The sequence below is a fragment of the Manis javanica genome, chromosome 12, assembly GCF_040802235.1.
Source record: "Manis javanica isolate MJ-LG chromosome 12, MJ_LKY, whole genome shotgun sequence".
In the NCBI taxonomy this organism is placed as follows: Eukaryota; Metazoa; Chordata; class Mammalia; order Pholidota; family Manidae; genus Manis; species Manis javanica.
The window spans coordinates 807426-1081013 of NC_133167.1; the positions used below are offsets into that span (position 1 = coordinate 807426).

Below are 273588 nucleotides of genomic sequence, written 5' to 3' on the forward strand. Positions count from 1 at the left end.
ATTTAGCTCATGGTGGAGCAAAAAGTTCAAATCCAAAGAACCAGGAAGGAGGGAAATTGTAGATAACGACAAATAAGTGAAATAAAGGAAAAGAGAAGATTAACAAAACTAAAATTTGGTCCTTTGAAAACAGTAAAAAATATTTAAAAAGAGAAAAATGTAGATAAAGTACATAATAAAAAGGAGAAATAAGAGACCATAGATATAAGGGTGTACAAACCTCAAGGAAATGGACTAATTCCTAGAAACATGTAAAACATCAAATTTGGCTCAAGAAATAGAGAACTTGACTAGGTCAGTATGACAAATGGAAATGATAAAGACCCCTCCCCACAGTTTTATTGTTTTTATCAAAAGTTCAGAAGAACAATAATTTCTCTCTTAGGTAGATGGCTCCAGTAATAGAAAAAGAGGGGACGCTGTCCAGGGGGCTTTGGAGGGAAGGTTGGTCTCCTTTGCAGTCTGTGCTGCCGTTACTTTCAAGGCACCTGCCACACAGACGCTGCAAATCCAGGTAAAGCCCTTCCCCTTTCTCTGGGTTGACTGAGGATTAACTGGTTACAATGGATCCCTTTGGGCAGCGCTCGGCTTCTGGGGGGCCTCGGAGACGAGGAGGACGCTGGAAGGGGATCCGGTGCCCCTGTTTCGTGGTGGCGTCGCGGTGCCGCACCCACCGCAGTTTCGGCGGTGAGTTGGCCAGGGGCTTGTCCAAGCTGCCCGGCCCTTGGGGGGATGGAGGTCGGTGGCACACTGGGAGATGCCAGTCAGACCCTGTAGCCGGGAGAGTGGCTGGGGGGTGACAAGGCTGGTGTTTGCCAGTGTGGCCCGAGTCGGCGTGTGACTTGGTCCAGGGAAGTGAAGCTGGCAGACGGGGTATGAGGACGGGGGCTGAGGACCTGGAGAGGGGTGGGTGGAGGGTGCGGGGTCTCCGCCCGAGGCACGACGGGAGGAGAGACGGGGGCGAGGGGGGGCGGTTGCATCATCCCGTAGGGGTTCTGCATGCGCCGCTCGGGCCCAGACGCCAGGGGCGCTTTCACAGCGCACCTGTTACACCCGAGTCAGTGCCCCCCCTCCCACCACGGCCCCTCCCGGGTGCGGGCAGCCCACCGCGCTTTGGCCCACCGGGATGGGGCGCACCTCGGCTGGCCTCCCCGGGTGGGGGGGGTGCAGATTCCACCCTTCCACTTAGGGGGCCCGAGGGTAGGCTCGGGTGGGCGGGGCCCTCGGGCTGGGGTGGCGCGGGGCTGTGCCGGGAAGGGGCGCCGCGCGCGAGCCCGGGAGTCGGTCCCCCAGCTCGCCGCCGAGCGCGCCGCGGTGTCGGCGGTGATGTCACAGCCCGGCCCCGGCCCCCTCTGGCCCCGGCTCCAGCCCTGCGGCGGCCGCGACGCCTGTCCCTCTCCCCGCGCGACACACCAGCCGGCGGCGGGGGCCCGGGCGCCGCGCGCAGCCAACCAGCGCGGCGGGAGCGGCGCGGGGCGGGCCGGGCCGGGGGCGCGCAGCCGTCACGCGGTGCCGCCGTCACAGCCCCAGCGCAGCCGGCAGTCGCCGCAGCTCCGCGCACGGGGACCCGCGCCCTGGCCGGTGCCCATGTCGGGCCGCCGCCCGTGACGCCAGGAGGTAAGGCCGTCGCCGGGACCCGGCGCAGAGCCCCGCAGCCGCACCTGCATCGACCGTGCCCGGGCGGGCAGCTCGCTGTCCGCGCCCGCGTCCTTTTCTCCGCCCGAAGTGCCCCCGCGGCGCGGCGCCTTCCCTTCCCCCGATCCTCCCCGGTCCCCGCGGAGAACAATGGGGCAAATTCAGGGGTGTCCGCCCTTCATTCGCAGTCGGGCGCGGCCCTCGGAAAAGGCCCCCGCGCCGCGGCCCCGGCTGCTGCTGGACGCCCGGCTGGGTCGGGCGGGGGTCGCTGTGGGGGGCGCGAGCGCCCGGGCGGCCCCTCTCTCCCTCCTGCGTTGCCCCCTCCCCTGGAAGGAGCCACCTCGCAAGGACGCGGCCGGGCTGCGTCCGCCCAGGCGGGGGAGGGGAAGGATGGAGCGATGGGGGAGAGGATGCAGACGGCGCTCCGGGGAGGGACGCGCTGCAGCGGCCGGGCAGCTGCCTGGGTCCCCGGGGTGGGGAGGGCGGGGGCTGGAGCCGCGAGCAAAACAGGCGGGCGGGCGGGCGGAGGCTGGGCGGCGAGGCCCAGCCGCCCGCTCCGTGCGCACCTCCGGCGCTGCCGACTCGCTCCCCCCGGCTGCGCCGTCTTCCCAGGAGACCCCAGCCCCTTTCCGGAAAGACCCGCGGCTTGGGAGGGGCAGCCGGCGGACCACGCCTGCGTCTGTGCAGCCAGCGCCCCAGTAACAGGTGCGGCCTGGCCGCGGGCGCGGAGGGGGCGCGGGGCTGCGGCGTCTGGGCTGGCGGGGCTCCCCAGGCGCGCGGATCGGGTGACCGCGAGGAGCGCTGCAGCGGGGACCCTTGAACGCCCCGCCCCTCTAAGCTGCCTCTCCCCCACCTCCCTCCATGCCCACGGCACCGTCCTGGCCCTCGGCACGGGGCGGGCCCGGGGCCGCGTCCCGGGTGAGTGGGGAGGGTCCCAGACGGCTAGGCGCTGGGTGGGCGGGGGATGGAGGGCCGGTGGGGCGGGGGAGGGGAAGGAGGGAATGCCAAGTCATGGGGACTGCCGGGCGCGGGCGCGACGCCGTCCTGGCGCGGACCCGATGCGCGCCCACGTTCCCAGGAATGCGGACTTTCCCCCAGAGACCCATGGACCCCTCCTCAAGCGGCCACCCCCTTCCAGGGGTGTCCGCATCGCTGGGCTTGAAGACCTGTTAGGGCCAGCGGACTGGCCGCTCAGGCTGCGGAGAGGTGCGGGGGCGCCACACCGTAACCCTGGGAATTGGGCACGGCCGCGAGCGCAGGCTCTTGTAGGACCGTCACGCCCGCCCACCTCGGCCCTGCGCCCCAGCTGGCCGGTGGGCCCTGCCAGGGCAGCCGTGCCCATCCTCCGAGGCCTCAGTGCGCAGCTGCGGCTTTGGACGAAGCTCAGGGGTCCAGCGGGGGCTGGGGCTGTACCTGCGGCGGCCATTTTGCAGGTGTGGCTGGTCACCCGCCTCAGCCGGCCGTGGGACGGGGAAATCGGGTCCTGCACTGGGGCTCAGTGTCCGCAGTGCAGGGTGAGGGGTGCTGCCAGGGCCCGGTCTGCGCTTGGTTGGAGTCGGGATCCAGGCACCGTCTGGGGCTGGTGGTTGCAGGGAGGCCACTGGCCAAGTGACCCAGACAGGTGCAGGGGCAGTCGGCCTCTCTCTGGGTGTGAAGTCTGGGGGGGGGTCCTGGGTCCACAGCAGGGTGCGGGTGAGCAGCCGCATCCTGTGCAGCGCCTGGACCTGAGGAGATCAGGGTATCTCCTGGGGCGTGGTCTGCAGGTAGAAGGAAGCTGGGGTCAGGTGTGGACCTGGGGGCCGCCACCCCAGGCCTCCCACTGAGGGACCCTGTGAGGAGGTCTGCAGGATGCCCTCTGGGTGCCCCCCGGGTGCCATCCCGGTGCTGCCCTTCTCCCTCCCTTTGCTGGAGTACCCCACAGACTGCCTCTCCTCTGGCCCCTGGCTGGGCCCACCAGCGTGGAAGCTGTGCAGAGACTGAGGCTTTGTCCGAAGCCCAGAACTGGTGCCCAGCCGAGCCAGGGTGCACCCAGGCCCACAGGCAGAGGGGCCCAGCTTTGTCACACCCAGGGCTGACCGTGTCCTTTGGGGTGAGAGTGGGGAAGTCCTCGCATGGGCTTGTGGAGGCTGGATGGGGTTGGAGCAGGGCCTCAGGAGAAGGCCCTGGGCAGGGGGTGGGGGGCGCGGGGGAGGAGTGTCCTGATGGGGACCTGGTACCAGTGGATCAACTGTCCAGGGCATGTCCTGCGAAGCACAGGCCCACAGAGCCCTTCAGGCCTGAAACCTTGTGCTTCTCTGAGCTGGGAGGGCCCTGAGCTGCCACCTCGGGTGGAGAGTGACTGGCAGGGGTCCCTCAGCAGCTAGTGACGCCCAGAATGAGCACACGCTGCCTTCCTGCTGTGTCCCGAGTGCTCCCCAGAGCCCTGCCCCATGTAGTGCTCTTCGGCCAGGCCAGAAGGACTGGACTCGCCGCCCCACTCGGGTGGCTGAAGGGAATCCACTGAGCCCCTCCCTGTCCCCCTTTCCCGTTCGCACCCAGGAGCACCTCTGAGGACGGTGCTGGGGTGGGACCATGTCCTACCCCAGACCTCCTGGACAAGCCAGACTGGTCGGCTGCCCAGCACCCACTCTGTCCCTTTAGCTGATGGAGTTCCAGTCCACCTGGGTGCTCCCCCACAGGCAGGGTGCAGGGTCAGGCCCGGGGGGCGGGATCCTTGGCCTGTGCCCCTGCTTTGCAGCCCTGCCTGACCTTGTGGTTTTAACTCCTGAGCACAACCAGGATCGGATCCTGACTGCAGGCTGAGGGGCGCTGGCTGACTCCAGGCCCCCCAGAATTCCCAGCCAGTGCCTCAGGGACCCAGTGAAGGGGTGATGGCATTGGGAGACGGAAGGGAGGAGGAGGCAGTCAAGGTCAGTGGTCCGCTGAGGCTGAGCCTCCTGACCCTCCGAGTTCCTCCCTAGTCCCTCCTGCGGGTCGTGGCCACCCTCCCCAGCTGGCGCCCTCCCTAGCCAGCACCCACTGCAGGTGAGGCAAGGTGCCACCCTTGAGACTGATCAGGAAATACTACCTGGGTCACATCTAATCCTGGCTCTGTGGATGGGGTGCCAAGCCCTGGACCCCTCCTCCAACCACCCCCCATTTGGAAGCCGTGGGGCTGGCTGGTGTCCTCCCCCTGCTCAGGTTTCAGGGCTCCCTAGGGGCTGGGGAGGGCAAGCAGGACCCCGGCCCAGGCCTCCTGTTCTTGCTCCTCACCTGTCCCCTGGCGCCCTGGGGTGGCTGGAGCCGCTACTCACATGCGCACACACACGTGTACTTCCACACACACCCACTCACACACATGCACACACTCATGCACTCGTGCACACACAGCCCTGTAGTGCTGTCCTGCCCAGAGCTCTTCTTCTCACCCAGCCTCTGCGAGAGGCTCCTGCTGTCCCAGACGTGGCCACCACCTTGACACCTGCTGTCACCCACCCCCTGGGATGGGGCCAAGGAGGAAGAGGGCATTCACTGGGCACAGACACCACACTGCACCCCTCATATGCATCCCGTATCCAGGGCTCCCGAGACCTCCCGCCTGGCAAGCAGTGCGGAGACCACTGCCCTGAGAAGGCTTGTGCGCCGGGACCCTACTGCAGCTCCTGACCCCAAAGACAATGGCTCTGCTAGTGCAGCCCCGCCCCGCCCATCGCCTGCCCCCGCCCCGTGCTTCCCTTTGACCGGCCTGCTGGCCTCCTGCACGGTGGGCGCTCAGTCCCTTTCCCAGTGGGCCCCGGGCAGGCAGCTGCCACCCTGTCAGGGTGGGAGTGTCTGTGTGTCTGTTTCCCCCATTCAGGGCCTGCTGGTTCCTGAGGCAAGTGCCCCTTTCCTCTGGGGCTGCTGCAGTGCAGGTCTGGGGTGGAGTGGGGAGGACCTGACTGCTCCTGTGGGCCTGGCTCCCTGCAGACCCCTTGCCCCTGAGCCCTCAGAGGGAGACTGGGGGTATTGGGTGCCCTGCTCCCCACCCGTGGCCTCAGCCCTGACAGTAGCGCTCAGGTGTGCTCCCGTTTCCTTCCCCACCTGTCCTCAGCTCCAGCCAGGATGGTGAGGGCAGCTGGACCATGAGTGTCTAAGGTCTGTGGGTCAGTGGGGGCAGACTTCTGAGGTCCTGTTGTGGGACAGGGGCAGGGGGCTTACTGAGCTGCTTAGTGTCTTCTGGTCCCCACACTCCTGGGGACAGGACCACACCATGGCTGCAGGTCCGTGGCACCTGGGAGGGTGGCCGCTGCAGGATGACCAGTGCTGCGGGGGTCGGGCCCAGCCAGGGAGACAAGCCCTGGGCGCCCCCCTCTGCCTGGGCTCACACTCAGGCAGGATGTTCCTGGTTGGGGCTTTATTTCCCTGAGATCTCAGGGGTCTGGATACTGGGTGTGTTTATTTTGTCCTTCCCCTGGGTTGGAGTCTGTTTCTGGGACCCCGGTGCTGCTCCTTTCTTGGTTTCTGTCTTGTTTTGCTGGCTCACGTTCTCGTGCGACTTCCTTAAAGGGAGTCCTTGACTGTGTGACAGTGTCCTTGCTCTGTCCTCCCGCTGGGTATTCGGTGTGTCTGGCTGTGCTTCCTTTGGGGAAATTGCTTCCCTCCGAGCACAGAAGGCGTCCGCATGGCCCACTGCATCCAGTTGTTGAAGGGCCACATACCTGCCTTTCGTTTCTTCTGTTTTCGTCTTTGAATCTGTGCGTTGGCCTTCTATGTTCTCGTCTTTTCTCTCATATATTCTGTCTCTTGTTTACATTCTGTTTTCTGGGCTTCCTTTTCAAGTTCTTTTTTGGAATTTTGTATTTCAGCGTGAGCACCTTTTATCTCTAAGCACTTAACGTCCTTGTCTGTAACTGTTCCCATTTCATAGCCTCCTGTTCTTGTTTGGGAAACGCAGTGTCGTCCAGAAGCACTGTAAGGGTGCTGCTAGGGGCGCTCTGCCTGCTGCCTGTGCTTCCACTCCGCGGCGTCTCTTCCCGCAGGGCTGGTTGCCTGCTGCTTTATTCTGGTCTCTCACTTGGAAGCCTTTTCTCTTCCTGTGTACATGGGAGGCCTCACTGGTGTGGGGAGGTGCCCTGCTGCTGGCATGGAGCCTGTGTGGGGAGTGGGGCCTCCATGGGCAGGCTTCGCTTTAGGCAAAGGCATGGGAGTGAGATGCCAAGCTGTCCCCCAATACCACAGTGCAGGGTGCCATATGCATGCTGCTCTGGCCAGACGTTTCCTGCTATTTCTGTGGAGAAGAACCTTCTGCTCCTTTCCTGGGGGTATGGCAGCCTCTGTCCTCTGAGAGGGAAGGCGAGTGCACCCCCCACTGGTGTGGGGATTCTGCAGACAGCCTTGCATCCAAGGCCCCCTGTTCAGCCTGACTTCCTGCTTCTGTCCTCTGCTGGACCCACTGAGCCCCGAGGCCCAGAGCCCCCAAGGCTCCTGTTGTGCCAACCTGCTCTGGGCCATTTCTGGCTCCTGCACCCGCCCTCCAGAAAGGTTGTCAGGGCCAGAGGCTGTGGGTGATGATGCTCCCGCACCCTCCACTGGTGAGGGTGACCCGCTACAGAGGGTGTGCTCTGTCCTCCATCCATGGGGTCTCGAGAGTGACCAGTGTGCCTGGCGGCCATCCAGCCCGAGGCCCCCTCGTCTGTCTGCGGTGCCCAGGAGCATGGCCTCTCGTGCATTGTAATACTAAGGAAACCTGATTTTATTTTTTATTTTTTCTCAAAATCTTCAAGAAAAATCAGTGTTTCAGGAAGAGGCGAGGTGTTGATGCTGTTCTGGGATGTGCTGCGGGTCGGACAGGGAGGCAGACAGGTGCCCCAGGTGAGAGCCTCCAGGTGCTGTTCCCTGGAGAGCCCGCCTCCCCTGGTGTCAGGGCGCCTGAGCGGAGGCAGGGTTCCTGCCCCTCCTGCCTCCTCCGCGCTCCCTGCCGATTTGTGGATAAGCAGGTCTGAACCGGAGGGGTCTCTGCACGTCTGCCTGACCACCTCACCGCCCTTTCCCTGAGCATCTGGCTGTTCCACGCTTCCTGCCCTCACCCCTGCCCCGTGTTGATGCAGAATCTGAATTGCCTGAGAGCTCCGAGAAACAGGCCTGAGCTCCTTGAGAGGCCGGCCCCACTCTGTGTCCAAGGCAACCCGTACTGGTGGGTCCCCAGCAAGTTCTTACTGAAGGGCGAATTCAACCCCCCTCTTATGTCCCCAGCCCCCTTCTCTGGGCACCCCCGCCCGTGTGTAGGCATCACTGTGGGTCACTTCCCACCCACGGGTATGAGCGCCCTTGCCCCACCCCTCAGATCCCCCCTTCCCCCTGATGACTATTCTTTGCTCCACTACTCACGGATGCAGCCTGGTCTGTGCCCCTCAGACTTGGATGGCAGACACCCACCTCCCTGGCCAAGACCCTCCAGGACAGCTCCTCAGGCTCTTCTTGGGCCCTGGGTGGTTGTCCCTGCCCCTTTGTCTGTCTCCTTGCGTGGCCTTGAGCCTGCAGTCAGCCAGTCATCAGCTTGGATATGTCCATGTCCCCTGCTTCACCTGCAGCCTCAGCTTCTGTGGCCACAGGATCCTCCTTCCCCGAAGGAAGCACTTGTGGCGTCCTCCCCTCCAGAGAACCTGCCCTGCACAGGGAGAGCTCCCCCTCTGTCCCCTCCAGCATGTGGGGGCCCCAGACCCCACTCTCACCCTACCCTCTGCCACAGGCACCAGGGATGGCACTGGGCCCTGCCGGGCTATGTTCAGGGCAAGACTGAAATCCTTAACGCCAAATCCTTGAAGAATGTCATCATGTGATAGGACACGTGCAAATACAGAGTACAGAGTAGCTCAAGAGACAGCCGGAGGCCCACCATCCCTGTGGAAAACAAGGCGTTTCAGGGCGTTTCTCGTCCCCAGCGCTTGAGCGCCTACCGTTCACGGGGCCCCTCCCGCAGGAGGGAGCAGGAGCCGCTGTCCTGGCCCCACTTTGCATACCTGGCCAGGGAGGCATGAAAGGCCTTGTCCAGGGTGCTGACCTAATGCAGGGCCACACCGAGGCCTGGACAGCAGCCGCTGCTAGACCCTGTCGTGGAGGGTCGCCCGCACCTGGGCTTTGGTGCTCAGCCCTCTCGGTGCCCTGTGCCGGGCCGTCTAAATGATGTTTTCGAGATTCCCAGGACACATTCAGCACTGCTTTTCACCTCACCTCCAGACAGTGCTGCTGTGTGAGTGGGTCACAGGGTTGATCATTCAGGCTGTCTCCCTCCTCTCTCCCCCCCCCTCCCACTTCTACTACAGAAACTGTAGCATTTGGGGACATTTCTCCTGCTTTTGTACGAAATCTCTAGTGGTCCCGCTGCTGGTCACGTAGTCTGACGCTTCACTAGCTATTACCACATTGTTTCCAAAGTGGTTGTGCCAGTGAAGTTTTGCTAGGTGGACTCTGTTCCTGTTGCTCTGTCTTTACAGCATTTGGTGTTTTCAGAAGTTTTAGTGATATGATCTGACGGCTATGGTTTTAAACCATGGATTCTGAATCAGGTCTTACTCAACTTATGATGGGGTTACATCCCAATAAACCCAGCATAAATTGAGTATGTTGTTAAGTTGAAAATGCAGTTAAATTAAGTAACTTGCCAAGCATCAGAGCCCAGACGAGCCCCCCTTAAAGTACTCAGAACACTTACCTAAGCTGCAGTCGAACAAAGTCATTTAACACAAAGCCTATTTTGTAATAAAGTCGGGTATCTCGTGTTTGTTACACACTGCACTGAAAGTGAAAAGCACGTGGCTGCACGGGCACAGCGTGGCTGGTTGTGTCAGTGTATAGGTGCTGACCCTCGCGATCTTGTGGCTGACTGCAGGCTGCGGCTCCATGCCACTGCGCACCCTCACGAGAGAATATCATGCCACATGTAACTAGCTTGGGAAAAGATCTAAGTTCAAAATTTCGAATCATGGTTTCTACTGAATGTGTATCACTCATGCACCATCATGAAGTCGGAAAATAGTAAATCAAAACGTCGTAAGTCAGGAACCATCTGTGTTGTGGTTGAGTATCTTGTCCTGTAAATTGTGCCTTTCTGACCATTTTTTTCTTCTGCATCTTTTTCCTTTGATTTGTGTCTGTTCTTTATATGTTGTATACATGGTCCTTGTTGGCCATGTGTGCTGTGTCATCTGGTGGGCGGGCTGCTCTTCGCCCTGTTGAGGTCAGGACTTTCGGTGCCTTCTGTGGGTTAAGAAATCCTTGAAGGAGAGCATAGAGAGATGATTCTTCATTGTCTTCCAAAATGTTGTTGTTCTCATGTAGGTTGGTCCACATGGAATTTGTTTTGGTGTAAAAAAGGGATCTAATATTGTATTTTTCCATATGGTTAGCCAGTTGTCTTAGACTGGGCAGCTGTAACAGACCGCCGCAGACTGAGTTGCTTGTAAACAGCAGAAAATTATTGCTCACAGTTCTGAGGCTGGAAGTTCGGGACCAGGGTGCCAGCCGGTCGGGTTCTGGTTAGAGCCCTCTTCTGGGTCTCAGAGACTCCGTTCTGTGTCCCCACATGGCCGGGAGCAGAGAGGAGAGGGCACTCTCTTGGGGCTCCATCGGGGCACTTACCCTGCTGGTGAGACCCGTCCTCATGAGCTCATCTGACTCTGATCACCTTTCACAGGCCCCGCCTCCTGACCCCAGCACAGTGGGGACTAGGGTTTCAACACTGGGGTTTGTGGGGGGCACGGACATTCAGTCCAGACACCAGTGTTCTCAACAATGCTGGTTTAATAGTCCATCCTCTTCTCACTGACCTGCAGAGATTCCTCTGCTAGGTGCCAGAAGGGCTGCGGCTGTCTGTGGAGTTCCCTGTGTCAACACTGGTCACCACCTTATCCCAACTGCTCTGTCCTCATTGCTGTAGGTCTCTATTAAGTCTCGATAGCACCAGGTGGTGTTGCCTTCTACCCTCTTGTTGGATTCATTTGGGTGAAAATAAATGTTTATAAGATACTGAACTCAATTTTCCATGAACAGGTTATAGTTCTTCATTTATTTATATTTTCTATAATTTTTAAACTTTAAAATTTCTCTATGAAAGTTATGTGCATCTTTTATGACATTTATTCCTATAAAGGTACTGTATATACTTCCGGTTATTTTTTAAATTGTACCTTAAAAATATTTTTTAAAACTCATTATCACTAGCGTATACCAGTGTGATGGTTTCTAGCAACTTTGCTGAACCTTCCCACTAATTCAAATTATTTGTCTGTGTATCCTCTTGATTTTTGTGTAGGTAAGCAAATAAACTACAAATAATGACATTTTTGTTTCTTCCTTCCCAATCCATATTTTGTCATTGTTGTTTCTTTCTCCTGCCTTATCACTCTGGCTAGAACCTCACTCTAATGTTTAAAAGATGTGGTGATCGCAGGCGTCCTGAACTTGTTGCTGAATTTAAAGGGAATGTACCTGATATTTCACCATGAAGTGTGATAGGTAGGTTTTTCGTAGATACCTATTATGAGACTGAAGAAGTTTTCTTTTATTCTCATATTGCTCGCAGTTCCATCATAAATGGGTTTTGAAAATTACTGAATGCTTCTTCAGGACCTATTAAGTATTTCATTGGCCTTTTCCCCTTCAATCTAGTATGTGGCAAATTACATCAATAGACATCCCAATGTTAAACCATACATTATGTCACTATACTGGTATTCCTGGAATAACCTGCTGTGTCATCCTTTTTATTTGCTGTGTGGACTTCCTTGATACTGTTTTGAACTTTTATGTCTATATTAATCAGTGAAATTGGTCTGTGATCTTCATTTCTCGAAATTTTTCTTTGTCTGTGTGATGCTAAGGTCATATTGGCTGCAGTGAGTGAGTTGGGGATATAATCTGTCTCCCCTTCTTTTTCCTGTTCCCTCAAAGAGTTTGTACAACATTGGAATTACCTTGTTTTTGACTGTATGGCAGAACTCACTTATAAAAGTGTCTGATTCTGCTGGTTTTTTTAGAGGGTAGATTTTTAGACTATCAAGTCAATTTATTTAACGGATGTAGGAAAATCGAAGTTCCTATTGACTCATTTTTCTCCTAGTCATAGGTCATCTTTTCCTGCTTCTTTGCTGTGTAGTAATTTCTTTAATTGGATTCTAGGCACTTCTGCATTGTGGAGCATCTGATTACACTTTCTCCCTATAAAATATAGTGGACTTCGTTTTGGCAGGCAGTTACTAGGAGACTAATATGATCCTTCAAGGCCTGATTTTAAGCTTTTCTAGAGTTACTCTAGGGTAAATGCCACTCCAGGGATAGTTAGGCCCACTACTAAAGTATGATTTCTTTGGGGTCTCGGCTGAATGTCTGGGGTGGAGGTACCCAAAGATCTCCATTCTGGCTGGTGGAAGCACAAACGTTTTCTTCCTTTGTGTGAGCCTTGGGAATCTTGTCTGGGGGATTGGACTAGTACTCTATAAAGACTCAAGGGCCCCCCTTTGCAAATTTCTGGAGCTCCATTACTGAGCAATAATGCTTCCCTTTCCAGAACTATGACCTATAACTCCAGCCACCTCAACCTGCCCGAACTCTGACCCCCATCTCCTCAACTCTTCAAAGCTGCTGAGCTGTGTAGGTCCTCCTTCCCATACTTGGGATCTGTAAATTGCCTCCAGGCACGTTTGGGGTCTACTCGTAGGCTTCACCTCTTACGTTCCCTTCCCTTAGTGATCACAGCCCCGCACTACCTGCTGTACCATACCTGAAAACAGTGACTTTCATAGGTTTGGTCCGGTTTGCTAGGTATCGTTTACAGTGGCAGACTGGGCATGGTCCTTGTAACTCCATCGTGACTGGACATGCAAGTGCCACAGGTTTCATTAGTAATATTTTCTTTATCATTTGCACTAAGTTTACATCTCCATCTTGATTTCTTTTGTGCATTAGTCACTTAGAAGTTTATTTTTTAAATTTCTAAATGCGTGGGTTTTTTAATGATCTTTATTGATTTTTAATTTGTGCTCAAATTACATGATCCATTTGATACAGGTCTTTGAAATTTATTAGGAGTTGCTTTATGGCCTACAACCTGGGAAAATAGCATATAAATGCTCCATATGTGTTAGAAAAGAATGTGTTTCTCTAATTTTCAAGAACAAGAGAGCACATATATTCATTGGTTCATGATTACTGTGTTCAAGTCATCTACATCCTTCTTAATTAAATGTCTGCTTCATATGTCAATTAGTGAGAGGCATATTAAAATTCCTGTCATGGTAAATTAATGAATTTTTCTGTGTTGCATTACTCTTAACCTTCGTTTTATGTTTTCATCATTTTATCTCTCTGGAATCATTCTGGGTAATTCTTTCTGACATATTTTCCAGTTCATTAATTTTCTGTTCAACTCCATTTGAATTGCTGATTAACGTGTCTGCTAAGTTTTTTAATATAAATGATTACATTTTTATTTCTAAAAGTTCTGCATATTTCCCCCCATTATTTCCCATACTTGCTTATTTCTGCAAACATTGTAACTGTGCTTTTTAATAATCTATGTCTGACAATTCCAGTGTCTGAGGTCCTTGATCCAATTCTGGTTTTCTTTTCTTTTTTTCCCAACTCTTATTTATAGTGATTTGCTTCTTCAGTGTTTGGGAGCATTTCCCTGTGAGCTCACATTTGATTGATCTTCAACTGTGGGAAAACTGGCGACCTGAGGGGAGAAAGTTATTTCTGAGGATGACTCACTCTGCTCCTGCAAGGTGCTTTGGGTGCAAACACCTCAGACCTACTCCGAGCCGTTTCTCAAACCTGTGGTTTGCTGATTGTGCAGGTGTTGTACATTTGAAACCAAAACTTGCACGAGGACAGGTTTCCGGCCTCAAATTCTCAGAAACGCTGGCTTTTTTACCACGTGGAGCTGAAAGTCATTCAGTTGAATTCCCTGGTGTCCCTTTGATGGTGGGTGGTTTTCCCCAGCGTGCATTTCACTGGGGTTGTTTGAAGGATCCACCTTTCTGTGGTGACTTGGTCCCGATCCCACTCTTGGAGGTGTTTGAGGCTGTGCCTCCTGTCTCCTACTCAGCAGGTGAAATGAAATTCGCCGCACTTCTTGGGTGAGCATGTGTCTGCGGCGTCCCCCCTGCTAGGTGGACTAGCCAATCTAATTTCACTTCCTCCTTCCTCCATTTCCCCTTTCCTCAGAAGTTCTGTTATCTTATTCTGATATTCATTATTTACCCCAAATTTCTATGTGCTTGCTAATGGGAGGGTTTCTCATCTAACACACACAGCCAGAAGTGGAAGTCTGTCATTCACCTTTTCTCCTATTGTTTGAGAAATATTAATTTTACTGAATAAACTGATTCTTGTCTTCATGCACACCAATACTCATCGACCAAAATGAGGTCTTTTGGTTGATGGATTGATTGATTTACCCAAACCATTTGGTAATTACTTTAAAAATAATCAATTTTAGATGCAGTATGAACACAGCGTAGGAGGTCAAATATGTCTACAGACAGACCTTATTTAGAAAATCAGCTGTTTTTGCTCTCTGTCCCCAATCCCAGCTTTTGTTGTCGCTGTTTGGCTCTATCTTGCTGAATAGTGTAGTTGTTCTGACAGTGTTCTGCCTGTCTTAGAAGTGACATAAACAAAATCACAAAGTGTATCCCCTTAGTGTCTGGCTCGTCTTCCCTCAGCGGTGTGTTTGTGGTGTCCCCTCACTCCTGAAATGCCACTAAAGAACAATAAAGTAAGCTAAGAAGGTCCAAACTCTCTCTCAGGGGTGGAAGAACAGAAGAGAAGACGCAGAACCTATGTGGGAACTAAGAGCAGGTGCAGGCAAACTGGATGCCCAGGAGGCGGAGGGGACGTTGTGGAGCAACCCGTGGACGTCCCGCAGGCGAGGAGCGGGTCCCCGTGGGGTCACGTTCTAGAGGTCCAGTGCGGAGTCCGCTGAGGAGCAGTTAGACTCCCAAGGCTTCTCCCGCAGCTCCTTCTCCATCACTTTTTTCCTCTTTCTAAGCCTTCCACCTTGCTGATCTCGCCCATGTCTGTGACTTAGTCATTGCTCCCAAGTGACTGGCCCCCTCTCCTTGCCCCAAGCCCTCTGCAGGTGTGCACGTCCAGCCACCTCCCTGGTATCTCCACGTACGTCCAGCTCCCCAGTGCTGCAGACGCGGGGGTCAGGGGATGAACGAGATGACGGCCCTTCTCTGGGAGATCTTTACTTCTGGGTCACATCTGCAGACCCGTCTCAAGGCAGACCCTCCAGTCCCAGAGGTGAATCCACAGCTCCCTCCGGGAAGCTGGGGTCTGCACCGACCTGGAAATGATGTGAAGGACCCCCCGGCCCTGTGCTTGTGAAGCCGCACTTCCTCCCTGGGTCCTGCTTTACCTGTGTTCCACAGCTTTGATATGTTGTATCTTCAGTATTGTACGGTTCACAGTGTCTTCTAATAACCAGTGAGATTTTGTTTCTGGCCCATGGGTTACTTAGAATTATATTGCTTAATGTCCAAACACTTGGGGGATTTGTAGGGTTTTTTGTTCTAGTTCGGTTTTGCTTTTGCTGTTGATGTATAGCTTAATTCTGTAGTCAGAGAACATATGCCTTATGATTTCAATTTTAAATTAAAATTCATTAGCGTTTGCTTTAATGCTAACATATGACTAATTGTAGCAAATGTTCTATGTGCCAATGAAGTGGACTGTATGACACTCACTTTTCCTTCTGAGTGGCTGATAGAACAAGCAAGCCAAATTTTCGACTGTCTTAAGTCTTCATTTTCCATTTGACCTCTTTTTTCTTTCTTTCTTTCTTTCTTTCTTTCTTTCTTTCTTTCTTTCTTTCTTTCTTTCTTTCTTTCTTTCTTTCTTTCTTTCTTACTTTTTCTTTCTTCCTTTCTTTCTTTCTTTCTTTCTTTCTTTCTTTCTTCTTTTCTTTCTTCCTTCCTTTCTTTCTTTCTTTCTCTTTCTTTCTTTTTTTCTTTCTTTCTTTCTTCCTTTCTTTCTTCCTTTTTTTTTTCTTTCTTTCTTTCTTTCTTTTTTTCTTTCTTTCTTTCTTTCTTTCTTTCTTTCTTTCTTTCTTTCTTTCTTTTTTCCTTCCTTCCTTCCTTCCTTCCTCCCTTCCTTCCTTCCTTCCTTCCTTCCTTCCTTCCTTTCTTTCTTTCTTTTTCTTTCTTTCTTTCTTTCTTTCTTTCTTTCTTTCTTTCTTTCTTTCTTTCTTTCTTTCTTTCTTTCTTTCTTCTTTTCTTTCTTTCTTCTTTTCTTTCTTTCTTTCTTCCTTCCTTTCTTCCTTCCTTTCTTTCTTCCTTCCTTCCTTCCTTCCTTCCTTCCTTCCTTCCTTCCTTCCTTCCTTCCTTCCTTCCTTCCTTCCTTCCTTCCTTCCTTTCTTTCTTTCTTTATTCTTTGTTCTGGTTTTCCTCCTTTACTTCCTTCTATTGGATTAATACAAAAATTTTCAAAAATTTTCCATTTTTCTTGCTATTAACTTATTGGTTATACATTCTTTTTCTGCTCTTTTAATTATTACCTAGGAATCAAATGTGTATCCTTGACAAGCTGGTATAAATGACTGCTTTTCCCCTTACATGGTAATGTTGAAATCTTAGAACCTTGTCTTTTGGCTTCCATCATTTCTGGTGAAAAGTTAGCTGTCAATCTTGTTTTTATTGCTTTAAAGGTTATATTTATATATATATATATATAAATATAATAATTTTTTTTTTTGCTCTGACTGCTTCTAAGATTTTTCTCCTCATCTTTGGTACTCAGCAGTCATATTATGATGTATGTATCTCAGTATAGTTTTCTTTGTATTTTTCCTGCTTTGTGTTTACAGAGCTTCCTGAATCTGTGGATTGATATGTTTCAGCAATTTTAGACAATTAATGGTTTTTATCTTTTTAAGTATTGCTTCTCTCCCATTCCATTTCTTCTTTTAGATTCCTGTACAATGCATGTTAGGCCATTTCACTGTGTCCTATATTTCTCTGACTCTCTTTTCTATATTTTCCATTCTAGTTTTGTTCTGTTCTTTAACTTTCTATTAACCTGACTTCTAGTTCATGAACACTGTCTTCAACTGTGTCTAATCTCTCAAGTTCTTAATCTCAGTCATAGTATTTTCAGTTCTAAAATTTCCATTTGATTCTCTTTTTATAGTTTAAAATCCTCTTGCAAAATTTTCCATTTATTTTTCTCCATCCTTTTTGCTCTTAATTTGAACATGTAAATCATGGTTATTTTAAGATCCTTGCTTGGTAACTCCTAGATCTGGATCATGTGTAGGCATGTTTCTTTCTTCCTCTTTGTGTTTTTCTTTGCATCCCTCCCCCCCCTCCATTTGTTTTGAATCATATAGTTGTATCTCTTCACACCTTGTAACTTTTGACTCAAGGTTAGACTTTGTCTACTAAAGCCCTAGGAAGCTCTGGGGAGCCCACCTTTTCTCTTGCAGGCAGATAGAGTGGAGGGTCACCCCCGGCTTGGTCAGAGGTTAAACTGAGCCCGGGCAGTGCCGCAGCTTGGATGAGGCTCATCCTGCCTAAGTTCTGCCCTGCTTTCAGGTCCCATGCCACCAGGTGTGGTGCAGCCGCCGGGGCCCCCTCCCCTGGATCCTGACCTCTGATCTCCGTCTCCTTAGCACCTCAGACTGTGGAAGACTCCTCTTTGATTTTCAGAGGCTTTCTGCTTGAGTTTCTACACTTCTACCCTCAACCTTTAGAGCTCTGTACATGCCTTTGGGAAAGAATGGCCATTTGTTTGGCTTATTTTTCTGCTGCTTTATTCTGGGATCTTGGTCTTCAGGCTTGTTTCTCTTGACCAAAAGTGCTGCAGGTTTCTCTGTCCCTCAGCAACGGCTCTCCGCCTGGAAAGACTCCAGGGTCCTGGCCTCTCGCCCTGTGACCAGAATACAAATGGCTCAGGGAGAAAGCTTTGGATGTCGGAATGCCCTCTCCTGCCCAGTCCCTCTCTGGAGTCTTGGCCTGCTAGTCTGCATGGCTTCAGCAGTTCTTCAGTTCTTTCAAACAGATTTAAAAATTCAAAACAGCTTCTGTAGCTGTGCAGGGAGTGTGGCTCTGCTGCCAGCATTCTGCCACCTGGAAGCAGGAGACCTCCTGGGCTGTTCATGCTTTGTGCTAGTGCATAGTCTCCACTCCAGAGCTGGCGCAGAGGCTCCTGCGTGTCCCTCTGTGGCTTCCAAAGACAAAGGTTTTCATGTGGCATAGTCAGTTGCCCCATACTGGGTAGTGAATTACCCAGTCAGCTGAATCGGGTGATTCAGCTATCCAGTTCCCTGAAATGCTGCCTTGTCATCTCTTGGGTCTGTCTGCACATCCGTCTGTGGCCATGCTTCTCTTTTCCTGGGATTTCACTGTTCATGTCATTACTCGAGTTTGGAAATCATACTAGCTTTATGATAGCCAGTAGGGGACGGATGTTCCCCCAGTCTGTTCTGATTTCTCAAAACTCTTCCAAACTGTTGTCAAATTCCCCTGAAAATCCTGCTGGAATATTTTGTTTATTGGAATTGCACTGAATTACTATAGCTAAATTTTGGGAGAACTGAAAATTTTTCAGTATCAAAATGAACGTTTGCATTCATGAATATTTTCTTCATTTCTAAGTATTTTGGTGCTTGAGATGGCTCATCACGGGCACAGCCTTCCCGTTAGAGCACGAGTGGTGGTGCTGGGCGCCCACTGGGGCTCTTACTCCACGTCACGCTGTCGCTGGGAATTTGCAGCCCTGCTGTCACTCTTCCTGCCCCAGCCAGAATGCCCTCAGATTTTCCTCAGTTTCAAAAGTGCAGAGATCACATAAGGCAACCTGGATTCTCAGAGAGGCCCGTCCCTCCAGGCCACTCCTGGTGGTCACTCACAGAAGTGAGAGGGTGACACTGTTGGAAATGAGTGTGTAGAGAAGGGTGTGTGCTGTGCCGGTGAGGGGCCGAGGGGTGGAGCTCACACACCTCCAGCGCCGGATGCTGCTGCCAACCGCCTGGTGCCCCCTCACTGCCTGTGGTCTCTAGCTGGGTTTGCCTGTGAGGGTGGTCCTGCTTCATGTCCAGCTGTTCTGGGGGGTTCTGAGGGGTCAAGGATCTGGCCCTGGGCAGGGTCTCTGAGTTTACAGCCCGAGACCTGCCTGGATCTCAGCCCTTGCTGCACTCCCCTCTCCATCTGCAAACATGGATGTGCCCCAGGTGCTCAGTGGGGCCTTCTGCCCTCGATCCTGGTGTCCCCAGAGGATGTGCCCGAGGTCCCTGCCCCAACCTCACAGATGGGAGGTTGGGACCCTGGTGGAAGCAGGTATTTTGGTCAGATTCTCCTGAGGTGGGAATGGAGAGGTACAAGCTTACTTTTCAGAAGGGGGGACTGCATAGAACTGCAAGGTGGGAAGGCCTCAAAGAGACCCCCCCACAGCTTCTGCTCTACTTGGCTGCCTCTTGTGATGGGGGGCTCACCACTTACTGGGCAGCTGAGTTCATTGCAGATGCAGCAGACAGGAGCCCTGGGAGTTCCTCTCCGTGGAGGCTGCATTCTGTCTGCTGGAGCCTCTGGCCGTCCCCCGGCCAACAGCGCTCTGCCCTGTGTGTCCCTCCCTGTGTCTGCAGGAACCCTGTTCCTCAGCCCCAGGCTGTTCTGGGGTGAACAGCAGCCATCAGCCCCAGCAGTGCCTGGTGGGGAAGACCTTTCAGAGTGGCCTTAGCAGCATCATACTTCTGTGGGGAGTTTTCACCAGCTTTCCTCAGAGTTCTGGGGCCCAAAATGCAAATATCACTTGGGGTCATCAACCCCCAACCCTGTCGTTTCACAGATGGGTGAACCAAGGCCCCAGGGGTGAAGTCACACAACTAAAGGCAGGACCTGGGCGGGCCCCCTCTGGGCCCCCTTGCCCCTGATTCTCTGTGCTGCGGGCGCAGCCTCGGGAATAATTAAGGGCCTTCGCAGGAATTGCTAGCCAAGGGCTCTGTGCTCAGAACGCAGACGTCTGTCCCAGGCTTTGATCTGCTGGGTAATCTGTCCCTTCCCTGCGGGTTTGGAGACCTTACCACCACCTAGGGCCCAGGATGGGGGGTGCGGGTGGGCGTCCTGAGCTCCTCCTTAGCCGGCCTTGACCTGCTGATGAGTTAAAGGCCCAGGCGTCATGGGGTCAGACATTGTGTCTTGGGGCACAAAGGGCACCAGTGTCCTCTCGCTCTTCCAGGAGTGCACTAGGCTTCTGTGGCCTTCTTGTGGGTCGTCCGGTCTGGAATCAGCAACAAGCAAGGCAGGCCTTTCCCCGGCGTTCTGCAGGCTCATCTCTGACACTCAGAGGATGCTTCGTGTGGCAAGGCCTGCAGTGGCTGCAGCGCCTGGTGTCCCTTCCATTGCCCTGTGTCAGGGACAACCCCAGGGTCAACCCCCGGGACCCCCTGCACCATCCGTGGGGCCTGGACCCTATGTCTTCTTGTTTCCTGTTCACTCCCTCACTGGCTGGAGCACAGATTCCAGCACCTTCTGGGGTCGTCTTGGGTCTTTGTTCCGCTGCACACCTGGTTGGTAGTGTGGCTGAGCAGAGAATTCTAGGTGTACAGGCGCCGTCCCCTGGCGATGTGGAAACCCCTTCAGTGTCACTGGGGTCCACGTGGCGGACGGGGCCCCATCCTGGCCTGATCTTCTCTCGGGTGACTTGTGCATCCTCTCTCTTTAGCCTGAGGCTCTGAAATGTCACAGTGTGCCCTGGGGTGTGATGGTTTGTAGTGGGGGGCAGTAGACCTTTTAGATTTGGAGACACGTGACTGTCAGTTCTGGGAAGTTTTCTTGAATAGTTACTTTTCATTGATCCTTAAATTTTATTTCTTTCCTCTCATGAAAAATTACTTAATCTTATTCCCAACCTTTTAATTTGCTTTTAAAGTTTCTGTTTCAATATTTTTAATTTCCAAGAGAATTCTTTCTTATTTACTAATGGTACCTTGTTCCTGGATGTCCCAATTTTATCTCCCAGGATGTTAATTACAAGGTATTTTGGAAAATGCCTTCTTCTCTCCCCCACTTGTCTCTGTTGTGACCTGTCCTGTCCTCTCAGGCTGTGTTTCTCACTAGAGGGTGTGGCCCTGGTCAGCATCCCAGCAAAGAACCCTACCCTGTCCTGGACAGCCGGCATGCTGCGGGCCCAGCGTCAGGAGGTGGAGGCGGCCCTGCTGGGGGCTGTTTGGGGTGGAGTGCAGCCCCTCTTTTCAGTACTTGCTTCATGCCCACCCTCGTCTGGTCCTTGGACCCCCAGGCTGAACAGAGAGTACCCTCTGGCCTCCAGCCTGGCAGTGGTGGGGACAGGGTCCTGGATGTTCCCAGGGCGGGAGTGGGGGTCTGGGGGTCTTCACTGGTCTGCTGGGGCTGCCGTCACAGGGCAGCACGGCCTGCGGGGCTCAGAGAGCACCAGGTCAGTGTCTCAGCCTGGAGGCTGGAAGTCCGCGGTCAGGGTGCGGGCAGGACTGGCCCCTGAGGCGGTGTGGGAGACTGTCCCAGCTGCCCCGTGCGGGGTTTGCTGGTGGTCTTGGTGCCCTTCGTGGCAGGTGTGCCATCCAGGCTGCCTCCTCCTGGTGAGGCCTCCTCCCCGTGTGTGCCTGTACGTCACCCCCTACTCCAGTACGGCCTCATTAGACGACTGGTCACATCTGCAACGACCCTATGTCCAAACAAGGTCACATTCCAAGGTCCTGGGTGTTCTGACTCCAACGTGGGAATTTTGAGGGGATATAATTCAGCCCATAGCACAGTCAGAGCTCCTTCTGCTGACTTGGCACCAACGCCAGTTTTTGGACCCCCGACGCCGGCCTGGAGGCCCTAGAGTCTCCCTGGGTCCCACAGAGCCCACTGGCTGTTTCTTGTTGGGCTCCAGGCGCCACCCATCCTACTGGCTTTCTTTCCTGAAATCCGTGGCATTTCTCGCCTGCGGTGGTGCTCTGCTGTCCCTCGTCCCTGTAGGCCAGCGGGTAGTGTTCAGCGGGGCTTTGGAAGGAAGTGGGCTCAGTCGCCACCCAGGGACACCTGTCCTGCCTGGTCGGTTGCTGTTTCTAATTCACGTCTCCCATTTTCCCAAGGTGTCTGCGAGCTCGCTGGGGCCTCTGCCGCTGCTGGGAGTGACCAACAGAGGCTGGAGAGATGGCCGGGGCCTCCGTGAAGGTGGCGGTGCGCGTCCGCCCCTTCAATTCCCGGGAAATGAGCCGTGACTCCAAGTGCATCATCCAGATGTCGGGCAGCACCACCAGTGAGTACCGGGCTGTGGGGTGGCCAGGTGCCCTGGGCCTCGGGTCCTGGGCCTCCAGCCCACCTGGCTCAGCTCTTGCCTGGTCCTTGTGTTGGTGTCCTGGAGCCGCACTGACCACTGGGCCTTCCTGCTCAGCAATGGAGGCCAGAGGCCGAGCTCAGGTGTGGGCAGGGCCGTGTGCCCTCTGCAGTTCTCTGGAAGGGACCCCGTCCCTGCTGCTGTTTGTAGCCTCTGGGGGCTGCCAGCCCCCCAACCTCTGCCCCCATGGTCGTGCGGTCTTCCCATGGCCCCGTAACCACAGTCATTGGGTTTAGGACCCACCCTCATCCAGTGCGACCCCACTTCACAACTGATCAAGTCTTCAAAGACCCTGTTTCCAAATAAGGTCATGTTCTAAGGTCTGGGATGGACACAGGCTTTGGGGGGGACGCTTTTCATCCCAGTGGGTGAGGCCTGGTCCTTGCCTTGTGCCCACTGCCCTGTGTTCCTAAGTGTCCTTCCTTCCGTCATTTCTGACTGTGAGTCATCTCAAAACTCCCAAGAAGCAGGCGGCCTGGGGTCCACGTAGTAGGAGGGAGCATGCAGGTCCAAGGTCAGGAGGCCTCGCGCCTGGAGGGCCGGCTGCTGGAGGCCGGCGGAGGGCCTCTCCTCCCAGCCCTGCCTCGGCTCCTCCCTGTCACAGACGCTTGACACACAAGGAGCAGACAGAGCGCAGCCTGCTGCCCAAAGGGCCCCTGGGATCCAAGCCGCCCCCCCGGTGAAGCTGAGCATCGCCTCCCGGAAGCCTCCACCCGGGCGTAACCCCAAGGGAGCCATCTCCCCTGCTGACCAGCAGCCCACCCGACGCTGGGCACCCGAGAACGAGAGTTCTTGGCCCTCTCCCAGCTGTGTGGTCGCTGGCCCCTCATGCAGCGGCCCTCACCCACAGGCTCGAGGGGCATAAGCTGGCTGACCTCGCCCGCCCTCATGCTCAGCTGGAAGGATGCTGACAGACCCCCCATCAGGAGCTATGCCCCTGTGTGACCCCACTGTCTACAGGCTTGGAGGGAGGGGCACTCAGGGTTGATGGCAGCTGTCGTCCTAGGCCTGTTGAGGGGCAGGGCTTGAGCGTCTCTGGGAATATCCTAGGCTGTGCGGGAGGAGACCTGGGCCAGGACATGGCCTGTCCAGAAGCCCGTGGAGCTCCTGGGCCCTTCATTCTGTGTGGGCAGGTCATGGAGGCCCCATGGAGTTTCGGCAGAGGCTCTGGGCACACCTCCACGTGCTTCTGGGGGTCCATCGTGACTTCACTGGGTCCCCACATTTGGGTGCCAAGGGTATATGTGGGAGGCGGTCCCAGGACACGTGGGGAGTGTGGTGGAGCGGAGGCCACAGAGGGGCCGCCACGTGCCGTGGGTCAGCTTGCAGGGACTGTCTGAACCTTCCTCCTGGAGCAGGGTGCTTGTCCAGCAAGAGCCCCACAGGGCCCTAGGGGCAGCCTGGGGGCCTGGTCTTGCGTTTCGTCCTGGCCCCATTGTGGCCAGAGAAAGTGCTGGGTGGTGTGGCGCCAGCCTCCGGTGGGAAGCCAGGGCTGCTCAGGAACCGGGCATCTGGTGGGAGCCAGGACCCCAGGCGGGTAGTAGTGGGTGTGCAAGGAACGGACAAAGCCTGTCACGTCACTGTTGGGTGACGCAGGACATCAACAGCACGTTGTCACCTCAGGGAGCCGCTGGGGGCTTGGCAGGAGGGGTTCACAGGTGCCCAGACCCTGTGGGCGCCGCAGGATGAGCAGAGGGAGCCAGACGTCCCGGTCAGACCCTGCGTCCTCCTGGAACCTGGGAGTGGCCTGGGGGCGCGTGTCACAGGAGCAAGCAGTGGGCGGCACAGGGGTGAGACCCTGACCCAGGTCTGGCCCGACAGACGGGCAGGGATTGAGAGACAGACAAGACAGGGAGGCATGGGGACCGATGGAGCAGGGACAGAGTCAGATGGGACAGAGGCGAGAGAGACAGTGTCTGAGGAGTGAGTAACCAGGAAAAATCACACGGAAAGCTCTGTTCATTTTGGAGGAGGCAGTGCAGTGATGGCAGTGGTGGAAGGTGCTGGAAGCACGTCAGAAGCCTGGGCGAGGGCTGAGGACCCCCAGCCGGGAGGAGGTGCCTTCTGAGGAGCAGGGCCGGCGTGTGGGACGGGCCTGATTCTGGGGCCCCCGGGCAGGTGTGAGGCAGGCGCAGCCGAGGTGGAGGGTGCAGATGCCAGGGTTGGGCAGTGTCCACGGGGCCTGTGAGCAGGTGCAGGGATGATGCTGGCCGGCAGGGCTCTGCCAGTCAGTGTCCTGCAGGGAGACCCTTCCCCCATGACACCGTGAGGGCTCCGACTGGCTGGCCACCGTGGTGGTGCCTGGGCCAGGCCCCAAGTAAGCACCAGGGTGGGAGGTGGTGTGGCTCCCCCATCCCACTACTGGGGTGTTGGCCTATTTCTCGAGTCTCAAAACTAGGTGCACACCAGGTGCCTGTGCTGTAAATGAGCCACACGACATGCTGCTGGGACACCCGGGGCCAAGACACTGCAGAGCAAGCTGAGCGCCTTGCCCGTTGCCGCCGGCTGGGCAGACTGCATGCCTCCTCCGATCCCACCGGTCTGGCAAGCCTAGGGACACCTGTCTCTGTCCCCTGCAGGGCCCACGTGGGTCACTCAAGAGCGCAGAGGGCACATGTGCATCCTTCCCCAGCATCCCTGCGCCCTGTGCTTTACAAAGGGACACACTTAAACTTCTAGGTTTTCATCTCTCCCCACTCCACCTTCTCAACCCTTGGCACCAGGGGGCGGTGAGCTCTGCAGGCCCTGGGGCTGGCTGCCACTTGGCCCCTGGGCAGCAGCAGTCACACTCGGTGGGGTTCCTGCAGGGACCGCAGGTGAGCCAGGACCTAGTGAGGCGTGGGGGCCGGCCTCCACCCTGAGTGCTCCTGTGTGGCCCTGATTCAAGGTCATTTCTGAGTCCTTCTGGCCACACAGAGGAAGCCTGGGGTTGGGGAGCCTCTTGTCTCTGCCCCTGTACAGGAGGGGCCCTAGAGGCAGGGCTGGGCCTCAATCTCAGCCTCTGGTGTCCACTCCAGGTGCCCACCCCCGGGCCGTCTGCACAGGTGGGAAAATGGCATGGGTGTTGGTTTCCTGGGACTCCTGGAACAAAGTGCCACAAACAAGGTAGTGTAAAAGGACAGAGCTTATTTCCCCACAGTCCCAGAGACCAGCCATGTGAGGCGGAGGTGTGGGCGGGCCAGTTCCCTCTGCAGGCCCTGAGGGAGTCCTCTCCGGCCCCTCCTAGTCCTTGGTGGCTGCCTGCGGCCTGGGCACACGCCCAGGGGTCTCCTCCAGGGGTCTCTTCCCGTAAAGACTCGGGACACTGGGCTCTGGGCCCACCCTAATCCCTTGTAACCTCACCCTAACTAATTGCATCTGCCAAGACCTTGTTTCCAAACAAGGCCACATGCTGGAGTCTGGGTGGATGTGAATTTATGGGGGAGTCCTCCTCAGTGCAACATGGCCCCTATGCAGGGAAGGGGGCATACCACAGCACGGGGCTGACGCATCCAGGGACAGCCTTGGCTTGGCTTCCTGTGTCCAGCCCTCCTCTGGATCCTGGCAAGCTGGGCCTGGTTTCAGGGAGTGGACCAGCATTCTGGACAGTCCGTTGGAACATTCCGGGACCTTCCCTGCCCACACAGACACTGCTCGTTGCTCAGAGCATCTTTGCACTAAGGCCCTTGTCACCCAGCAGCCCCTTACAGTCTCAGGCATGCCCACCTCATCTGAGAAGCTGGCCCCATTTGCCATCACTGTCCTAGAATGTTCTAGGTCTAAGTGGAGTGAGGCTGCGAATTGAAGAGCACGGAAGGGAGCATGGCTGTGCCCAAGGAGGTGGGGACGCGACTGCAGGCCGCATTAGAGGACTGGCTCAGGACCCCCGGGCAGCAGCCTCAGCAGCCAGGCTGGCCCCCGGCCACGATGCCCTTGCCCTCCCTACCAGCACCATCCAGGGAGCTGCCAGGCCTCAAGCAGCCCTGGCCCTGTAGGCCTGCCCGTTAGAATTGCAGTGGGCTCTTGATGTGCAGAGGCACAGGGGTGACCTCATCCCCCTGGTCCCAGGGAGCCGAGGACTCTCCCGGCACAGATGGGGCTCTGTGAGGTCAGGTTGTCACATGTGGCTACACAGGGAGGAGAAAGCGGAGACGGGGTCCCTGCATGTCAGCAAACATCTGCTGAGTGCCAGCCTGTGCCCAGCTCCCATCTGGGCATCGGGCCCCAGGGCACAGGGCAGAGGCTCTCGCTGCACTCGGTGGTGATGTTCGGGTGGGGAGGTGGGCCGTGCACATGGAGGCACGCAACATCACCAGGCCCACCAGCGACGTGCGCCAGGCCTCAGGAATCACGCAGGGGGCAGGGGCTGGGTGCCGCGGGGCGTGTAGGCCAGATGATGACAGAAAGGAGCCTTTGCCATCAGCCAGGAGGTGAGGAGGAGGAGGGAGCCCAGGGGCTCCCCTGCACTGAGAAGGCAAGTGCCCGATGCTGAGCTAAGTGTCCCCAAAACCCCACCGAGGTCCTGGCCTGTTTCAGGTGGCCCTGCTCCTAAATCCTGCAAGTTCTGGGCAGTGGCCTGCTGGTAAACCAGCTGGCCTCCCTCCTTCCCTCCCTCTCCCTCTCTCTGTCTCACACGCATGTCCGTGGCCGCGGTCCATGGTGCACTCTGCCACAGCCAGGAGGGAGCCACCGAGGATGAATAGCAGGCCCACGACGTTCCTCGGCCCTGGACCTGGCTTTGCTGGGAGGCGGCACGGTGGGGCATCAGAGCCTGAAAGTGGCTTCCTTCCATCGCCGCCTCCCCATTCAGGCTGGTGCACGCCTTTGTCCCCCTGGGAGGCCCTCCTGGTAGTGTGCACTCTCTTTGGAGGGGCCTGGCCAGACCAGGGGCAGAGGAGCAGGCCTGAGTCACCCACTCAACAAGCCCCGGGGGACCCCTTCTTCCCCTCCCCAGAAGTCCCACAAGGAGAAACCTGTGACCCAGCGAGAGAAGTCCTTTCATAGCAACTTGGGCTCTGGCTCAGAGCTGCAGGCTGGCAGGGTGCCTGTGTGGCCTGGTCTTGCCAGGCGCCCTGGTGGGGGCCTGGAGGTCAGTGGAGAGCCAGGCAGGTGTGGACCCGGGCCCCAGTCTGCTGTATCTGGGGCTCAGGATCCTGCCCGCAATCACAGGGTGTTTCTCAAGACACCGTGGGACCTGAGATGGGGTGACAAGCGACAAGCAGGTCCAAGGATCGTGGTGGTCCCCATGAAGGACCTTCCTCGTGGCCGTTCCCTGCCCCCTGACCCTCACTGTGCTGACACGTGCCGCTCGGTGTTCCTTGAGCACACTTGTGCCCTGTCCCTGGGCGGGTCTCCACCTCAGGGAGCTCACGGACCATGAGGGGTATGTGGCAAATACCCCAGCAACAAGACACTGGCAGGGCAGGACTGGGCAAGTGCCATGCCCAGTAAGGAAGGGATGGCTGGTCGGGGTGGGGGTGGAGAGCCAGCCGGATAGCAGAGGCCTGTGCAGGGACCTGGTGGGGGGGTTCTGGGCCTGCCTGGGACCCTGGTCCTCAGGGAGGGAGGTGAGGACGCCCAGGGGACAGAGGTGGGGCATCGCTGGTGGGCCTGCCAGAGCCCTCGGCTGAGCCCAGGCTGCTCTCAGAAGCTGCTGGTCACTGTCCTCATGGCTCCGGCACAGTCTGGCCTGGGGTTCCTGCCGCTGCATCTCCAGGTCACGGCAGGAATTGAAGCCAGGGCGATCTTCTCTCCTCCGTGCCTCACTCCTGGAGGCGGCATGGATGTGACCCCCTATTGGCCCCAAGAACAGGGCTGTTATGGTCAGTCACCTGCTCCTTTGCTGGCTTCCCAAAGGAGCTAGGTCATCTCCCAGAACTCCTGAAGCCTGCGGTCTGCGGCCCAAAGCAGGTCAGTCCTGGGGACGGGGCTTCAGTGGCACTTGTGCCGTGAGCAGGACATGCAGCCGGGGAACACGGCCAAAGGTGCCTGCCTGTGGACCTCTGGGCTGTAGTGTCCATAGAATGTGGGGCCTCTCGGGGACCAGCTTCCCAGGGCTCCCTAAGAAAGCACCAGACCAGGTGGCTCAGACAGCAGGGCTGCAGGCTAGAGCCCCAGTTGGGTGTGGGCTGGGTGGCGAGGCCACAGGGAGAGTCTGTTGCTGACCTCTGTCCAGCCTCTGGGGAGCTGCCAGTCCTTGGCTTGGGAGAGCAGCACCCTGATCCCTGCCCCAGCTCCACATGGCCTTGTCCCTGTGTGCCTGACTGCCCAGTGTCCCCTTTTACAAGTACATCTGTCATGTTGGAGCAGAGCCCATGTGACTTGGTATGACCCCATCCTAAGCAGTTACCTCCCCAAGGACCCCGTTTCCAAATAAGGTCGCATTCTGAGGTCCTAGGTTAGGGCTGCAACATGTGAGTTTTGAGAGGACGTAATTCAGCACGATGGGTGCGGGGTCTCATTCTCTTGGTGCTGGTGACAGGTCACCCTGGGCGCGTGGGGTCCTGGGGCAGCACCAGCCCGGGTTCGTGGCTTCTCCCCACTCAGTGAGCCGCTGTTCTGTGAGCGCTGCCTGCAGCCACCCAGGGAGCAACTCGGTGCTGGAGGGAGGGAGGGAGGGACTCGTGTAGAGAGCCCCGTGCAGCCCAGGAGGAGGAGGACTGAATCGTGGTGTCCCCGCGATGGAGTGCCCAGCAGGGCACAAGCCAAGCCACACAGGCACGGTGGGGTCCAAAGGAGGCAGGCAGCAACCCCGTGCTTCCAGAGCACGTCTGGGTCAAGCAGGGTGTGGAGCGATGTGGTGGGCTGCAGGCTCTGACCCATGTTTGCAGGAACCCCCCTGGGCTGCCTTCAGGGGCGACTGTGGGCAGCGGTGTCCACAGACAAAGGACAGGGACAGAGGTGGCTTGTCTGCCTGGAATGGGGACCCTGCTGCTGTCCAGTGGGGGGCTGGCCTGTTTGGAGCCAGAGGCCTCTGAGGACCCCTCCTCCCGCTTCTGGGAACACATGCCCAATGCGCTGGCCAGCCTGTCCCTCGGTGTAGCGCTGACCACCTCGCCTGTGTCTCCCCACAGCCATCGTCAACCCCAAACAGCCCAAAGAGACACCCAAGAGCTTCAGCTTCGACTACTCCTACTGGTCACACACCTCGGTGAGCTTGGTGGGGTCCAGGGCAGGTGGGCCGCAGTGGCGTGGGTGCTGGCCTTCACCTGGTCCTTTGACCTCTCTGAGGTGCAGGCTCCTCTGAATGGGGTGATGACTGCCCAGCTTCCCTGCAGAGCTGTTGTGAGGGCATGGGGTGGGGGTCAGGTGTGAGGCTCTGGTGGGTGTCTGCCTTCCTAAGTCACCTTGTACTTGGAAGGTCACCCAGAGCAGTGACACGCAATGTCACGGTAACCCTGTAGACGGCTAGAGCAACCCTGTGTCCTCAGGACAGTGTCCAGACACGGCACCCTGCGCCTGGGCTCCTGGGCCTCCAGGTCCTGCCCTCGTCAGCCCGACTTCGTCTCACTCCTTCAGCTCTGGCTCAGAGCTGTAGGCTGGCAGGGTGCCTGTGTGGCCTGGCCTTGCCAGGCGCCCTGGTGGGGGCCTGGAGGTCAGTGGAGAGCCCCTGAGCCTTGGTTTTTCCCACCATGCCACGGCATGCTCCCACCTCTGAGCTTTTGCACATGCTGTTCCCTTTGCTGTTCCCTTCTGCCCTGCCCCGCGTGGTCTGCCCAGCTCCTCCTCCCACCCCTGCCTCAGGAAGCCCCCCACCCTGGCAGGACTGGGTCCCCTCCCCCAGGGTCCTTCCCCACTGTGGCCCCTGGTGCCCCGAGGCCCTGGCCATGGTGTGGGTGCTCAGTGGACACGTTGGGTGGAGCCCTCGGCACCCGGCCTCCTGCAGCAGCAACCCTTTGTCCCTCAGCCCGAAGACATCAACTACGCCTCACAGAAGCAGGTGTACCGGGACATCGGCGAGGAGATGCTGCAACACGCCTTTGAGGGCTACAACGTCTGCATCTTCGCCTATGGGCAGACCGGGGCCGGCAAGTCCTACACCATGATGGGCAAGCAGGAGAAGGACCAGCAGGGCATCATCCCGCAGGCACGCGGGCAGGGGTGCTGGGGTGGGCATGGCTGAGGGCTGGGCCCATCGAGGGCAGGGCGCCCCAGCAGAGCAGCCCTGGAGAGGAGCCTAGAGGGAGCATGGGGTCAGGGCAGGAGGGGGCAGCATGGGGCAGATAGGCTGTGAGAGGCCGGGGAGCCGGGCCCTGGGACGGAGAGTTCTGGAGGACCGAGCCCCTGGCGGCATCTGCAGACAGAGTGACTGGAAGAGCCGCTGGCAGGGCCGACCCTTCTGTGGGGGGCTGTGAGGGCTGCTTTGCCCAGGGAGAGGCCCCTGGGACAAGGGGCGGCCTTCAGTTTACTGCAGGCTGAGACAGGGAGGCCTCAGTACTGCTGGGACCCTGGCCCCCACCCCGGCTCCTTGGGCCCCCTGATCTGAGCTGGCTGGTGCTTGTCCTGCTCGGGGGGGGGGGGGGGGGGCAGGGGAGAAGGCGGGGTGGCCTGAAGCATGGTGCAGCCCACCCACCTGGGGATGAGGGTGGTGTAAGGAGCAGGCTGGTGTGGGCAGGCGATTCATAGGAACAGGTCAGTATCAGCTGAGGGGAACCCCTGAGCTAAGCAGGGAACAGCAGCCCCTAGGCTGCAGGTCTTCTCAGTGCCTTTAAGGAGGGCTGTGGGGTGCAGGTGGGGCCTGGGCTGGGTCCGGTGCCTCAAGGAGCGGGGCCCCAGGAACAGCCCTCATCATCTGACTGTGTGTCCCCGGTTCCTGCAGCTCTGCGAGGACCTGTTCTCCCGCATCAACGACACTACCAATGACAACATGTCCTACTCCGTGGAGGTGGGGCTCCTGCATGTCTGCCCCAGGGACATGGTGGGGGCTTCTGGAGTGGGCAGCAGCACTTTTCTGACTTAGAGCGAGTGCCTGGCCCTAGTCGTGCCCTTAGCTTGTCCCTCACGTATGCACGTGGCAACCACGCCAGCGTAGCCACGCAGGGCACGAAAGGGAGGGGGTGTCCTCCGCTCAGTCCGTGTTCATTGAGCAGCTACTCTGTGCTGAGTGTGGGAACCGGCTCCCCAGAACTGCACAGCCTTAACCTGGACTGTGCTGTGGCCTAGGCGGCCCAAGTGTGACTGCATGGGCCAGCCCCCAGGGTGGCTGTGGGCGGGGGGTGGCCAGGCAGATGAGGGTGGGCTGATACCCCCAACTTACACACTCAGGGGCCCAGAGTCCTTTGCAGGCCTCCCCCTATCCCGTGGGCAGTCCCCATACCCCCTGTCCTAAGAGATCCTGATGGCCGTCCCTGCAGCCCGCCCCTGCCCCCACTTCAGGGGGCTCTGATGGCATGTCCCTGCCCTGCAGGTCAGCTACATGGAGATTTACTGTGAGCGCGTCCGTGACCTCCTGAACCCCAAGAACAAGGGCAATCTGCGAGTGAGGGAGCACCCGCTGCTGGGGCCATACGTGGAGGACCTCTCCAAGCTGGCGGTCACCTCCTACAATGACATCCAGGACCTCATGGACTCAGGGAACAAAGCCAGGTGTGTGCGGGATGACTCCGCCCAGACACGCCCATGGCCCCCAGTCCCTTGGAGGAAGATCCGGCCCTTGGGCACCTATTGGTCTCCCTGGGGGCTGTCTGGTGGCCCCCAAGTGGGTGGAGGCCTCATGGGCCTAAGGCCACTCAGGGCACATGCCAGCCCCAGAGGTGCCACCAGCTCCCCCTGCACAAGGGGACACTGTCATCTACACAGAGGCGGCTCCTCTTGGGGGTTCGGGCTGTGCAGCTGCCCCAGTTGGCCATCTCTGTGGGCAACTGGCTGTGGAGCCTGGTGGTCAGGAGACCACACGCTGTCAGCCCTCTGCTTGGGGCACGGGGTGGGGCAAGGGGGGAAGGGTCAGCCTCGAGGCACTGCCGGCCCGAAGCAGTGAGGCTTCCTTGGCCGCGGTGCCCCAGCCTCCCAGCCCAGGAGGGTCTGCCCTTATTGTCATGGTGACTGTTCCCTTCAGCCACCCAGGTGTCCCAGGAGGGTGAGGGTTCTCTGGTCAGTTGCTGCCCCCAGCTCCTTGGAAGCAGTCCCATGGGGGCGCTGTTCTGACCAGGCCTCTGTGCGTCTGGCTGTTAGGCTGCCGGCCGGCAGCACCTTGGGCTGCTCCCAGAGCCCTGCTCCTGGCCCTCCCCAGAGCGGGATGAGTGGGGCACCCAGAGACTTGGGTGAGGCACACCAGGGCTGCGCTGAGGGCCTGGGAGTGGGACTCACCTCCCATCACAGCTCATGGAGGGTCAGGCTCCAGCCTGGGGCTGAGGGTGCCACATGGACATGGTGCACGGGAGGAGCTGACCCCCGACCTAGTCCAGCAGCTGACACCACCAGCAACCCTCACACTAGCCACAGGACAGCAGGCAACCCCTGTGGCTTCTGTTCCCCAGGACTGTGGCAGCCACAAACATGAATGAGACCAGCAGCCGCTCCCATGCCGTCTTCAACATTATCTTCACACAGAAACGCCATGACGCAGAGACTGACATCACCACAGAGAAAGTGAGCGTGGCCTGGTGGGCACGCAACACTGGGTGGGTGGGTGCTCGGGCAGGAGGAGGAAGCTGAGACAGACGCTGGCCTGCGAGGTGCTGCCCAGCTGGCCCTGCATGGGCCTCAGTGAGGCAGCGGCCAGGCTGTGCGGCCGCCTCATTTTGTAGTTCGGCACCACCTGGGTGTGGAAAAGACTTGGCGTGGAGGAACTGGACGTGGGTTGGTTCCATCTGCCTCCTCCTGTGTGGTTTTGGTGGGGACCCTGGTAGCCCAGGGCCTCAGTGCCATGTCACCCCGCAGGCCAGAGATGCCAGGTGGCCCTCGGAGGCTGGGGGGCGTGGGTTGAACCCATCACTTAGGTGACTGTGGGCCCTGGTGCGGTTTGGCAGGTGAGCGGCGCCCAGCCCGGGGCGGGGCCTGGGCGAGCACAAGCATGCTCAGGCACAATGGAGAAGTTGTTCTGATGGCACTGCTCTGCCTGCTGCTACCAGCCCCAGATGCCTTTCCCATGTGCCTTGGCATCTGGGTGGCCCCAGGCCTGGACGCTGTCCCCTGGGGCCTTTAACTACACACAGAGCCTGGGCGCCAGGAAGGCGCAGCTTCCTTGGCATCTGGCTGTCTGTGTTCTCTACCCCAACCCACTCTCCTGGCCCCCCTCCAGGGACAGCTTGACCATCTCCTGGTGGGCAGGGTTCTCTCATGCAGCCTCCCAGGGTCTGCAGAGGGGCTGAGGGGAGTTGGTGCCACCTAGCTCTGATGGTGCCAGGGTCACTTCAGATTGAAGGCTCACAATGGGCCCGTGGGGCCTGGGAAGGCAGGGAGAGCAGAGCTGGCCTGGGTCAGCCTAGCTGTGGGCTGCCTGCTGTCCCTCCCAGCCCCTGCTGGGCATGGGACACAGGAAGGTCCCACTGGTGTCCATGCCCATGGGCCTCTGGGTGAGCTCTGCTGCAGCAGCTGTGGTTCAGGAGGGCCTGGTCCTCCCCAGGATGCCTGTGGTTGCCCAGTCCGGGCTGTGGGAGTGTCAGTGGGTGCCCTGCCCAGTGCCCAGGCGGGTGTGTGCCACTGTGTCTCTCGAGGCAGCTGAGCAGTGGCTGGGGTGCTGGAGCTGGTTCAGATCCCACCACAGACAGTGGCCCCACCTGTGGAAATGGGTGACAGTGACAGGACACACCTGGAGAGTACCGTGGGGAGTCATGCATGTAGAGAATATAATAGCAGGGCCGCAGATTACATGCTGGGGACGAGGGGCACACGGCCTCCTGGGGGAGGCAGACGGGGGAAGCTCGGCCTGGTGAGAGACCCCCACCCTCAGCTGGGAAGGGCTTGGCCGCAGCTCATCCAGTGGTCCTTCTGGGTCGTGCCCGGAGGGGCAGGGCACCCCGGAGGTCTCATGGCATCTCCTGCATTCAGCACATTTGTCATTTCAGGTGAGCAAAATCAGCCTGGTGGACCTAGCTGGGAGCGAGAGGGCCGATTCCACAGGGGCCAAAGGCACGCGCCTCAAGGTAGGCGCCAGACCTCCACGGCCATGGAGAGTGGGGGGCCCCCTCTGGCCCTCAACTCACCGGCAGAGTCCTGGCTCCGGCCTGGCTTGCTGCAGGGGCTGGGGCCACCCCCAGGGTGAATCTGGGCAGGGGGCACAGGCAAGGAGAGGGGAGGAGCCAGGAGCCGGAGGCCATGCCAGGTGCACCAGCTCACGGGTAACGAGGACAGAGACCCTGCAGGAAAGCTGGGCCCTCCCAGCACTGGGCCCACCCACGTCTGTGACTTCTGCCAGAACGCAGGCAGCGAGGCAGCCGTGGGCAGGCTGGGAGCAGGCTGGCCACCAGCATCCCAGGGAGAAGTCCTCTGGTCAAAGAAGTCTTGGGTGTCAGGAAGGAGAGTTTTCTTTTCCGGAACCCTCTTCGGTCCCCACCGTTATCTGATGGATGGGAAGGAGCTCTGGGACTTGTCTGTGGTGGGGCCTCTGATGTTATCAGGATTCTGAGGGTGCCAAGGAGAAGTGCTGGGCAAAGTTCCCTCCTGGCCAGGGGGCCTCTGACCACCCCCTCAGAGCCTCCTGTGCCCCGAGGGTCCTGACCCAGAGTCCGGGTTGGGCGGCCCCACCCATGCACGCCACGGGGGCGGGCTCCACGGGGTCCAGCTGCAGCCGTGGCTCCCAAGACTTCAGCCGTGTCCTCCGCACGCAGGAGGGGGCCAACATCAACAAGTCCCTGACCACGCTGGGGAAGGTCATCTCCGCTCTGGCCGAAATGGTGAGCCGGCTTCGGGGTTCTAGAGCTGGCTTGATGGCACGGGCTGTGGGGGCGCCCTCCGTCCTGCCCTCTGTGAGGCGTGCTGGAGGCCTGCCATCCCTGCTCTGGGCCCTGCCTCCAGCCGGGTGCCTGGAGCTCACGGGAAAGGCAGAGATGGGAGGCGGGGGAGATGTCACCAGGCTGCAGATCCGCAGCGTCCCTGCCCCTCCCTGGAGCCTGTCTCCCAGCCGCAGAAGGGCGGGGTGCTCCTTCCTCAGAGGGCCCATCTGAGGGTCAGTATGGCGAGCGTGCTGCTGGCCCCCTGGGAGGGCAGTGTGGTCGCCGCTGACCTCGGCCCAACCCAGGCCGTCCCCTGGGAGGAGCCCACAGTCCTTGGGGGTGAGGAGCTGGGCTCGATGGGCCGCAGGGACAGGCAGTGGCCCACTCGCCCAGGTGTCCAGGCCTCCATCCGTGGAAGGACGGATCTCAGGAGGCCCTGCCCTCCTTTGAGGTTGTCGGGTGGAGGGAAGAGCCGCTGGGTGACGGCAGGGCCAGAGGCCACCCTGGTGGCCAGCGCCGGCCGTGGTGGCCGCCGGGTGCCTGACGTGCTGGGCCCTCTGCCCCTCTGCCCTCCGGAGCCCGCCCGCCTTCCCCTCGCCGCTCACCGCGGAGCCCCAGCCTTGCTCCGCCCTCAGGCTCTGTCCCTTCCTTTCCAGGACTCCGGGCCCAACAAGGTAAGCCGCTGTCCTCGGTCCCTCGCGTCCCCGGGGTGGGCGGGTCCTCAGCCCCAGCGCTCCGCGTGCGGGGCCCGCCCCTGCTTTGTCCACTGACCCCCACCGAGCCCCGCGTGCGGGGACAGCTGCGATGTCCTCCCGGGCCTCCCCAGCGGGGGCGGGGCAGACACGGAACTGAAAACAACATACGATTGCAGTTTGGGGTGAATCTCACAAAGGAGAACAAGGTCCACGGAGTGGGCCCTGAGTGGGGTGGCCTTCCGCCAGCCTGCCAGGGGGCTTATGGCGGAGGGGGGCGGAGGCGTGGGCGGCAGGCCTTGGAAAGCCCGGGCTGGGACGCGCAGGGGGACACGGTTTACGGGAGGAACTGCAAGGAGACTCGGGGGGACCCGCACGGGGATCCCGAGGCGCCCACCGCAGGCACTGTTCGGAGCCCGTTGTTTTCAGTGACAGCCTGGGACCATTTGGGAGGAGCCGACTGGGAAGTGTGCGGGGCTGCGGGGAGCCCCAGGGAGCCGGGGGGCACCCTGCAGGGGACTTGAGTGCGGTCCGTGAGGGGTGGGCGCCTGTGAGAACCGTGGGTGCCCGGGAAGTGCCGTGTGAGGATGAGGAGGAGCCGCGGGGACCCAGGGGACTGTGGGGAACCACTGAGGAACCGGGAGGTGCTTTGGGGGAACATGCAGGAGGAACTGTGGGGAGCTGTGTGTGGAACTGTGGGAGGACGTGTATCGTTAACGCTAAAATAAAGCTGTCAGTTATTTTGCCACTAAAATGGGCTCATTTGAGAAGGGAGAGAACCGCAATTTGGGGAGCAAGCTGTGTCCTGGAACAGGAGCCAGGCTCTTTATAGGGAAGGCGGTGCTGTTCTAAGCAGAAAGCCCATTGGGGAACACGGGGAGCCCGACGTGTCGTGGCTGCTCATTGGCTGAGCTATGACAGTTTCTCATTGGCTGGGCTGTTGCTGGACTGCTGGCGGGGCAGAAACTCCCACTGGTGGCAAAGGACCCCTTAGAGTCGTCAGGTGTGTCCTTCTCCTCCTCCCTGTGGGGTCTGCAGTTGCCCGGGATGCCCACCCCACCTCCACGAGGCTTCCCTTTGTCAGTTCTCAGTGCGTAAAGCTGTGTGAAGAATTGCGAATGAATGCGCGAACTGTGAGCACCTGCGTGAGGCGGGGAGGGGAAGGGACGGAGGAACTCTGCGGGGACTGGGAGGAAGGCCGTGGGCGTGGGGCGGGTGTGGAGTGGTGCGGGGACTGGGCGGGAACCACGGGGACCCGAGGGCCCCGCTGCAGAGCAGCGCAGAAATAGTGATGGGCCTCCGCGGGGCTGCGCGAGGCCGTGTGAGGTGCTGGGTGACGCTGGGAGGATAGCGAGCAGCTGCGGGCTTGGTGTGGGGCCTCGGAGCGGCGTGGGGACCCCCGCCTCAGTGCGGCCCGGAGGCCAGCAGGGGCCTCTCCCGTGCCCGCCCCTCTGGATGGAGACGCAACATGAGGAGGTGCGGGAGTCCTCACTGCTGCCTCCTAGCCCCTGCCCGGGCAGGAGGAGGAAGATTTCCCCCCTACCCCAGCAACAGCCCAGCCAATGAGGGACTGCCACAGCCCAGCCAATGAGGGACTGCCACAGCTGAGCCAATGAGAAGCCACTATACCTGAACGCCCCGTTTCCTCCAATGGAGTTGTCCTTATTAGCAGCCCCGCCTATTCACTCCCCTATAAAAGAGCCTCCTTCCTACTTCTTTGGGCCGGTCTGAGGTTTTGCTGTAGGTTCTTTAGAATTGTAGTTCTCAGCTCTTCCCGAATAAACCCATTTTATTGCCGGTACAGTTTTATTTGTAAGGTCAGCAATGTGGGGCCCTGTTGAGGGGAACTCTGCAGGGAGTCCGGAGCTGTGTGTGTGTGAACGGCGAGGAACTGGGGCCGCGGGTAGGACCTAGTGAACTATGGGAGGAACTGTGAGGAATTGTGCAGAATTATGGGGGGAAGTGTGAGAATTGCGTGGGCGAGTCGCAGGACTGTGTGAGGAGCTGCAGGGGGCGGCGGGCAGCGGGGGGGACGCCTGGGAGGCTGGGTGAGAAAGTGAGGAGCCAGGCGAGGACCGGGGGGCCGGGGCTCCCGCTGGCGGGACGGGGTGACCGCCCTGCGTCTGCCGTGGGCGCAGGAGGATGAGAACCGCAGCCGAGAAGCAGAGCCCCGCACCCACCGGGCTCCCCTGCAGGAGGGCAGCCCGCAGCCCTGCCTCGCGGTCCCGGGAGGGCCACCCCCACAGCGAGGCCAGCATGGCATCTCTGCGCCCACGCCTGTCTCCGAGTCCAGTCTGTGTCCCCGGCGGGCTGGCGGAGCTCTGCGGGGATCGTCCCGACCAGTGGTGACGCGCGCGTACACCCGGCACAGCGCTGGTGGGGGCAGCTGCGCTGGCCTCCCTGGGTAGGGGCTCCAGGGCCGGGGGCCACGGCTGCCAGCCAGGCAGGTGTCAGCAAGGCTTCTAAGCAACCATGCACGTGGGCACGTAGACACTGGCAAATGAGTGTCCACGGCCCGTGGCATCATCAGTCACGGAGCGCCCATGAGAGTCGGTTCCCAGCGGCCATTTCGTGGGCTGGAGTCCATTTTTAATGACCTGCTCTCCTTATCAGGAATGAAGAGCCAGGCCAGAGGCCAGGGTGCGCAGGACGCTTGCTCAGAGGGGAGGGGCGCTGTCAGAGGAGGGGCTTAGCAGCTGGCCTCCGGGGGAAAGCGGGGCGCGGGGGGGCAGAGGGAGGGCGACTGCCGCGTGGGGGGGCAGAGGCCCGAGTGCCGTTTAGTGGCGCAGCCTCTTCCTAGCCCCCGAGCCGCTGATGGCGTTGGAGGCGGGGTGGGGCTCGCGTGGTCCTGAAGATTGGAGGGAGGGTACACGGGGACACGGGGTGTGGCATCAGTACACCTTGCTGGGATCCAGCTGTGAGGCCTAGACAAGTGGCAGGGCAGCTGAGGGAGGAACTGAGGGACATGCCAGCAAGTCCCTGATTCTAGCCCCGTGTGGCAGCAGCAGTGTGGCGGCCTGGGGTCCGCACCGGGGGCCTTGAGAGCTGGCCCAGCCCTGCCCCTACAGCCACCCTTGGCTCTGGGACCTGCCCTGCAGGCCCTGTGCTGGCCCCTCCATCTCCCTTCCCTTTGGGGAGCCCAGGGTTGACCTTGACTGTTCCTCCCCAACAGAACAAGAAAAAGAAGAAAACAGATTTCATTCCGTACAGAGATTCGGTGCTGACCTGGCTCCTCCGGGAAAACCTGGGTGAGGATCATACTTCGGCCCATCCCCAGGGTTCCAGTGTCCACCGGGGGCCATTGTCCTGTCCTTGCCTGGGGAGGGTGCTCAACCTCCAGAAGGCCTCTCACCCTTCCGGCCCAAGGCTGGGGCGAACCAGGAGGGCCTTCTGGGGACTTGGGCGGTGGCCAGCAGAGGGTTAACAAAAGCACGGGTGGGGGTGGGGACGGCCCAGGGGCCACAGGACACCCCCACCCCCACCCACTGCAGTGCTCCTGGTTCAGGTCTGTGACACCCAGAGCAAGTACCCACCCCTTTCTGGGCCTCAGTTCCCTCATCTGTATCAGGTACCCCTGGCTCCATGGTTCTGGGAAGCCCAGCTTGCTGGGTTTTGGGCAACTGCTATAAATTTCTCCTCGTCCTCCCTGCCCAAATTCCTAGATAGTGAGTGATAGATGGGGAGGTGGGGACTGAAATGCCCCCGGTGCTGACCCCTCCCCCCAGAAACCTCTGGTATTCTCCTGTGCTACGTTTACAGCTGGGGGCTAACACCCAGGGAGGTCATGTCTCAGGCTGACGTGGGGATCACAGACACCTGGGTGTGCAGCCTTCCGTGGCCGGGTGGCAGCCCTGCTGATGACCTTCAGCGTGGGCCAGTGGTAGGCGCCAGTCAGGCCTCCCAGGTGGAGGAGAGGGCAGACGGTGGCTCCCAGGGCAGGGGGACCCCACTGACAGTGGACAGGAGGGCCATGGGAATGCATGCCCCTTCATCAGACGGGGGCTGGGAAGGAAGTCCCTCCCCCAGGGCCACCGAGGTCCAACCCTAGGGTGGGACAGGGCAGCCCCCCACACAGCCCCCCGGCACCTGGCACAGCACTGCACTCCCAACCCTTCACAATGGCATGTCTCAGTCCCTGTGGGGGTCACACCCTGGGAATACGGCCCTGGGACACCGGTCCCCAGGCTGGAGCAGGAGAGGCTCCCTGTCCAAACCGCGCATGCAGAGGCAGCGGCCCTGAAGCCGGGTACCCACTGGGACGACTGCCCAGTGTTTGCCCTGCCAGGGGCCCACAGGCGATAGGTTGGTGTCTGAACTGAAGTCAAGCCGGTGCTGCCCCATGTGGGGGTCCCGCTGCTGCAGACCAGGCGTCTGGCATCCCGTGCTGGGGAAAATGTTCCAAGTAGGAAGGATAAGAGTAGAGAAATTGTTGAACATAGCAGCCCTTCTCACAGTGAACGTCATAAACCCTCCCCTACTTCCCACTTCATTATGGCGATGGGGAGGTCTGGTTGTTGGAAAATGACCCCAAACTTGAGGAAGACGCCAGGCAGAAGGATCACCCAGGTGCTGGGTCCTGCGATGAGAACCAACCACCCCTGATCTCCCGGTTGACCCATGATTCAGTTTACCTCTCAGGCCTCAGCCTCACCAGCTACAACCTTGGGAGGGGACCGGACGTGCCAGTGGGGCTGACCCTGCACTGGGCACGGCCTGGTTTTCTCCCCGCAGGTGGGAACTCTAGGACAGCCATGGTGGCAGCTCTGAGCCCCGCAGACATCAACTATGACGAGACACTGAGCACGCTGAGGTGCGTTCCTGAGGGAGGTGGGCCCTGCCCTGACCCCAGCTCCGGGGGAGTGGGGGTGGGAGTGGATCCCTCCAGCCAGGTGAGAACACCTCTTTGGGGGCCATCTACCTGTGACTCCCTGAGGCTCCAAGTGTCTGTCGGGGGCACCTGGGTCTGCGTGGGGCCCGTTCCATTCTCACCACCCTTTGGGGTACACTGTGGGGCTGTGAGTAGCCCGGGGCCCCCTTGGTCCAGCCCCGGAGAGCTGTGCTCCAATTTGCACTCAGCTGTCGGCCTGGGAGCTATTGGGGGTCTCCACTTAGCCAAGAGGCATGGCCTGTGGGACAGTCCCTCTGGGTGCAGGGCAGGCACCATGGGTGGGAGCCTCGTCCCCAGCCCTGCTGGAGGCTGCTTAGCCACCTACCTGGTCGGCAGAATCTGGCCTCTTCTGGCCACACAGCACCAGTAATAAGAGATAGGAAGGGCATGGGTCTCTATAGAAGCCCACGCACTCATCTGTGACATGCACACGCCTGTGTGCCTGTGTGGTGCCGGCTGGAGCAGGTGCACATGTTTTCACATACCCCTGCAGGTTAGACCTGCTCCCTCGATCCTGGGACCACAGGTCCAGGTGTGAGAGCCTCACTGTGGGGAGAAGATGCCATCCTGCCCTCCCAGGGCCCCGGTTTCCCCAAGTGGGTGCTCCAGGGCCGGGGAACACTACCTGTAGGCCCCTGGCCAGTGGCCCCAGTGACTGCAAGGGGAAAAGAGTTCTTGCTCTGTGTGAAAGCCCAGCTGGGGTGGTGACATCTCCACTGGCTGGAGGTCCAGCTGTGCCCAGGCAGGGCTCTGGGCACCTTTGGGCCTGCTGGGCAGGGCTCAGCTGCCAGCTCCCTGTGCTGCCCAGGTACGCTGACCGGGCCAAGCAGATCCGATGCAATGCTGTCATCAATGAGGACCCCAACAACAAGCTGATTCGAGAGCTGAAGGATGAGGTGACCCGGCTGCGGGACCTGCTGTATGCCCAGGGTCTCGGGGACATCACTGACAGTGAGTGTCTGCACCTGCCTCTCCCAGGCAGGGCAGGTGGGCCACATGGCCTCTCCTCCCCCGACCACCACACACCTGTGGCCTCGGCCCTCTGGCCTCGATCCTGGGCCTCGCTCTGAGCTCCCAATGGAAGGCTGGGGTTTTTGGCCTCGGCCTGGGTGGACTGCATGGCTTGGGGTTGGCATTGGCCCAGGCAGGCCAGAGATGATTTACTGGAAGCCACACCAGCAAACCACAGGTGATGAAGACCGGCCACAACCCTGCCCAATGCCCGACCTGCTGCAGGCGTGCCCGGACTCTCCGGAGACAAACCTGTTCTGTTTCTCTGTCTCTCCTTCCTCCCTACACTTCCCCTCCCATAGCCAACACTGTGCCCGGAGGACCTAAATGTGTGTATCCCCTCTGCTGCTCTCTGCATCCCTGCTTCTGTCCTGGCCTGGCCGGGTGTAGGGCAGCACGGTGGGGCAACCCCCTCCACCTCCCCTCTTTTGGGGTCTGGGAACAAGGTCCTCTCACTCACAGGTGCCCTCCTGCTAGACGCAGGGTCTGCTGCCTTGAGCCCATGCCACCTTGTCATCTTGTGTCTGCATGGGAATGGGCAACAGGGAGGCAGGTGCAGCCAAGGCCTTCTGGGGCTGAAATGGCTGAGGTCAGGCTGCTGAGCTCTGGGCTTCCAGGGTGCCAGCAGAGCTGGGGGCCCTCAAAGGCCAGGTTTCCCTGACACCTGCCTGCCTTGGGCCTGGTTCCCAGGGCAGGGCATGTGGTTTGGTGCCTTTGCACCTTGGGGTCCCCAGAGCCCGTGCTGTCCTGTGTTTGCTGCTGCTCTGCTGTGTGTCTGCTTCTGCGGGGCCTCTGGGCACCTCCCACCCCCACGGCACAGAGCCCTGGGGTGGTGAGGGCTCTCTAGGTGCCCCAGTGCAGGGGGAACCCGGGGCCCAGAACAGCCTCTTGGGCATGCACAAATAGGGGCTCCCTTGGGGTCCCGCAGTCTGTCTCTCGTCCAGGGCATTCTTTGGGCTGATATCCCTGCTCAGTGGCACTGCACAGTTATTAGGTCTTGTTGGTGGAGGATGCAGGGGTGGGTGCCCACAGCAGGGGTATGAGGATGGGCCACAGGGCCCTGGGGGCAGGGAGGCCACTGGCAGGGACATACTCACATACTTGGGTGCTGGTGCGGAGGCACAGGGTGGTCCAGAAGGCGTGGCTGGGCTTGCAGGCGCAGAAGAGCAGAGAGGAGCTGAGGGGTGCCCAGGGCCTGGGGACCTGCTGCTTTGAGGGGGTGGGGTGGGGCTGGCACCCAGCTGGTCCCAGCGTGGGGTCAGGCCACCCTGCATGCGCTTGTCCAGTGTGGGCCGGCTGAGCCTGGCTCGTGGTTTCCGCTTCCTGCTGTCTCTTCACCACCTCTGGCTTTTCCCAACTCGGTCTTTCTTTTCTCTCCCTCCTGTCTGTCTGCCCACCCTCCTCTCCCCTTCCTCCCGTAGATGTGTCCGACCTTGAGAACAATAACCATAACCGTGGCAGGGCGGAGTTGAGTCAAGCCCCTGACAATCTCTCCACAGTGACCAACGCCCTGGTGGGCGTGAGCCCCTCATCCTCGCTCTCGGCCCTGTCCAGCCGTGCTGCCTCCGTGTCCAGTCTGCACGAGCGCATCTTGTTTGCCCCAGGCAGTGAGGAGGCCATTGAGAGGCTGAAGGTGAGGGCCCGGTGGCCAGGGGCACCAGGCTCTGGGAAAATGGGCTGCGCCTAGAGAACTGGGTGTCTCCTGGCCCTCCCCGGGGCCCCCTGTCTGGGGGCTGGACGCCGGGGCAGGTGCGAATCCTCTCCTTGGTGAATGGTTGTGCTAGCGGCTGAAGGTGGGCTGGGATGGAGGTGTACAGGTGGGTGCAGGCTGAGCCTCAGCCTCGGTGCCCCCCCCACTGGCAGGGTTCTGCTCAGCACCATGGACCCCGCCCCCTGCTGAGAAGAGCGTGCATCCTCTGGGCTCCTCCCCGCCTCTCAGCAGCCCTGTGCTTGCACCTGCCCGAGGATATTCACTGTGACAGGGAGGGCAGGCTTTAGGCTGCAACTCTGAGCTCCTTTGAAGTGCTAGGTGCTGGGTGGTGGGGTGAGCTGAGGGGCCTGAGGGACCAAGGCAAAGGCCCAGGAGGTGGGGTGGGGATGGGGGCGGAGGCCCCTACGTGGAGGGCTGGGCAGGAACAGGGACGACTGCTGAGGCTGCAGGAGGGCCTCGGAACCAGCGTCCGTTTCTCTCCCTCCAGCTCACTCTGCTCTTTCCTTCTCTGGGGCGTTCCGTAGAACACGTTAACCCTCAGCCCTTCACCTTGATCTTTCCAACTTTGCCCTGCCAGGAAGGACCCAAGAATCAGGGTTTTTGGGCCTCCATGCCCTGCAGGGGGCTGCCCTTCTCCTGGTTGTCCACCCATCGGCCCCTGTCCTCATTCTGCCTGTGTCCCTTCCCAGGAGACAGAGAAGATCATAGCTGAGCTCAACGAGACTTGGGAAGAGAAGCTACGGCGGACTGAAGCCATCCGGATGGAGAGGTGGGCGAGGGGGCACCACGCTGTACCCCGGGCTCCCACACCTGGGTGGCCATGTCCCAGCACAAGACAGACCTGGCTCCTCCTGCCCAGCGACCCCCCACCCCATGTCACCACTGGCCCCGTTAGATCAGGTGGCCTGCCCTATAAGCAGGTGCCATAACTCACTGGCCAGATGGGAGGCTGCTGGGCGCTGCCCTGTGGCCAGGACCTCACCAGCTCCCAGTTGGCCTGTGGTCAGTTGGGATGAGGCAGGCCCTGCAGCCCCTCAAGGTTCAAGCTGACCCCCGTCCCTGCCTCCCAGGGAAGCGCTGCTGGCTGAGATGGGCGTAGCCATGCGAGAGGACGGCGGCACCCTGGGAGTGTTCTCTCCCAAAAAGGTAGGCACCAGTCCCAGTACTGTGGTACTGCCCTGACGTGGGCAGGGTGACCCATGGCCCTTTCCAGGGTGCCAGATCCTCTGAAAGGTTGGAGGGATCCTCTTGGGTGTGGAGACACGGCCATGGGGCTGCGTAACAGGGGCCATGCCCACCCACAACCAGGCCTTCCCTGTGTGGGCAATGGCCCACTTCCTCCCAGCAGGCTGTCCCTGTGGCCTTGGGACACCTAGATAGGTCACCTAGCTGCCTGAGGGGTAGCCTGAGCACCTGGAGGTTGGTGAAACTGCGGATCCTGAAACACGTGGGTCCTGGACCTGCCTGCAGCCTGTGTTGCCCCTGGCCAGGGCCTGGCTGGATGTGGAGCTGGGAGCCAGCTGCCCTCTTGGAGCTTAGCTAAAGTGGAGTCTGGCAGCCCCACCAGGACCCCTCTCTTCCCCTTCACCCATCAGACCCAGCCCTGTCAGCTCAAGGCCCTCAGATGGAGCAGAGCACCTCTCATTCAGTAGCTCAGATGGGATATAGCATGAGCATTTGGGAAAGTCTCTGGTAAATCTAGGACCCAGACCCCCCACATCCATCCCAAAGATCGCCAGACCTTTAGAGCCCTTAGGCAACGAGCTTCAAGCCTGGAGGTGGTGGCAGTGGTGTGTTATGACCCCAGGGTAGGGCTGTCCAGGCCCTGCCCCTGCTACCTCATTAGTGAACAAACACCTGGCCTGCCTTCCCCGGAGCAGCCCCGCTATGGCCAGCTTTTCACCCCGGCCTTGTCTGGGGCAAGGGTTTCTGTGTTTGCCAGTCAGTGAAGCCAGTGGCATGTGCTGTGGGGACCCTGAGGGAATTGGGGCATGAGACTAGGTGTGATGGGCTCCGCACCCAGGTGGATGGGCCAGGCTCCCTGGGCTTCTGCCCCCCACTGCCAGGCCGGGAGCAGCACGTGCTGAGGCCATCAGGAAGCCAGGTGCCAGGGAGGCCTGTGGACCAGTACTTGGGATGGCCTGTGGAGCAGGTGGAGCCTGGAGGGGTCTTCTTCCATTCACTTCCTCTCTGGGGTGGCCTTTGGTTTCTTCTGAGCGGACTGTTCCTGGGCTACCTGGGGGTTGGGGTGTAGCCTGGGACTGGCGAGCACAGCTGTGGGCACAGGTGTCCTCAGGACACTTGCTCCCCGGGTCCTTTGACTTCGTGGTGGCAGAGGGATTTGCTGGTGGTCCAGGTCTGGGCACTACCCAAGAGTGGGAGGGAAGCCTGGAGGACGCCTGGGATACCTCCTCCCAAGAGAGCAGCATTCCAGAGACCCCGAAGAGCACATATGCAAGCTGGGAGGGTGGGCACAGGCCCTGCCTGGCTGGATGCCCTCCCTGCTCAGGGGAAGGGTCTGGTTGGGGTGGTTTGTCCCTAGTGTCTGATGACCACATCTTTACAACTTGCACGGGGTGTGGGTGGGGTATTGTGGGAGGTACACACTGGGGTGGGGGCAGCTTGCCCCAAGGCACCAGATGGGAAACTGAGGAAGCTGTCCCAGCCTCCACCATGCTGTAGGACCCTTGCCTGGGACACAGTATGGAGTGCCCTAGAAGTGCTGGGGGCACAGAGACCCTGGAGTGAGAGCAGTGGAGGAGGCAGAGATGGGGGGTCCAGCCCCTGCTGGGGCAGGTGGGGCAGGGCTTAGACGGGCAGCTGGTGGGAGGCTGTCGCCTTTGGTAGGCCCGTGGACAGGAGAGGCATGGAGTCCAACCCAGGTGGCTAGCAGGGACTTCCTTCGCAGCCTCTGCTCCACCCCAGGGCCCAAGCCCTCCTCCCTGCCAGCGTCCTAGTGGTTCCTGACCCACCAGTCCACTGGAGCCCTTAGCTCCTGTATGCCCCACAGCCCTCTTTAGCACAGAGGAATGCGCCCAGACTCCAGTGCCCCAGACTCCACGGGACCAAGCCTGCACCCTGTTCGTCCACGGGCGCAGCACAGGCTGAGTGCCTGGGCTGAGCCCCACGTAGCCTGCTGCCTGGCAGCTGTGTCCCCAGCTCTCCAGGGTCCCCATCAGAGACTGCTCCTCAGGGAGGCTTTCCTTTCGCCTTTCTTGTCATCTGCCAGGCTGTGAGCATACTGTGTCCCCAGGAGGACAGGCCTGGGGCTGGTGGTGACCTGGCACCTTGTGGGAGAGGTCAGGCGGGTGGCCAGTGCCGGGCTCCTGCCCTCCGCTGGAGAGCTTTCCCTCCTGTTTCCCCAGACCCCACACCTCGTCAACCTGAATGAGGACCCACTGATGTCTGAGTGCCTCCTCTACTACATCAAGGATGGGGTCACCAGGTACGGGCCAGAGGGGCACAGGCCCCCAGGGTGTAGCCTGCCCATGCTCCCTGCTGGAGGTGATCCCGTGGGCCAGGCTGGGTTTGGGGGGTACCCCTGGGTTCCCACTCATGTGCACCCTGGGCAGTTCCTGCAGGAGGCCAGCTGGGTGGCCTTGGAGGCCGCAGGGGGCCCTGGCGGGGGGCCAGTGGGTGTTGTCATGGGTGTGCTGGTTGGGGCCAGTGCTGACAGTGCGCCTGCCCCCAGAGTGGGCCGGGAGGATGCAGAGCGGCGGCAGGACATCGTCCTGAGCGGGCACTTCATCAAGGAGGAGCACTGTGTCTTCCGGAGCGACTCCCGAGGGGGCAGTGAAGGTGGGCCCAGCCCTGCTCCCCCCACCTCCTCAGCACTGATGGTCAGGCTTCAGAGAGGCTCACAGGGTCAGCCCCAGGCCACCCCGCCATCCCTCCACCCAGTCAGTTCCCATGAGAAGGGTGCCTTGAAGGCTGGGCTGGGGGACACAGGGCCCCCTCCCCATGTGGGGGTGGTTGGGGATGTTTGTGGTACAGGACAGTGAGCCATGGACATAAACCCAGTCCCAGAGTGGAGAACTATTTTGAGACCCTGTTTTCCTGTCGGCTGTGGAGCAGCCATCTGCCCATTTCCCCCGCCTGCCTGCCAGCCCCCTCCCATCACCTGTCTGCAGCGTGACCCTCTTAGAGGGGAGGTACCTGCTGTGTCACCCATGCCCCAAGCTCTGTGTGGCAGGCCAGTGACCAAAGCCCGCTGGGTGGCTGGGACACCTTGGGGTGGTGGCTTCAGCCAGTGTTGGGACATTGCTTTACCCAGAATTCTCTGTCCTCAAAGCCTGTCCTCCCCCGGGTTGGTGAGCACAAAGCCCAGAGGGGCTCTAGGACCACCAGGGGTGTACTAGCCACTATTTCCCATCTGTGCCCACCTGGAGACGCTGACAGGCCTCAGAGGTCAGCCCAGGACAGCCAGCCCTCTAGCTCTCTGACCTGGGGACATTTGGCATCACTTTCCTTATCTATCGGCTGAGAGCAACCCCTTTCAGCTTCTCTGAGACCAAAAGTCAGGCTCTGCAGCTAGCAGGGAGGAGAGAGGCCTGGTGGGCCAGGTGCGCTGAGCCCTGCAGGTGGGCAAAGGGTCTGGCCACCTGGATGACAACCCTCATGGTCCTCCCTGGTCCCCCACCCCTGTCCTGTAGCCGTGGTGACCCTGGAGCCCTGTGATGGAGCAGACACCTACGTTAATGGCAAGAAAGTCACAGAGCCCAGCATCCTGCGGTCAGGTGCGGCCGGGGTGACCGCGCTGTCTCCTTCTCCCCTGTTGTTTTGGGACTGGGTCTGACTGCTGGCTCATGGCAGGGCCCAGGCTGGGAGGGGAGGCTTCAACTTGGGGTCCCCCTCCTGGCCCCTAGACCCAGCTGCAATCTGGGCTCAGGGCAGGGAGTATGGGGACATAAGCAGCTGAGAGGGCTGGGTGAGGCCTAGGGAGGACTGACCTATAGGCCTGGGGGCTCCTGGAGTCTGGGGCCCTCCCTGGGTGGATGACGCTGCGACCCCCATTGGAGGAAGCACCTGCACTTCCATGTCTCACCCTTGAGGCTACCCTGAGGCTGCAGGTTCCACATCCAGCCTTGCCTCTGTGCCCCAGGAAACCGAATCATCATGGGAAAGAGCCACGTGTTCCGGTTCAACCACCCCGAACAGGCGAGGCAGGAGCGTGAGCGCACGCCATGTGCCGAGACTCCTGCCGAGCCTGTGGACTGGGCCTTCGCCCAGCGTGAGCTGCTGGAGAAACAGGGCATCGACATGAAGCAGGAGATGGAGCAGAGGTGGGCCTCCGCCAGCTGCCCTGCCCACCCCTGCCACATCGCCCAGACCGCTCACCCTCACCGCTCTTGCAGGCTCCAGGAGCTGGAGGACCAGTACCGCCGGGAGCGGGAGGAGGCCACCTACCTGCTGGAGCAGCAGAGGCTGGTGAGGCGGCCCCCACGCCGGGGCTGAAGGAGCCAGGGTGCCTGCTTTACCAGCCCGACTCTCAGCTCCCCAGGCAGTTGCTAAGCTGGGCAGGCCCTGGGAACCCCCCACTGGAGGCCCAATGGGAAGGCTGGGGGCACCTGATCTCCACGTGGAGTCAGTCCTTGCTTCTGTGCTCAGGACTATGAGAGTAAGCTGGAGGCCCTGCAGAGGCAGATGGACTCCCGGTACTACCCCGAGGCCAACGACGAGGAGGAGGAGCCGGAGGACGAAGGTGAGCAGCTCCGCAGGCGTGCAGGGGGCAGGGTCTCAGAGAAGGGGCAGCCCTTGGGCTGCTCCCTGGAGGTCAGCTGGTCAGCACCTTTGCCCAGGGGTCCCCGCGTGTCTCTGAGAGGCACACACGGAGGGAGGTCTTGGGGACTGTGTGTACATAACGTGTGCACACAGGCACGCACACACGTGCAGGCTCTGGCAGGAGCAATGGGGAAGATGGCGCCATGAGGGCTCTAGCACAGGGCGCTGCCTGCCAGTGTGGGGCCGGTGCCCCCGGGACGTGGTCCTTCTGCGCTGCTCCTCAGGAACCGTTTTCTGTGTGCTTGCCCGGGCGGCCCCCTGCTGACTGCATGCTGCCCCAGGCTTTGAGGGGCGCTGCAGGACCCAAGCACACGGGGAGTCGGGCTCGGGGCTCACATGCCACTTGGCCTCTGGTCAGCTGGTCAGTGCCTTCGTGCTGAGTGACCTTGGCCTCCCCTTGTCTGGGCTTGCCTGCCCAACAAGGCTCCTTCCCTCGGGGTGGGGGTGCTTAGGGGAGGGCTCATCTGGAGGATGGGCCCCTCCTGGCATCTCTGCCTGTCCTCTCTCCTGACAGAGGGCACGTGAGCTGGGAGGGGGCATGTGGGTCAGCCAGCCGTCTCCTGCCCCTCCCTCAGGTCATGGCTGTGAGTCTGTGTTCTGCCCCCACAGCCCTTGCTGAGAGCGCTCTGCCTCCCTGGGGCCCGCTGAGCCATGTCAGGCCCCTTCCTGGGGCATATCTTTCTGCTTGTTTTCTTTCTGAGCGCCCAGAAGAGTTAGTGTGAAATTAGGGGCCCAAAAACAGAGCCCCAGCCTGGGCTCAGGTCGAATGACGTGGCCCTTGGTGGTGATCCTGTGCACCCATCCCACAGTCCAGTGGACAGAGAGGGAGTGCGAACTGGCGCTGTGGGCCTTCCGGAAGTGGAAGTGGTACCAGTTCACGTCCCTGCGGGACCTGCTGTGGGGCAACGCCATCTTCCTCAAGGAGGCCAACGCCATCAGCGTGGAGCTCAAGAAGAAGGTGGGTGGGCTCCCATGCCCATCTTGGCTGGTCCTGCTCTCTGCAGGGCTTAGCGCTGCTCGGCACTGGGCCCTCTGCCTCTGGGGTGGTCGCCTGACCAGGGCTGCAGAAGGTGGGCCGCGCAGAGGCCAGGGCCTGACTGAGCTCGGGGTGGGCTGGCCAGCAGGTGTAGTGTCCAGTCCAGCAGCTAGTGGAGGGCTCAGTGGCCGCAGTGGGTGCCGCTGTGATCTCCAGGCGGTAGGCAGGAGCCCCCGGGCTGTGCCCCCACTGCAGCTGATAGGCAGTCCCCTTGTACTGTCACAGGTCCAGTTCCAGTTCGTCCTGCTCACAGACACTCTCTACTCTCCGCTACCGCCGGATCTGCTGCCCCCAGAGGCTGCCAAGGACCGGGAGACGCGCCCCTTCCCCCGCACCATCGTGGCCGTGGAGGTCCAGGACCAGAAGAATGGGGCCACCCATTACTGGACGCTGGAGAAGCTCAGGTGTGGTGGGGGCAGCTGAGCTGGGCACAGGGGTGACCCTGCCTGGGCCTTTGGGGTGGGCACAGGTTTTGTGGTGCCTACATGTCCATGCAGCCATTTCTCATTTTAATTTCTTTAAAATAAAAGTAAATGGGATCCGGCCTTGTTCTCGTGTCTGTGTTCCCCTCCTACCAATGTGGTGGCAAAGAGTAATGTGACTTTACTTTACCCAGGAAGTGGGGCTGGGCCATGGCCAGGAGGGCCCCCAGAGCTCCTGGGCCAGCATACAGGACTGAGGGGCAGGTCAGTGCCCCACATCCGCCCGGAGCTCAGTGACGCAGTTGCGGGGGGTGCCTCCACTGGGAGCCGCAGGCTCTGCTTTTATACCCACTCACTTTTATACCCACGCACAGTGCTAGTCACACCCCTACCCCCACACACAGACACTCGCACACCTTCCTGTCTTGTCTGGTTCATCCACACACACTCACATGCACACACAAGGCAGACACACAAGGTCACAGGCAGATGCACACACAGGCAGACACGCACCTACTCACAGACAGACACAGAAGCTCACAAGCAGACATACACATTCAAACACACTCCTCCTCCACTCTCACTGCCACTTCCATCCTCCTGGGGGCTACAGTTTGACTTTGGGGAGCACTAATACCCACCACTATGTCGTTCATGTTACACCTGAGCCCCAGAGGGAGATGGTTGCATTTCCTTTCTTCCTCAACCTGTTGGTTGCCTGGGATGGTAACCTGTAAACTTTTCTGTATCCCATCACCAATTTGCCCTTTGTTCCTTAAGCTTCCAGGGCAAGCTAGAAGCCCATGTGCTGAGCCTCCCAACTCTGGCTGCTGGTGGATTCTCTCTCTCCCCTTCTCCACCTGCCAACTGGCCCAGCGCTGTCCCTGGTTGTCACTTTAAATTGTGTTGCTTTCACTTGGTCAAGGTTGAGAGGATTAGTGGTGAGCTCTCATGCTTGACCAGAGGTCCCTTGCTCATGGTTGACAAATTTTGGGGACCACAGAGGGTCTGTCAGCGAACCACCATGAGCCTTGGATGACCCCAGGCGGGGCCCTTTGGCTGGAGCCCGGCTGAGCACTGTCCCCAGAGTTGGTGCAGCCTGGGCCTATGCTGATGTCTGTGCCCCTGCAGGCAGCGCCTGGACCTGATGAGGGAGATGTATGACCGGGCGGCCGAGGTACCCTCTAGTGTCATTGAAGACTGTGACAATGTGGTAACTGGTGGAGACCCCTTCTACGACCGCTTTCCCTGGTTCCGGCTGGTGGGCAGGTAGGCACCTCCCACTCTCTCTGGGCCAAGAGGGAGTAGGGAAGTAGGCCATAGGATGGGGGCAGGGTGTGGCCCTTCTCCCAAGGCCAGGATCCCCCAGCCAGCCCTGGCATGACATGAAGGGGGAAGAGCAAATGCCCTTTTCCCCCTTGTCCTCAGTCTGAGGTCCCCCCAGCCACTCCCCTCCACATACCAGTGGGCCCTATTAGGGGAAATGGGGAGGTGGTCTTATCATTGCCACTTACAAGTGTGTGAACGAACGTGTGGCTTAGTCAGGCTTCTGGGTCACCTGGTGGCCATGCAGGTGTGAGCAGAGAGGCAGAGCACATCACCCCAAGGCCCCAGAGTCCTGTGAGCCCTTGCCGTGCTCTCCCAGCCTGGGTTCTGCGCCCTGCACCCCGCGGGATGTGGCGCTTTGACGCTGCAGCGTGGCCACACTCACCAGGTCCTCACCGGGCCTCGGCTGCACCTGGGCAGGGCCACGCCTGCCTATGCCTTCTGGAGCCGTGCACTGGCGCACATGCAGTTTCTTTCCAAGCCTGGGGAAGGGTGCACTTTGGTTCTTTTGTCTTTCGAAGCAGCATTCTTGGTGGTCTGTGTGTTTGGTGTTGGTTTTAAACAGAAGCTCCCACCCCCTGCGAGCAGCCGGTGTTAACTTCTCTCTGTCTTGTCGCACTAACCTCAGTTCAGTCATCTCTGGCTGCAACAGCTACCCTCTTCTCAACACATGCATGAGCGAGCGCATGGCTGCTCTCACCCCCTCCCCCACCTTCTCGAGCCCCGACTCCGACGCCACCGAGCCTGCCGAGGAGCAGAGCGTGGGGGAGGAGGAGGAGGAGGAGGAGGAGGAGGAGGAGGAGGAGGACCTGGAGGACGACGTCTTTCCGGAGCACGGGCTGTGTGACGGCCGGGACCCGTTTTACGACCGGCCCCCCCTGTTCAGTTTAGTAGGAAGGTTGGTGAGGTCAAGGACAGCATGCTGGGAAGGAACCAGCTCTTTTGCGCAGGAGCACTGCTGCGGGCACAATTTGACCGCTGTCAGAGCATGACAACCCCTGTGCTGGACAGCTCCCCGCCCCAGCCGAGGCTGGCCTTGGGGCAGGGCTCCCCAGGAGCGGTGGTGAGGGAGCGCAAGGGCTCCCAGCCCTCCTGGAGTGCACCCAGCGGGGGACCCACTTAGGGAGATGCGTGGGCCCGAGCAAGGTCCCCCGGTTTTGCGCAGAGAGGCCCCAGAGCCCCGGCAGTACAGGCAGGGCCTGCAGACAGCACTGGGAGGTAGGGGCCTGCGTCTTTGTATCCACCGCCAGACGAGGCGGCTTCACCTCCCTCTGCTGTTCTCCAAAAGAGATGGAGGGTCCCGGCCGCTCTCAGCCCCTCCCCTCTCTGTGGGAGAAAGAGCAGGCCTCCCCCTCTGGGGCAGGGAAGGGGAGCTGGCGTTCAGGGTGGAGGGCCTCCCTCTGCGGCAGGGAGCCACGCAGACCCTGCCTCTCTGAGCCTGTCTGTCTGAGGGTGAGGACAGTTCATTCCTCCTGACTTCTCAGGCCATCATGGTGCAGCACAGGCACACGCGGCCCGTGCCTTCACGGGAAGTGCCCTTGCAGGGAGGGCTGGTGGCTACGTTTCCTAGGTGGATGGGAGAGGCCAAAGTGTGGAGGTGCAGGCACTGGGGAAGCCCAGACCCAGTGTGTCCTACAGGCAGATTGGACAAATACAGCTGCCGTTCACCTTTTTTATGATAGTGGAATGGAAGCAAGACAGGCAAAGGAAAGCTCTAGAAAACCTAGCCATAGTGATAGGAAATTCGGCTCACTAGACAACTGGCTTTACGTGTTTGGTGCATACAGAAAGCTGTAGGCGAGTTGCAGCAGCAATCTCTTGGAGTTGGAGATCACTTACTTGTGTGGGGCCGATGGTGTTTGGAAGTCGTGACCTTGGTGCACCTATACTGAGGGATTAGACTGGCCCAGAAATGGGGTTTCCCTGGGAGCCCCGGGATGCTCATGATGGCGTGAAAGCCCCACTGGTTCCTCTTGGAAGGAAGCAGGTTCCCGTGGGTACATGTCAGTTTTTTCTGATTAGTTTTCCATTTGTATTTTGTGCTGGCCTATGGGTCCAAGACTCAGGGCTCTCTTCCTCCAAGATGCCTCAGTCTGGGCTTCCTTCTCTGCTGAGCCTGAGAGAGAGGTGTAGCCCCAGGGCCAGCTCCACGCAGGCCTCTCAGGAAGCTCCAGGCTGCTAGAGTCAGGCCCCCTGGCCTGCTGGGCCTGTGGGTGGCTCAGGGGTCAGGCTGGCGTGGGGTCAGCACTCAGGGGAGTGAGGACATCAGGAGGAATGGGTGTGGGCTCTGCAGTCTCAGCCGGAAAGAGCTGGGTCCTTCCAACACTTGTTCCCCTCTGTGGATCTGAGGTGTTACCAAACCAAAGTCCTCCAGGAGAGGTGGGCCCCGGACGGCAGTGGGCGGTCAGTGAAGGGCCTCGACTGGAAACTTCTGATCTTTTGGTTTGGCAAGAATTGGCTTCTCCCGTGCGGCAGCTGTGCAGGCCCGGGTCCTGAGAAGGGCCCTGCCTTAGGCTCCCTTTTATCCTCTGGTAGCCGCTGGCTCTCTCCAAAGCTTGAGCAAACTGGGGGTGCCCACTTTGGTCTCCCTTTGGAAAGGCTTTCCCGGCCCCAGCATGCGGCTCTGCACCTCACCAGTCTCGTGGTTAGCCCTGCCCCCTCCCCGCCCGCCACACTCAGCCCTGGCTCTGCCGCCTCTGCCGCTGCCTCTCTCTCTCGGGGCGGGTTTCAGCCTGCTTCAAGGTGCGCTCACCTGTGTGAACAAGGCCCCAGGGCCCCTCCCCCAAGTCCAGGGCCAGCCCCCAGGAGGCCTCTGCCTCTGGTGGTCTGGGGTGCCAGGTGAACTGGGGGTGTGGGGTGCCCTGGCCCAGGGGGCTGTGGTTTTTCTGAGAACCCTCCCTGCCTGGACCACTGCTTTCAGCAGGTGGGCTGACAGGGGAGCTGCGGAGAGGAGGGTGAGGGGCTGACTGCCTGAGGGGAAGGGCCCGAGGGGAGGGGGACTGGGTGAGGGAGGGCAGGTGACTGCCCAATAGAAGTGTCCAGGACACTGGGTGGAAAACCATTTACCTGCCATCTCCACCCTGTGCCACCTGGGCTAGCACTGCCGGCCCCTCAGCTCCCAGCTGGGTGCCCTCTGGGTGGGGCCACTCAGCCTGAATCTTCACCCATGAGTCTGGGAGCTCCTCTGTGTGGGTGGGACCCTCTGGGCAGGGCTGGGCTGTTCTGGCCCTGTGGTGGCAGGTGCTGATGTCAGCTTGTTTCTGGCATCCGGAGACAGTGAGGGGAGGCATAGCCTCTGCACCATGGCTCCCCCGCCACATCCAGGGCGCTGGGGGTCAGGGCAGGGTCTGCTTGTGGGATGGGAGCTTCCAGCTCCCACTTGCAGCCCCCGGGGGCTGCTGCTCCCCAGAATGTGCCCCACGCCATTGGGATTAGGGGCAGCAGGGAGGAGAGAGAGGGGCAGCATCTAGTGCCAGATGCACCTTTGCCTACTTGGAGCACCCCGTCGGGACGCCCTCTGGAGCAGGAGCATGTGTACTTTCCCAAAGCTGAGTGACATAGTTCAGGGAAGATGTGGGAGGGCTTGGTCATGGGCCCTGGGGGTCTTTTTCACTGTATAACCCTTGACCTCCAAATGGGTCCCTCAAGGCTGCCGCTCCGGGAGGCCTGTGTCTGGGGCACAGCAGGATACACTGACCGTGTGAACTTGGCCATTGTAGTTTTTGATGCCAGAAGTGTCTGGCTTTTCTTTCCCCTCTGAAATGAGAAATCATGAAAGATTGTGAAAAAATTGATCCACTTTATTAGCTGAATTTATTCAGTGGGTTGGCAACAGAGCCTGGTGCCCACACAGTTGAGAGCTGGATAGCAGCCAGCTTGTGGGTTCAGATCCCAGCGAGGCCCTACCTGGCAGCCCCAGCAACTGTCTGAACACCTCTGTGCCTGCTCCTCGCCTGCAGTGCGGTAGCGAGGCCACGTCTCAGCGCCCAACATGCAGTCGTCACTTGCAGACGCCAGGGTTTGGTGCCCCCTCGGGAGAGAAAGGTGCAGCCAAGTGAGCTGCTGTGGAGGGCAGCCCCAGCTTCGGTGCTGAGACGTGGGGCGTGGGCTCCAGAATGGACAGGGTGTGGCCTGCCAGCTGCCCGGGGTGGCCCCAGGGAGCTCAGCCCGCAGCCTCACACCATATCCTCACCAGAATTTTTGGTCTCAGTTTGAGCTTTGGGGATACAAGGGTCCCGGCCCCTGTCTGATCTGTGGGAACTCGGAATCTTCATAAGGCTACAGGTTGCTGAGCCTGTGGGCTGGCAGTGTGGCAGAGTCCCCTTGGGATGACCACCGTAGGTTTGGACAGGGCTCGTTGAGCAGTGAGGCTTGCCGGGAGCTGGGATGGGCTTGTCTGCCACAGCTGCGCCTTCTGAGCTGCAAGGGCCCTGCCCCGCCTCCATTCACCTCTCTGCCCTGTCTCAGGCTCCCTCTGGCCTGGCCCTTGAGGGGGCAAGGGTGGAGAGTCTGCAGGTGGGCGGGCATGGACCCTGTGAAATCTCCCTCACCCTTACTGCCGCCAGTCCCTTAGTGGGGTCCCAGGGAGCTCTGAGGCTTGTGGGTCATCTCAGAGGTGCTGTGAGTGGTGGTCTGGGTGGCCCCAGAGCCCAGAGTCCTGCTTGCTTATAGCCACCCCTTGCGGAATTACCCCCTAAGCCTTGTGGGGACCCAACGCAGGGTCAGGGCGGCATGTGCAGCCTGAGTCCTGGGCTCCCGTTTCCCCTTCTGGGCCACACAGCTTTGTGTGTGGGCAACCCCTCACCCATCCCAGCCAAGCACAAGTGGCTGGGAGCCCAGGTACCCAGGTGGGAAGACTACCACTGCCCCCACCAAGGTGGGTCAGGTCTCTGCCCACTGGGTCTCCAGTGTGGCTGCAGCAATAGGCTTCCACTCTCTGGACCTCAGCCAGACAGCGCTTTCTCTTGTGACCTGGGCCAAAGCTCTTTTCACCTCGGGTGGTCAGGGGCAGCCGAGTCCAACCCCTCACCCCCGCCCCAGTCAGGCAGGGATCTGTCTACGCTGCCCCCGGTCAGTTCCCAGAGGGAAGGGCCTTGGGGAAGGCCTCTGGGGCGTATTCGGAAGGCCTGTGCCAAGGAAAAGAGGGGCTCTAGTAAGCGACCAGGGACTTCCTCTGCCCCAGGAAGGGGGCCCAGGGTGACGCTTGGTCCCCTTGAGGCGGTGTGCCCCTTCCCTCTGTATTGGCCTGGGGGTGCCCAGAAAGCAAGAGACAGTTGACAGAAGGACCAGCTGGAAAGTCAGGACAGAGACAGCAGAGGAAGGCGAGCGGATGCCATTGGGCGGACAGGAGCGGCAGTGAGGAGCCGGCAGCACAGTGGCAGGGCAGAGGGTGCCAGGGACTGAGCCAGCAGGGGCCAGGCAGTGGGCTTGGGCGTCACTGAGGACATGTGGGGTCTGACAGGGACTGAAAGGGCCCTCTGGTTTCTGTGGAGTGCCTGGGGGAGCAGGAGGGGGCCCCGTGGGGACGGAGGACAAAGGACTGCCGAGAAGCTCTGAGGGAGAGCTGAGGGGCCGCCGGGGGCCGGCATGCTGCTTGGGTTCCTGACCTGCTGGGGCGGCTGGCAGGGGTGGCACCCGCTCGGGAGCCTGCTGGAGAGCACTGTGCTCACGGGGGCATCTGGAGCTGGGTGTCCCGGGGCCAGTGGGGGCACAAGGCCCAGGGCTCAGCCTCTCCTCCTGACCCTCCAGCTCTGCCCTTGGCCATGCACCTGGGTGCCGGCACCCACCTGCAGACTTAGACCCCTTCCCTCCGCCCTCCGTCCCCGCTGCTCCTCCCCTCTGCCTGCCCCTTGTCCGGCCTCCCTGCCGAAGTGCCAGGCTCCTTCACCCCACTGTCGGCACTGCCTCCCAGCCTCTCACCCTCCTGTGCCCGATCCTGCTCGTGCCCTGGGACCACCAGCCCCATCTCCCCCGTGGCTCAGGGCTGTTGCTGTCCTGCCTCTGGGTGGAGCAGGAGCCGCCAGTCAGCTCTGCACCTGAGCGCAGATGGGGTGGAGGCAGCCTGAGTTGACTGCGGGCTCTCGCCAGGATGGGGCGGGTGATGTAGGGGTGGGGTGTTTGAGTCCAGCTCACCCCTCCCGCTGGGCTGGGTGGCACAGGGTCTTCTGGGTTCGTCTCTGCTCCTTGCTGCCCATGCGACGCCGCACGCTGGCCAGCTTGGAATGCAGCAGCCACCCGTGACATGGCCTCTGCCTGCCTGTGGGGCAGTAGCTGCAGCGTAGCTGAGCTGCCCGGGATGGGGAGGGCTGTGGGAGCCTACCAGGCAGTGCCGTGGGCTTGGGTCTGTCCTCAGGCCTCCCGTGAGCCAGCGTCCCTTGACACTAGGCTGGGGGTGGTGCTGCATCTTGGGGTGCTGACGCTGAGGAGCCCCTGCCTGCCGTGCCCCCGGAAAGGGCTCCGCAGGAAACCCCGCCGTCCAAGCCCTCTGGGGATGTGCGTGAGGGTCTTAGCTCAGCGTGACCGGGTCCTGTCCTCCTCCTCCTTGAAGCAGGCTGAACCTCCCTCAGCTCTTCTGTTCCCTCGGCTGGTGCGGCCCTCAGGCTTTGCCCTCTCTAGCCCCGCTCACTGCCTCTGCTCCCACTGCACATGCCTCTGCCCCTGTCCCTCCGCCTTCTGTCTCCTCTGTGCCCCTGGACCCCCCCCCCACGCCTGCCTGTGCTTCGCTCTGCTCCGCAGTGTCGTGTCATGAGCCCAGGCCACGCCCCCACTCAGCACATGCTGGGGTGACCCTGCCCGCGCCTCTGCTTCTCCCTAGGGCCTTCGTGTACCTGAGCAACCTGCTGTACCCGGTGCCCCTGGTGCACCGTGTGGCCATTGTCAGCGAGAAGGGCGAGGTGAAGGGCTTCCTCCGTGTGGCCGTCCAGGCCATCTCAGGTGCGTGCTGTGTGGCCCCCTGGCTCTGCCTTCGCACACAAGGCCCGGCGGGCAGGGAGGTCAGTACCAACCCCTCTGGTCCTCCACCCCTCCCACTGGCACCAGGTGCAGGTGGCTAGGCGGGGGCTGAGGGAGAAGCCTCTGCTGCCTAGCATTTGGCTCTGGCCTCCTGGATTCTCCCAGGTCAGCTGGGGCCCCCCAGGGCTGTGCAGGCCAAGCCCTGTCTGGATCATGGCCCCACCTCCCATCAGGCAGTCGTCCTAGGTAGACCCAGAGACCACCTGGCTCCTGACCACCTGGTGTGGTGCGGTGCTCTCCTGCCCACTCCTCCGCTGCCATCTTCAAGCCCCTGGACAGGCACACGGGCCCTAGCCCCTGTCTCCCTCCCCCCTCAGCAGCCCTCAGAGCCTCCACCAGTTCTTCAGTGCACCCTTCCTTCTGAGACCTTGGTCCCCCTGGCAATGGCCGTGCTTGAGGAGACCCTCCCTCCAGTGTGGGTGTGGCGACAGCAGCCCCTCTCTGCAGAGGTGGGCATGCGTGCCACCTACTCACTGTCCGCCCTTGCCAGCTGGGCTCCTGGCTGCGCCAGCCACAGTCTGCCTTTAAGCCTGACATTCCCTGGCTAGTGGCTATGGTGAGAAGAGGAACTTAGTGGTTCCTCAGTGGTCACAGAAGTCACACTGCAGTTTCCCCGGCCTGGAGACCTCATCTGATTTAGCACCAAGCCCTGCAGTGCACAGGCCCTGGGTGATGGCATGACCAAGCATGGCAGTGTCAGTGGGCCCATGGGTACCAGAACAGAGGGTTGGAGTGCCCGGGGGTCTGCAAGGCCTCCCAGGGTGGTATCTAGTCAGATGGCTGGAGCTGGTGTTCGGGGAGGCTGACGGAACCAGGTATGGAGGTCCTCTAGGCAAGAGGAAAAGGGTCTGTTTGCCCCAAGCACTGTGGAAACTAGAGAACCCTGTGAAGCCTGGGGGTGTGGCATGTGTGGGGAGTGGGCCTGGGGGCTGGGAGGGCTCCTTGGGGGCAGTGAGCACCCAGATGGCCAGTGGTGGTGGCCAGAGGACTCGTGTGGTACCGTGAGAGAGGGTCAGGAGGACCTGGGTTCTGCTGGAAATCTGGGCCTGGGCATTGCAGGGTGAGGAGAGAGAGGCAGAAGTCATAAGTTAAGCTTTGAAATGTGGAGTCTGTGCCCATCAGAGCCGCCGTGGGGAGGATGTGGCTGCATCTGGGCCTAGGCAGCATGGGTTGACGTCAGGGTGCCTGGGACGGCACCCTGCTTGTTCCCGAGCCCAGCTGGCTGTGTCGGGCTTCCCTGTGCGGGTGAGAGCACGTGCACGTCCTGGCTCCCAAGTGCTCCCCCACTGCCCTTAGCCTGGTGCCGTCACGCCACCTGGGGAGCAAGCTGGGCCCTGACTGCCTGCTTGGTTCCTGTTTCAGCCGATGAAGAGGCCCCCGATTATGGCTCTGGTGTCCGTCAGTCAGGAACTGCCAAAATCTCCTTTGATGACCAGCATTTTGAAAAGGTAACATGTGAGAGTCAGTCCAGCCATCTAGTACCACCAACCCACATGCCTCCAACCCAACCTGAGGTGCCAGCTGCATGGCAGGGTCCTGCACCCCCCCTGACCCAGCTGACCACCCTGGGCCTCCTGGGGCCGCTTTCTGTCTTCCCAAGCCCTCGGCCTCCTGGCCTGTCCCTGTACCTAATTGTCTAACTTGCCCTGACCCACAGTGTCCAGCCATCTCCCCTATCACAGGCCTCGGCCTCAGGCAGGGACACAGCAGGTATGTTCCTGGAACAGCCACAAGGACGCTACACCCCTGGTGCCCCTTCTGTCATGCTCACTGTCCTGGGGGTCCCTGCAGGACTCTGCTGCCACCACTGGCTTTGTAGTCCCCCCACCCCAACATCCCAGTGAGCTTGGAAGGGCGTAGAGAGCCCTCGTCACAGTCCCAACAGCAGGTGCTGGGTGACCTGCTGTGGCACCTGAAGACAGGGTGCTGCCCCCTCCAGCCCTCACTGAAGGGACCATGCCTTCCACCTGGGCTTCCCTTTCTGCTGCCAGGCTAGAGAGGGGAGGGTGAAGGTCCTGCTTGGTACCCCCCAACCAGACAGCCACTTAGCTGCCAGGCAGAGTGGCTCCTTCCCTCTCTCTTTAGGCTCTTTCCCTGCCCTTCCCTGAACCCTGCTGCCCATCACCTGACCCTGAACCTCTGCCTCCTACACTGTCCCTCTCAGAGGGGGTCGTCAATGGTGCGGATGCACAGGAAGGGCAAAGGTCATCAGGCAGAAAGCTTGGGGTGTGCAGAGGGGTACAGGAGGCTGTGTGCACCCCTGGTGGCAGGCACTTGGCGAGGGCCCTGAGCACCATCGGAGTTTACCTGTGTCCTGCCATGAGGAGGAGCGAGGGTGGCACCCTGGCTGGGTGCTTGCAGAACGGAAGACCATTGGCTGGTCCCCCTTTCCCAGCACAGAGGCAGCACAGGCTGGGACAGCGTGGGAAACTAGTTCTCTGGAGCTAGTTATCTGAAGGCCCCACCCAGGCTGGGTGCCTCAACTGTGTCCCCCTGCCACACAGTTCCAGTCCGAGTCCTGCCCCGTGGTGGGGATGTCCCGCTCAGGGACTTCCCAGGAGGAGCTGCGCATCGTGGAAGGCCAGGGCCAGGGCACAGACACAGGGCCCTCCGCCGACGAGGTCAACAACAACACCTGCTCCGGTACAACACCTGCCCGGGCACAACATCTGCTCGGGTGGGCCTCAGGGTGCAGGGCGTGGGGCTTGGGCAGGCCCCCCTCCCCTGCAGCCCGAGGCGCCCGCCCCCTCTCAGTCCAGCACAGGCGGGACAGACCAGGCCCCTTCCCCCTTGGCCAGCCTCCTGTGGGGGCTTGAGGGGGCCTTCAGCAGGCCCCCTGCCTGAGCCCAGGCTCCAGCCCCTCAGGTCCCACCATGTTGCTCTGCCCTCGGCTCCCAGCAGCTGTGCCTCCGGAAGACCTCCTCCCAGACAGCCCTGAGAAAGTTGCCCCAGACGGGCCCCTGGGTGCCACCCTGGACCACCTGCACCTGGGCAGCACCTTCACCTTCCGCGTGACCGTCCTACAGGCGTCCAGCATCTCTGCAGAATATGCCGACATCTTCTGCCAGTTCAAGTGAGCCCCGGCGCCTGGGCTGACTTGTGTGGGCGGGTGGGTGGGCCCTTAGCAGAGTGCCGCCTGCTTTGGATCTGCTTGCACTGGTGACCCCACAAGGCCTCGGGTCCCGTGCCGAGTCCCCTTCGCCCAGCCAAGCATCTCCTGCTACTTTGCAGCTTCATCCATCGCCATGACGAGGCCTTCTCTACAGAGCCCCTGAAGAACACAGGGCGGGGTCCCCCACTCGGCTTCTACCACGTCCAAAACGTATGTCCTCAGAGCCCCAGTCCCCCACTGGTAAGCCCTCCAGGGCTCTGGCCTTGTGCGGCCTCCCTAACACGGAGCCGAGCCCCAGCCATTCTCCACCTCTCCTCCTCCCTCCTCTGAGTACCAGCTGTGTACTGGGTGCTGCCTGGGAGTGTGGCAGGGCCTTAGGTGCCAGGTGAGGCATGTGGGGGCCATGGTAGGTTTAAGACTGGAGGTGGTGGCCAGATAAGCCCCCTGAGAGCTCCCTGTGGTGAGCCTTGGGCAGATATGGATGTAGTGTCTGGGGTGCCTGGTGCTGGGGAAGAGGCAGGCAGGACATACAGAGGGCACGGGATACCTGGGCATAGTTCAGAGAGGTCAGGAGAGCTCTGGGCAGGGGAGGGTCTCCAGCTAGGCTGTCAGGACAGCCGAGGGTTTTCAGGTGGGACAGCTCTTTGAGTTGGGAGAATGGGCTGCCTAGGCAGTGGAGGTGTGCTTCCCTTGGCCATAATGAAAGCTGCCAGGGGCGAGGCCTTGAGGGCCCACCATGGAGGGCAGAGTCCAGCCTGAGCTGCCGCATGGCCTGTGCCTGGGCTTGCACACTGGCCATCCTGACCCTTGGGAGGTTTGGGCTTCAGTTTATTAATTGTGGGGGATGCAATTCAACCCATAATTCTTGGTGAGCAGGCAAGGGCCCAAGGAGGGTCAGTCCAGACCACAGAGTTCCCCCCCACCCAACGCTCGGTCACCTTCTTGAGCTCTGTGTTCCGAAAGGGGATCCAAGCCCCATGGCTCAGCCCCTTCTGTCCTGGTGAGAGAGCCCAGTGTCGCCCACAGGTGGTCTTTCCACGGGATGTGTGCTGGGGGAGAGGTGGGGCTTGAAGGACTAGGCTAGAGGTCCAGGCCCTGCCGGCGGTCTCCAGTCTGGGCCTGGCGGGCTCAGCTCTCCGTGAAGCAGAGAGCTTACCTCTGTGACTCTCCTCTCTTGACCACCGCTGACAGATCGCCGTGGAGGTGACCAAGTCCTTCATCGAATACATCAAGAGCCAGCCCATTGTGTTCGAGGTCTTCGGCCACTACCAGCAGCACCCGTTCCCACCCCTCTGCAAGGACGTCCTCAGGTTGTGGGGGTCGGGAGCCCCTTCACAGGCCTTTTATCCAGCCCTCCACCACCCTCCGGGCGTGGGCCCTCCACCTCCCGGCCAGCAAAGCCACCCACCCCGGGCAGGCCTCCTGCCCGATGCCTGCCTCCATCCAGGGGCTGCCGAGGACCTGAGGTCGGCGGGACCCGGGGCAAGCCAGAGACATGCCTCTAGGGCTGAGCAGGGGGTCTTAAAGAGGACGGCTGTCAGAACTGGGTGTGGGCGCTGTCCTGGGGTGGAGGGAAGCTGGGTGCTAGGCTTGAGGGGGAGACGTCTCCTGGTGCCTGTCAGGAACTCCACCAGAGGGGCCTGGCCGCTCCACCTCCCAGAGTCCTTAGCATCCCAGAGAGTGAGGGTACTTCTGTTTTTCTCCCTCATTCCATGTAACCTCCTGGGGGCCACTGAGGATGTGGCTCTGTCCCCCACCACCCAGAGAGCCAGGGGTTTGCAGATAGCTGTCAGGAGTGATGGGATCCTCTGCTGCCATCTGCATCGCCCTTGCCAGCTATCGTGCAGGACCCAGAGCCAAGCAGGACATATGGGTGTTGAGGAAAGGAAGCTGTGGGAGGCACTGGTCTTGGCATTTGTTCCCCAAGCCTCTCCTGTCCTCGGGAGCACTCAGGGAGGCTCGGTCCTAGGAGCCTCTGCCCTGACGACCAGAGCCTGACCTCGCCAGTGCCGGTGGCCTGGCGGGGCTCCGGGTGGCCCCTCCAACCCCATCCGAGCTGGTGTGGGAGGGGAAGGCACAGGCAGGCCCGGGCTCGGGGCCAGCAGTACTGCTGACACCCCTGCCAGCCCCTGCTCTTGGCTCCCCGCTCCGGCCCCGGATCCTCACACTGGCCCTGTCTTTCTGCAGCCCCCTGAGGCCCTCACGCCGCCACTTCCCACGGGTCATGCCGCTGTCCAAGCCAGGTAGGCAGGGCTCTCCTTAGTCCCCTGGGAGTGAGGTGCGCATACCGGATGTGCTGGAGAGGGGGGCCTCCCAGCTGAGCTCCGTCCTTACAGAGGATCTGTGCTCTCCCAGGCTCTGGGGGCCATCTGCTCTTAGTGGGCCTCAGGGTCCCCAGGGATGGGACTCCCTTGTGGACCAGGGGCCCAGAGTGAAGGCCCGGGGACCCCTGCATCTGCAGAGCAGCAGAGCGACAGGCAGGTGGTCCCTGCCCGGCCTCCGCAGGCTTACCTGGGGCAGGCGGGAGGTGTGGGAGCAGAGGGAGGAAGGCAGTGGGGGGCTGGGGCTCCAAGGGGACCCCGGGGCTGCCTCAACTGAAGCTCAAAGGGTAGCTGGGGCTCTGGGGTGAAGAGCCGGCTGGGAAGCTTGTTCCTGGGGAGCTCAGGCTGGGATGAGTACACGATCTGGAGGATGAGGTGAGGTCCCTCTGCTTTGGCACCTGGGGCCCTTACCTGGAACCCAGAGCCCCTGCCTCCAGGGGGTGGGTGGGTGGCAGAAGAGCTCTTGAGGTGGTTGGATTTTAGTTAAAAGATTTGTAGGGCTTTTTCCTGCTGTCGAGACCAAAGCCTAAATTCAGGGGTGCAGCTGGAAGGTTGGAGGGAGTCGGAACCAGGGCTGGGCAGTGTGGGCAAGACCTCGCGCTGTCTGGGAACCCACCTTGAGGTGGGGGCCATTGCCCTGGCACTGGCACCCACAAGGGTCAGGTCCTTTGCACACCCACCCTCTGAATCTCTGTAAGTTGGATTCTGCACTCTGAGGATGCTCTGGAAAGACACCCCCAAGCCTGCTGGCCTGTTTGTGGAGTTAATCCTGGCTTATGCTCAGGCCTTAGAGTTGGCCATGGCTGTCACCTGGGCTGTTCTGTCCTCTGTGCAACCTCAAAGGAGACACTTAGACTACATTTATAGGTGAAGCAATGGGGCTGAGAAGGGACTTGTGGCTTTTGTGATGGTCCCAGAGGAGAGGGTTGTGGGCAGAGGTGGACAAAGAGTCTATTTGTCAGGAGTTGGACATGAGTGAAAGGCCAGTGGGAACTGAGGGGCAGGGCCTACCCAAGCTGCAGCAGGGTGCTTGGACTGGTGCAGTGGGCTGTGGCAAAGTGCGCTATAACAGAGGGGTCCTGGAGGGCTGTGGGCCTCAGCAAGCATGGCTCCTGCTGCCCTGCTGCTTTGCTAGGGTCTCATCCCCAGCCCAGTCTTCAAGGCCCACGCCCAGGTGTGTGTGGCCATGTGCTCCTCCCACCTGGGTATGGAGAAGTGAGCTTCCCCCTCTGCTCCCGAGGCCAGTGTGTGGTTGCTGAGGCCTGACTGCACCCAGAGCTGGGCAGATCCTGGGCTGGGGGTGGCATTTGCCAGGGGCTTTACTTCATTGTCTTTGAGATGGCCTGAGTGTGCCCTTGGCCAATGAGGGACAGAGCTCCCATGAGTGCCTCTCTCCCATCAATTCCCAGTGCCCGCCACCAAGCTCAGCACACTGACGCGGCCCTGCCCAGGGCCCTGCCACTGCAAGTACGACCTGCTGGTTTACTTCGAGATCTGCGAGCTGGAGGCCAACGGCGAGTGCGTCCCCATGCCCTGGGCACCCACCGGGGAAGGCGGGGCCCTGTGGGTCTGGGGTTCCAGGGACTGGGGAGGTGGTGCATGCTGGTTTCCTCACCCAGATGACTCTGGCTCCATGGACTGGGCCACCCCATCTTCGCCAGAGGGGGCAACTCCTTTTCTGGCCTCCTTGGCCCGTTGGGGCAGAGAAGGGGGCCTCACTATCTCCCTCTTTTCCAGTTACATCCCTGCCGTTGTGGACCACCGAGGTGGGATGCCATGCATGGGTACCTTCCTGCTCCACCAGGTGGGAAGTCCTCCCTGCCCTGCCCCCTCGTGGCCCGTCCTCCTGTGGTGCCCAGGCCAGCTGACTGTGTCCCCTGTCCTGGTCCATCCCTTCAGGGCATCCAGAGGCGGATAACCGTGACTCTGCTGCATGAGACAGGCAGCCACATCCGCTGGAAGGAAGTGCGTGAGCTGGTGGTGGGTGAGTGAGGCCGGTGGGGGCCACCCTGGGGGTGGGGCTAGGTTGGTGGGAAGAAAGGGAGCCCCCTAGGCCAGAGGCCTGAGTTCTAACCAGAACACTGCCCCTGTTGCTATGTGACTTTGGTTACGTCATGTAGCCTCGCTGTGCCTCACTCCCTGGCCTGTACAGGATAGCTTGGACCTGGGGGATGTTTCCAGATGTGTGTTTCATCCCGTCTTAGCTTGCTAGGGCTGCTGTAAGGAAGCTCCATGGAACAGGGGTGTGAGACAACAGAAACCTCCCCTCTCACAGTCCTGGAGACATAAGGGGGCCGCCCGGTGGCTGGGTGCCCTCTGAAGCCACGGGGGAGAGCCCTTCCTCGCCTCTTCTGGCTTCTGCTTTGCGGGCCGTCTCTGACGCTCTGTGGCTGTAGGTGGGGCCTCTTCTTGTAAGGACTTAGCTGGGGCCCCTACTCAAGTTTGACCTCATGTCAACGAATCACAACTGCCAAGACCCTATTTCTGGATCAGGTCACACTCTGAGGTCCTGGGGGTTGGGACTGCATCATGTCTTTCTGGGGGGAAGCAGTCACCAGGGATCTTGGACACGTCCACGACTTCACGCTGGACTCTTTGGCCTACTAGAAGTACTTCCTTTGCTGAGCTGTGGAGAATTGGCCTCCCCAGTTTTCATTCAAGGATACAAACAACTGTCCAGCCCCGTGGGTATCAGCATGATGCCACCCCTCCCCCACCCCACCCTGGAGCTGACGGGTCCCTCTGGAAGTCTCACCCTGGACGTTTCAATGGCCAGGCGGGCAGCAGCTCAAGGGTGGTGTCCTTGGGGTCTGTAGAGCGGGGTCTGAGGGTTCGGTAGCAGGGATGTGACCATGGGACCCCTCGTCCTGTGCCCCAAAGTGCAGGACTGTGGGCAAGGTGGTTCTGGAGCCCCAGGGCAGGTGCTTTTATTTCAGGCATATCCATTTTCATACAGATTGGGAAAGGGGTAGAGCAAGTGCCCACCACCTCATTTCAGGCGGTGTCAAGGCAAGTCTAAAATGAGTGGATCAACTGAAGGAAGATGAAGCAAATACCCAGCTGGCTCCCAGACACACACAGCGCCGGCGGGAAGGCTGCCTCGGGGGGCCTTGCCAGCTCCATGCTGTGCCCGGAGCCTGGGGGTGCAGAGCCAGCCCTCATAGATGGCCTAGTCTATGAAGCCCCAAGAGGCGGAGCCTAAACCTCTACCCTGGAGTCGGGGCCGTGGCATTCATGCCAGCATCCCCCAAAGCCTTTCAATAGCACCCCCATTCCACCCCCGCCCCCGACAAATAATCCTGCTTACTTTTTCAAAAAGGGAGGTGGCATAGGGGCAGAAAGAAGGGTGGAATCCTGGGAATGAGGCCTGGCTCCCCAAGACCAGCAAGGTGGCCCCCTGCAGAGACCTAGGCCCTGGTCACTGTCCTAGAATTGAGGGTCACAAATGGGGCTGTTGGGACAGGCTCAACCAGGAGTGCTCTGTGTCCCGCTCCGAGGCCCGAGCCCTGGGCAGCAGGTGGCGCAAAGCCTCCCAGCAGGTCCATGCAGGCAGAGTGCCTGGTCAGACTGTGCACACAGCAGAGTGCCTCTCTGAAGGACACAGTCTGGAGGGCTGAGGCTGGGCCATGGGATCCTGCCCTTGGGCCCACCCACCCCAGCCCTGCAGGGCCCTTGCCCGGGAGACCATACCCGCCTCCTCTTAGAACCCAAGGGTCATAAGAGGTTTCCAGGCAGCGAGCAGCAGCTCCAGCATGCGGACACAGAATCCTGGCTGAGTCCTGGCTTTTATTTCATCTCCGTGCATGGGGGCAGAGAGGGCAGGACCCCTTTCCAGTTTAATGAAGAGAAGCAGAGCCGTCCAGTTAACTAACGCTACAGGGTGAGGAATGCTCACGGGAGCCCCAGGCAGGGTTGCTGGCCCACAGCAGGTCTGGCACTTCCCACAGGCTGCCTGTACCCAGTACCGGGCCCTGGGGGGCTCCCCTGGAATCCCCCCGCGGGGGAGAGTCACAGCACACAGCGTTTTCCTTCTCCCACCCTCCCTCTCTTTTCTTTCAAGGGTAGAGAAGAGGGAACACGTTCTCCCCCTCACCTTGCTAAGGTTGCCTTTGCCAGTGGGTAGGAGGGCCTGTGCATTCCAGGCTGGGTGGTCAGAGGGGCAGGGGGTAGAGAAATTGAGAGAGTGTTACCATGGCTGAGAAGTGAACACACTCAGAGCTTGGGCAGTGGGGCAGAGCCGGCGCTGGGCCTCCCTGTCTGCCCCTGGCACTGCTTTTGGCAGGGTGCCCTTGTCGCCATGTGGGGGCCGGTTCCCTGACGTGGCCTGCAGGCTGTGAAGCTCTGGCCAAGCAGGCACCCCCACCCTCTGGGGACGTGACACGGGCCCTCACCTTTGCTGTAGGTCGCATCCGAAACACTCCAGAAACCGACGAGTCCCTCATTGACCCAAATATACTGTCTCTCAACATCCTCTCATCTGGATACATCCACCCAGCGCAGGATGACCGGTGAGTCCCTCAGGGAGTCAGGGGTCCACGTTCAGACCCTGAGTGTGTCAGCATGCCGCACCCTCAGCCTACCTGGCTGCGCAGGGTCCAACCACATAGGGCGTGCATGGCCCAGAGCTTTCTGAGCCGTCCTTCTGGTACCTCAAGAACAGCAGGTGGGGGAAGGCAGGGGAAGCTCGTGGCCTTGAAGTCCCTGGGGCTTTTGCTGCATGATACCCCACTGCCAGTCACCCAGCCCTGTCACTCTGTTGCCCAGTTGCCTGGCACATGTCATTGGAGGGGGCCGAGTGGGGCAGTGGGCAAGCACGCCGAACACACTGCTGTGGCTGGGGCTGTGGCCTCTGGCAGGGGTCCTTTCAAGGGGGATCCTGGAGGTGGTGCAGGGGTTCACGGATCGGTGGCCCGCATCCTGGGGTGGGGCCATGCCTGCTGGGCACTGCCTGGCAGATGCTCCTTGTGATAGCCTAGGTCCTTGTGGCCTGGGAAGTCCAGCTTGGCACGCATCTGGGTCAGGACAGTGAGGACAAGCCCCCAGGAGTGCCCTTGGCAGAAGCTATCATGCCTGCCCCATTGGGCCTTGCCAGGAGGCTGGTGTGACTGGGTAGCATTGGGGGGCTGACTGGGAGCAGGAGCTCACAACTGCCCAAAGCTACCCTCTAGGGAGTAACGGGGATGTGGGTGGGCTTGGCTGCGTCTGAGATGCTGCTTCTAGGGTCTGCCTGCCCGAGTTGGCTCTCAGAGCTGGAGCTGTGGGTGTCTCTCTGGGTCCTGTGGCTGCTTTTTCAGGACAACCACCTTCGCAGGCTGGTGTATGCAAGGGGAGGTGTGGGTTGGGACCCCCCCAGGGGAGGGCTGGGGTGGACCACTCCCAGCCGAGCTGGGATCCAGGAACACAAAGGGCCCTAGGTAGGTCACCACCTGTTGTGACTCCTGGGCAGTGGGCTGCGACCCATCATCAGCTCTGACAGAGGGTGGGGTGTGGGAGGTGGGGTTAGAGAGGCCCATGGGCAGGTGTGGCTCCGGCTCCTGCCCTGCCCCAGAACCTTCCAGAAGGAGCTCCCCGGTACCATGTCCAGAGGAGGGAGGAGTCAGCTGTGTTTTCCTGTGAGGTGGCCTCAGGGCCAGTGTGCTGGGTTCACACCTGGGGAGGGGGGAGTGTGGCAGACTGCACGGGGGTGCCATGGAAATGCACTCTTGGGGCGGGCAGAGAAAGCCAAGCCAGCGCCCACCGCACGGTGCCACCTTCAGGGGTGTGGGCCCCTGAGCCTGGGCTGTGGAGGTGTGGGACCCTGCAGGGAAGGGTGGGCCCTGGGGAGGGGGTCTGTCTGCCCCTCCTATTGATGGTTCTGGACCTGGGGGATGACCCTCACAACCCCCAACCTCTGATCCTTCCCATGTCCCAGCAATTTCTAGATCCTTGGGGCAGAAAGAGAATGAGATGCAAGACGAGGTGGGTGGGTGCCCCCCTCTCTGCACTGTCCCTGGCACAGAGGACTGTGCCTCTGGGTTTTCCATGTTTCTGGGGTCCCCTGCGGACCTTGGCCCTGGGCTAAGTCCCAGGGTAGCTTAGAGACTACGGCTCCTGGCTGGACCCTGGGTCGGCGGGCTTTGGCCAAACAGGGTCCCCCTGTACCTGGAGGCCCGAGGCCCCATCGCTAGCCAGGCTCTGGCCGTGCTCCCTGGGGCTATGGAAAGTGAGGCCGGCCCTGGCAGCGCTGGGGTCTGTTGGCCCTGTGCCTGAGGTCATGGCCCTGGTCCAAGGACGGGGACCGGCCTCCCAGGCCTTCCCTCAGCTGCTCTGGCTCTCACTTGGCCCCACCCTTGTTGGTACAGCCCCTGGACAGCCCTGCTGCCCCAGCCTGCCACAGGCAAGTCTGGGGCTGTCCTCAGCTGGAGGCCCCAGGCCGGTGACATGCCGAGGCTTGGCCAGCCAGGCCGGCAGGGCACCCCCCCACCCCAGGGCCTGTCTCTTCCCAGACCATGGCCTTGGTCTTCCGAGCCCACTGATAGGCTGGGCTGCTCTGAGGGCAAGCGGGAAGGCCCTTCTTCCCCGACGGACACTGAGGTTCAGAGACCCTGGGCCTGGCTTGGGCTTGGACCGCCCATGCGCTTTGCCACAGCCTCAGCCTCCTCCCGCTCCAAGGCCCTACGCTTTGCGGGCTTCCCTGCACGCCGCCTGCCCGCCCTGCTGCTCTCACTAACCTGTGATTGTTTGTGTCTTGCAGGCAGTTTCTTGATTCGGACATGCCTAGGTATCATTCGTGCCCTTGGTTTCATTTCAGCCCCAGCCCCTCCCCCAGCCTACGGCCCTGGGACTGGTCTGGCTCGGGGACCCCTTCTCTGCCAGCTCACCTCACCCTCCTGCGCTCCATCGCCCTCTTCAGTCTGTCTCCTCAGAGTTCTGGGTTTTCTCGGTTTCCTTTATTGCCGCCCCCCCTCTTGGCTGGGTCCCCCTGCCTCCGCTCCTGACCTTGGCTGCTCTGGTAGTCCCTGCCCTTCCGCAGACACTGGCTGGCCTCCCTCTCCTCCCGCCCTACTGCCTGTGCTGACCCCACCCCCGCCAGGGCGGAGCAGGTGTCCCGCATGCAGCAGCCCGGCTGCCTTCACCACACCGGCACCCCTGCCCTGCTGGTGAGAAAGCAAAGGGGGGAAGACAGGAGGCACCCCAGGGGATCGCCAGCTCTGCACCTTCCCCACGTCAGTGTGGGGCCCACGCCTGGCCAGGCCAGAGGCTCCAGCCATGCTCCTGGCCATGGCCACCACATACCCTTTGGGGAAGTATGTGGGCAGTGAAGGCATGAAGGCCCAGTAAAGCCATGGACCCGTTTGGTGGGCCCAGGTCCCAACTCCCCAGAGGCAGTTTCCTGGCTTCCTCCCTAACTTCAGTGAGCCTCTGCCCCTGAAGCTTAGTGTGGGGTCAGCGAGGCCCTGGGGTAGGCAGCCTCACAGTCTCTAAACCAGGGATTTTGTCTGAGACCCCAGTCTGTTCCAGGCCAAGGGTCAAGGCCGTCACCTCCTAGGCCTGCAAATTGTGGCCAGAGACCCACAGCCCTGGCCTTTGAGTCCACTGTGTGCAGAGATGAATTGAGCAGCAAAAGGGTGCAGGCACGGATCACGGGGCCTTTAAACTGCACAGAGGACAGCAGGGGGTGCCCGCCCTACTTCTGGAAGGAGCCCAGGGCAGGGTGGAGGGCTCAACAGGACCGAGTATCCTTGTCAGGTGGCGGCTGGGACAGGTGTGAACCAGTGGTCACTGTGAGTGTGCCCTGGGCTGCTGTAGCTGAGGCCGCCGTCCCCATGGCATGCACACACATGTGCACCTTTCCATGAACAGATCTTTTCCAAAGGCTGCTGCAGGCCCTCCCTGGGGACATGCAGCTGGGTGAGGCAGAGGCCCCACCAAGGGAAAACGAGTGGTGGTGGCTGACCCCGAGGGGTGTGCAGCCAGCAGGGCCCAGAGTAGGGGCTGCCCCTCCTCGGCAGTCTCAGGCTTGTTGAAGCCAGTCCGGGAGGGTAGCAGGGCTGGCTGAGGCGTCTGCAGCCTGCTCAGGCAGCCCCTCATTCTCAGGAGGCTCTGAGTGGGGGCCCATCTGCCCGTGTTCACCCCTGGAGGGTACCCAGTTTAGGGGCTGCCTACTGGATGAGTGTAAGCTTCTGGCCCATCAGTAGGATTGCTTGGGGAGATGTGGTTATTTTGTTCAAGTTTGCGTTTGTATGACCAGCTCTGGAAGATCAAGTGGTGCTCAGGCTGGTCCTGGGCACACCCTGCACCTGATGCCCCCTAGGAGGGTTCTGGGGAAAGTGGAAACACTGCCGAGGCCAGGAGAAGACGCACCAGGATGCCGGCCCCTGGGCTTCGTGGAGTCAGTGTGCCTGTCCTCGCAGAGGGCCAGCTGGCTCTGGGGGGTGCTCGTTGGCCCCCAGGGGCTGGCTTGGGGCACTGAGCAGGAAGGGGGTCCAGCTCTGTGGGCTGGGGGCCACCGTGGTGGGTGGTCCTGGATGAGCAGCCAGTGGGGTGTGGCAGGGAGGCCTTAGTCCTGGACATCTGGAGGGGGGTAGGGACGGGGGCCGCCGGCCAGGCCTTTGGTGGCTGTGTGAGTGTGGACACAAGGTAGAACCTTCTGGGACCTGTTTTCCTTCCTCAGAATGGGGATAATACAATTAGCCCCACCCGACGTTCTCAGAGATTAGATGGTGACGCAGAAGGACTCTCAGCCAGGACTTGATGCAGAGCTGCCAACGTGGGCCCGTGGTTATTGTCCTTAGTTGGTATTCAGTTTAAAATACTCTGATTAGTTTAAAACACAGGAGGCCATCCCGGGCCCCCAGGGCTCCTCCGCTCCCAGGGGGGACCAGATGTGGGATCTTGTTGAGACCCCCTGCCTCAGTTTCCCCTTCTGTCCTCCATGCTGTGCCATCTGGGACCAAAGCCTTCACTCACTCATCCATGTTACTCAGCCCCTCCTGGGAGTCCCACCTCCCCAGGGCAGACAGGGATCAACACACCCCAGGGCCTGTCCCCAGCACTCGGGGACCAGAGCTCCTCCACTCCAGACCCTCCTCCCTCACCCGTCTCCTCACCCCTACTCTCTGCACCCCTCAGCCCCTCATCTCCCCATTCCTCCGTTTCTTCTGTCTGAGGGCTCTGGTGTTGCATGGGGTGACACCACAGCCATATGTTGTGTTGCTTCTGACAAGGCAGAATCCTGAGGTCAGAGTGCAAGCCCACCTGCCTTCTCTTAACTGTGAGATCACTGGGTCGGTCCCCGCCAGAAGGAGGACTGCTCCAGCTGCAATCCCAGGCTCAGTCCGGGAAGCCTGTCCATCAGATCCCCTTCCCCTGAGAACCTGGCCCCTCCTGAGAGTAACACTTCTTCTAGAAACATCCTCCACAGAGCATGATGAGTTTCCGGTTGAAAAGCTTACTTTTCAGATTCTAAACAAGCCATTCCCATCAGGACACCCACCGTATCTGCTGTGGGCCCATGATGGCTGTGGCATCTGTCTAGAAGAGCCAGCACCAGGTCCCCCCGCAGCTGTCCCGGTGCACTTTGAAGGGCTGTCTGACCAGGCTCTCTGTGTTGGGAGCCCTGAGGTTCCGATGCCCCCACCCTGGCAGCCCAGCATTGCTGAGGACGAGCCCTGCCTGAGCCTTGGGGGACGTGACGGGTGCACACTGCACAAGGCAGGGCAAATGCGGGGCTCCCATCCCACAGCCCGAGGGAAGGCAAGACCCCAGTCACTTCCCACGTAGCCACTGTCCAGTCATGCAGCCACTGGGCCTTTCTGAGCAAGAGTCAGTAGAAAAGGCGTTTTATGGTATGTGGCGTTTTCTTTGCCAACAAGACCTCAGTGAGTGTCAGCTTCCCCACGCGGGTCCTCACGCATTTGAGCATCTAGCTCATGGCCTGAAGCTCAGTCTGCACTGGTCCTGGTCTGGGCACCTGTGGCTGCATCAGAGAGGCCTCCCCGTCTGTCACCCCACCCGGCCCACTGAGCTGGAGGCTCCTGGACGTGGACCTGAGGTGTCTTGGGGGGCTCCCTGGTCCTGAGCCCCCGACTGCTGCAGGAGGAACTGTGCTGACAGTGTCCCTCCTGGGGGGCGGCCCTGCTGGGGGTGTAGCCTGACCCACCTGGTGTCCCTTCCTCCAGAATGAGGTCCCTGAGCACAGCACAGAGATTGAAGGGCCAAGGCCAGGAAGCACAGCAGGGCCTCAGGACAGCCTCACTGCAGGGAGGGACCGTGCCACTCAACTCAGCCCGTTCCCCAGAATGGGCAGTGTGGGACGGTCTGCGGGACGGCGGGGCAGGCCAAGCCTTGGTGGAACCCGCAGGTAGCTCAGACTCCCCTGCCCAGCGTTTCGGCCTCAGCTGGTCTGGGTGGGGCATTTCCATGCTAACTCCCAAATGGTGCTGCCTGTGTGGGGCTGGGGACCCCGGTCTGGGTGGCACATTTCCCATGGTGATTGTACCTGAGGGCTTGTCTGAATGGCACCTGGGGTAGGTGAGGAGCGTCTCGGGGAACGGAGGCTCCTCTCTTCGGGTGACCTGATGTCCAGAGAGACCTGAAGAGGGTCCTGTGCCTGCTCCCGAGTGAGGGGGGCCTGGTGTGCCCTGCACAGCCTCCCAGTGGCCCTCTGGGCTCACCAGGGCTTCTCTCTGCATCTTAGTTCCTTGGGCATGATCTAGGGGACCCCAGTCAGGGGTTCCCGCTCTGCTGCATGCACACAACACCCTCATGGCTGCCGCTTGGCCTTTGGCCTCACCCCCTGCACACCCGCCGTCCTCACCGATTCTTGCTCAGGGTCTGCTTGAGACCTCTGTCTGCGGTGACTTCAGGGGAACAGGTACTTTGGTGCTGTCCAGGAACCCCTTGCCAGGGCTCCAGGTTGGCCATGTGGAACCACGGCTGTGGGCTGGGCTGCAGGGGGCCAGGGACTGACCAGTGGTCTGGAAGCCATGGTGCTGCTGGTGAACACTGGTGGGCGTTGACCAGAGGTTTGATCAGACCTGGTCTGGTTGGCCATCTTGGCACCTGGAGTGTGGGGCCTGGGAAACTCCTCCCGCCGCCACACCCCACCTCCCACATGAGACCCACCAGAGACGGGTGTCGGACAGATTCTAGGTCACTGGAGTCCCATCAGGGCAGAGCTGCATCCTAATGACTGAGGGCCTCTCAGCCAAGAGCCTGTCCAAGGGGCCTCACTAGGCCTTGTGTGGGGGCGGCTTTTCCTCTTGCAGCCCCCGCCGCCCCAGCACAGTGTCCCTGGTCCTGGGGCCTGGCCCCTGGCTGAGCCAGGGGGATTCATCTGGCTTAATAGCTTGGGTCCTTGAGTGGGTCCCACCCAGGGGCAAAGGGCCTCAGGACTGGGTGGGGACCCCCTCCTCATGCCTGGAGGGCCAGTCCCTCCTGAAGGGCACACAGAAGCAGGCGGACAGTGACATGGTTCACCCTACTGGTCCAGATCCTGGGGTCCAGGGGTGTGGTGGGGGTGGGCTGGGTCCACACCCAGAGCTCTTGGAGCAGAGGGGAAGCCAGCAGCGTCCTTCAGCAATGTTTGAGGCAGGTGGATTTGGGGCTGACCAGCCTGCCAGGATAGAGGGGGGTCCTTGGGCTGGGCCTCCTGGGGGCAGGGACTGGAGCCACGTAGGCCCTGTTCTCAGAGCTCCCATTCACTCATTTAACCCAGGGCATCTCAGTGGGGCAGGGACCTCTGACTGCCCATGGTCTGTCCGGGAGGCAGGGCACAGAGATGTCTTGGGACAGGCCGAGATCACGTGGCTACAAAGTATCTTTGGAGCTGGGCAGTCCAGAGGGCATGTTCTAGGCCAGGCTCTGGCTCTGCCCATAGGCCTGGCCCCACAAAGCCTGGGGCATCTCTCTAGGTCTTGGTTGCAGCTCCAACGGCAACCATCTGATCCTGCTGCAGATGGACCCAAGGCTCTTGCTGCAGACATGGGGGAAGGGACACCTGCAGTGCCAGGCTGGGGTCTGAGAGCGGGTCTGTCCTCAGTGAGAGCCCCGAGGGTGGGTCTCAGCCCCAAGAGATGGTGGTCAGCAATCTCGGGCTGGTGCTGTGGCGCACACCCGCTCCCTGTCGTCAGCTTATACCTGGCCGGGTGGCACCGGGTGATGTGCTCGTTCTGACGTGTTGATTTCTTCTGTGTGTGTATGTGTGTCCTGGCTGCCTCCACCTTAGCATTTCATTCGGACATGACACTAGGTACAGCCCCCCCTTGCCCGCACTAGCCTGGCCTGTCTTCTCCTGCTTCAGTTTCTGCCCCCTCCCGTGTCCCCCCAAGCTCTCTGCCCATTCCCCGACGCCCTGCCGTCCTCACGTTCCTTCCTCTGGGTCTTGTCCTCGGTGACTGTCCGACAGCGGCCCTGCCCTGTCCCACTGCTTGCCCATGCCGCAGACCGTGCCCCAGAGAGATGGGTGGCTATGGCTGTCTGCGCGCAGTACAGCCTTCCTCGGCACCTCCGCACTCCTGGGCAGGGCTGGCTCCTCGTCAGGGGCCTGGCCGAGCCAGAGGGTGTCAGCTGTCTAGTCTGTGTTGCCGTGTCTCTCAACTGTGCTTTGTGAGGATGCTTGGATGGAAATGGGGTGAGGCTGGCCCTAAAATGGCCACACTGGATTGAGGCAGATTCCCCATCTCGAGTAAGATGGTCCTCAAAACATGCCCCTGCCGAAGGAGCTCTGCCATTGGGTGGTGAAAACAGTCATACAGTGGGAACCCTGTTCTGGAGCAGAGGCCAGGAAGCGGGGCTCACATCCCAGCTTCAGGGGAGTGGCCCGAGCTGCCCTTGCAGGGGTTTTTGGGCCACTGGCTCATGCTCTGCTCATTGTCTTCCCCAGTTAGAAATGGAGACAGAAGAGGCCGCTGCATGCTCATGGCCCCTGACCATGGGCAGGAGCGTGCCATCTGCTGTGGGCCAGCCCAGCTTCCATGCCAAGCATCCTCCCCAAGGGGCCCTGACTCTCCAAGGGCACGTCAGTGGTGGAGGCAATGGGCAAAGCCGGGCAGGTTCCCTCTGGGTCCAGGCAGAGACCCGGTGCCTCCTCACTCAGCTGTGGGGCGGGGTGGGCCACTGCCTCTCCTCTCCTGCCTGCCCTGGTCTCCCCCCATCTTGCTGCCATCCTCATAGCCCTTCCCCCCATCCCTTTCCCCTCCTCTGCCCTGTCATTCCCCTCCCCTCATTTGCACCCCATCCCCGGGAGCCAAGAGCACCTGGTGGTGGCATCTGGAGGCCCTTTGTCTGGCCCGGTCCTGAGTAAGGAGGGGTCTGTCCTTCCTGGACGCCACTGCCTGGCTTCTGCCCCCATGGCCCCAGTGGCCATCCCGAAAGTGGCCCACATGCCTCTGTCTGTGTCCGTCTTTCCCCGTGTCCCCATCCTGCTGCGAGTGGCCTGCACATTATTTCTGCCTCATGTCTGCTTCCTTGCAGGACCTTCTACCAGTTCGAGGCCGCGTGGGACAGCTCCATGCACAACACTCTGCTGCTGAACCGGGTCACCCCCTACCGGGAGAAGATCTACATGACCCTCTCTGCTTACATCGAGGCATGGCACCCGCGCCCCGGGGACCTCGCCCAGCACCCGCCCCCGAGCCTGAGCGGTCTTCCACGCCTGTCAGCCTGTCTGGCCCCACAGGCCTGCTCTCCTCTCGAGCCCTTGTTAAACCCATGTGCTCACAGTTATTCTTCCCCCACCTTTAGTATGTGCAGCAGAGCTGAAGCTGTGCACAGCCAGGATCCAGTTTGATTCTCACAAACCTCTCAGAGAGTGTGTCACTGACTTACGATGAGGTGGCTGAGGCCCAAGAGGGTCAAACCTGTGTCCAGGACTCTCGGAGTCCCCTTCATGGAAACCTGGCCCTCTGGCAGACCCCAGGAGGCAGTACCCTGGCTCCTTCCTGTAGGAGTTGGCTCAAAGCAGGAGCAGAGGCTCCCCCACCTGGGTCTAGGGCCACATCAGGGCCCTGGGAACGCCCCCAGGTTAGGGGGGCTTGGGGACCAGGCACTCTGGGATATTCTGTGCCTGAGACCTGCCCACACTTGCCCTCTGCAGATGGAGAATTGCACCCAGCCAGCCGTTGTTACCAAGGATGTCTGCATGGTCTTCTACTCGCGTGACGCCAAGCTGCCAGCCTCCCGCTCCATCCGCAACCTGTTTGGCAGTGGGAGCCTGCGGGCCTCGGAGAGGTAAGCCCGGGGTGGGCCCAGGGGCTGCCCCGTTGAGCTCCTGGCCACTGAGAACCAGACCACCAGTGTGGGGCGGCCTTGGGCATATCCCAGAGGCTGGCACTCACAGGTGGACTCCAGCACAGGCCCCCTGGCCAAGGCAGACTTGCCACACTCCCAGCTGGCCTCTTGCTTTGGGCCCCTTTGCTCGCCCCTGATGTTGAGGTCAGGCAGATGTTGGCACTTGGGGGGCAGGAAAAGCCAGGCCCGTCTGCAGGACCCAGTGGGAAAGGCCTGGGGTGGCTTTCCTTGGGCCTCCTATGGGTGGTCCCGGGCCCCACGATCAGGTGACCTTCCTCCTCAGGGTCCCTGGGGACCTGAACCATCGGGACTGCTTGCCTGCACAGCGGGAGAAGCTGGATGAAGACTAGGCTGGGGCGGGAAGACAGGACTGGCAGCTCCCAGGGGAGCTGGGCATCAGGCCCCAGCCAATTGTCCCACCTTGCACCCGAGCTACTCCCTGCATCCTGGGGGTCAGTGGCAATGGGCGAGAGTGTTGAGGCAGTGCAAGGGGCTTGTCCCAGGAGCATGGACCACCGTGGGTGCCAGGCCACCTGGGCTCACCCTCAGGGAGGCTTCCACAAGCTCTGTCTTGTGGACCCACGTCCAGGCCACTCTGGGACAGCCAGGAGGAAGGAGGGTGGGATCAGGACTCAGTGACCTTGGGCTGGCTGACCCAGCCATGTGGGAGGCCACCTGGTGGGTGCAGGATGCTGCTGGCTGGCCCACCTCCATGAGAGGGGTTGGGGGGCGCACTGGTGCCATCAATGGTTGGGGAGAAAGGGGGCCTGTAGCAGTCTGGGACGGGACTGTATGTAAGAGGCTGCAGCTCGGGGACCCTGACACACCAGCACTCCTGGGTGAGCTCTTGATGGTGGTGAGTTGCTACCCAGATCCTCACAGTGCCTGGTGACAACATGTACCCCTCTGCCCCCCAGCAACCGTGTGACGGGCGTATACGAGCTCAGCCTGTGCCACGTAGCTGACGCAGGCAGCCCAGGTAGGCGTGTGCCCTTGCTCTCTCTGATTGAGGGGGGCACTTTGTTGGGGTTTCTTGAGGTCACGCAGGTGACCTCACTAAGTTGACATTTGGGGATCACTCACCTGTGAGACTCAAGTGCTCACCTCCTGTTCTTGAGTTGTTCTGCGAAGAGAGACCCAGCAGCGTGCGGGGGGAGCCAGGTTACAGCTGTGCCCCCCGGGGGACGCATGCTGGATGCCTCCTCTGCGCGAGGCGCAGTGTGGCTCTGCAGGGCCGGGGGCCCGGGGGCGGCAGAGGCCAGGAAGCTGGGCTGCTGTGCAGCAGGCACACGCCTTCGGGCAGGGACGCGGTCGGACGGGCCTTGCCTTTCAGGCATGCAGCGGCGGCGAAGGCGAGTCCTGGATACGTCTGTGGCCTATGTCCGTGGTGAGGAGAACCTGGCAGGCTGGAGGCCCCGGAGTGACAGCCTCATCCTGGACCACCAGTGGGAGCTGGAGAAGCTGAGCCTCCTGCAGGAGGTGAGCCTGCGCAGCAGGCACTGCCTGCCAGGCGCGGGCACATGGGAGGTGGGAGGTGGAGGCCTGCCTGACCCGCAGGGCCTTTTCCAAGACCCAGGGTACGGAGGGCACGTGCCCACCCCCCAGGAAGTGGGTGTCCAGACACATGGGTCTGTCTGCTTCGCCTGCATGTGCTCGGGGATGGGGGTGAGGCGGAGGACAGAGGAGGTGGCTGCAGGGCTGGAGTCGGGGCTGAGGCCATCCACAGCCGCAGCCGGCTGAGCTGGGCTCTCCAGGTCTGAGCCAGGCCGTGGTGCTCAGTGGGCTGCCGAGGGTGCAGAGGTGAGGCCCCCCTCGCTTTCCTGGGCAGGTGGAGAAGACCAGGCACTACCTGCTGCTCCGGGAGAAGCTGGAGACCACCCAGCGGCCCGGGCCCGAGGTGCTGTCCCCCGCCTCCAGCGAGGACTCCGAGTCCCGCGGCTCGTCCAGCGCCTCCTCCCCACTCTCGGCTGAGGGCCGGCCATCTCCCCTGGAGGCCCCCAACGAAAGGCAGCGGGAATTGGCCGTGAAGGTGGGCATCCGGCCTTGACCCTAGCCTTGTCCACAGCTGTCTCCTGTCAGGAGTGGGAACTGGGAGCATGAGGGGCCCCTAGAGTCCCTTGCCTGCCCCCCATCCTACCCATCTCAGAATTTGGAGCCTTTCACAGCCTTCTCTCCCAAACAGTGACCTTCCCTCTCTAGAGTACCTGTGCCAATGAGAGGCTTACCACCCCCATCCTAAGCTGGCCCGTTCCTCGGCTGGCAGGCTGCTGGGAAGGCTCCCTGGCTGCCCACCTTTGCTCCAGGCCCTAGGCCCCTGGGAGGACTCACCCCGTCACCTTGGAGGGTGGAAGGGCTGCCCACCTTGACCCATTTTACTGGGCCCTTGACTGGGGCTGTGTGGGGGGTGGAGCCGGGTCCTGGGAGTCCCTGACCCGGTGTTTGCCCTCCTGCAGTGCTTACGGCTCCTCACACACACGTTCAACAGAGAGTACACCCACAGCCACGTCTGCGTCAGCGCCAGCGAGAGCAAGGTAGATGGGGGGCTGCCCTGGGGGTTTGCTGAGAAACCCCCACCCCATCTGGGCCAGGAGACCAGGGCTCCTCAGGGACATACCTCCCCCAGTCCGGAGGGACACCTCCCAGCAAGGGGCTGGCTTCACGGGCCTGGGGCCTGGGGAGGGCGGGCAGGAGGGCTGGCCAGGCCCCTCAGTGCTTCCCTGGCTGCCCTCTTGCCCCTGGCCCTCTCCCAGTTGCCTCTGTCCTGGTGCTGTCCCACCCCCCACCCCCACCCCTGCTCAGGGTCTTCCTGGCCTAGCTTGCCCTCCACAGGTCGTCTGGACCTCAGGGTCCCCCTCTGTGCTCGCCTCTCCCTTTGCTGGGAAGGGTCCCTTGCTCATCGCTGCCACCCTGAAGTCTAGACTCAGAGGCTGAGCTTTCCCTGGCCCCCCAGGGGCCCTTGTTCCCTCTGAGCAGACCGTCTCTGAGAAGCTGTCAGCTCCAGCTCCGCTTTGGAGCCCTGCAGTCAGGGAACCTTCCTGAGGCCTTGGGAGGGGCAGGCTGGGGCATGGGGGACTGGGAGAGGGCATGGCCTGCAGGTTAGGTTTGGGAGTGCCCTACACTTAGGGAAAATCAGCCACTGCAGGGGTGTCCCCCACGGAAGGTCCAGGCCTGTCCCCTCCCTGGCCCCACAACAGGTCCACTCTCTGCTGCAGCTCTCTGAGATGTCCGTCACCCTGCTGCGGGACCCGTCCATGTCCCCCCTGGGGGCGGCCACACTCACCGCCTCCTCCACCTGCCCCTCTCTGGTGGAAGGGCGGTACGGAGCAGCCGACCTGAGGTGGGTGAGCAACTTGGCCCGGAGTGCAGAGAAGTGGGGCTCGAGGGGCTGAGGGGCTGAGCGCTGGGTGGCCGCGCGCAGCCGGACCTTGGTCCCTGCCCACCGTCTGGCCGGGTCCTGCCCCACCCAATGGGGTGCTGTCTTGCCTTTCTGAGGCCAGTTTTGGTTGAAACATAAACTTAAAATGCAGAAATGCGTCAAAACACCACAAAGCAAAAACCCTCATCACTCCTAAAGTACTCACTGGGAAAAAGGATACAAAACAGGTCCTGGAGACCCGCTGTGCGTTCGGTGGGACCGCCAGACGCTGGCTGGGCAGAGGGTCGGAAGGGCTTGTGCTGCCTGTGCCTCATCCATCGGACGGTGAAATCCCCCCAGTTTCCAACTTCCCTTCTCTAAAAAAAGAAAGGGCATCAAGCCCTCTAGCCCTCTCCTGAACAGGCCCCTGGCTGCCAAGCCATCCACTCCAGGCCTGGCACGTGCCACAGGCCAGCAGCTCCCTCTCAGCAGACGGTCTCTGAGAATGCTGTCAATTTCAGCTCAGTTTTGGAGCTGGAGATGCTAGAGCCACTGTTAAAGGGGGTCATGGCAGGGAGGCAGAGGGCATGGGGGGCAGAGGGTGTGGCATACTGCACAGCCGGCCCACCATCAGCACGGGGTGCTCCCGGCACCCAGCACTGTCCTGGAATCGGGCTGGTGGGTCCTGGACATGGACAGACCGACCCCGAGAGGGGCGCCACGGAAGCTCTCGGGGGAGGTGGGGGATGCGGGCCGTGACGAAGCCCCGGGCGTGGGGCTGAGGTTCCTGGGCCCAGAGATGGGCCTCCTGCTGAGAATGCGCTGATTTCACTCTGCTTCCCAGGACCCCTCAGCCCTGCTCCCAGCCAGCCAGCCCAGAGCCGGAGCCCATGCCAGAGGTAGATCTGAAGCCCCCATCCCCTGTTCGGGCAACAGCGGCAGACAAGGAGCCCCAGCGCCCACTTGTTCCCGACATCCAGGAGGTCCGGGTCAGGTACAAAGGGGCCCTGCCCCAAACAGGACCTTCTAGAGTGCCGCCCTGCGAGCTGTGCCCCTGACCCAAGGCAGGGGGCGGCTCTGCACTGTGGGGTCAGGCAGGCCACCACTGGCCTCAGGTGGGGTGGAGAATAAGCAGACAGTAAAGGGCAGGGGGGCAGGGTAGAGCCAGGGCCCAGGGCAGGGGGCCTGGTGGGCAGCTGTGCATAAAGAGGGTTTTCGTGCATCTGCAAGTTAGCAGTTTGGCTGCTGTGCAAAACGCCTGCCTAGCTCTTGCAGCCCACGAACACCACCGCTGACGGGCTATGCTCGCGGGACAGGGTGTGACAGCTCCAGAGCAGCTTCAGCTTTTTTAAAGTTTCTCCATCTTATGGCTGGGGGCCCTCAGGCCAAGATGGCTCGCTCTCAGGCCTCCCAGGTTGGGGTTTCCTGCCCCTGTGCCTCAGCCCTGGCTGCTCCACGGGGAGGCCCACTTTCTGACCTTCGCTGTGGCTGACACTGTGGGAGGCCTCACTCTGAAGGGCACGAGCAAGCACACTCCCTGCTTCCACAGCCCCATCGTCTCCAAGAAGGGCTACCTGCACTTCTTGGAGCCGCACACGGCCGGCTGGGCCAAGCGCTTCGTGGTGGTGCGGCGGCCCTATGCCTACATGTACAACAGTGACAAGGATGCTGTGGAGCGGTTTGTGCTCAACCTGTCCACTGCCCAGGTGGAGTACAGCGAGGACCAGCAGGCCATGCTCAAGGTGCGGCCCCAGGAGCGGATGGGCAGCTTCGGGTTGGCCAGGGTGCAGCGAGCCCCCAGTGGGGCTAGAGGAGGGTGGGGGCTGGGCCTTGTCCTCTGTGGGTCTGGCATCTACTAACCACCAGACTAAGGTCCTTCCCCCCTGTTTCTCACAGGGTGGGGACATTGGGGGCAGCCTCACTGTCCCTCTACCTCTCACATTAACTCTCTGCCATTAGATAGCCAGTGACCCTGTCCCCTCCTCCTGGGGACACCTGTGGTGGGTGGTGCTGAGCCCCACAGGGCCAGCCATGCAGTGAGCCTAGGAGCCCAGCTTCCCGTCCCTGGCTTTGTCTCTGCTCTCTGAGCAAGTGGTGGCCCTAGATGTGCACCAGGACCCTGACTCCTTCCTGCAGGCAGCTGCAGCGTCCACCAGATAGATGATTTCGATTCCTAGGGGTGGGGGTGTGACTCACCTTGCCACCATGCCCGCCACACCCAGGGCTCGTCCTGGAGAGGATGCCGTGCTGCCAAGGTGACACAGTTGAGATCCATCTGAGTCTCACAAGGAGACACAGCTGAGCCAGGGTCCTTGGGGAGGGAACCTTGGCCCATGGGCTACAGAGCAGTGACATGGCAGCCCTGGACATGGGAAGACAGGGTGTCCTGACTGCGGAGGTTTCTGGAAGGGAGCCACAGCTTGTCAGGGTCAGAACCACAGAGCACGCAGGGCCAGCCTTCCCAGCTTTGCCTGCTCCTGTGGGTCCAGCTCCTGCCCCCTTGCCCCTGAGATTTCCTGGAGGTGCCCCTGCCTCACCTGCTTGGGCCCCAGTGGAGCTGTGGCCACCACGTGCTCACCCGGCAGAGGTCTGGCCCCTTCTCATGCAGCCACACTTTTCAGACGCCCAACACGTTTGCTGTGTGCACGGAGCACCGTGGCATCCTCCTGCAGGCCAACAGTGACAAGGACATGCACGACTGGCTGTACGCTTTCAACCCCCTCCTGGCCGGAACCATACGGTAGGGGCCCCATGGGGACCTGGGGTGGGGGGACTCCCTCTGCTGCCGAGGACTCGGGGGGCATGGGTCTTCTTGGCCAGTGGGATGAGAGGACATGCTCGGCGCCTCTGGTGCCCATTTCTGTACCCCTGCTTCTCCCAAAGGCTGTAAATCCCCAGGCTTCCAAAACATGCATGCTGCAGGGCAGGCCTCACGGAGGTGAACACCAGCGCCCCTGGGGACGACAGCCTTGCCATCACAGCAGGGACTCCCCGGGAGCACAAGCTGCCCCCGAGTCTCTGCCAACAGGCACCATGGGCTGGGTCTGTGCAGCGGCCAGGGGCCCAGGCCATTGGCCTGCGAGGTCTGCTGGGGCCATCCCTCATGCCCACCCTGCTGCTGGCTCCCACCCTGACCCCCGCTTCTGCCTGGTTCCCCCACAGGTCCAAGCTCTCCAGAAGGAGGTCTGCCCAGATGAGGGTCTGAGCTGGAGCCCTCTGTGCGCCCGCCAGCAGTCCCGGCCCCGCTTCCCATCCCCGCTGCCATCATGGTGTCATCCACCACCAGCCCTGCCCCCACCAGACAGCCAATGAGTCACACCTCTGGCCAGGGTGCCTGTGCCACACGACCTGTTGGGCCCCCAGCAGAGGCCACGTTCTTGTCGTTTCCTCTTGTAGAACGCAGCCCTGGTGGGAAGAGTCCCGAGGCGCTGGGAAGGCCAGAGGGCACAGGTCCCCGGGGACATGGCTGGCGTTCTGATATTTTTTAAAGCATAGACAGACTTACAATTAACATGCATTAGTTAGTGATGTTGAAACAGCCCACTTGGAAATTACCTGTAAGACAGTGCTCTATTTATAAGTATTTATTCCTGATGCCTCGCACAGACCTGTAGGATTCCCATCAACCCTGCTTCCGCTCCTCACACACATCGCCAAGCCCCTTAGGGACAGACAGGGTGGGCAGCCACCCTGGAAGGCCACGATGAGGGGGTCTGGACAGGCCGGGCCCCTCCTGGCGGTCACTGCTCCAGCTGCGCTGAGGCTTCTCCCAGCTGCACGTGGGGAAGGCCCTCACCCCTGGGGCAGGGTGTGCATGTGGGGGTCTGAAGACCGAGCCACTCAGAAGGGGAAGTGCTTCCAGTGGGAGGCAGAGGAGGGCAGCCACCTGAGATGCCACCTCCCAGCAGTGCCACAGGTTCTCCCTGGGAGCCGGTGGGGGGCGGGTGATGAGCAGACGGGTGCTGGGGCTGCTGGGGCCTGTCCTGGATGGGATGGAGGGAGAGGGTCAGGATCCCGCCATGTGTCATGTATCCAGGCCGGCAGGCACAGGGGCTGGGTGTACCGGCCGCCCAGGCAGCCAGGGGCCTGTGGTGAGTCCCCCCAGCTGCCGTGAGAGACAGAATGAGCTCCGAGTCCTCCTGAGGAGTAAGTCTGTGACTTCCCCTCTCTCCCCTAGAGAAGAGCATTTCTGTGAGTCCCAGTGAAGATTCTGTGGGGTCAGGTGTGGGCAGCCAGTGTTGGGTCATCCGTCATCCAGCGGGTACCCCACTTATGCAATGGAGGGAGCTGCACGTCTGTGGGTGTCCCTTCTGCGGACCCTCTGCCTGAGGGCTGCCCAGGACAGAATAGGAGTCAGCCCCAGGCTGAGAGTCAGGCCAAAGGTCGTGCCCAGGCTGTAGACCCATCACAGAAACCATGCGGCTGGGGCCAGAGGATCTTCAGCCACCTGTTTCCACACCCAAAGGCACATTTGGCCTCTATTTAGCTCAAGGGAAAACAGCAGCAAATCACAACCCCCTGCCCCTCCCAGGGCCCGCCAAGGGCAGGCTGCATCTGGGCCTGCGACTTCCAGATCCAGGCTCACATCCGGCCTGTCTTGGTTCATGCGGCCCTTTGGTGCCTTATGTCACCATTGCCAGACCCTGCTGGGCGCTGCTCAGACACCTCACTTGTCCCCTGGGTCTGGGGGGTCGGTCCTGTTGCACCCCAGTCAGTGGTTCCGAGACCCCCCTGCAGCCGGGCTGTCCCCTGATGGCACTAACGTGGACATAGCCCTGATCCTTGCACCGGGACCAGAGGTGTGCGTGGCATCTGCCTGGGGACGGGAGGCCTCAGCCCCCATACCAAGTGAGGAGATGGTGGTTTGATGTTTTCCTTCGGGAAAGCTGTTGGGGCCCCTCAAGCTTCGCCTTGGACGTGAGACACAGGGCGGTGGGCTCGCCCAGCAGCCACATGAGCCCAGTGGGAAGCTGAGGCAGCCAGGGCACCTTTTCTGTGCGTGGTCCTGGCAGTGCCCCTTGCTCCCTGCTGCCCTCATCCTGTGCCTGGAGGCGCCCCCCTACCCCCTGCACAGCGCCATCAGTAGGAACCAGGTCCTAGGAAACCTCACCTCAGAAGCGCAGCACTGAGCAGCCTCCTTTGGAGATTCCCCAGGTGAGGGGTCACCTCCTGGACAGAGGGTCAAGCGCTGTCCAGAAGCCAGGTGGCCTGTGCTCCCCGCAGACGTCCCTGGAGGCAGCGGGCTGAGCTGTGGAGAGCACAGGTGACAGCCCAGTCTGCGCGAAGCTTTTATACCGGCCCTGAGGGCAGGGAGGGGAGACTGGTAGGGGAATTCTAAGGTGGGCCGGGTTCTGAGGTCCCCACCTTCCTGCAGGGAGATTGCGGGTACAGGTCCGGGCCACGGCCCGCACAGGTCAGCCAGCCTGAAGCCGTGGCCTTGGAAGGGCTAGAGGCTCTGGGTGCAGGAGTCTGAGGCCTGCCAGCCTGCAGAGCACCTGCTGTGGACGCAGGGCCGAGGGAAGGAATCTCCCCAAGTTCAGGAGCCCCCACAGCCATGGGGGCACCCAGGGGACTGTTCCCTTTCCTCCTGCGGCCCCCTTATCAGTTGGTCAGGAGCCAGGTGAGGGCCTCCCGCCGATCCCACCCTGTCATCACTTCCTCCTCTCAGGCCTGCTCCAGGGAGCCGCCAGGGAGGGGAAGCTGCCTGTGAGCCGGGGACCCCTGTCCTGCCCAAAGCTGCCCCCGTGTCATACCAGCTGGGCACATGCCATCCAAACGGGGACTCAGTCTCCACATCTGAGACATGGGGGACTGACGTGGGGCCTTGGGGGTCCTCACACTGCGGGTGCCAAGAGGAAAGCCAGGCCTGGCTGTGGCTGCTACTTCCTGCTAAGTGGGGAGGGGAGAAGGACCCAGGAAGCCATCTCTCCCTGCTGGTGTTTAATGCCTGGTGCTGCTCAGGCTGCAGCCTCGTCTCAGTTTGACAGACAGGCATCCTTGTCTGGAGAAGCTCTGTTCCCTCCAGGAGACCGCGAGCTCCTCCTGACCCTGTGGGCGCCAGGCCGACTGGCACCAGGCTCTGGTGTGATGCTGCTGGTGCCCAGGGGTGGGTGTGAGATGCTCCTAAGTCCCAAGGCCTCCCCAGCTGCTCACCAGCTGCCAACCTTTCATCCACTGGCCACACAGGTGCTGCAGGGAGGTGGCCTCCCCATCGATCTGGTTGCCCTAGCCCCTCTGCGACAGGTGTAGACAGGCACTTGGGGAGGGACCCTGAGTGTGTCTGATGGCACGGGCTCCAGTGAGCAGGGCTGCAGGGCTGGTGCTCCGTCGGCCCCCCAGCGTGGGATCCTGGGAAGTGCCGGCATCTACCCCTGGGATGGACGGAAGCTGCGGCTTTTTCTGGGCCTGTTCTTCCTGTAGCCAGCTGTCCCCTGAGTTCCCCTCTGGCTTGTACATATGTGGTTGTGTGGAGCACCCGCCCCAGCACCGTAACCACCATCCTCACGTAAAACCCTCATTCCCTGACGTCCTGAACCCGAGTGTTAGGCTCTAGGTTCCTGTACTGTGTGTGCACTCAAGGCTCTGTCCAACTAAAAAATAAATGTGACTCCTGCAACACCAGACCCGCAGACTGTGGCTTTTTCTTCAGGGTAGTCTGTGATGGGGCCAGGTGGCCAGCACCGACCAGAGACTGCCCGCCTCCCCAGGAGTGAGGCAGGGAGGGGAGGAAGCGGCCCCTGTCTAGACAGCTCAGCTCCTCAGGTGCACCCAGGCCGGGCCTTCCCTGCGGTCAGCATCACCCCAGTGCCAAAAGCAGACAAAGACTTCACAGGAAAACCAAACCTCAGCATCCTTCACCAACACAGGAACAAGCCTCAACATTTTACCAAGTCAAATCTAATGATATGTGGGAAGGATAGAACCTCGTGACCAGTGGGGTTTGTCCTGGGAACGCATGGTTGGTTCAGAAACTAACCAGAGTAATTCCTGATATTAAACTAATAAAAATCATTACAATCTCTACAGATGCAGGAAAAGTATTTGAGGTAATACAACATCCATTGCTAATCAAACCTTTAAATAGAAAATAACTTCCTTAAACTGACAATGAGTGCCTTCAAAGTGTGTCTATCATCCTACTTAGTGGCAAAATACAGATGTGTGACTCTCGCAATCAGAACAAGGCAAGGATGCCCTCTGGTGATCAGGTCCTGTTCAGCGTGGACCTGGAGATCCTGACCAGAGCAGTAGGGCAGCAAGAAAAAGGTGCACAGATCAGAAGAAATGAAGCTGTCCACAGATGGCATAATTGCTGAGCAAGAAAATTCAAAATAATGTACAAAAAAGCTGCTAGAATGAATGAGTTTCACAAGGTGGCAGGATATATGGTCAGTATACGGACACTCATTCCATTTCTATGTGCCAGCAATGAACAGTTGGACATTTTAGTCGTAAAAACAGTACTGTTTATAATAGCATCAAAAATGTGAACTACACAGACGTCAGTAGAGCAGTAAATCTAATACACTTGCAAAATATGCATGCCAAAAACTTGAAAACATTGATAGAAATCAAAGAAGATCCACATGAAATGAAGAGTCGCATCATGTTGAGAACTGGAAGATCCAGTGCTCGTCGGGATGGTCTCCCTCCCCAGGCTGGCCTGTCAATCAACACATTCTCAATTCGAATTCCTGGTAGATATCAACCAGCTGATTCTAAAAGTTATATGAAAAGTAAAGGAACTAAAATAGCTAAAACAAGTCAGACCACCCAATTTTAAGGCTTATTTACTATAAAGCTACAGTAATCAAATGCATTAGATACATGGATCAATGGAACAGAGAGAATACAAAATAGACCCACACAAATGATAGCCAACTGATTTTTTTTTTACAGAAGTACAGAAATGATCCGACGGAGAAAGGATAGTCACCTGGTGACACTGAAACGGCTGGACACTGGTCTGTTTTGAGAAGTGAACCTCAGCCTAAACTGCATACCTTATACAAAAAGTAACTCAAAATTGATCATAGATCAATAAATGTAAAATAGAAATCTAGAAATTTCTGGAAGAAAATCTGCAGGATGCAGAGCTAGGCATAGTGTTATGTAAACATGACACCAAAACCTTATCCATAAAAGAAAAGAAATTTAGACTCAAATATAAATGCAAAACTTCTGGAAGTACTTATTAAAACACATCATTAAGAAAATGACCAGGAACTGGGAGAAAATGTTTGCAAAACAACTGTGCAACAAAGGATTTGTATCCAGACTATGCAAAGAAGAAATGAAACATTACTGTGACCCAATAACAAAAAATTAAAAATTGAGCAAAAAGTATTTGAATAACGAATAAGCTCATGAGGTGATAGTGTTTACCATCATCTGGCATCATGGAAATGCGACTTTAAGCCACAAAGGGAGATACCTGTGCCCCAGGTGGGAACAGACATGTTAAATCTTCAAACACCAGCTCTGAGAGACGCCACCCAGCTTGGGCCCTGCGCTCAGAGTGACGGCTCCACACTCCCCTCCGGAGGGCGAGCAGTGCCTTATCAAGTCAAGCCTTTGTCCCTGCAGTGACCCAGGGCATTTTAGGTATTTATCTGAAAAAAATGAAAACCTTTGTCTACAAAGTCTTGTATAAAAGTACTTCTAGCAGCTTTATTCGTATTAATCAAAAAAATTTTTAAACCTAAATGTTCAACAGGAAGCAAGCTGTGGCTCACCCATAAAATAGAATTCATTCAGCAGTAAAAAGAGACAAAACTCTGACACGCGCAGCAGCATCAGTTGCCCCACTGCCAGTCCCCTCCAGGAACACGGCCGGACAAGTGGCGGGAGCCCGGGGACCTGGCTGCGTGTGATTGTCCTCTCATTGGTATGAGCCTGTGAGGGCAGGAACCGGACAGGGGCGGCCTCTGTTGAGGGCAGGAGTTGAGTGGGCAGGGACGTGGGGAGTCTGTCCCCTGTCTTGGTAATGGGTGGGTCACCCAGGTCCATGGATCTGTCACAGACACAGAAAGTTACTCTAAAGATTGGCAAGATTCCCTGTAAGTTTCATCTAGAAATCTAAAAAGCATCTGGAAATAAAAGCGGTCCACATTGACTCTTCGGTGTGAATGACACTGACGTCCAGTGGGGCTTGGCACGTTCACAGTGGGCGGGTCATCGCACATAAGGTCCAGGCCCTTCGGGCTGGAGCAGGAAGGGCGGGGTGGGAGGCCCAGCAGGGCGCACTGCCTGTGCTCCCTGAGGGAACTCCCACCCAGGGTCTCCACACACTGCCTCCAGGCCTCTGTGGCTTCCAGAATGTTCCTTGCTCCCCTGAGAGGGCAGGCTAGCGTGGGCTGGGGGAGCTGGGAGGATCTGCAGTGGGGTCAGCCTCGCCCCATCCTTCGGGGCACAGAGCCTTCTCCCAGGGTGTGTCCTCTGCACAACTGAACAGCCCCAGCTGTCCTCTGTGCTGCGGATACCCCTCCCTGTCCCAACCCGTTTCTGCAGGGGGAGCAGGGAGGGACAGATGTTGGATTAGGACAGGAGGGACCTTGGGCAGAAACCCAAAATCCATTCCAGGACAGGATGAAGGCTGGCGGCCCCACCCTCCACAGTGCGACAGCCACTCCCCTCCCACGGTCCCCCGGCAGCGCGGTGCTGTGAAACCTGGTGATGCGGCCGGTGACAAGCATGAGGCCCAGGAGCCAGGCCAGGCCGGCCTGCATCCCCCACCCTCGTGGCCAGCTTTGCCTGGGCACTGTGTCAGCCGAGCTCCTCAGGACATACCCACGGATTCTGATGGCAGCTCGCCCTTTACTCTGGAACGGTTTCCTGGGGAGGAGGGGGAGGTGGCTGGGGCAGGGGTCCTGCCTTCTGAAGGCAGGTGGGGCAGCAGGACCGGGAAGGGGAGGTGGGGGAGAGGCGTGAGGGCCCTCAGGAGGGCACAGGTGAGGGTGGGGCAGGGGGCTACCTCCTTGGGGGTTCCCCTGGCAACGTCTGGACAGTGGGGTCTTCGCCCTCCAGAGGTTCCTGTGCTCAGAGGCCACCTCCCTGGCTCTGCCCAGCCATCTGCAGGGAACAAGGGTGGGGACACAGGGCATGGGGGTGAGGCACCCCCTCCTGCGGCCCACCTGCCCTGCTGATGCCCTTGCCCTGCTGTGCCCACTGCCGTGGCCCCTGCATGGTGTGGCTGGTAACAGCACGGGGTCCAGGGGCCTGGACCTGGACAGCAGCCCCAGAGTCCCTCCTCCAACCACTCCTCCTGGGAACTGCTGCAGCGCTCCTGCGCGCCCCGCCCCCCCGCCCCCCAGCCTGCCCCCTCTCTGGCCAGGAGGTCCTGAGGGGGTGCTCAGAGCTCAAGGCCCCTCCCGCGCCCAAGCCTGCCCTCCTCGGGTTGCCATACTCGGCTGAGCCTGTTCCCTCTGCCGGAAATAACTGTCCCCCTGGGACTCGCCAGGGACTCCAGCTGGCCCTCTGTGACCCAGCACAGCCGCCCTACCTGGCATCCCACACCCTCAGCGAGGGCCACCTGCTCCTCTTCTGTCATGTCCTGGGTTACCATGGTGCGCGGGCGACCTTGAGCCCAGAGACTGTGACTGGGGGCTGGTGCCTTGCAGCCAGGCCAGGGTCCAGTACAGGGTCACCAGCAATGCCACCCCCAGGCCCTGAGGACTTGGGAGCCACGGCACAGAGCTGCTTCTCCAGGAAGAGGCCCACCTTGCACACAGAGCAGATGCCCCCGTCCAAGGCATCACTGGGACTGCAGGGAGGCCATGTGGCTCGGGATGGGCACAAGGGGCTTCCTAGAAACGCCTTTTTCTGTCTACACTGCCAGGCAGACAAACTGAAGTCGGGTGAGCCGGGCCCATCACAGCAGCCCTGTGAGCACCTCGACGGGTAAGGCCCGACCCCAGCAGACAGCTGCTGTCCCCGGGGGAACTGGTGGTTGTGAGCCATGCACAGGCAGAGCCAGGGACGCTTGCCCAAGTGGGGACATGAGCCAGGTGCGGGGAGCTGCCATGATGCGCCTGTGCAGAGTCACAGGGCAGGTGCCTGTGCATGTGGCTGCAGAGTTGCTGGAGCTCCAGGCCTGCTCGTGCAGCTGGAGTGGGGGCCCAGGTGTGGCACTCCCAGGGCCGGCCCAGCTGCGCCCTCCCTCAGGCCCTGCCCTGTCTGTCCGGCTCAGGGCCCTGGGGAGCACCAGGCAATGGCTGGTCTGAACGTGTCCCTGTCCTTCTTCTTTGTCACTGTTGCCCTCTGCCAGGTGGCCAGGAGGCATCCAAGGCCCCGTTCTCAGCAGGCGCCTACACCAGCTTTGCCCGGGAGGCTGCAGGTGCAGCCCAGTCGGGGGTCTGCTGCCTGGCGCTGCCGATGTCGGCGGAGATCAGGCCCTGGGCTGGGGGCTTCAGCCCCCACCTGCTGCTGACGCTGCTCTTCCTGCCCCTCCTGGCGCACAGGGTGACCTTCGAAGGGGCCTCGGCCAGCCCCGCCGTGTCCCTGCAAGAGCTCCTTCTAGCCGAGGCCTCTCTGCCCAGCATGCTGCTGAAGCTGTGGCCCAGGGGCTGGGCGTGCAGGTGGCCTGCACCCTGACCTGGCTGCCCTGGGCCTGGGAGCTCAGCGACCTGCACGTCCTCAGAGCCCCCTGGATGCACGCCACCGCTCGGCCCTGCACACCACTGTGCCCCACGGGGCGCTGCTGGAGAGCGCCTACCCCTTCCATCTGACCCTCCTCCACCTCCAGAGCAGCCTGCCCGTCCATGCACAGGGCGCCCGCCGTGGCCCTGCTGGGCACCATCATGGCCTACACAGGTGAGCCAAGGAGGCACAGAGACCGGGGTGGCCATTCCTGGGGACCCAGGCCCTGGCAGAGCTGTCCTTCCTGGCCAGGCCTCTCCAGGCTCCAAGCTGTCCCATTCATCCCAGAAGGTCTCCACTGGGCGGCTGGGGCAGTTCTGCAGGGCCCGGCCCAGCCTCTGGCCTGCCAACCCCTATGTCTCCTGTCACCCCTTCCGAGAGTGTGGGTCCCATCATCCCGGCCTGCCTCTCCCCACTCCTCACTTGGCCCCACATGTCTCTAAGTGGGCAGCGCCCCTCCCACCCCCAGGCAGAGCCTCCTGACTATGGTCCCAGGGGGGCCCCCAGCCTCAGCCTCAGTCAGCACCCACTGCTCTGCTTTCAGCCCTCAGATCCTGGTGACCTGTCCTAGGCTCCCCGAGGAGGGCCTGCCCCCAGCACAACAGGAGACCCACCTTGGAAATGGGGACAGAGGTGCCCTGTGGGCTGCTGACTCCCAAGGGGCTCCACCATCGTTTTGTCTGTGGGCTGGCCCCCCAGGAGGGGTCCCCCTGGCAGGGACTGGCTCTGCCCCTGAGGACTGGTTTGGGCTTCCAGGAAGGCTACCGGGTGATCCCCGTGCTAGGAGTGGACAGGGCCTTCTGCAGGCAGCCCCTCGGGGATGGGCACCCATGGTGGTGGGGCCGCAGATCAGTCAACAGGTGGCCCGTTCCCGCCCAGGATGCGGGGATCACAGCTGGAAGAGGCCAGAGCCATGCTCTGCATTCTCCACTCGCGGTGGACGGGCCCCGTAGGGGTGGAGCCAGCGCTCGGGCCTGGCCTTCCGAAAGGCCAACACGGCCCAGGACAGACACCAGGGTCCTGGAGCACAGAGTGCGGGGAGATGCAGCTAGAGCCCCTGTAAGGTGGGGAAACTGAGGCATGGGTGGGCAGAGACTTGCCGGGGCAGGGCTCCCCGGCCGGACTGCCTGGGCCGCACCCTGGGAGAAGCCCCCTCTGAGAGCCAGCTGGTGGCTCCCCAGACCTGGCCCTGGCCCCGCCCATGCGGAGGCCGTGTTCCGGTGCCATCCCAGGCCTCCTCTGGCCCCCTGCGCACACCCTGCAGCTCCTTCCTTCCTTCCACCGAGTCCCGCTGAGCATCTCGCCCTTCTGCCTCCACCCCCCACATCTGTCTCAGGTCCTGAGGACGGGGGAGGGAGGGGGAGGCTGAGCACTGGGCAGGCATGCGGTGTGTCCCCGGCAGGACTGGACACATGGATGGGAGGGAGGCTGCGCACCAGGGGCCGGACATAGCAGCCCTGAGCAGGGTCTGCACTCACAGGGCTCCCTGGGCTGCGGTGGGCGTCGGAGGGGTGGGAAGGGGCAGGTGGGGGTCAGGCAGCCAGTGCCCGGTGGAGTGTGCGATAGGCATTTGGGGGCCAGGGAGGCTGGCCTGCCAGGATGCGGCTGCCACTTTTTCTCTAGGCCTGTGGACGGGACAGCAGGGCAGGGAGGTTGGGGCCCAAGACGCACAGGTGGGAAGAGGCAGATTTGCACTCAGACCTGGTTTGGACCGGATCCCGCAGGGGCCTCTGAAAAGCTCCAGTTCCAGCATGAGTTGGAGTGCCTAGTCCCTGCCTCTGCCAGCTGGGCCTCCAGCTCCCTGTCCACAAACCCTGACCGCCTCCTCCTGCCCCTGCCCCCACCCTAGCACAGCTGTGCAGCCCCCATGAGGGCCCAAGGGCCCCACCAGACCCCCAGATGGGGAGGGGAGGGGAGGCTGAGGAGAGCCCCCACATGGAGACCTCTGGAGAGTCATCTGGGAAGATGCCCGCCCTCCACCTCCCAGCAGGTGAGCCTGCGTGCGCAGCCCCATCAGGGCCGGTCTGGGTATAGAACTTTATTCTGGTCCCAGGGGACAAGGGCAGAGGGCTGGCCATCGCGGCCTGACCGTACTTGGCAGGCAGCCACGCCCAGCCCCGGGGAGCATGCTGGGCACGTGGCAGTGTGGCCCCCTCCCAGGCCCCTGGGTTGGCCTTGCGCAGGCCTCAGACCTCCTGCCGTTGTCGTCCCTCTTCCGCCCCAGGGGTGCTCCGGGCCCACCTGGGCCTCCTGCAGAGAGCCAGAGCCCAAGGAGAGTCCAGCAGCCCCAGCAGGCAGCACCGCCCCGCGAGCCTGGGATCTGGCCCCACGTGCGGCTCGTCCCCTAGGCCAGGGTCACACACACAGAGTCCTGGCTTTTGTGGGCCTTGGCGGTGGGGCTGGCCTGCGCCTCCTGGAACTCCTTGGCCATATAGTAATAGCAGATGGCGTCCAGGCAGCAGTTAGCGTCTGAGAGCTTGCTGGCGATGAAAAGGGCACGGAAGACGGTGCACGTGCGCAGGCTCATGGCCAAGCTCACGGTCAGCACCACGTGCAAAGGCAAGAAACAGACCACAAACACAGCCAGGTTCGCCCAGACCATGCGGGCGGCTCTCCGGGTGGCCTCGCCCTGGCTGGCATCAGTGGCTGGCCTCTGACCCAGGGCGGCCACAACCTGCAGAGAGCAGAAGACCAGCACGGCCAGCGGCAGGTAGAATCCCAGCAGCGAGAAGACCACGGTGTTGGAGCTTTGCTGGGAGCGGTTCGAGAAACAGAAACTGCCCTCCTGGACCGCCAGGACCCAGCGAAGCACCAGGGAGCCGACCACCAGCACCCAGAGCCCTGCACACACGGCCAGGGCCTGCCGCGGGGAGCGGAGCCCGCGGGCACGCAGCGGGTGCTGCAGGGCCACGTAGCGGTCCACAGCGATGGCCGTGACCAGGCCGATGCTCATGTACCTGTTGGCCAGGTAGATGCCCTGGGAGAGCTGGCAGAGCGGTGTGTCCACAGTGCTCCTCAGAGAGTGCAGGAAGAAGGGCAGGGTGCAGAGCAGGCAGAGGTCGGACACGGCCAGGTTGGCCATGTAGACGCGGGTCTCCGTCCACTGCTGCAGGCGGTGGCACAGCACCCAGAGCGCCACGCCGTTGAGCGCCAGGCCCAGCACCAGCAGCAGGCTCGTGTAGGTGTAGAGGACGTACGTGACCGCCCGGGGCCAGGCGAGCTCACTGGAGCTGCAGTTGCTGCTGTTCATGGTGGGGGGCTGCAGGAGAGGGGCAGGCGGTGAGGACGGCAGGCAGGGAGGGCAGCTGGGCCAGCAAGGGCCCGCCCACCGCACGCCAGGGATGGACACGCGGGAGCCGAAAGCCCACCTCCCTACAGAAACGACAGAAGCTGGCAGACGTCTGAGGGGCCCTGCAGGCCAAGCCCTTTCCCACACACAGGCCTCCAATGGCCAGGACCGCCCGAGGCCGCACCACGAGCAGCCGGCTCCCTGACCCCTAGGGGCCTCTCTCCTAGGTGGGCTCAGCCAGGGACAAAGCCAGGGTGCCTACTGCCCCTACCGCTCCCTGTGGCTGCTGGAGGGGCCTATGTTTGACTGGCACCTGCCACTGAGCGGGCTGGTCAGCAGCTACCCACCTGGCCATTCCTGGTAGCCGGGGCTGGTAGTTCAGGACAGCAGGGGCTGTGGCTCCAGACAGCCCCCCAGAAAACTCCAGACCTCTGGTCTCCAGGCCTCTTCCCTCCATCCCCTGCTGAGAGCAGCCCTCATCCTCTTCCTGAGGGACCTCCATGCCAGGCACCCATCCCCTCCGAGTGCCCACCTGCCCTAGTCCTATGCCCTGAGGCCCCACTTGGAGGCCCCAGGCGCTCTAGTCGGGAGTGTCAGGCCTCTTGGGCTCCCTATGGTCAGGGTATGAGGGTGGCCCTGGCCCTGCAGGCTGGCCGGGCAGCTCAGAGCCAGCTTCCAACCCACCATCAGGAGCTCCTGCGCAGCCTCGCCTTCCTGCCCACAGTCCCCCAGGATGTGCTCCAGCATACAGCCCAGGGGGGCCGGGGGGACTCGGCCAGGGTCTGACATCCAGGGCATGGCCCGTGGTATGGCGACTGTGGACTCTGGCTTCACCCTGAGCTGGCAAAACCTCTGCGTCCCTGTCACAGGGGCGCTGGTCTCATGGGGGTCCAAGGAACTCGTGCATGAGAGGTCAGGGCTTGGTGTTTGGCACAGGGCACACACCTGCGCCCCCCTTTCTCCGGCTGGAAGGGCCTGGGGATAAAGCAGAATGACTTCTCTGCAGGAAAGCACCAGGCCTGCCTTTCAGGGGTGGATGGAAGGGGGGTCACCCACCCAGGCAAGGGCCCAGAGCCGGGCTGTGCCTGCTCTGCCGCCTGCCCCCTCCCCACACAGGAAGGGAAGAAATGCCTAGAACCCAGTGTGGGCAGAGCCTTGTGCCCATTAGTGCCTGGCGTGGTGGGGAGGCTCATTCTGCAGCTGCGGTTCCCAGAAACCGGAGACCACAGCCCATTAGGGCAGCAGAAGCACCTATTACAGTCAGAAACAGAAATATTCCAGCAAAGGATCCCATTCCATCTCTTGAATTATAAATGGCACACTTGCCAGCAATTAAGGTTGCAGGACCCTCCACCAGGTGTGCAGGCTCCCCACACCCTGTGACCCCTGCTGTGCTTGCTGGGAGGATTCAGCCCCTGATCTTCCGTCCTGCGAGGGACCCCTCACTCTGCCCACATTCTGAGGCTCTGAGGACCCGCGGCCAGGCCGGCTTCAGGGACTGACCAGCACCCCGGAGCCAACTGCTGGGGGCTTCCCAGCCTCCCTGCCCGGCCCTCCTGCCTGGCCATGGCCCAGGGACACTCCCCCCGCTGCACCCCCACCACCGTGACCTGCCAGGCCAGTCTGTGAGGTCCTCCACTGGCCCAGAATCCTCAGAAGCTGCTGGGAATACCCCGCCATTCTGTGGGACACGTGATCTGCCCACCTGCACTGGCCAGCAGCGCCAGCCTGTCTGAGTTTCCGGTGGTGCAGGGTACTGCCCAGGGGCGGTGGGCCGTGCCCAGCCCTGATGCCCCCCACCCCAGATGGCTGCACAGGCGCTTGGGTCTCCAGTCACGCACCTGGCGGTGTGATTTTCAGTCTAGCCTCAGTGTGGCCTGATATTTTACACGAGTTCACAAACCCGACTACAGTCTTTTAACTTGAACTCCTGACTCTCGGGAACAAGGGTGTGGGCCTTGCAAAAGTTTAGGTGCACATGAGACTTTGAGGAAATGCCCTGCCTACGGCCCCAACCCTCTGCGGTGAGGAATGCCCTCCAAAAAAGCTTGGAAAGTCAAGTCCCAGGATCCCCAGTGGTGTGGGTGCCCAGAAGCCATCATATGTCCCTGCCTGTGCCTGGGGCGGGATCTGTGTAGTGCGGTGGCAGAACAGCTCAGTTTCCTGTGGGGAGGCTGTAGGGGGGGGACTGTAGCCCCTCAGAGGCAGCGCTTCCTCCTCCGGAGGCCGGATCCCCGGCCTCCTGGCCAGAAGGTAGAGAACGCCCCTTGATTCTGCGCTGAGACACCTTGGCAAGCGCTGGAGAGAAACCTTTGAACTTGGGAGGCCCCAGCACAGGAAGCCCTGTACCCCCAGGCCCTCCCGTTGTCTGGGTGGCCCCGCCTGAGTGGGATCTAGGGCTGCCCAGGCACCACAGAGGCCCCCAGAGCTGTGACCCCACATAAGAAAAACCCCACAGCCCAGGTCCAGGGTGGGTGTGTGTGAGTTACACTGTTCCACGGAGCTCACCCCCCAGGAAAGCCACGCTCAGCTGTGCCTCCTCCGGCTGTGGGCGCTGGTCACGGAGTGGGCGCCTGTGCTGGGGGCCCAGGCCCTCCGCACACCTGCAGCCACTCTGCCTTGCCGCCCACACCTGGCAGGGCACGGTCACGGCAGACGGGCCCCCTTCCCACGCCATCGCCACTGCAGCTCCTCCATCGCCTGCTCTGAGACCCTGGGCCCCACAGCCGGCCCCGACCTGCAGCCGGTCTGTTTCCCCAGCTGAGCTGTCCGCCCAGCGCTGCCGAAGCCTGGGCGGGGGGCTGCCTGAGAAGGACGGTGGGAAGGCAGGGCTAGGAGTGTGGGGGATGGCCTGCCCCTCAGGCCAGTTCGACTGCAACCCTCCTCAAGGCAGGCCCAGAGCAGGGCTGCCTAGGGAGTTTCGGAGGGGAAGTGGGGTGCCTGCACGCACATCTCCAGGGATCAGCGTGCTCGCTGAAGGCAGCCCAGTTCTGGGAGCAGCCAGAGAGCTAGGGCCCCCTCCACGGCGCTCAAGCAGCCCTCCTGCCCGCCCGACCCACCTCCTCCGGAAAGCGCCAGGCCTGTCCCTGCCCCCAGAGGCCCTGTCCCACCAGCATCCCCGCCGCCCACACCTGTGGCTGCCGAGACCTGCTGCCCAGTGGTGGAGGGTCGCACAGACTGGAGCTAACTCCTGCCACTCCTGTCAGCCACCAGTCCCATCCCTCCCCTCCACCAGGTGCCCCTCAAAACCACCTCTCAGAAGGCCTCTTTCTAGACCACCGCTCCCCCTTCTAGAATGTTCTCCAGCCCCAGCCAGCTCCTTGAGGCCTCCCTTCTTTTGGCGGGCCTCTCCCTGCGGAGCCCACGGTGGGGAGCATCTGCCCCCCCTGCCGCCCCGCAGCCCCGTGCTCCCCCGGCGGGGCCCACAGCGCCCAGCGCTACACCCCTGCACAGCCGCGAGGCTTCTCCCCTGCCCTGCCCCTCGCCCCACTGTTTCCTCAGACCTCAGGAACCAACACAGCCCTTCCGTGTCCCCAGCACTGCTAGTGGCTAGGACTCCACCTGCTCCCGGCGTGTGACCCGTGGCATGGAGAAGAGTAGAGCCTCAGTCACAAGCGCTGAGCGGCTGGCGCGGCCCTGCCAGGAGGATCCCCAGGGGTACAAGGGGTGCACGGGGGCTTCTTGGCTGCCAGCAGGTACTCGAGACACACTATGGCCGCCAGCTCAGAAGCCACAGCCCGCAGTGGGGGGCGCCTGGCCCCCGAGCCCTCCTTCTCCTGGCTGTGCCGGCCCGCTCTCCGTGGGGATGGGGGCTGCCGAGGGCCGGCCAGTCCTTTCCTTGAGGCCCTGGGCCGGCAGGTCCGAGAAGCCTGGCCATGCCTGGCAGGCTTCGGGCCCCAGGCCAGGCCCATTGGACTGCTGCTGGGCAGCCTCAGAACCAAGGGAACAAGCCTGCAGAGGCTCACTGCATCCCCCGTGGGGCCCAGGGGCCCCGCTCCCGGGCACAGACAGCCCCCGTCTCCGAGGCCTCGCCCCAGCGCCCTCACCTCCGCTGTCCCAGCTCTCTGTCCTGCTTCCCACCTGTTATGCTTGGGGAGTTCATGGAACAGGCCTGCGTGCGGCGGGTCCAGACCCAGGTCTGAGGGGAACCCTCCCTGCCCCTTCCTCCGGCTGGCGTGGCCTACAGACGCGCATCGTCACCCCCGTCGTCACCCCGTCTAGATGAGCCTTCGCGCCCAGGAGAAGCTGAGTCACCGTGAGGGAGGCAGCTGGGTGAGCCCGGGGGCGGCCCAGGAAACGCAGCGGACTCCCGGGGCTCCGGCCCCCCCGGAGCCTGCCCACCTGGGGTGGGTGTGACGACCTGGCCTCCACGGCACCAGGAAACAAAGCCCTGAGAGTGGGGCTTCAGGACCCCAGGACACTCAGGTGGGGGCCCCTGGAGGTGCCCCACCCTCATCCTGGGCAAACAGTGCAGCCACTCAGTCCCCCACGCAGGCCCTCCTCCTGGGCTGATCCTGCGTCCACCCTGCTCCCCCCTCACTCTGGGGTGCTCCCTCTCCCAACCCACACCCCTGCTGCCCCACATGGGCACCATGCTGGGCACGACAATGGGGAGATGCCCCAGGTGGGGGCCCCTCGCATGGAGGGAACACATATACTCACATGGGTAAGCCTGGCAGAAGACTAAAGTTCATAACAGGCAGGTCATGACTGGGAGGCTTCTTGGAGGAGGTGGCACTTGAGCTGCGCCTGGGAGGTTGGAGGAGGCAGAGGTGGGGAGGGCTTCCTGCAGGCCGGAAGGGGCTGAGCACAGCGGCAGAAGGGAAGACCACAGCTGCGAAAGGAATCAGTCCCCCTGGAGGAGCCGGGAGGGGCAGCCTGCCCACTTCTCCTTCACAATCCCAACTGCAGAGGGGGAGGCAGCCGGCTGGTCTGCAGGGAGACAGGGCCCTTTGTGGGCAGTGCCAGGTTTCCACCCTGCGCCAGCTTGATTCTTTATCTGGGTCGCCCGCTGCGCGACAACATTGCGCTGAAGCCTACCCATCTCCACGTCCTTCCCCAGGGGGGCCTCGCTTGCCCCACCCTGGCCCAGCCCTGCCCCAGGCGCCCATGGGTGGGACACAGAACATCTCCAGAGCCAGCAAGGCCACTGGGCTCTGGGCTCCGCCCTAGCAAAGGACAAGGCTGGGATGCTGTCTCTGCGGCACTTTCTGTTCCCCACCTCACAGGAACCAGGCCTGGGAAACGGCCCACCCCCTCCCGCGGGTCTGGCCCAAAGCCAGCCTGGGGCCTTCTCTGCCCTCCGGATCCAGCACTGGGGCACTGCAGGGGCGACTGGACACCACTGGGGGATGAGGGGGGGAGGGCACAAGGGGGGAGGGGAAGGGGGATGGGGGACCGGCGGTGATGGGGACACCAGGGTGGAGAGGGACAGGGACCTGGGGCCGCCCACCAGGGAATCCCCACCCCCCCAGCACTCCCCCTTACTCAGAGGCCCTTCCTACCCGCCCCAGCCTCCTCGCCCACCAAGCCATCACCCTTCCTCACAGGAAGACGAGGCCCTATCACGTGGAAACAGGCTTGAACCCTCAAACGTGAGCCCCCAGCACCCTGTCTTCAGGTCGCCCTGAGGCATCCCTGTCCTGGGCCCCCTCAGGCTCAGGCCTGGCCTCCGAGACCCAGAGGGATGGGAGAGGAAGGGGACTGTGTCCCTCCAGCTGCGCCCTTGGCCCCGCCCCTCTGGGGACCACCCACTGGCCGCTCTGCACCCCCAGGCCCTGCACACAGTTTTTCCCAGGCTCCTGGCTCCCCGACTACAGCTGGACAAGCCGCTGTGCCCTCCAGCCTCAGACCATGGGCAGGCGTGGCCCTGGGCACTGGTCTGCCGGGTGCAAGGAAACCTGGGCTGCTGGGCCATGCTGAGTGGGGAGCCACGGACTGGGTGAACGGGCACAGCCGCGGGCGTTGCGCTGGACTTCACGGAGCCCTGGCTTCCTAGAGATGCACCCTCGGGTGCCGGAGGACAGGGCGCCTGGGATTCGGCGGGAAGCCTCAGTGAGGGAGGGCGCTGCCGATGAAATGAGGGTCTTGGGAGTTGGTCTGTGGGGCTGGGCACCAGGGCCATGGAGATCGCTGGACTAGACTGCCTACTTTGGTGTATTTCAAATATTCCATAATAAAAAGTTTATAAAAATAGGGAAACACGTGTGGCTGCAGAGGGGTCTACAGTGCCTCAGATGTGACCTGTGACCCATCTCTGTGCACTCCTTTCCCTCCACCAGGCCATGGCAGAGGGGCTCTGCAAACGGGATGTGGCAGGAGTGCAGGATAGACCGAGGCCTGGTCCCCGTGCGGGCGGGGAAGGGACTAGGTGGGACAGCAGACAGTGTCTGCCATCTCTGGGACATACAGGGACAGAGTCTCCCGGGAGAAGTGCCCACCCCAGGCTGGGAGACCCCACCTCAGCTCCCCACCCCCAGCCCAGCTCCCAAACCCCCTGCCATGTGAGTCCCACTAGTGGGAAGGCTTCCAGTGCCTCTCTGCCTAGGAAACCCGCTCCCCTCCGGGGCAGCTTCCTGCTCTGCCCTGCGCAGACGTCCTGACGTGGTCCTGAGACAAGGGCTGCTCACTCACCCAGTCATTCACTCGGTCATGCACACGCGCAGTCAGCAAATACGGGGTGCAGGGAGGGGTGCCACGGAGGGTGGGAGTGGGGGCGGCACACCCTCAGGGTCTGGCTGGGGACAGGGGGTGCCTGGAGCTGTGGTCCACCTTGGATACCCACTGTGTCATAGCTGGTGCTTGGCACCCATTCAGAGGAACAAGGTGTAAGATGAAAGGAGCCCGGCTTGGAAGGGTCAGGGGGGACGGAAGGCCTCTGGCCACAGGACCCGCCTGTTCTCAGCCTGGGTCCCACCCGGCCAGGGAGGCTCCTGCCACGGCCCGGCCTGGGGTCCGGCTCCCAGGGTGCCCAGAGGCTGGCTGCTTGCCTCCGGAAGCTGCCGTCTCCGGTCAGACGGCCGCTCTGGGCTGTGCACCACCTGCACGTGCCAGCCAGCGGCTGAGGCCACGCTGCAGGACATGAGGCTGCAGCCCTGGCTTTGGCCATCGCAGGCCCCCCTCCTGCTGTGCCCCTCCTCAGCGCCCACCTGCACTCGGCCCCCCCCCGACGTGCCCCACCTTCAGCCACACTTTGGCCTGGAGCCCCTTCTGGGGCCGTTCACCGTGGACCCCACAGTGCCTGACAGAGGGCGCAGCTAAGCCGGGTGCTCGGGTGTGTCCACAGTCCTCTCCAGATGCCACGGGGTAGGCCCCATCACAGGACATCATGGGGCAACTAGGGGTCCCGAGGGTATCCTGAGAGTCCTCAGGTGCTCCCTCTGTGGGTCCCGGGTCCCACCCAGGGAGGAGGCACAGCAGGGGGGCAGCAGTCTGTCCACCCGCTCTCCACACTCCCGGCCAGGGGAAGCCCCCTGTCCCCTCCAGGCCCCTCCCTTCTCCAGCAGCCTCCGCCCGCGGACACTCAGGGGTTGGGCACCTGCATCCCTGCCTGCAGCCTCGGGCATCTGGAAGCAGCAGACGACAAGCGTCCCCCCTGCAGCAGCCATGCCCTCACCCAGCAGGCCTGGTAGGGAGGGCACACCCTGGGCTGAGGGCACCTGCCCACGCAGACCCCTGCCTGGCGCCCGGGATGGTGCGCTCCCCCTGGTCAGCTCACCGCCTCCGCGGGGTCCCAGGGGGCTGCCCACCCCACCTTCTGTGCTGTCCAGAGCCCCTGTGGGGGTGGCAGCGGCAGTCCGGTGGCCCTGGGAACCTGCTTCTCCCAGCCGCTCCCCACTCTCGCTGCCCCCGAATCGCTCCGTTCCTCCCCCCCGCTCCCGCCCGCTGCCCCTCCTCCGCTGGAGGCCGCCTCTGATGGAGGCTGGCTGCTGGCCCTGGGCCAGGACCCGCTCCGGGGGATGCTGCCTGCGCAGCCCTGGTCCAGCCCCTCCCCCAGCAGCCACGGCCGTCCCAGCTCCCACCCGGGGCGCCCTCCCCACCCCCACCCCTGCCCCATCCGTGGGAGAGCTCCTCTTCAGGTGGTCCTCGCCTGCTCAAGGGCCTGTGGCGGCTCCCCACTGCCACACACTCTGGCAGGGGCCTCAGGCCCAGAGCAGCAGCTTACCAGGCAGGCATGTGCTGAGTGCATGGGACCCTGCTTTAGAGTCCGCCCTGAAGCCCAGCGGCCGGCTTTGGAGCAGGAAGGCCCCTCTCCCCGCCCAGCTCGGCCAGCCCCAGGGGACCCGAGAAGCACAATCTGCGTCTGGCCCTGCGCCCCCAGGACCACTGGCCTTTGAGACACTTCCTCTGAAGGTGGGGCAAGATGCCAACTGACATAAGGACAGACAGTTCACACAAGAGGAGACAGAGGGCTGCTCGCACATATGAAAAGGTGCTCACATGCTCAGAAAAAGGGAAATATAAATTAAAGGACAGTGCACTACCATTTCTCCCTGGCAGATGGGCCAAACCTAGGAGTTTGACAACAGCCTATGGGGAAGACACCCTCAGGTCACCTACTGACACTCTGCCCAGTACAAACCCCCAGGGACAGGACTTGGCAACAGGCCACCAAGTGAGAGATGCACAACCCTCTGGCCCAGTGGCCCTGCTTCTAAGAATCATCTAGGAATCTGTCAGACAGAGGAGTAGATCCTTGAAAGGTTCTTTCCTGTAGCACAGGGCGTGTGGACCCCTCAGTGTGTGGAGCCCGACAGCCTGGAAACCACTCAAACATCTGCCCACTGGGCTCCGGCTGCGTGAAGTACATCCCGTCCACACTACGGGGCACCCGGCAGCTGTGCACTGGATTGGTTTTCTCAGGGCGCACCGCTAAGGGGCAAAGGGGGTTGAAGCTTCTTTCCTTATTTAGGGCTAGCATCTTGCATTTTAACAAGTGGAAGGACAAGCCACTACATTTGTTCTAAATTAAGTTGTTACCTACAGGGAACAGATGGAATGAAGTGAAGGGAGATGGGGATAGAACTGAAACTTCTGTGATTATACCCTAGCTGGCAGATTTGGCTTTGGGACCATGTAAATATTTATGTAATTACTAAGTTAAGTAAAATTATAAAAGGATTTCTTAAACTTGAAAGCAGGATGAAAGCAATTACGTCCATCATGAGGTGGTAGCCTCACCTTACCTAACTCTGCCAAGAGACGTTTGCCATCCAGGGCTTCAGGGCAGATCCGAACAACCTGTGTATAGAAAGCATGGCGAAATGTTTCATTTTCCAAATGATTTTGGAAAAACCACTGTTTTGTCTGCACATCTATATAACCCAAGGATTTTAAAGATAAATAAAAATGTGTGAAACTGTTTTTAGTGACCGTGCTGTTGACAGTAGTGTTGGAGTTGGTATCTGAGCTCCCTGTGCTGTGGGAGGTGCCGGGTTAATGATCACGTTCGCACCATCAAGAGCCCTGGTTGCTGGAGGAGATGCGCGTGTGTCACCAGTACGGTTCAGTGGACCATGGAGCTCTGAAGTTGAGTGGTGTCCGTATCCACTGCAGCTGTCTCCTCTCAAAAAGAAAATGTCCTTGTCTGCCGCCAAGGCCCTAAAACAAGCCCCCTAACATCCAGACTGTGGTCTCTACATATTTCTACCATTTCTGTCAGTGGCTGTTCTCAGGTCTGGGTTAGAAAACGTGAAGAAGTGCCTGGAATAACTTTTCATGCTAGAGAACAAAGTGAATCAGGACCGTGGCCACTATCAGAGGCTCTCAGGAGCCAAGCTTCCCCCACTGGCCAAGGTGCGATGATTTGAGTATCAATAAGGAGAATGAGTTCAATGAATTGGAACAAAAAAATGTTTCAATTCATGAATTTGTACTTATGCTTAAAAAAACCATACACACAATTCAGTCACTTCACGAAGTGTCCTTGCCAAAAACAAGGACTTGAACCTGATCAAGCAACTAGATTAAGCACCGTGTGTGACATCTGACCAAGCCACTGACAGGAGCTGGAGAGGGCATGTGACAGCCGGCGACCCTCTGCCAGACCCTGAGCTGAGGCCAGCTTCCCCTTCTCCTTCTGGGACGGTCTGCACGGTGTCCCCCACCAGAGGGGCCCCAATGAGGCTGATTGGTTAGACTGCGGCGTTGTGGACAGCCGCCGTCCGGCAGCCAGAGGTGGGTTAGGTAAGGGTCCCTGATGAGGAACAGGGACTGGAGAGCCTGCCCTGGGGGTTGGCTGGCTAAACTGACCAAGAAAAAAAAAACACACATGGATAATAATCTGGAATGAAAGAGAAGGCATCACTTCAGACCTTATAGATATTAGAAGAATAAGAACATTATTAATAACTATGCAAATACATTCGACAACTTTGTTGAAATGCACAAATTTCTTTAAAGTCACAGCTTGCTTTGCAAAACCGATACAAGCAATATAAAACCTAAATTACCTATATCTATTAAAGTTGTTGAATTCATAATTTAAAATCTTTCTACAAAAAAACCCTCCTGACCCAGATGGTGTCACTGGTGAATTCTATCACATATTTAAAGATAAAATAATATCAATCTTAAATAGTTTCAGAAGGTAAAGGAGAAATACTTCTCAAGTCATTTTCAAAGGCAAGCTTTACCCTCATTGCAAAACTGGACAAAGTTATTATAAGGAAAGAAAACTATAGACCAATAACATGCATGAACATAAACACAAAAATCTTTAATAAAATATTAGCTAATTGAATTCAGCAAGATATAAAACAAATAACATCATGAACAACTATCTCAGGAATGTAAGGTTTATTTTAATATTGGAACATCAATCAATAATTCACTGCATTAATAAAGAACATTTATATAATCCTCTCATTAGATGCAAAAAAAATACAAAATTCAACATCCTTTTTAGATAGAAACTCCCTTACTGTGATAAAGAGCATCTATTGATAATCTATAGGAAACATCATACTTAAAGGTGAGACTGAATGCCTTCCCACTGTGCTCAGGAAAAGGAACACAGCTCTCACCATTTTTATTCAAAATGGATTGGGGAACCTAACTAGCCAGTAGAAATAAGGCAAGAAAAAAAATGCATTCAGATAGGAAGGGAAGTACAACTATTTTCACATATAACATATTGTGTATGTAGAAAATCATAAGAAATGTACCCCCCATAATTACATACTAATAAGTGAATTAGCAAGGCTATAGGACACAGAATTAACACACAAAAATGTATTTCTATATACCAGCAAAAAACTGGAAAAAGGAAACTAAAAATACATTATCATTTGCAAGTGTCAAAAACAAAGAACTTGAGAAGCGCACAATGTGTATGCTCCAAGCTACAAAATATTGGTGACAGAAATTAAAGCCCCCCATAAATGGACAGGTATACGGCATTCATGGACTGAGGGTGCAGTTCTCCCATGTCGAGCTATAGGATCCAATCAAGCAGCAAGCATCACCTCCTGCTGGCTTTGCTTCCTCAGCCCTGCCCTCGTCTTGCTGGCCTCCCCACCTCCTGCCTGGCGAGGATGCCAACATCTCTCCCTTGCATGTCTGCAACTGCCTTGTGGTTGGTCCACTACCTCTGGTCCATCCTGAGCTTTCAGCCAGAGAGAGATGTCAAATATACACATAGCAGGCCCTGCTTACAACTATGCAGGGGCTTCCCACTGCCCAAGAAATAAGACTCAAGCTCCTTCAGCGGACCCAAGGCCCTGATGGACCTCTCCAGCCTCGGCTCCTGCCCCAGCAGAGTAGCCCCAGTCAAGCCCGAGCCAGTGACTCCTTGCCTAGCAGCCTCACCTCCTGGCAGATCTGTAAAGGGACCAGGGGTCCCGGACAGCTGAGGATGGGAGGGCCTGGGCCCTGGCCCTGTGAGCAGGCTCCCAGGCCAGACTCAGGCAGCACTGTCTTTGCAGACACAGCCTGCACTTGCCGGAGGGTCCGAGTGTGGGCTGGACGCGGCCAGAGCCCACAGCCACCGTCTGGGCTCCTCTGGGGAGGGATGGGGTCCCAGAGCTGCAGTGCTGAGTGTAGCTGGGGGCTGGCCCAACCTGCCCCCAGAGCACATCCTCAAAACCAGAAAAGACCCTCCCCCAGTGGAGCAGTCGTGTCCATGGCCTTGTGTGGGGTCCAGAACTCCAAAGTGCCTTCAGGAACACAAGTGACTTTCCAGCCATTTTAGAAGGCAGCAAAGCTAACTTAAATCTGTTAAATATTCAGGGGGAAATCTAGTAAAACTAAATGAGGCAGACATGGGACACTGAGAATTGTGAATGGAGACAGAGAGAAAAGACCCTGAAGCTTCTGAGAAGCCAGCAACCTGGCCAGCCCTGGGCCACCCAGCCCGGCCCCACTCGCCTCCTGGCCAGGCAGCCCTGCTCCAACCAGGCCTTCCCGGGGCACCAGGCTCCCACACTCACCCCAGAAGCTCTGCCACCCCAAGGCTGGCGCAGGAGCAGGATGGGGAAGGACGGGCCCCCACGAAGGAGGTGCTGCACGCCTGCCTGCAGCAGGAAGTGACAGAAGAACCCAGAGGTGGTGTGGGGCAAAGTCCGCCGGGAAGGCTGGGGAAGACGTCCTCACCTGCGCACTCCCAGACCTGCTCATAAATCTGGGTCTGCCAGAGCCACCGCGTGTGGGAGAGAGGTGGTCTTCACCCCACACTGTACCCCGCCAGCAGGCCCACAGCTTGGAGGCCCAGGGCAGGCTGTGGTGGAGGTTGAGGCAGCAGCAGGCCTGCCTGGGGCCCAAGGGGGCCCTGTGGTCCGCAGGGGCAGCTCAGCCTGGGGCAGCCGCACTGGATGTGGGGGCTGTGGTCGGGCTGCCATGCGTCAGGCGCTCCGCCACGGCGGGGAGAGGGAGCGACCGCTGCAGCCCCCACATGCTCAGACCCCAGAGGGCCTCGGGGGCAGGCCTACCCCGCTTGCCCCCTCCTCAGCAGGCAGGTCCGCTCACCCTATCCCATGGGTTCCTCCCGGCCGAGGACTCCGGGGCAAACCAGAGCCAGAGGCCGGGACACGGGACACACCGTGAGTGCAGACAGAGCTGCGATGAGTTTGCAGCGAGCCCGCCGAGGCCTAGAGAACACCCCCTGCTTCTCAACGTCACTCAGCTAGGACAGGGCAGTGCTGCGGGGGCCAGGTCTGCCCGGCTACCAAGGCTGCCCTGGGGCAGGAGGGCACGCCCCGTTGCAGCTGCCCCCCAAGTCCTAAGAGCCCAGCTGGTGGCCGCCTCCCCAGGTGGCCCTCCCATCTGTGGTGCCCGCAGGTCCTGGTCCTCCCTTGGTCCTCCAGCCGACCCCACAGCGGGGCCAGGACGTGTCCCCAGATCCAGTCCCTTGAAGAGCAAAGGGTGAGTCACCCCACAAACTCTTGGGGAGGAGCCTGCACCAGTCTCGGCCGTGCCCTCTGGAGTTCCGGAGAGGTCTGGGTATCTGGCCCAGATGTGATGGGGCAGGGCGGTTAAGCAGCCATTTCCTTTTTCAGGTGTGACCACACCCCCAGCCCTCCTTTGGAAGGGTGGCGCTCCTGCTGGGGCATGGGGCCTGACTTCAGGGTGAGAGGCAGGGAAGCCTGCAGGACTCACGGAGGGATGGAGCCGAGTGCACAGCTCGAGTGCACCCCAGCAGCCTCCGGACTGCCCAGGAGGGGCGAGGGGACAGGCGGTGACACACACCAGTGGGGCCATCAGGGCTCCCAGGCTGGGCAGGGGTGTGGGGGCCTCCTGGGCCTCTCCCACAGGAGCACCTGGACCGAGCTCAAGGCCCTGGCGGCAGCAGGGAGTCCACCGGAGGGCTGCTGAGGGGACACTGTGGGGGTGCCGGGGGCAGCCCAGCTGGCTGTGGCCTCGGCCAGGGCTGCCGTGACTTCTCACAGTTCCAAGGGCTGGAAGCCCAGGGTCAGGGCACTGGCAGTCGGTTCCTGGTGAAAGCCCTCTTCCTGGCTTGCGACGGCCACCTCTTTGCTGTGTCGTCATGTGAAACTCTGGGGTCCCCCTACAAGGACATTGATCCCATCACAGGGCCCCACATGCAACCTCATCCGAGCCCGATCCCCCCACCAGCCCTGCCTCCTGACACCACCACACAGGGGTCAGGCCTTCAGCACAGGGACTGGGGGAACAACTCCGTCCCTGGCATCTTTGCCAAGGTGGCCGCCAGGCAGACCTGTGGTTTTCATCCAAATGACAGTGCCAAGCAGAGGGCAGTAACATGCCGGACAGCAGGAGGGACTGGGGCACGCACCACACACGCAAGGCCAAGCCGGGGGGTGCGAGTGCCGGGCATCCCAGCCACGTGGGGCGTGGGGCGCCACAGAGCCCCCAGCGGGGCGGCCAGGCTATGCCGCCCCGACTTCCTCTCCCCCCCTTGCAGACACGTCCACCCCGAAGCCGCCAGAGCCATCTGCCTCTGGAGAGCCCAGCCTCGGTCCTGGGGCCGCACAGCGGGTTTGGAACTGGGTCGCTCGGTGCGTCTCTGGTGGCCCTTGGCCGAGGTGGTGGTCCCGCTGCCACCACTGCAGCCCTGGGTTGACCGGAAGGTGCAGGGGGAAGGCCCAGCCAGCAGGCCTGCGGATCCCGGGCTGGGTGATAGGGCAGGCTGTGGGGGCCGGCCCTGAGGAAGTCTCCAGTCACTTGCAAAGAAGCTCCAGCCGAAGGACAGAGCCAGACCCGACCCAGGTGGCCAGGCCCCAAGGGGAAGGACCCTCCCCCCCGCAAGTGTGCATGACCTGGACCCCCAGAGTGCCTGCATCCCCACCCTGTGGCTACTCGGTGCTGCATGCTGGGAGAGGAAGGGGTGTCCATGTGTTTTGAGAGCCACTGGGCACAGAGGTCCTGAGCTGACTCTGCCCCTGGGGCATCCTCATGGGCCCTGGCAGAGTGGGCACATGGGCAGTGAGTAACAGAGGCTTGCCAGGACCGGCTTATGGTGGGCGCATGGCCATTTTCTGGTCTCCAAGCACGTGATTGGGATTGAAATGTGGCAAACAACCAACACCCTCACTGGGGTCAGAGATCACAGCTGGGAGGGCCAAGGTGGGACTGAGACCATAATGCCGCACCAGCAGCAGGCTGGAGATTTGGACCACCCTGGGGGCTCTGTAAAGTCAGGGTGGGACCCCGCGTCTCCATTTGATTCCATGTGGCTGGAAGAACTGCGCTCCAGGATGGTGTGGACTGCGGCTCACCGAGGGGCAGCCACAGGCAGGCCGTCACTAAGGCCTGAGGTTCAGGGGTGCAGCCATGGTGGGGTGAGTCTGGGAGGATCAGAAACACATGGGCTGGACAATAGGCCCTGGCAGTTTCTCCCCAGGAACCTCATACTATGGCACAGAGACCCAATGGGCCAGACACCCTGATCATGTGACGACAGGTGCCAAGCTGGAAGAACAAGAGGTGATGGGAGAACCGCGGTCAGGGCCTGCTGAGTCAGCAATGGTCAGGGACCCAGGGCGACGTCCCCTGCCGAGTCCGGAGCACAGGACCGGACCGGGCACCTCCTGCCGGAAGCAAGCAGAGGCCACGGGGTCTCTCCGTTTGCCCTTGGCAGCGTTTCCTGCTGGGCACACCATGTGGCTGGGACCCAGACAGCTGGAAGGAAGCCGGGTGGAGGGCAGTGCTCGCAGGCTTCCTGGGGCGGCTCCAGTCCTGGGGCGGGCCCTGCCTGAGCCCCCAAACATCACATCTCCACATTGCCGCCCCTTCTCCCCAACGCCAGCCCTGCCCTCCTCCAGGCCTGCATCATGGCCAGTGTGCCAGCAGCTGGATGGAGCCCCTGCGGGTGGTTGTCACCACTCCCTCAGGGAGGCCGATTCACGGCCAGCTACCCGAAACCAGCCACACCTGGAAACTGCTCAATACTCCTGCGTTTATAAAGTTACATCCTAAAAGTGTCTCAAATAAAAAGTCTTGTTCAGTGTCGTCATATGGTCCTCTTGTCCAAGGCCAGGCCTCTCTGGAGCCAGAGGGGGACACAGCGGATTAGGGGAGGCTCTGCCGTCTGTGGCGTGGAGCAAACATGCCCCTGTGAGGTTCCCTTGCCCGTCCTGTGGCACCTGAACGACCCCAGGACTGCCTCTCCCCAGGACGGGGCTCCTCACCGGGGCCTCCAGGCATGCGCTGCCCTCCAGTGTGGGTCCAGCTGCGGCAGCGAGGAGGCCGGCAGCACCCAGTGAGGATGCCCCTCAGACCCGTTGCTGGAGCTGACACGCGGGATCTCCCAGTCAGGTTTTCATCACGGCCGTAAAGGAGGCCTGCAAGAGGGCACAGGGGAGGCCTGGGCAGCAGCTGCCCTGGACAGCGAGCTGGGGCCTCCTCAGCCTCCCAGGCACCAGCCAGGGGCTGGGACCACAGCCCCAGCCTCACCGCCCTCGCAAGCCCTGCCCAGGGCCCTCATGGGAAGAGAAAGAGTTGCGCGTCCCAGGACACAGCCCAGCCTGCAGCCTGGCCGCTGGGAGGGGCCGGGGGCCGCCAGGGCCCTAGGCAGCCCTGAGGTACAGGGAGCTTACACACCCCACACGTACCTCCTGGAGAAGCTGCCCCAGTGCCTCCTGGCTGTGAATGGAGCGCCTGCAGGAGAGCGCACCGTGGTCATCCTCCCAGTGCCCGTCCAGAAGGGCAGCCACACACCCGCCCAGCTATGCACGAGATGAACGCGAGTCTCCCCCGCCCCCCGGGCCGACAGGCAGGCAGTCATGAGGCAGGTGTGTCTGCTGCCGGCCTCTGCCAGAATGGGAAGGGCTGGGCTTGGTGGGGCAGGCTGGGGAGACGGGGTGGGTGGGCCTGAGGTGCCGAGGACCACAGCCCTGGGCCCCACCTGTCTATCCTGGTAGCTATGGTCACAGTGAAGACACCCTCCGAGTCTGGCAGGTAGGTGGAGGGCACGATCCTGTAGCTCCCCGCCGGCAGGTGGCAGAGGCGGCTCACTTCCTGGGCGTAGCGATGCGGCACGCAGCTCAGCAGAGGCTCCTGCAGCAGCAGGGAGGGTGCGCCTGGGCCCCTGCCACCTGGGGGCACCTGGGGGGCATGCATGGGCGGGTGGGACTGCCTGCGGCGGCTCGAGGCACACAAGGGCCACACTCCCTCCCTAGGCCGGGCGCACCTGGGCAGGGGCAGTGGTCTGCCTAGCTCTCCTGGGGCTCGATGCCCCCGACCCCCTGATCACACACACTCTTCTCCAAGGAGGAGGAGCTGCCAGGCCTGCAACGCTGGGCTCCCTGCGCATCAGAGCTCCCCAGCCCTGGTGGAAGGCCCGGGCAGGGGGGCAGGCAGCCCTGCCAGGTGCCCACGCCCACAGGGACCACCAGAAGCACACTGCCCAGGCCCCAGCCCCAGGGTCATCCTGCCCGAGGCACTGGCACTTTCCTCAGGCCCGCCCCACACCGCTGAGCCCACGGGGCCCTCACACTGGACTCCCTGGCCTGGGGGCGGCTCCTGTGACCTTGCAAGCTCTCCATACACCTGACTGTTGGCGGCACCACTGGGGAGTGCTGTCAGGCCCCCAGTGTCTTAGTGAGCGTGGGCCTCCCCCATCCCTTTTCTGCCCCTCCAGCGCCAGCCATTGCTTGTTCCTCACTCCTAGCCTAGGAGCAGCCTCAGTGGCTGGGGAAAGGTGGGTCCTGTGGCTCTGGGGTGGCTCCTGGTGCATGGCCGTGCCCCAGTGCATGCCAGTGGGTCTCCTAGGTGGGAGGTGCCGTCTGGGAAGCAGAACTGCCCTCATGACACAGTTGCTCAGAGCCAGGGTGAGTGGACAATGGGCTGAGCTGACCTCTGACCCCAGTGAGTTACAGACTGTATGCATCCTAGAAAAGTCTTGATGTGCCCAGTCAGCCTGGCCGACTTGCCCGAAGGACAAAATCCAGGCCTCAGCGCCACTCCTGGCCATCTGCGTGGACACAGATCCTGAGCGACCTTCCCCTCCCCGCAGCCCACCTGGCCTGACTCCGGCCCTGGCCCCTGGCCCCTGGCCCCCAGCCAGCGTGAGAAGCTTGCCTGGAAGATGTGGAAGCCGATGGGGTGGCACTTGCCATCCTGGCAATCCTGCTGCAGGGAGATGCGGATGCAGCGTGGGCCGGCGCCCTCGGGGACCGAGAGTGGGAAGCAGGGGTTGGTGGGGTAGGAGGCGAAGTTCCTGCTGCCACCCGCTGTCTGGCCAAGTCTCCAGGAGCCCCGCAGCCGCACGGTCTCCCACTCCCCCAGTGGCAGGGCCTCCCTGGGGGCAGGGCTCTGGGCCACAGGCTTGATGGCGCTGCGCGAGACAGACAGCACCCGATGTTGCCAGCTTCGGTCACAGGAACCACAAGCCCCCAAGGAAGCACCTATAGGTCCCTCCCACGCCCGAGCCGGAGCTAGAAAAGCAGCGGCCCCCGGTGGCCCTCACCTGAGAGAGACTCGCCCGCTGGAGAAGACCCGGAGCAGGAACTGCCCTGGTACATCCTTTAGGAAGGTGCTGGGGACGGCCAGGTAGTACCCTGGGGCGAGCTCGCAGCGGAGGTGGATCTCCCGGTCATACGCGTGACACACGGTGCCAGCCACAGGGGGCGAGGACAGGACCCTGGGCAGGCTGACCCGCCGCTTCTCCACCTGCAGAAGAAGCCTGGTGCCAACGCCACAGACTGGCCCGGCTCCCGTGGTAGCCTCCCCTCAGGCACGTCACCCAGGCCTGCGGGTCCCTCCGAGACCGCTCAGGGGTTGGCCGGAATGCCCGCGAGTCCGGGGCTTTTGCTCAGCCCTGGGGTGGGGAGCCCTGTCCCAGAGGTGAGCCGTGCAAGCACTGTTGCCCCAGGAAACGGGTGAACTGGACAGAAGGGCAGTGCAGCCCTGGACTGCTGCCCAAAGGTCAGCCAGCAGCTGCTCCCCAAGAGGAAGGGAATGTGGCGCAGGCCACCTGGCAAAGGAGCAGGGAGGGCACGGCCTGAGTCGTGAGGCCTCCTCAGGACACAGGAGATCAAAGACCAAGTGGCAGTCGAGCACACAGACGGCCGGCTCCTGTGCTGGACACCTGCCCATCCCTTTGGAGGGCAGGCCGGCTGCTCCTTCGGCCATAGCCTGAACCTCAATGGCAGGAGTCCAGAAAGAGACCCTCCCCGCTTCACAGGGAGGCAGGGAGGGGAAGCAGCAGAGCCGGGCTCTGGGCCTCAACAGGCTGGCCTGCTTGGCCGTGGTCCCGACACACCTTCTCACAGAAAATGGCCCAAGCAGAGGCCTATGCCTGGGCCTCCTGCAGGCTCTGTCGGCCACTCACCGGGCAAGGTTGGGGAACATCCCAAGCCTGGTGGACTCTCTCCACTGCTGTGCTGGCGGGAGTGCCGGCAGGCATGCAAGCCCCAGGAGAGCCGGCAGGTGGGAGGGAGGCACCCCGGCACCGCCGCTCCTGGGCCTCAGACGTAGGTTTCCATGGGCCTCCACAGCCCCAGCCCCATACCCCCCGGGCAGGGGGCCAGCCGGGCAGTTACCTTCCAGATGTGCAGGCCTACAGCCTGGTAGTCCTTGCTCGGGAAGCCCACGGGGCTCCACACAGCACGGTCATTCCCCGCAGGGGCCTGGGCCCAGCCTGCCCGGCCCAGTGTGTGCACCCTGGGTCTCTGCAGGACGGCAACGTATACCTCGCTGGGCTCCAAGACCCGCAGCCAGAACTTGGGGTTGCTGGGAAAGCCACTGTTGTTCCGGCAGCCGCCTGCCGACTGTCCCTCGACCCAGGCCCCGGGCAGCTCCTGCGTGTGGCGCAGCACCTTCTCTGGGGCAGCAACACGAGCATGTCACCCCTGGGGATGGCTCCCCTGCCCCCCCCTCCTTCACCAGCACTGGCATCCTCAAGGGCCCCGCGGGGCAGAGTCGGGCTGGGCAAGGCCGGGACCAGAGCCTCCAGCAGAGGCACAGGGCCCTGCGCAGCCCTCCCCCCTCAGAAGGTCGCTGCGCCCGACAGGGGCCCGGCCCAGGCAGGGTAAGGGCGGCCTCTCCGGGCGCAGGCCTGCTACCTGAGTAGAGGCTCTGCAGATGGCCGGCCTCCGAGAACGGGAAGCCAATGGTGACCTCGTCGAACTCCTGGAGGAACTCATCCTCCTCCATCCAGAACTCCCCTTCCTGGAGCTGCGAGAGCAACTCGGACACATCCGCGGGGTCCAGCAGGCGCCACCCTTCGCCCCTGGACAGAAGCTCACTTCAGTGGAGCCTCCCCCGCAGCACTGACCGGAGTCAGGCTGGAGGGGCTGGGAGTGGGTCAGAGAGCCCCAGGCCCCGCAGCCCCGACGGCCCCACCCAGAGCGCCCTGTGGCTGGACTGCCCGCGGGAGCAGCTCCCGCCTCTGGATGTGTCTCACCAGGGCCAGGAGAGTGAACAAAGGCCGTCTGCCCACCGCCCCTCGGCAGCCTGATGCAGGAGGAAGCGTGGTATCTGCCTGCCAGCCCCAGGCCTGGCCAAGGGGAGCTGACCCAGAGCCACAATGGTCTTCCACTGGGCTGGGGGCTGTAGTGCAGGCATCCCTGGCATCCACAGCCTGGCTGGGCATCTGCCATCCATGGCACCCTCAAGAGAGGACCCCAGAGCCAGGGCTGCCTTGGTCCCAGTGCCCAGTACTGAGCCAGCCTCCTGACTCATCTGGGCATGTACAGAATATGATAGCCTCAAGCAGGTGCCAAGTGGGCCTTGCCAGGGACTAAGAAAGCACTTTCTGACCAGCTAGAGGTGACTGCGGCATGTGCTATGGGCACTAGGGCCCAGGCACACAGATGGCTGCTACTGGGGGCCCTAGGTCCCTTCTGGCACCCCCTGGTGCCTGCACTCACCCCTCTGTCCAGGGTCCCTGCCGGCACTGCCGGCCCCAGGGATTCTGAATCCTTAGCAGCAGGATGCTCTGCCCAGCCTGACCCTGGAGCTCTCGCAGATCTGAGACAACGAAGGCATGGAACTGGCCGAGCTCCCCAGCACCTGGACGAGGATAGCTCAGTCACAGGCCGGGGGGCCTGCTCCTACCAGGGGTCCTCAGCCCCCCAGTGACAGCCACACGGGCACGCAGACTCCCAGGACCCCCAGGGACCAGCTGGCTTAGGAGTGGCCTCAGCCAGGTGGCGCTGCAGTGGAGAACCTGGGTGTGCATCTGGCTCCATGGCACCAGGCCTGGCATCCTCCCCTCTGTGGGGCCTTGGCCTGCGCCTGGACGGGGCAGGGGGACGGCCTGCATGGCAGTGCCAGACGCCGGACACAGGGCCACCCTCCAACAAGCTACTGCCAGGCAATGGGAGAACCTCCTCTTGGCAAGGCCAGCTAGGAGGCAGGGGACAGTCGGACGTGTCAACCAAACACCGGTTTGGGAGACTGCAGGCCCAGCGGCCTGGGAACTAACGACGGGGAGGCGGAGAAGCAGAGAGAGGGAGCGAGGGTGGTGGTCCAAAGAAACGCCTGGGATGTCTTTAAATGCTTTGTTTAGAATGGCACGGAGGCAGCCACTCTGGGTGTCTCACGCATGTCCCCAGGCCCTGCCATACCTGTGAGCTCCAGCTGACCTCCAGCAGCCCCATCTCTTTGCCTGGTGGTTTCTCCAAAGCCTAAGAAATAGCCCTGCCAACCAGGCCAGCCCCCTCACCCTCCGCGTCTGGCACAGAGCCCACGGAGCACTTCCCACCCTCCTGTGTGTGTGCTCGAACTACAGCCTAGGGTCTGTCTGTGGGGGACTCAGGCCAGGTCTGTGCCAACCCTCACACACATGCCAGGGCAGCTCAACAGCATCGGTTTACGTCAATGTTCAGAGTCGGGTGGAAATCCCGAGTATGAAAACCAGCGCGCACGGAGGTTTCCCCGCAGTGTCGATCACAGCGCAAAACCAGAGGCAGCCCGCATGCCCGACGTTAGGGGGGCGCGGGCAAACCAGGGCGGGCACGCCCGTGACAAAAGACGCTCACAAAATTTACACACCACCACATAAAATGATGTAAGACATAAAATGTAAAATGTACATGTGTCTATGAAAAAAAACGGAGGAATTGCACTAAAAAGTCAAAGGTGGTTGTGCTGAGTGACTTTTCTCTCTGCAGCTCTCCCACTGAGCACATGGATCACCAAAACAAAAATCCACACTTTGACTTTGCCAGGCTTCCAGCCAGGCTGTGGTGCTACCAGCCACTCGCGAGAACATGTCTACACGGCAGGTCCCACAGAGGCTCCTGCCTGCTTTTAGGGAGGGTCCTGGTCAAAGGAAAAAGGACGCCTCCCTCTGGGGAGGACGAGCCACAGGGGAAGGCTGCGCATGGGACACCTGCCTGGGAGGAGCATCCTGCTTTCTCCTTAGTCCTGACAGGGCCACGGGAGCAGGTTCTGGTGCTGCCGGGCAGCTGCCGGGCACAGGCGTGCAGGCTCATCACCACCCCCTGCCTGTTGCCTTACCCTCTCTGGGGCTGAGCACCGCGCAGCTTATCAGACACCGATCCTTGAGGCCAAGCAGCTGGCGACAAGCCCTGTGCTCTGAGTTGCCAGGCCTGTCCTGGTGGCCACTGGCTCTTGCCAAGTCCTTCAGGGTCCACCTTTCCGCCAGGCCACCAGTGAGGTCCACCAGCGCATCAGCCACCTGCCCTGCCCACAGGTGCTCGTAGGACCCATGGACCCTGGGAGACAATCGTGGAGTGAGGCCCTGGCACTGGGGACTCCCTGCCTCTCTTCTATCCTCTCTGCCCCCGATACCCCGGCACCACCTTCTCAGCCAGCGCCGAAGCTGTGGACACCCATTCCTCCATCTCTCAAGCTCCAACCCCTTATCACGGGCCTTGGCCAGTGGATGGGGGACTCGGTCACAGTGATCTCCCCAGCAGGCCTCCCCACTTCCTCCTCTGTGCAAACGCCTGCTGACCAGGCCAGCCTCATTCTGCAAGACGACAGAGGCATTCTAAGGGGGAAGTTCTTCAAATCAGACCCTAGATGAGTGTCCCGGTCTCGGTCAGGGCCATGATAAGCAAGGGCTGAGACTGAGGCGGCCTCATTCCTCCTGACAACTTGCAGAGAGGATGCTAGCCCCCAGTGGTGAGAAACAGACAGATGGAAACATCTTTCTTGCTGGTGTCTGAGGAAAGAGAAAGGGGGAGCCACAGCCCCTCTCTTTCTGGAGGTGGTGCCTTTATGCTGATGCTGGAATGAAGGCAGGGAAAGAGGAAGTGGGCGGGGGACAGGCCACCACAGGCTGTGTCCCAGGGCTCCTGTCTCTGGGCAGTCAGCCCCACTCCACGCCTGGCCACCAGACCCTTGGAGCTCACAAAGGTGCTACGGCCCAGGGAGAGCAAAGATGTGGGGCCCCCAGCCCCCCTCCAGACCCAGTGTGCGCACTTGGCATAGACCTTCTCCAGCAAAGGAAGCCAGAACACATCAGCTCTCCGGCATCGGGAGAAGCAGAGCCTCCCTGCAAGACAAGGCAGACGGTCATCCACAGTCACCTCCACCCAGCGTCCAAACTGCCAGACTCGGAAGGTGAAGGCACCACGGTACGTCTGGTCGAGCCAGCTGGGCTGTCCTGGAGGAATGACCTACCGGCATAGGGGAAGGCAAACGGGGCCGTGAGGGACAGCGTCCCACGTGCTGCCTGAGTGTCTCAGCCAGCCTGTGACCACCGGCCCCTCCCCCAGCACCCTGCCGCTTCTCAAAGGGTGCACCTTTACTCCACACCTAGATGTTGGCGCTTGTGGAAAACCCAGTCACGGGACAGACTAGCAGACCTTTCAGTAAAATCGCTTAGGATTTTGCTGAGGGCACCAGTGTCTCCAAAGCGTTAAGTCGACCAGTACATCCTGCTATTCTGAATAAGTGATTGACCTGAATCCGAAGTGAACGTGAATTTTACAGGCACGAGCCAGCCAATTCCCGACAGAGCTGCAGATGGCAGGCCCCTGCAGGCACCGCCCCACCCCCTGCAGGGGCCTGGCACCTCCGGAGCTCTGCTGGCCCCTGGACCAGTGGGTTCTGACCAGCCCGAGAGACCGTGTGGGCTCCACACTTTGGGCTTGTTTGGCCCTGGCTCTGCCACTCATTGGGGGAACACACTGGTTGCAACTCCCTCATTTATAAAATGGGTCAAAGCCAGCAAGGCCTGTGAGAATGAACGGCAGCCAGCAGGGCACTGAGCAGGCGCCGGGACACAGCAGGAGCTGGGCTCAGCACCGTCAGCGTGGCCGCACTAATCGAGATCGACTGGCAGTAAGCCAAACAAAAGGCACACATGCCCCTGGGGAAGGGATCCGGGCAGGCCCTCCACACCTGGGTATTCTACCTAGCATCGGAAACAGTTTTAATCCCCCCCCTCCTTTTGTCAACTTATATTCAAAACCTGTTAAAGAAAAGTACTAACTAGGGGAACTTTCTAAACCAGGGACTAGGATCCCTGCAAGGGCCCCTTCCTCCTCTAGGTGGGCATGTCTGTCTTTTATTCCAAATGTGAGGCTCGGCTGCATGAGAACCCAGGGCTCAGGAGCCTGCAGAGCTGCGCAGAACATGCCCGCTGGGCCCCGGTGCCCTGGAGGTCCCGTGGCCTGAGCCAAGCTCCCCCTTCCCCCGGCACACGGCCCCCCCCAGAAGGTGTGCCCTTCCTGTGCCCGCAGGCAGGAAGCGGGAGGGGAGGAGGCACGGCGCTGCAGACCTGGTTCAGCAGGTGCTGGCTCTTCTGCAGGGCGGCACAGGCACACAGGAGCCAGCAATCCCCCAGCAGCCCCTGCTTCACCTGGCCTTCCTGGGGGTTATCTGCGAAGAGCTGGGGCGTGGCACAAATTTCCTGAAATCAAGAAAACTGTCCAGTTACATCATGCCTGATGGCTAGTCTTTCAAAGTCAGAACACAGGATGTAGGTGCCAGGCTGGGGAGGAGCTTTTCTGGCTGTCCGCATGGCCTAGGAGGGGAGAGGGAGCAGCTGGCTTCGTGCGGCCCCTCCGGGCTCTCACTTGGCCCATTCAGCTTAGATTCTGGGGCCCTGTCTCCAGCCACCTTCCTTAACTGGCAAAACTAAGACTCTAGATGAATCCTATCCCAACAGCTGAATGTCGGTCTAGAAAACGGCTGCACTTGAATTCCCAATGGCCAATCCTGATGGGTCCTCTGTAGGCTGGAAATCCTACTGTCACCCTAAACGGCTCAATTCCCCACACCCCAGACAAGTTTGTACCCTCACCTTTCTCCCTCTCCCACACTCCCACTGCCCATGCCCCTCTGAGCTGAAGACCTTCCCACAAGCCTGAGGCAGAGGGAGCCCCATTTTCCTTAAGACGCTGTCCCTTAGCACCACTTCCCCCCTGAGGCTTCCCTCCACCAGCAAACTTCTCAAAAGCTGCTGCCCCGACTTCCGCCCTCCTGCTCGCACTCTGCATGGCCGCTCTAGCTTCCGGGCCAGTCATGCCCCCAAAGCACCTCTGTATTGCCAAATCCAGTGTCCTCGCCTTCCTGTTACGGTCGGTAGACAGCCAGACACGAGCAGGGAGGTGTTGGAGACTTGGGCCAGGGCTTACACTTGGCCAGATGCTGTTCTCCTGGGAGGTGGGGGGTGAGGGTATAAACAGCGGACCTGCCAAGACCGACTGGTTCCAACGCAGACAAGCTGACCCTGCCTCACCTCAAAGGGCATCATATGCTCATTAGCATATTAAAATCACACTTGCCACCATGCCGTTTCCTAGGCATTCCAGGACAAAAGAGGGAGTCACATTATTTCCCAGAAATCCCCTCTCTATTCAGAGAAAAACCCACCTATTCTAATGAATATTCCAGCCCCTGCTTAAACTCCAGCTGTAAGACCACCCAATCCGAACGCCACCATGCTGCTCATCTCTGGGGCACGCCCGCACTCCCTCCCTGAGTGCGTACTTCACTGAACTACTCTGCTTGTACCTGCTCCGCATGCTCGTGAATTCTTTCTCTACTGATGATGAACCCTCTCCCGGGGTTGCGGTCTCCCCTACCGCAGGGAGATCTCCTGGGACTGGATTTCCCAACATCACTTCCCAGCACTTGGCAGTATCAGAAAGGTGGCTGTTCACGTCCCCAGTGGTCCCCTTTGGCTCCCACGACTCCACGTGCTCCTGGCTGTCCTTCCACCTCACTGCCCGCTGCCTCTCAAGGCTGCCTCCAGGACACCTGCTTGACCTCACTCGGAAACACCAGGGCACCTCAAGGCTCAGTTCGGAGCGCTGTGCTGCTCTGGCCCACTCTGTCTGGATAGAATCCTCCAGGCCCTGCTCCCATCCCCATTCCCAGACAGACAGAGCCACTAGCCCAGATCTCCCAACTCTTATACCCACCTTCCACTGACGGCTCTGCTTGAACACATGAGAGCAAAACCCAGTCTTAGATGTCCACCCCTGGCTCTCCCCCACCTCCCAATTTTCCCCAGCACATCGAATAGGACTTGCCATCCTGGGTGGTGCTCAGGCCACAAGTCCAGAAGTCACTCTCAGTCCCTCCCAGTTGGTCACTCAGGCCTTAGCAAAGCCCCCTCCAAAGTCAGCCACTGCACAGCCCCACCCTGACGGCTGTCACATTGGTCTGAACCCCTTTATCTTGGTCCAAGGCCACTGTAACGGCCATTCCTACTCTTGCCCAGACAATCCCCTTCCCACTTACCAGCAAAGTGAACTTCTTAAAATATAAATCCAATTGAATCATTCCCCTACCAAAACCCTCTAATGGCCACTCATTGCACCTAAAATCCATTTGTCACCCAAATGCCCCCAACATGGCCTATAAAGCTCTTCATGCCTTGGCCCTTGCCCCCTCTCTGGCCAAACAGGTTCTCAGTGTTGCCCACGGAAAGCACCTGTCGCCAGAGCCAAGCAGTTCTGCATCTGCTGCAGGACTGGGTGGCCCCGTGGATGTCTCTGCTGACACTCCAGGAAGGCAGGTTGTTCCCTGAGAAAAGTCATTCAGCAGCAAACCATTTCTGAAGATGTCAGCATGGCACTAGGCCAGATCATCCCTTTAAGTAGCCACCTTAAAATGTTCACCTTAAAATATCGGAATATGCGGGTGCTCGAAATCCAAAACAAATCTGCTTTGCAGGCTCAGTCTGGCCCTTCCGGAAGAGCATGAGAGCGGCAGCCACAAGCAAACACGTAAAAGAGAACAGGACCACTGTGGGCAGAAGAGCCAGGCAGGCTAGAAGCCAAGTCTGGTTACACACCCTTCAGAGCGGAAGCTAGTGGCGCTGGGTTTCTGTTAAAACGCCCCCTGGCTGTGCCCCTAAACGCCTTCCGAGCAGAGCTCCCCAGGTGCGGGCCCGGAGCCTGTCGCCCAGCACTCCTGGAGGGGGCTTGGCAGGGAGCTCCCAGGTGGGTGACGGGGCCTGGTGCCACCGCTGAGGGCCTGCCCGCCCCGCCGGCCGGGCCCCGCGCTCCGCACCCCGGCAGGGAGCTGGCATCTAGGGCCCAGCCGAGCCCCGAGCCGGCGCCCACCTGGGGCCGCCTCCACGTGATGTCCTCCCGGAACCGGGCCAGCGGCGTGGAGAAGCTGGAAAAGAGCGAGGAGTCCGCGGCGGGGAAGGCGGCGTCCCGGAAGAGCTCCCTGGCCGGGGCCCGCATCTCGCGGCGCGCGGCCCAGAAGGAGGGCCAGTCCCCTGCAGGCCCGCGGCTTTCCGGGCGCTGCAGCTCCGCGGGGCCTCCCGGCCGCGGGTGCCCACTGGGCCGGCGGTGCTCGCCGGCTGCGTCGCCCCGGTAACCGCCGGCAGGTCGCAGCCAACCAGGTGTGTCGCTCTGGGTCACATGACACAGCGGCCCACTCGCACTCCAGCCTCGGGAAGTCCCAGGGGCGTGGCTCGCGAATTCTACTCTCGCGAGGTCGTGCCGTCGCCCCAGCACCACATCTCCTTCCGGGACCGGAGGGCCGGGGGGTCCCGCGGCGGAGGCTCATGCCCGGGCGGCTGCCGGGTGCCTAGTCCTCGCTCCGTGCGGCTTGGGCTTGGGCTTGGGCATCGGGGCCGCTTGGATTCGCGGGCTCTTGGGGCGAGGGCGCGGAGGGGCCGTCTCGGCCGAGGTCGGGCTGTAGGCTGCGGATCCCAGAGTGCAGCTCCGCCTCGCAGAATGGCGCCTCTTCCGGCCGCCGGTGAGCTGCTCTCCGCCGCGGGCAGGTGCTGCGTGCGCCGCTGCTGTGGCCGTGTGAGTGGCTGGGGAGCGCGGCGGCGCGGGCCCGGGGCGCTGTCTCAAGGCGGTCTTGGAGCAGACGCGCTGGGTCCCGAGGGCATGGGGCTGGAGCGTCCTCCTGGCCTCTGCATGGCCGGGCATCTGGCATCTGGTCCTGGTGGGCTGCACAGTGACGTGCTGGAAGTGCGGTTATAACCCGTGGCCGCTCAGTACCGCGGGGAGGTGGGGACCTGCCCTTCCCATTCCCAGCAAGGAGGGAAAGTAGTCAGCCAGCAGGCTTATTCTCTGCCTGCGCCTCCAAGCCTGCTTTACTGTGCCTGGAGCCCACAGAGCGTTGCGCAAGGGAGGGCAAGGGGGCCTCAACCCTTCTACTGACAGCTCACCACCACCTACTAGGTCCTCTGGGTTCTTCCTATCCCCAGGCTGCTTTCACCCAGCCCCCAGAGTATGAAGTACGGTCAGATCAAAGCTCTCCTGTAATCAGATCCGAAAAGTCTTTACTTCTGGAGGAGGAACTGAACCTGGTCCATGAACCCCTGCCCCTGACATTCTGCTTGCTTGGGAGCTGCAGGATACTGGGACAGCTGCAGCTGCTCCCTGTGAGGCCAGGCAGGGCCTGGAGCAGTAGGAATAACCACCAGTGGCGATGTGCCATTGTACTGCGTCGGCCCCACCAGGCCCTAGGCCCCTGTTATGGGGGCCTAGGGTACTCGTACCTGCTGAGGTACTACAAGAGGGGTATCGTCATAGTCCATCACCTCTCTCTGGGATGCCAGGGCTTACTCATCACCATTCAGCACCTACATGGTGCCAACTCTCCTGGAAATGTTTCTGATTCCTTGGCAGGCTGGAGGCTGCCCTGTAGCTGAAAGGAATCTGGAAAGACCTGGACTCTGCTTCATGGGCAGGTCCTAAACAAGTAAGAGGAAAATTTCTCCCCTGCCCTGGTGTTCTGGACTACTGATCCGTCCCAGGTAACACATGGGTGGTTACCAGCAGAGCTGGAGCCAGCCCAGGGTCTGACCTCGAAGTGGGGACCTTTGCTTTGCTACTCACCCAGGCTTGTTGCTCTGAAGAGCGGGCAGCTCTCTGCAGACATATCAGTGTCTAGGTTGGGCTGATGTCCAGAGATGGGGCCAGGAGACAGCTGGTGCTGGTAGGCAGCAGCCCAGGCCTGTGGGGACAGGTCAGTGCCCCACACTGAGATGGCATTAGAGCATCTCTCCTGTCGGCCTCCCCCACCCTTACCCATGTGCCTGGTTGCCCCATCCCCCATACCCAGGTGCAGAGATGGTCCCTGGGCCAGTTAGAAGTGCATTCCCCTCAGCCTCCTGGGTCTACCCCCAGCCCTGTGCATAGTGGAGCCTGTGGCTGCTGGGCCATCAGGAGCAGTTGGAAGTGGCCTGAGGGGGTTGGACAAAAAGGGGTTGTGGAGTCAGCTAATTCCTGACGCTGTTCTCTACAATGCAGGCCCTGGGACAGGCAGTTATGTAAAGTCTGAGGGTCAGGCCCTCATTAAGGTGGAGCACCACCTGAATAGCACAGTGCTGTCTGAGGGCTACAGGAGGATGACAGGAAACACTTCACCCAGCCCTCAGCAGGGTCCACCTCCCCGCTGACTGTACTCCCAGACATGGACTGTGCAGCGTGCATCTAACCACTTCCCTTCCCAAGGGCCTTTGGAATCTGAACCCTGCCTGTCGCGCCCTCACCCCTCCCCCGACTGCCCAATCCACTTGTGCCCCCCAAGTTATCACAGCTCTGGAGTCTGCACTCCGTGGCTTTGCTCACGTGCTCCGCCTGGATGACTGCCCCTGTCATTTCTCAAGGGGTGATCTCTGACTTCCCAACCAAGAGGGGTCTCTGTTGCACCCCTCCATCTCCTCCATTTGTTCAGTTGCTGCAGCTGAGGTCATGGGGAGCCTGGAACTCCCTCTAGCTCCAGAACCAGGTATTTTAGACGGGCCTGCACCCCAGCTCTGGGCAATGGGGCAAAGGAGCCATTCTCTGGGGGCTGCTGAGGGTTTTCTGCAGCCTACAAAGGCATGGGGGTGGTATGTTCTCTTAGCCTTTGGGAGCCCGTGTGTTGAGGACATGGCACAGAAATTGGTGCAGTTGGCCTGTGACCACAAGGGACAAGCCAGAGGACAAAGGTCGATATGCTGATTATTGGGAGCAGAAAGAGTCTGGGTCTCTGGTGACATCCCTGAGCCCCTGAGCAGTCCTAGGATTGCCCACCTTGGGACTTAGGGTCATAGAACATGCAGTGTTATTGTTTGAGTCATTTTGAGTTGGATCTTTTGTTTCAGTGTTGCATTGTGCAGAGACCCTGTATTATTACCTGCTACTGCATGACAAACTACCTCAAAAATTTAGTGACTTAAAACAATAGGCCTTTGTTATGTCACAGTTTCTGTGGTTTAGGAATGTGGTAGTGACTTGGGTGGGTGGGTGCGTGGTTCCGGCTCGGGGCCTCTTGGGAGACGGCAGTCAAAACGTCAGCCGGGACTGAGGTCATCTGGAGGCGCACTGTGACTGGCAGAGTCACTTCCAAGCCCACAGGCCTCAGTTTCTTATCATGTGGACCTCCATGAAGCCATTTGAGTGTCTTCACAACGTGGCAGCTGGTTTCTCCCAGAGCGCGGGGCTCCAGGGAAAGGGCAGACGGAAGCTGTCCCTGTTTTATGCCCCCCCCCCGCCCCCTGCCCACGTTATGCTCCATCGTTTCTACAACTTTCCATTCATTGGAAGCAAGTCCCATAAGTCCAGCCCAAACTTAAGTGGAGGGGCGTGAAACTCTGCGTTTTGTAGGGAGGAGGATCAGAGAATCTAGATGCATTTTAAGACGACCACAGGTTCACCTCCCCTCCCAGGAGAGAGGAGGTAAGGGCGAGCGTGGGAATGGGTGCGGCACCCAGGACTGAGGAGCCATGGAGCTTTAAGAGCCAGCAGAGGCAGGTGCCAAGTTTGCATCTTAGAAGACCGCTGGCAAGTGGGGTCCCTGAAGTGGGTCCTTGAGGGTAGGCTGGGAGGGAGGGAGCCGGAGGCCCGGAGTTTGAACCAGAAGTGGAGAAAGAGAGCTGCTTTGAAGTTGCGTGGAGCCTAGTCGCCCTGAGTCAGGAAAGGGAGGGTGCTGTAGAGGGGGGTGCACAGGAGAGAGCCTGGAGGCCCTGTGGAGTGGCTGCAGGCCCCCCGGTTTGGGGCGCTCCTGGGACTTGGAGCCAAAGGGAAGTCTTTGGGGAAAGGCCTTGATGCGGCTTTGCATTAGGCTTGTTCTCAGTCACACGGAGTTGCTGGGCAGTCAGACTCGGTGTCCTAGGCCTGTGGGTAGCAGGACACCTGTCCCTCCCTGAGCAAGGCCTGGACCAGCTTCTGCCACGCACATCTTGAAGCTAACATCTGTCCTCTGAGCTCTGAGAGATGGTGGGAGCCCGGTGTCTACCCCAGTGGGTCCAGGGGGTGTCTAGAACAGCAGCCTGGGGCCCCAGAGCCTGGAGCATGTGAAATCACCTGAGCAAAAGTCACCTGGCCACGCAGGTGTCCTGGCCACTATCTGGGCCTCTCCCCTCCTGTACAAACCCCAGGTACAGAGGTCCCAGGGTGGATATGAGGATCAAATGAGAAACTGCAAAGCACGTGGCTGGTCCTGGGCTGTGGGGGGTGGTCAGTGAGGCCCCAAACGTGGATTGCTCCTCTGTGGGTCATCAGCTGGGGTGGAATGGGAGTGGGGTCCTGGAAGCTTGGGTCTCTCGCCTTTCCCGGCCTGAAGTTTCCAGCTGAAGGAATCTTACCAGGCAGGACGTGAGAGGGCCATCTCTCTGCAGCCCACGGTCAGTCCTCTAAAAGAAGAGGAGTCCCCAAGGGCTGGAAGGGTCAGACTCATTTGAAACAAGTGCTTGTCTGGTCCTCACCTATCCTGTAGTCAAGTGTCGCTGTCCCGTTTGACAGCAAAGAGCCTGCACTTCAAAGGAAGAAAGTGGAGACCCAGGACCTCACAGCTGTAGGTGGGACGCACTGGAGTTCCCCGACCGGGTCTGGCTCGCTTTGCTCACTGCAGCACAAGGAATGGGTTCTTTTTGGTTATGCTTTAGATTAAGTTTTGTTTTTTTTAAACCCATTATGAAAATAATACATGCTCCTTTGAGGCATTTTTTTTTGCCTGACTGCTGCTCCAAAACAGCCACGTCTTTTAAATTTCATTACAAGCCTGGTGTAGAAGCCTCCGTGGCGGGCAGTCCAGCAAGAGCCCACTGCATGCGTGGCTGTTTTCTGCGCTGTGGGTTCCCTCCCCCCTCCAGATAGTGGAATCTCTCAGCTCATCCATTCATTCTGAACAGGGAGGATTTACCTGGGCTTGGGCGTGGTAGGGTACGGGTGGTGGAGGCTGTAATCCCCTCAGCACCCTTCCCCAGCCTGCAGAGAGCACCTCCTGGGTACTGCGCCTGCAGGCTTCTGATCTCCCAGGGTTCGGCAAGATGCTTATTTAGAGAGAGGGAGGGGTCAGCCTTAAAAGCCAACATCAGATTCCTCTTGGGAAAAGGACGGTCTGTTAGGAGACACCTCGGTGTGTGTGGAGGTTTGGTAGGGCAGGGCAGGGCTGCTCAGCCTGGCCAGGGAGGAGAGAGGTGGGCAGTGCTGAGGGGGGGAGCAGCTATGGCTAAGGAAACGAGGCCGGGGTCCCGGGGCTGAGGGCCGTTGGAAGGGCCCAGGTGTGGGGGGAGGGCACGGGCAGAGCAAAAGTGCATCGATCGATCTGAGATCGCCAGTCGTCATCTCTCTCCAGACCCCAGGTCTTCAGTAAATTCCGCTACCTAACTTTTCTCTATAGTTACCCTTTTTAAAACCCCTTTGCTGATTTGAGGAGCACTATTTGTTTTGATATTCCAGCCCATCAATCTCCACTGATAACCTTCTACTGAGTTTTCATTTTTTATTTTAATAAAAACAACTCCCAAGGTCTCTGACTGGTTCGTTTCATGTCTCATGATGGCCGATCCCTTTTTTATGGCTGTTTCAGCCCCGTTGGCTGAGACCACAATTCCGTGAGCTGTGAAGCCCTCCTCGGGTCACGCTGCCGGCCCCGCTTCTGCAGGGTGCCTGCGGGGTCGCTGGCCCTGTCACGGACGGGTGCTCCCCCAGGCGGGTGCTCGGCTGATGGAGGGAGGGATGTGGATCTTCAGGTCTGCCCGAGGCACCCAGCCTTAGCAGAGGGACTGAGCACCAGCAGTTCCCAGTAGGAGTGGGGGGCAGAGAAGCATTCCTGGGGGACAGGTCTGGACTGGACCACGCGTGCACTGGGATCACACCAGAGGACAGCCAGCCCTCCCAGGACCCGGCCTGAGGAACTCGGTGACCCTCCCCAACCCCAGGGACCAGAGGGGCCATGGGCGGCAGGGCCCTGGGCAGACCCTCAGCCTCCATCCCACCCTTGTTCATGCGTCAGCTGTCCAGCCCACCATGAAGTCAGCTCAAGGTCCCGCTCTCCTGGACCCCAGCAGATCCGATGCCCATGGCCGCCCCCATGCCCTCGAGATGTCATCTCCTTGGCACCACCGATGCCATTCCCTGTCCTGAAAATGCAGCTGTGGGTGTCAGTACTGCTGCCTGTCAAGCCCCCACTTCCCTACACATGGTGGGAGTGCGTGTGGACTCCGGCGTGTGCAGTTGCCAGTGTGAGCCCCTCCACAGCCCGCCTCTCCACACATCACAGGGACCAAGGACCCAGGTGATGGGAAGCCCACCCACCATGCCTCACTGCTGGCTTGAAGTGGACACCTAGCATGAGTGAGAAACATCTTTGTTAGAGTTGGTCCTGGAGCATAACATAACAGAAATTGGTGTCTATAAAAGGGTGCCCACTGTCAGAACACAGGACATGTTGTCGTTGGCCTGGAGCTAGCTGTGACTGTTACTGGAGGCTGGCATGTTGGCCAGCTGTGCTGCACAGCAGCAAATGCCACCATGTCCTCGAATCTCATAAGCAGACACTGCCTTAAGTGACTTGTGGGTCTGGAGGGGGTCAGGAAGCATAAGTAGTTTGTTGGTCACAGGGTGCATTTGGCAAAACACCATGAAGAGATGGGCTAGGAGATACTCTGGGTGTGCAAGATGGTGGAAGGGAATGGAGAACGGTTGGGAACGTGGGTGCTGGTGGGGCTGAGAGCCCCTGCACGGATTGGGCCAGGGCAGACAGTGTGGCAAGGACATCAAGAGTACAGGTCACCCCCTGTCCTGATAGCTTCCAAAGTCAGGGGAGAGGCTGGCAGGTGGGGCAGACAGGCAGCACGTGAGGGCTCCTGGGCAGCACTGGGAAGGCCTGTGGGCACGGCTACAGGCCCTTGTAGTTGGGGCCAAGCAGCTAGGAGGCTGCAGTGTGTTTGAGGAGGGAGCCCAGGACTAAAGGCTTGGGAACAGGGAAGAGGCTGAGAAAACAGGTCACCCCAAAGGGGCGTCTTAGTCAGCACCAAGCTCAGGTGTGGCCAAGAAGACAGAGGACGTAGCCTCCCAGGGCAGAGCCAAGGGCCAGAGAGAGCCCCTGACGCACCCACATCCAGGACGGGTCCCTTACAGCCTCCCAGGCGGGCTGCTGGGGCCTCTGCGTGCCCCCTTCAGCAGGACGCTCCTGCGGCATCCCGTCCTTGTTGTGGGCTGGGAAATGCTTTCCGGCTCACAAGTCTGGGTTGACTGGGGCCCCCAGCCCTGCACTGGGGCTGGCACACAGCCTCTCATTCACGGAGACCCCCAGATACCCCGGGCTTGGGCTTGCCCCACAGCACGACAGGGATTTGGCCATCTTCCAGCATGGGGCAATGGGGGTCTTTGGTGCAAGATGGAGTCAATGGGATTTATGGTGACCTGAGAGTTGGACGAGGTGGTGCAAGTCGCTGGCCCATCCTTCCCAGTCAGCCCATGTCCTGGCCCCTTGTGTAGTGTGGGGCTCTGCCTGGGTCTGGCCAGTGGGTTGGGTGACATTACTTCAGGGCCAGAGCATGATTCTGGTGTGAGACCCCACAGTGCCAACTTGCAGAGACCAGTCATGGCAAGTGCCCCTCTGTCCCTGAGACGGGAGCCCCTCATCTGCAGGGCGGTGTCGCTCTCAGCAGCCACGGCTCAGCCGCCCTTCACGGTGACACGTCAGGTGGGATTCCTGCCTCCCTCCCTCTTCCGGGCCCCTTGTGCCCACAGCCTCTCTCTCCTCACCTGTCATGGTGTATGCCTGCAACCCTCATGTTTCTGAGCCCAAAAGTGCCCCACTGCTCCTCTCTTCCTTTCCCTCAGTTTTGGAGGGGGGACAACTGCTGAGGGAGGCCACAGAGAGGGTGGCAGCAAGTGGTCTTCTTTACGTTAGGGTTCAAGGGCCGGGACCTCAGAGGCCTGGCCCAGGGGCTGGGGAGAGTGCAGGCAGCCTTCCTCTGGTGGTCAGGCCCCAGGGCTGCAGGGCAGGACCTGGGGCCTCTGACGGCAGCCAGCAGGCCAGGAGCAGCTGGAGTGCAGAGCCAGACCCGTCAGCCCAAGGGTCAGAGGTCGGCTGCGACAGCTCCCAACCCCACCCCAACTGGGCAGATGCAGAGCAGAGTCGGGATGAGCAGCCGGGAGGTCGTCTGCAGAGTGGGGGTTTAATGGGACGAGCACGGTGACGATCACGATCGTTGCAGCAGCTCTGGGTGGCCCAGCTCTGACCCCAGGTACCCAGGCCTCTCCCGCATGGTGGGCCTAAACAGCACCGGCGCCACCCGCCCTCTTCCCTGGCGGGGTATTGCTGCTCTGGCCCCAGGCGACCAAGGCAGATTATCCTGTCCCACTCCCCTGGGGCCTAAGACCCTGTGTTCCCTGAGGGGCTAAGGCTTTCTGGGGGCCCCTCCCCAGATGTCCACCCTCTCCTCAGTGTCCCCTGCCCCCACATGGAGGGCATCTCTGTGTCCTTGTCCCTCTGCCAGGGACCAACTGAGGCTGCCAACCCCAGGGGCGGGGTGCAGGGCTCCACAGGGAGGAGGCACGCTATGAGGACAGCGCAGCCCAGGCCTCCCAGCAGGACGTAAGGCACGATGTGGCAGTCGCTGGGGAACTGCAGGGCCAGCACCCCAGGGGCAGTGCCCGGCAGTCAGTGTTGAGACGGGAGGGCATGGCATGTGCTGGCTGCTCCGGGGCCTGCAGTGCAAGAGAGCTGGGGAGGACAAGGTCCACGGGCATCGGCTAGCCAGAAGGAGGCCCCTGGGAGAGCCCGCAGGAGGGATGTGTGGGCCCGGGCAGAGCTCACAGCCAGAGCTGAGGTGTAGTCCTGGCCGGCCCGGGCCACAGAAGGCACATTGTGGTGTCTGGGAGGCCAGGGCTAGGCAGACACGTTGACGTCCCTGAGAGAAATGGTGCTGCTGGGGGCCTCGTCCCCGAGCAGCAGGGCTGGCGCGTCTGCGTCCGCCCCCGAGTCTGCTCCGGCGCTGCCCTGCTCCGTTCTGGGCTCTGTGCCAGGCTCCGTGCCCGGGCCCAGGCCCTGGGACAGGATGTGCTGGATGGTCCTGCGCAGGGTGGGGTGTAGCCGGCCCTGCGTCTGGCAGAAGACCTCCAGGGCGAAGGGCTTGAGGGCGCCAGTGCAGAGGTCCTCGTACAGCGGGACGGTGTACATGCGGGACATCTGGGGGCGGGCACTCCGTCACGATGACCGCTTGTGGCCTGCCTGCCAGCTCCCTGCCCTGACCCCCTTGGCCTCCCTCTGACCACTGCAGGTCTTCTGCGGAGGCACTGTCCCCAGGGAGTTTGAGCTGGGGGGCACTGATGGGGCCTGTCCCCCCCAGACACAGCTTCCCTGAGGACTGGCAGGGTTGGGGCATTCCCCACCCAGTGTGCGGCCCCAGTGCCAACCCAGACCCCTCATCTTCCCCACCCTGTTTTCTGGAATGCCCAGCCTGGGCTGGCTCAGACTGGAGGGCAGGGACGGGCGGCGGGGCAGGGCCCACGCAGGGCTGCACCTGGCTCTCGAGGAAGCGGCGAACCCTGTGCAGGTCAGGGTAGTAGTCGTTTCGGACCACGATCTGCAGCCAGCGGATGCGGATCTCGGCGTTCATGGAGTCCAGCAGGGAGGAGTAGCACTTAGACAGGCTCATCACCAGCTCTGCGGGGCCGCGGGTAGGTCAGGGCCGGGCAGGCACCCTCCCCCGCCACCCCAGCAGCCTTGGGACCCACCCTGGGGCAGCGGGGACCCGTCCAGGAGCCGGTCCAGGAACAGCGCCGTCTGGAAGGTCCTCCACTTGGAGATGTCGATGGCACTGGCCGAGGCGGCCGCCTGGTCCAGGGGTTCCGCAGTCCACAGCTGGAAGAGGGCCTCCACGGGCCGGGTCAGGCTGGACCCCTGGGACAGGTCCGGCTCTGCCAGCGGTGGGCCTGTGGCCTTGAGCCAGCGCTCAAACTCCAGCCCTGCAGGGGGACGTGATCCTGGGACGTGGGCCCGGCTGGGGAGGGGCTGCCCGAGCAGGCCTGCCCAGGAGGCCGCAGGGCTGGAGGGCGGCCCCAGGCATGGTTGTCCCAGCCCTGCACGCCTCTCACAGGCCCAAGCCAGGGACACACTTTACACCCGACCTCAGGGCCGTGGAGTGGGGGCAGCAACACCCTGGGGAGGCGACATTCCTGCTTCAAAGCCCTGGTTCTGGGCGGTGGGGGCAGGTTCTGCCCATCCCCCACCCCCAAAACCCCGGGACACCTATCGAACCTTCCACAACATAGGGTGTCACTTCACCCAAGCATCCAGCCACACCTCGTCACCCTCTAGCAGTCTTGGCATCTCCCTCCAGCCTCCTCCAGCCTCTTCTTTGCCCCCAAGCCCTCAGACCCCAGGGGCACCCCCGTGGGCCCTGCCTGAGCAGGCACCCCTGAGGCAAACCTCACTCCGCTCTGCAGACCCTGCCCTGGGCCCTCTTTCTGGAGTTTCCTAATTGGCTTGCTCGGCCTAAATGCCGGTATACCCCTCAGCGAAGCCCCCTGGCCCCGCGGAGCTGGGGCGCACACCCTGCTCTCTGCGCCCACGGTGTCCCTGCCTGAGGCCCACACCATCTGGGGAGCTCGGCTGAAGGAAGGCCAGGTGACCCGAGGGGCTTTCTGCCGGCTGAAGAGGCATCTTGTGCAGTGGAGACTCCCCACCCATCCTTAGGCCAGTGCCCTGGGGGGTGCCAAGGGCAGCTGGCCTTGGATGCATGGCCGGCCGCGGGCCTCACCTGCCCGGCAGTCCACGCTCTGCTCCCTCAGCTCCGGGAAGAAGCTCAGAAACGAGTCCAGCAAGTCCTGGGCCACCACGCTGGTGAACTTGTACTTCTCCACGTAGGCCTGCGCCGGTGGTGGGGGGCTCAGCAGGGCTGGGGCTGGGCGCTGTCCCCCACCACAGCACGGCCAGGCCCCCCTGGGCGCCGTACCGAGGCCCCCGCACCAGGGCTGTGCCAGGCCCAGGGAGGGACTGCCGACTGGCCAAACTGGGAGGGTGGGTGACACAGAAGGGGGCGCTCCAGGCACTGCCCCCAAGGGAAGGCGAGCCAGGTCCTAGCTGACACGCAGGTCCCATGGGCTCCATCCCAACCTCGGGGCAGAGGGGTGGCTACAGGACTGGGGAGGGCTCAGAGGGCAGGGCCTGCCCTGAGGAGGAGGCCACTCACCCGGAGAAAGTCGTCAAAGCGCTGGGGGTCCCCACAGAGCTGGGACAGGTAGTACACGAAGCAGTAACCCTTCTCATAGGTGAACAGGTTCATCAGGTGGCTGGGATTCACTCCTGCAAGGGGACACCCCCGCTGTGGGTGGTGCTCCACTTCCTGCGTCCCATGGGTGGGGTCAGGGCGCTCAGGGTCTGTGCAGCAGGAGGGGCCGAGGGCTGCAGGATGGGGACTGCCCTGCCTGAGTGCCTCTGGGGGGGACGAGGGCTGTACCGGTGACCGGTGCACAGGGCCCGTGAGGGGCAGTGGCCAGCTCAGGGAGGCCAGGGGGGCCCAGCCTGGCCTCTGTAGGGATCCAGCTACAGTGGGCACACTGACACCCCAGCCAGAGGCAGTCGGGCAGGCAGGCTCTGCAGGGTGACTTCTGCAGGGCCTGGGGCAGCCTGTGGCGGGAGTGGCACCTGGCTCCAGCTTGACCTGCAGCTTGCTGACTGGGCTGTCCTCTCCAAGGAGCTTCATCTGCCTGTGCAGGGCATCCAGACGGAAGGCCGTCTCCAGACAGGTGAAGGCGGCACCTGGGCAGGGTCAGAGAGGCAGGGGAGGCGGGAGCGGGCAGGCCTGAGCATCCGGGGCGGCGCTGCCACCTGGCGGCTCCCTGCCCTGGGCTGTGTGGGGCTGACCCACGGCCACCCTGCTGGACACATGCATGGCAGGAGGCTGCACCCTGGGGGCCGGGCTGGACTCAGCCCCTGGCACAGTGCGGGGATCCCCAGGGGTGCCAGCCTGCCCAGCCCCCCGCCCGCTGCGGGCAGTACCGTAGGTCTCAGTGGTGATGCGGCGCTGGGCATAGGTGGCCAGGCCCTCGCTCAGCCACATCTCCTCCCACGTGGCGTTGGTGACAGCGTTGCCGAACCAGCTGTGGGCCACCTCGTGGATGACGTCGATGACGAGGAACTCATCACTCTCCAGGATGGAGGAGATGATGAAGGTGAGGCAGGGGTTCTCCATGGCCACGATGGGGAAGGACGGGGGCAGGAAGACGATGTCGTACCTGCCCGGGGGGTGGGGCAGGCGGGCCGTGGGCGGGCTGGGACCTGGGCACCAGCACTCCTCCCCCCTCAGGCCGGGCCGGGCTCCCTGCAGCCTGCTCGCTCCTTGGGAGGGCAGGGCCTTGCCCTCCGGACCCTCTTGCCGCCAGGGGCCCTAGGACATACCTGCCCCACATGTACGGCCCGTACAGTCGCTCAGCGGCGCTCAGCCACCGCTCCACTGCACCTGACAGCTTGCTGGTGGCCGTGGGCAGTAGGCACGGCTCGGCCCACACCCGGCTCCTGTCACGAGGCGGAGAGGGCGGGCCGGGGCTGAGAGGACCCCACCCCGCCCACCCCGCCCGGACTTCCCTCTGCCGCTGGGCTCAAATGCCACCTACACACGCCTCATCTGGCCTGCCTGCCTGCCAGCCGCTGCCTGCCACCCCACCTCACTTGGTGGCCACCGTTCAGGCTGCACACCCAGCCCATGGGGGCATCTCCCCAAAGCCTGGGCCCCAGACAGCAGCAGTGGCCGCAGGAACCAAGAGGCAGCAGCCTCACCTGGGCCCGATGTCTGCCGGCTGGAGGTCCCCAGCCACAAGGGCCACGAGGTAGGCGGGCACGGGGTGCTCCATGTGGAAGCGGTAGACACCCTCCTCCTCCACGTAGGTGCTCTGCGTGGCACTCATCAGCACCTGCACCCCCAGCGGCGCCTGCACACAAGGGGGCTCCACCATCAGGGCACCCCATGTGCCCACTGGAAAATCCTATAACTCTGCTCAGGGAGCCCCCTCTCCGTGATGGGAAGTCCACAGCCTGGATGGGGAGCCCTACAACCTGGGCAGGGAGCCCGCTCTCTGCGATGGGAAGCCCACAGCCTGGATGGGGAGCCCCATCACTATCAGGGAACCTCATCCCAAAGAGCCCCCGGACTGCACTGGGCCCCCGTCAGGCCGCCGCCTCCTGCACAGCAAGACAGGTGGTCCCAGGTGTGTGGGAGCGAGGTGGGCCAGGCTGCTGGACGCCGACCTTGACAACGGCTGAGTAGGTGCACTTGACGGCGGGTGTGTCGAAGCAGGGGAAGAAGGAGCGGTTGCAGACAGAGTGTCCTTGGGTGAAGACGAAGGGCTTGGCACTGCCGTAGGTGAGCTCAGGGTCCAACCACCAGATCTGCAGGCGGGAAGCAGGCAGGGCATCAGAGAAGTCTTCCCGGTGGGCTTGGGCCAGTGCCGCCCTCTCCATCACAGTGGGCCAAGGCCTTCTGGGGAGCCGAGCTGCTGGCGGCTGGCCCTCAACTCCTCAGGGATGCAGGGTACCCCAAGGCACACAGGGACGCCAGGACGGCCCTATGCCATGCCTTGCTTCCTAAGAGCTGGCAGGTTGCCTCGAGGGCCCAGAGCCTCGCGCGCAGCAGACGGAGAGGGAGGGAGGAAGGGTGTGGGAGGGGACGGCCCCATCTGGCTCATCCAGGGCCAAAGCCTCTCCTGGTCACGGTCATCACCCGCCTCTCAGGCAGGCAGGGAGCTCACTGAGTGTGCCCGCACCACCTCACCAGGGCCAGCCCAGGGGTCACTCGGCCTGTGCCTCTCATCCCCACTCCCAGAGGGGAGCTGAGGCAGTCAGAACGGCCCAGACCGAATTCTTACAGGCTGGCCAAGATCTGTTCTCAGGGAGGAAAGAGCCGGGACTGGGGAGATGAGGGGCGACCAGTGTTTGCTGATGACCCCCTGCTGGAAGGCGGCAAGCATGACGAGCCCAGGGCCACTTTGCTGGAGGGACCCCCACTGGGGGATGGGCTTTGGGCCAGGGGACGGTGGCGGGGAGCCGAGGCCAGGCACTTGGAGAGTACGGGCTGGACAGGCGTGGCCGTGGGCCGGCTGCCGGGCCCGTGCCCGGAGCACAGTGGGTAGAGCCTGCAGCACAGCCAAAGCCGAGGCCACACTGCAGGGGCCGCCCTCGTCTGCAGGATGGGGGACATGCCCCTGCCACCTGCTCACATAGGTGTCCTCAGGAAGGGCAGCAACGGGGTGGACGTGGGCTTGGGGAGGAGAGACGAGGATGCCGATGGCCTCCGCCCAGAAGCCACCTTCCCTCTGCAGCCTGTCGGTCCAAGGGGCCTGTGCAGGGCAGGGAACGGGCGCGCTCCTTGGACTCCTTGTCTGCCTCCATGCCTGCCGGACACTTGCTGCTCAGCCAGCCTCCCCTGCCATGGAAGCCTCTGAGGCCCCAAATGCCAAGGCCAGGCCCTACCCCTCCCCTGCACCCTCCTGCTGCCTGGCCCAGTGCCAGCGTGACACATCCTGGTTCATTTTCCGCCAAGGCACCCTGGTACCTCCAGTGGGTTTGGTGCAGGGTCCTGGGGGGCTCACCCAACCACAGCCAGCCTGCACGGAGCGGCACCTGCTCTCCACACGCCCTGCTGCTGGGACAGCCACTGAAGCAAACTGGATGGTGCCTGTCCACTTGAGCAACTGAGTGCACATGGGTGTTCCCAGGCCATTTTGGAAGGACGCCACTACTACATACCTGTCTGCAAGTAACAGGCCTGTGGCATCCACAGCTGGCAGCCACCGCAGTGGCTTGCCACCTGGGATTGTGTCATTCTGTAATCACAGGGGCAGTGGACACCACACCCGGTGGGGCTGCCTCTTCCACAGACCCCAGACCCAGGAGGGGCTGCCTCCCTTGCAGACCCCAGACTCGAGTAGATTCCCAGACCTGGCAGGCTTCCTCTCCTGCTCCTGCAGAGCTGGCCGGACCCCCACCAGTGTCCACAGACTTGTTCAAAACTTCTCTTGGCTGCGGCATCTCTGTCTCTCAGCTCGGAGTCACTCCAGAGCCTGCAGCAGTATTTTCCTTTCCTGTGGACCCCTGGGCTGCCTCAGCTGTTCAGAAGGCCTGTTCTGGTTGCCTGGGACCCAGCAGCCCGCACTGAGGAGACTCCTGCAGGGGATCCCACTGCAGGATCCCTTGGCCCACACTGGGGACAAGCCCCCACATTCCTCCAACCCCCCTTCATCCCACTAACCCTCTCACATCTCCTCCACCGCCGCCCCTCCTGACTCCTCCTTCACCTGTGCCCACCTGTTCCCACTGCCCGTGTCCACTTCTCAGCCCAGCCAGAGGGCCCACCCTTAGCCTCAGAGACCAATGGGGCCCACAGTTCTCCCTGGGAGTGAGGGGCTGGGACAGACCCCAGGCAGGCCAGGCTCTGCCCCAGGTGGGATGCCAGCTCCCATCAGGGCATGCAGGCAGCAGAGGTATAGTTACTGATGGGATGGTGAAGAAGGAGGGAAGAATCTGTGCTGGGGTGGGTTCAGGAATGGGGTGCAAGGGGCTTGGGCCCCAGAGTGTGCAGCATCCCTAAGTCTGAGTCTCTACAGCCCCAGTCCATCTCCCTGTCCACTTCTGTGCCACAGGCAGTGACAGGTAGAACCTCCTGCAGCCCCCCTGGGCTGTGTGCATATTGTGTGGGGGGGAAGTAGAGTCACACGTGTGCTGTCCACACAGGAATCTGGAAACCTCCATGCGGCAGGAGCAGAGGCCCTGCTCCATCCTGAAGGGTGGCCTGGTGCACGTGCTGCAGCCACAGTGCCTGACCTGGGCCACCAAGGCCTTCCGGCAGAGCCTCTGAGGCTGTGGGTGCTCTGTGCCCCATGTACTGCAGAGCCTACATGACTGTCTGTGTATGGGTGGTCCAGCTGCAGCACCCTGCCAGTCCTTTCCCAGGGGGCACAAAGCATTAGTGCCAACCCAGCCCTCTGTGCCTCCCATTCTGGCAGCGTGGCTCCTTATGCCACCCCCAGACAGCATATCTGAAGCCCGAAAGTCCTCTAAAGGCCCAGGTCACAGGGAGGCCCTTCTTCCCCGTCTGACGCCGCCCCTGGCCTGCCACTCAATGCCAGGCTCCAGCAGATGCCTGGCTTGGGATATGTCCACCAGAAATTGCCACTGTCCCCAGGCAAGGGCAGTCCCTGCACACCCCTTGGTGGCATGCTGTCCCCTGTGCCCACCACCCAGTGGGCCAGCCCCTGGGCTCTCACTGTCCTCACTGTCTGAGGGCTCCAAAGGACGTCCTAGCACCGGCTGGGAATCGCTGACGCACCTGGACAGGACTCCAGGGCCATGTGGGGTAATGCCAGGCTCAAAGCCAGGGCCTCTCCAGGGCCAGGCTGGCCCCGTCCTTTCGGCAGGTGCCCCAGGCTCAGATCACCTGCCCAAAGCGCAAAGCGCATACTAATGACCCCTGGCCTGGCAGCGCGGGGAGGCTGCCTGAAGACGCCGCCCCACGAGCAGCCCCACAGCCCCGCGCCCACCCTGCGGGACTCACGGCAGGGGCGTCGGTCGAGGTGTAGCGCAGGATGACCTGGAAGGGCTGGTGCGCCTGCAGCTCCGGCGGCAGCGTGACGGTGAGTGAGGAGCCGTAGTCGGTGAACGGGTCCACCCTGAAGGCCAGCGGGCAGCAGGCGGGCTCGGCGCCGCGCGTCTCGGGGAAGGCGGGCTGCGGCGGCGCGGGCGCGGGCCCGGGCCCGGAGGCGGCGAAGGCGAAGGCGCAGGGCGGCTCGGCGGCGGCAGCGGCGGCGGCGGCGGCGGGGGCGCGGCGGAAGGCGGCCGAGTGCAGGCGCAGGGCCGGGTGCGCGTCGAGCACGAGCGCGCGGGGCGCGGGCCGCAGCGCGCACAGCTCGAGCACCAGGCAGCCGGCCAGCTCGCGCGCCTCGGGCCGCAGCTCCAGGCCCAGCTGCAGGTGGCGGAGGCGGAAGAGCTGCGCGCTGGAGGCGGAGGCCACGTCCAGGGCGGGCGGCGGCTCGGGCGGCGGGCGTGCGGGCGCGGCCTCGGCACCCGGCGCCTTGCGACAGCAGCACTGCGCCGCCATGGCCGCCCCCGCTAGGTGAAATCCATGGGCGGCGGCCGCGCCAGGTCGCGGGGAGCGGGCGAGGGGCGCCGGGCAGCGGCGGCGGCGGCGGCAGCGGCGGCGGCGGCGGGGCGCGGGCACAACAGGAAGTCGCGCCGGGAGCCGCCCGGCCCGGCCCCGCGCCGTGCACCGCCCCGCTCGGCCTCCGCTCGGCCGCCGCCGGGGGCGCTGTGCGCGGGGACTTGGGGGCCGGGGGTGTTGTGCGCGGAGCCCGGGCGCTGTTCGCGGGACGGCAGGGTGCCAGGCCTCTGTGAGCGTGGGTCCCGGGTGCTGAGGCGCTGTGCGCTGGGAGCGGGTGCAGGCGGCGCGGCGCGCCGGGGCCTGGGGAGCTCCGGGTGCCGTGCGCGGCGGGGACCGACAGCCGGGGGTTCAGTGCGCGCAGGGCCAGGGACCTGGGGACCTTGTAAGTTGGGGACCGGGCGCACTAGAGTTGGATGCGCCGCGCGGCCCAGCGGTCTTCCAAACCCTGTGCGCTTCCTACCCGGCCTGCACCCGCCGACCCCAGGAGCTGGAGCACCGGCCTCCAGGGACGCTGCCTGGTAGGTGCGTGTGTGTTAAGTCCGGGGAGAGGAAATCCCAGGGCAAAATACCTCTAAAACCGAAATCAGTCGAAGGGAGAAATAAAGTTTAAAACCTATTTATTGCTTACAAACTGCAGTCCAGGCCCTTCTCTCTTTCCTGCTCCAGCAGAAGCAAAGCCGGCCCTCCCCTCCCCTCTCAGGCACAGATAAGCCCTCCTTGCCCAGGTAATTACCCACTGATAGGGAGATGACCTTCTCTCCACCCCTGAGGAATGACGCAAATGCCCTGAAGCCATACCTCTTTCCACCTCCCAACGCTTGTTGATATACAGATGTACTAAAGCCAGGCAAGATATTCTGGAAATATTACAATTTTACCCACAGTGTGGCAGTGGCCACCTCTCCCTGTGGTCTCTGCTTCCCGGGAAGTGTAACCTCAGTTATTCGTCCATTCGGTGGGCTCAGGTCCTGGGATTAGGGAATGATTCTCAAATGCCCGCAGCCAGTGCCCCATTGAGACCAGTGGTCTGTGTGGTGGGCCATGTGGAGCCTCAGGGCTGTGCTGTCACCTAAGGTAGCCACTAACCTTGTGTGGCTGTTTAGGTTTTTATTAAATATAGTAACACTAGCCACTCGGTTGCACTAGCCATAAAGGTGGTCTCTGTGTGCTGGTGGGGGTAGTGTGTAGCTCAGTGGCAACTGTACGGAACAGAGTCGACCTTCCATCACTGCAGAAAGTGTGGGACGGTGCTTCCTTTAAGGGCCGGCAGGGTCCTGGAGCACACATCATTTAGGAGGTGAGTGCTGAGGCAGTAACATATCCTACCTGCCCCATCCCACCTTGCCTGGGCCTGTCCAGGGGTCTGGGCGCAGAGCAGAGGGCTGCAGACCAGCAAGGACGCCCAGTCAGCAAGTAGCAGGTGGATTCTTGGACCCGTGGCTTGAGACGGGCCACCGAGATGTCCTCACATAAGAATTCAGGTTGTTGCAGGGCCGATCAAACTCCTCGCCCCTCTCCTGAGTCTTCGATGCAATCCCCGGTACCTATGATGGAGGTGCTCCTACACAGCCAGAAACCGCACAGTGTCAGGCTCTGCTGGGTCCTCCCTTCCCAGGAAGGGTGCTTTCCGCCCCGGACATGTGCTCCCTGGGACAGGAGGCCGAGCCACCCACCACATAGCTGTTTGGGGCTCCTCAGGCACATTGCGTAGGAGTGACCGATCATGACTCCTAGGAGCTGGGCTTTGCTGCTCTTCAGTGGGCCGGGAGGAGGGCACTGAAGTCAGGACACCCTGATGCCTCCCAGTACTCCTGGGTCGTGGGAGAGGAGATGGAGGCCCCAGCACCAAAGCAGGCAGGGCCATCAGGGCCCTTCAGGATAGGCTCATCACCCCATCAGGAAAGACCTGGACCAGTGAGGGAAGAGCGAGCAGAGGAAAAGGGAAATGATAAACACCAGCCACAGCATTTTATTAATCACCTTGTCTGTATTTGTACGTATAAACAAGGGACTGTAGTTTCTGTAATTTACACGTGTTGCCCAGTTTTTCCCTTTTGCTTTCCCCACTACCTTATTTAGGGGATGCTGACGATGATGATTTTCTAGTAGTCTTTAGGCCATGGGATCCAGGTGAGATGCGTCTACACCAGAGAAGGAATCCACACGCTCAGAGGCACTGCGGGCCGGGGCATCATTGGCGTGAGGGTGGCCGTGGGATGCTGGACGCTGGGAGCCCCAGCCGCGCCCATGCTGGGCGGCCTGTCACGTGGCCCTGCACCCTGGGCGGCAGCTGCAAGTCTGGAAGCCGCGGACTCTCCGCTGGATCCCGGCTGGGTTGAGACCGGACCGCTGTGAAGGCTGCGCAAAGCCACACGGCTCCAGCTGGTGGCAGGCTGGGGCTTGGCCGCAGGCGTCCGCCAGGCTGCCCACTTCACAGTGGCGGCCAGCGTCGGTGGGTCTTTTGACTCCTGCGGCCTCTCCTGACCTTGTCTCCCCGGCCTTGACCCCTTGGTATTAGATGCCTTTCTGCCTAAAACTCCTCAAGCGGTTTTGATTTTCCCGACCAAATCCTGTCCCATAAGCCTGCCCACCAGGGGTGGGACGGTCTCCGAAGACCCCGTCCCGCTGCATTTCAGGAAGATGCGGAAAATGGGGACGCCCGCGTGGCAGCGAGGAAGGACAGAACGCCCGCGGGAAGCGCCGCGCCCCGCTGTGGGGCTGGGGGCCCGCGGCTGAGGCCTTAGGGCTCGCCCCGCAGCGCGTCTCCTCCCGAGGGCTCCCGGGGCAGGGGCCGCAGGGCCTCCTCGTACTTCTGGAGCTGAGCCCAGAAGCCCGGGTTGGGCTCGGCCACGGGGCGGGCTCTCTTCACCGCCTGCGAACCAGAGGCTCAGGTCGCACAGCGCCGGGAATCACCCCGCCCCGCGCGCCCCGCGCGCCCCGCCCGCCGGAAGGCCCGCCCCGGAAGTCGCTCCCAGGCCCGCCCCGCCCCACCTGGAAGGCCTGCGCCAGGCTGAGGCTGCGGTGCCGCATGAGGTAGGCGGTGCAGACGGCGGCTGAGCGGCTGCGGCCGTTCTTGCAGTAGACGAGGCAGGCGCCGCCGGCGCGCACCGCGGCCTCCATGGCGGCGCAGGTGGGCTCCAGGTGCGCCAGCAGGTCCTCGGACGGGTCGTCGAACACGGGCACGCGCAGCTCGGCCACGCCGGGCGCGTGCGGGCCGGGCTGCTGGCGCGAGACGTTGACGCACAGGGTGACGCCCGCGCGCGCCAGCAGGTCCGACGCTGCCGCGGCGCGCGTGCTCCCTAGGAAGAGTGAGGGGGCGACGCGCGCAAACAGCGGCGGGGCCGGCTGGGCGGCCCCGCGGATGCTGGCTTGTCCCGGATCCATGACCGGCGCTCGGGCGCCCGGCGCCGTTGTCAGTTTAGGGCGTCCTGGCGTCCCGGTGGGCGCCCCCGGGTCCTAGAGGCCTCGGAGGGCCGCGGCATCTGGCGGTGCCCTCCCGCAGGGCCCTGGCTGCCCCCTCATTTGCCAGGCCGAGCGACGCCTCTCCTCCGATTGGCTGCGCATAGGAAGGGCAGCCATTGGTTGGACTCCTGGCCGCTGGGAGCGTCGGATTGGCCGCAGGGGCTGAGCGGGGCCGGGGAGCTTGCTTACCTGCCTCGGCTGCCAGAGCGGGCTTGCAGGTGCAGGTCCCTGCGTCCGGGTTTAGCATCCCTGACCCAGGAGCCAAGCCGCGGCAGCAGGGCTCCTCCAGCTGTGGCTGCCGAGTGGAAGGGCCTGACATTCTCATCGGGGCTCTGGCCATGCCCTCTGTAGCGTTGCGTGTAGGTCTCCTGGTTTCGCCTCTTAACTCCTATGACTGCATTGCCGTTTGAGGCGTCGTTAAGTACAGCTTTGTGATCGTTCCTTGTCTGCTTGCTAATACAGTGCTCTTTTATTGTAAAACGAGGCTCATACAAAGTAAAACTACCGATAACTTTTCATCATTTCTCCGTAGACCAGTATTTTTTTTCTTAATTATTAATTTTCGGGTCATTATTGTAACTTAAAAAAATTGATATCGCTTACTGTCCGCACAGCTGCCATTTAAGTAGACCTCTTCCATAGACTTTTTTGATGTCGGGTCTCTTTCAGGATAATGTTTCAGTGAAAAGTAACTGGCTTGCAACCCTGCACACATTATAATTGTAGTTTCAGCTTTATTCTAATAATAGTAAAACCATTTTTTATTAATCTCCATTGTTTACTAAGATTTGCAATCCATTCTACCAGAAATTATTCTCTGCTTCCCACCCCCCACCCCCATTGAATTTGACAAACTATACCTTTACAGTTTCTGTGGGTGACCCTGATTCTCTCCATTCTAGCAGCAGCCGCCAAACTGGGTAACTGTCAGATCTTAACTGCGACCTGGATCTCCCTCTTGAGCTCCGAGTGAAATACCGGTTTGCTGCCAGGTCTTGACCCGGGCAGATCCAGACATCACCTACACGGAAGCCTTCCCAGCATCCATTTCCTTCCTCTGCCCTGAGGACTGACTTTCCTGGGATTGGGGAATGAAATTCCCATTTTCCTCAGAGTTGATAGGAGCCGTTCAATTAGGTGGAGATTGCCTGTCCCCCAACTCCACAGCCGGCCCTGATTACCTGCAGCCAGTCAGTGAAGCCCCTACCCTGTGAGTGCTTCAGGAAAGGGTGGGGGTAGGAACCAAGGAGGAGAGGTGCTTGGAAGGCTCTGCTCTCCCCTTACCACAGGGGAAGCCAGGCTTAGGTGAGAGCAGTGGTGGAAGAAACAGACCCTGGTGACATTGGGCCACTGAGTCAAACCAAACCTGAAGGCATTCCTATTTCTGGGCTTGCTGGAGGATGTCTGGGGTAGGTTTTCTCTCCCAAAGCCTCACACTCCTTTACCCCAGCAAGCTAATGAATGGTAACAAGTCACCCTAAGTGTCTCAAATACATCCTCTCCACCGTGACTGCTCCATCTACTTTGGGTCACCTTCTGGGCTTGGTACAGCCTCCTGAGGGGGGGCCTGCCCTCCAGCTTCCTCATTGCAGCCAGAATGGGCTTTCTGAAGCCTTGCTTTTCTCAATATCTGTCCCTACTCATTAGGAAGTCATGATCTATTAGTGGTTTGTGAAATAAGTTTTGTCGGTCATGACTAGTATTATTTTGTGGAAATGGTATTGAAAAGAATTGGATGCATGAAAATACTAATATGCATGCATGCAGCAGAGAGAACTTTTCATTGAAATTTTTTGAGTTATGTTTGTACCGGGTCATGATATAAAGTGGGGTCTTGTGGTGGGCCCCAGGCAGAAAGTCTTGAAAGCCTCAGATACAAAGCATGCATCTGACAGCATCGTCCTCCTGCTTAAAAATGTCTTGCTGCTGCTTGTGTTTAATCTGTCATTCAAGGCACCCCATCTGCCCAGTCCCTCTATAGAATAATCTCTGTTCCACTTGCCCACCTCACCATATGCCAGTGGTTCTCAAAGTGTAGCCCACATCTCAGCAGCAGCAGCTGGGAACTTGGTAAGAATGCAAATTCTGACTCACCCCTGTCCTGCTGAATCAGAAACTGGGCGGTGGAACCCAGGAAGCTTTTACCATGCTCACCACATGATTCTGATACATGAGAATTCTGAACCCATCATTTAGTCAATCTACAGTCATTTAAATCAGGAGGGCCAAAAAAAATTTACCCATTCACCTTACACACTGGGTTTTGACTTAACCACACACACACACGTCCACGCACTTTCCTCTGGCAGCATCTCAGCTGTGGGTCAGCCAAGGTGTTGCCCTTAGCGGTGCTCAGTGCCTGGCTGTGCTTTCTGGATTGTTCGTACCCTTCATAGAACTTAAAGGCACTTGAGAAGCAATCTCTAGGCGGAATCCTTTCGGACTTTTAAATTGATTTTCCCGCAATCTTTTACAGTGCTTACCTGAGTTCTATTTGACTGCAATTTTTAACTGACCTTTTTTGTTGACTTTGCAAAGCTTTTAACTGAATTTTAATAGACATGCCACTCCCCCATGCACACTTCCTCAGCTGTTTTTTACATTTCATAACAATGACAGGCTCAGCTGGTGTTTTCAGGTTTGCAAACACTGACTGCCAACAGGGGCAGCTAATTTGCCTAAAGCCAGCCATCCTAGAGATGTATGTTAAATCTGAATTTACCAAGCTTACCAATTCATCAATGACTCATAAAACGAATATTCTTGAATATGTCAGTTAACAATATATTACTATGGAAACATTCTTTTGAACATCTTCAGTGTCAATGTAGGACTTTTTTCAGTTTGTAGAAAAAGGGCTTTTTAATCTCCATACACCTGATTTTTAAAATATCAATGCATATATTCTTATGAATAAAGGAAAATTTCAGCATTTCACATTGCATTTTCTCCAGTTTATAAAACACCTTTTCTTTTTTTGGCCACATTTTTATATTTAAAATTGTCTTGCCAATCTCCCCAAATTGTCAGATTTGCCATAGTTGTATTTTAGCTATTGTTTAGTCACTCATACTGGAAAATACAGTATTTTCCTAGAGTTACTGTAACAAAGCACCACAAACCAGGTGACTTAAGAGTGCTGTCGCCCCTTCCGTCTGGATTCTGGTCTCCCACGCCCCCTCTTTATAAGAACGCCAGTTATTTGGTTTAGGGCACACCCCTACCCAGCGTGGCCTCTTGATTACATCTGCAAAGACCCTATTTCCACATAAGGTCATTCACAGAACTGGGGTAAGACTTCAACTTAACCTTTTTGGGGGACAGGGACACCATTCAACCCACAACAGGTGGTATGGTTTAACACGTTTGACCGTTTTTCTTCTTTTCCCAACAAGTTTAAAACAGCTCAGTTTGTCGCTGCTGCTTCCCAAGCTGTAGCTGGAGAGAGCAGGACAGAGAGGGGACCTGGGAAGGAAGGACAAGAGGTCCAGAGATTTGCGATCCAGGAACCAGAGTGGGTTCCAAGGGGTGGGGAGAGGTGATTGGGGAACAGACAGTGAGATGGGGTAGAGGAAGCGCCCTCGGTCCCTGCACATCTAGGCGGTGGGGGAGGGAGGGACTGGGCATCGGCTTTCAAATCCCATTCCCCTTGTTACGAGGGGCAGTCTGGCTTGAGACCCCCAAGCCCTAGACCTGCAGAGAGCCCCTCTCTCTCCCTGAAGCCCCCATGGCTGCAGTTGCAGGACCTCCTTTTGCTGTTTCCCACCACCGGCAAGTCCAGTTCCCTGGAGTGTGTTCTGTTGGGAGAGCCCCTGTGCGTTCTCCGGAGCCCTATTCAGGAGTCCTCTCCAGGGGCCCCTCCGTCTACGCAGTTAATCCTCTCCCAGCGACTTCGGGCCCCTGCCTCGCTTTGTGCCCCCTGCAGACCACGAGCTCCCCCTCTCTGCCATCCGAACATTTATGAACCGGCGGAACCCGGCTTTGGAGTCGGAGCTCAATCACGTACCGGCCCTCCGCGTGGAGCGCGTGACCTGGGCACGTTCATTAACCCCTGTGCCTCCCGCTCCTCGGCGCGGTCCTCGGCGCGGGGAGCCCTGGGCCCGAGGCTGGCCCGCCGTCCTCTGCAGGATACCCACGTGGGCGTCCGAGGTGCGGTCGCGCGCTCTCGCTGACGGCCGGGGGGCTCGGCGGGGCGCGGGGCCGGGGCCCTGTGAGGTCACAGAGCGGTTCCCGGGCCGGTGGGAGCTCGGGGCGGGAGGGGGCGGGGCCTGGGAAGGCCGGGCGCGGGGATTGGCAGGGGCCCGGGCACGTGGGCGGCCGGTCTCCAGGGAAACGTGACGCTCCCGGCGCTGGGCGAGCAGAGCTGCGAGCCCCGCGGAGCGGGTACGCCGTGTGTGCGCTCTCCGACCTCGGCGCGGCCCCGGGGGAGGTCCGCGGGGACGGCGGTGGAGCGTGTGCGCGGGCCGGGTACCCTGGGCACCGTGTTTGCGTGGTGGGGGCCGGGGATTTGGGACCCGATGTGCGTGGGAGGCCGTGAGTGCGGGGTTGGGCGAGACCGTGTCCGAGGCCCGCGGGGAAAGGGGGCGCCTGCTCTCTGCCCCGCCTCGGGCACTGACCAGGGCAGAACTGACCCTAGACGTGGCCCTAACGAGGTCGTGGGAGGGTGCCCGAAGTCCCTCCCTGTGTGTCCTCCCCACGGAAGAGAAGGACACCCTCGGGGTGCTGGCGAAGGTTTCCGCAGGGGGGTCGTTTCAACAGCTCCGGGGGCGTCGACTGGGTGAGGGGAGGAGGCCTCGTTTCTCGAGGCTGATGGGGCTGTGGGCGGGGTCTCAGGAGCCAGCCCGGGGCCCTGCCGGCGAATGTGGGTCCCTGGCTTGGCTTCCAGACGTGAGACGTGGAAGGTGATTATTCCTCAGCCTCCTATCACGAAGGCCCAGATAGTCCACCTCGGAAGGCCAGCTGGAGGGGAGCGGCGGCCAGCCTGCTGCCGCCGAGGAGCGGCGGGCCTTGCGGAGCCCCAGGTTCTCCGTCTCTAGGTGCGGGAACCCTTCTGCAGGAAGGCCAGACCTTGGCACAGGGACTAGACTTAGCTGGGATCCAGCACCGCAGCAGGGATTTAAAAATCGCGAAGTCATTTTACCCCTCAAAACTCTAGTCTCTGGAGAAATAGAAAAGCCTCAACACTGTATCGCAGCCACCGTGGGAAACTACGACACTAACTGGCCTGGCACCTCCTGACACTCTGGCAGCATTTGCTTTACACCATGGGGGCTGCCAAGGGGCGCAGCACCTTCAAGGCCGGAGCGGACACATCACAGGCCTTCTCTGGGCCAGGTGCTGCCCTCAGAGCCTTGCCCTGACATCTCATAAAACCCGCCCTGTGACCCCAGAGTATTCGTGCCTGTTACGGACTGGACTGAACTGTCTGCCCCTCCCCCCACCGACATTGGTATGTTGAAGCCCTTGCCCCCAGGTGATTGTGTTAGGGATGGGGGCTTTCGGAGGTCAGTGAAGCCTGGATGCTATCCTGAAGATGGAGCCACAGGGTGAGATTAGTGCCCCTCTGGGAAGGGGAAGAGACTACAGCTCCCTCCCTCTGCCTCTGGGCCGGAGGGGTGTGTGTGTGTTTGCGAGTGTTACAGCTCCCTCTGCCTGTGTGTGTATGTGTGTGTGTGTGTTACAGCTCCCTCCCTCTGCCTGTGTGTGTGTGTGTTACAGCTCCCTCCCTCTGCCTGTGTGTGTGTGTGTTACAGCTCCCTCCCTCTGCCTGTGTGTGTGTGTGTGTGTGTGTGTGTAGGAAGTGGCCTTCATTGGGCCAAGTCTGCAGCCGCCGTGATCCTGATGTCCGGCTTCAGATGTCTGAAGTTCAGGCCCCCAGTCGGCCATGCTTTGTGATGTCAGCCCGAGCAGGCTGGCATAGTCCGCATTTTACACCTGAGGAAACGGAGTCACAGGGGGTAAGGAACCTGTCGGGTGGCAGAGTCAGGTGGTCCAGCCCTCGCCTGCCTTGCCAGCTGGCCATGGCCAGTGACCCTGCAGTGGGTCCTACAGCCAATGGGCTGTATCAGTGCTTTTCCTGCTTGACCTCAGAATCATTTCCATGTCCCTCATTCTCATGGTCAGTTTTCTTTCCCCCTCATTTTAAAATTAAATAGTATCTATGTCATGCAGAAAAATGAGAATACACTGGTGTGTTAGTTTGCTAGGGCTGTGACAAAGCACAGACTGGGTGGCTTCAACACGTCTGGCCACCCAGAGTCACTGCAAAAATGTAGCGTCTCCCTGTTCTGGAGGCTGGAATCCCAAGGTCCAGGCGTGGGCAGTGTTCTGCCGAGGCCGTGAGGGCCATCTGGTCCAGGCCTCTCTCCTGGGCGTGTAGACACTGTCTTCTCCCTGTGACTCCTGCGGTCTCTCTGTGCCCTTCTCTGAGTCCAAATGTCCCCCATTTAGAAGCACACCAGTCTCATTGGACTCCAACATCAATTTGGGTGGGGGTCACAATGTGACCCATAACCACAGGCAAGCAAGCAAGCAAACAAACAAAAAATGAACCAAATCTGAGTCCTCAAACCCTACTGTCATTGCATGTGGGCATCCTTCCTGCCTTCTTTTTGCGGAAATGTAACAACAAGGCAAAAGAGATTTTTGTGTTTGAGCAGCCAAGGCCCTTCTTTGTCAGGCAGGTGCCCTGCTAAGCCTCCGGGGCTCACAGCTGGTGGAGGGGGCGCAGAGTGTGACAGGGCCCAGGTCTGCAGACCGGAGACACCCACAGGCAGTCCCCGTAGAGAGCACTTAGAGTTGAGAGAGAGGCGGGTGTGTGTGTGATGGGGCCGGGGGGGGGGGTCCTCTGTAAGTCAGGATTAGTTCTGTGAGGGAGTGACCACAGGAAGGCAGGCCCACCTGGTGCATGCTCTGTGCCCCTCGCTCTGCACCCACCATCCCTGTGCCTGTCCACCCACTGTCCATCTTACCAGTCAGCTTTTTGCCCCCCACGCTGCTCTTGGATCATCCCTTGGCCCGAAGCTCCCTCTCCTTGCTAGACCGTTCACCGGTCCACGCGCGTCTGCCAAGTGTCGGCCTCCTGCCCAGCTCCGGATGGGTGCTGCTGGGTCCTGAGAGAAGACCCTGCTGGACACTCTGGGCTGGTGGAGGGGACAAGGCTTCCCAGCAAACAGTTGGAGTGGGGCGACTGTCAGGTTCCAGGGAGCGGGGCCAGCCCAAGGCCGGAGAGGGCTACTGGGTCCTGCCTCCTGGGCGCTGGCAGCCTTTTGCCCTTGTGAGACATGGGGTCACCCACTTACCATGCTTATGCTTCCTGTGTGGGCCTGGGCCATGGCTGCACCCTCTGGGCTTCAGTTTCCCTCTCTCGAGAATGGGGATAGTTAGAGCATGTGCCTCGCGGTTGTCGGGAGGCCGATATGCGATGGTGTGCAGGGTTGGCTCTTCAGCATTGGCCTTCTTCTTCCCAGGGGTGGCCCAGAGGCCCTGGGGGAGGAGGAGGAGCCCAAGGGCCCCCTCAGGGTGCAGGACCTGCAGGGGGCCTGTGTGCAGCCTGTCCATGGTGTGCAGGAGTGGCGGGACGGCTGTGTCTACCAAGGGGAGTTCGGTCTGGACACGAAGCTGGGATATGGCGAGTTCTCCTGGCCAACTGGCGAGGTAAGCCGCCTCCAGGGCCCACTCCCCGAGGGACTTCCCGGTGATGTGTCTGGGCCAGCCAGAGGCTCCCTGCACCAGGTGGGGTCTGCTTTTTGCCGCCCTGGCTCAGCTGACTTGGGTGCAGCTTTTGCTTGCAAATGATAGACTGTGCAGCGATGTGGGGGGTATGTAGGGTTGTAAAAACGCGTGGCAGGAAGGTGCCTGGCACTAGAGGCCTCTGGGAGGTGCCATGTGAGGCCTCAGCTCTGCTCCTCTCTTCTCCCTGGGGCCCTGGTGTTTTTATTTTGGTGCCCAAGGCTGGGGTACTTCGCCCAGCCCCTCACCTCCTGTCTTAGTCTCCAAAGTTCAAGAAACAGCCTCGATGGAATTAGGGTCTCTCAGCCCCAATTCCAAAGTTGCATGAAAGTGTCTTTGGCTCAGTTTCGGTTGGATGTTCTCTGTCCGGGCAGCTGCGACCTGGGGCAGGGTGGAGGCAGATGCTGATAGCTGTGGCACCTGCTCTTTGTGGGGGCAGATTTCCCCAGTGTGGGTGCTGTGTGAGTCAGGCAGGTGCCCCATTAGGGCACTGCATTCCACAGACCCTGGGGCAGGGGTCAGCTGGGGCCTGGACTCACTGGAGAGGCCAGGGCTGGGTGTGTGGTTTATGGGTGATGGTTGAGCCACGGGCGGGGTGAGCTTGCCAGAGGAGAGCCGGGTGAGGAGGCCAGCAGGGGCCTTGGGGCGGAGCCTGGGCAATGGTGGGCAGAGGGGCAGGTGCAGCTGCTGGTAGAGCGCCACTCCCCCACCCCGTCCCCCACCCAGTCCCTGCCTGGAGTGTGCACCACGGCCAGGACAGAGGCCGGGGTGGCAGGGGCCTACGCCTGTGCTGAGCTGACTACGCCTGTGGTCTGCGGGCACGGGTGGTCAGCAGAGGGCCCGCCCCAGCCTCCTGGTGGAAGGCTGCTGTCTAACACACGTGGAAGTCAAGCCTAGCAATGGGGAAGTGCTTGGGATGGACGTGGTGTGACTTTCCCTCCAGGGGCCCCGGTGGAGGGACGGCCTCTGTCGGGCCAGCCCCTGGCGTCTGCGGGGCTCAGGACAGCAGCACAGGTAGAGTTCCCCCTCCATGGCCTCAGAACGGAGGAGTTTTGAATCAAAGCCACACCCATGCTCCCATCCAGGCCCAGCCTGTCCCCAGGGTCGCACGGGTCGCCCCAAGGCCTCCCTGGACCTGCCTGCTGCCTGTAAGTCTGAGCAGCAGCTGGGTGAGGTGGGAGCGGGGCCTGCGCAGGGCTCCTGAGGGAGGCAGGCCCAGGCCCAAGCCCAGGGGCACTGATAGGGTCACAGCCCTTCCTGTGTTGACTCAGGGTATCTGGGTGTCATGGTGCCTCCCACGCCTCCACCAGAGATGGGGCAGGAGGGAGCGTGGCCACTGAGGGCTGGCCGCCTGGCACCCACTCTGCGAGATGGAGTGGCCGCCTCTAATAGTCACATCAGTCACCCCAACATGGAGGCACCCTGTGAGGCCTGAAGCAGCCCCCAGGCCCCAGGCCCCCCTTCCCTGCATACTGACTCAGCTAGGAGGGCTTCCTGGAAGAGGTGAGGAGCAGCTCTCAGGTGGGATATGTTACTGTGCTCTCTGCCCACAGTCCTACCGCGGGCAGTTTTACCGGGATCACTGCCATGGCCTGGGCACCTACGTGTGGCCAGATGGCTCCAGTTTCACGGGCATGTTTTACCTCAGCTGCCGAGAAGGCTACGGCACCATGTACCTAAAGACAAGCCTCTTCCAGGTGAGGGGCCCCTGTGCGCTCAGGCCATGGACAGAAAGACGTTTAGGTTCTGGGGAAGCTTATTTGTTTAACAAGAAGGAGCTGTCTTATTTTTAATGATTATAATAGTACCAGTAATGGGGTCCATGGAAAGAAGATACCAGAGGATGAGAAGATGGTGAAAGTCTCTTCACTACCCTGTTTCCAGAGTAGGGTGGGAATTTAGCGAGTTATTGGACATCCCTTAAAGAAAATACGCACTGCAAATATTAACTTTGTTACTATAAACTCGTCATGCGCATACACTTTTTTGAAACTTGCCTTTTGTTCTGAGGAACCTTCCTGGTTTTGCATATACAAATACCTTTTCCCCCTTTATCTCATCAGTGTAAATTTCAGTAACCCCCCCGCCACTTGAGCATACAGCTCCGAAAGTCTTGACAAGCAGAGGGCTGTGTGACTGCCATCACCGTACAGAACAGCTCCCTGCCCCCAAGTCCTGCCCTGCGCCCCCTGTAACAGGCCTCTCCTGACCCCAGCTCTTGGCCAGTCCGTTGCGTATAATTTTGCCTTGGCCTGATTATCATATTAATGAAATGGCACAATATATAGGCTTACAAGTCTGGTGCCTTTCACTTAGCAAAGCGCATTTGAGGTCATCTGTGTGGCGTGGACCATGAACTTCTTTGTTCTCACAGCTGAGGCATTTTCTATACCATGGCTTATCCGCTGCCCAGCAGACAGATATTTGGGTTGCTTCTAGTTTATGGAGATTATGAATAAAGCTACTATAAACATGTATATATACACATATTTATGTATATATGCACTCACATATATATGGGTTTTGGGGTGCATTGTGTGAATGTGCACACATGTGATATGTGCACATATGTTTTGTAAGTGTGTGTGCCATGTCATGTGGCTGTGTGTGTGTGTGTGTAAACATCATCCTCCCAAATCCCTTGCTGCTCCCAGAGTCAGTCCCCGCCAACCCTTAACAACTGCTCATCTATTCCTATCACTGTAGTTTCTCCTTTTCTGTAATTTCATATAAATGAAATCATACAGTATGTCATGTTCACTGTTTGATTTCTTTGGCTGAAGGCATGATTCCTTTGAGAGTCATACATGTTTTTACATGTTTCAGTGCTTCATTGCCTTTTCCTATGGGGCAATATTCCACTGTGTGGATATAATGCAAATTTTTTATTGATTTCTTTCTGGTTTTTGATTACTATGAAAAAGCTGCTGGGAACATCTGACTGCGAATCTTCACATGCCCATGTGTCCTTATTTTCCCTTAGATATAAATATCGACAAGTGGTGTTGCTGGTCATATGTTAAGTGTATGGTAAATTTATAAGGAACTGCCAAATGGTTTTCCAATGTGGCTGTGCTGTTTTCCATTTCAACTATCAAATACAAAAGTGCCAGATGCCTCACATCTTTGTCAGTACTTGGTGTTGTCAGTTCTTTAAAAACGTGCAGCCGTCCCTACGGGTCCTCCGTGGTGCCTCGTTACGGCCTGGATGTGCCGACTTGCTGGCCGTGTATGGCGCACTGTCTTCGGGTCCTTCATTCGCATCTGCGCATCTTCTGTGGTGGAATGGCCGTCCCCGGGGTCCAGCATTAATGTCCCACTCAATTTTTAACTTGGTGGTTTGTGATCATATAGAGTCACCGAGTTATCTCTCTGGATCCCCAACAGTACGTGACTGGCAAATACTTTCTCCCAGTGGTGGCCTGCCTCTTCATTTCTTAACAGTGTCTCTCATCAAGCAGATTTGGAGATGTGATGAGATTCAACATCATTTTTCTTTCCTACATCTTGTTTTGTGTCCTAGATAAGAAATCTTTGCTTAACCCAAGGTGACGAAGATTTCCTCTGTGTTTCTCCCATGTTTTACGGTTCTCATGCCCACCTTCAGGGCTGTGATCCATTCTGAGTTAATTTTTGTGTGTCACCTGGAGCAGGGTCCCCTTCATGTGCGGATACTGGCTGTTCTGGGCCCTTGGCTGAAGACCCCACCGCGTCTCCACTGCCTGGCCCTTGCATCTTTGTCAGAAGTCATGTTGAGTCGCACATCTGTTTGTGTGGAGTGATGGCAGGAGCGGCCAGCGGGTGCTCGTGAGAGCCTCGTTCCACCTGTACAATGACCCCATCCCTCTTTCTGCTGGTGGTTTTAGAAAATATGGGCGGTTATTGTCTAGTGCTCTCACCTCATTAGAAGGTGCAGGACAGTGGCCTTCTATTATGCCTCCTTCATTTTTTAACTAGGTTTCTTTTATTTAAAAAGCCCTTCATCAATGATTTGGTTCCTTTGAGGTAGCATGGGAAGGCGTGCTAACACTTGATCATTTACCTTCCTTTACGAGTTTGCAGGACACTGTAACCTGATTTCCTAATGACTTCGATGGTGGGCAGTAGAGGCTAGCTTTTCTGTGTCTATACACTCATGGATTTTAAGACCGGTGTGTTCCGGTCATCGTGGTCATGCCTTGTGGCGCCCCGTTGGTCAAGGGGGCATGTCAGTTGAGCTCTTGGAATTGCGTCTGACTCCAGCGGGTCCTGGCAGTTTTCTCACTCCGCTTACACAGGTGTTCCAGGCGCATCCCTGCACTTCCCTCCCTGGACCCCGGCCCATAGGCTCCTTTAGTGGATGTGAGATTTAGGAACCACAGTTTGGGTGCAGAGGACTGCACTGGGCAGTTGTCATTTTAGGCCTTTTCAGTTGCAGATCCAGAAAATACATTTTGCTTTTTTTAACATGAGAAAAGATTGCATCAGTTCATAATGATATTTCCAGTTCCAATTTAGGGAGTACAGGGTTCTTACCCAACAGCTATGATGTTGTATTTACATATCTTTTCCCTTAGTCCTAAAAATGTTGGTTTTAACCATTAATAAAATTTCTTATTTGTGTTACCTCATCAAACATGTATAAGGGCTTCAGAATAACAGCACAGAACTATTACCGGTGTCACAGCAATGACATGGTTCAAGCTTCCTTGGCTCAGCCCACCAGGGACGTGGAATCAGATCACAGGAAATAATTCCTCTCTGTGTCCTAGTCCAACCCTGGATATAGAGCTACAGTCACTTGCCTTATTATGCTTTCATTTTTCAGGATTCTGTTTTTAAAATCTTGCTTTAATTTTGTTTTATAATTATATAAAAAACCAGTATTTTTCTGAATCAACTCTGGCCAACAAGGCCCACTTACAGGAGCCCAGCTTCCACCCTCCCTCTTGCGTCTGGGATCCTCCCATATTGGTAGTGGTCGTTTCTATGGCTTTATCTCTGCATTTACAAACCATGAGCAAACACGCACGCATCTTCCTCCCACCCTGGGCAGCAGGATGCACGCTCTGCATGCTTTCTCTGCAGCTTCCTGTCATCCTGAGACGGCCCCCACCTCCTGACTGGTTGGGAATGACTGGTAGTGCGGGACTGCTTTCCATTCTTCGTCATGCACGCTTTTGCTGGTGATCTTCGGGGTGCATTCCTAGAAGTGGGATTGTTTGGTCAAAAAGTAAAGGCATATATCAAGGATGGGATTTTTTAAGCCTGTGGGATGTTGCGTCCTGCAGCCAAACCCTCCTGCAGGCTCTGGGGCTGTCACTAGGGTTTACTGTCACACACACAGCTGTGAGCATCCTTCTGACTAAGGCTTTGATGACTTTGGGATTGTTTGATGATAGATTCCTGGGAGGAGAGCTCCCGGGTCAGGGGTGAACAGCCTGGGCTCCCACAGATCTGAAGCAGGGTTCTTCCCATTGCCTGCACCTCCTTTGCTTACTCCGCCACCAGAGCTCACGGCTCCTTGGTGACACTCCAGAGCGTCCTGCAGGCACGTGTGGTGCCCACTGAACTGCTTCCACAGACTGAGGGCACAGCATGCCCTGTCGCCATTCTGATGATTCTTCTGGAAGCACTCCTGCAGCACCAACCCCAGCTCCTTTGTACAGTGAAGCCTCCCTTGGTTCATCTTATCTGTCCTTTTCATTTTCTGCCTCCTGTTCTAGACTGTAAGCCTTTGGTGGGGGGTGCTGTGCACCACGAAGCCTTATATCCGTGGGCTTGCAGCCAGAGGTGCTCAGACAGGTGTGTTGAAGGACAGGGGACTCTGAGATAGGGGCCACATCCAGGTCCACAGCTGGGGCACAGCTCCAGGGAGAAGCCTGAACGTCCCCCTTGTTTCAGGCTCCACCCTTCCAGTGACCTGCAGGTGTCCTTCTGACAGGCAGGGTTCATGAGATGCAGGCAGGTAGAGCTCAAGGCCCTGGTAAGGAGCAGTCAGAGGGGACCTAGGGTCCAGGCTTCGCAGTGACGCAGTGAACAAAGAGGCCCCTCCTGGACCCCTGGAAAATCCAGCCTGAGAAACGAGGGGGTCTTCCGATCCCAGCCTGGCCCTACAACAAGCCCCGTCCAATGATGTAAACCTCCTTTCTGTTCTTATAAAACCCTAGACAGTGCAGCCCCAGGGGTATCCTCTCCTACAGCCCCTCCTGATGAGCAGGCGTCTTTTTCCTTTTACTCTCTCACTCTTCGTTAAGAGCTTTGCTGCCTGCTCCCTGCTGGTGTCTGTCAGCATCTCTCTGCCGCCCTCAAGACGCGTCCTGGGAGGAATAGCAGCTCCCGACTAACGAAAGCGTTAGTCCCGGGAAGCTGGACCTTGCCGCACTCTCACCCCCGGATTCCCCTGCTGGGCTGCACTCATGCCCAGTGATTCTCCTGAGGTGCTCTGGGCTCTCCTCTCTCCACACATCCTCCACTAGCGGAAGCTTTCAGCAAGGCTGGGAATGGCTGCAGCCCGCTGAGGTCCTGGGAATCCAGGGTCTGCGTCCCCATCTCCTTCCCCTACCTCATCCCTCCTCCTCCCCGCCACTCCTTAGTCCACACCTGCTGGGGTCAGTCTGACCTAGTGGCGGGTGCCTCCACCCCACCAGATGCTGGGATACGTGGGGTGGGCCCACAGTGTTTCAGGGGTTCTCTGAAATGAGCCCACACGTGTATCCCCAACATACTGCCACCTTGAGGCCTCTGGTCACAACCCCGCCTTTGCAGAAAGCCTGCCCCCAACCACCCCAGGCCCGTAGCATCCTTTTTTGCTGATGCATTCCACGTTTGCACACTTGCTTTAGCCCCTGTGCCTGGTACATACCAGCCTCAGTCAGTATTTGTTGAATGGATGAGTACATTTCTTAGGAACTACATCTTTGATTCTAAGGAGCTGGTCACACAGCCCCCAGCCCCCAGCTGGCTCACCTCTTTTGCTTTGTAGGGGTTGTACAAGGCAGACAGGCGGTTTGGGCCGGGCATCGAGACCTACCCTGACGGCAGCCAGGATGTTGGGCTGTGGTTCCGGGAGCATCTCATCAAGCTGTGCACGGAGGTGCCTGGCAGCTTCTCCATGAGCAACTTCCCTGAGTTCTCAGGCTTCCTCATGCGCTGCCCAGCCAGAATCAGTCTCTCAGATGAGGAAAAGATGGAGTGGGACCTGCATGAAGAACAGGACCCCTTTTTCTATGACTATAAGCGGTTTCTTCTGAATGATGACCTAACTCTGCCACCAGAAATATACGTTTACTCAACTGACAGCGGCCACCTACCCATGACCTGCTCTTTCCGCGAAGACCTGGACGCCCGGGTCTTCCTCGATGACACCCCTCCCTTGGCTGAAGACAGACAGCCCTGGCTCATCCAGAATGAGACCCCTTTGATGGTCAGAATCCAGAAGCAAACTTACAAGTTCAGGTGATCAGCCCGATCTTTCCCGTCCTCCCAGTGTCCAGAGGCCCCTGTCGCTCCCCAGGCAGGCCTGCCCCCCCGTACTGGGGTCCTGAAGGCCCCGCCCCAAGCAGAGCGCTTCCAGAGTCATTTGTCAGGGTCAACATGCACGACTGCCCCTGCGTCACTGGCTGGTGCTGCCCCTGGATGAGGGGGCGGGAAAGCCCACGCTGAGGGGTGAGAGCACGGCAGGGCTGGGCCGGGGGCTGGCTGGGCGGGGGGCCTCTCCAAGGATGGCTGGGACCCCAGGAAGCTGCTCTGTCTTGGCCTCCAAAGACCACCCCCCACCCCAGCCATGGGACAGTTAGTGCCTACCTGACGAAAACTGACTTTTTAAGTTAAAAATTTCAAGAATATTTTAATCCCTTTCTTAAACTTTGTACTTAGTAAAATTACACTGTTTTAGGATACGTTTGTGAGCGCAAGTGGCAACTTAGGCATCCATCCACCCACCCACCCATCCACTTGTCCATCCAGCCACCCACAGACCCACCCATCCATCCATCAGGCGAACATCAGCTGAACCTATAATCACTAAAGACTCTTGGGTATGGGAGCTGCATTAACCCACAGTTTCTTGACTGTAAAGGAGGCTATGTGTACACAGGAGGCTTCAGTGTGTGTGGTGAATGGGTCATGGGATTTGCATGTTCTCTACTCAAATAGAAAAGTGAATGAGCAGAGGCGGGATGTGGGTGCTTGGTGGTGTGTGTCAGACCCAGGTCCGTGCTGGGCATTCTCCCCACCCGGGGCCCGTCCTGGGAGAGCCCCTTTCCCAGTGCCCATGGAGGGACCCGGTGAATCAGAGATTCACAGCCATTCCTGCCGGGGCAGACGCTCAGCCTGAGCATGTTCATCGGCAGGCAGCGTGTCCCACCACTGCTGTGTCCCTGTGGCTGGCCCGCATGCAGGGTGTCCAGGGAGGGCTGGGAAGGGGAGGCAGGGGTCCTGGAGCAGTGTGGGGGCCAGGACCCTGGAGGGGAGGGAAGGCAGGCCTGGGCGGCCCTTGGTGGTGGGTGTTGGGGGTCCGGAGCCAGTCTCGTGCCACAAGCCCACTGCGTTGCAGGAACAAGAAGGCCCACGACAGCTGGAACATGGGCGCTATCCTGGTGGGGAACCGGAGCAGCTTCGCACGCTGCGGGCCCAAGGAGCGGCTGTCCCAGGAGATGATCCTGAGGGCCGAAGAAGGGGCCTGCGACTGGATTCATGGGGTCCTCAGGGACAACCTTGCCAGCCCCGACGTGGCCGACGCCAAGGGCTACACCGTGCTCGCCGCGGCCGCTGTGAGATCCCCTGCCTGCCGGGGTGCTTGTGTGGGCTTTAGGGTCCCCCTGTGGCCCGCTTGCTGGTTGGGCACCCCCCCCCCCACTCCATGCAGAGCTGTGATGCCAGCCCCTGGGCGATGTGAGGGTCAGGTGGACAGACTCTTCTCACGCCGGGCGAGAGCGGCGTCTGCTGCCCCTGGCGTGGAGCCTTGCTGGGGGTGCTGGGTCCCACGCAGCGTCAGGCATGTCCTCGCGAGGCTGGCCCTCTCCCTACAGGTGCACGGTCACACTGACGTCATCAGCCTCCTGCTGGACAGCGGGGCCGATGTGAACAAGCGCTCGGACGAGGGCCTCACGCCTCTCAGCATGTCCTTCCTCCTCCACTACCCGGCCAGGTCCTTCAAGCCCAACATTGCCGAGAGGACAGCACCCGAGTCCCAGGTCGGCCCAGCACCCGAGGCCGGGTCAGTATCCCCCCGCCAGGACCCTGTCCACCCATCTCTCCTCCCATCTGTCCCCCTCGTGTGGCCCCGGCTCGGTGGGGTGAATGACAGGAAAGCAGGTGGTAGGGACAGAGCCTGCTCAGGCATCCTGAGCTCATCGCTTTGATGCTGAGGGTCCTGTGTCCCTTAGGGGCCCCTCCTGTGGGCCTCAGGAAAGGGGATGCCATGGGGGGAAGGCCTCAGGATTCCAGGGTGAGGCCCCCCTTTGTTGCTTTGATGTGTGCCCAGTAGTGGGACTGCTGGCTGCCACAGTGGACCATGCCGACCTAGGGGGTAAGCCTCGAGCCATTAGCTGCAGCAGCATGGTGCCTCTGTCTCGGCGCTGGGCGAGGGGGCATGGGCACCACAGGCGAGCCTGGCACCTGTGTGCCTGAGCACAGGCGTGGCAGCTCCTGCAGGAGAGCTGCCCTGGGCCCTGACTCAGCCACTCGGGCTTGCAGGGCCGGGACTGAGGTCCAGCAAGAGAGACCTGGGAGGGGCTGAGGGCTGTCGGGGCTGGGGAGTGGGTGACAGTTACTCCAGCCTGAAAGTGTCTCCTGTGGCCCCTTGAATCTCGGTCTTGAGAAAGGCTTCCCTACGCCATCCTGCGCCCCAGGGGAGAGTGCCCAGGGCTGCCAGCTGCCCCACCCAGGCCCCTCCGCCTCTTGCCCTGGGCTCTGTGAGGTGTCGTCAGCATTGGAGTGGGAGTGTGGAGGCCACAGCTGCGCCTGCCCTGGGTGGGCCCTGTGTGCTGGTGGCTGGGTCCCTGGGCGGGCCTGCCCGTGGTCCTGGGTCCCGGCAGCCCTGCCCTGCTCTTGTTTCTGTGGCACTCTGGACTCTGAGCCTCTGAAGGCACCTCGTCGGGGCTGTTTCCTGCTCTGTGATGGCGAATCCATGGCAACAAAAATGCAGGTCACAGGTGGTGGCCTGAAAACCAGCCCTGTCCTGTATTGTTTTCCAGCAGCACCGAATTATTTATGTCTAGTTTGTGAGGCTATGGCTTCTCTCTCAGTCGGAAGCTGCTGACTTACAAGAATGACCAACTTCCAAGCTCTGTGGCAATTGAGCATCACTTGGGTCTGTCTCCCCGTCCATGGGGGCTTCGGGGGCAGGGGCTGGGCCTGTTCCCACAACCTCTCCAAGCTCCAGGGGTCTGGGGCACAGGCGGGTGTCTGGAGCCGGAGATAGAGGGGCAGAGTGGGGGGCGCTGGTGCTGCGTACCCCTCCTGCAAGTGGGAAACGCAGCTGGGTATCTTTGGGGGCCCTGTAGTGGGAGAACATTTGACCAGACTAACTCAATTACCGATGAAGGAAGTGGGGGCCCCAGAAAGCCTTTATTTCTATTCTTAAAATTCTTATAAAAATCATTCCTTTATAAAAAAAAACCTTTTAATCCAAAAAATATTACACATACACCAAAGGAAACTTTGCTGTGTGATGACGGCACAGGGGCCCCTCTGGTCACTGCCCGCCTCACGTGGCTGCAGAGCAGATCCCACACCTGCCACTTTAGACTCAGTACCTCTTTCCACCTGCCTCCCTCTTCCTTTTGTGACATGACCACAAACACCATCATCTCCCTCCCCTAAAACAGTAGGCGGCCCGTTTCTAAGTCCCCTGATGCTGTCGGGTTCATCCCAACAACCCTCTCATGAGTCAAGTGAGGCCACGTCGAGCAAGCTCGCACCCCGCGGGCAGCTGGCTGCCAGTCTGACCGTCCGCCCTGCTTGCCCCCAGCTTCTGTCTTTTGTGTGTTGCATAAGCTGGGCTTTTCCTACAGCGGACTCCAGGCTGCCTGCCGCCCTGCGGACAACTCGCTCCCTGTGGGGAGTGGCTCCCCAGCGTGAGAAGGCGTCTGGAGCAGGGCTCCTCCCCACCGGCTCTCCCTTCTGCCGCGCTCTTGCCTGTGAAGTTGTGTTGGTGCACAGCCAGGCTGTCGTTTGGGGAGTTACCTTTGGCTGGTCTTGCATGGCTGTGCTGGCTGTGCGGTCTGGCGGACCTCTAGGCCCTCGGAGCCAAGGCTGCTCATCGTCGGCCCCTCCCTGGAAAAGCCACAGGTCGCGGGGGCACAGCCCTGGCATCTGCCTCCACGGGTCTGGGGGGCCAAGAACCCACTGTCCTGCTGATGCAGCCGGTTCAGAGAGCACACTTGGAGGGGGTGGGATGGCAGCGCCAGCCACCTGTGTGAGATCGGCGCTCTCAGAGCCACAGGAAAGGAAGTGGGGACGCTGGAGTTAATTTTGATGACATATTTCATTTGAGCAAGTGTGTCCGACTGTATTGCTTCAGTGAGTCAGCAGCCCAACAATCATCAGTGACACTTCGCAGTTTTTTCTGGTCTCCTCACATGTGTGGCGCATCCCGGCTCTGGGCAGGCTGTTCGCAGGTGGCGGCTGCTGTGTGGCTCAGGTTTCTGCACAAGGCCTCTGAGGCATTCGCTAGAGAAGGTGGTTTAAGGGGGTGGGTGGCGTTGAGAACTCCGCTGTCTTCTTTCTCCTACTGCCCTGCTTTCTGATGCTTCCTGAGGCAGCGCCAAAAGCCCCAGGAATTCGAAGCAGTTCCTCCTCACTGCCGGAGCGACTGTGGAGCCTGTCGCTTGTGAGGACCCGGAATCTGCCCAAAGCAGCTGGGGACCAAGGCTGTGGCCCAGGGCGGGCAGTGCGAAGGGTGCCCTGACCTCTTGGGACTTGGTGTCTCCCCGGGGCAGCGTCAGTGAACCGGAGCAGCAGCTGACCGACGGGCTGCGGGGCACAGCCCAGGGCACAGTGTGCAGCAATGAGACACCACGGGAGTTGAGCGTGTGTGTGCGCAGCTTCCCCAGTGAGCTGGCCTGGTCACTGCTGGAGCAGAGTGCCCAGGTCTACAGCATGCTGCGTGGCCCCTCCTTCGAGGCTGATAGGGGCACCGTGAGGAGGATGGCACTGTCCATGGTCAAGTAGGTGGCCGAGGGCGGGCAGCCGGTGGCTCGCTGGGGGAGTCCTGCCCATACCCTTGGCCCTACCCCACCGTCTAGACCAGTGGTTCTCAAAGTGTGGCCCATGTACCCTGGGTGTCCCAGGCCCTTCTGGTGGTGTGTGAGGCCGAGCCCGTTCTTGTGCTAATCTGAAGGCATTACTTGCCAACTCCCGAGGGACCTGGGCCCATGCAGGAGAGAACACACCTCCCTGGAGGAGGTGTTCGATGAGGGGCAGAAATCACTAGCTTATTAAATGTTGACCCCGGAGGCCGTGCTTCCTCATGTTCTGGGTGACGAGGAGAGGGGTGCCTGACTCGTCTGAGATGAGCCAAGTAGGCTGGCTGCCTGCAGTGACGCACACCTCCTGTGGCCTGACTTGCGAATGGAATTTGCCATTCTCCGCGTGGGCCACCACTTCTGCTGGAAAGAACAACCAGCCGACACGCTGCGGTCACTCACCCTCTGAGCAGAGTCGGCCTTTTGCTGTAAGGACAGTGGCAGACAGTGTGTGTCACCACAGATGCCAGCTTTCAGGTGGACACTGGAACGTCAGAGCACGTGTGTGTCAACGTGGGAGGACGTCAGTGAAGCAGCTCTTTACACGTGCACGTGCCCTGACTCCCTCGGTCACCCGTGGGCTGCGGCTCCGTGAGCGCCGTTCATAAAAATGTTATTTATGTCGATATGCAGTGGGTTTGTTACTGTCACTTTTTAAATGTGTTAGTATTTTAGACATTTTCTCAGTCTTAATTTGTACTACACCAGATGGGGATGGATAGAACCCACATAAACAGAACCTCTTCAGGACCCTCTAGGAACTGGAAGAGTAGAAAGGGGTCCTGAGAGCAGCACATTTGAGAACCGTTGCTCTAGACTGACCCAGCCTCTGCACCGCCCTCCTGCCTGCCCACCGGTTCTGTGCAGGCGGTGGGGTCAACAGGCTGCCAGCCCACTCCTGCCTGCTCTCCTCCCTGCCCTGGCGCTGCCATCCCAGCCGCTCCCCACGCTCCCCAGGCCCAGGGCTCTGCACAGCTTCTCCACCAGGGCAGCCTCTGTGCTCCATGCAAGAGATGTGTGCCAGTGTGCACGCGTGCGTGTCTGCTGTGTATTTTGCATGTGTGTGTGCATGTCTGCTGTGTGGAATGACTCTGCCCTGTGCATACTAGATACTCTGCGCCGTGGCCTCACAGCCACTCCCAGAGGGAGGCTGGTGCCTGCCCCACACCACTCCTCACAGGGGCTCTTGGCAAAGCCAGGCGACCACCCGGGGCTGCAGCAGGGCGGGGCACAGGGGGACGGAACTTGGCTGGCCCGCTCAGCATGGTTCGGCAGTGGGGGGGTCACCCCGCCCCAGGGCAGGGCTGAAGGTCCTGGAGAGGTGGGACCCTGGTGTTTCCCTGGCTGTGAGAGGTGGGGCTCAGGCTGCCCGGCCCCGGCTGGGGTGCTGTCCAGACAGCTGCCTCTGTCCATAACCGTGTCATGCTGGTTCTTCCAGGCACAGAAACTGGTGGCTGACCATCAGGCTCCTGCTGCGCCGTGGTGCGGACCCCAACCTGTGCCACGTGCCCATGCAGGTCCTGTTCTTCGCCGTGAAGGCCGGAGATGTGGAGGGTGTGAAGCTGCTGCTGCAGAAGGGGGCCAGGACCGACATCGAGCTCCCTGCCAAGGTGGGCGTGGGCAGGGGCTCAAGGGCTGGGGTCCTGGTGCACAGCTGGGCCCTCCGGGCAGCTGCCTGTCCCTGGCACGGGCACCTGCCCGCCTCTCTGTCATCTTGAGAAGGTGCTGTTGCTGAGGGCTGCCAAGCTTGGTTTGGCTTCTGTGAGGCTGGCTCCTGCTTGGTGGTGGGGGTCTCCCCTCCAGGCCCCTTGGCCGGGCCTCTCTGTCCGTGTCCTGGTGTGAGGTGAGGGGCCGTGGAACCAGAGGATGTTAGCAGGAGGCCTGGGTGATTTCCCAGCAGCTCCCTGGGTCTGCTGACAGGACTGTCTTCGAAGCCGGCTCACGTTGCGGCCTTTACACTCGGCAGACGCCACTTGTTCCTTCCCTTGCCCGTTGATTCCAGACCGACAACCTGTTATTTGCACACTCATCTTTCCAGTGGGTTTTTCTTTATTAAAATACTCAAGTATGTAATAGGGGGCACGTGTCAGGAGAAGCGCCCACCCCACCCCGTGCATCTCCGCTCTGCACGCCAGCCCTGGGCACTGCGGATGTCTTGGTTCCTGAGCACCCTGCCACCCCTTCTCCAAGAGCGCCCTGCTGTTCCCCTGGGACCCTGTCTGGTGGTCAGGGAGGGAGAGGCAGAGGGTGATTCCCTCTCCTTGACCCAAGGTCTGCTGCAGGCCCCCCACCAGGTCCCCTCTCCTCTGGGCCTGGGTCCCCTGCCCACCTGTGTGTGGCCGGTGCTGACTGAGCACCACCAAGAGACGGTCCTCCGGTGACTCTGAACCAGTGGCCAGAGGGCTGTCAGGCGGAGAAGGACAGGCCCTTGTGCTGTGGGGGCCATGCCCTCACTCCCACCCACGTTTCCTCTGCAGCTGGGGTCCCTGACCCCCCTCCACATTGCAGCTGCCCTGCCCGGGGAGGAGGGTGTCCACATAACAGAGCTGCTGCTCCACGCCATCACCGACGTGGACGCCAGGGCAGCAGACCAGGATGACGTGTACAAGTGGGACCAGGTGCACTGCCCGGCTGCTGTGGGGCTGCGGCACTTGGGCCCCTGGGGTCTCTGTGGACAGTGTCACCCTTTTGGTTCAAAATTTCCCTTCTGTGTTACCTGTCCCTGAGGAGGTTAGTTAACGCTCTGGGATGGGGCTTCTGACGTGCAGGGTGGGGAGGAAGGCGCTCGCTCCTGGGGCTCTGTGGAGTGTCCGTCTTAGCCTGGCCCTGCAGGGGCTCTGGCCTGGTCTGGCTGGGCAGGTGGTGGGTCTCTGGGCACTGATGGGAGAGGCTCCGGGGCTGCACCTGACCCTCTCTCTGCTGCAGCTAGACCTGCTGCCTTCAAGCCTGAAGCTCAGTGGTGAAACGGGCCCACCCAGCATCTACTATGCTGAGCGCACGTCTGCCCTGGATGAGGGGGGCAGGACAGCTCTGCACGTGGCCTGTGAGCGGGAGGACAACTACAGAGTGAGTGTGGTAGTCACGTGCAGTGCGTGCATGATGCCTGTGTGCATGTGCACATGTGTGAGTGCACAGATGGGTGTGGACATGACCATGCACATGTGTGTGCTATATGTATGTGTACCTGTGCAAACACATCTTTGTGTGAGCTTGTACTAGCAGGTTGGTCTGTGTGCATGTGAGCCAATGTGTGTGTTGGAAGCAGTGAGCCATCTGCGTCATCCGGCACCATCCCTGACTCGGGATCATAGGGGAAATCTTTGCAGAGCCTGGGGCCATGTCCTTCTGGCCCGGCAGCCACTGCCTGCTGTCTGCCCTGGGGATTGGGTCTCAGCAAGGTGGGTACAGGAACCCCTCACCATACGGCTGCTGAGCCCTGCTGGAGGGTGTGGTCCCCTTTCATGGCCACACCTGTCAAGGGCCCTTCCTGCTTCCATGACCTCCTGCTCCTGTCTCCCCTTTCTCTTGCAAACAAGCTTGACATCAATTTATGTATCACTTGTCCTTTTCTATCAAATGATTAGAAAACATCATCTCAGAAGACTCACTGCCAGCCCCGACCAATCCATTCATGCACCCCAAATGCAGCATGCCCTCTGTGCCAGATGCAGCTGGTGTGGGGGAAGGGGCAGTTAGATGCCCAAGTGGGTTTTAAGGCACCTGCGCTGATGACCCAGGTCCGGTGTTGGGAGCCTCTTTAACCTGCCATCCCTTGCCTTTCTCCCCGCAGTGTGCCAGGGACGTAGTCCGGCTTCTTCTGTCTCACAAGGCAGACCCCACCATGCTGTGGAGTGGCCACTCCCCACTCTCCCTGTCCATCGCTAGTGGGAACGACCTGGTGAGCATGTGTGCCTGCTGACCATGTTTCCAGGGTGCCACCCCGGTCAGGCCGGGATTCGCGGTTGCTGGGGGCCTGGAGAACCCTCTCCCACATGGATGAGCTTCTTGGGAAGGGCAGGGTGCAGAGAGGGTGCAGCCTCAGCTGGGAGGAGGCCCCCCCCACGGGCTCTGGGCCGCAGCCCCCGCCTGTCCCAGTCCTCAGCTCAGTGCACCCAGGAAGCATGTGGGCAGCTCCCTGCTGGTGCCCAGGAGTGTCTGCCCCCACCCCACCTGTTCCCCACCCACCCCTGGGCCTCGCTCTGGCTTCTCCACATGCTCAGGGGCCAACCTGCAGTGCTCACAAGCCATCTGTTCCAGATTGTGAAGGAGCTTCTGTCCCATGGGGCTGACCCGAACCTGCGCCTGACCAGAGGCCTGGGCAGTGCCCTGTGCGTCGCCTGTGACATCTCCTATGAGCACCGGAGGAGCGTGGAGAGCAAGCTGGCCCTGGTGAGGGGCGTGGAGGGGGCCCTCTCATGCTCTGCCCTGGGTCAGGCCCCCACCCCTCCCCTCCTCTGCCCCAGACTCCCGTGGTGCACCTGGCTTGTCATATGGGCGTTCATTCCTGGGCATGGAGAGGCGGGCAGGAGGGCCCGAGGCGATCAGGCTGCTCCTGCCCAAGGGCATTGGACAGCTGACTCCCACTTTGCCTGTCGTATGCCTGGCATAGTGTTCTGTCACCATGAGGAGCCCATGTATACAGCCCACCCATGCCCCCTGCTGACCACACCGGGCTCTGGTGCTGGGGACATCTGACCCCTGACGCTGCCTCCCGTGCTCTTGGGGCTCTGCTCATGGAGCGGCTCAGAGTCTGGTTTGTGTGTCTGTGAACAGCGAGTGCCAAGGGAGTTGAGGGAATGAGGACCCTCACCGAGGGCAGCACAGCGAGGGTCCTGCGGATGGCAGCCCAGTTTCCGTCCGCTCGTGTGGGGCGGCATGCAGCCTGTGGCCCTGGGTCGCCGGGGCTGCTCGATGGAGCTGTGAGCCGGGAGGGCTCCCTGGGGGCTCGCCTCCTTCCTGTGGGCAGGAGCCTCTGCCCCATGCTGTTGGCCGCGAGTGTGCTTGGTGTGGTGTGTCTTGAGCTTGAGACCTTGTTGTGTATGTGCCAGGTCACACGCACATGCATGTGCACACCCACATGCCCACACGCGGTGAGCACATGGTGATGCATGCACGTCTCACTGAGCAGCCCCGGGCACAGTGGGTTGAGACTGACCAGGCCAGGCTGGCGTTTGCCCTGGAATCACTTAGAGCCCAGGGGCCACCCGCAGCCAGGCCTCACAAATGCCGGGTAACGCCACTGCCGGGGGTGCGTGGGCAGCCTCCCCACGCTGATGTCTGTCCATCCGTGTGACCAGAGCGTCTGTCTTGCTGACCCCACACACCTGGGAGGAGGCCTCCCTGGGTAGTGCAGGCGCCGGCGGCCCTTCCCACAGCACCGGCCCTCCTGTGGGGGGCTGGGTCCCTGGGCTGGTCCCTGCTGCCCAGTGAGTGTGTCGAGAGGACCCAGGAGCCTCGGGTGGCCCGGGCCACAGCGTTGCTCTGCTGGACACCTGGGCACCCCAGTTCCAGTCTGGCTTCCTGGGAGCCGGGTACCTGCTGCTGACTGACCCAGGCCCTGTCTCTGCAGATTGACCAGCTCATTGATTACGGGGCTGATATCCTGAGCCCGGTGACCCTCACTCAGGGGAACAAGGTGGCTGTGGGCACAGCCGTCGACTACGGGTATTTCAGATTCTACCAGGTGCGGCTTTGGGTCTCCCGCTGCTGATGGAGCTGGGCTGGGGCCTTCTGTGTCTCTGGGGAAAAGCTGGGGTGACAGCCCACCATGCACCCCAGAGCCAGCCCCTGGCCCAGTGGGAGGGGAGCCCTAGGCCCCCCGGCATGTCCTGCGGGCCTGACTGCCCGTGTCCAGCTTTCTGGGCACTGTTAGGTTTGTCCTCAAAGCACCGTGAGTGGAGGTGCCCCCCACCAGGGTCCCTGTGACGATGGGCGGGGGCTGGGCCTGCCCTCCTGGGTCACTGGTCACTGGTGGTGCTGTGTCCTGTGCTGCAGGACCGGAAGATCGCCCACTGCCCCTTCCATGTGCTGATGCCGGCTGAGCGGGAGACGTTTCTGGCCCGGAAGAGGCTCCTAGACCACATGGGCTTCCAGCTGCGCTGTGCCGTCCTCTCCAAGGAGAGCCAGTGGGACCCAAAGGCGCTGTACCTGAGCAAGCGAGGTGGGCCCAGGGGTGCCTCGGGGTTCCCCTGGGGGAGGGCGTGGGCAAGGCGTGAGGTGGGTGCTGCAGGCCGCCTGCTGGGCAGGTCCCCTGGCCCTGCCGTCCAAGGAGGCCGTGCAGGACCCGACGGGAGCCCCAGGACGTACTGTGGGAATGAGGCTGGGAGCCCCACGTTAGTGCCGGGGACCACAGGGTCTGAGTCCACCCTGCTGCCATGGGGTGGGGGTTAGGGGGCACAACCCCTGAGAAGGGTGAGGTGCCAGCCCAGCTTCCCAAGGCTGCTACAGGGCCTCCTGTGGGCAGCAGGGGGTCCTGGCCCCTTGGCACCTGTCGGTCTGCCTGCCACAGGACCACTTCATTCTCATGGGCTGGGGTCAGCGGACAGGCCCCCTCTTGCCCAGAGTGCCAGCAGGTCGGGCAGCACAGGAGGAGGGCAGAGGGCTGACTCTGCACTTCAGCGGGCAGCACCCTGGGCTGAGGGAGGGCCCTGCCCCACGGGTGCTGCCGGTCTGGGAGGTGAAGTCCTGGGCCACCCTGTCAGGAGTGCCCCCCACTCACCCCAACCTGCCTGCTGCTGCCCCCCCGCAGGCCTGCAGCCACCACCACCCCACACGCGGCCCCGCACACTGACCTGTCTCACTGTATCCTGCACCCTCCACCCTCAGGCTGGCACCCAAGGTTGGGCGGCCACAGGGCTGGTGCTGTGAGGGCCCCTTCCTGGCTGCAGACAGCCTCTTCTCTGGGTCCTGCAGGGGCGAGGGAGGGAGAGGCAGGGAGGTGTGACACCAGGGCACGGATCCCACCACGGGCTCCACCCGCACGACCTCATCTCCTCCCAGGCCCTGGTCCTGACCCCACCACACTGGGATTAGGGCTTCAGCATACGAATCTGGGGGGATACATTCAGCCCATAACCCCCCTTGCACCCCCCACTCCATGCCAAGGTGAGCTGCTGGCTCACGTGGCTGAGGGGGGCACGGGGGTTTGGGCACAGAGGCCCCTCGTGGTGTGTGGCATTGCTGACAGCACTGGGTGCTTCTCACCCCCGGGGCTCTGGGAACACCCAGCTGGGGGAGGCGCTGACCGGGCTCCCCCGCCGCCCTGGAACAGAGGGCAGCCTGGCGCCTCCATCCCCAGGGCCAGGCAGCAGCTCGGAGATCCCGCCCTTGGGGGCCATGCTCTGAATCTCACGGAAGGGTCCGACCCCATTCTCAGCAGTGTGGACCAGGGAGTCCCAGGGGGGACAGGCAGCGGGCTGGGGTTGCCTGTTCTTGGGCAGAACTGCACGTGGGCTGGCTCCTTACAGAGAACCTGGGGCAGAGGTGGTGGGAGGGCGCCCTCTGAGGTCAGAACAAGGCTTAAGGACCTCAGGGTCAGTCCCTTCGAAGAGCCTCCATTTGATTGAATGGGACCTGGAGCAGCTTACATCCCAGGGTGTCCCCCACACCAACAGAGCGGTCAGCCTGCAGTTCACGGTGATGGCCTCCCTCTGGGTCTGCTTCCGGGGCGGTCACAGAGAGCCCTGCCCAAGCCGCTGCCCCTCTGGCCTGTCCCGGGCCCCGCCTGCCTCCCTGCTGCGGGAGGGCCAGGCAGGCGGCCCGGCAGCCCCCCACCCCTGGGCACTGGGACCTGGAGGGCCCACAGAGCTCTGACGGTCTCTCTCGGCACAGCGGCGCTGACCCTCTGCCATAACCCAAGGCGGACAGGCACTGGCCAGCCCAAGGAGCCTCAGGCTGAGCCGGAGCGGTAAGTGCCAGCTGAGAGCAGCTGAGGGCGTCAGGGGGCTGCGTGGTGCTGCTGGGCCCCGGCTGGGCCCCCCGCACCCTGGCCCTGTTGCCGTGGTCCTGAGCCCTGTGGCCCTGCTGTCGGGCCCAGGTGTGGGTCACTGGGCCAACGTGGGGTGGCAGATGGGGGTGGCTACCAGTGGGGCTCCACGGCCTCGTGCATCTTATTACTCCCATGGGTACCTGGACAGCACCTGCCCAGTGGACCAGGAGAACAGAGCAGGCAGGGAGTGCGTCTGCTGGGGCTCCCATTTGTCCCGAAGCAGAGGACATGGCATGCCAGGCTCACCCTGGCCCTGCAGTGTGTCTGCTCCGGGCCTGCCCCTCCCACCCCACACCATGTCCTGGCCTCCTACCCAGCCCTGTTGGGGAGCACGTGGTGACTCCTAGGGCGAGGTGCCAGTTGCCTGTCCTAAATAGCCCTGTGCCGGACATGTCCCTATGGGGACTTGCCCTGTCCCTGTGCGAGTGCTTCCTCGTGTGAGGCAGCCCACTGCTCCCCACACCTGCCCTCCACCCCCAGCCTGTGTGGAGGGTCACCCTGTCCAGTGGGCATGGCAGGGCAGGCCCTGACTGACTCCTGCATGGCTGCCTCGTAGGATTCCCTTCTTCAAGTTCTGCTACCAGTGCGGCCGCTCCGTTGGGGTGCGCCTCATGCCCTGCACGCGCTGCTACGGGATCCTGACCTGCAGCAAGGCCTGTAAGAGCAGAGCCTGGGCGGACTTCCACGGGAGGGACTGTGGCGCCCTGATGGCCACTGGTGAGCAGGGATCAGTGCAGCTGCGGGGTGGCTGGCACGGGGTCACCATCATTCCCCAAAGTCTCAGATTCAAGCCACTTTCCAGATTTCCCAGAGGGCACAGAGGGCACTGAGCCAACCTGTCCTCCATGTACTGGGGTAACACCATGCCTAGAGTGCTCCCCGCTCCCTGGAGGTGGCTGTATGCTGATCCCACAGGGCTGGGACCCAATACCTAGGGCCTCCTGGATGCCTGGGGCTCTGCCCACACTGGGTCCACCAGGGCACTTGGCCTTGGGGCTGCTTCTGAGGGTTCCTCCAGGCCTGCCCGCCCAGGTGTCTCTCCAGGTATGGCCATCAGCAGGGTCCAGCCTCTAGAACCACCCTCCCCTCCCCACCTCCTCCCCTCCCCTCTGGAGCGACCTGAGGAGCAGCTGCGGGCGCGTGGGTCACGACTCCCAGGGTGGGCATCAGCGAGCGAGGCTGTCTGCAAAGCTGCCCTGGGATTGGCTGGGGAGGGGGCAAGCGTCACCCACCCTTTCTCAGAGAGTGTGCTGCTGTGGATGGAGAGGCTGGGCTGGCCCCTGCCCTTGGACCCTTGCCCCCAAAGCCACTCCAAGCGCCGACACAAGCTGTCACCTGTTCCCTCTCTGTAAAGCTAGGCTTCTAATTCCAGGCCCCACAGTGGGGGTCACCCAGAGTCTGGGCACTGCTCCTTGGGTGGGGGACAGCCTCTTGGAAGAGCAGTTGCAGCTGGCCCTCAGGCCTTGCCGTATACGCCACACACACACGCAAGCAGGCAGCAGGACTCGACCAGTGCAACCCTCTCCCCGAGTGGGCTGGGCTCGGGTCGCTGGGACCCCTCTGTCGCAGGAGGCACAGCCCCGGGGTCAGTCTGCATTCCTGAGGCGCGTGCCTCCACGTCCCTGGGGCCTGCCCAGGCCCCTCACGCTCCTCTTTCCCTCGCCCAGGGGCCTACCTGGAGGACATGTCCTGCCGGGTGGAAGAATCCCAGTAGAGGAGCGGCACCTGGTGCCTGAGGCCTGGGCCGTCCTGATTCTTAACTGCCCACACCTGCACTTTGGGGTGGCCTCTGGGCTGCGGGCCCCTGGAATCTTCCAGCCTAACGTGGGGTGCCTGCACCTGCATGCCTGAGCATGGCAATGTCTCCCTCACTTGCAATAAAGTGACCCCTCTGGGTGTGTTTTTACCCCCCTCTGCCCTGCTCAGCCCCGACCCAGCAAGCCCAGAGCTTCCCAGGGCTCTGCGCCCACCACCTGTCCCTCGGATCTCCCAGGCCCCTCGAGACCGCCCGCCTGTCAGGAGAGGAGGATGGCTGGGCGGGTCAGGGTCAGGACTGGGGCACCCGCTAGAGATGATGCTGGAGGGTCACTTCTGCACGTCTGCAGGGTGTCTGGAGGCTTCCCAGGAGCCCAGCGCCCCAGCTCTCTAGCGCCGGCTCACGAGGCGCGGGATCGGAGCACCCTGATGTCCGAGACAGTCATTCCTTCCGCGTGTATTTACTGAGTGTCCGTGGGTGCCAGGCGCGTGCCAGGAGGCTTTGCTATTCAAATCACCTGTGATTGGGATGGAAGCGGGATGGGGGTGGGGGAAGGCTCTGCGCCAGGAACGGGGCCGCAGGAGGCTGGGCTGTGCGCACGGGTCTGCGTTCACGGAGAGGGCGGGAGGAAGGGGCGGGGCCTCAGAGCGCGGAGGTGGTGGGCGTGTCCAGGGCAGAGGGGGAGGGGCTTGCTGCTGACAGCAGGGCGTGAGGCGGTTGGGAAAGGGGGTGATGGAGCCTGCATGGGGACCCCATCCAGGCTGGCTTTTTGCTGGCTTTCCCACCAGTGGCTTTCAGTCCCAGGCAAATTCACTGCTGATTTGTTAAGACTGAGTAATGACAATGGAACATTCTTGGGGGTGACAGGATTTACACCCAGCTTTATTCCCACGGTGACAGGTCAGTCACTAGAATCCCGTCCACTCGGAGCGAGTCTGCAGGCAGCAGGCCGGTCTCTGCCCCTGGGCCCCTCTGCCCCACAGCCTCTCAGTCTCTGTCCTCGGCGCTGCCGCCCCTCCTGCCTCTGCAGCCGTGCAGCCCAGGGCCCTGGGTGGAGCTCTTTATATAGAGTCAGTAATAACCTACTGCCCACACGTGGGCAGTGAGCAAGCCCACCAGGGCCAGGTGAGAATCCTGGTCACAGGAACGCCCATTTTCTCTACACTGGTCGAGGAAGCCCCACCCACATAGTGGTTTTGTTGCATATCATTGGTCTCTTGTCAGAGATGGGGCTCCCTATGGGTCAGTTTGCGGGGTCACCCAGGTGATGCTCTGGGAGGGGGTCAGGAAGGCTCTGGGCTGGAGGGAGACACGGCCCCTGCTTTGCTCTGGAGTGGAGTGGTTTTGTGCCCAGCAATAGCCAGTTCCAGCCTGTGGAGGGCCCTCCCGGTGGGGGCGTTGACCCCAAAGGGCTGTGGGAAGCTCCCATTAGATCTGCCGGGAAGGAAGAGGCTCCTGTGGAGTGCTGCATAGTATGCGTGTGCAAGAAAGAAAAGATAGAGTACTCTGACCCCAGGAAGTCATCACTCGAGTGTGTGTCCTTCCAACCCATGTGTCTATGCAGACAGACACACACAGCACACATGTGCGTCTGAAAGTGGGGGCATGATCCATATATTCTAAACTAGGCCATGGGCATCCTGCATTAGTATTTTTCTGCAGCATCATTTTCCCTAAATGAAAATGATTTTATTATTCTAATTATGCAGGCAATACATGCTTGTTAAAAACAGGAGAATAAAGAGAGTGAAAACCACTCTAATCTTGACACTCAGGATAAATGTCCTGAACACACTCCTTTAGGTTTTGATCTGCACACACATGTGCACGTGTGCACATCCCCAAGCACCCCCCCAGTGCACTCACGTGCTCCCTCCACTTATTAAAACAGGGGGCTTGGCTTTGCAGTGCGAGCCCACCTCTCGGCCACCATGGCCCAGGAGCGTCTGCTTGGTGCCTCGCTGAGGGCACGCAGCCGTGGTGTTCGCTCGTGGAAGGACACGGCATGCACATGTAGCCCATTTTTCCCTTTGGCTAAATTCAGATAAATATTCAGATTTTAAGAGCATTCCCATTTTCAACATTGTATTCTTAGGGTGCCCTCTGGGGAGGCCGGTGAGCACATCTGGCCCCAGGCCGTCTTGTGGCACTGCCACCACAGCCCACCTCGTCCAGCCTCTGGTGGGCCGGAGCCAGGGCTGAGCGTGCTTCCCACACGCCTACTCATGTCCGTTTCTCCCCCTGCCCTCTGACCCTCTCCTGGCGTCTAAGCGCTCGCCCCCCGCCCACTGTCCTGTCCTGCCTGCTGCAAGGGCCCTCTCCCCGTCTGACCTGTGCTGTGTGGACGCTTTGTTCCATCAAACCGCATGCCCTCCCGTGGTGGCTGATCTGCGGGTTCAGGAAGCGATCCCCAGATGAGGTCACACAACGATATGCCCAGACTTCAAAACGGTTTTCACGCACTATTGTTTTACCTGTTAGGTTTTTAATCAGCCTGAAATGAATTTTTGTGTGAGCTCTGAGAGCCACCGGGCTTCTTCCAAGTGCAGGTGCTGATGGCGTGACCTGGTTCCGTCTGCACGCGGGCCCAGGTGCAGGGGTCCCGCCGTCATCCCGTTTCCCCATGAAATGCACGGCTGCCGCCCCAGACTCTCAGATGATCTGCAGATTCAGCTTGTCAAGTCCAAAAGGTCTTGTTGGGCCTTTATAATGATTTTATTCAGTTTGATTGGGAGCGATGAGTTCTCCAGGCCACGACACGATGCTGTGTGGTCAAGTGTGATGGTTTCTTTTATAAATCGGACGGGACCTCTTTTGCTTTTCCCCCTCACATCCAGCCTTTCAGGAAGTCTGCTCAGCTCTGCATTTAAAGTAGTCAATTGGGCCTCTTCTAAAACCTGCCCCCGCCATGCCCGGCCTCCTCTCTGCCGCCACGGCCACCAGGGCTCCAGGCCAGCCAGAGGGCAGCCCGCCGCTCCCGTCAGAGCCCTTGTTGCCCTGCGCTGACCCCCCAAGGGGCTTCCTCCCCTGAGTGTCCTGTGGCCCCTCCCGTCTTCCACCCCCAGATGCAGGCTGCCACTTCCCTCGTCTTCTGGGTCAGCACATGCCCGGGGCCTCCTGACGGCAGCTGTGGGGCACCCAGGATACCATAGAGGAAAAGATACAGGCTTCCAGGCCTGGGGGAGCTCAGGCCTGGGAGGGCGAACTGCTGGGTGGAGGTGTGCCGTGACTGTCGGACTCCACAGGGTGGCAGAGCCTCAGCTGCTGCTCAAGTGCCAGCGGCCAGCGTGTGCCCATGGAAGGGGCACGGATAGGACACCCTGCCTAGGCCCCACAGGCTCCTGGGAGTTCACGCTTTCTGCCCCCACTGGATGAGGGACAGCCGCTGCTGTGCCCTTGTTCCCAGCTCCTGGGGTCGTGGGCCACGGGCTGGCGGATGACCCTTCCTCTGGCCAGCCTGCAGTGGCCTTAGATGGCAGTGGCCGTGGTAGGCAGCCTCATGATTTTACTGGAGTGCGTTCAAACACCAGTTTCTTAACAGGATCACATTTTATGGACTGCTACCTAAGGCCAGTTGTAGCTTAGGTCATTAGCGCTCTGTGGGTTCATGTCCCCCTGACTATTTAGTGGGTGCTGCCCGTCCTGCAGGTGATGGGCCTCCCACCTTGTCCTGTGCCTACACCCGGCCACACACATTTACAGCTTGGGCCATCGGGAGATCTGGCTGTGTCCCCTTCAGGATCTTCTCAGCATGCCCTGGTCACTGCAGCCTCTGGGGGGAGAGGGCCTCGGTGGGCCCCGCTCTGAGCCCTCCCATGACACGGTCCTCAAGACTGCCTGGCGCAGGGGGGCATCTGCAGCCCTGACACCAGGGCCGCTGTGGGCCACCCAGGCTGGTTCTCCGACTCGGACAGCTCGGCCTTGGTGCTGCCTGTGGTCAGCTTTCCCTGCACAGACTAGGTTGTCTGCTCCACGGAGCGGAGGCCCAGCAGGGCCTGGCGACTAATGGGGGCCTAGGTGTGCCCGGAGGGAGAGGTCCTGGGGGGCCCAGCCTGGAGCCCCTCTGCGTGCTCTGTGGGATGGCAGGCCTTGAGGGCAGGAGTGGAGGCCAGCCGGGGCCTTGGGGTGAGCAGGAGAGGCCGGAGGTCATGGGGTCAAGGTTTGGTGGGAGGGGTTGGAGGGTCAGGGTGCGCAAGGGCCTAGTTCAGTGCAGAGAGCACAGTACCCTGTGGGCACCCGAGGGGCATGGCCGCAGAGGCGGGGCTCCCTGGCTCAGGGAGGCGTGGCAGAGCCACTGGGGTGGCCATCTCAGCGGCGGTCATGAGCCGCAGGACCATAGCTGGGGGTGGGGGTGGTCTCAGGACTGGTCCTGTGGGGCCTGGAGGGGCTGTGGGAGCTGGGCACCACCCACCGGGCTGGGGGGGTCAGAGGAGCGTGATTTTCTGCCGCCTTGTCTGACTGCGGGGTGTGTGTGTGTGTGTCCTGGGACCCTCCCTCCTTCCTGCCCCTCTGGGCCACCCACTTGGACTCTCAGGTTCTCTGTCAGGCTGGGAAAGAGATGCTCTGCCACCTGCCCCGGTCCCATGAGGCCCGCCCTGAGCAGCTGAGGTGTGCGGCCAGTCGGGTGACGTCAGAGCGGGCAGTGGGAGAAGCGGCCCGGGAGTGGGTGTGAGTGGTGGGCCCTGGCAGAGAGGCCAGAGGGCAGGACAGGGCCCAATGGTGGCTGCACTCTGGTGGAGCAGGGACAAGGGGTGCAGAGGAGCTGGAGGGCCCCACTTAGAGCAGGGGGCCAGTGGCAGCTGGGCAACAAGGATGCATCTGACGGGGAGCCCATGTCCCCTGTGCCCAAGGGGCAGGGGCAGTGGCGGTGGGAGGCCCTGCCCAGGAGGTAGAGGGGCCAGTCTGGTGGCCACACCCCCAGCTGCCTCGTACCTGGGCTCTCGGGAGAGTGGGCAGCGGGTGGTGTCCTGAGGGGTGGTCAGGCAAGGCTGGGGAGCCTCAGGAGGAGACGCCCAGGAGGCTGCGTGAGGGGTGTCACAGAGCTGGAGGCCAAGGCCGGGCAGGAGGCCTGGAATGCGGGTGATGGATAAAAAAGGGTCTGGAATTTTCTGGTGTCCGGGTTCCATCAGGAAGCTGGTGTTTGGTGTCTGAGAGATGGTTGGTGGGGGAGGCCAGGATGGGTCCCAGGAAGGACACAGGACTCAGGGCCAGGGGCTGCGGGCTTCCCTCCCACCCAGGGGGCAGCCCATGCCGCCCTCAGAGCCTGGGAGCCAGGCCCCTGCCCCTGCTACTCTTGCTCCGGCTCCTGGCTCGGGCCAAGGCTCCCCGCTGGGTTTTGGTTGTGGACGCGTGTGTGTAAGTGAACATCCCCGCCCTACAAAGCCTGAAGGCCTGACACAAACCTGGATCCGACCTGGCACAACATTGAAAAATTTCAGAAATCAACAAAACTCTAAGAAGAGCCCCAGAGCTGCCACCGCTCTGGTGGGACAGGTGTCCACACACGCCCACAGGTGTCCACACCGAGGTGCGCTCTTCGGATGCCTGGTTTGCAGACGCCCAGCACGACTGCCCTCAGCCCGGCCAGGGGGCCTGCATCTCCCCAGGACGGGTGCAGGGCTGCGCTCTCCTACCTCCGGCCAGGTGGGGGTCCCCGCGTGCTTCTGGCTGTGGCCTTGGCTCCTGTCCTCGCCCATCGGGGGCTTCCCACCCGCCCCACGGCGCCTCTCCCTCTTGCTGGTCTGTGTGTCCACGTGCGGCGCGGCCCTTGTGCTGTGTCCCTGGGACGGCCTGCTGCTCCTTAGGACGTGTGCTCCGCTTTGAAGAGTTTCTTTCCACCTCTTGGCCCCTTTTCCATTCAAAACGTATTTTTCTGTTGGTAGCATGGAGGAGGGGCCCTGCTCTGTCAGTGCCACGGGGCCACCAGCGGCCTGGCTCCATTCGTTCCATGGGCTCTTCTCCCCACGCCCTGGCAGCCGCCCACTGCCCACCTGCCCTGCTCCACCCGTTCGCCTTTCCCAGAGCGCGGCCTGGTGGGGCCGAACGATGTGGACTCCAGGGGCCTCGCGGGGTCCCACACCTGCTGCCGGTCGCCTTTGCCCCCTGCCCCCTGCTGCAGACCCGGGGCTCCTGGTGGGGGTAGGGGGTGCTCAGCTGCATTAGGCTCCCACCTCTCTGTGTTCCTGTTCATGCCGCATGGCTCACGGACGGCCTTCCCGCTCGGGCTGGTCACTCATGCGCCCTGGAGCTGGCCCTGGGGGGTGGGGACTCATTCTTCCCCCTCAAGGGAGTCTCATTCTGCCTCGCGGGGTGCCTTCATGTCTGCTCTGTCTGCTGTCAGCAAGGACCCAGGGCGCCGATGCTCAGGGAGACGCTTCCTGCGCGGAGCCCTGGCAGCAAGGCTTCCTGGGCCTCCCCTGGCCAGCAGGGCAGTGGTGTCCCTTCCAGGGCATCCAGAGCACCCCAGGGAAATTACTGCATCTGCAACCCTGCCCTCTGTGGCCCCCCCCGGGGTTTTTAGTGCGTGGGGCTTAGCACTCCTGGGACCTCAGATCACTGCTGAATTTGTGACATGCTTTGATTTCATCCAACATTTCAACGGATCTGCCGGGAAGGTGGTCATTTCTGCAGCGTCCTGTGTTGCCAGAACCCCTTAAAAGCAGACACTTCCCAGTGTCTCCTGCTCCCTTGTGCTGTCCCATCAGGAAGGTCATCCTGCTTCCCCAGGGCCAGTGCTGACGCATATTTTGAGATGCCCCATGCGTTTCTCCCCAGCTTGTTCACTGCTTTTCTAGGTGGGGCCTAGAAATGGGTTTATGCTGGAGCCCGTGGAGGCTCCTGTTTGTATCTGCAGGCCACATGAGGAGGGTGGGAGGCTCAGATGCACCAAGGCGGCATTGCAGGGTCAGGGGCCACATCTGGGAGGCTTCCTGCTGCACGGGGTGCCTGCTGGGGTCTCCTGGGACCCACCTGTACTGCACCACCTCCCCTAGACTCTGCCCCACCTGTGATGGCTCTGACATGTCCTTGCTGTCTCCAGTTTCCAAGGACATGGACCCTGGGTTCTGACCCTCCCACCATTCCTTGGGGATTTAGAGTTGGGGCAGCTGTCCATCCTGAAGTGGACCTCATATCAGATTAAAAACATAATTTCTAAACAGGTTTTCTCCAGGGGAAGAAATGCTTCGTGTCACCTGTGTGCGTGTGCGTGCACACAGGCATCTTGAATGTACAATGCACATGTACACGTGCCTCACTGTGGACACCCGTGCTGGCCTGCCCAGGCCCTGTGTGGGTCGGTCAGGAAGTCTGAGCTTCCTGGATTCCTGTGAGGAGGGTGCAGAGGCCAAAAGCCAGGGAGGGGCCTCTCCCTGACCAGCTCCTGTACTGGGGCGGGCAGGGCTTGGGGCCCACTGGCTGTCCTGTGCTTGATGCCCACCTCACCTGTGCCCTCCTTTCCCCAACAGGGAGAATGTACTGGGCTCTGTTCACAGAGAACTCCAGGAAGCCCTTGCAGCCTCTGGGCAGGGCGGCGAGCCGGAAGCCTGAGATTCACAAGGGGCCACACCCGTCAAAATGCTTCCATTCCACCCACAAGCAGGAGTGAGCCGCCAGCTGCCCACCTGACTCCACGGGGCTCTGCAGCCTCCTAAGGCCATCTCCCAGCCTGCCAGGGAATGCCTTCACCCCACCCCAGCTGGGAGGAGTGGGGCCACCACCCTGGGCCTCGAGGGGGTGGGAGGGGGAGCCTGAGGTGGTGCTCTGCGGGGCAGGCCCAGGGGTGCATAGGGAGCTGCAGCCACCCCCATAGAGCCACGTTCTCCCTCCACGTGCACTGCCCAGCTCACTGTGCCGAGGGGCTTGCTCCTTGGTCCTGGGGCCCAGTGGCTGGGCTCTCAAGCTCTCCAGGCCCCCCGGAGACGCTTTGAATATTCATGTGGTAGACCAGCATGGGCTGAGCACCCAATAAAGTGGCCCTCCAGTGGCTGCCGCCTCTGCACTGGCCTCTAGCTTCCAGCCAAGGAGATGGTGTTGTCATGCTTGCAAGGCTGGTGCCCAAGCAGCGGAGCAGGGCCCACCCTTTGGGTGAGAAGGGGGCTGGCAGCTTTGTCCCAGGGACTGTGCAGGGCTCTTGGGGAGGCAGGAAACAGGGTGGGGGTCCCTGCTCTGGCCGGTGATGGGGGGGGTGTCACGCTGGGGACAGCTGGATATCGGACAGTCTGCCAGGCTCAGCTTCAGAGCTCTGGTCCCCAGGCTGGGGGACTGGGCACCTCTGAGGCTACTTGGCAGAACTGGAAGCTTCTACGGGCATGTGTGTCCAGGGTGTGCCCAGCAGCCTCAGGGCCACTCTGTTGGCTGTGATCTGCTGCCGTCCTCATAGGCCCTAAGTCACACCCAGTGTGCACGGCCTGCGGGCACTCCTTCAGGGCCATGTGGGGCAGGGTCACAGAGGCCACCAGGTCTCCAGCCTTTTATTCATACAAGAACTCAAGAGCATACATTGCCAGCTGATACTGGGCAGCAGATGGGCACAGCAGGCCTGGCTGCCACTTGGCCTGTGACGGCAGGGCACCCTCTCCAGAGACGCATGACGGGCAGGCCAGTGCGCAGGCCCCTGTGGGCTGTCCGAGTGTGGCACCAGGGCTGTCACCGGCTCTGAGCCCCAAGAGTCCAGTTGCCCTCAGCCCAGCCCCCAGCCCCAGCACTACAGGGTTATTACAGGGTAGGCGTGCCTGTGGGATGGGGCTGCCCTGTGGCCCTACACTCAGTGCATTGGTGGACTGTGCCTGCGGCCTGACTGGTGGCCAGAGGCCTCCTACCCTGGTGAGGGGAAGCGAAGCAGCGCTAAGTGGCCTCTGGTGCTGGCTCAGACTGCGGTCCCTGGCCATGGTGGCTGCAGCAGCTGGGGCCCAGGGGGAAAGGGGCCTCAACAGCCCCACTGCCAGCATGCGTCTAGATCCCGGCACAGGTCACCTGGGTCCTCCAGAGCTATCTGGAGGAGCTGTGGAAGCTGCTCTTGGTCTGCAAATGTCTGCGTGTCTGGAAAAGCCCTTACCTGTCAGAGCTCCCCCAGGCCTCCTGCAGCTGGTGGGGGCAGGGAAGGGACCCAGGCATCCCTCTCGTCTGCAGTGCCAGGTCTTGCACTGCCTCCATTCCAGGCCTGCATCACCCTGAGCTGGGACCTGGCGTGGGACAGGGAGGCCTGGGGGCAGGATGGGGCAGCCGCTCTGCATAGCGGGACGTCTTGTGCTGGCGTGGGCCTGCAGGGCCTAATGTAGTGAGGCCATCTGAAGAGGTGCCCACATCTGCACAGGCCAAACCTGCCCCCAGCTCCCCATAAAGCCGGACGTGGTGAGCCACGGACACCTGGCCTTTGTCAAAGATGGAAGTCTAGGTGGACTCATCAGAAAGGAGCCTCCTCAAGACCAACCTTGCCAGACAGGAACTCACCCTGACCCTGGGGGCCACAGTGTCACCGGGGCCTGGCTGAGGCTGTAGGGTTCATGCATAATCTCAGAGGCCCGGCTAGAACCCGATGCCCTCCCTGGGATTCCTGGGGTGCTGAGAGGTGAGCCTTGACTTCTGACACCTGGAGCCCCGAGTTCTCAGCAGCAGGAGGCAGGGGAGGAAGGCACAGCTGGCTCACACCCTCCAGCGGGGCACTGCTCAGAGCCGCCGCCTCGCTTCTACTACGGGCAGGGGCTGGGGGGAGAGGCGGCGGGCAGGCAGGAGGGCGCCACTGGTGTCCCGAGGTCCCTGAAATACATGGCTTTTTGGGGACATTGTTCCCAGCTGACCTGAGGGCCTCGTACAAAATTAAAAGCCAGGGTGGCCGGCAGAGTCAGGCCTGGGAGGCCAGCGCCACCTGCCCACGCCAGCGGTCACAGAGCCGCGGCCCCTTGCTGTCCCTCCCTGACCGCTCGGGGGCCTCGAGGCCGAGAGGAATTAAATATCATCTGTTTTGCATTTTGGCAAAGTCAGTCAGTCCTTGGCTCTGTCCCTGGGGCCGGGGGCAGTCACCGCCACCGCGGCCCGGCTGCTGGGAGGACCAGGGCGAGGAGGAGCACGAGGCGCGGGCGGGCCTGGGGGCGGCCTGCGGCTGAGGCGTCCTGGCCCTCCCGTTCCGACAGGCCAGGGAGGGCATGGGTCAGCGGTGTCCGTGAGCTGGAGCCCTTCTTGCTGACCCTTCGGCCACAGACGTCATCTGGGCAGCCGTCTCCACTGCCTGAGCCACTGCTGTCATCACCTGGGGGGGACAGGAGGCTCCAGCAGACCAGCCCGCCCTGCAGGCCCCGCGTGCAAGCATGCCCCCCGCCCCATCAGCCCCCATGCCGAGGGATGCCAGCTCCACCCTGAACACAGCAGCCTGAATCCTGGGGCGCTGCCGCCCCCTGGGTCTGCCAAGGTCCCACTGTGGTGGGCACACGACTGGGGGCACTCAGCGTCCACGCCCAGGCGGCAGAGTCCTGGAGCCCACTGCCGGGACACGGGGTCTGGGAGGGCCCCCTCCCCGCACACTCCCCCAGCTGGCAGCGCTCTGTGGCACCCGGCTGACCCATGACTCTCGGCCCCAGGAGCCCGGCCCTCACTGGCGTCCTGGAAGTCCACGTCATCGCCGCCGTAGGCGCCACGCAGCCGGTTGGTCATGACCTTCAGCCGCATGATCTGCTGGCGGGCGGCCATGTCGGGCTTGGTGATGTCCACCTCCACCTCGGGGTTGTTGATCTGGTTAGCCAGGCCATCACCCATCACCTCGGGAAGGTACCTGGCGCCAGAAGGTAGGCCTGGGTCACTGCCCTGGTTCCTGCCAGGACTCTTCACCCCAGCATGCCCTTCTGCTCCTCTCCTCCCACCTGGGCAGCACAGGCCCTTTGGGGCCAGCAGAGCCTGTGCAGCCCCACAGCAGCAGGGGGCACTCGCCCCGAGCCTGCCTGGTGCGTGCTGCGGGGAGCTGGCACGTGGTGAGGATTCGGCTGGTCCAGGCTGCGTGTCCTGCTGTGTGTGTGTCCTATGTCCAGAACGGCTGTGGGCCAGAAGAGGGCCCACCTGAGGCCCCGCAGGAGGAGTGCCGTGCTGTCAGCCCGGTGCACCTACCGGCCCTTGGCCATCCCGTTCCAGCAGCGGTCATCACCAGCAGTACTCATGGCCATCTTCTCGCTGCACAGTGTCCCCGGGAGGCTGATCCAGAAGTCCTGGGCATCACGCAGCTGGGCCTTGGCCTCGGAGACCTGCGGGGCAGCGGTCAGGCCACTGGATGGCCCCGCCCATTCTGCCCTCCCCGCCCCTTGCCCACCCAGGGTGTGGCAGCTGGGGGCCACTCACCAGCTTTTCCAGCATGCCTGTGGGTGGCTTCTCCTGCAGAGCTAGCTTGCCCTGGTGCCGATTCTCCTCGGGCCCGGGGGCCTGAGGGTTCACTTTGGGGTTCCCGCAGCCCTGGATGACCTGGGAGGAGACCACAAGGGTCTTGGAGGGCACGAAGCCCATTCTGGGATGCCTGTCCCACGCCCACCATGCCCGCCTGCCTGTACCTTGGCCGTGAGCGTGTCCTTGTTGTCCTGGAGGGTGTTGATGGCCTCTGCCAGCCACAAATGCACATTGCCGATGACGTTCTCTGCACCCAGCGGGCCCCAGAACTTGTCGGTGATGAGCACCATGGAGTCTGGCACAGGTGTGAGCACATGCACAAGACATGAGGGACACATGCACGTGGGTGTGCCACATGGCAGTTCGTGCATGCGTCGTGAGTTGACACACACATCGGCTTGCTTCGGGCCTGCCCACGTATACACAGGCTCGTGTGTGTTCTGGAAGGCACATACGTCAGTCACGTTTATGCTGGCTCACTTTAGGCCATCGCATGTACACATCACGTGTTCTGGCATGCATGTGTGCTGGCCCACATGCTGGCCCACGAGCATGTCATGTGAGTGTTGGGGTACTTGCTGAACGGGAAAAGACAAGGACCAAGACCCAGAAGGCCTCCCAGGCAGCCGTCTGAGCCACACTCCAGTCTGGACGCTCAGAAGGAACCCTTGTCCCTCGACCCTGGGGGCCGCCCACCTCCCAGGGCCCCGGCCAGGCACGGAGGACAGGCCCAGCTTCAAGCCACTCCTGCAGGCCCTGGGCCCCTCTGGTGTGCAGCGGCAGTGAGGGCTCACCCAAGAGGTTTCTCCACTCGGCGTCCAGGTCGGCCTGGTTGGCCAGGCAGCCCTTGAGCACATTGCGGCAGTAGTCCGGGCAGGGCCGGGCGCCAGGGACTCCCAGGCAGTGTGCACAGTACACCAGCTTCATGACAGCTCTCGAACATTCCGGACCCAGGGGCACCTGCAGAGCAAGGCAGCCTGAGCCCGGCACCAAGGAGCCTGGGGCGGGGAGTCTGCGTGGGGGGCAGGAGGCCCCAGCGGGACCCGGCCTGGCCCAGGCCCTCCTCGGGCTCTCTTCTCAGATGACCAAGCGGCCTGGTGGCCGTGGAGGCAGTTGTCCTGACAGTCACATCCAGTGCCGCGACTCCTGGAACACGGCTGTCACTGGCCCTCGGGGCGGGGGTGAGCATGCCCACCTGGCATGCAGATGCGGGACGAGGTGCAGGGGTCGGGGTGACCAGTCGGGAGCCCCAGCTGGCAGGAGGGGGCTCACACCTGTGCCTGTCTGAGGCCGAGTGGGTCTGACACGCCTGCCCTGTGGGGGGGCACCCTGCCCACCTGCATGGCCCTGGCCTCGGGCCTTAGCCTCTCCGGCCTCCGGGCACAGGCCCCACTCGCCTCTTGCCCCTACCGTGCGGTTGGCTCCGTGCCCATCCCCACGCCCCTCTCCCCCCACTTCCTGCCTGGGACCTAGGCTGGTCGGGGACAGGACTGAACAGGAGAGGAGGCCACCTGGGGCTACGCCTGCTCACAGCAGAGCACATGCCCAGGCCTAGGGCGGCAGCCCAGGGGCCCGCATGCTTCCGGGAGCCCCGAGCAGTTCTGCACACCTGGACGACCTTCCGGACTACATCGCTGGCCACGCCCAAGCCCTGCACGAAGGAGCGTGCTGCCACAAAGGCGCGCGTGGCGCGTAGGCGCAGCTCGCGTGGGGCCTCCCCGAAGGGCCGCAGCGCCTCGGCCTGCTTGCCCAGGCAGTCCAGGTAGTCGTCGGGCAGCAGCAGCTGCGGGTGCAGCTGCTTGAACAGGTGCTCCAGCAGGTGGGCCCAGAACTCAGCCAGTGCCTCCTGCAGGTGCAGGTTGGCGCCGCGGTAGTAGAGGCGCAGCTCCGAGTACAGGTCGCGGAAGGCCCCGGTGCTCTGCGCATACAGCTCTCCGAAGGCGCTGGGGAAGGCATCCTGCAGGGCCCGCTCGGAGTCGTTCAGCAGGCGCTGGAAGTGATCTGGCCACGGGGAGGCAGGTGTGAGGCCCTCCCGGGGCTCCTGCCTCTGGCCCACCCCTGCAACGCTGTGGCAGGCAGACCGGGATGGGAGGGCCCCCTGCGGGGCGCCTGGTGCTCCTAGAGTCGGCTGAGTCCCGGGGTGGGGCTCGCCGGGGGGCGGTGGGGGTAGGAGGGCCTGGGGGGCCCTGCTTCTTCCCAGCCACTCTCCCTTCTTGCCACCCACCCCCACGTCAGCCCTTGGGCCCTCCTGCCCTAGGGGTGCTTGGGCCTCTTCAGGTCTGTTCTCCACCCCGCCTGTCTCTGGGGCTCTGCTGGGCCTCCTGCCCCATCCCCGCCTGTCTCTGGCTCCTGGGTGCCTTTGCTCTGGCTCCAGAAGGTCCAGCTCATCGCACCCCCTAGAAGCCCACCTGAGTTGCAAGGGGGACTCCTGAAACTCCTGGGACATGCCCAGCACCCCAGACAGGTGTTCTGAGACCTTCCCAGGGGGCAGGGGATGCTCCACATCCCCACACTGGGGCCCCGAACGGCACCCTGCCCCCCTGACCACGAGACCGCAGACCCATAACTGCATGGACCGCCGCCTTGGACCCGTCCCGGAGGGCTGGGGCTACCCTTCCCACACAGGTTGGGGGACCCTGGGAAGCCAAGGGTTTTCATCCCCACCCAAGGCCTCAGGCCATATGGCCTTTGGTGGCAGGAGACCCGTTTCGGGTGGCTGCAGGACAGCAGGGAGGAGTGGTCAGTCCAAGCATCCATCCGAGTCCAGCTCCCACTGCGGGACCGGCTCCCGGTACTGCAGCCATCAGCCCGGTTACATACGGAGCCCGCCCCAGCCCCATTCCTGTGCAGTGTCTTGCTCTGGACCAGGCCCCAGGCAGCCGCCCCTGCAGCTTTGAGGGCTGGGTGTCCTGAACACAGCGACCTGAGGCCCAGCCAAGCCTGGCTGTGGGGGATAGGGGGAGGGCCAGGGGAGAAGACTCCTGGGGACACAGGTGGGCCTGGAAGGGGATGTAGGGTCATTTTAAACACAAATCAATGTCCCAAATGGGTGTGTTCACACATTGTGGGAGGCCACAACATCAAAAGGTGGGAACCTGCTAGTGGGCAGTGGAGAGGTCGCCACAGAGCAGAGCCCACAGGACAGACTCGGGCGGCAGGGGACGTGGATCCTATCACAGCAGGGAGGAGGAGGACGGCGGGACGGGGCCAGGGAAGGACAGAGGAGCAGGGTCAGGTGGCACGCTGGAGGGGGGCCGGCTGGATGTGCTGGCTGGGAAGGAGCTGGGGGAGCTCAAGGCAGCAGGTCTCGGTGACATTAGAGGGACGGGGCTGCAGGGAGAGGTGCAGCAGAGCCCCACACCCAGACAGAACCAGGAGCACCAGCCAGGGGGCGGCTGGAAGGGGCCTGGGAAGGCTTGCTCCACGTGCCATCACGGGGCACACAGATGGTGCAGCTGACCAAACAGGGACAGAGGCCAATCACAGCTGCTGGCCCAGCTGCTGTGTGGAAACAGACTGGGCTTGCCCACTGCCCGCCCCCGGAGCACGGGCTGCCCCTCCTTGGGGGCCTACATGGCTGGCTGCTGCGGGCAGGACCAGAAGCCGAGGCCCAAGAGCCTCGATGGAAGCCATGCTGATTCCCAAGAGCGGGCCTCAGGTGTCCACTCTCCTCGGCTGGGCCCCTGCCCCGTGCTACCAGCCTGCCAGGGCACCTTCTTCCTCCACCCAGACCTAGGGTTTCAATCTCAGCTCAGAGGTCATTTCCTAGTGAACCCCCCAAATTTCAGTCCCTAAGTGCTAACCCTCCCACCCTGACCCCGCTCCTGGGGAGGGGCCCTGCCTGCGGCTCCCCCTCACCGTCAAAGCCCCGCAGCTGGGTGGACAGCGTGCCCTGCAGGGCGCTGCCGCTGTCGCGGAGGGCGGTCTCCAGCTCGGAGCGGCTGCGGTTGGCCAGGTTCTCCTCCATCTCGCTGGTGCAGCAGGTGTAGCCCTGGGGGCAGATTCGCAGGTGCTCGCCTGCAGGGAAGGGCCTGTGTGAGGCACAGACGGCCTGGGGGCAGGCTGGGCCCCAGACAGCTCAGCCCTGAGGGGCAGCCTGCCTGCAGAGTGGGTGTGGGTGCAGACAGAGATGGGGCACAGATCAGGGTGGGAAGCAGGGGTGCAGGGAGGGTATAGATGGACAGACATCCTGGCCCCTGGGCCCCTCCCAAGCCCCCAGCCCTGTCTGCTGCCACAGGGAGCAGGGCCATCCCAGGGTCCCCTGAACGGTTCAGTCACACCTGTGCCCCCGCACAGGGCGGCCTGGGGGTCCTCAGTGTGGGGTGGGGTGGGCTTCTAGACACAAGGCTCATTCTGAGCCCACACACTGCCCTTTGCCCAAGAGAGCCAAGAGCCCCCTACCCCACCACAGCCCTGGTGCACGCTCACAAAGCAGACAGCAAGCCCAAATGCCCTACTCACCAGGGGGGGTGCCTGGTGACTGCCAGTCCTAGGCTGGCCAGGGGTGGTGGCCCCCAGGGCATGCCGACCCCGTTGGGACAGGGCCTGGACACAAGTCTGCTGGGGGCCCCGTGTGAGCCGCCAGCAGGACACCCCTGTGCCCCTTCAGGTGTCTGCCCTCCCTCAGCCTCAGGGCCCTACCACGGTGGCAGGCCCCTGGTGGGTAAGGCCAGGCTCCAAGCCAACACAAGCTTGCAGGCCCACAGGGGCCCTGAGTGTGGGCGCTGCCTCGGGCTACCTGGCTGACCTGCTTTAAAGGCGCTGGTCCAGGTGCACTGTTGCACGAGCGTGGTGGGTGCCGAGACCCCATCCTACGGACCAGGGAACAGGCCTGCAGGGATGGGTCTTCCTGCCCAGGGACTGGAGGAGGAGCCATGGGCTCAGGGCCCCACCCACGGGGCCACTGCACAGTGCTGACCAGCCACTCTCTGCAGACGGCACTTCCTGCCTATACACTTGGGAGGGGCAGCTGCCCTCCCAGCGCCAGCCTGGGCTGGGCACACAGTGGGGGCGGGCGCAGGGCTGAGGCCTGGACAGAGGCTGTTGGGAGTCACTGCGTGGCCAGCACAATTGGGGGGCACAGCAGCCCGAGCTCTCTGGGTGCGAGGCCACCCCGTCAGTGGCCCTGCCTCAGGGCAAAGGCCTGGACACGGCAGTTTCCAGTGGAAGCCTTGGGGCAGGAGATAATTATGACCAAGTATCTCGAAGCCGAGTGTGCGCCACAGAGCCACTAGGGTGGCTGCGTTCCGGGGCTTGAGTGCCTACCTCCCACTCCTGTGCCCCACACGTACAGCACAGCCCACGGAAGCCGAGACGAGAGCAGAGAGCAGAAAATGGAGTACACGCTTGGGGAGTTACAGTGCGGCCCGACCGGCTCTGTGCCCATCAGTGCCACAGCTGGGGGGGTGGGAGTGCCCCAGGCGGAGGAGGGTGTCGGGGGCCTGCGACGGCCTGCTTAGGGGGACGGTGGAGGGTCTGGTGGGGCAGGACAGAGCAGAGACCAGAAGGGCTTCCCGCCCCCTTCTTCCCCACACAGCCTCAGCCCCAGGGTGGCACATGCCCTCTGACCCCAGACCCCTGCCCACAATAGGGTGTCATGTCTGGTGGACCTCCGCCCTTGCTCTGATGCCTGGAAGGGAAGCTGGCATGTCCACCTAAGGGGGTTTGTGGCCCCCTACCTTGGGATACACAGATGGGAAAAGCCAGATGACTTGTGCTCATACCTTGGAGAGCAGCAGGCCTGCCAGGGTGTGGGAGTCAGGGGTCTAAGACCCACCCCTGGGGCAGTCGGGCCTTTCCGGCCAGGCACAGGCCTCGTGGGAGCTGTCTGGGATTAAGGGACAGAGCCTGGTTCTTCAGGGACCTCTCCCTGCCCCCCTTCTTCTGGAGGTGAGGTGGGCAGGCACCTCAAGGAAGGGAAGGCTGGGAAAAGAGGATGGCCCTAGTGGACAGCTGTCCCTCTCTGCTGCCTTTACTGGTTCTGGTGTGTGTGGCCCTGGACCCTCGCCAGCAGGGGCAGGACAGCGCTGGACGAGGGTCCTCCTCTGGGGGTCCCAGCCTCAGAGCAGGGTGGACACTGGATTGGTCTCTAGCAGCGTGAGGCACTGTGTGGCTATGCAGTGGGGTTGTGGGGGCACCCCAGGGGTGCCCCCTCCAACAACAGGGGCCAGGAAAGCACTCTTGGTGAGCACTTACCAGCTGCTCAGGACACCAGGCTGGTGGTAGTGCAGGGGGTGGAAGGGGGCTGGGGGGTGGTGAGTCTGGGGGAGGGGGGACAGGCAGGTGCTTGGTGGGCTTCCAGGTGACACCCACCCAGGCTGGTTGGGTCACGGGGCAGCGGGTGGGCAGGCAGGAGGGCGCTGGCTGCCTGGGGCGGACACAGCCCTCTACTCGCATGCCACAGGGCTGACCACCCTCCTGACCCCAGGTCCCCTTCCCCAAACCTGCCATGCAGACAGGAGAGGCTGAGGGGGCAGACAGGCAAAGACAGGAGCTCCTGAGGGTGGGCTGAGTGGGCTCCTTCCCACCGGCCCCAGCCCAGTGGCCTCTGTGCAGCTCCCCACGCCCTGCCTGGCCACCTCGTCCAGCCAGCCCGGTGACCTGCACTCTTCCGGCCGCCCCAGCACAGCCCCCGTCCCTCCCTCCCTCCTCAGACACACACGGGAGTGAAGACACGGAGCCAGAGCGTGGACGCCGGCCTGAGGCCCCGGGCAGGCTGGGCCGAGGCGCCCTGGAGCCCGCGGCAGGGTGGGTGTGGGCGCCGGCCCTCCCCCTGCCCAGCCCGGCGTGGCCTGCAGGTCTCCCGTTGGTCTTGGGCGTCAGTAGGCTGGAGGGTTCTACAGGACACCCCCTGCATTTTGTAAAAGCAAGCTTGCCCCTCCTGGTCTCCAAATGGGGCCCAGCTGGGGGGCTGGGGTTCTGCCAGCAGGAGCCCACCGACCCAGGGGGCAGGCGAGTCAGCCCGACAGGATCTGCCTCTCCTCCCCCACTGCCACCTCTTCTCTCAGCTCCATACCTGGAGAAAGGTGACGGCTCAGGCCAGGTGGGAGGGGACACACCTCCCCACGCCAATCTGCCCAGTGACCGCTCCTGTCCTCCGCAGGCCCCAGCGGCCTCCACCTTCCCAGAGCTTCCCTTTCCTCAGCCCCAGGACACTTCCTGCCTCATGCCCTCAGGCTGGGGCTTTAGAGCCTCTCCTCCAGGCCCTGCCCCCAAATTCCTGGATGTCAACTGACCCTGCTCCTCAGGGTACAGTACTTGCTCCCCACCCCCTGACCCCACTGCAGGTGGTTTTCTCTTGCTGGCGGCAGACCCCGCGTCTGTCTTCCCCCTCGAGGGTCGGACTTCCTGGGGTGACCCCTGACTTCTCCCTGTCAAGCCCCCACCAGTCTACGGCTTCAACATCTTTACAGCTCACAGCCTTCCGCACCTGCTGACCCAGCCCTGGCCCCAGGCTGCCGGTCTCAGGGGTGAGCACCCTTTGAATGGCACCCCCACCAGCAGTGTCACCCTAATGCTCAAGTCCAGGACTCCCATTCCAACCACAGTCACTATTTCTGATTCAGGACACAGACCTCGCTTGTCTGGGCCCGGCCTGGTGGCCACCTGTGACTGGTGGCCCTTGAGCCTCCCAAGGAGACTGCAGAGGGAAGATGGCGCCATGCCAAGCCTGTCTCTCCAGAAGCTTCCACGGCTCACACAGCAGCCTGCACTGGCCTCCCTGAGCTGTGCTGGAAGACGGCTGTGTGGACAGACCCAGGCAGCACGGCCTCCAAAACACACCAAGAGGCCCGTGTCTGGAAAAGCAGGAAGGGGCCACTTCCCCAACCCTCCGCTCCACTCAGTTCTGGACCCCACGGCAGGCCCGGCCAGCTGACCGGGGGTGGGGGTGCAGAAGGCTTTCCCAGAGCAAGAGACCCTTCTCCAGACACCTGCCCCCTGCCCCAACCAGTCCAGTGGGCCATGCCCACCAGCCTGCTGGGGGTGGCACTGCACAAATGGAGGGAGGTTCCTGGGGCACCGCCCACCACCAAGCCCCAGACCTTTCTCCCCCAGCCCACCGCAAGCATTTGCCCGTGGATAGTACCTGCGGCCGTGTCACGCCTGGGCATCCAGAGTCCGGGCGGACTGCCTGGACCCGCATCGCAACTCCCCTCTCCCCGGTTCCTAACGCATCAGCAGCACCCGTGACCCCCGCCTGTGCTGCTCCCGACACGCGTTCCACCAGTTCGTACCCCTCACCGACGACCCCCCCAACCCCTCCACCATTGCAGCCACACGCAGCGTCACCGAGGCGCCCCTCTGCCGCCGCCGCAGAGCCTCCGTCAGGCACTGGGGCCCGACCCCGAGGGGCGTCGCCGGCGGACGCCTCTGCGCGGGTGTGGGGTCCGCGCCCCAGGCCCGCGAAGGCTCCCGCTGCCCGGGGCCGGCAGCCCAGATCGGCTGGGCCGCGTCGCAGGCGGCGGACAAAGGCCGGGCGCCCCAGGGGCGGGTCGCCAGTCGTCGTGCACCGGGACCGGCCGAGGGGCGCGCGGGCTCCGGGAATGCGGCGGCGCTCCTGGCGCAGTGGCGCGGCGGGGAGGGGGCGGCGGGCGGGGAGGGCGGGAGGCGGCGACGCGATTGGCGGGGAAGGGGCTTGTCGCAGTGGGTGCGGCAGGCACGGGGAGGGGTGGCAGGAGAGGGGCTCGCGGGGGCTGCGGCAGGAGAGGGGGCGGGCGGGTCAGGCGGAGAAGGGGGGCTGCGGCAGGCGGTGGGGCCAGCGGGGAGTGGAGGCGACCGGCGGGCAGGGACGGGGGGAAGGTGGGGAGCTGGCGCAGGGAGGCGGGCGGGGGTGGGGCGCAGAGAGGGCAGGGGGAGGCGGCTCCCGGTGGGAAGGGTGCAGAGACGGCTGGGACCCCGGGCCGGGGCGGTGCTGGGCGGCAGGGGTGGGGAGGGGCTAGGCGAGGAGGCCGCGGAGACGGCGCGGGTGGTGCGCCCAGGCACGGGGGTGCGGAGGGACGGGGCCCGCGCGGGCTGCTCCAGCCCGGATCCCGGCCCCGCGGCCGCCCCCCGGGCCCTGTCCTGCTGCGGCGGCGGCGCGTGAGGCTCCGAGTGCGGGTCCGGCGGAGGCGCGGCGACCGGGCGGGACGCGTGCCGAGGACTCTGCGGCCCCCACGGCCGCACTGGCGCGCACGGCGCCGCGCCTCCCCCCGCAGCCCCCGCCCCCCGAGCGCGGCGCCGCCCCGACTCCCAGGAACCGCAGCAGCCGACCGGCCTCCCACCGCTGGCACAGCCCGGGGCGTGGTGCGCAGGGGGGCACGCCGGGCTGCTCCCGGGAAGGGGAACGGCGGCCGCCACCCAGGCGCTCCCCGGTGCGTGCGGGCGCTCAGGCCCCCACCTGTCGCCACTTGCCCCGCCAGCCCTCCTTTCCCCTCGGTGACCGGGGCCTCCACTGCCGAGTCCCCACCGGCTTCCCCCAGGAAATACCGAACCCCACCCGGCCTCGCCCTCCTGCGGCTCAGCCCCGCCTCCCGCCGCGCTCCCCCGTGCCCCTCCCTTCCCTCCTGGGGATCTCGGGTGCCTCGCACGCATACCCTCACCCTCACCGTGCCCACCAGCCTCACTGCAGAAAGCCACCCAGCCCCTCCGGCCACCCTGCCCTTGGGGCAGTGCTCCCGTGTCCCCTCCCGTTCAGTCTGGCACAGGGACAGAGAGACTAGCTGGACAGGCAGACCTTAAAGTGCCTTCACCAGGGCAGGCCACACACGGAAGACCCCTAAAGAAGGGGGTTTCACCAGGTAATTTGAAGGCTGCCCCCCGCGCTGCCTGGTTCATGTTCAGGGACCCCCCCAGGAGGGAGCCTTCCCTCAGGGTGAGGGGGTGGGCGCTTCCCAGAACCTCGCTGAGCAGGCCAAGCTCAGCCCTGCCTTCTCCAACGCTGGCCAAGCCAGACGCAGAGCGCATTCACCAGTGCACCCACACACACCCACAGGCGGGTCCCAGGCAGGCTGGGCGGGATCCTGGCTTCCGCACTGCTCTCCACCTGGGTCCCCCACCCACCCTCCACTGGGCCTGGGTGGGGGGGCAGTGAGGAGGCCCCAGAGATGGACCGGTGCTGTCCCCTCTGCCGGGTCCACAAGGCAGAGCCTGGAAAAGCTCCGGGGTCCTCAGCTCTGCTCCCCACAGAGATGGCACAGCCCCGTGCTCCACCCCGTGAGTTCCTAACAGGCAGAGGTGCCAGGCTTTCCGCTGCGCCAGGTCACAGAGCAGGCAACCAGGTGCCACCCTCAGAGCCCCCTGGGGCAGGCTGAGCACAGCCCGCCCCCAGCACGGGCTCCAGAGTTGCCGGGACTGAACAGAGCAGTGGGGCCTAGCCACTTCCCACAAAGGCTGGCAGCCATCTCCAAGGTCCTGGCCACCCAGGCCTGGCATCCCAGCCCTCTGGTTGCCCCATTCGGCTCAAGACGCTTTTCCACTGACTCCTCGACCTCACGCACCTACCCCCTTGCCCTGGCTTCTCTGAGGCCCGCTCACCTCTGCCTCCAGGAAGCCTTCCCAGGCCCTGTGGGCCAAAGCACCTGCCAAGGATGGGTCACCCACCCAGGGGCATTCCCTGAGCCCTGATTGGCTCCCCTTCCTGGCAGCAGGAGGGCCCCTCTGCCCAGCACCCAGGCCAGACACGGTGCTGAGAAACAAAATGTGCACAGAGGACCTGCCCAGAGAGAACGCCCAGGCTGGCACTCCCGGGAACAGGGCGTAAGGCTGTCACGGCCCCAGCTCGGTGGCCTCAGGCCTCTCCCCTCCCCCTTGGAAGCAGTGCCTTCCTGAACTGATGCCTCCCCCAGGGGCACCCTGGCAGCCCGCAGCGGGTGCTCCAGAATCTCACACCTCCTGGGTGAGGGAGTGCTCACTCTGCTCGGGGAGGCTCCCGGCCCGTGTACGTGTCAGAGTCACACCATCTCACAACAGCCTCTTTCCCATTCTGCCACTGGCAGAGGAACACGGGGAGCTGAGGTCACATGCCAAGGTCACCCTGCGCCGAGTGGCTGCAGGGGACTTGAGGCCCGGTGGGGCTGAACAATCCCAGCTTCCCCCACTCCTCCCACTGCAAGACCTCCCTTGATTCCAGTCCTGGGGGAATTCCTATGCTGGAGGGCACGGCTGAGGCAGGCGCAGACTCGCACCACCGCCCAGTGAGCTGTGGATGCCTGCCCGCTTGGGAAGGTTCCCGTGCTCACAGCACCCCACCTGCAGCATACACCCAGCTGGCAGGAGGATGGGTGCTGTGGGAGCCGAGCCCAGCCCTGCAGGCGCAAGGGGTGGGTGCCGCAGATCCAGTACAGGACACAGTAAAACCTGAGCTTCGGATAAACTGCGTTACTTTTGTGCAGAAGTATCTGGGACTTGAACATAATTTCTAACACCCCTGCTTGTGGCTGCACTGTTCATACATCCAAAAGGTGGACACAGCCCAGGGGTCAAAAAATGTGGCATAACCATACAACGGAGGATTATTCAGCTTAAGGAGGAATGAAGTACAATACAGGCTCCAAGGTGCATGAGCCCTGAGGGCACGGCTCAGTGAAAGCAGACAGACATCGTAGGATCCCCTTTCGTGCGGCCCCTAGAGCAGTTAGATGCATGGGCACAGAGGGTATGAGGTGGGGGCTGGGCTGTGGAGTGAGTGTTTAACTGGGACAGAGCTTCAGTTTGGGGAGATCAAAAGGCGCTGGAGAAGGAGGGCGGTGATGGCTGCACAACATGAATGCCCTTAAATGCCACTGAGATGTACACTTAAAAATGGAAAATTTTACTATGCATGTTTTACCACTAAAAAGCAATCCCTCAAATACTTGGGACTTACAGTTAATAGGCAGGGCATACTTACATGAATAATTACTTAATTAAAATTAAAATATTCAGGACATACACTAAAAAAAAATTTGTCCTCTGCGGTGCCCACTTAACTGGATGTCCTGTAGTTTATCTGCTAAATCTGGTGGCCTCTGTGGTGTGTGGGAGGCATCCTGACTGAAGCCACAGGCTCCCCGCCTGTACACGGGATGCACACGTGTCCAGCCCCGGGGCTCCCACAGGTCCTCAGGCCCTGCCCAAGTTGGTGGCAGGAGGGGAAATGTGGCTGTCAGAGGGGGCTTTGCCTCCCCACAACCCCCACCCTCAGGGAATGATGCCATCACTCTCAGCAGGAAGCCGCCATCACCTCCCTCTCACAGGCAGGAGGAGCCAGGCCAGTGGAGGTCGCGTGACTCACTCAGTGTCCTGGACCTGCTGCTGCCTAACGCCAGTCTCCTTCCACTGGCCCATGTGCCTCCCTCTTCACTGAGCGGGAGGCAGTTAGAGTTTGGGGGTCCCAGGAATGGAAAACGAGTGCCGAGTGGGCCTTGCCAGAGCGAGGCCTGGCTGCTTCTGCCGGCCTGAAGCACCCTGCCGGTGGTCAGGAGCCTGTAGGGCCAGCAGGCCACCCACACCCTGTGGTGGGGGAGGGACACTTACCCAGACACCCCTGTCAGCAGCACAAACCCACGGGCAGAGAAGGTCCCCATCAGGCCCCACATAGCAGAGGGCTCCCAGGCTGGACCAGTCAGGTGACCTCCGCATCTGCCCGCTGGCCCACCTGCCCGCCTCCTGTGGGTCCTGTGAGCAGGGGGAAACGTGGGACCCTGATTCTCCAGTTCAGTTTCTCAGGGGTGGTCAGGCTGGAAGCCCAGGTGAGAGAAGGGAAGGGCCAGGGGGTCCTGCTCCCCGAGGGCCCAGTGTCTCAGCCCCTGCCCTGTCCAGCTGGCAAGGGGCAGCAGGATCCCATGTTGAGGGCTCTGGAGAGGTGAGGCGGTCTTGCCCAGGGCTGTCGGATCCCTGGAGCAGGCAGCTGAGGAGACGGAACCAGCCACACCCTCAGAGAGGGGCCAGAGGGGCAGCGACAGGCCCCTTCTGACACGGGAGCCCACCTCCCAGGCTAGGCCACAGGCTGACAGCGTGCTGGGTCGTGCCGGCACCGTCTCCTGTCCCCTTAGTGCCTGCAGTGCCTTCTGAGGCCCACACCTATGGCTTCCATCTGAAAACCAGCTGTCCCCGCTCTGCCTGAACTGGCAGCAGGGGCCCATGCTGGGTGGAGCACTTCCTAACCGTGGGCTGCCTCTCTAGGAGGGGCCTGCAGCCAGCGCTCCCTGCAATTCCCCTTCCCAGGACCAGGGCCAGTGAAGGGGCATGGACACCACGTTCCAGCATGACCCAGGAGGGGTGCTGGGTGACAAAGGGCAGAGTCCCTCCCCTCCAGCCTGGATCTCTCTGACCCCCAGCCATGGCTCCTGGACCTCTCCACCAGGGTGCTCCCTCCCTGCCAGCTGCCTCCAAAAGGCCAGACTTGGGAGGCAGAAGGGCCTCTCTTTCAGCCGCATCCCCTACATGCCCACACCCTCCACAGCGCAGACTCTGGCCGGGCACCATGCTGAGCGTTCCACAGGGGTGCATCAATTCTCACAACCACTCTACCTGGCAGGCACTGCCACTATGCCCACTTTACAGAGAAGGGCGCCAGGGCACTGAGAGGCTCAGTAACTGGCCCAAAGTCACACAGGTAGTGAGCACGGAGCGGTGCTTGAACCCTGGCAGGCTGGCCAGGTCCCACAGACCAGCTCTTGGCTTCCTTGGGCACCTGCCTCTTTCCTGACAGCCACTGGGAACAGCCATGGATGCAAGGGACACTGGCCCCAGGCCAGTGAGTGGCCTTGCCTGTCAGCCCAGCAGGTCACCTCCCTGCGAGGTGGTGGTCCACGTGCCCCTCCCTCCTTCAGCCCTGATGCTGGGTCCTTAGTGCTGCGCTCCCTGCCCGCCTTGGCACGGGCAGCCCCTTCTCCTCCTCTGGCTGGGTGCACAGAGCGCTCCAGGACCCTGGCCAGGCTGCAAACTCTAGGTACCCAAGGAAGTGGAGACCAGGGAGCCGCCTGCGAGAGGGGGTGCACCCAAGGCAAGGGTCCTTTCAGGGTAGCACAGGAGGCTGGGGCCTTGCAGGGGTCCGGCTGTGGCCACACAAGTGCCTCAGGCCCTCAGGAAGGGGCAAGGAGGCCTAGGCACACAGCAAGAGAGGCCAAGGGGTGTGTGGGGCCCCCGAGGCAGTGGGGTCTTTGTTCTACAGCCCGGAGGAGCGTGTGTTGCCATTTGCAGCTGCGTTTCAGCACTGAGAACAGCACCTGGCACACAGTAGGGGGTCCGAGGACACCAGGCTACTGCTGCGTTTTCTTTGTCCCGCCTGCAGTCACCTGGCTCTGGGCTCTGCCCCGGGCCCCCAACACGCAGGCCCCACCCTCCCGCTCACTGCCCGGAGTGCCTTCTCTGTGCCCTGGGCCCGCTCAGCTCTTCCCTATGGACGTGTTTTCCAAGACCTGGCAGCAAGTCTCATACCGACTAGAATCTCAAAGTTGTGGGGAGTGTAAACGATATTTTGAGCTATCTGCTGCAGAGGGACATGAAAGTAAAGGCTGTGTCTACTGGCGATCAAGTCCCAGGTACCAGACTACCACTTTTGCCTTGTTCACACTAATAGGAAATGCTAAAATTTGATCTGAGGTCAATTTCATGGAGATGGAATTTCATTCTCAGCCAAGCTCACACACGCCTTGCATCCCTTCCCTGGGCCTCTCCCAGGCACCTAGTGAAGAACCTTGCCTTGAATGGCCTGCCTTGTCTGTCCTTCTGAGCGGCCTCTATCATCCCCCCCCCACCCCGTGCAGGGCTGCCCTGGCCCCCGTGCGCCCGGTGGCTGGCACCTGGAGCTCTGGTTCCAGTGCTTCCCATGCGGTGCACCTGGGTTTCTGGGAGGCATCTTCCCACACTTTGGAATGCCCACTCTTCACAGGGTCCCTAAAAACTCTCTCCTACAAACCACCTGGCACCTAAAGATGGCCCCCAGGGAAACTGCTCCTGGTTAGGGCTTTAGCTGTGTCTGTGTTTGACCTGTGGCCACTCCCGTGTTCCCCAGGCCCCCAAATGCACAATGGTGGGAGGTGCTGGTCCCTGGGTGTTAGGTCACTCGGCCAGAGGGTGCCAAGATGCTTGGAGTATTGTGCGGCAGCCCCCATCAGGTCGGGGTGGTGGGCTGTGTTATTTCAGAGCCTCTTCCCTTTAGAATACCTCTGCTGGTCCAGGGTCACATGCCCCATGACAACTGGAGATGCGCGGGGAGGCCTGGGCCAGCCCTGGCACTGCGCGGTCAGCACCTTTCTCCCCAGGGCTGGAGGTGGACACAGGTGGGTGGGATGTGCTTCCTGTGGCCCCCACAGCCGGGGATGGGCACTCGAGGCCACGGATGGAGGATGCACTCAGAGGTCACATGGGGCCTATACCCCAGGGGCCCAGACAGCTAACAGTGGCCCCAGACACCAAGGACGTGCTGAGACATGGGGATGGGTTGGGTGGCCACCCATGGTCCCCAGTGTTGGGTGTGCAGTGCACAGGCTGCAGGCTGACCTCTGCGGGCTCTGGGGTTGGCAGTAAGCCCACGGCATGTCTCCCTGCACCTGTCCAGGGCTGGCTGCCCACCAGGGAGCGAGATGTGCCGTGCTGTCCCTCAAGCACTGGGGACCTCTTTCTGGGACCCGGTTAACCCATCTGCACACTGGGTGGTTGGACCAGATGGCACTCAGCCTGCCCTGCAGACACCCTCTGGGACTCTGGGAAGGACCCTGCTCACTGAAGACCATCCCAGGCAATGAGCTGGTGGCGGCCAGGGCGTGGCGGAAGGAGGCAGGGCTGCGGGCCGAGGCTTTGGCAGCTCTGGGCCACCCTGGCAGGTGTGAAGCACAGAGAGTGGGGTCCAGGGCCGGGCTTCCAAAGGGCCTTCCCTTGCTGGCTGGCTCCAGCCCAGGTGCTCCCCCAGGCCCTGGGCCCGTGCGGTCGTCCTGTCCACTGCAGGGCCCTGGGGTCTGCCCATGAGTGACCCCCCAGCAGACGGGAGGCTTGCGTCTCAGGGTGCCGGCTGGTCATCACTAGCACTGGCCTCCCAGCGCTGGCCTCTGGTTTTCTACTGCTTCCCACCCTGTAGGCCTGGGTTCAGTGTAAACGGCCTGTAAACGATGCAGTGGAGGTGGTGGGCAGGGACTGGGGCCTCTGGGGGACGGAGGTCAGGGTGATGGCAAGGGAGCAGGATTGATGGAGCCCCTCGGGGCTGCCCTGTCGCCCAGCCAAGCCTCCGGAACTCAGGGAGCATTCAGCACAAATGAGCAGCGAGCCTCCTCAGCAGAGCCCCTGTGCCAGGAGACAGCTGCCACGCCGCTGCCTCACCCCCAACCCCTTCCCCAAACCCTGCCCGGCCTCCCAGCCCCTCTGCCCCTCTGCCGTCCCCTGGAAGTGCACGCGCGACTCAGCACCTGCGAGCAGCCTTGGGGTGGGAGAGGGTGGGAGGTGGGCCAGGGGCTGGTCAGACTGCCCACGCTGCGTCACGAGGGCCTGTGACAGATATGGGGCGGCATGGCCCTGTCCAAGGAGCCGTCGGGAGGTGCCCACAGCCCGGGCTCTCCCCCTGCTGGAAGTCCCAAGAGGCAGGAGCAGCCCCAGTTGTGACCAGAGGTACAGGGGAGTCCTGACCCCCAGGACCTCGGAGAAGGCCTGATTTGAGCATGGGGCTTTTACTATGTAACTGGCTACGGTGAGGCCACACAGGGAATGGGTGGCCCCCGATGTGACAGGCCTAGGACCGTTATTTATATAAGGTGAACTCTGGGAGCGGCCGTGCCCAAGGGCAACGCCTGCGATGACGAGGGCAGACACCTGAGTGGAGGAACGCGAGCATCGCCAGCCACCCCGGGGCAGGGAGGGGGGCAGATTCTCCCACACGGCCGCGGCAGGAGCTGGCCCAGGACCCCTTGGTCTGACTTCCAGCCTCTGAACTGCAGCCACTGCGCTGTGTCATGGCAGCCGCGGGCACTGGCATCACCGGGGCCCAGCCGAGGCCTGGCTGGGGAGGCACTCAGGATAGTTAGCGCTGAGGCCTGCCCAGGCTGGGGGATACCCGCAGAACAGGGAGCGCTTCGGAGGGTGTGTGGCTGGGGGATGCTCAGGGAAGCTGAGCAGCAGGGCCAAGCCCCCAAGGGTGGGCGGTGCCAGGCATTGGCTCTGGGTGGGCATGGGGGGGCCACTCCGCAGGAGGGGGCATGTGTGTCAGACAGGTGAGCCGGCCAAGAGCTGGCAGGGGCTGACGCGGAGGCCACGGCACAGGAGGGGAAGGTGAGGCCGGCGGTCCCCCAGGGCTCCTGGGCCTGCCCAGGGTTGCTGCCGCAAGGGCAAGGTGCACCTCTCGCACCCAGAGCTTTCCTGGCACCCATGGCTGGAGGGAGGAGTCAATGAGGCCAGTGGCCTGGGCCCTGCGCCAGGGCGGAGCGCACAGCTGGGCAGACAGGCCCAGCCCTCACCTCATACTCGGCCGCCATGTCCCTGGGAAGGTGGGGCAGTGCCTGGAGCAGGAAGAGGGACTGGGTCACCTCCACCCCCAAGGGACTCCAGGCAGCTCAGAGCATCTGCCCAGGCCTGCTGCGGACAATGGCTGTCAGCCAGCATTGCGGGAAGGGCCGGCTCTGGGGTGTAGCCCTCACCTCCTCGGCCTGCCTTCTCTGCTACGTGTGGGCGATGACCTGGCCCTACAGGGCTGTGCTGATGGCTCACGAGTGTCCGTCTGAAATCACCCTGAACCAAGCGAGGCCTTGTGAGAGGGTCCGGCTTACATGAGAGATGCTCCACCTCTTGGTGCCCCGGCACGTCCAGGCCCGGGCATGGCAGACATGGGGCCCAGGCAGCACCCGACTCCTGTGCAGCCTTAGGCGAGCCCCTCTCCTGGCTCTTTTCCCCGCCCAGGGCCAGCCAGGCTGCAGCTGTGCCCTGCACGTGGGTGTCCTAGCACAGGCCTGGGCCTGTCCACACCCAACATGCTTTCCTCCCAGCTCCAAGCCCAGCCTGTTGCCTGGCTAGTGTGTCTATAGATTCTCTCATGGGAGGCCTCTGTGGCCGCGTAAGCCTGCAACCAGGGACACACACTGTTCCTAATTAGCACTGTGTGGGGCCAGGTGACCAACACATCAACCTGCTTGTCTCCTAGGCTAACCTCCCCTGGCCAGGGCATCTGTGCATGGCTCCTGGGGGACTTGGCCCAATATGGGGCTGCTGCCTGGGCCAGCCAGTGGCACAAAGCCAGACCATCCTCTGGGCTCACACCCCCGAAGCCTGGGAACAGCCTCCTTGGTAGGGCGGGAGCAGCAGGAACTGGGTGCCAGGCAGAGCGGGAGGCCGACTGATTCGTGGGCAGAACTGTCAGGATGGAGGCAGGAAGGCCAGGGCAGAGGCCCGGGAGGAGCCTAAGAAATGAAGCCTGGAACTATGAGGACCAGCAGGAGAAGGCAGCTGGCAGCCCCCTAGGGCCGGGCCTTCTGGTCCTGTTCCAGGCCTCCCGGCTAGGGTGCGCAGGGCCTGCAGAAAGCACGGAGCTGGGGTCTGGGCAGTGGTGACTGCCACAGGCCTTGGGGTCAACAGACTGGGCTCTGTCCCCAGAGCTCCACATGGGCCATGTGTGCTGAGGACTTACATGGCTCCTCTGGGCCTCAGTTTACTCACTGCTTGTCAGGTCCACATAGACCCGTCCTCATGCGATGCACCCACTAGACAGTAATGGGAAGTGATGCGCACCGAGCCGGGGTCATGAAGAGGGCTCTCAGTTTTTGGACGCCATTACCCGAGGGGGTCCTCATGAGCTTCTGCAGAAGGTCTCCAGGAAGGGGCAGGGGAGGACACAGTCTGGGCCACTCGTGCCCTGCTTGGTGCGGGCACGCTCCACTGCCTGCCAACCTTCAAGGGTGGAGGGGTGCTCATGACAACTGTCACTGTCACATGTAAAGAAACCGAGGCACAGAGAGGCTGACTTGGGTGGGAAACTGGCAGTGCAGGGCTGGCGTCTGAACCCAGGCCCACTACCTCCGAGGAGCATGGTAGTGTGTCCAGCACAGACTCGGAGCTCCAGCAAGGCGCCCAGACCATTGCATCACACAGGTGGCCCTGTCGAGTCCTGGCTCCCCTGGGCCCACCCCCGATGTGTCCCCCCCTCCCCCAGGCCCTGTCCTCGCACTGGGGATGATGAAACCACAGCTTCCTGAAAGGTGGGGGTGGGGGGTGCCGGGCAGCACAGCCCAGGCTAGGCACCTGTCGGACCGGACAAGGTTCACAGAACCTTCTGGTCTTGGAACAGGCTATGCACCCAGTGGCTTGTGGGAGCCCCGCAGACCATGGCAGAGGAACGGACACGGGTTCCCCTTTCTAGGAAGTTGGCGGCAGGCCCAGGGCTTCTGAGAACCGCCCCCTTAGAATCTGTGCCCACCACCCATGCAGTCAGAGCAGGAAGAGAGAAGCAAGGTTTCTGCTGTGGGGCCTGAGGGGCAGCCCCCAGTGCGGGCTCCCTGACATGCTGGTGGTCCTTTCCTTGCCGGCAGGCAGGCCCCAATCCTGGGGCAGAGGACCAGCCAACCAGTTTCTGTGGCACTGCTGGTCCTGTGCCCCCTCTGACCTCCGAACCCCAAGCTGGGCCTCCAGACCCCTCCTCCTCTGCCCAGACCCTCCTTCTTACTCCCCGCCCTGCACAGCCTGGCATAGAGCAGGATGTGGGTGGGTCCCCAGCAAGTGTTGACTAAATCCCACCTGGCTTGGGGACCGGGGCCAGGTCTGTGGGTACAACTGAGAAGCGTACCGACACGGGTGGCCCCTGCCTCCAGGAGACCAGAGAAGGGTCAGGGATATTCAACAAATCACGCTGGGTGTGGGAAAGCCAGGCAGGTGCTCAGGAGACATCTGGGGACCAGGAGCGATCTCAAAGGCAGAGGCAGAGAGCCCGGCGGCATGGGGTGTGATTCAGCACGTGGCTCCACCAACCCGGCCCAGTGGTGGAGCGATCTGGCTGGCTGGATCAATGCCCAGCTCTTTGTGCCATGCTGGGTCGAGGGAGAGCTCCCGGGCTGGGCAGCGTGGTGGTCCTCCCCAGATGATGCCCCCCAGGCTGGCCTCCTCAACTGTGAGGTGGGATGACAGCTGCCGTCGCTACTGCCAGGCCTGACCATCCACAAGGCTGTACAAAGCCAGGAGCTGGGGCGCTGCACGTCCTGGCTTCTCCTTCACCAGCCCACGGCCATTTCTGCCCCTCAGGCAGAGGCTGCACAGGCCACCTGCAGACCCAGGGCCGCCTGCCCTCCCTTCCGACCACTGGAAGCACCAAGTCTGCACCCCACCTGGCCTGGCACACATCCCAGGGTGCCTCATGCTGAAGAAGTCTGGCTGCCGGGCCTGCAGGAGAGGGGACCGGAGCACGGCTCCCGGAGAAAGGCATGCCACTGCAGGGCCGCCAGGGGGCGCCCGGTGCGCGGAGGCCGAGCCAAGTCACACGGAGCAGGAGGGGACACGGGGCTAGCTGCTGCCCGGGGAGGTCACCCTGTTTCCTTTACCCCACGTGGCGCTGGCACTCCCCTTGGCACCTGGACACTCGAGTTCCAGTACTCAAGGCGGGTGCGGCCGTGGTGGATTGAGGAGAGCAGCTCCCCTGAGAAGCCCTTGGGGCTGGCAGGGGGACCCTGTGGGGCGCTGGCAGGGAGGGAGGGTCACCCTGCTTTGGACCATGGTCCCCGGCATCCATGCCTACGGGAGGGCGGCACCCGAAGACCTGGGCAGCATGGTGCTGGGACAGCTGCTGGGTGGCCATACTCCTCCAGCTGGATGCACAGGACCCACCACCACCCGGCGCACTCCAGATGGCCGGTGTTCTGCTCCTCCCGAGCCCCCCAACCCACTGCATTCCTCATCCAAGGGGCACACGACCCAGGCCCCCAGCCCAGTCCTCCCGCAGCTTCTCCAGCTTGCCATGCTCCCCGTGGCCGCTCAGACTTGGCCACGCTGTCTCTCGGCCTGACTGGGACAGAGGCTGGCTTGTGACTGTCCCCAAGGACACCAAGGCCAAGTGGGAATGGATGTGGGAAGCGGGGCTGTGGGGCGGAGGGGCAGGCTCCGTGCAAAATCCGCAGCAGCTGCTCGGCCACCCTGAGACCCAGGTGTGCGGAGGGGCCCAGCGGAGAGGCCAGGGGGTCTGGGCACAAGGTGCTCAGCTGGCGTGAGGGGAGGCAGAGCACGAGTCCAGCTCTTCAGAGGGCCCCAAGCACCCAGCTGTGCCCAGCAAACCTGTCTACCTGGAAGGGAGCCTCACGTGGTAGGGGAGGCAGCCCCTGGGAACAGGGCCGCTAGCAGAGGAAGGCAGGGGAGGGCCTGCCTTGGGGACTTGAGAGGGGCCTGTCCAGAACCTGGGGGTGGTGTCCAGGGACCTCTCAAGTTAGTCTTCTGAGCTTCTGTCTCTCCCACCGGCCAGGAGGCCAGACCCCCCACTGGGCCCACGGGCCCACCCCTCACCCTGACGCACTCCTCTCTACTTTGGAATTCTGGCGGCTGTGGTCATCCCGGACCCCTCCCTCCCCGGCCCCCAGGCCCAGTGTGGCTCCGAACACGTTTGCACGTTGACGATGAGGCCGGGGGTCTGGGAGGTCCTTGGGACATGTGCTCCACCCACCCTCGCAAACGCTTCTGTGCCCAAAGCTCCTCAGAGGCACTCAGGGACGTGGTGGGCAGGGCTGCGGGCAGCTGCAGGCCGAGGCCGCCCGGGAGGGTCGACGCCTTGAAAAGAAGTAACTTGGCCCCTGGCAGGACCCAAGGCGCCGACCACCTGCAGCGGGCGGCCCAGAGTTTAGGCGAGCGCAGGTTCCGGGGAGGAATCCCTGCGGGGGGAATTCCCGGCGGCGGCGGCTGAGGCCGCGCCTCGCCCCGACCCCCCCAGGCTACCTCGCGTAGCTCCGCTCCCGCCGGGAGTGGGGGGCCTCTAATGAAACCCACCTAGACTGGCGCTGCTGAGGACCCTGCGGGGATCCGCGGGCGCGACCCGAGGCCCCTCCCGGAGAGACCCGAGCAGCCGAGCTGGGGTCCCAAGCCCGCATCCACCGGCAGCTGCGCCCCGACAGCCCCACCGCGCCGAGCCCAGGCTGCGCCCCGACAGCAAGCCCTGCAGACCAGCCCTGGCTGGCGGCGACAGCGGCCCACGCGCGTCCCGCGACTCGGACTCTCGCGCCACCGCCGCACCGGGCAGAAGACGCCCAGCTCAAGCCGTGGCCCTGGGAACATCCCGAGCCGGGGACCGCCCGGCCGACAGCTCGGCGAGGACGGCGCCGCGCGGAAGGAGCCGGTGTACGTTCTGGGGGCTGGGGCCCTAACCGGACCGAGAGGAGGGGACCGGGGCGGTGGGACCGCGAGGAGGTGCCGACGAGCCGGGGCGCGGGGGTCCACTCGGAGCCCGGGCGGCCGGGCACAGGAGGCGGGATCCCGGCGCCCGGGGCGAGGGGCGGCGCAAGCAGACCGGCCGACAGCGGGAGAGGGCAGGGGGCGCAGGGAGACCCGGGCGCGCTGGGGTCCGGGCCCAGGCGCCGCGCCCTCACTCACCCGAGATCTCCGCCTGGGGCACGTCGCTCAGGCTGAAGCCCTTGGCCCCGTAGATCTGGCGGACTTCGCTGCAGCTCCGGCTCTTGCTGGCAGGGTCCCCGCGGGCGCAAACGGCCAGCGCGGCGGCCGCACACAGCAGCCACCAGCCTCGGGCCCGGAGCTCCATGGCGGGGCCGGCGCAGCCCCCCCCCGCGAAGGACAGAGCCAAGGTCCCGCGCGCGGGGCTCGCGGTCCGGAGACGGCGGCGGCCGAGGAGGCGGAGACAACAAAAGCCGGCGGCGGCGGCGCGGGGCGCGCGGGGCGCTCGGTCCGGCCGCTGCGTCTGGCGGCCCAGGGCGCAGCAGGCGAGCACGCAGCCCCGGCTCGGCGCCTCCCCCGCCGGCGCCCGGCCCCTGGCGGCCCGGGAGAGGGGCGGGAGCCGGCGCGGGGCGGGGCGCGCAGGGGCGGGGCGCGGCCCCGGAGCGCCGGGCCCTCCTCCCGCTCCCGCGGGGCTCGGGGGCCCACCAGCCTCGCGCGAAGCTGTGCACGCAGCAGGGAGGAGGGGTTGCGGGGGCCGCGCGCGGGCCGCGTCCGGGGTCCCCGAGGGCGGGCCCCCTACGCGCAGCGCCCCGGCCGCGGCCCCACCTGCGGGGGCGGGGGCGGGGGTGCTGAGGCAGGGCTTCCCCCGCCGGACGTGACATCACGCCCTCCGCGCGCCTATCAGGGGCCTCCCCGCCCCCCCCCGCGTCTCCCTCTGCCCGGCTCCGCCCTGTCTCCCCGCACCCTGGCGCGCGCCCCGCGCGTCCCCCGCCGCAGCGCCCCAGTTCCCGCCGCCGGCACCGCCGACCGCTGCCTCCCTCCTCGCCCGAACCCCTCCACCAGCGCCTCGCCCCCTCCGCCCATTCCAGCCGCTTCTCTCGAGGCTCTGGCTCACACCTGATGTGTTTCGGGTGGCGGGCGAGGGTTCGCGGGAAACTCCGAGAGGGGAGAGCGGAGAGCGCGGCCGGCCGGGTTTCGGTCCCCTCCACTTGATTCTTCGGATGCTGGAGAATGAAAAGACGAGGCGGAGGCGTGTCTACTGGCTTGCGCCGCCGGGGGGTGGCAGGGGGGCGGGCGGGGGGCCAACAGCAGGTCAGATCGCCCGGGGACGAGGAGAGCGCGCCCTAGAGCTCCTGGGTGGGCCGGGGGAGCCCCTTGCAGGGAGGGGCAGGGCGCCCTGCCCTTGGCGGCACGGGGTCGTGGGGTGGGGGGCGAGCAGCCCAGGGCACTGGCGTCCGGAGGCTTCTCTGCCGCTTTCTTCCCTAGCCTCCTGCACCCCCACTGCCATGTGGGCAGAGGCCCCAGACTACCAGGCCGTGATGCCAGATGCCTGATTGGCAGAAGAGGGGGAAAAGCAAAAAAGTCGGCGCCCTTGGCAGAGGACCCCGCAAGCTGCTGCCAACCCCCACTGGCTGTGTGGGCTGCGAGCAGGGAGGCAGGCCCCATCCCTCCTCGGGGCCCCCTGAGTTGGCCTTGGGTCTCCGGTCCTGCCTCCCAGAGAAGGCTGCTTCCTTGGCCCAGAGACACGGAGAGAGGCTGTGGGGACCCAGCCCCAGATGCCCCTGCTCTGCCCACGTACTTCTGCCCTGTCACACCAGTGACTCAGACCCTCCCTGTAGCTCCCGCCTGCTCCTTCCCGCCTGTGCCTGGCACAGCTCCCACTGGCAGGGTTAGGGGCCCTCTCTGCAGGACCTCACCTCTGGCCACATGCTTTCAGGTCAAGCAGGGCCCACACTGGGGCTTAAACCTGGCTTGACGCTCAGTAGCCACCCCCCCTACCCTTGTTACTGGTCACTGGCCTCCTCCTAATCCAACCAGATAGGGAGATTCCTTAGGGTGGGGTCAGTGTCAGTGCATTTCTGGACGGACCTCCAGACGGCGGTGTGGCCAGAATGCCCCTGTGCCCACTCACACAGGTGTCCGGGCGGCCCCTGCTGTGGGACCTCCTGGGTCATGGGACTCCATGCCTGGAGGAGTCCTTACTGCCCCCATGACAGGACCCCTGCAGCCAGGCCCCCTCCTTTAGGGAGCAGACATTTTGCCTTGTGGCTGAATCTGAGCTGTCAACCGCCATGATGTTGAGGGGGGCCGGGTAAGTCGGGGTCTGGTGTCCCTTTGAATATCTGTAAGGAACGCTGTGGCAATGGCACACAGAGGCAGCTGGGCACCCAGTGGGGCCCTCCCCTCCCTCTCCCAGAGGTGTGGGGTTCTGGCCATTTGTTCCTCTTGGTCACTTCCACATTGGCTTAGAAGGCACCGAGCCCCCAGGGTCCCAGAGGTTTGGGCTGTGGCTGGGATGAGGTGCTGTGTGGGGGGGCCTCCTGGGGTTCCCAGGGTGCACCTGTGCCTCCCAAAGAGGTTGCCATTTCCGGTTTGTGATGGACAGGACACTTGACGAATGTGACAGAGAGCAGCTGGAGGGAAAAGTGCGTGCGGGAGGCTAGGGCACGGTCCCCCGTGTGTGGCACGAGCTCACCGGTCCTGTCCTGAGTAAAGGAAACTGCGGTGGAGCTCAGATCTGAATCCCACCATTTGCCAGCCCTGTGATTTCGTACTTGGCCTAGTTTTATGTACCCTGTGCAGATTTAAGGAGAGCTGCCCAGAGAAGCAGTCGGCGCGATGTCTGTCTGAGACCTGTCGGTGTGGAACAGGTGGTGGCCCCGAGGCCCAGGTGAGGCCAGCTCAGCTGGGGCCCACCCTCAGGGGCCTGGAAGAAGAGCTGTGATGATGGGCTGCCCGTGGCGGCCTGTGGCCAAGAGGCATGGCAGTCGGGGTGGTCCTTCCAGCTCCGGATGGGGCCACACCTGCAGGGCAGCCTTGATGACAAGGGGCAGGGAGGCCATGTGCGAGGGGCAGCTGGCGAGGCAGCAACAGACGGGCTGCTAGGTGGCCACTGCTGGAGGTGGCTTGGTTGAAGGCTGCCAGATGTGGGCGACAGGGGCTTTTGGGCAGGCAGGGGAGTGGCTGTCTGTGGCCCCAGCATTCCCTTCCCTCCCCTCTGTCCTGTTGTCCGGCCACAGAGACGGCCTGCTCTCCCACCCAGGGGGAGTGCATACATTTTACAGACAGGATGCTTTTACTGGGCGAGGGAAAGGGCTCCATCCCAGCTGCCCGAGCGCAGGCTGTCAGGACCCCCCATTCCGAGACGCAGCCACTTCTGCCTCCCCCGTCACCCTGGCTGTTCAGATTTAGTGCTTGTCTAGGACAGTCCAGGATGAGGGGCACCTGTGCCCACTGGCCCAGCCAGGGAACAGTGTGGCGCATGCAGCCTAGGCCTACACGGCGGAGGGGCCCTGGGAGCCTGCCAGGCTGCAGTTTCCTGTCACCCCCCACCAAGATGCCACACTGCCCCCAGCAGGGAGCTCCAGCAGGTGGGGCTGGCTGGCTCTGATGGACACCACCCTGTCCTGCTGTGGGGTCCTGGCCTGTCCGGGTCGCGTGGGCACAGACGTTGGCAGGAAGGAAGGCATGAGTGAGTGAGTTGTTTACTCACTCGTAAAAAGGAAAACGGCACGGGTCCCTGAGTGGGGGTGTGTGGCAGCCTGGATTTGCCCTCTGCCGACACCCAGCGAGGAGCCAAGAACAATGGGCTGTTGAGACTCAGCTGGGAAGGGCAGGGCTGCGTGGGCTCTTCGGAGGAGTGAACCCAGCTCCAGGGTGCCTCAACGGCTCAGGCCCCGCCCATGCTTCCGGCCTCCCCCAGGGCCAGGGAAGGGCTCGGGGACGCTGGGCCACCCCTCAGAAGGCAGGCGAGCAGATCACCAGATCCCGGAGTCGGGCTGCGGGCCTACTGGCCTCTCTTCTTCCCCAGGAACGATTTGCTTTCACTCCTTGGAGTTCCTGAGAGCCGGTGCTCCCCCCGCCCCAGCTCCTGGGGGGCCACAGGGCCCGTTTCCCAGTGGACCTCATGATGACTTTTTAGCAACCCCAGAGCAAGTTTCCAAATAGATGAGCAATTAAAGTCACCTCTGTCCATTGTGTGCTTGCTGAGAAGGTCACTGCCAGCAGTGTCCCCTACTGAGGGTCCCCTCCCTGGCAGTGAGATGCAGGGAGTCAGAGGGCGCTGTGCCTGGGGTGGCCGGGCTGGGACACTGTCCCTTGGAGGCCCCAGGAGGTGTTGGGGTTCCCCGGGGGGCAGTGGAGGACACAGGGCCCCAGTCCTCTGCAGGGCACTGCAGCCCAGGGGCTGCCGTCTGGGAGAGGAGGCAGGTACCACTGGGCATGGCTGATGGGGAGGCAGGTACCTACCTGAGCTGGGCAGCAGCTGAGCCAGGCAGGGTGGGAAGGAGCTCACATCGGGCCCTGAGCCGCTTGCAGAGCCTTGGAGATGGGAAGGGAGTTGAACGTTGGACCCTGCTGCCCTGAGGATGCGGGCAGTACGCTCCGGTCCCCAGCCCCTGAAGTGATGAGTGGAGAAACACTTCTGGTTGTTCACAAATCAGCTCAGGGGGCCAGGACCAGTCTGTTGTCCTTATAAAGGGCCTCTGTCCAAGACCACCCCCAGGCACTGCTCCAGTGTGGTCTCTGAAATGTGGTGTGGTGGGTGGGGTGGAGGGGCTGGTTCCGGCTCTGCTCAGACGCTCAGTGGGATTCTGGGAGTCCCCCAGTCCTGGGCCTGGGCTGCTCCCCAGTCCAGAGAAGCTCGGCTGAGTCTGAGCTGCACAGGACCCTGGCTGCCCCAGGGGTTGGGTGGAGACCCCTTCCCGTTTCAGCAGGCAGTTGGGGAAAACATGGGTGCCATTACCATACAAGTGTGTTGGCCCTGCCTGTACCCAAGCCCCACCTCTCCAAGCCCTCGCTGGGGGCAGTGGGCTTCACAGCAGAGCTCCCGGCTGTGCGGCTTCTGCTCAGCTCTGCGAGACCCTTGATTAGCGCGAAGCCCGGGCAGGCCCCTGTCATTCATGGCCAGCAGAAGGGAAGCCGGCTCAGAGCAATGCTTGGTCATCCGAGGGCAGGAAGAGCTGCCAGGGGGCAGAGGGTGGAGGGCGGGGGTGGGGCTGGGGCGTGGGCCGTTGCCCTCCCTGAGCTGGCCCCTGCGCTCCCGTCTGCTCCCCAGCTGGGGGACGTGGCCCGCACCTTCAGCCCTGTGCCACCCTCTGTGCCCTGGCTCCTTGGCGCGTCCCCAGAGGGAGGGAAGCCGGACCCAGGTGCCCAGGCGGTCTGGTTTGTTGGGACAAAGAGCTCCACATGCCTGAGCGCAGAAAGGTGTGTCCCGCCCTTGGGTGCTTCCTGCGTTCCTGCGGGCCACCAGCTCTCCCTCCCCGCAGCTTCTGCCTGCCTGTCCCGGCACCTCTTCCCGCCTGGACCACCGCTGGCTTCTAGTCTTTTCCTTCTTCAGTCTGCAAGGCCAGGCTGATTGTTCCCAAACCAGCTCCAACAAAATGCCCTCAAGGCTCTGCCTGCGGAATAAAGCCAGGAGTTCTTCATGGCAGTGGTCTGGGCCCGGCCCCCTGCTGACCTCGTGCCTGACCTGATCGGTCCATTGAACCAAACCAAATTCTCCACCTTCCTCCAGACATCCCTGGTTCACCACAGGAACCTTCCCCTAATCTTAGGGCAGGCCTGAGATTGCCTCCAGCTCCAGAGGTCTGGAGCTGAGGGTTTGTGTCTGTGGAGATGTGGTTCCCCAGGCCAAGAGGGCGCCATTCTTTTGCCGGGCAGGTGAGGCCTTACCTGCCTTCATTGCCATCACCCAGAGGGTGAGAGCAGGCCAGGCCTTGGGGCTCGTCCGCTTTGCAAAACAAAAGCAATTTCCAGGGCATGGCCAAGTTCAAGCATCCTCTGAGAACCCTGGAGGGCCGTTCTCTGGATGCAGCTGGCTGAGAAGCAAGGGCAGTGCCCATGTGCTGGAGACCCTATTCCACCTGTGACAGCAACCAGGGGGACACCATGTGGCCAGAGGAGAACCTGGTTTCCAGTTGTTATTTTCAAGGAGAAACAAATCAACATCTAAAATAAGCCACCACCTTGCTCTTTGGAAGCTGACCTATTGCCTAAAATTTGGTTGGTTGGGTCTGGCTGGCCTCTTCCCCAGGTGCGGGCAGGGGGCAGGCGTCTGACCGCTGTGCACTCCCTGCCCTCTGCTGTGCCGGGCCGCCGAGCGGGTCCATGCGTGTCTTCGGACCTGATCCCCCTCCCTCACCATGGTGCTGAGCTCCTGCAGGCTGGAGCTTGTGCTCGCCTTGTGGGCCAAGAGGCCTCAATGCATAGCCAGCCACATGCATGAGGCCACACAGCCAGGGAGCTGTGCTGGGGCATGGACCTCCCCTTCCGACCTTTGCTGCTGCGGATGAAGCATGTCATTTGCTCTGGGATGGGGGCTGCTACTCCTGGGGTCTCCCTAGGCAGCCGCCTGAGAGAATGAGGGAGTCAGGGGGTCACTCTCAGGCCCCACCCTGGAGGCGCAGAGAGCAGGAAGCTCTGTCTCTGTGCCCTGCCTGGGGTTAGGAGCCACAGGCCTGTGTGTGGGGAGGTGGCTGTGGCCACGGTGCCCTTGACTGGCAGTACTTGTAAAGGTCAGGGGCCTGCCTGAGAGGGGCCCAGGCTGACCTCTGATTAGGGCCCAGTCTGGCCAGATGACACTCAGACAAGCCTATGCTGTGCGAGGCCAGCTGGGAGGGTGGGGCTGGGGGGCTGGGAAGGGAACCTGGGGGTTCACAGGGAAGAGCCTTCTTCTCAGAGGGCCCTGCCAGGGTCCGACGAGCAGGGTCTTTCAAAACTGGCAGGTGTGACTGAATCCCGAGGTGGGAACTAAGGGGCCTTCTGGACCCTGGTGGTAGGTGCCAGAAGGAGGGGCTGAGAGAAGAGTCCAGCCCCCACAGCCTGCTGGTGCAAACCGCCAGGGCCTGCTACTGTGTTTCTCTGTGCAACAGCAAAATCCCTGTGGGTGCAAGGGGCATCTGTTGCTGAGTCAGGAACTGCCCCCGCTCCCCATCCCCAGCAGGAGAAGGGAGAGGTCAGCGCTGTTCCCAGAGCCAGGGACAGGCTGCTGTCTCAGCAGTGGGGGAGAGGATGGGGACAGCTTGGCCTCATCCCGCCCTGCTACTGTGGCACAGCCGAGGTGCGGGGAGGTTCTGGCCCAGAACTGCTCACAGGCAGGTGCAGGGTCCCCTAGAGGCACAGCAGGGACATCATACTGACGGAGGCGGCTCAGGACTGGAACTTCAAGACACAGCTGAGGAGCTGAGTGAGAAAGGAGAGGCTGGTGTCCACAGCCTGTGGCCATGGGGGTCAGCCCCACAGCCAAGTCCCCCAGCCTTGGGTCAGTGAGTAGGACATGGTGAATGGGACATGGCTGCCACTACAGGTGGAGTGGCCCCTCCCTAGAGGTGGCTGATGGCATTGACTGGTGGTGATGTTGGCCAGCTTGTCTGTCCCCTCAGCACTTTAGTAAGGGTCTGGCAAAGGCACCCAGAGAAGGAGGCAGGTGGGGCAGTCTTGTCTTTCCTGGGGGCCCCATACACAAGAACTAACTCAAATTGGATCAAAGACCCACAGGGAAAAGCTGAAACTATAGAAGTCTTAGAAGAAAACATGAGGGAAAATTTTCATGACTCTGGATTTGGCCATGGCTTCTTCGGTGACACCAAAATCGAATCCTAGATAAAGACAAGGAAATACAAATCCTTGAGAAGACAAGCCACAGAGTGAGAGAAAAGCGTGTGCCGACCACCTCGCTGTTGAAGATCTATGCCCAGAAAGTACAATGAGCTCTCGTAATTCAGCAATAAAAGGTCAAGAAACTATTTAAAAAATGGGCAGAGGTCTTGAACTGACATTTTCCCAAAGAAAATATGCCAGTAACCAACAAGCACATGAAAAGATGCCCGACCTCATTAGTCATCAGGGAAATGCAAATCAAAATCTCAGCGAGGTACCATTTCACACCTGCTAAAAGGGCTCTAAGAATAAAGATGGAAATGAGGATGTGCAGAGACTGGAATCTCCATTCATTGCTGATGGGGATGTAAGTGGTGCAGCCACTGTGGAAAAGACTGCTGGTCCTTCAAAACGGTAAAATACACAGTCATCGCTTGACATACCTATTCTATTCCTAGGTTCCTACCCTAGAGAAGTGAGGACAGGTGTTCAGACAAAAACCTGTCCATGAATGTTCACAGCAGCATTATTCACAGTAGCCAAAAGGTGGAAACAATGCAAACGTCCATCAACTGTGCTGTATCCCCACAATAGGATATCACTCAGGCATAAAAAGGAATGGAGATCTGTGCCCCAACACGGACAGACTGTGAACTCCTTATGCTTAGGGAGAGAAGCCAGGCACCAAGGCCACGTGCCGTGTGGTTCCACTTATACTAACTGTCCAGAAGAGAGAAGCCCTTGGAAAGAGAGAGTAGGTCAGTGGTAGCCAGGGGCTGGGCGAGGGGGGCGAGGGGTAACTGCTGATGGGACAGGCTTCCTTCTGGAGGGGTGGAGCCCAGAAGAACCAGATGGAAGCAGTGGGCGCATGGCTCTGTGAGTGTGCCCAGTGCCACTGAATTGCACACTTTATAAAGTGATTCATTTTGTTATGTGAATTTTGCATCAGTAAGAAATGAAACAGTCCTTGTGAAGTAGAATTTGTGAAGCCCAAGGGCACGGTTGGCATGACGTGAGCCTCATGAGGCTTTGGCATCCTTGTTGCTCTTATGACAGGCGCCTTCCAGAGTGGGTGGGACCCGACTTCCAGGGCAGGAGGCAGTCCTGCAGGGCACCCCCGCTTTAACTTCCGCCCCCGAGGGGACCTGCGTCTCTCGCTGTGGGGTTACTGTGAGGCCACTGTGAACGGCGTTTGTCCTGGGCTGCCCTTGGAAGCCTCGGGTTGCAGTGAGAGCAGCAGCCACTGGAAAGAGCCCCTGTGGGGGTGGGGGGTGGAGAGGAGAAGCAGGGGCATCTCACGCGGCTCGTCTGGAGATCCTGACACTTAGGTCCGCCTGTATTCCGAGAACTGGCTGCCCTTTCCCTCTAACCACGCCTCTGCTCAAGAGGTTTGCTACTTCAAAGTGACGTCAAAACTGCCAGTGGTGTTTTATGTGCATGTGTGGCTATTTCTATAGAATACAGGGTCAGAAACTACCTGCAGAGTTATGGGACAGGCATGTGAGCATTTTTACTAGATGTGGCCGAATCGTCCTCCACCGAGATGGGGCCAGGTCCAGCACCTGGACAGCTGCGCACATGGCATTTGCCAACCTGGGGAGGAGAGGTGGCATCTCCCGCGTGTTCCCATCTGCTCCGGACCGCCACTAGCCGAGCATTTTCACAGACTCTGGGGCTCGCGGTCTGTCTAGTCAAGTGTTGGCCGTTTCGCCTTCTCTGTTGCTCTATTTCGTGCTGACTTTTGAGGAGCTCTTTATGGCTTAAAAGATCCGCCTTCTGCCTGGAAACCATGTTGGGGTGTGTCCTCCACCCCTGCTCTGATGTGGGGCGCCAGGGAAGATGCGTTCCAGCAAGCGCAGGCTCACTTGGGGGCTCCATCCTTCGATCTCTCTGCATGTTTCTGCCTGGGCCGGAACCACACTGCTTCAAACACTGCGGTTTTTGTAGGACATGCATTTCTTACTTTTCAGAATTTCTTGGCTCTTCTTTCAAACATCCTCTTCTGAAAGAACTTTTGGTTCAACCTGTCAAATCCCATAAATAATTAGTAAGAATTGCCCTGAATTTATAGATCAGTTCTGGGAGAACTGATTTTTTTCCCCTCAAAACTGAGAATTCTATGTATTTCAAATTTCTCCCTTTATTCAATTTTGACTGCATTGCAGCAAAGTTTTATAGTTTTCATCATCTAAGCCTTTACATTTTTGGATTTGTTTTTAGATTTTTGGGGGCTACTGAGAGCAATAGTTTTGACAATATATTTTCATTGGTCGTTGTTGCAGGGAGGTTATTGAGTATTGAATGTTGATTATTTACCTCAAATTTGATGAAATTATCTAATTCTATTAGTTTTTCAGGTGACCACCTTCTAATTTCTTGATAGCACCTACAATTAGTCATCACTTGATCTTTGCATTTCCAAATATTTATGCCTTTCATTTCTTTTTAAAATATATTATTGCCTCGAGTGGGATCTCTGGTAAAATATTGGTAAATGATGATACATTAAAAAAATGTTGGCAATGATGAATTTTTTTTCTCCTGGTAGTAGGGAAATGGTTCTGAGGTCTTCTTAACATGATTTTGGATGAAGGTATCTAGAACTCTTTATCAAATTAGGAAATTTTTCTTCTATTCTTTCCTTGCTAAAAGGTTTCTTTTTAAAGTTTTAGTAGGAAAAGATATGAGCTTTTTCAATATCTGTTTCAATGATAATGTCATTTTTCTCTTCTGACTTTCTAATACAGTGAATTTTATTTATAGGTTTGCTAACGCTGAACCAGCCTTGAATTCCAGCACCAAACCCTTTTGAAATGGGGGCATTCTCAACGCCATCCTGGGTATGGTCTGCTAAGATCAGCGCCCAAGTTCCTCAGTCCTGATGGTCTGGCAGTTTCCTCTGGACGCAGGGCAGGTGTCCACGGCCTGTGACTGTGGATGGGAGGGCCCAGCGGGCATCTGCGGTGCTGTCTCCCACGTGGTAGAAAAGACAGTGCTTACCCTTAATCCAGGCAGAAGCCGCTCCTCAGAGTGGTGGACGCTTGGCTCCAGCCTGTGTACCTGGCTTGGTGCTTGCCATGACACATGGGCGTGTGGCCCATCGAGGTGGAGTGGGCTCCCCAAGGACTGGCCCCACCCTCTATTGAGGGTCACAGAAAACCCATGGATGCGGGACATGCGGGGCTCAGGAAGGAGCCCCATCTGCACATCGAGGGGACTGCGCAGCAGGAGCAAACTTGGGGCCTGCCTGGCTGGGCTCTCGGGCTGTGGGCTGGCCCTTCTGGAGGCTGCCTGCTACCTGCTCACCCAGGAGGCTGTCCTATCCTTTGTCCACCCCATTTTCCTGGGGAGTGCCTAGAAGGCAAGACTGAGTTCCGGCCACCAGCTGTGAAGCCAAGGTCTCCCTCAAGCTCCTCCCCAGCCCCTGTGTCCCCCAGGTGAGGAGTGGGCCCCGACTCGACCTTTGGGCCCCATGGATGCCGGCTAGTTGGCATCTTCCCAGCCTACTGAGGGGCTCAGGAAAGGGTCTGGTGGGTCCTGGACCCTGACACGGACTGGCAGGGCAGAGGTAGAGACTCAGAACACAGGAGCCCCCCACAGGCTGCCCCCCACTCTGCCCAGAGCTGGGCTCTGGCCCTGGGCTCCCGCACTCTGGCTTTAGGAGGGCCTCCCAGCAGGCCCCACCTGCCCGCCTGTGGTCTGGGCCAGCTCCCAGCGCCCAGCAGAGACAACGCCTCACTGTCGGATTAGCAGGAAATACAACAGGGTCAGAAAACCTGGGGAGGCCCTCGGCAAGGCTGTGGTAGAGTCCGTGGCAGAGCGAGTTTCTGCTGAAATGCACAGTGGTTTTGTTTTCTGCTTTTTTCTTCTTTAAATTACAGGAGGAAGGAGAGCTTGGGACTTGCCAAACCCAAAGTATTTGAAAAAAAAAAATCATAAGATTTTTGCCCCAACTCTAAAAAGCCTTTGATTCTGCCTGAAATTTGAGGGCTGCACAGTTGGCCCTGAGGGGGAGCGTGGCCACTGGGTGGAGGGGGAGCTGTGGGCCGGGCCCCAGTGTGCCCGCAGCGTGGCACTGGGAGGCGGCCAAGGAGGGACTCGCCTTCACCACCCTCCCCACCACACCACTCTCCAGTTCAGGAAGCTGGCACGGGGCGGCAGTCAGGCTCCCTGAGCTGCCCACAGGCCCCTGTCGGGACACCCCAGCCCCCAGGGGCATCCGAGCCCCGAGGACTGGTCTCCAGGTCCCCAGGTGACTGGGACTCCCCATGCAGTGTTGTAGGGTAGGGGTCCAGGTTGGCACCCTGCCCAGGGTCGGCCTGGTACCTATTGGAGGGAACAGCCACACAAACCCTCGTTCTGATTGCTGTGACAAGTCTGGGGTCCCAGGGCCACCAAGCATGCACTGTGACTCACCAGAAAGATCGGCACCGCTTCCCACGTCATCCTCAGGGAAGGAGGCGAAGCAGCTGTGAGAAGCGCGGGCAGGGCCCAGACCCCGGCCTGGGCTCCCACTGTCCCCTCCAGAGTGGTGGTCACGGCGCCCTCCCAGTGTGCCGTGACATGACCTGCCCAGAGCACTGGGGCTCCATGATGTGAGTATGGTGGGTTGGTCGATTATCCAAATAACTCATGGGTTGATTATCTACACAACTGACCTCAACCTCCAGCTCCTCCTGCGGTCAGCTGATGCCATGTGGCCCAAGGCCCGCACTGTCACCTTTTGGTGTGGTCTGAGGCCCTCAGGTAGAGGAAGGCATCCCCAGCAGGCGGGATGTTCCTTCCTGGGTCTCAGAGGTCACCTCCCAGAAGCTGAGGGCTGAGGCCAGACCTCGTTTGGGGCAGTTAAATCATTCAGAGGATTGCCCTGGATGTGGGGCGAGGGGCGCACCCTGTGGGAGACCAGTGGGCTTTCTGCGGAGTCCAGACCGCTTGGCTTTGCTGCCGGCCCTGTGCTTAACTCCCAGCTGTCCCCTGGACCTTTACTGGACACCTGCCTCCCCTGGGCCTTTACTGGATGCCTGCCTCCCCTGGGTCCCTGGTGGGCACGCGGGCTGGGGCCTCATGGGGCCCTTGGGGTTGCCTGGCCTGGGGTGGGCCTGTGTTCCTGGGTGGCTGTGGAGCACCCAGCCCTGTATCGCTGCAGCAGGCCGGCAGACAGCATCCCGAAGCCCTAGGGCTGCCACGGCCGCCCTCCTCCTAGGGTCCCCAATGCACAAGTGGAAACAAACCGGAGATCAGCCTCAGGAGAAGGACTGTGACCTCTAACCCCAGGTCACCGCAGGCTAGAGAAAGTGGAGGCCACTGGGCCCCTGACCCTGACCCCCCTTCTTGAGAAAGAAGGGGAGCAGCACAATCGGGTCATTCCAGAACCTTCCACAAGTGAGGCCCACCCGCCCTGGCTGACTGGTGACAGGACTGGGGCTGCCTGACACGCACAGACTGGGGAGCGGGCTGGGCTGCCTGGCATGGCTGCAGGGGCCCTGCCGAGCCCCTCTTCGGGGCCTGCAGCCTTCCCACCACAGCTCCCCAGCGGCTCCGAAAGGTCATGATTCTGAAGGGTCGTTCTTGTCAGGGTGGGAGCGCTGCCTCCTCAGGGCCTCTTTCATCCTCAGCAGAAGCTAAGTCCCCCTAAGTACTTGATTTGTACCGAAATGTTATGGCTGCTCAGTTTTGTCGGGTGCAGACAGACCTTCCTGCCTCTGAGATGCAGAACACGTACAGAGATACATAGCATTCTCCATGGTTTCTTTGAATGCATTTGGTTTCACTAGTTTTATTTATAGGTTTCCCCCCATTTTACAGTAGAGCATTGCTATGGACCCTTTTCTGAGCTGAAATGGTGGAAAGTGAAGAGCAGCTACCATTAATTGATATGGAAAAGTTTTTGAACATTCCCAGACCCAAATAATAATTCTCTTAGGCTTCTATGATACCTTAGGGCACCCCCTGCGGACGGGAGCATGAGGTCACACAGTTCTGAGCTCCGGCAGTGATGCCGAGATGCCGAGATGCCGAGATGCTGAGTGGGTTCCCAGGAAGGAGCTCTGGCCACTCTCGCTGCTGGGGGGCATGTGCCTCTGCCGGCTTGAGGCAAATTCCTCCAAAGAGAAAATCCCCCTAGGATTTCTTTCAGTTGGCAAAACACAGGTCCTTACCTAGGTCTCCCATAAAAGCAAAGTGGTGTCAAGACCTTTTGAAGGTCTTGGGGGTGCTGGCATATCTTTGGCTTTTTGGTGTCAGACGTGGGATGCACACCAGCCCTGCTCCCCCCAGCTAACTGGCTCTGCTAGCGACACCCGCGGACGTGCTCATCCATGTGTGGGTTGGTATCCGGCCTGATCCAGCCATTTATCTGTTTACACACGTGACGGTCCACGTGGCTTTAATTATGATGCTTTATAATGTGCTTTAATTTAAACTCTTGTTTTTCTGTGTAAAATGTTTTACTGGTGCTTGGTTGGAATAACATTAATGTTTTAGATTTAACTGTGGAGGACTGACATCTTTATGGTGTTGAATCCGTCTGCTTGCCCTTTCCATTGGTTCAGAATGTGTCTCTGTCTCCCAGATGTATTTTTAAATTCTCTTTATGTAGAATTTTTTCATGTCTTGTTGTTTATTCCTCAGATGTTATCATTTTGGTTGCTATTTAAATGAGATCTCTTCTGTTTAATCTGCCATTTATTAGTACCTGTATTTATGAAAACTATGGATTTCTATCTTATTTTTATATTCAGTTGTGATGTAAAATTCTCCTGTGGCTTGTAGTGATGTTTAGTTGATTTTCTTATTTCTTCTTCCACAACATCTGAAAACAGGACCAACCCTCCCTCTGTCCTTCCAGCGATGGCGCCGCTGGTGCCTGCCCTCTTCTAGCCGCCCTGCCAGCTTTGGCAGGCACGCCAGCAGCGCTGACGGCAGACTTCCTGTCTTGTCTGGTCTTACTGGGACTGTGGCACCTGCTTCCCCCTCAAACATGATGCTGGCATGGGGCTGAGGTAGGTATCATTACCACATGACAGAGGTTTCCATCTATTTCTATTTCATCCCCTTCTGAAACTTTAAAGGAGAATGAATGTTGCATGTGATCACATATGTCGTGCCAGTCACTACCCCTGAAATAAGCCCCACTTCTCAGGGGTGTGACACCGACTTTGCACACGGGCTGGATCCTGTTCACTAGCCCTTTATTCAGGAGTTTTGCATAGGTCTTCATCTAAGAGGTCCATCTTTATGTACTGCGTTCGTTGTGTTTTGATATCAATATCTTGTTTTATACCAGATCAGAAACTTTCCTGCTTCGTCCGCCCTCTAAAAGTGCCTACAGGGCATTGGAATGAACTGTCCTTGGGGGCTGCATATGTTAGCTCTCCATGGTAGCGCCTGGGCCTGCAGCTCTTTGGAAGATAGCTGCTTGACGAATTTCTCTATTTTCCTATTGGTATCTGTTCTGCTTAGATAGCCCACTCCCCGTCGTTAGTTTTGGCAAAGTATGTTTCCTGGGCGAATGCCCATCCCATCCAGTTTTTCACATTCATTTATGGAGTGGAATGAGGCAGCTGCCGAGGACTTTGAGCGCGCTCTCCCCGAGCTTTTTCCACCACTGGGACTGCGGCCGCCGCCCCAGGGGCATCGCGCTCCTGTAGGCTTCCTGTTTAAAAGTAGATGTGTTTGATGGGGGAACATGGGAGCCTCATGCTCTGGGGTGGGAATGTGCAATGGTCCTGGGAGGTTTGGGACCTTGGGGCATCCGCGGCTGGAACAGCAAACATTAATAACTGTGTGGGGCCAGTTTGAATTTTGGTTACCTAATTCAAGACATAAAAACATGGGATCTGATAGCAAAGAGCAGTTTCACAGTAAAATCGCAGCAGGTATTTTATAAATCTTGAATTTTTCAAGTCTTTGATACGGTGAATCGTTTCCCACACCTCAGATGCTTTACCTGCTCAGGGCTTCTCTGACTGTGTGTGGCCTGGAAATAGCTTTCGGATGTTCACTTTCATCTTCCTTGAAAATGGTGCATGGAGGAGAAATCATTTCATTTCAGTGTGTGGCTCCGGAGCACCCGGGATGCACCCCGTGCACGCAGACTCCCGTCTGGGAAAGGGCTTCACCAAGAAGCAAAGGAAATCAGGATGGAGCCCATCTTCCCGGGTTCCATCTCAGGTGCTGTCTGCGTCCCCATCCCGATGGTGGCTCGCGCGCCACGTGGCCTGCACTTCATGGCGCCGTGTCCATGCCTTGTGGCTCCCGCGGAGCTCTGCTCCCAGGGAATTTGGCCCTCCGTGTCCCCTGCCCTTGAGGCCACGTGTGCAGCAGCAAAGCAGGCGGTCAGTGCTCATGTTGTCTGGGACCAGCACTGGGGGGCTGGGGAAGGGATGGGGGTGGGGTGGCCAGACAGTGCCCGCTGCCCACCTAAGTGCTGTGCCACAGCCTCAGGGCCCCTGACATGGTGGGGATGGACAGCTCACTGTCCAGGCGTGACAGAGGGGGAGCCTAGGCCTGCCCTCCGTGGGGGCTCCTTGTGGAGCTGGGGTGTGCTGGACTCTGTGAACGTGGTCAGCCTCCTAAGGTGCTCAGGAGCCCCCTGCCCCGGCCTCCCCCCAGCGCCCCCCAACCCCGCCAAGTCCCCTGCCCCCTCCAAGCTCCCCAGCCTCTTTCTGGCCTTGCCTTTATCTTACTGTCATTTATGCTCAAGTGTGAAATGGAGCCAGGAAAGTGTACAGGTTGATGTATCCAGTGGGATGAGTTTTCACAAGCAGGACACACCCATGACACCAGCGCAGGTGGAGTAGCCAGACTGAGTCCCTTTCTAGGCACCAGCCTGTCCCTGGGCACACCGGGCTGGTCAGGGGACGCGGCAGGCCCCTTGTCCACATGGTGCATGGGATCCACTGGCTGCGGCTGCCTGTCTTGGTGTGAAGTGACCAGCTGTGTGTCTCCTCTGTCTGCGTCTAGGTGGTTCTCAGTGGGGGCCTGTGTGAATGTCCTGTTGCTACTCACATCCTGCCCAAACCTCTGCCCCTCCCATGTCCCCACCCTTCCAGCCCTTCTGCCCCCCAGAGTGAGTCTCTGGTCTGCCTGCCAGGTGATGGCCCTGCCCTGGGCAGTCAGCCAGAGGCCAAGTGACTCCTGGGGAGTCTCAGGTCCTGTCTGCAGAGCAGGGGGTGGTGGGCAAGGGTCTCAGAGCTCCTCAGAGCTGCAGACTACCAAGCAGACTGTGTGCGTGTGTGTGCATGGTCAGGGCTGCAGTGGGAGTGGTGGCTCTTGGCCTCACACACGGGGCACCACCAGGGCAGGCACACGTTCCCCTTGGCCAACCCCTTAAATGTGCACTTGGGGAACACGTGCATCTCCCCCAGAAGTACACCCACACGCTAGCTGGCAAACACCCAGGCAGCCGCAGAGCCCCTGAGTGACCCCCCTCCCTGGAGAGGGCCTGCACCCCTCCTCTGGGCCCACGTAGGCCTTCATTAGGCTGTGGTGCTTTGGGGGGCTGGTGCCTGGGGCAGGGACACCCTCTTCTTTGGGGGAAGGCTCTTTGCCTGGCAGCAGGCAAACACCTGCAAAGAAGCGTGGCCTTCGTGCTCCAGCCTGTCTCCCTTTGAAGTCCGCGTCCCTGGTCCTGGCCGGCCGGGCCCTGTCTGGGCAAGCACGGCGGCCCCACCCTCTGGGCTGCGGGTCCCCGAGGCCAGGGCTGTGGGTGCAGAGCTGCAGGGGCCTGGGCTGGGCCCTCTGCTGTCCCCTGGCCTCAGGCTCCCCCTCTCCCAATTCAGATACCTGTCTCCTTTGGTCTTGGTCCCCTCCACCGACCACCCTCAATCCAGGATGGTGGAACCGAGCCAGAGAAGGGAAGTCATGCATGGAATACAGGCAGGGGGTTCTGGCTCCTGGACTGGCTCTCCTGGGGGCAGAGTCCTGGCCCTCCCCTCTCCCTCTTTCCCGGTCCAAGGGGACAGCTACCCTGGTGGTGGACATCCTAGATTGCTCCGGGGACGGGAGCATCTCCTGCAGCTGTGGCGTCCACCTAAGCCAGGCACCAGGCCCTGGAGAGAGCAGCATTCCAGGTCTGCCTAGTGCTGTCAGAGAGGCCGTCTGCTGAGCTGGAGGCCTGCCCCAGCCCAGGCGGCTGGGGGCACTGGTGTCCCTGTCCAGGCTGGCTCAGTCACCCCTCATCTTCTGGACTGGGCTCCTGAGAACCTCATTTTCAACGTCCCTGTGAAAGGATGCCTGAGAGCCCACCTGCTGGCTTGTTCCCTGTGGCCATGTGGTGGCCAGAGCGCTTGGCGGGGCAGGAGGTCGGCATGCTCTTCAACCACTCTGTGGGAACCCATGTCCAGAGGGGTCCGTTGTCCTCTCCCCAGGGGTCTGCTGCTCAGCAGGCAGCGGTGACATGGTGGGCGAGCCTCACTGCCTCCTGCCCCGCCCAGCCCCAGCCGCCCCGTGCTGGGTAGGGAGCACCGCCCAAGTCCTGGGTTTGGGGAGGTGGGTCTGTGACCTTCTGTTTGCATGTTTACATGTTCTCACACACATGTTAGCAGTCTTCTGTGAACTACGTCATTCTGAACCTCCAGAAGGCCTCTAAGCCTCCACATAAAAGGAAGGAGGGAAACTGGCAAGAGATGTTAGATTTGAAAACCTACAGATAATAATAAGAGTGTGTATTTCAGAAAACACACCAGCAGAATTAAGAGGCCATGGCAGTGGGGAAGGGTAGCTGCAACCTGCAGGCCGGACAGCAGTTCTTGGCTCACCAGGACGTGGTTCTCAGTGATTTCAGCCCCGGGAAGGGACGTGGGCAGGGTCCCCACAGGGAGGAGACCCAGCAGCCGGTGTGACAAAAGGTGCGGCCTTGTTTCTGACCGGAGGTGCTGCACGTACCCCACGCTGCAGTGACAGGGATTCCTGCAGGCTGCTTTCTTTTCCTCTTTGGTTCTATTTGTCTGCAATTTCTAAGTTTTCTGTATATTTTCATAATCAGAAAGGAGGCATGACATGCATGTGACAAGGCATGTCCCCATGTCCCGGGGGCAGACTGAGGCCTCACCCCACAAAGTCCAGGGGTGCACGTGATGTGTGCCTTGGAGAGCTGGGGCACCCCCTGGGGGACACTTATCAGTTGGCGTCATGTGGGCACAGGCCTGGAATCTCCTGCCCAGGGCTCTGAAGGCCGAGCTCTGTCCTGCAGTCTCCCCAGCAGATGCTTGGGTGGCTGCACGGTCCCCAGACTGGCAGCTTTGTTCTGGGGACGCCTATGTGTCTGCAGCACAGTGTGGGCTGGCCAGAGGACTTGAGGTTCTGGGACCCTGACTCCTGCTGCATCTCACGTGCCCAGCTGGGACCTGACCAAGCAGGTGGTCTGGAGTTCTTGCATCTGGACTCTCCGGGCGTCTCCTGGCTGTGGCTCTTGGGCATGTCACCAACCCTCTTTGAACATCACATTCATCAATGGAAAAATAGGGTGGTGATGTCCAGTGTCTAGGGTGGCTGTGACAAGTGGAGGACATGCACAGGGAAAAGCAGGGGTGCTGCCCAGCCTTGGGTCGGAGAGTCTCAGCCAATGACTCCATTAGCAATTGCATGTGGTTATGCGCAATGGTGTGCAGACTGCAGAGACTCAAAAACATTCAGGGCTGATTTTCTTGAGCAGAAGTTCGGGGGTCATGTGGCAGTGCCAAGACCTCATCAGGGGCTTGGGCTCCTTGTGTCTTGCTGTTCTGCCACCCTCAGCACAGAGCTTCCCTGCTCACGGCCTCCTCGTGGTCAGAATAGTTGGGGCTCCGTCCTTTACATCTGCATTCCAGGTAGGAGGAAAAGGACAGGCCCAGGGCAGCGGGACTCTCGGAGCCGTGTCCCAGGGGCCCTCCTGGAAGCCTGTGGCAGGCCTTCTCCTTTCCTCCTGTTGGGTCTTTCGAGCTGCAGGGAGGCTGGGAAATGCCTCGCCTTGCTGCCCCACAAAATCAGGGTTCCCTGCTCTGGTGAAGGGACACAGTATGTTCGGGGCTGGCGAGCAGTGTCTGCCCCTGCTGCGGTCATCACCTGGGAGGCGCCCTGCACAGCGCTGAGTGCACCGTACACCGTCAGGTCAGAGCTCCCACAGGGGCAGTGGGTGCAGCCTGCCTGGGAAGATGGGCCCCTCTGCCAGGCCTCCGGGGCCGTGGGAGCCGAGGAGGCCTTGGTGGTGGCTGGCAAGCAGGTCTTTGTGCACAGAGACTTTAAAAAAATTTTTTTTATTAAGGTATGATTGATATACACTCTAATGAAGGTTTCACATGAAAAAGCAATGTGCTTACTAAATTTACCCATATTATCAAGTCCCCACCCCACACCCCAATGTAGTCACTGTCCATCAGTGCCACAAGTTGTGCACAGAGACTCTTACCATCCCCACGAGATGCCGAAAGCCCGCAAGCATTGTGGGCCGTGTGGAAGAGGCTCAGAGAGGTTAGGTGGTCCGTCTGAGTGGCTCAGTTGTACGTGATGGCATCTCCCCAGCCAGCCCGACACCAAGTCCAGCTCTTGCTGCAGCCCCTGCCTGCCCCCTCTGCCCACAGTCGATGGTGGCTCTGGAGAAGGCCTCTTAGCTGAGGCCCCAGGCTTGGAGGTGTTGCCAGGCGAGGCTGCTTCCTCGGCGTGGTCCAGCCAGGGCCAGGCCTGCTGCGGCCCTGCCGTCCAGGGCGGGTGTCAGGAGGGAGGTCCGCACTCAGGGCCGCAGCGTTAACGTTGTCCCCCTCCCGTGCCCCAGCTGTGAGGCCCTCCCCACAGGAGCGGGTCCTTGCCTCCGGGGCTGTGAGATCAAGGTGTGGGGTCCCTCAGGGGTTGGTGAAGCGCTGAGATGTGGCAGGGCCTGGCAGGAGGATGTTGGACACCATGCAGGGGCAGAGCCCACCTGGCCTGCCTGCCCGCTCCACCTCACGGGGCGCCAGGGGAGCGGGCCTCAGGGGCACAGTCTTTGCCCAGGTTTCTATGCTTTTGTCCGTTGTGAAAGTGGTTCAGACATGGCTACACAGCATCTGGAAAAAAGGCCAGAGAAACGCGAGCAGCCTGCCGTGACCAGGGCTGGAGTTCCGGGGCGTTCGCTGCTAGTCCTTCCGCCCCATGGGGCGTGCTCATCCCGCTCCCGTGGGTGCCGTGAGCAGGAGCTCGCAGGCTCCTTCCCATGGTCGTGGGCAGAGCCGAGGACCCTCCCGCTGGTCACCCCCGGGCCTCAGGGAGTGAACGTGGGCTATCAGGGTGGAGGCCTGCAAGTGGTAGGATGTCTGGGAGGATAAGGGAGAGATGGGCTGGCATTTCTTGGGCTCACTTTGAAGAAGCAGAAACACAGGGCAGACGTGGGCAGAGGGGCTGTGAGCCTGTCCGGCTGTTTCCGACCAGATGGGCAGGGCCAGGGCACCGCTCCCCTCTGGATGGCTGGAATACTGCCGAGGCCCCCCATGCATCTGATGGACCATCCTTCCCGCAGCTAGGCCGGGGGGCCTGTCGGGCAGGGGGCGTGCCCTCCAGGTCCTTCCAGCAGCTTCCAGCTCTCTGCCTCGGTCCACAAACTGGCGGTGTGCTGGTCTGCGGACCACGACATGTGCGTGGACCCCCTCGCAGAGCATATGCACACCCACAAAGGTAGGGTCCCCTCTAAGGCAGGGGCCAGGGCTGCGAGCGGAACTGGTCAGGAAGGTGCCCAGGAGGTAGAGACATGCTGCGGTGTGGGCACAGCCGGGTGGCACAAAGCCACTGCGACTGCGCTAACGGGCCTGTGCGGACTGAGGGGCCGGGCCGCCCCGCCACTCCCCTCCAGGCCCCGCCCCTGCCCCTATTCCCCGCCCCTTCCTGGCCCCGCCCATTCTCCATTAGGCCCCGCCCCACCCTCCCAGGATGGGGAAAGGTGGACATCTCGGAGTGAGGACTTCTGGGAAAGAAAATTCTCCCTCTGGGAGCCCACCAGGGTCAGGAGACAGGACAGGTGCTGAGACGGAAGAGAAAATGACAACGGAATCTGCCCGCAGGTACATGCCTGTGGCTCTAGCCCTGACCTGTGGATTCCAGGGGCTGCCACGCTTCCGGTTCCTTGGAGGGCACCTCAGGTGGGGTGCCCAGGAAGTAAGGGTCCTGTTCTGGAGGTGGGAGAACTACTTGGGGGTGGCTTGGGAGTGGGAGGGGCCAGTCTGGGCAGACACCTGCCCTGGGCCATGCCACCTCTGCCCTGCCCTCTGGGCCCCTGGTGTGCTGGTGAAGGGGGGCACAGGGCACAGCTGCAGAGCCCTGCCTGGCCAAGCCATTGGTCTGGGGCTGGGACCACACCCATCTGCCCCCAAGGCCTTGTGAGGCTCTGGGCTATGAGCTGAGCAGGTGGTGTCCAGAGGCCCGTTGGCCGGGCCCTGCTCTTGATCCTGCAGGGTGGAGCACCCCTCCTGGGGCTCAGAGAGCAGGTCCCTCTGGCCAGCGGTGTGGGGTTCACCCGGCCCTTCTTCTGGGCTGGAGGGGGAAAAGGGGCCCTCAGTCTTGGGGAACAGAGCAGATCTGAGGACCTGGAAACTTGGACTGGATGTCTGGGTGCTGGTGTCCAGGGAAGGACCACATTTCTGTACCCCTTACTTGATTGTTGGGCCCCACTCATTACTCCTCCGTGCCCTTTGCTGCTTCAGGATGAAGTTCACATTCCTCCCAGACCTTCCCATTTGTGAGCTCACCCCAGACCCACGGGGCAGCCCCGCACCTGGCCTCACGCCTCTGTAAGGAGGTCCTCCCGAGGAGCCCCGCCTGCGGTTGGCCTGAGCCGGGCCCGCTCAGCCGGGTGTGTCTGTGTCTGTGCTGGGCCAGCGGGTTGAGGCCAGGACAGGGATCCTGCCGGAACAACAGAAGCCAGCTCGGAGGAGCTCGGCAGACGGAAGACTGTCCTGGGTGACAGAGCTGCCTGCCCGGGTTGCTCCCCAGTGGAGCCGTCTGGGCAGAAGCAGGGCGGTGAGAGGACGCACAGCAGCCCTGGAACCAGAGGGAAGCTCGGGTCACACCCTCCCTTGGAATCTGGCTTCCAGCGGCACCGGCCCTCTCGCTAGAATCCTGAGGTCAGCATCTGGGCTGTGGGAGCCACAGAGGCCTGGGTGGGAGAAAGGCCCCAGGACACAGCGAGGAGCTTGGCCTTGGTTCTGGAAGCAGTGGGGCCACGGGGGCCGACAGGGCCTAGGCGAGGCCGGCTTTGTGGGGGGCACACTCACTGTGACTCCCGTGGGAGGCAGGTGAGAGGGGCCGCCCAGCAGGGGGTCTGCTCTGGAGCCCTGTGCCCTGGGCGAGGGGGGCGAGGTGGTGCTGCGCCTCATCCCGGAGCCTGGGCAGCCTTGTGGTTCCTGCCACCTGCCGGGCTCTGTACCCCCTGCCCCTGCCCCTGCCTTTCCTCCTGTCCTGAGGTCCCATCCCTGTGTCTCCAGCCAGCCTCCCCCAACTGGCCTGCTTGTCTGTCCTGTGTCTCTGCTCTCTGTGCCCCTTTCCATGCAGAGAGCCTCCCCCCATGCACTTGATGGTGAGCCCCAAGATCTAAGTACTTCCTGGCACCTTCCTATCTGCCCACAGCTGTGTCTCCAGATCCTGGGGCCAGGGCAGCTCCTGGCCCAGCTCAGTGAGTGTCCGCTGAGTCAGGACAAGGAGCAGGGGAGGGTGAGGTGGGAGCAGCAGCCTGGTTGCTCTGTGGTTCCAGGGCCTCCAGAGATGGGTAGCTGTGTGGGTGGGGGCTGCAGAGACCCACTGTGGCCTCTCCCAGGGAAGAGCCTCTCACAAGGAGACCACCCTGCTGCAGGGACCACCCCCGAGACCCCAGTGCCCCTGTGGGATCCAGGGAGAGGGTGCTCTGATTGTCCCCTCTGTTCCCCTGCCAGCCTGGAGGGGCGTCTGGGCAGTGCGTGCAATGCCCACATCAGAGGGTCCCTGGCAGCCAGCCTTCCATTGGGCAGTGGCAGTGTGACTGCCCACTCATGCAGTGTCACATGGCAGGCCACTGCCTGCATGTCCCCAGGGGCTGTGGGTCCTCTTGATGTTCTGCACACAGTGTGAGTGGCTTCTGTGGGGTGGGTGACATGATTCTATTGATTAACTATCTAGGCCACTTTGAAGTGTCCCCAGGGCGGTGCTGGGGTCAGAAGACTGAGACCCAGGCTGGGGCAGCTCTATGTGTCAGCACAGCACGGAGGCCAGCGTCGGCCGGGAGAAGCGAGAGCCCGCTGCTTGGCCGCGCCCCAGCTGTTCAGTGTGGACATGGAAGCTCTGGAGGCCCCAGTGCCCGCCACACGCCCAGACAGACACCCCCAGCCCTGGACTGGGGGGAGGGGTTCTCTGAGGCCCGTGGTCACCTTCCAATGCATCTCCGCCCTGGGGTCTTGGGGGACCTCTGGGAGTCCTTAGGCTGTTGGGGAGACAGGCACCTCCCCACCTTCTAGGGCTCTGGTCTGCAATCTGGCTCTCAGATTGGTTAGGCTGACATCAGGATAAAATATGTTCTGCTTACAGGACATTGGCTTCTGATATTTAAGAACTTGCAGCCACGTGACCAAACATTATACATTTACCATTTGTTTATGTGACAGTTTCTAGCGGTGCTGACGTTGCCCTGGGGATATTTTTGATGACCCAGTCATGTGGCTTCTGATCAGGTGAGGGCCACGAACCAGAACCGGGCACCCCGCACTGCTCCCCAGAATGGCCGCAGTAGCGCTGAAGCTTCCAGGAAGTCCCTCCAGATGCTCACGCCTGTCCCGGGCTCTGTCTGCCTCCCTGAGTCGTCCCCGCGGGGCGATGCTCTTGCGCCTGTGGGCTTCCTCCTCCTGTATCTGGACCCCAAGTGGCCTGGTGGGGTGGACGCTGCAGGGGCTTCCCCAGTGGTGGCTGGAGGTGCACCCAGGGGGTGGAGCTGGCTTGTCCCCTGTCCCGCCTCGCTCACCACTCTCTGAGGTCCAGGACACCCCAAAGTCAATTCAACACAGCTCTGCCTACGGCTCCCACCCAAAGCTGTCAGAACCGCCAGCTTAGCCGTGTCAGACCCAATCAGGAGAATGTGAGGGTCTCTCAGACCTGACATCAGGCCCTCAGGCCCCACAGAAACGGGCAGCTCCAGCAGGTCTCCCCCACCCCAACTCTTTGGGCCCCAATTTTACCATTTGTAAGTGCCTGACCTCCCAGCTCCCTTCTTGTGGACGCAGCTGGGGGCCCGGGAGTTCTCATGGACACCCCCAAGGCAGGAGGGGGCTGTGTGCCCCTTGAGGCTTGTTCCTAAGCACCCTGTCCAGACAAACTGGGGGTCTGCTGGCAGACAGGACTGGTCCTTCAGGCCCACTCTCCCAGGTGGGCCCACCACTGCCTCCAGGACAGCCCGACGCCGAGGTCTGTGTGCTGTGACACAGCTTCCTGGGTCTCTCCCTGGATGCTCCCCCAGGCCCTGGAGCCAGCATGTGGGTCCCCAGTGGAGCCCTACCTGCATCCCCTGCTACTACCTTATGAGGCCTGGCCATCTCTGCTCACTGCTCAGACCCCAGGCTGGCCCCTCTCCAGGCCCTCTTTATGCTGCAGCCAAATAGGTTCCCCCAAAATGCCAGCATAGTCAGTCTGGCGCCTGGGATACCCTCAGGGTAGGGTGCGAGGTGTCCACCCGGCAGAACCCAGCCTGCACAGCCTGACCTCCCAGCCGCCACCCCCTCCTAACCGAGGCATTGTGGACCCCAGGATTTAAGGGCACTGCCTCTCCGCTGCCCATACCTGGTGAGCACCCCATCCCTCTGTGAGGGCTTGGTGACTGGGCTGTCCCTCTGGGTGACTGCCAGGGATGAGCTGGCCTGCGGGACACTTGCTTCTAAGCCCTGCTCTGACCCTCCTGCTGTGGGGTCTGGGGGAGTCTGTCCTAGCCTGTTTCCCTTTGTGTCTGTCAAGGAGGCCGGAGCCTGCGTCTGCTCCACACTGTCCAGTGCAGATGGTCACACCGGAGCTTAGCCTGCTGAAGGCCTTTGTTCATGGCCACCCTCCTGGGAAGGAGCCTCCTGTGGGTGGATGACAGGGTTTGAGGGAGAGGTCAGCCAGCAGCCACCAGAAGCCCCTGCTGGGAGGGCACATCCGCACGCAGGACAGGTGCCATCAGCCTTGCAGGCTCACGCCCTCCCGACCCCTCTCTGGGCCTGACGGGGCTCCTCTTGTGTGTTCAAAGTGGGCACAGCGCCCAGGGCCCTGCAGCTGCAGAGGAGCCCGGGTGGCCATGAGTTAGGAGGAGTTTCTCAGGGCATGCCCTCCACCCCTGACGGCCTCCCCGCGTGGGCTGCAGCCGGAAGGGTGGGCGTGCTCTGGCCAGAGGCCTTGGGACACGCACTCTCTAGTGGAGATGACTTCTGGGGCCCCTCCAACTCTGGGGTTCTGGGATTGGGGACATCATGACTCAGCCTTGACGATGACTCAGGAATGGTCCGATTTATGACTTAGCCTTTGACATTGCATGACTTGACTATTTTAAAGTCTTATGATTCATTGATCTCAAAATGCACAAGCTGGTAGTATAAAGGTTCTCTTATTCACAGTTTCCATATATGAATAATATTTGAATATTTTGATCGAAATGCTAAGATTACATTTATCTGGGATTTTAAGTCATATGATTGTTGTAAGGACAATAGAGCTGCTCAGAAATCTTAGAGCAGTTTGTCAGAAGCAATATAAACTATCATGTACATGTATGTATTTATATTTCTGTTGTAGAAGAATGCAAAGGAGTAGTTTGGTGATTAGGAGCCAGGATTTTTAGTGTCTTAGATAAGAGATACAACTAGAAGAGAAGTTAATTAAGAATCTTGTATAGTCAGCTTGAATGGTCAATATCAAGATGAATGCATTAGTTTTTCTTTTCAAACACACGCATTCCCCAGCCTGCCCCACGGGAAAAGCCGGAAGCCGTGCCCGCTGACAGCACAAGCCCCCATGTGGGTCTGGGCTGCTCTGCCTGGAGGAACCCCAGGGATCTGGCGAAATGGCCACGTCCCCGAGAATGCTGAGAAGGCATCCGCAGCGCCCAGAGCATGTTTTTTAAATAACAGCTTTACTGAGATATAATTCGTGTACCATATAATTCACTCGTGTAAAGTCTGCAGTTCAATGGCTTCTAAGTATATTCACATAGTTGTGCAATGTTTACCACTACCCATTTTCAGAACAGCTCCATCACCCCCACAAAGAATGCCCGTAACTGACAGCTCTCATTCCCATGCCCACCTCTCCCCAGCCCTGGCAGTGCCAGTCTGCTCTCTGTATACATTCGCTGTTCTGGATGTTTAATAATGGAATCGGGCAGCATGTGGCCTTTGTGTCTGGCTTTCTCTGAACATATGAATACGAGTAGATGGCTTCTGAAGATGCCCATTACCTGCATACCCCCAAGAGCTCCTCAGCTGCTTCTCCCACCTGGGGGGCGTCTGTTTCCTGCTCCGCTTGCCTCCAGGCTGGCCTTGTCACCGCAGCATGTGGTGGGAGTGACACAGTGTCACTCCATCCCCGTCCCCATTGCTGGGCCCCACACCAGCAGACCCCGACAGGCACGCAGCCTTTGTGCGGGTGGACACGTGTGTGGCTGCATGCCAGGGCCCTCAAGTTCCGAGTCTCTTCTTTCCCTGCTTCCGCCTGCTCCTTCAGCCCCAGTCCAGCCCTCAGAGCTGGAGAAGGGAGAGGGCACTGACCAGGGCCTCCTCTGGGCTGGCCTGTGCCTTTGAACTTTTCCAGCACATAAGCTCAGGCAGAGAAAACATGCAGGCCCTAGCCATGGCCCACGCAGCCCAGGCCAGCCCGCCCTACCCCAGCCTGCACAGCCCACCCAGCCTGCCCTACTCCAGCCCGCCCAACCCGGGCCAGCCTGCCCAGTCCCAGCCCGCCCAGCCCAGGCCAGCCCGCCCTACCCCAGCCCACACAGCCCACCCAGCCCGCCCAGTCCCGGACTCTGAAGCAGGATGTGCTCCGTGGGTTGGACCTTGTGGCACTTGGGGGCTCTTGCGGGCGTGAGGGCAGGGCCGAGAGGCCCAGAGGCTGCGCAGCTGAGGCTCTGACATGGAGGCCTCAGTGTGGAAGGCATGACGGGTGTGTCAGCCACCCCCTGTTGTGCGATTCCACCCGCCCCACCTGTGTGGAGTGAGGCGCTGGGTCGGCCCGGGGTGGGGACATGTGACCACCCAGCATCAGCTCGGGACCTCCTCTGGAGCCGGGAGCCAGCACCCCAACGTCAGGACCTACTGCGGTGGTTTGAAATCAGCTGTGTTTATACCATGGAAATTAACAAATGCTGCAAATCAGCCCTGCCCCTCTGTGGTCTATTCTTGAGCATTTACCAGCCCACCAATGATTTAACTGATTTACTAAAGATTGGGGTAGGAAGAGGTTCCCCCCAGAGCAATGCCCTCCTCGCCCCTTGTCTGATGCAGATCATGTTGGAAGGTGGGGGGAGGACACCCCAAGGGACACGGGGGGCTGGGCCCAGGTGGGCACCATCTCCCGAGGTTGTTGGGAACCTCGATCAATGGCAGCCCTTGGGGGATGGATGCTGGGCCTGCTGTAAGCTGAGTCCTGAGCCCTGAGGAGAGGGCTGCCCCTGCCAAAGTGGCCCATGCCACCTGGGACCTGGTGCCCACCCCACAGAGTGCCAGGGTCCAGCGAGGCCTGAGCCCATGCAGCAGGGGCTGCCTCAGGCCTGGGGTCCTCCGAGGCCCGTCCTTGGCTGCAGTGCGGGGCAGCCTGCTGGGCATGGTGTGGGTACTGAGCACTGCCAGGCCCAGGGACCAGCGTGGCCAGCTGAGTCACTAGGCCATTTCCTTGCTGCTGTTCCTGGGGGGCCTGGGAGGACCCCGTCACCTGTGTTATGTTGTGTGACACGCCCCTACTTCTCTCCCTCTTCCCGGCGTTCATCGTTCTGTGGAGCCTGCTACCTGGCAGGTGCTGGCCTCAGTGGGGATGGGGTGGTCTGTGTCCCGAGGGATCGCAGGCAGCAGGAGAGAGGAGGGCGCAAGAGGGACGGAGGACAAAGAGACAGTCAGCGCGTCCGTGCAGCCTGCTGGGCAGGGAGGGGGTGCGCCCGATTCCTGGCCTGACCCTCCCTGCCTCTGTCCCGGACGGCTTGCCTGGCGCCCTCACCGCGTGGCCTACGCCAGCTGGGGCTGCTCCCGGCTCTCCCAGACACTGTCCTGCCACAGGCCACACTGAACCCGTAGCTTCCCAGCCCAGGATCCGGCGGCAGCGGGCACGTGGCTTTCTCAGGCAGTGGGTGTGCAGAGCATCCCTGCACAGCGGGCAGTGGCACACAAGGTTGGTCTGAGCTGTGAGGGAGTTAGATGTGCCCTGGAGGCTTGCTTTTCGGACCGAAGGTGGTGTGGCCACGAGAAGGGTCAGACGGTGCAGGAACACCCAGGCCTGAGACTGGCTGGCCGGCCTTGGTGTCTGACCTGGTGGGGTGAGAGGCTAGAGACGCCTGGGCCTGCGAAGGACCTTGGCCCCGGGCAGTCTGGCCGCAGTGTGCCCGCCTGCCTCTCTGGGTGCCTCTCAGCCCTTCATCGCCCAGCCTTCCTGCCCCTCTGGAAAGCAGACCTGTAGCCTTCCCACTCAGAGCTGTCTTGGGGGGCTGTCTCAGGGAACTGGCTGTGGGCTGTATATAAAACCCACTGACCTCAAGGGCGATTCGGCTGCAGGTTCATCAGTGTGTGGAGTCAAAAGATGGATTCATCCTCAGAAGCCAAAGTTTGCCGTCTGTGTCTAACTTGATGGGGATATAAACTGAATTTCAAAAGCCATGAGCAGCATTCAGAACATCTTCCAAGCCCTTTATGCTCTTATCTCTGAGGACCTGGTGAGGCTATGCTGTTCCACATCGAATTCAGGCGCGTGCAGCTCCCGGGACAGTGGGCGCCTCCAGGTCAGTTTGGAGAGCCTGTCTCCAGGGGCAGCAGATCATTTCTGGGTTCCACTGTCGCATCTGCTGTGGGACACAGCCGAGCCCGACTGAGCAGACTATCCCTGAATTTCTAAGGCTGTATGTACATTTTCATGGGCTTGGTTTTTTAAGTAACCTTTTTACTGAAGACTAATATACATACAGAAAAATTTGCAAATTGTGAATGTACAGCTTGATGCACTTAAAAAAGTGAATGCACCCATCAAACCACCACCTGGATGAGGACACAGAGCACAAGCCGAGCCCAGAAGCCCACCCCTCTCCCCTGTCTCACTGAGCCCCTCGGGGGTTCTCCTATTCTGACTTCCATTACTAACAGTGAGTTTTGTCTGTGCTTGGACTTTACATGAATGAAACCATCCAGTGCGCACACCTTTCCATCTGGTTTCTTTTGTTCAGATTGTGTGTGTGAGATTCACCCAGGTTCTTATGGGCAGAAACTCATTCTTTTTGCATTGCTGGATTCAGTTGTGTGGCTAAATAATCTTTTGAAAGTCCTTTTCTATAGTGCTGTCGGTGGACAGTTGTGTTTATAGTTTCAGGCTGTGATGACTAATGTTACCCTGCTCTCATGCCAGTGTCTTTTGGTGAACATATGCACGTGTTTCTAGCAGTGGAATTCTTGGGTGACGAGATATGTGAATTTCCAACTTTGGAAGACACTGCCCCTCAGTTTAGACTGAAGTTACGGCACCAATTTTCAGACCCACCAGAAGCGTGTAGTTCCCCTTCTCTGTGCCGATGGCAGCCCTTGGTTCTGTGGGTCCTTTGAACTGTAGCTGTTCTGGTGACCGTCGTAAATTTGTACAGATGTTTATAGCAGCTGTTTGCATAATTGCCAAAACTTGGGAGCATCAAGATGTCCTGCAGTACGTAAAGGGATAAATGTGCCGTAGTCCATCCAGACAACGGGATGTTATTCAGCATGGAAAGGAAATGAGGCCTCAAGCCATGAAGAGACATGGAGGGACCTCAATGCGTGTGACTTGGTGAAAGAAGCCAGCCCAAAAAGGCGGCGCACTGTACGATTCCAGCTGCACCACATGCTGGATAAGGCAAGACCCTGGGGAGCGGAGATGGCCAGGGGGCGCCAGGGACTGAGGTGACCGGGTGGAGCACAGAGGAGTTTCAGAGCAGTGATGGATACATGTCAGCATGCATTTGTTCAGACCCATGGAACATACAACTCGAGAGGAACTCGCAGGTAAATGACGGCCTCGGGTGGTGATGCGAAGGTCATCAGCTGTGACAAGTGCCCCGCTCCGTCGGGGATGCTGACGATGGAGAGGCCGTGTGTGGGGGTCAGGCGTTTTTAGGGAAAATCTCTGTGCCTTCCTCTCAACTTTGCAGGGAACCTAAAACTGCTCAAAAAGTAGAGTTGATTTAAAAATACAATATTTAGAAAAGAAGCAACATGTGACAGAGCACAAAGTATATTATACAGTTGAAATAAATATGTAACATTGTTAAGTTTTGTATCCTTTGTGTGTGTTTTCAGTTGTATTATATTTCATTTGTGGAATCGTTTGTATTTTTGTGTGACCAAAAGGATTTTTCTGGACAAAACTCCAGTGGAAGGGCCCTGCTTTACTGAAATCAAATAGAGTTTCTAGGTAGAAACATGCCTCTCAGCCAGCCGTGGGTGCCTGCCCAGCACCCTGGAGCCTCCAGGTCATCCAGAAGCTCTGCAGGGTCTTCAGCCCACGTGGCTGCGGTGGACACACGCGGGGTCCAGGTCCTCTCGGCCTGGGACTCTGCCCGCGGGTGTTGGGGTGGCTGCTCCTCCCACCTCCAGGCCCATCTCAGCCCCCACAGGTGCTTCTCCTGTGCCCCCCAGAAGTGCTCCTGCACCCCGATGGGACCTGGCTTTGGCTCCAGGGTTCTTGAGAACCCATGCTGGGCTCCCATTGGGGAACGAGTGGGGTGGAAATGAGGTGGCTCACTATATTCAGGTGAGTTTTTTCAATTTGCTGCTTTCCATCGGTTGATTTTGGCCATTTGATCTTCCAGAGGAGAGGTATGCCTTCCCACTTGCCCACTAATCTAGTTCTGTCCCTTTCACAAAAACCTGTTTCCCCACATAGCTGTGTTTGCGCGGTCACTGGGGGACGTCACATGCTTGGGTGTTCCTACCGTGCCAGCCTGGTATTGTTCTTGTCCTCATCCTTGAACCCAGGAGGGCCATGCCCCCTGCTCCCTGGGAAGTGGGTTGCCCAGGGCCCTGACTTTGATCCAGTCTGTGGAGACAAATTCTGGTGCCAGGCCCAGACGGGCATGGGGTCGGGGTGCTCAATGTCCCCCCACATCCATGCTTTCAGCAGGAGCTGGGCTTCTACCCAAAGCAAAGCCAGCCACCCAGAGAGGGCAATGCCCCCAGCTGGCCCTGCACAGCTCTGCTGGCTCCCACCACACGTCCCCACGGCCCCTCCGGTGTCCAGTCACTGTCCAGCCCAGAACCAGCGGCTATAGGGGTCGAGGTGTGGCCAGGGGGCTGCCCGGTCATGCAGGGCCAGGTGTGCCCATGGGGCTGGGGCGGGCAGGGGCCTCTAGGAACCTTCTTCCCCTGGCCTGGTCAGGTGTTCCTGCTCTGCCGGCCTCTGAGAGCACCACTCCGCCCGGACAAACGGGCTTCCTTCTCCAGAGAGAATCTTCCTCCTCGGCTCTGGGCGGGCTGAGCCTGCGGCTGGGAGAAGCGCCGGGCGGCTCCGTGACTGCGGCTCTCGGCACCAGGCCAAGTCACTAAGATGCTAGAATCACCGTGCTGCTCACCGTCCTGCTGGAGAGGGTGGCCTGCCCTGCGGGCGTCCAGGGCCCTTCCTTCGCCTTGAGGTCCGTGGCCGTCAGTCCCCACCCGACCTCTCCTGGCCCTTCCCAGAAATGCTGTTCCTTGTTGGCCGCCCGCTGGACTACCTCGGCGGGGTGAGCAGCTGAGGACCTGTGTCCCAGCCGAGCATCCTGAACGGACCTTGTGCTTCAGAGCCCGGGCTGCCGGCCTTCCTCCCACACTGCAGATGGGAAAAGAGAGACGCACAAGGCTTCCACCTCTCAGGCTGGAAGCCAGGTGGGAACCCCTGGCCCTGAGATCCTTCCACAAACAGGCTGCTCACCAGCCACTCTCACAGAAAGGCCTCCCCTTCCTCTTCTGCTTGATAGCCTCGCACATCATCCTAGAGACGCAGCACCTCCGCGCAGTCCCCACCAGGTGGGCCCCCGGGCCCCCAGCCCCACTGCACCTGGGTTGTCTTCCTCATGCATCCGCTGTGCTTGGTGGAGTCCCAGAAGGTGGGGTTCCCTGTTCTCCCCCACTTAACATCAGGCTAATGTTTGCTAAGGGTTGGTTATGTGAATTAGGGAAACAAAAGTTCCCAGACCCCAAAAGACAAGACACAGAATGGAAAACGATATTTGCAATAAATCTAACCCACAAGACTTTGCATCCAGAATATGTAAACAGCACCTGCAAATCAATAACAAAGTGTCAGGCAATCAAAGAGAAAAATAGGCAGGATGCTGGACAGGCACTTCACAAAGAGGAAACCCACGTGGCCGTCGGCCATATGAAGATGTGCCTAGCCTCGTCGTACTCAGGGAGATGCATAATGGACCATAAAGATTTACCATGACACAGCCACTGGGTTGGCAGCGTTACCAAGTGGACAAAGCCGGGGAAAAATGGGAGCTTGCCTGCCCTGAGGGCAAACTGGTGGAATTGCTTTGGGAAGTGGTTTGATGACATCGAGGCGACTTGGAGTTGCACACCCTTTTGACTTGGTGACTTTGCTCCCAATATGAACCCTGGAGCGATCATGGCTTTGCTCCTGGCAGCCAGAAATCGGGAGCTGCCCGCATGGCTGCCAAGAGCAGAATGGAGGGTGTTGGCATAGGAATGGAGGCAGAGAGGAGAGGGCATCGATCCACATCCTGGGCCCTGATGCGCCCCAGGGGGCTGGGACTGGCAGACGTCCTCCTGCTCTCCATGCCCTCACCGTGGCAGAGGAGGACAGGGCAGCCTCTCCTGGATCCGAGAAGAGCAGGGGTATCCTGAGTGGTCACTGCATGGCAGCTGAGGGCATAAGCATGTCAGGTACAAAGATTCGGAGAAAGCGGGTTTTGGCCAAACAGCGTTATCAGCCACCCACCAGTGGTGCCAATATTCGTGTTACTGGCTTCATGGGACAGTTGCACTTTGTTTGCAAACATCTAGTTTTACATTAAATATGTTTATCTATTGTAGTAAACCCAATCTAAGTCTATCCTGAAGCAGTAGGAACTGTATTTTCCCTTTAAAGGGACAGAGGAAAGCTGTAGCTGGGGTCCTTTCGGGGACAGGGCTGGGTCCCCCGGCACTCAGAGGTCCCAGGGATCTTTGTGTGTCAGGGCTGAGGCGGCAAGTGACATGTGCGTCAGGGCTGAGGCTTCCTTGACACCTGGGCCAGGCCTGGGGCTTGGTGCTCCTGACCTCGGTGGCCCCCACCGGCCCCTCCTCGGTGCCCCATCCAGGAGCCTGGGGCTTCCTCTCTTGGGACCCTGCCCACCACCCCCATCTTTGGGGGCCTGGTACGGGGCTATGGGAGTGTCTGAGGGAGGATTTGCCAGATGAATGCCTGCCTGGCGGCTGGGAGGCCTCCAGCACGGGCTCCTCATGGCAGCCTGCGCTCACCAGGGCCCTGCGTCATTCCTCGGGAATGTGACTTGGCCTGTGCTGGCCCCAGGTCTCGCTGCCCTGCTGCATCAGAGGACCCTCTGGGCCAAACCTCCTCCCCACCCTCCTTTCCTGGTCCCAGGGAGGGCTGGGGCAGCTGCTCCCACACAGGCGGCCGGCCAGAGCATGAGTCCGCTGGGCTTTGGGAGCGGCTTCCCGCACCATCGCTTGGGGCCAAGTTGCCTCCGAGCGCCTTCTGGACGGTGCAGGCTGGTGGCCTTTGCTCTTGGACGGGAGCCCAGGGTGCACAGTCCTGTCTGTGGCCTTGAGGGCCAGGGCACTGTCAGGCTGGGCCAGCTTGGTCGAGCTCGCTGGGGCATGAGGCCTGCTGGGGTCCAGGGGTGGCGAGGGGCCTGTGGTGCCAGGCCTATCCAAGGGACAGTATGTATGTAGCCTGGAGGCCTGGCCTTGGCCAGGTCAGAGCCCCATTGGGCCCCAAGGGTGGTGAGAACCAGGGAACAGGGCTGGGGTGGGGGACCTCCTGGTCTAAGGCCATCCAAGAGGCCTCTTGGGGCAGGCATGGAGGTCCGGTGGTCCTTGGCAGGAGCCCAGCACAGCTCTCGCCAGGGTTGGCAGTGGCATCAGCGTTCCAGGACACCACAGGGCCCCACTAGTCCAGGCTGTGCATGTGTGTGAGTGTGTGTGGGGTGGAGGTGAGTGGGGGCGGGGGCGGGGGCCCACCCTCCCCCACCCTCCCCCACCCTCCCCTTCTCGTTGGCCAGGGAAGCAGGGAAAGCCAAACATGACTTTTCCTCCGTCCACGTGTAAAGACCTCTAGAAATCTGTTCATAGCTTGCTTTGCCTAAATCCTCCCACTTCTAAGATAGGGTTTTGTTGTATTTCTGAAGCTGTGCAGCAGGTATTTGTTATTTTGTTAAAATGTACATATGTGTTCTGTGGGTTCTCTTGTACATACGTATGATACATGTAACACTGAACATATAAATGGAAGGACTAGATGATTTTGGCATCGCTGACTGTTTACTCTGAGACAAGGCAGGACATCTTCGGTGGGAGGCGACAGCTGTCAGGTGCCCAGGCCCTGGACACAGAGCCTCTCACTTTCCAGGGTAGAGGTGGACGGCTGCTTCCTCCCCTGGCTGGGTGGGGGCACGCCAGGTGGGTGCCCTCAGGCCCACTGTCCTCTGCCCGCCCTCCTGGGGTCTCTGTCCCTGTGCCTGCCTGCCCTGCTCCTTCTGCCTCGGGGGCAGCTCCTGAGAACCCCCGCACCCCTTCTGGATCCTTCCCGGAGCCTTGGGGCCCAGTCCAGGACTGCAGGAGGAGCTCTGGGGGTAGGGAGTTGGTGAGTGTGACAGAAGAGCCAGGTGATCAGCAGGTACAGGCTCTGGATTTGAATCCCGTGCTGGCTGCAGCCCCCGGCAGCTTCGTCGGCTGGTCCCCGCAGTGCCTGGGCACACGGCTGCCGGGTCTGAGGACCGCGGGGACTGAGCGTGCCCAGACCCTGAGAGGCTGAGGGAGGGGGGTAGCTGTGAAGGGAAAACAGGTGCTGATCCCGGGGCCCTGTGATCAGGGAACCAGCTCTGGCCCAGGGATGGGAGGGGTCCGTCCAAGAGGAGGCTCAGTGCCCCTGGGGGTTGAGAGCGGGGCAGCCCCGCAGAGCCCTTCCGACCTACCTGACTGGGGGCCCGGCTTCCCCCTTCTCTCCTCTCCCGCCCCTCCCTGGGGCTGGCATCTACTCTACCCCATGCCTCCAGGTGGGCAGCCTCCCCAGCCCTTCCAGCCCTCCCAACCCCTGCCTTGAGTGGTGGCCCCTGTTTCCAGGACTCTCCCCACCCCCCCTGCACACAGCGGTCACCAGCCCGGGGGACGCCCAGTGCCACTGCCTGGACCAGGCCCCTGCCTCACCTGGGTCCTGTGAGCCAGCCTGCCCAGGACACCTCTGGGCTGCCTCTGGGCCAGTGTTCATGGCAGTGACAGGCAGAGAAAGGGGACCCCTTCCACTCCTGCAGCAGCAGCTACTGCCCCAGGTTCCAGATGCTTCCACAGAAAGAAATCACCTGCTGAAGACCTGGAGAGGTGGGATCAGCCACCGCCCAGAGCCCAGCCTGGACCGGCAGAGGCCAGCCAGGTCAGAGGTCCAGGCCAGTAGGTCCGCAGCTGCCTGTGGGGACACGGGCTGGGGCTGTGCCGGACAGTGCTGTGAGCACCAGAGGGGCCCACTGTGGGCACAGGGGCCAGGGGCCTGGCACCGCTCGGGCACGCACAGTGGGTGTCCCTGGGAGGCTCAGCAGCCTTGGTGAGAACACCTGGGTGGCAGTTAGGGATGAAACGACAGCCATTCCCAGGGTTAGTGACTCTCCCCTGAGCCTGCAGAGGCCCCACCTGGCCAGTGGCCAGCGGCAAGGCTGTCCTCCGTCTCAGCAGGTGGGGCGGGGGCCCTCCCGAGGGGCGATGCCCCCACCATGCCTCCACCTCTCCGGGGTGCTGGGGCCGTTTCACTTACAGATGAGGAACCAGGCCTGGCCAAGGTCAATGAGGGGCAGGCTGGGCGAGGAGCACGTGGCCCCCGGCCCTGGGACCCGGGGTCCCTGTGGGGGGGCTGGGCTGCCTCTGCCGTGGGGGGCCCAGCAGCCGCCCATCCGGCGAGGGCCGCATTCTGGCCCTGAGGCCGAGCAGGTGCGGCCGGCACAGACAGCTGGGCTTTCCCGGGATGCCTGTGGCGTGAAGTCAGCTGCCCAGCCTCGGCCGCTGGCCGCGCCCTGGGCTATTTTTGGGAGCTGGAGTCCATCCGTGCCACTCTGCCCCCTGAGCTCCTGGAAGTCTGGTCAGCAGCACGGACAGTACCCCTCTTGTCATACGTCTGTCCTGCCCCCAGAGCCCCTCCAGGGCACAGTCTGTCCTGGCTGGGAGGGGTGGGCTGCTGGGCGTGAGGAGGCTGGCCTTGTGCTGGGTCCTTGGCAGGGCAGAGGCTGGCATGGCTGCCTTGGGCCACATCCCTGGCCAACTGCTGCTTGGAGCCCCCTGAGCCCAACCATGCGGGACGCTCTGGGGCAAGGCCTGCGTGCCTCTGGCATCTGACAGGGAGGGCTCTGCAGGTCTCTCCCCTGCCCTCCGTGTGTGCCTGGGGTGGGTGGTCAGGGCCCACAGGGCTTGCATTTCCAGAGACCCAGCTCTGTCTCTTGCCGTGTGCATACACAGTGTCGCTGTGAGGAATGGCTTGTCTGCACATCCCTTCACCGTGGGAGTGGAGACCAGCTCCAGCCCCAGGCCCAGGCCCGGCCGGGCAGAGCCAGCTGCCAGGGGCCCCGGAGTGCGGCCCTCGCCTTGGGGCCATGAGATAATGCTGAAAACATAGGCCGGCCCTGCCTACGATGCCGCCTGCCCCTCCCCCAGAGAGAAGACCGGCTGCCCAGGCAGGGGCCAGGGAGGGGCCGTGTGACCTGGGCCACCTGGGTGTCCTCTGGGGAGGACAGTGGGGACAGGCGCAAAGCCTGGCCCTCCCAGCACACCTACCTCACACCCCTGGGCACCCCTGGGCTCCTGCTGTGGTGGCATCAACTAGTCAGGTCCTGTGCAGGCCGGGGTCTGGGGCGAGGGTGGATGGGCCACTGCGGGTCTGTGTGTGGGAAGCAGTGCAGGTCCTCTGAGGTTCTTGGAGGGGTTGCTGCGCCTGGGGCGGCCCCCACTGACTCCCACTGAGGGCAATGGAGCTCCAGAAGTGCTGTGGCCAGAAGGACCCTGGTGCCAGGGGTGAGCCCCGGAAACGGCCCTTATCTGGGGCCCCAGGTCACAGCCTGTTGTCAGGTAGCCTGGGACCCCCCAAGCTCAGGTGCTGCCAGGTGTACTAGGGAACCCGACTCCTGGGGATGCCAGAAGTGCTCCCAACTCCCCCTGGCCTGTCGAGGCCCCCACCCTGGCTGTCATCGGCAAAGGCCAAGGTTTTGGGGCCTTTCTGGTGCCGTAACGTGCAGGTATTTCCAGTCCTGTATAACTCACCGCTTTCTGCCTCCAGCACCGTGTGCCGCTTCCCTGCTGCCGGGAGCCTGTGTGCACATGTGTGTGCATGTGCATGTGTGCACATCTGCACCTGTGTGTGTGCCCGTGTGCACCCGGGTGAGTGTGCCCTGCATGTGTGCAGGTGGCTACATGGGCACACAAGCAGGCTAGTGTGTGTGTGTGTGAAAGTGGTGTGGGGGCTTCCGTTCTCACCAGTCCCCTGCCAGTGAGGTCCCCTTGGAGGGCGCAGAGACCCCTTAACGGGGGTTCCTGTCTCCACGCCTTCTTTAACAGGCTGTTGGCCGCATGGCCTGCCCCCCGACAGCCCAGTTCCCTCCTCCTTCCTGTGGGCTGAGGTCCCACCAGCTCCCCCCACTGCAGCCCCTCAGGGGCCTGTGAGCCTGCTGGCCGGAGCTCCATACACCCTTTGCCATAGCCCCCAAGCCCAGGTAAGAGGGGTGCGGCTCCCAGGGCGTCCGCTGTCCACCCCTGGGTGGCCGGGCAGACAGAGGCTTCTCCAGGAGCCCCACTGTCCAGGGTGGGTGTTCCTGGGGCTCCCAGCACCCGCCCTGCCCTTGGGGGGGGCGTGGGGAGGAGGCAGCCCCTCCTCCACAGAGACAGGAGGGAAACAGCCACAGACGCGTGTCCCCACGGCCGAGGCTGCCAGAATCCCGCACAAGGCCGGCCCAGCATCTGTGTTTGTTCTTCTCACTAAGCGGGAGAGGGGTGGCTGGAAGGGCATGTCCGGCCTTAGGGGTCCTGGCTCTGTGGGATGCGCAATTCCTGGAGCCTGTTTTTTGCTGCAGGCGGCCCAAGTTCAGGTAGAAGGACCCTGAAAATCCTCCGAGGACCATCACTGCTGAGGGGGCACATTTGCCTGGTCGGGGCAGCCTGGCTGTCCCCAGGAGGCTGTCTGGACTTCTGGCCCTGTCTGGGGGCCTATGGTAGACGGTCTGCAGCTTGGGGTGGGTCGGCGTCCTGGGTCCAGGAGGGGGTGGGCAGTGGGAGGGGCCCATGAGCTCAGCCCAGGGGCAGGTTAGGGTGGTCGCAGGCCTCTGCTCTCAGGGTAGCAGCATGGGTGACAGGCTGGTCCCTGGGCCTGGGGCGGCGCTGCTGGGTCACATGGAGGTGGAGGCGGGTTCTCAGATGGGCGTGTCCCCACTTCCAGGAGGCCCTGGTTTGGCCCTGGTTTAGGCCTGCACAAGCCGGCAGGAGGCCAAAGTGATTCAGTTCCTGGGAACACTTGGTGCTCAGCGTGGGCTCCCAAACCTCAGGGCGGAGGGAGGGAGGGCGGGCTGCGCAGCAGGGAAGGCGCTTCTCTGCAGCTCTGGGGGCCCCGGGGGCTGCCACGGTGGGCAAGGACGGGAGCCTCGTAAGGGCTGTCCTGGCCCTGGGTGATCGCAGCCCGTCCAAGCCACGGGGCAGAGAGGAGAACAGAAGCCAGATGGCGGCCCCCCTCCGGGTGCAAGGGCCAACCCGAATCCACAGGCTCGAAATAATAAAGTGACGCTGTGGCAGCCCCCATGTTCTGTAGGCCCTGCCCAGAGAGGCCGTGGCTCTGGGGGTCTCCTGAATGCACCCCCTGCCCCTTCATCGGAGGAGAGGAGGGGGCTGCTGTATGTCCCAACAGCCACATTTAGGAGCGAGGGGATGTGGCAGGGGAGCGAGAGCCCTTCAGGACTGGGCCCAAGCGGGCTGCAGAGAAGAGCCAGGTGGCCACGGCCACGGCCCCCTGGCCCCTTGTCCCTGTGTGCGGGCCAAGCGGGGGCCCGGGGAAGGGGCTTGGGAGGGCTGGGCTCCTCTTTCCATGTTCCCAGATAGACTGTGTCCAGTCCCCAGGAGAACGGAGGCCGAGGCTGGGTGAGGGCCGGGCGCGGGCCGGCAGCCTTGGTGACTGCTGGTGGCAGGGGCCCAGGGGTGTGGCTAGTGAGGGTGTGGACCCTGCCCTCAGCAGCAGCAGGGCCACATGCCACCTCTGGCATCTCTGGTGTGGGGGGTGCTGTGCTCATCAGCCTCACCGGGGAGCCGCGTCCTATCCAATTACAGGCCGATGAGCCGGAGCCTCGGAAGAGCTGCCCAAGTTGATGTGTTCCAACCGCAGGCCAGCTCGCCTGGGATCCTGGCTTCGCTCTGCAAGCTGGCAGGGTTGGGGGTGTGGGGCGGGCCTCAGGGTAGCTGGGGTGGCATGGACCAGCGTGGGGGCATGAGTCAGAGCTGTGCTCGGACCCATTGGTGTGTCCCCAGCATGCTCGCCTCACACCCTGTCAGGCCCTGCGGGCGCAGGCCAAGAAGGGGGGCAGGTGCTCTTGGGGGCTCTGAGGCTGGGCTGGTATGGCTGGAGACTCAAGTCCAGTCAAGGTTACCCACAGGACCTTGGGACAGGCAGGCCAGGGCCAGAATGCTGCTCTGCCACTTACCAGCTGTGCAAGCCTGGGAGAGTTGCTCAGCCTCTCTGAGCCACAGTCCCTTTACAAATAGGCTGCGTTCCCACCTCTGGGGGTGCTTCAAGGTTTCTGCAGCTGGTGGGGTATGTGGCACAGCATAACGCAGACCCAGTGGCTGTCTCTGCCAGGCTAGTGGGTGACAAGGAGAAGGTGTTCAGGTGGAGGGCGCTGGGTGGTGAAATGTTGAAGGTGGAATGTGTGGGTGCATTTGGGGAACAGCCAGTACGTTGCTCGGTGCAGAGGAGGGTGGTCTGACATGGAGGTGCACCGCTGTGCTGGCAGCCCCGGGGGTGAGCTTACCGGCGCCCGGCAGGTGCTGGGCATTCAGCCGACTGCTGACTGGGAGCGGACGAGGTGAGCTGCCTGCAGACCCCCAGCAAGTGACCACGCTCTCTGCTTGCGTCAGGGGGAGCCAGCCAGGAACGTTTTCCACGTGTGTTCACCAGGGACTTGGGGCTGGAGAGTCAATTAAATCTGTGCCAGTGAGCACATTTGTGTGCCAGCCCTCTGCTGGGGCCGCAAGAGGGACGCAGGCGGGGGCTGGCTGTGGAGTCAGCTGTACCCTGAAACTAGACCTTTTGAATTCAAAGGACAACAGAGTAAGAGAAAATCAATTTTCAATTACTTTTAAGCCCCAAGGTCACACAGAAAGCTAAACGCAGGGTCCCAGGAGCCCTAACAGCATGTGCTCTGCACCGCCCCTTTGCTCCCTCGGATCTCCGCGGGGCATCCCTTCCCCCACTGCCGTGGTCTGCTGGGCTGAGGGCGGGCGCTGGCCACGCACCTGATCACCAAGGTCCCTGTCTGTCTTCCCAGATCCCCGTGCTGCCCTTGGCAGGGGGTGGATGTCCAGCCTGGGGGAGGCAGTGGGGGCAGGGGATGGAGGCCCACAGGGCGGAGTGTGGCCTTTCCTGCCCTCCAATGCTGGGGGCAGGCGTGCTGTGCCTGGCTTAGCTGCGCCCCGTTGGGGTCGGTGATGGCAGCGGGACTCCCAGGCTCAATCTGAGCTTGAAGCATGGCTGGCTTTGGGAAAGACGCAGTCGTTTGCCTCGGGAATCCTCATGTTCGCTGGGGAGCCAGCCGCGGTATTCAGGGCCGTCAGGCCAGCCTCCCTGGGGCACCGCAGGTTGGTTGCGTCTCCGTCTTCAGGTCAGACCCACCCTTGGGGGCCGAGCTGGGGCTCCAGTCTGCTCCCAGCATCACAGGCTGAGGGCAGCTGCAGTCGGTCCCCGGGGTCGGTCCCTGGGGTCTGTCCCCGGGGTGCCCACTGCTCCCCAGTGTCTTCAGAAACATGGGTCTGGCCAAGGCCCACTCTCATTGCTGTGGGCTGTCAGGGCCCCTCGGCGGAAGTTCTCTGCTTCTAATACAGACTGACGGAAGCGGAGGGCCCTGCCCACCTGCCCACACACGGCAGCCAGGGCTCTCGGCCCAAGGCCCAGCAGGTGAGCGGGCGAAGGTCAGGGGACCAGGGGCCCCTCTGCCAGCCTCCCTGCTGCACCCCTGCTGCACGGAAGGGCCCCTTGCCACCACACGCAGGGCGAGCGGGACACACCCACGTGGCTCCCAGGGCCTGCGCGCCAGGGGCCCAGCCCAAGCACATGCTTCCTCAGCCAGTTTTAAATTGTGGCTGGACCCTGGCACTTCTTCTTGGGTGGGTTTACATACGGCCATTGTTAGCATGTTAACAAGCTGAAACAACCTACGTGTGTGATATATTTTCTTTGTTGCTGAACATGGAAAGTTTAATATTAACCAAACGCAGCCTGGTTTACCTTTCGGATCCCCCACAGGCGGTGTGAGGACTGTGCGCTCCGTGTGAGCCTCGACATCCCCCACCTGCCCAGGCACAGGGCTCTATGTAGCCGTGCAAAACCAGGGAAAAATTGGTTGGTGGGCATCCTCCATAAGAAGGGTCCAGGAATGCCTCTGAGGAGCGCCCTCTGAGCCCCCACCCTGCCCCCTGCCCCTGCGTCATGTGGCCGGGACACTGACGAGGGCCGCCCCCAGGCCCCACAGCCCTCCAGGTGGGTGCGAAAGCTGGGATCGGCTCCTGCCCCACTGCCCGCTTCCTGGGGCATCCTCCCCCTGCCCCACACCCTGCCCCTGCTGCCCTTGTCCTGGTGGCACTGCCTCACAGGGACCTGGTCGTCCCTTCTCCACAGCAGGTGGCTTCCCATCAGTCCTGCCCCATGATGGGCCCCCAGCTGAGCCCTGCCAGAACTCTGGCCGGAGTGAGCGGCCCTGCTTGTGCCTGCAGGCTCAGCACCTCTCATCAGCCACCTGCTCCTGCCAAGGGTCTTCTCTGTGTCCTGTCACCTCCATAGACCCCCACATGCAGCACAGAGCCAGGTGCAGAGGGGCTCGGGGTGTGGAGGGTGGGTGGGTGGGTGCGGGAGCCCAGGCCGGATCCTCACTCTGTGCCCCAGACACGCTGTGGGAAACAGCCTGTGTTCTGTGGTGCCTTCTCTGCAGAGGGAGGGTGATCACCCGCCAGCCTGTGTATGCCCCCCACTGTCCATAGCTGGGGCCTAGGGTGTCACTGGGCAGGGACCTCATTCTGGCCACCCCGAGGAGAGGCACTATAATGTTTCACTTACCAGAAGAAGCTGTAAGACAAGAGGGGGTGTGGGGCTTACCCAGCCAGGAAGTGGTCAAGCTTGCCCCATGCACACCCCCAGCAGGGCACAGTGCCTGGTGCCCCCAGGGCAGCATGAGGTGCCTGGAAGGTTGCAGCAGTCCCCACCCCACCCCACACTTTCTGCCAGTCCCTCTGCAGAGCTCTTCCTGTATTTACTAATTGAGTTGAATAATAATAAACTGCACAGAGAAGGAAAACATCAACAAAGGGAACAGGCGACCTGCTGTATGGGAAAAGATATTTGCGAATCATACATCTAATAAGGGATAATGTCCAAAATATATACAAAGAACTCATACAACTTAATATAAAAAAATTAGCCTGATTAAAAAGTGTTCAGAGGGCCTGAACAGACATTTTTCCAAAGAAGACGTACAGATGGCCAACAGGCACATGGAAAGATGCCCACATCCCTAGTCATCAGGGAAACGCAATCAACACCACAATGAGATGCCACCTCACGCCAGTCAGAATGGCCACCATCCAAAAGACAAGAAATAGCAAGTGTTGGTGAGGATGTGGAGAAAAGGGAAAGGCACCCACACTGCTGGTGGGAGTAACAATTTGTGCAGCCACTACGGAAAGTGCTATGGAGGGTCCTCAAGAACTAAAAATAGAAATGCAATATGTTCCAGCAATTCCACTTTTGGGATTTTATCAGAATGAAGGAAACAAAATCACTCATTTGGAAAGATACATACACTCCTATATTTATTGCCACATTATTTACAACAGCCAAGATATGGAGGCAACCAACGTGCCTGTGGACAGATGAAGGGATGGAGAAGAGGTGGTCCAGACACACCGTGGGATGTCACTCAGCCTTAATGAAGAGAGAATCCTGCCATTTGCAGCAACATGGATGGACCCAGAGGGTATTATGCTCAGTGAAATAAGCCAGGCGGAGAAAGACAAGTACCATGTATGATCCACTTACTTGTGGAATCTACAAACAAAACAAAACAAACAAACAAAACGAAATAGAAACAGACTCACAGATACAAGAAACAAACCGGTGGTTACCAGGGTCAGGAGGGTTGGGGGATGGACGCAATAGGAGAGGCGGGTCAAGAGGTACAAAGAAAGTGAATAAGTCATGGGATGACAGTACATTGGGGGAACAGTCAGTAATACCACGTGACCGTGAGGTCACAGATGATAGCTGCACTCACTGTGGGGCCATGTGTACAAAAATATGGTATCTCTAGGATGGACGCCTGATACATACACCTAATCAGGATGTAAACTAATAGGAAAAAGAGAAAATTAATGGATCTGGCATCCTGCATCCTGCTGCCCCGTGAACGTGCTGGAGGCCCCTGAAAGCATCCCTTTCATCAGCCCCTGGGGCTGCCGCGGAAGGACAAGCCCGGGTGTGATTCAGGGCATATCCTGTGCAGCAGGCCCAGGGGGCTCCTTTGGGACGGGGGAGGTAAGAGGCCTGGGATGGGGTCCACACAGTCCCGGCAGGTGCAGGCTGGCCTTTCCAGCATCATTGCACTGGGGAATCTTCTGTGTCCCTGTTCCCACTGGGCGCTGCCCCTGTCATGGCTGGGCCCGGAGACGTTTAACGTCCTTCTAGAAATTCCTGATGCCTTGTCCTACACGGGCCCCAGTAGGAGTCTTTCTCTCTATGCATTGGTTTCTGTCTCCCCTCGAGATAAGGGGATAGCAGCCCCACCCCTTTCCTCCTCCCAGCCCCAGGCTGTGGCCTCTGAACTTTAGTCCTGGACCACAGCGGGCACACTGCTACCCTCATAATTTCAGACAACAGGGACCACTGCCCAGGGCCTCACTCACGGGAATGGCTGCCTTGGGGGTGCCCACCATCCTCTGGCTCCAGGACTCCTCTGGCATCAACCCGAGGCTTTGTGGTCTAAGAGCAGCTCTCCCCCCCACATTAGATCCTCGTCTAGCTGGACTGGGAATTCTAGGGTCACCGTCAATGTCTGTCTGCCCTCTGAAAACGCTTTGCTTTCTCCTGGTTCTCAGAATTTCGTTGGGCAACCCAGTAATCTGACGCCAGCACCCACAGAGTTTAGCAGCATTTCCTGGGAACACCTGGACTTTGATCTTTCTCTCTGATGGCTTCACATTTCTTTGTACTGTGTGTTTGTCATCTGCTGTCCTTTCAATCTCGTCTTATTTTCCTTTAAGGAATTCTCATTTTCTGGCTCTTGAAACATTTACTCCTCTTCTCTCTCTGCCTCTGCGACTTCTGTCCTACAGACGCTGGCCCTCTGTGTCCATGGTCCATCTCTCAGCCTGCGCTGGTGTTTTCCACCTCCAGTCTCTGCCCCTTCTTGGTGCCCATGGAGGTGTTTCCAGACCTCGTCTGCCATCTCACCGAGAGTGCTTGTGATGTCCTGAAACCCAGCCATCGTCCACCCTCCAGACTCTAGCCGCTGTTCCCTACCCCAGCATCTCCGGCCGCTTCGCCCAGCTCCACGCCCAGGGCTTGGACGGGCTTTACAGGGCGCCTCTCCATGCCCGCCTGCCTCGCGGCAGCCCCAGACTGCTGGGGTGGAGTGCCCGTGCCGGGAGGCCTGCCGGGCCAGGGGCTGGACTGGCCCCCTGCCCCAGGGCCCCAGCCACTGCCAGCTCCCCTCGCTCTGGGCGTGGGGCCTCCACGCCTGCTGGCCACCCTGGTGGTGCATCGGAGCAGCTGCCCCCTCAGTAATGACGCTGGCATGGCGGGTGCCGGGGCTCAGCTCCAGTGGGTTTGTAGAAAGGAAGCGACATTCAGCCACCCTGTGCCCTCCGGCTGCAGGTGGGCGCCGGCCCTGCCCGGCCGGCTGGGAGGGGGCCCGGCTGGGACACCTGTTGCCTCCTGCCTGTGTCCCTGGGGGCTGGAGAGGGCCTGGAGGCAGCCCCCTCAGGGTATCAGATCTGCCTGTACACATGGGACCCTCCAGAAGTGAGCCCGCCCTCTGCAGAGCCTCCGGAATGTTCTGTCAAGTTCTGTTGAATTCAAAAGTAGGTCCACATATGGTTTTTGGCATCTCTGCCCAGGCTCAGCCAAACCAAGGGCTGTTCCCTCCCCTTCCTCCCAGACCTTCTCACGGGGCCGCTGGTCAGCACAGCAAGTTCTGGCCTCCGTTTTGAGCTGGCGACTTGGACAACAGGTTCCTTGACCCCAGCAGGTACAGGCCAGGGTGTGGGGGTGCTGAGTCAAAAGCTTCCCCCATATCTGGGCTCCAGCATCTTGGAGGACTTACACTGACCTCCCTCCCAATTCTCAGTGCCTCAGAGGGAGATCTGGTCTGCTACAGGGCTCATGACCTGAGAACTCCCGCACAGCCACGTGCAGATTCCAGTGACCTCTGACCTGTGCTGAGGCCCTGCAGGCCCCCTGGGAAGACAGAAGACAGGGTTGCCCCCCTAGGGGACCCCAGGTTTACTGGGTTACAGGATGGCTCTCAGCACCACATAGACTGCGGCAGAGGCTGGCCAAGGCCCCGGGATGCCGCTGTGTGGGGAGCACCGGGGGCTGGGTGGGGGCGGTCACCCTAGTGGACCCTGAGGGGAGACGCCCTGGGAGAGCCGGGCCTGGACTCTGCAGATGGGGCTGTGAGGTCACAGGTGACCCAGGACGGGGGTCTGGCCCAAAGGGGTTTCAGCAGGGCGCTGCGTTTTGACCTGGGATTGAAACAACCTGAAGGTCTGGAGCAGGACTGGGAGCCGCTGCCAGTGTCGCTGTGGGGCGGGGGTGGGGGTCTTGCTCAGGGAGCTGTACCCTGGGTGGGCGCAGGGGTACCATGGGAGGACAGCCTGCTTTCCTATGCACCCAGGGTTCCCAGCCCAGGAACCTCTCAGCCTTTGGGCTCTGGTCAAGCCAGCATGCAGGGAGGGTGCAGGCAGGAGCCCCCCTTGCCGGGCACGAGGAGGGGCGCTCTGGGCTTCAAGGCTGACAGCTTACAGCCTCCAGCAAGCAGGAAGCCCGTCCCGACCTTGCCATCCTGGAGAGTGGGTGGGTCTACAGCCTCTATGGACACTTGGGAACCTGAGGCTGGGCACCACCGAGCGGCTCCCCAAGGCTCTCAGCTAGTCAGCCACCAAGCAGACCTGCCCAAGGTTGAAGCTGGTGCTCTGAGCTGCCTGCGGCCCTGCTGCCGGCTTGGGGTGGGGACATACATGTGCCAGTCAAGTCTGCAGTGTGTCTGATGTGCCCTTTTCAGATATCCAGGCGCCACCCAGAAGTGGGAGCTGGTGTTCTCAGTTGCCCTAAGGATTCTGGACCCGGACCCCTGGACCCTGTCTTGTCTGAGGCTGGTCCAGTGGCACTGCGGTCCTTGCTCAGGCCTCCAGGACACCCCCCACCTCCCCGCCCTGTAAGGCCAGTGTGCCCGGCCCTGAGAGCTGGGGGGGCCATCTTGGTAGGGCCCCACACTGGGCACAGCAAACCATGGGGCCCTCCTGGCTCCCAGTCTCTTCCTCTCCTGAACTCTGAGGTGTTCCTGCATGTGTGTGTGAGCCCGGGGCTCCAGACCCCATGGGCGTCACTGGGTGTCTGGTGTGCATATAACCTGTAACATGTTGACGTGCACAGACACCCACGTAATCACAGAAACCTCTGTTCTAGTCCTGTGACCAGGACATAAAAAATGCCCCCAGCTTGGGAGCAAGAAAGCAGTCATAAACTTCTCACGGTGTCGCAGAGCGGACGCACTTGGTTTACAGGACACACATTCGCTGTCCTTGATACCATCTCTGAAAATCCTAAGCAGAGAGAGACTCCGAACTGGAATCACACCGAAGCAGGGCGCAGGGGATGGTGGTGACCAGGTTAATAGCTGCACCACCCGACTTTGTGGCACATACACAAAAGGCAGAAGCACATGGTCCGGTCTCAGAGGCTGGCCGAGCAATGGCGCCCTTTGCCCGGGCGCTGAGAAGGAGCTGGCCAGCTAGAGGCCAGGACAACGGGTGCACAGCGTCCAACACACGTGGGCCCCGGGCTCTGTCCGACTGCCCGCTGCGGCCACCTCGGCAGGGTCCTCAGGCGTGTCTGGCCTTTGCTTGCAGGCCACCTCGTCTCCAGACTCACTCCCCTGCACAGGATGAGTCCTGTGATGGGGGTGCCCCTGATACTGGTACTGAGGAGCCCCCGCCGCAGTCACTTCTCAGTCAGGTGTTACATGCCCTTCTCACAGATTTATCAAGGAGGAAGAAAATCCCCAAGAAATAACAAAAAAGACTGTTCTGAAGAGCTGGGCTTGCCTGATCACAAATCCCCCAAACCAGGCCTTTTATCGGTGAGTGATAAGGTCTTGGGAATTCAGCTGCCACAAGCTGTGTGTTGACTGAAGATGATGGGGGACATGTCCTTAGTCACATTTGCTATAAGTCCCCCCAGTCCTTTCATCTTGCGCTTCAGAGGAGCAGAGCCCCCCTCAGGCTCCCGTCCCCCACCTGAGCCCCACAGGGAAGGCACCTATGCCCGGCTGGGGTCGGCTCTGGGGCCCCGGCTTCCTGTCCTGGGGCACGCTTGGCGCTCTGAGGGTGCTCAGCGCACGGAGGAGTGACCGTGACAGGACGTGTGGGGGGCGTGGCTCTGCATAGAGCGAGCAGATGCCAGCAGAGGGACGGCAGTGGGCATGGAACAGACATGGCCTGTCTTTACCAGGAGCTTTGCAGAGAGCCGTCCAAACCGGGATGGGATTCCAACAGGATGGAAACAGTTTGCACACAACCCATTAATGAGACGCGCTTGACATAATGCCTTGCAAATGTGACACGTGATGACAAGGCCTGTCTGCAGACAGGCTAATGGGAGTTACATGTGCACAGACGGTTTCTGTAAGCCATCCTTGCGCTGCTGCAATTAATTTTTTCCAAACTGCTGTCTTCACTGAAATGATCTCAATTGTATGCTACTATTAACATGCCAGAGACCCCACAGTTTTCTTTCTTTTTAAAAAAAAATAATTCAGAACAAATGTGTTGGTGCTCAAAGCACATGGACACTGTGCGTGCTGATGTGGAAGCTTCCAGTGGCATCTGGCTCTTGTTGCCATGTGCTCATATGAATGCCTTTAATAGACAGTGTGTGGCTCCCAGTCCGGCAGACTGGCACGGACGGTCACCTGTACCTGTCTGTGTCAGGTGCTGCCCCTACAGGCTTCGGGTGGTCCCGCACGGATGCTCCCTCGGGTCCAAGTCCCCTCTCTCTGCTGTAACAGAGTGCCACAGATGTGGTCGCTTGAAACAGCACAGATCACCTTGCACTTCTGGGGGTCAACATAAAAAAGTCGGTCAGTGTAATACACCACGTCAACAGAACGAAGGGAAAAAAACGACATGATATTTGATACAGAAAAAGCATTTGACAAAATCGATATCCTTTCATGATGAAACAGTCAACATGCCGAGAAAGGGCAGGGAAATAGGAAAGGGTCAGGCCGCTGTGAAAATCTCGGCCTGAGAAAACGGCCCAGTTTATTCTTCAACTTAATCTATATGCTGTTCTTCCTCTTCTTCGGCCCCTTAACCAATAAAGTGATTTTGTACCAGGACAAGAGACAGACCTCCAAAGTAGAAGTGAACCTACGTGGGTAAAGAACGCCGAGATCAGGACCAACACAGTCACCTAAATAACCCTATTCTTAAGATAAGACTTGAAAGGAATTATGGATCAGCTGCACACGTCAGGCCTGATGCTGACCCCTACATAAAGGGCCCTCTGAAACCCCGAACCCTAAACCCTTGAGCGCACCTCTCTCTGCGGTCGGCTGCACTCCCTCCCATCTGAGTGTGTCCTGTCTTACACCAAATGAATTTTCTTGCTGCAGTAAGATGGTTACACTTGTCTCTGAACTCTTCTCCGTGGTAAAGATAAGAACTCTCCAACTTCCACCTCCAGTGGGAAATGTCTTTGCTACTTTGGTGTTTCTCGCAGCTTTCTAGTCTTAACACAGTCCTTTTCTCTCCCCCTGTTTTATTTCAGACCAGTAAGGGAAGTGGATGTTCTCAGAACCTAAACTCACTCCATCCAGTGCTCTGGGGCTCCCCTAAATCCTGGGGTAGAAGGGGCTTCGTTTCCGCACTGTGGAGACTCAAGCGGACACAGGACACCAGGGGAGCCTGGCTTTAGGGATCAGCAAGGGATCTGATCACGAGTTCACCTTCTTTCCCTCCCTCTGCCCTTCCTTGCACACCTGCTGACATTCACTTTTACTCTTGCTTCAGTGAATTCCTTTCTCACCTGCACTAGTCTGACCCATCAAGAATATTTCTCCATCAGTCAAGAATCCTCCCCTGTCTGGACTGAGGTTTCACCTAGTGTGCAGGGAGGGATCTCCACAGATGCAGCTTCCCAGCAACAAAACTGGGAGTAGGAGGAAACCACTTCAGTGTAATAAACAGTAAGTGAAAAATGTACAGCAGACATCATACTCAGTGGTAAAAGACTGAAAGCTTTTCCTTTAAGATCAGGAACAAGACAAGGGTGCCCTTTTTTGTCACTTCTATTCAACACCCGACTGGAAGTGCTAGCCAGAGTGATTAGGCAAGAAAATAAATAAAAGTCATCCAAATGGAAAAGGAAGAAGTGAAATGATCTCTGTTCACAGATGGTAGGATTTTATATGCAGAAAACCCTAAATATTCCACAGAAAACCTATCAGAAACTAATAAATGAATCGGGCAAAATGGGAGGATATAAGGTCATCACACAAAAATCAGTTGCATTTCTATCCACTAATAATGAACGATCTGGCAAGGAAATTATAAAAAAAATCCCACTTAGTCTTTTAGGGTTCCTGGGCCCAATTCCAACATGTATGTGTGTTAGAGGGGTGGTTCCCCCACATACAGCAGCAAGCAATTCTTGGGTATCAGCAGCATGTCTGAGAATTCAGCCCGGTCCTCTCTGTCAGGAGTGCCCCAGACTCCCCAGGTTAAGGCTCTGTCCTCCCACACTGTCCTCCACCCCCACTCCAGGCGCTGGTCCCAAGCCCCAGGCTTCTTGTTACCTGTTCTTCTCACCAACCAGCTCGACTGAAGGTTCCCACTTAGGGTTATGAGTTTGCTAGAACAGCTCACAGAACTCAGGAAAACACATTTACCAGTTTAATAAAAGAAACTGTAAAGGATATAAGTCAACAGAGATATATAGAGCAAGGTCCCCAAAAAGGAGGGTGGGGCGTTGCTCGGCAGCATGTGGAGATGTTCTGGCTCCCCAAGTGTGGACACTGTCACTCGGTTAAGCAGGATACAAATGGGCAAAATGCTCTCTCCTCGTGGTTCGTGGGGGCTGCACTGCAGAGTCAAGGTTGACTAAGTCGCTGGCTGTTGGCTGAGTCGGTCTCCAGCCCCTCTGTGCTCTCCCCTCCCAGGGGCTGCGGGCTGGAGGTTCCCACCCGCCTCTGGTCACGTGGTTGGTCTCCCTGGCAACCAGCCCTTCCCTCAGGTGGGGTCCAAAGGTCTCATTAACATAAAGACCCTTTCCAACTTTATGGCTCCTAAGTGTTTTAGGGACTGGCTGAAGACCAGATATCTGAGAAATATACTTTGGCCATCTGAATGACCAAATATGTATTTCATATAAATCATTATATCACAAATAACATCAAAAAGAATAAAATAATAAGATACTCAGGAATTCACCAAGGAAACAAAAGACTTATATAATAAAAACTATAAAACATCACTGAAGGAAATTAAAGAAGGCGTAAATAAATGGAAACACATCCTATGCTTGCAGATCAGAAGGCTTAAAATCGGAAAGAACCATATACCAAGATTAACTCAAAATGGATAAAAAACCTAAAACTGTAAAACTCTTTGGAGAAGACACAGGACAAAAACTTTACAAAATGGGATTTGGCAATGATTTCCTGATTTGACACTGAAGGCAAAGGCAGTAAAAATAAAATAGACTAACTGGACTTCATGAAAATGAAAAAATCGTGTGTATTAAAATATAGAGTAAGCAGAATAAAAGGGTAACCACAGAATGGAAGGAAATGTTTGCAACTCATATATCTGACAAGGAGTTAATAGCCGCAATACCTCGAGAACCCCTAAAACTCAACAACAATAAAACCCAAACAACCCTATTAATAGCTGAGCAAAGGACTTGAATAGACATTTCTCCAGAGAAGATCTACAAAGGGCCAAAAAGCCCAGGAAAGGATGCTCGCCGTCACTGCTCACTAGGCAAACGCACCTCAAGCACAGTGGGACACCCCCTCCCGTCCACCAGGACAGCTGCCACTGCTGAGACGGGGAGGTCGTGGGGAGGCTGGGCCCCTGGCGCGCTGCTGGTGGAGATGTGAAATGGGGCAGCTGCTGTAGAAAACAGTGTGGAAGTTCCTTAAAAAATTAAAAATAGAATTACCATATTATCCAGCAATTCCACTTTTGGGTAACACCCAAAATAACTGAAAGCAGGGTCTCCAAGAGACATGTGTAACAACCGCGTTTATAGCAGCATCATTCACAACGACTAAAACGTGGCAGCAACCTGGGTTCACTGGCAGATGGATGGATGAACAAAATACGGTACACGTGTGCGATGGACGTTACTCAGCTTTGAAAGGAAGGAAATCCTGCCACGTGCTTCGACACAGACAGACCGTGTGGACACGTGCTGAGTGAAGTGAGCTGGACACAGAGACGAGCACCGTGTGATTCTGCTAGTCACAACCGTAAAGGCAGGAAGAAGAATGGGGGCCGCCCGGGGCTGGAGGAGGAGGGTGGGAGTCATTGTTTAGGGGGTAGCATTTCAGTGTTGCAAGGTGAGAAGCGGGTGGTGACGGCGGCTTCCCAGCAGTGTAATGTATGTGATACCAATGGGCTGTACCTTAAAATGGTTAAGAGGCTAAATTTTATGTCATATGTATGTCACCACACATGCAAAAAAGGTTGAAAAGAAAATGTGGTGGCTTGGAACAGTTTGCTGTCATGTGTCCCAGCTCAGTGGGTCCCTCAGGCTCCACTGTCCCTTGGGGTCTTCTCGTGTGGCTGTCCCCTGCACTGGACAGGGGCCGTCTGAGGGTCCAGCTGGGCCCGAGTGTCCGGAGGGCCTCCAGTGGCACGTCGGGGGCCTCATCCCGAGTGGACGGCTGGGCTCCCCTGAGTCTCCATCAGGCACTCCGTGTGGCCTCCCGGCATGGCCGTCTCTGGTGCCGGGCTCCAGGGGTGCGTGTTCCGGGAGCCCTGGTGGGAGCTGCGACCTTCTTACCCGGCTTGGGAGCCCTAGTAAGTCTCTTGGCCATGCAGTTCACTTAGGCCAGAACTAGAGTTATCATGAATTGGCCGCACCTGCCAGTCCATGCGGGGGTCCACCTCGCCCCCCTTCACAGCCGCCACAGGCTGGGTGGGGACCTTACCCCGGCCCCTGAGCCACGGCCCCTGCCGTAGAGGTGTGACGGGGAGTGACAGCGCCGGAGGCCTGCCCAAGGCGGCCCGCGCGCCTCCTCCAGCCGCAGTAGCTGGCTGAGGTGGGGCGGCCAGCGTGGGAGTGTGTTCCCGAGCGGAGGGCACAGCCGTCTTCCTCTCACCGCGGACCAGGGTGCTCAGGAGGAGCAGAAAGCAAGCCTCGTGTGATTAGAGCTTCCTGGTAATCACACTAAAAAAGTAAAAAGAATGAGATTAAGTTTAATTTTAATACTCTAACTCAGTATACCCAAGATACAATTTTAACAGGTAATTGATTTAAAAATTACTATTGCGATATTTTACATTTTTCCCAATGTCTTCAAAATCAGGTGTGTGTCTTTCAGTAAACAGCGCATCTCAGCTTCAACAAGTCGTGTTTCATGTGCTCAGCAGCCTTGTGATGCCAATGGCTGTCCCGCTGGAGCACACAGCTTTCGCTGGCCGGGGCTGCAGGGGGTGGGAGGTGTGAGGGCATCTGGGGCTGTGCCCCCTTCGCTGCCCCATCCTGCCTACCGAGTCGGCCTGATTGCAGCTTCTGGCCAGTGCTGCCCAGAGCCCGACCAGGACAGGACCCCTGGGCTCGGCTCCTGCACAGGGGCACTGCCCGCCCTGGCTCTGGGGAGGACTGTGCCCTGACGGGTGTTCTGGGACGTTCCGTGAGAACAACAGCAACTTTTGGAATCAGGATTCAGAGTCGTCCTAATAATTGGATGTTAGAGCAACGACTGAAGGAGGTGGTGTGTCCGCCATGAAGGGTGGGCACAGGTGGCCCAGGGCTCTGTTGCACAGGACAGCAGGAGTTTGGCCTCATGGGACCCTGTGAGGACCTCATGACGTACCTTGGGGTCCCGGGGGTGGGAAAGTGGGGTTTGCACAGTGGCAGGTCTGGGAGACTTGGCCTGGAAAGGAGCAAAGCGTTCTCAGGAGGAGTCACAGTACTGGCCTCACTGCAGCCAGGCTCTGCCCCCCTTCCAGGCCAGGCCCTCTCCTGGCCTCGTCTGCTCACCTGTCTGACAGGGGAAGGGTCCCTTGCCTGCTTCCCCAGGCTCTGTGGTCCTCTGGAGGGGTCCTGCCCTGCTGTCCCCAGAGCTTGGTGGGTGTGGGAGGCTGGGTGGGGGCCTGGGATGGGGGCCCGCACTCTGGGTGTGGCCCACTCCTTCTGGGGCTGGCTTGCACAGGGGTCGTCCCCCTGCCCTGAAAGCCAGACCCAGCGGTGGGTGGGGGACACCACCAGGGCCCAGCGCCAGCCTGCACCCGGGGCCCCACCGCCTGTCCCAGAACACTGTCCTGCTGTTGCCCCGGCATGGGTCTGGTCCTGCCCTGGGGAGGCTCCTCTGTCCCGGCTGGGACGGCTGCTGAAGGTCACGTCTGCCCTCGAGCGCAGAACATGGGCAGGAGGCCGACCTGCATCCCCACCCTGAGCACACAGAGCCCCGTTCATCCGAGCACAGCTCTGGCACGGAGGGGCCGGGCACCACACCCAGGCCAGTTCAGCGCTGATGAGGGGGGACAGACCACATCTGTCACCCTTAACCAGACCACGGGGGGACAGATGCTGCCCCAGGCCTAGGTCCCTGCCCATCCCCCCAAGATGGTCCAGCCCCAGATGTGGCCCTGACCTGGAATCAGAGGCTGGGTGGGCTGGAGGGCCGAAGCAAAGGGGGGTGGCCAGAGTCTGCCCCCTACCGTGCTGGAGGGCCCTTGCCTGGGAGCAGCCCTGGCCAGCACTGGGGCTGCTGATGGGCAGGGAGCCCAGCGCCCCGGTGTCACCAGGCCGCTGGGGGGCTGGTACCTGGCTCAGGGGAGATGGTCGTGGGCAGCCCCTCCCTGCCTGGGGACAGAGCTCCTCCCCCAGAGCGCCATGGCCAGCGCTGGCTTGGAGGGGACAGAGGTGCTGTATAGGGTGCCCTGGGCCCTGCTGAGCACATCGGGGGCAGGCTGGCGGGCATGAATGCAGCTCCCTGCATACACTGGCGCCCTGGCAGTGCCACCATCGCAGCTGCCACAGACAGTTCTGCTCATAATGCCCACTCTTCATTCAGGACAGCCCTGTCACTCCGCATGTGCTGCTGACATGGTGGCACATACAAACCGCCAGCACTGGATGGAGGCCTCTGTCCCCAGAGAAGGACCTCTTTGGTCACTGCCCTCCAGGCAGAGGGCTTTCCGCCCAGCCCAGGGGTTTGGCCACCGTGCCAACCCGGGTGACCCTGGAAAGGAGAACCACACTGCCTGGCATTTTGATCTCGGCTTGACTGGACAGTGCTGGGGGCTCCTTGATCCTGTGAGGTCACCCTGTGAGCCCCAGGTCATGGGGGGTAGGTGTCCTTCCCACTCTTGCACAGGCCGGGGTCAGGAGCTGTGCTGGTCTATGATGGGCAAATCACTGGCGCCTCTGCCAGGTGGGACATGCCAGGCGCACCCAAGATACCATGCGTCTCGATCCTACAAACTCCTGCAACGCCGGCTCTCCGTTTTCTCAGTGCGTGGTTGGGGCAACTGAGACCTCGGGATGTGTGGTGTTTGCCTGGTGTCACAGGGCTGGGAGGGGCAGAGGTGCCGCGGGGTCTCACACACACCCACACCCTCTCCTCCTTGCTGAGCGCTCAGGCCTGAAGAGGTCAGCCAGGTCACGAGCCGACGGGGCTGGTAAGCCAAGGGTTAGCTGCCCGCCGTGCCCTGCGGTGCCCCGCCCTCTCCGTTCCCCCTTCCTGGCACTACTCAAAATCACCTTCGCAGCCAGTTTGGACGCATCTGGGTCTTGCTTCCAGACTGCTGCGATAAAACAGATAGTGCAATAAAGCGACTCGAGCGGGTTTCTCAGTGCAGATAAAAGTCACATTTACACTATACTTGAGTCTGTTACGTGTGCAACAGCATTAAAAGACGTACATGCCTTAAGTAAACAGCGCTTTACTGCCAAGAAGTGCCAACCATCATCTGAGCTTTCAGGGAGTCAGTCGTTGCTGGGGAGGCTCCTGCCCTGATGTTGACTGATGGGGGTGCTGCTGAGGGCTGGGGTGCTGCTGAGGGCTGGGGTGCTGCTGAGGGCTGGGAGGCTGCTGAGGGCTGGGAGGCTGCTGAGGGCTGGGGGGCTGCTGAGGGCTGGGGGGCTGCTGAGGGCTGGGGCCCATTTCCAGCCTTGACGATGGTCAGTGCCCAGACATACCAGGGTTTGCCAAGTCCCCTGCCCTGGAGATGGGCATATAGGCTGCAGCAGTGTTTTTGTTATTTCACACAATGATGTAGAGATTATCTTTGCACATACATCTTTGAATTCCTTATTCTTTATTTAAATTAATTTCTGGAAATGGGATTCCTGGGACAGAGTATATAAACAACTTGAGGCTCTTCATACACATTTGCTTTCTAGAGATACTATATTGATTCGTCCTCTCGTGGGCAAAGTATTAGCTCATGTCTCAGCCCGAAGCGGTACCATTCTAAAAGTCTTGACAAATTTGGTAGGCAAAACACGTGATTTTCCTCTTTTGTTTGAATTCCATTGATTAACACTGAATTTAAATAGGTTTTGAAAATATGCCTGACCATTTGTATTTCTCTTACTGTGAATTTTTAGTTTTCTTTGTCCATTTTTTTTTCTGTTAAAGTCCTAGTGTAGTAAAGATTTGCTTTTATCTTAAATCAATGTATTCAGATACTTATGATGTATTAATGTACAGATGGAACACCCCCTGGCTCACAGGCCGCTGGCCTTGCTCCCGAGATGACGACTTTTCTCTTTGACCCCCAGGTTCTTGTCTGTCTGGTGATCACCTCGAGGTTCCCCCGTGATATGCCTGGAATGTGAAATGATGTGCCCGCAATGCTGTTTTATTCTACTTTTGTCGTCCTCTGCTGTCTTCCTGCAATGGCAGCAGAGCATTTAGTGTGTGCACGCATGCACGCACGCACACACACACACACACACACACACACACCCCTCAGGTCTGTCCCTTGGGAGGTCCGGGTACACTGCGTAAGCACTTCGGTGGCTCCTCAAACCTTCCGTCACTGTTATTTCACTCTGATTGTCACTGTTTTTCTCAAGTCCTCCCTTTGTGTGATGAAGATCTAGGCTCCCCACCTGCCCTTCACTTCTTTCCACAACTTCTAACTCCCAGACTTGCCACCTGACATTTGACTTTCACCTTGTCAAGGTGAATGAGGTTTGCGTTCTGTTCTGAAATCAGAATTAAGTCTCTACTCAAAAGCTTAAAATCTAAAACTTAAAAACCAAGGGTGTCTACCATATTGTGACTATGTAAATATCTATCTTAAAGCCAAAAAAGTATTTCAGAGCCAGAGGATCCTTTCCTTACAGTCTAGCTGCTTGTTTTTCCTAGAGTTATTCATTGCCTTTTGCTTTCACACTGTCTTTATCACTCAGTGAGTTGCGTAAGGCGCCCAAGGGTGGTACCTGATCTTTGAGGCCCCCCTTCTGCATGATGTTTCCTTTTGTGTCCACCACTCCAGGCTCAGGGCTGCTGGCTAGGTGCTGCCACAGTGGGACCTGTTCTCCCCGAGTGGGACCTGTTGTGTCTGTCATCCCCGAGTGGGATGTTATCTGTCTCTGCTGCACTTGACTCCATTTTTCAAGAATACATCTTTAGCATAAGCATCAGAAGAAAAACAGGTAAACTGGACTTCATCAAAATTAAAACCTTTTGTGTGCTGATCAAGAAAGTGAAGAGACAACTTACAGAATGGGTGAAACACTTGCAAATCATATCTTTGACAAGACTCTAGTATCTAGGATGTATAAGGAACCGTTACAACTTAACAATTGAAAGACAAACAACCCACTTAAAAATGGCAGAGGATCTGAACAGAAATTTCTCCAAGGAAGATATGTGAATGAGCAGAAAGTACCTGAAAATACCCAACATCATTGGCCATTAGGGAAATGTAAATTAAAACCACAATGAGACGCCACTTCTCACCTATTAGGATGGTTAGAACCAAAACCTCAAATACAAGTGTTGGAGAGGATGTGGAGAAATTGGAACCCACATACACTGCTGGTGGGAATGTAAAATGGTGCATTAGAGGACTTCTGGGGTTCTTCAAAAAGTTAGGCACGGGGACGGTGGCTCTGAGCTGAAACAGCCCTGTGGGGGGGACACGAAGCCTTTTCTCGGGCACAGTCTCTTCATCCCCAGCGAGGCGCTGTCCACGCTGGTGTGTGGCAGGCGCTGCTCCTTGTGGGGCTGGGAGGGGAGCAGCTGTGACTTGCTGGGACGCCGCAAGGAGTCTTCAGGACCTGCACCCCCCGCACTGCGGGTGTGTCACAGTCCCACTGGGTTGCATCTCCTCTAGCTGGCTGTGCCCACTTCCCCTGGACTCTGGGAGGCCTGCCCCTCGCCCGCGGGGGTCACTGGCCAGCCCAGGTGTTCTCCTTTGCCTCCGGGAGTCCACAGCAGCCCTGCCTCCTTGACCAGCGCAGGTGATTCCTAACCTGTTGTGCTGTGGTTTCTGTGCGTGTGACTTCTAGGGGCCTCTGCACTTGGCTCACGGCCAAGGGCACCCCCTTTCTCCCCAGTGTCTTCAGGGGCAGGCGCCAGTGGAGCACACTGACTATTCTTGCCAACTCTGGTGAGCACCTGGCCTCTCCGAGTGGCAGAGGGGCTGCGGCTGAGCCCAGAGAGCCCATCACACAGTCTGTGCGAGGCCCTAGCAGCCTTGGCATCATGCAGGGACCGGTCCACGTCCTGTGCCTGGCATCCTTCCGTGACAAATGCTTTTGGCAGATATGACTCCTGAAAGTCCTTCAAGGCCTGACGGAACCTGGCTGAACCCCCTCACTGAGGGTCAGCGGGCGATACCTGAGGCAGGGGGGGTGCAGGTTGTGAGCACCAGCCCTGGGCAGTTTGCGGGCTGCTCTGCTCCCACAGGCCATAACCTCCTTGGAGGCTGCTGGGTGAAGTGCTGGTGCTGGTGAAGAGCTGGGTAAAATGACACTGTCATTTCAACCCCCTTCCTGGAGGCCCCTGGCTGATCCCGGAGAGGAAGGAGCTCTCTACGATGGGCATGTGCTGAGTCGGACTTCCAGGCAGTCCCCTGTGATGGCCTCAAGGCTGAGACGGTGGCCAAGCTGGGGGCCACCTCATGTGTTGGCTCGGGCACTCAGGGCTGATTCACTGTGTGTCACCCCTGGTTGGCGCTGACTATAATGTCCGTATGGTGGGAGACGATGCTGAGGCCCTTTCTGAGCCTGCGCATTGGTCAGCATAGAGTCAGTGTTGTCGCGTGACAGACCACCCCAAACTCTGGGGCCTGCAACCACGGTTGATGTTCTGGCATTCAGGGGTCTGCAGGCTTACCAGTGACCGGCTGGTCTAGGCTGGGCCTGTGGGCTCTGCCCCCCCGAGTCAGTTAACGTGGCTCCTCACAGAGGACTGGGATCATCCATCATCATGGTGTCGTTTTGGGGCTGAAGAGACAATCGTGGGGGACCCTCGGTGTGGTGGTGGACGGCAGGTGGACGAGGTCCTGCTAAACTCCCAGGCTGCTGATGTCAACTGGCCGGGACAAGCATGTGCCCAGGCCCCTGGCCGGTGAGTCAGGGGCGTAGGCCCCACCTGTGCAGGGAGAGAGGGAGTCATGATCCTACACCCAGGCACCACCCACCACCCTCTGAAGGGCGCTGTGATGGCAAAGCCCGACACCTGGGCTGGCTCCTGGAGGTGAATCTGTGTCTTCATCTGGTCGGGTGCCCACCCTGCTCTATGGGTCAGAGTGGGCTACTTGGAGTTCTTACAGTCAGACCGGAACCTGAGCAGGTGTCAGGGAATGTTCCTGGAGCTGCAGGGAGGTAGGTGGTGGTCTCCTCCCAGAGGCCAGACACTGGCTTCACCTGGAGGTGGTCTGGCTGAGGCTGCACTCTGACGAGCCAGGGCTGTGGGGCTGGTCCACGGGCCGCTGCACCCTGGTGGAGCCTGGGCGTTCTTGGCACTGACTGAATGTTCCTAGGAGCCTCAAGCTATTGACCTGAATACACGCTGAGCAGCAGGACCATCTGGGGAGAAAGGGCACAGTGAAGTGGGGTTCAGTGTTCTCAGCTGCAGGTGGACGATGCCCCACGAGAAATTCTCCCCCTTGGAGAGAGTGCTGGAGACCATGACGGCCCAGGCCCAGGTCCGGGGCACCCTGGTGGCCGGGAGCTCTGTAAGGCCCTCAGCAGTGCCCAGAGGAGCAGCGGTCTCTGCACACACAGGAGTGACCTACGGGGTGTGGGCAGGCAAGGAACAAGTGCCTGGGCCTGGCGGTGTTTGTGCCTAAGGACGCCAACTCCCCTTCCAGAGTATGGTAGGCTGCTGGCAGGTTTCATCCCAGGCCTCCCTCCTGTCTGGCCAGCCTCCTGGACAGAGAAACCTGGGCTCCCAGTCCCAGCCCCACTCTGGTGCCACATCAGAGTCCATTTAAAAAATGAATGAACGTATTGGTGACCCGACGACATTAGGAGCAACGGTCAGGGGCGAAGGCCACACCGAGATCTGACCGCACGGTCAGGCCTCCCCTACCACAGGAGCGCCACTCACCGGGAGCCGCGTGCTGGCCCACCAGAGGCTCCTGTGTCCTCCCGAACATCAGGGATTTCTCAGCGTGTACGCTTCTGTGTGGAAACATTGATACATATGGATGCTCAGAGCTCTTTGAATTCCATCTTGTGTGCGTGCTCTGCATCCGGGCAGGTCTTCCACATTAGACCAAACGCTGGTCTAAGGTCTACGCTGGACGCCTCATCATTTATTAAATGAACTCTTTGGAGAACATTTCCAGGACGGTATTTGCGTAACATGGACACTATGGCAGGGCTGGCAGTGTGCAGCCCTATCTGGGATCCCTCGGCCTTCTGCCAAAGAGGTTTGGGTGGTAAGTTTCTGTGTCACGGGGTACACACACTGTCATTGGGCCGCAGCCACGTCAGGACCCAGAGGCTGAGCTCCAGGGGGCGCCTGTGGAGGGAGAGGCCGCCCGGTGGCCTCAGGGCCTGTGTTGGCAACCAGTCCACTTCGCCAGGTGCACCGTCACCCACCTTGTCACCCCGACTCATGTCTCTTTAATTCCATGTAAAGCTGAGCATTTTTGTCTTATTTACTGTTGCCAGACTGATTTTCAGTTTTATTTTTTTTCCAGACTGAGAAAGCCTCCCAGTGGATTGGACGGTTTAATCAAGTTAATTAGAGTGCCCTGGGACGCAGCTTCTGGGGTCAAGCGCCGAGGCCCCTGGTGGGGGCAGGATTGCCCAGCCTGCCCATGAGTCCCCTGGGTGAGGGCCCGGCTATCAGCCAGCCGCGTGGAGGTCCTTGGGGCCCAGCGTCCAGGCCTTCCGCCCTGGCCCGCGGCAGTGCCCTGCCCTGCTCTGGGGAGGACCCGAGCGTGGGCAGGACCCGAGCGCCCGGCAGCCTGACTCGGTGCCCCCTCCCTCGGCAGCTGCTGTCATTGCATGAGGGGAGAAGCGCCCCAATGGAACAGAGTCCTGGGCCTCCTGGGGTCCCCCTGGTTGCCTGGGCCCTGCACCCCAACACCCAGTAGGACCCTTTTTCTTTGTTCTTCACGGCACCATCCTCATCATCCTATTGGGTGCTGCGTGTTGAGGTTAGGGCAAGGTCATCAGACAAGGGCCACTCGGACCCCAGGAGCAGCAGCTTGGCCCCAGGAACGTGAGGAGGGGATCGGGATCATGAGGGTGCCTGGAGCCTCATACCGGCCACTCGGTGCCCCCACCCCCGGCCTGGGTCACTGATGGGGGGCCCCGGCCACACGGGTCTACTCAGGGGCCCTCCCCCTGGCTGCATCGGTCCCACCTCCGTCCCTGGCATGAGCTCCTCCCTCTGAGTGGCCCCAGGCTGTGTGCCTGACCTCCTCTCAGCCCCTCCCAGGGCCCCCGCCTGCTCCTGCCCCTGCCCTGTTCCTGAGGGTGGTATTCATGGCTGGCAAGATCGCCGCACCGGTGCTTTCCCCCCAGAATAGGCTCCACAGGGAAGCCGGCTGCCTCTGGTCCCCCACAGCACCCTGGGGCACAGGGGATGCCTGGCACACAGGAGGGCTTGGTCCCTGGTGTTGGGCGAAGGACGAGTGTAAAATGTGGGCTGAGGTAACGTGGGGCACCAGCTGGCATGGGAGCCAGTGTCTGGAATCAGCATGTCTGGATGGCTGCCACTAGGCATCAGCTCGGGACTAAGTGTGTGTGACCTCGTTTAGATGGCGAAGCCACCGGGAGTTGGGACATGTCTGCCTCGTCCTGAAGAAGAGGAGACGAGGCCCCGAGAGATGAGGCGGGTCTCCGCCGGGGGCTCCTGCGCAGAAGGTGCTGCTGTGGCCGGGCAGGTGGTGTGCTGGCGGCGAGGGGCAGGGCCTGTGTGCTGAGATATCCCCCAGCCAGCCCCCGGGCTGCCCTGCGGTCCCAGGCTGGACCTCTCCCTTTGGGCCAAGGCCCGTCTTTGGAATCACCAGAGCAGGGCAGCTCTTCCAAGCTGGCCTGCAGGAAGGGGCGGTGGAGTCAGCCCCTCCTCGGAGTTGGGCCCCTGGGCGCTGCCCTCTGCACGGGGCGCCCAGGGACTGTTCTTGAAGGCAAGGCGCACATTCTGCAATGACTGTGGAAGGAGGTCTCCTGGCAGTGAGACCCTACCCGGAGCTCTGGGGTAACTTGTCTCCAAGGAAGCCCACCCAGGCCCTCCCCTCTCACCTGGTGGGGAGACGCTGAACCAACCTCTCAGCGGAAACGGCTCCACTGCAGGCAGAGACTGGCTGGCCCTTCTCATGTATATGTGTCTTTGGGGCCCCCTCTGCTCAGCCCTCCCCAGTGCCACCCCTCCCCAGAGAGGGCTCTTATCTCTGCTGGTGAATAGGGTGCTATTGTGGGCCAGGCTGCAGAATTTTAATGGCTTGCAAAATATAGTTAATTATGTAAAAAGACATCTTCTCCATATTTTCATGCAAATGAGGTGAGTTAATTGGTGTTCAGTGGTTATGGGAGGCCGGTCCCTGGAAGAAAGAGGGGGAGTCCCTGATGTTTCTGACTAAGGTGCCTGCTGGGAGCCAGGTAGAAAGGAGACACAGAGATGGGTGATTTCTTATCCACCCGATTAGTGTCACCAGCCTGGGGCTGTGACCCAAACCGGGAGAAAGCGCAGCCACTGAGGCTGTCACTGAGAGGCCAGGGTGCCTGGGGCTGCAGGGAAGCGGCCCTGGGGGGCAGGGTGCCGTGGGATCACCCCGGACTCCACTGGTCCTTAGCCAAGTTCTCCAAGTGGCCCTGAGGGTTGGCGACAGGCCGTTGTGAGGGGCGGGCAGCGTCCACACTGGCTCTGGGCTGGTCAGGATGTTTGAGTCAAATAGATCTGCTTATTCACAGGCCTGGAAGAGACGTTGCCCAGAGAAGATACACAAGCAGCCAGAAAGCCCGTGACAAGGCTCAGTGGTGCTGGTCTTAGGGACGCGCACCTCAGAACCTCGGTGAGGGAAGACCTCACGCCCACCGGGATGGTTGAAGCCGAGAAAACGGGAAACAGCAAATGCTGGCGAGGACGACACGCTGGAAGCACTCACACCCCATGCCGGAGGGGAGCAGGCGGTGCAGCTGCTGTCGGAAACAGGCTGGTAGCTGCGCAAAAGGTGGAACCCAGGATTACCACACAAGCAGCAGCCCTGCTGAAAGCAGGGCCCCCAACAGACAGCTGCACCCCTGTGCTTACAGTGGCATTATTCACGACAGCTGAAAGGTGGGCAGCACCATGGGCAGGTGAACAGATAAAAAGCACTGTGGCCCGTGATCCAGTCACAAGTGGTGACTGGCACCTGCTACGGTGCAGACAGGCTGTGAGGACCCGATACTCAGTGAGAGAAGCCAGACACGGGCAGATACTGTCTGATCCCACTTATGTGAGGTCCCCGGATTTGTCAGATCCTTAGAGACAAGAGGTGGGGGAGATGTGACCCAGGGTGGGGAGGGGAGTGTGTGTGATGGGGGCACAGGGTCTGTTGGGGAAGATGAGAAGGGTTCAGGTGTGGGCAGTGGTGACAGCCGCACAACACTGTTAATTACCTAAGGCCACTGGACTGTACACTTACGAAGGTGACAGTTATTTTGTAAAACATGTGCCCCTCAGTCAGCATCAGCTGAGGGCCCCTTGTCCAGGCCTGTGCCCGGCCTCGCAGCAGGAGTATCCGAGACCCCGCTGGCCTCCTTGTCTGCATCCGCGTGGTCGGCTCTGGGCCTGTGTGGGCCCACGGGCTTGGCGAGAGCACCTGCAGGCCCCACTGGCCCCTCCTCCAGCTCAGCTCGCAGGAGCCCCTGGGGGTCACTGTGCCACATTCCCAGGCCTGAATCACACCTGATCTGCCCCACTTGGCTCATCTTTCTGATCCCCGAGGCTCAGCTGGCCTGGCTGGGGGTGCTGTGGCCCCCTGAGTCCTCTGCTTTCCCTGGGAAGCACCGTGGGAGAGCTGGCTAACAATGGGCTTCTATCTCCAGGGGGAAACCAGACCCTGCTCAGCTCGGCATCCCCAGCACCG

The 273588-nt window shown here is 60.7% G+C and overlaps 8 protein-coding genes and 3 long non-coding RNA genes across 62 annotated transcripts; 5 read left to right on the plus strand and 6 right to left on the minus strand.

The window, feature by feature from the left end:
* The first annotated feature begins 1461 nt into the window (after nt 1-1461).
* Nucleotides 1462-88360, plus strand: KIF1A (kinesin family member 1A). 26 transcript variants are annotated; one of them, XM_073217807.1, is made up of 51 exons: nt 1462-1617; nt 21707-21873; nt 29004-29080; nt 29837-30016; nt 30749-30814; nt 31337-31515; nt 32406-32517; nt 33936-34013; nt 34698-34763; nt 35459-35476; nt 38667-38742; nt 40226-40304; nt 41191-41333; nt 41696-41722; nt 42815-43026; nt 43794-43873; nt 44175-44250; nt 46470-46549; nt 46796-46902; nt 47757-47840; nt 48206-48386; nt 48459-48531; nt 48712-48805; nt 49695-49843; nt 50147-50325; nt 51475-51612; nt 52298-52567; nt 58484-58602; nt 60043-60128; nt 61185-61323; nt 61579-61753; nt 61912-62002; nt 62984-63102; nt 63980-64035; nt 65523-65631; nt 65851-65917; nt 66013-66097; nt 68516-68621; nt 70847-70873; nt 76322-76345; nt 77569-77683; nt 78191-78324; nt 79302-79363; nt 79718-79863; nt 80213-80413; nt 80838-80915; nt 81579-81721; nt 82584-82733; nt 83289-83481; nt 84361-84479; nt 84902-88360. In XM_073217807.1, the coding sequence occupies exons 2-51, from the start codon at nt 21768-21770 to the stop codon at nt 84942-84944; spliced, it is 5517 nt and encodes a 1838-aa protein (XP_073073908.1). In that variant the 5' UTR covers nt 1462-1617; nt 21707-21767; the 3' UTR covers nt 84945-88360. The 26 variants fall into 26 exon arrangements, with proteins under 26 accessions (XP_073073908.1, XP_073073910.1, XP_073073909.1 ...); XM_073217809.1 differs by having other exon boundaries at nt 81597-81721; XM_073217808.1 differs by having other exon boundaries at nt 61582-61753.
* Nucleotides 88361-88890: 530 nt separating this feature from the next.
* Nucleotides 88891-110163, minus strand: GPR35 (G protein-coupled receptor 35). Of its 8 annotated transcripts, XM_073217848.1 has the most exons (8): nt 109094-110163; nt 105851-105905; nt 101328-101499; nt 96334-96635; nt 91529-91810; nt 90475-90752; nt 90174-90351; nt 88894-89402 (listed from the first exon to the last, which is right to left on the minus strand). In XM_073217848.1, the coding sequence occupies exons 4-7, from the start codon at nt 96624-96626 to the stop codon at nt 90200-90202; spliced, it is 1005 nt and encodes a 334-aa protein (XP_073073949.1). In that variant the 5' UTR covers nt 96627-96635; nt 101328-101499; nt 105851-105905; nt 109094-110163; the 3' UTR covers nt 88894-89402; nt 90174-90199. The 8 variants fall into 8 exon arrangements, with proteins under 8 accessions (XP_073073950.1, XP_073073947.1, XP_073073948.1 ...); XM_073217849.1 differs by having other exon boundaries at nt 88891-90351; nt 101328-101414; XM_073217846.1 differs by having other exon boundaries at nt 88891-90351.
* On the plus strand, nt 92090-95273 carry LOC108383838 (aquaporin-12). The gene is given in 5 exon segments (XM_017640555.3): nt 92090-93015; nt 93018-93290; nt 93293-93370; nt 93373-93497; nt 93499-95273. Coding segments are annotated over 5 exon segments (1116 nt in total). The 5' UTR covers nt 92090-92696; the 3' UTR covers nt 93820-95273.
* A 2356-nt stretch (nt 110164-112519) lies between the features above and the next one.
* On the minus strand, nt 112520-124522 carry CAPN10 (calpain 10). 10 transcript variants are annotated; one of them, XM_073217839.1, is made up of 14 exons: nt 124079-124522; nt 121282-121413; nt 120086-120175; nt 119354-119523; nt 119049-119266; nt 117455-117596; nt 116648-116814; nt 116126-116406; nt 115051-115253; nt 114663-114918; nt 113488-113687; nt 113195-113240; nt 112772-112924; nt 112520-112671 (listed from the first exon to the last, which is right to left on the minus strand). In XM_073217839.1, exons 1-13 carry the CDS (start codon nt 124202-124204, stop codon nt 112895-112897), a joined length of 2061 nt encoding a protein of 686 aa, XP_073073940.1. In that variant the 5' UTR covers nt 124205-124522; the 3' UTR covers nt 112520-112671; nt 112772-112894. The 10 variants fall into 10 exon arrangements, with proteins under 10 accessions (XP_073073940.1, XP_073073939.1, XP_073073942.1 ...); XM_073217838.1 differs by having other exon boundaries at nt 117455-117554; nt 119990-120175; XM_073217841.1 differs by having other exon boundaries at nt 116276-116406; nt 119990-120175.
* A 7816-nt stretch (nt 124523-132338) lies between these two features.
* On the minus strand, nt 132339-141416 carry RNPEPL1 (arginyl aminopeptidase like 1). Of its 2 annotated transcripts, none has more exons than XM_073217834.1 (11): nt 140752-141416; nt 137451-137591; nt 136983-137134; nt 136605-136721; nt 136206-136441; nt 135852-135965; nt 135397-135509; nt 134965-135073; nt 133940-134170; nt 133726-133868; nt 132339-133498 (listed from the first exon to the last, which is right to left on the minus strand). In XM_073217834.1, exons 1-11 carry the CDS (start codon nt 141292-141294, stop codon nt 133016-133018), a joined length of 2382 nt encoding a protein of 793 aa, XP_073073935.1. In that variant the 5' UTR covers nt 141295-141416; the 3' UTR covers nt 132339-133015. The 2 variants fall into 2 exon arrangements, with proteins under 2 accessions (XP_073073935.1, XP_073073936.1); XM_073217835.1 differs by having other exon boundaries at nt 132339-133391; nt 140752-141413.
* Nucleotides 141417-143303: 1887 nt separating this feature from the next.
* On the minus strand, nt 143304-144839 carry DUSP28 (dual specificity phosphatase 28). 2 transcript variants are annotated; one of them, XM_037009610.2, is made up of 2 exons: nt 144346-144839; nt 143304-143712 (listed from the first exon to the last, which is right to left on the minus strand). In XM_037009610.2, the coding sequence occupies exons 1-2, from the start codon at nt 144736-144738 to the stop codon at nt 143617-143619; spliced, it is 489 nt and encodes a 162-aa protein (XP_036865505.1). In that variant the 5' UTR covers nt 144739-144839; the 3' UTR covers nt 143304-143616. The 2 variants fall into 2 exon arrangements, with proteins under 2 accessions (XP_036865505.1, XP_036865504.2); XM_037009609.2 differs by having other exon boundaries at nt 143304-144226.
* Nucleotides 144840-149172: 4333 nt separating this feature from the next.
* On the plus strand, nt 149173-182828 carry ANKMY1 (ankyrin repeat and MYND domain containing 1). Its single transcript, XM_073217833.1, has 19 exons — nt 149173-149283; nt 149702-150265; nt 152286-152472; nt 154101-154244; nt 159512-159984; nt 161084-161300; nt 161559-161746; nt 162014-162058; nt 164472-164699; nt 166216-166387; nt 167255-167395; nt 167703-167843; nt 168568-168675; nt 169035-169166; nt 170347-170460; nt 170772-170937; nt 172608-172683; nt 173321-173481; nt 181987-182828. The coding sequence occupies exons 4-19, from the start codon at nt 154182-154184 to the stop codon at nt 182124-182126; spliced, it is 2565 nt and encodes an 854-aa protein (XP_073073934.1). The 5' UTR covers nt 149173-149283; nt 149702-150265; nt 152286-152472; nt 154101-154181; the 3' UTR covers nt 182127-182828.
* Nucleotides 182829-182973: 145 nt separating this feature from the next.
* GPC1 (glypican 1) lies at nt 182974-208698 on the minus strand. 2 transcript variants are annotated; one of them, XM_017640565.3, is made up of 9 exons: nt 208379-208698; nt 189743-189901; nt 187494-187885; nt 186679-186844; nt 186049-186179; nt 185843-185962; nt 185615-185748; nt 185110-185285; nt 182974-184766 (listed from the first exon to the last, which is right to left on the minus strand). In XM_017640565.3, exons 1-9 carry the CDS (start codon nt 208542-208544, stop codon nt 184537-184539), a joined length of 1674 nt encoding a protein of 557 aa, XP_017496054.1. In that variant the 5' UTR covers nt 208545-208698; the 3' UTR covers nt 182974-184536. The 2 variants fall into 2 exon arrangements, with proteins under 2 accessions (XP_017496054.1, XP_017496055.1); XM_017640566.3 differs by lacking the exon at nt 208379-208698 and adding an exon at nt 193971-194086.
* A 351-nt stretch (nt 208699-209049) lies between these two features.
* LOC140844873 (uncharacterized) lies at nt 209050-212680 on the plus strand. The gene is made up of 3 exons (XR_012123381.1): nt 209050-210488; nt 210980-211067; nt 212208-212680. It is a non-coding gene; the product is annotated as an uncharacterized lncRNA (long non-coding RNA).
* Nucleotides 212681-235960: 23280 nt separating this feature from the next.
* Nucleotides 235961-245415, minus strand: LOC140844874 (uncharacterized). 3 transcript variants are annotated; one of them, XR_012123383.1, is made up of 4 exons: nt 245111-245415; nt 244513-244789; nt 240714-244133; nt 235961-240627 (listed from the first exon to the last, which is right to left on the minus strand). It is a non-coding gene; the product is annotated as an uncharacterized lncRNA (long non-coding RNA). The 3 variants fall into 3 exon arrangements; XR_012123382.1 differs by having other exon boundaries at nt 235961-240949; nt 241052-244133; nt 245111-245412; XR_012123384.1 differs by lacking the exon at nt 235961-240627 and having other exon boundaries at nt 243354-244133; nt 244513-244768; nt 245111-245324.
* LOC140844875 (uncharacterized) lies at nt 244596-259214 on the plus strand. 6 transcript variants are annotated; one of them, XR_012123387.1, is made up of 9 exons: nt 244596-244735; nt 246898-247052; nt 247410-247568; nt 249454-250489; nt 250838-251071; nt 251210-251396; nt 252421-252560; nt 253915-254828; nt 254928-259214. It is a non-coding gene; the product is annotated as an uncharacterized lncRNA (long non-coding RNA). The 6 variants fall into 6 exon arrangements; XR_012123390.1 differs by lacking the exon at nt 252421-252560 and having other exon boundaries at nt 249454-249646; nt 250417-250489; XR_012123386.1 differs by lacking the exon at nt 252421-252560.
* Nucleotides 259215-273588: the final 14374 nt, after the last annotated feature.

Bases quoted from the DNA above. Each gene is read 5' to 3' on its own strand.
- KIF1A (XM_073217807.1), top strand. From the start codon at position 21,768: ATGGCCGGGGCCTCCGTGAAGGTGGCGGTGCGCGTCCGCCCCTTCAAT. The intron at 63,103-63,979 runs GTTGTGGGGGTC...GTCTTTCTGCAG, and splicing joins CTCTGCAAGGACGTCCTCAG to CCCCCTGAGGCCCTCACGCC. The intron at 66,098-68,515 runs GTGAGTGAGGCC...CCTTTGCTGTAG, and splicing joins AGTGCGTGAGCTGGTGGTGG to GTCGCATCCGAAACACTCCA.
- GPR35 (XM_073217849.1), bottom strand. From the start codon at position 96,626: ATGAACAGCAGCAACTGCAGCTCCAGTGAGCTCGCCTGGCCCCGGGCG. The intron at 91,811-96,333 runs GTACATGAGCAT...TGTTCCCTGCAG, and splicing joins GGCATCTACCTGGCCAACAG to ATGGCTGGGCAGAGCCAGGG. The intron at 90,753-91,528 runs GTATGTCCTGAG...TGTCTGTGACAG, and splicing joins GCTGCCATCAGAATCCGTGG to ATCCATGGACCTGGGTGACC.
- CAPN10 (XM_073217837.1), bottom strand. From the start codon at position 124,204: ATGCGGGCCCCGGCCAGGGAGCTCTTCCGGGACGCCGCCTTCCCCGCC. The intron at 114,919-115,050 runs GTGAGGGCCACC...TGTCTCGCGCAG, and splicing joins AGCGGGCGAGTCTCTCTCAG to CGCCATCAAGCCTGTGGCCC. The intron at 112,925-113,194 runs GTACGTGTGGGG...GCCCTCTTGCAG, and splicing joins TGGGGCAGCTTCTCCAGGAG to GCCTCCTTTACGGCCGTGAT.
- RNPEPL1 (XM_073217834.1), bottom strand. From the start codon at position 141,294: ATGGCGGCGCAGTGCTGCTGTCGCAAGGCGCCGGGTGCCGAGGCCGCG. The intron at 136,722-136,982 runs GTGAGGCTGCTG...GCCTCGTGACAG, and splicing joins CCGGCAGACATCGGGCCCAG to GAGCCGGGTGTGGGCCGAGC. The intron at 135,510-135,851 runs GTGCCACTCCCG...GTCCCCTTGCAG, and splicing joins GCAGGTCAAGCTGGAGCCAG to GAGTGAATCCCAGCCACCTG.
- DUSP28 (XM_037009609.2), bottom strand. From the start codon at position 144,738: ATGGATCCGGGACAAGCCAGCATCCGCGGGGCCGCCCAGCCGGCCCCG. The intron at 144,227-144,345 runs GTGGGGCGGGGC...TCTGGTTCGCAG, and splicing joins GCCTGGCGCAGGCCTTCCAG to GCGGTGAAGAGAGCCCGCCC.
- ANKMY1 (XM_073217833.1), top strand. From the start codon at position 154,182: ATGTTTTACCTCAGCTGCCGAGAAGGCTACGGCACCATGTACCTAAAG. The intron at 170,938-172,607 runs GTGGGCCCAGGG...CTCTCGGCACAG, and splicing joins GCTGTACCTGAGCAAGCGAG to CGGCGCTGACCCTCTGCCAT. The intron at 172,684-173,320 runs GTAAGTGCCAGC...GCTGCCTCGTAG, and splicing joins CCTCAGGCTGAGCCGGAGCG to GATTCCCTTCTTCAAGTTCT.
- GPC1 (XM_017640565.3), bottom strand. From the start codon at position 208,544: ATGGAGCTCCGGGCCCGAGGCTGGTGGCTGCTGTGTGCGGCCGCCGCG. The intron at 185,963-186,048 runs GTACAGGCAGGC...GTCTCCTCCCAG, and splicing joins AGGACACGCTCACGGCCAAG to GTCATCCAGGGCTGCGGGAA. The intron at 184,767-185,109 runs GTGAGGGCCGGG...TGTCCCCCCCAG, and splicing joins CGTGGACTTCCAGGACGCCA to GTGATGACAGCAGTGGCTCA.